The following is a 288,358-nucleotide window of genomic DNA, read 5'->3' as shown; positions in this document are numbered from 1 at the left end:
ACCAACCAGATAGTTCCTATTTTGTCAGTAATGATAGACCAACATTTGATAACAATGAAAATGTTGCCTTACAAAAAACCGATTTCTACCCGCTTTACCTTTTAAGAGAAAAGGTTGATATAATGTTCTAATAGAAAAATATCCTTAAAATTGGTCAACCCATACAAATGTATCTTAAAAAATAAAGTAACAATTTGTAAAATTGAAGTCTTACTCCAATATATTTCAGGATTGAAATAAGGTCAAACATATTAATATATTCTTTTTTTTGAAAATAACACTAGGCTGCCAAACTACCATGGGCCTCCCTTGCATACAAAGATATCGAATTCAATTCGAAATTACCTTACTAGCGAATTTGAACTGAGGTTACTTAGGTTTCCTTATAATTAGGATTTATAAAAAAGGTATGGGCCGATTTTGGTAAAACTTTGTAGGAGGTTTATATGAATAAAAAGTAAGAGGCCATTAAATTTTGAGGTATGAAGGTTACACAAAACATTAAAAATGCAAAAAAATGACCATAATTTCCTCACAAATTGAGATAAATTATTCAAATTAAATTTTGAGAGGTCAAAGTTAAGGTCGCCAAAAACTTTAAAGAGGCATAGTCGGCCAAAGTTATAAAAAATAACTTTAAGTGGAGGGTTGGGATCTACCGAGTACACATTTTAGTTCATTTTGAATTATCAAAGGTTGTATAATTATGGATCTTTAAACAGGTTCATGTATGAATATCTTTCGTTCTGATCCAACACAAATAGCGACTGTCAAATAATTCATAATTCATCATGGCCAAGATTCATAAACAATCATTTGAGAATAGGTAATAGAGCCTTATATTCGAAATATCAATCAACATATGCATAAAAAGATATTTGAATTCAACTCTATTGACAACTATTTGCTGTGTACAACGAACATGTTACGATTTATGTACGAATTGCAACTTGTATATGCAAATGATACAAGATGTTTTTTCTACGCTTTAAAATGCCTCATTTAATAATAACAATAGTCATTTTAATTACGAATTATGAATTTATATTATCATTTTATTTGGATGTTTTTAAAATGACTTGGTTATTGCGTATTGAGGAATAATACATGCAACTTTGGGCATTTGAGCAACAGAATACGTATTATGAATCAGTTATTCCCATCAAAATAGTCGCATATGACATTGTTAATATATCAACCATTTAAGGAACATTAAGTTATTAAATGATCCTTTTCACAATTAATACACCGAGTTATTAATTAAAAATTAATAATTATTCATCTCATTTTTGGATTATAACTTGTACAACCTGCTTATACAAGTTACCACATGTACACAGCATAAACATACAATATATCTTATTAATAATCTCAACTCAAAATCTAATCATAATTGAGCATGACTCTGGGTAATATCTTCTACATGATGAGGGTTGCCCGCCAATATTATACAGATTGCTGATTTATTTTATATGTACAGCATATTTATAAAATATTGTCCAATCATTACGATGTTGATGGTAATTATTATGGATTTATGTATATACATTTATGTTCAAGAGTCTACATATTAATATGAGTATCATTTATTGTGAGTTAAAAACAAGATCTACGTACTAACGATTTATCTAAATTTCCATCCGACATTCATTCCCTCAAGGGTTATTATTTATATACAATAAATGGGAATTAAAATATTATCTTTCACGTGTGTGAATCCATTCTACAAAGAGCAAATATGTCCAATTTTGAGATGCGTATCTATTAAGAGTTTTTTAGTCATTTATAGTGTTGGATTCAAAAATTAATTGAACTCGAAAAAAACTCGACTTTATTAAAGCTGACAATTTTCTAAAGAATGATATAACTTTAATAAAATATTATTCTAAAAACTTGACTATATTCGAAATACTCGAGCTTAGATTAATCTCATCTCCGGACCCTTATACATTTTTATTAAGTAACGTCTTATTTATTTATATCGACAAGTGGCAACCGTCGACTTATAGTTAGTATTTATAAAATATATAAATTATAATTGTTTGTAAAAGTAACGCACGTAAGATAAGGATATTAAAATTTTAAAAAAACCGTAAAAGGGCAAAAAAAATACTAAAATTTAAATAAAATATATATATAGATATGTCACATATAAAAAGACTTGACTAAAAATCGCCTGAGGTCAGTCTCACGTCCTTGATAAAAGCATTGACGTATATTATTTCAGAGGCTAACCGATCTATATTATGCTTGAAAAGGTCATATATTTGGTTTCAAGAGGTAGATGGTGTTTGAGAGAGTCTCGTTTCGTGGAGAGGTAGCCTTTGATCACTATCCAGAGGGGGGGGGGGCGGAGAGACAGGTTTATCATTTTGTTAGAAATTATGGGGAGCGTGATAGCATCCTTAGAGACAAGCCTATGATACGGAGGGATGAGACTCACTTTTTTTGATTTTGCATGGATAACTGTCGTTATCATATCTCATTGAAGGAAAAATCAATACAAACCTACCTAACTTGCACCTTTCCCAGGAGTCCAGATCTCAGATCTGTACATGAAGATCGGGAGGACGTAAAGTGTGTTGTACAGTTCCACCATGAATGAAGGATTACGTGTTGTAAAACAAATTATATCGTTAAGAATAATAGACAAAGCCGTTTGCTGATAATTTTATGGGACACTGATATACTTCTGGGTGTGGAAGGAGTTTTTTTAATTCTTACAATCTTAGTTTATGTTTTCATTTTTTCATATCTATATTTGAGTAGTTTTATTTTACATTCTTCATAACAAAATAGTTATAGGTGAGACTATTGCTTACAATTTAGTAATCATTTAGCATAAACAACTAATAATTTCAAAAAAATTCACGAATAAATTGTACAGGTGATTTTTTTACATTAAAATACATTTAAAAAAATGAATTTTATATATCTTCTCTTGCATAATACACACATTTCGTAAGGTTTATTGTCAAGTTTGAAACATTTCGTTGTGCATAAATTTTAGTTTGTTCCAATATTCTATTCATAATTTAATCCATTTGAGGAATTAATTCAAAGACTTAAATAGAGATTGTATTTTCATTGATATCCCCAGGGATCAATTGAGCAATTCTTCTGTTGCTACATTTGTGCAATTTAGCCCATTTCAAATCGTTTTTGTAGTTACCTCCGCCAACAAAGTTGAACAGAGATAATTTTTTTGTCACTCTTTGTTTGATAGTCCCCCCAGGATTACGGCAAAAGTTACAAATCGATTACATACAAAGTTGGTACGAAGACTATATATGGTCACAGTAAATGACCATTAAATTTTCAGATAGCATTGAACACAAAATGTATTATCGACAATAACTTTAGAATAAATTAAGATACATAACTCAATTTGATTTTAGGCAGAGTTTTTGTGCTCTACCGAGCGCCCATTCTAGTTATAATCTGTTTAGTTTTTTAATTTTTTGAAATAACGTGAATTTTTACCACAGAAGGATTAAAAGTGATTGTAATAAATGTCAATTTACTGCCTTTTAATTAAAGTAGTCAAACTGACTTAATCGTTTAAATCAGATTTTATCAATACTCTGAAAAAATATTTGTTTTTCCTTAAGGCCTTTCTTCAAACTCGAGCTCGACTTGACTCAATATCAAATGACTCGAACTCGATAGTTAGAAATATAATCCAACACTAGTCGTTTATAAGTAGGTACCATTTATGTTTAAAGAATTGCCGAATTCGAATAGTAATTAGACTCTATATAGTTAGGCAGATATATAGACGACTTAGAAGTTAAAGAGAAAATGTTAAATACGCGTTGTATACATTATCTTTTTGTGTATCGTTCCCTCGTTATGATATGAATAAAAATATAATAAAAAGTATATTTTTATAGAGTTTCTTTTATGTGAATAGTTGTCTAATTATTGTATGTATTGTAGAGTAGAGTAGTTCCATTTGAACTATCAGAATTTTTTTCTCTCTCTCTTGGTGATAGTCATCTTAATGTATGTATTTATAAATATATAATATACATCCACAAAAATGGTTTCTAAGAATAGCTTGTAGATAATGTACATAATGGCAAAATTAGTACATATGTTTAATTTTATCCTGGTTTATGAGACTTTATTAAGTTCTTAGTTCTTTGAGGATGTCCTACTATGTAATATCTATATACATATATACAGGGTTCGGAAGCAAAACGTGGACTGAATGACTGATTATATAAAAGTTTCAATACTTTTATTTTTGGAAAAATAATTTTGAAATTTTTTTAACAACACTTTGAGACACGACCTTTGTGAACATGTTCACTCAATATGTCTACCCTAAGCAGCAATTACAGCCTCCACAGCCTTGCAGAAGTTGATGATGAACTTCTCGGACAAGTTGTTCCACTCCTTCACAATGGCAGCCTTTAGGGAGGCATTGTTCGGGTAAAATGTCTGGTTAGTCTCCCTCACAGCTCCACACAGCAAAGTCCAACGGGTTCAAATCCGGCAAAGATGATGACCACATGTCCTTTGGCCAAAAATCAGCCATGTTGTTGGCGCAAAGCTTGTGGGATTTGGCTGATGCGTGTGAGGGTGTACCATCTGTGGTCCACCCATAGTTGCCTCTGGGTAGTTGGCCTTTAAGCCATGGCAGTATGGTGACCCTCAGCACCTTGTAGTAGGCCTCCTGGCCGATTTTCTTCCCAGTCTTAAAAAAGAAGGGAGACATCTTCTTGCGTCGGATGCCACGACCCCCAGGACCATTGTTTGGGCTGCATTTTTTAATGGAACGCCCCCTCGACATCTTCTGGTGATGCCCCAAAGCCAACGGTCGTTCCGAACGATTGTAGACCTGGTTCACGGTCAAAATCTTCTCGTCAGAGAATTTTTTTATTGTAGATCCATTTGTCTTGATTCACGCACGAACTTTCTTGCACCTCTGAAGTCTCCTTCCCTTCAGAGTGTCTGTCAACAGGTGGCGTGGGGTCCTTGTGTAAGAGGGCAACCCCAATTCCTACTTCACAGCCCTCCTGATTGTCCCCTTGTCCACATCAAACACGTTAGAGAGGCGATTCATGGATTTTGTGGGGTCCTTCTTCATCTTCTTCTTCAAGTCCCCCAGAAACTCAGTATCTCTTTTCAAGTTGTGTTCCCCACTTCCTTCTTTCCTTGAGAGGTATTTTCCATCCTTTTTCTTATATGGAGCACTTAACAATATCCATAATATATACTCCCACCTCAATTTTGGCATCCTGAAGGTATGATATCCTCTACCATTTTTCTTCTTGCTCACTCATGATGAAAGATTTGATAAATGTTTATTATTGCTTACTTATGAAGAAAGGACAGGAGAGTCGGAATATGCAAGGAAAAATCACAAAACCTCTCTATTTTAATTTCATAGTTAGTATTTATTCTACAGCACACGTTTTGCTTCCGAACCCTGTATATATATATTTTAACCATGCACAATTTTATCTCATCTTATCTGATCCCCCTACAAACAGTTTTTTATACAAAAAAACACTAATGTCGAGTAAATCCAGTGCAAATATTACTCTACTACGTTAGTTGTTCATTATGCTTCCTCGTGACAGCATACCCCTGTCTTCTTTCAATTAGGATCAAAAACGTTGTGCCCTTTTTTGTATTTTGTGCAATTTAAGTGGCACAATAGAGAACGCACTTTTGGGTGAAGTGGTCGAATGTACAAATCGATTCGTCCAAAAGCTCAGAAAATGTGTCAAACAACAGGATGAGGACCCCTAACAATGATTTCCCGGAAGTTTTATGATCCGGAAGGTGCCAAAATTGTAGGAAGTTACGCTTTGTTGAGGAAAATAAATAAAAATTGAGAAGCTCATCAATGAATGCCATCGCAACAGTATCGACGTAGTGTCCCATTCAACTGACCATTGTTTCATCAATGAAGACCTACGGTATTATAGATATGCACATTGCAAGGAACAGCTACTAACCCCGTCAAACAGGGAGAAAAGTGTCATCCAAGCCAAAGCTTTGATCAAGCTAAAGCAAAAGCATCTTGTGAAGGATCTTGTCGGGGTTTTCTCAGATGATAACATTTATGTGAACCCCAGAAGCATAACTTGAGAACAAATATGGCTGTCAAAAGGTCCTTATAATTTCTCAAGGATCATAAAGGCCCAGTAACCATAGCAAGTTATTGTATCAGTTAAAGAGAAAATGTTAAATATATGTTTATATAGATATATATAAATTTTTTTGTATATCCTCAAATATATGACAAGTAATAAAATATAATTGCAAATAAATGTTTACTTATCACTAAATGATACTCTTTAATGTCATTAAAACAAAATAAAAGGTAAAGTCCGTAGAAAGATATATAAAAGTGTAAATTATTAATTTTGTTGATTTTTTTTTTTGTAGCAATATTTCAAGAGTTGTTTGTCATTGAATATGGATATGCCGGAGCACAACAGTAGGAAACTAAAGCCACAATATTATTTGAGGTGTCTTTGTAATCATCATAAAACAGTCAAGCAATATATTTTGCTCTTTTAAGTGTGAAAGCACTCATTGCTCCAATGCTAGATAATGGTGTAACAATTTGTAGACAAGATTTGAGGGCAATAATAATATCTGTCCTTGCGAGATATACAGCTTTTCTTTATTAATCCTGCTCTTGATAGTTAGCTCTTTGGACTATATCGTTTGTGTGATTACATATAGTATAGCTGATTCATAGCTAAGTCGTAAATTAAAGAGTTCTACAACAGGGTTACATTATTTTAATACTGTTATGTTTTAATACGTAAATCGTTTTTGACACTTTTATTGGTGTTAATCTTGGTTAGGTGGTCTAATTTTAAACTACATTTTTTTTTTTTTTTTTTTTTTTTCATTACACAATTCTCTCTAAAATGTAGGTATTGTATTTAAATCTCTTTTGGCAAAAAACATAAGGCTAGGTACCAAATGTTTTTCAAGCTTTGCATTACCCTTTAGTCAGTCAAAGGTGAGAGTGGATAAAAAATTGAGTCGTGCATATCCTTGTTCTGAACGTTGAAAGGTTGGGGTATTGTTGGTTAAGACATTTTTCGAAAAATGCACATAATACTTAATTATTTCTTGCTCTATCAAATATATTATGAGTGGTTTGCTTCACAACAGCCCACCACATCTTCTACTGACAATTTTTTTTTTCATTGACAAACCATATTACAACTGGTTGCTGAAATACATCTTGATAAGTTATAGATTGAAAGTGTAAAGAGTTTTTCGATACATCCGGTAATGATCATTAATAAATATAATTTAACATAAATAGTATATGAACAAGTCCTATTTATTTACATTAAAAAAAGACCCCGGAAGCTTTTGAAAGGATGTAAAAACAAGATATGTCCGGATGGAAAGGAGACACTTGTTCATTGGTCACTCTATACATATACACATTGTATATTGAATCTAGCATGGTCGAAATAGATTATGAATCAATCCCTTTTTGGGCCCAATTTTACATATTTATATATCAATTGATAATTTTTTAAATCAGGACAATATTCACTTAATCGTGTTCAAATTGGATAATTAATCAAATTAGCTTGTGTATAATTATTTTTTTTACGCATTGACTTTAAAAAACTTGGAAAATAATGTGAAGGGCCTACGTAAAAATTATAATTTTTTTAAATAAAAAAAAACCTTTTTAGAAAGAGATAAAATAATCAGTGTAGTTAAGATAAATATATTCTTTTTCCAATTAATAACTCTAGTAATGTGTATCTTGCAATGTATAAGTACAATCAGTTTACACCAGATGGTGTAAGAAAAATAATACTTCTTCATAAATAAAATCTTTTTTAACAACTACGTCATTGCTTGACACAATATTATTTGAGCATGCGTCAAAAATGGGCAATAGAAAAGAGAAAATACACCTTATTTAACAATATTTCTTCAATAAAAGCGATAATGCAAGCCAGGTGGCTGAAAATGTGATAAGTGTTTATGGTCCTTATACGGTAACAGCCAATTACGCACAATTTTTGTATCGTTGATTCCGTTCCGGTAATTTTGATTTCAAAGATGCACCACTCTCTGGAAGGTCAATTTTAGGAAATAAGTATAAAATAATGGAAATCATTGCTTTGATATCCAACAAAATTTAATATAAAACTTAATATTAAATATATTTTTTTTATTTTGGATTTCTTTTTAATACATCATATTCCTTTGTAAAAAAAATACGTGATCAAATTAAATATTGACGCAGTTCTTGTATTTATTTTATTCCTATCATAGCTACTTGTAGCTAATCTAATAGACGGGCATGGCAGCTAAGCCACTCTCCTATTAAACATTATTTGAATTTTCTAAGTTATGATGTCAACATTCACTTTTTTCTACAGTACGGTGGGTCATATGAGTTACAACTCTATGTATTAAGAAGTAATATCCTTTTTTAATCAAAACCACACTTAACTCTCCGTTAGGAAGCATCCTTTTTATAAGAAAGTTAGTGAACTTGGTAAAAAAAAAACCCCCCAAAAAATAAAATGTATATAATTAAATGATAAACAGTTCAAATTAGTACCTAGTCGTTTTGATGAGATTGCGTGTATTTTATAAAATAATAGCAACAAAAGTATTTTAATTTTGTATGCCTTAATCCATACATTGACAAAAAGAGGTAGCCAAGAAATTAAAAGGGAAAACAAAGGAACGAATTTCAAGCAAAACAGTTAATTGAAATCACTAAACCTCGTTAATAAATGCTTAATAAACGAATAAATCATGAACAAGGCATTATCAGGATACATATAATCAGTTAAACTGATTTAAGGATCATACAGAAAAGTACTCTGCGTAAAATGTAAGTTGAAAGAGAAGAATTTTATTAAATTTTGGGGTGTATAACATCCCAGTTCACTAACTGAGGGTTAAAAAAGTGGGGTTTCTTTTCTATTTAAATAAACTTTAATTTTGAATGGTATTTTATACAACTTTTACGTTTATACCATGAATGATGACTCTGTTGGTCAATACATCAAGCAGTATAAGCAAAAAAAAATATATTTTATCTGGACTTGTCGAAAGAGTAAAGTTTTGTTTGAGTTTAAATCATCTGTTTTTGACCCCTCAATAAGATAATTATCATTTTAAAAGAATTAGATAAGGACCAAAAAAAAGTACTAAATCAATGGGGATTTTTGTCAATGACATATGGTATTGAAATATTTACATATTTATTTATCAAAAAACTCTGCAACTTTTTAGTTTTATTTTGAACTGAGTTGTGATTTATAGATAAATCAAAAAGATATATCCATTCAAAAGGTTGATAATTATTTCCTTTTATATTATTTACTACTTAGTATCATAGATTGGTTAAGAGAAGAATATGACCAAAAAATATTTTGCTGTGTACTCTACATTAGTCGTTAAAAAATACTTAAACGCTATTTAATATGAATGAATATGTTCATATATATTATTTTTTGTGTTTCACTCCTTTGATTTATTAAATTTTATTCGTGTGAGAATGTCAAATTCTTGTATTACCCTGTAAGTAAATTAAATCATCTGGGTTGTTATAAAACGGAGAATATATTATGCTCAAAGAAGTTCCCAGCAAATCTCATGGAGAGAATGAAATGAATACAGGCATTAAAAAAGTTAGGAACGATTAGACTTATCCTTTAAATAACAAGCAATCTCTGGTGCTAAATGCCTTAAAATATGTAATAGAAGTGGCTGGCCTCTCTGCATTATCAGAAATGTTGCATATTGTAGCTTTATTTGTAAGCAATTTCTATCAAGATATTTGGAAAAACCAATTGCCTCTGAAAATTAATTATAAATTCAGAAAGCAATAAATTTATATTTGTACTGTCAATACTCAGCAAATGAAAATGCAATACTTAATCCATATAATATCAAAGAAAAATGAAGGTTTTTGGTATAGTTTCAGTAATAAAGCAAACATCATTCCTGGGGAAAATACTTTCTTAAAAACTTTCATAAAAAGTATTGCACACCTGATCAAAGAACCAATAAAATTGAACTCTACATTTTAAATATTACTTTTAGTTTATTAAAGATAAGCCTAATATTATCTAATAAAATCTTTTCGATTAATGTTGCTTTCCCAGTTTTCTTCTGTCATTTATTTTTATTTATTTGTTACAAATCATTATCAACCTTATAATTGATATCATTTCTCCAAAAGTTTCAAAATGTCTAAATTTTGACAGTTATGACGACTAATGTATGTTTTTATTTTACTATAACATACCTGGTTTATATATCCCATGCATGGATGGTTGAGAAATCTTCCGAATTTATATCCCTCTAATCTTCTTTGCATTGGATTCAACCTTTATTTCAAAAATAATTAAGGCCCGAAATTTAGTTGTAGTCAGCAAAATTTATCACTTTCTGCATTTGTAGGATTATTTTCATCTTAATATTAGGGATATTTAATTGTAAATATCCTAGTTCATGTTATTAAATTTAAAACATCAATTGGATCTTCAAATCATTTCTCAACCTTTCTTTTTTAAGAGAGAAATTGAAATACCTTCTTGGCGTACTCAGACATCTTGGGTTGACCTTAAAGGCCTCCATGACGTCTTCAGGCTTCACTTTGGTGGGTCTTCCACCCTTGGGTTTGTCCTTAAGGTTGTTCCCATCAAGAAAACGATTTCTGATCCGATCGACTGTGGCCTTGCTGACGTTTAAGGCATTCATGATGTCCAAGGTGGTCCTCAAGTGCTGATTAAATGCGTCTTCTTGCCTCCATTGCAACATATACATAATTTTTATTTACAAAATGTACATCAATCAAAGGCTTAGAATCTAAGCTATTCAAAAATAATTGGAACTTTAAGATTTAATGAACAATACCTATTCAAAACTGTATTTTTAGAAGGTCGCATTACTTTTTTTACACCTCGCAACTATATGTAAAACACGTTGCCAAAGTTTCATATACATACGAGATAAGCCAATTTTTTTATTCTTCAAAAATTTATGGCCAACGTATTTCAGAATTATTTTTCTTCTTTTCAATCAAAATTGAGGTATTTTGACATTTAAATATTCTAGTTTTGACTTCATTTTTGAAATTCTTACTTTTGATCAAAAACAATGCAGGAAACAGTAAGGTCCAGTAATAAAACTTTAAACTTTTGTACCAAAAAGGGAGTTGAACCTATATCTCACGAACCACTGGGATTCAATATTTGAAATTTGGCACATACATATATTCTACTCATAAATATTAGTCTGTGTGTTAAAAACCATCTAAATCAGAGTGGGTCAGGTTTCATTTAAATTTTTTATTCGCTGATTTGACATGCTAGCCAATTCTTCTCCTTGATGTAATTGTTATTATTGAATAATTGTTATGAAATGTTCAAAGCTTGTTAGTAAAAAATAAGGCAATCAACGTTTACCAGACTGACAAGGGGAGTGGGGAAGTAAAAAAATTGGCAGTTGACAACAAAATACGATGTACATAAATGTTTATGTAATTGGAGTAATGTCATGTAAAATTATGAAGAATCGTCCTTCTTTATCCTAAATTAGGGATAATATCTGGCATTTCCCGGTGTAATTAGGGGTCGGTTAAAAACAAATTTTGCTTTAATAATATATAATTCTTAGGGTAGCCAACCTTTTCATATGAGCACACTCAAACGTAGTGTCTCAATGTCTAGATGATCTCTCCTCCAGAATGCAATAAAAATAATAAAAGTTTGAAAAAAACAAGGAGTACTTACGTTTCTAGAGCACACACACCTGCAATATGCCATTAATACGACTACAGTGTTATTTTTTAGCGCAAAATATGTTTTTGATATACAACATGGAGCATACATATACAGTGCAACCGGTGACTTGTTTTCATATATTCGTACAGACAGACAAACATTGTTTTTATTAAATAATAAATTTGAATACTTACACATGGACACTTCCATTCAAAAAAATTTACTCAATGTGAATAAATGCCATAAAACTAAATTCAGCGTAAAGAAATGTAAATATGTTGATTTTCTTGCATTAAAAAAAGAGTCTCCCCTTCATTTTTAAATCACATAAAATCATACAATCCATTTGTCAATATCCTCATCACCATTTGAGAGGGTTCAAAATGGATGAGAGACTCTACGTACATCTATGTTTGTATGTATATGTATGTTTAATGCTCATATTCACTTAAATTCAAAAAAAAAAAAAAGAGAACTGAAAGGCTCTCAAGGAGTCTTAGATTATATTTATTATTATTGACTATATGCCATTAGAGGCTTTAATTGAATTGAAGTGACTCCATTTCTAGAATATACATACATATATGTTTTATTTATTTTCCGGGCTCACTTGTTGGATGTATATTTATCGTTGATTCAATTTAATTTCCATTTAATACAAAAGTAAAACTTTTTATAAACATTATTAAGCTGTTAAATCATGTTAACCCTACTTTCATATAATCTCTCAACCTTTGCTACAAAAATAGACTGAAGAAAGGGCAGAAATAGTTTATGAGTAATTTAAATAAACATCAAAATCCTCATATTCTATGATCAGTCTGGTGATCAGGGGGGTTAAAAGCTTTGGATCGGTGAAGTGTTCCTTGAAGCAGGCTTGAGTTGTTATGTCGGATGGTCAGGTGCAGAGTTTTGTTGACAACAGTAATCCCCTACGGTGTAGTTGCATTCAACCAGGGCTTTACAAATCCTTTCATCACTTCCTGGTACTCCGTGGCTACTACACTGACTCACACCTGTCTAGAAGTCTTCAGTGACCATTTTGACAGTGGTCTCTACTTCCTTTCTTCCTGGAGAGGCTCTTACCAATGTTAATGAGCAAAGATGTAAATCCGGTGTGTATTTTCGCTGGCCTGTTAATTTGTAATTGGTAATATAAAGGAGGAGTTTTCATATCATTAGTAGTTGTCATTATTATTTAATTCCTGAGTTGTGAGCATATTTTCCATATAGATTCAATTATGTTCAAACCCTGATTTAACATTCATGTGTGCTCGTAAAAGACGGAGCGTATCCCTGAGGATTTGTTGGGGAGTTATAATTATAAGTCCATGTTGGACTCAGAGTAGAATTGGGCATTCACTTCGGAGTAATTCTATTCAATGTCCTTGTTTATATACTGTTTTTTCCTTCTTCCCTTGTCACAGCTGATTATAGCTGATCGGCTGGAAAGTCATGAGCATTATTCTTTCTCTCCTCCAAAACATAATTCAAATTGTTAGGGTTAACACGTTGATTTTCGTTTTTTCTTTTTAACATGCACATGCTACAGTAGATAGATTTTCATCATTCTTAAAGACCCTATTTACTTTACAGACAAGCATAACAGAGTAATTCAAAATGTCCACGACTTCCTTTATAGAGTGATGTGCGCGGAGATGATCTGCAATTCTTACCCTTTTTCCTACATTGACGTTGTTTGTTGACGTATCACAACTAATAATACAGCGTTTATAATCAACATTATACCCAATAGGAACTGTACGATTTTCTTAATAAACTACCAATAAGTAAACAACGCTAATGTTCCATTAGTTGGTAGTTAAGTTATTCAGGGCGTTACTTCAAAAAACAGAAAGATTTAGACGAAAGACCATTGGATGGATTAATGAATTATTCATATTGGAAAATACTCATTCATTGACGAACATATATCAATCAATTAAGTATCATTTTTTCGGTCAAATGTTCCAAATGGTCCTTCGGCGAAATGTCATTTGGCATAAAAAAATTCGCCGATTCATCTAGAACCACTAGGAGACTAGGCTGAAAAATAAAATAAAAATTCAGAAAGTGCACGATCAAAATGGCTGAAATTTTGGTGAGTAACTATCAACAGGTGCTAGATAGATGTGATTAGCTTTTACCTACGAGTGCTACCATCTTTATGTTGAAGTCAGACCCTTTTCAGGCCACCCTCGTAAAATGATAACCTCAATAAATAACAAATATTGAGAGAAGTGTCTCTTTACCTTTGCCTGTAATAATTATAACTTGTATTTATCTGTGGCATTGGAGTATATATGTATCCATGTGGATTTAGTGAATTACATAGTCAAGTATTTATCTCCTATTTCTATTATTGCTTAATTACCATTCACAATTGCGTATAAAAACTACTTCATTAAGAGGGATGAAAAATACTTGGCAACGAGGATGCACAAATAACCTCCTTAAAAGGCTTAAGGATTATATGTATTTTTTCTCCTTATCATCAAGAGATTAGTTGTCATTGCGTTTTTCACCCAATTAAGCAGAAGGTGGAATAACATTTGATTTGGATATATATTACTTTAAAAAATTACATTTTTTAAATCTTGTTGAATTAAATGTATTTTCCAATATGCAAAAAGAACACATTTTAGTCACGTTCTACATATTTTAAAATATTTTAAATAATAATCTCATTAAGCGTGGAAGAAATATGCTCGGGCATTTTAATACATATTATGTGATGAATCTAAACGATGATTCAAATTGATTGATAGAAGGATCATTGCATATCAATATATCATATTTGATAGAGTTTGGTCCGAATCTAATCTGGTTAATTTTTAAAAAAATAAGAAAAACCCTTGGAATTTGTAGTGTTTGAAAAATAGTTCGGATAAAGTGTGGCTAGTTGGATCATTTTTCACAAAACTGGGTAATTACACAGGTTGTTTTTTTTGGTTTTTTTGTTTGATGTTCTATGCAAAACTGCACCAGTTAATATAGTCGATTCAGTTGACGAATTCGGTGTCCAAATATTTGCAAAATGCACGGAGCCCTCCTTGGAATCCGTAACGGGAGGAACAACATAACAATTGTTGGAACTTTGGGACTCCTTGAGACGTTAACAACTACTGTCCAACAACTGGGCCCGCTTTATTTAAAATTAAATGAAAGATAGTGCAAACACTAGAGGAATTGCTTAATTGGCAAATTACCGGGTCCTTTCTATCTAATTATTATTTTATTTTTTAAGAAAAGATTGAGAGATTCAATGAAGATTACTTTAAAACTCTTTTATAGAAATATATATTCTAAACTATTGTATCACGCAACCTTTCCTCCGAAAACAAATCGAAAGGTGCACAAAATAAATTGGCTGTAAATGACCAATTCTTCTCAACTATATAATTTTTATTCATTCATTGTTGTAAATTATTCTCACCCGAACAAGAGATAATTTTAATTAAACCAATCAACGTTCAGAACACTGATTTTTTTAAAGGAGATAAATTGACAGCAAACAATAAAATACAGCATATATTTTTATTTTAGTCAGGTAACACCGTGTGTATAGACAAATAAACAAACTTTTTCAGTACATTTTTGTATGTATATTCATGGAACAAGTCCTCTTAGAAGTGGAGAGATTATCCGTGTATACTCCAAGGATTAGCAATAAAAGAGCCACGTTTCAAAACTCATTTTTAGATATATGTAGCACACATATAATTTTTGAGTATAATTAAATAATTGAATAAAGATCTTGGATGATCTATGTTTGTATGTAGAAGAGAAAAGAAAAAGCGTCAGGATCCAATTTAAGACTGACAAATATTTTATCCTTCAATTACAACATGACGTCGTCATTGTAGAATGGATTTCGCTAAAGGCTTTCATTTTCTACTTATACAATCAAGGAATGGATCCATCTGTTGTATGTTTACATATTATGCTTGTACACAATACATCATCAAGTTCTTGTCAGGATCTAGTTAATGGAAACTACTTCATTTCCTCCCTGTTTAGCATTTGACTAGAACGCCTCTTTGAAAAGGGATTATAATTAAAGGATTAGAAGAGGATTTTATTCCTCGTGATTAGTTATATTGTTTTATACTATGCATTATAACAAGGCAACAATTTAAGTACTTTAAGGACTATTAATCCTTGTTTTAGAGATGATGTAAGGATTAAAAAAATTTGTCTCTAATGTAATATGTAATTGCTAGGAGTGGACCCATTCAGACTTTTTTCAGTTGTTTTTTGTTTTTTTCAGGCACTCATTTGTTTAATTTTTTTAAAGAAAAGCCGACTACGTGATCAATTTTTGTCCAAATTTAGTTGTTTACAAAAAAAAACCTTTATCCTGATGGGATGTCTGTTTTGAGGGTGCAACAAATGACGTCACTTAATCATTCGACGAAGGAAATTTTCTTCTATTAGAATAATTAACCTTGGATGAATTCGTAGAGGTTGTGTAGTTAGTTATAGAGTAATATTTATGGCAAGAAAGTGTTGTTGCAGGCAAATATATTTGGGTAAAAAATGATCACATGGTTGTCGTTACACCACTTGGTTTTAGCTTGAGATTTGGGATGAGATATGTTTGCAGGGAACAGTAAAAAAAGATGATAAGAAATTAACAACTAATTGGGAGTAGTCCCAAGATTTTTTTGATTAATTGTTCAATTTTTATCGGGAATTTTGCACATTTAAGAGGATTTTGCAAAATGGCCCACACCAAAACTCCCCCACCCCTCCCTTTTAGGCGACCAAACGTTCAAAAATGAATGGTAAAAATGTACAGAGCGGATTTTCCAATCAATATCAAAGCCAGGTATTTGCTTATTTAGTATTAAAAGAAATTGATGGCACGTACTTAGAGTTGTAAAAACTATGACCAACTGGTATGTAAAATAAAAATAAAACAAAAGTTAACATAGTAATCCTGACAATTTGACGAATGTTTGGTACAAGAGCAGGCTCACTGTGATGACGTTATATTCAATTAGCTTCGAGAAACTATACGATGAAGAAATTAAGCACAAATCCCACTCCGTATCTGAGATTTATACTCAAAGTCCAACAAGGATTTGCCCTTGTAACAACCCAACAAATCAAAAAATCCTCAGTGTTACTCTCCGGCATGCATTACATTATGCACACCTTTACTTTATAGTACATTCATTAGAATTGATGTGGGATGTCACAATAATCAATTGTGTATGGACAACTTATTTACATATATGAACTTTTCATATCAAAATCTTCAAACTTCAACAAATTTCCCTTTCAAAAGAAAGAGGTTTTGTGATTTAAAAAGTGGGTTGTTTGTAAGACTGAAATAATTAGGATGAATTAAATTTTCCAACCACATAAATTAATAACCTAGCATTTTCTCTTCCCCAAACAATAAACGTGCTAAATCACAAAACCACTTCACTTAAAAAGGGAAAATTGTTGAGGTTTGAAGATTATAATATGGACAGTTCTTACAGACAAGTACCTTGTACAGTTCACGCATGATAGATTTAGTAACCCAACTTTTTTAAACTTTTTTACGAAAAGCTTTGGAAAATTCGAATCCCTGTTCATGTTGTAACAACAAAAAGTCTTGAGCTCGTCTAATGCTAAATTATTAACAATTGTATTCATTCTAGATTAATATTTAAGATTGTTTTGAAAATGGAATATTACCTACTTTTAATATTTTAATATATCATGCCTACTACATGCATAAAATGCATTTAAAATAAATGTACTTTCAAACACATGTTTTTAGAAGAGCTTTACTACGGAGGGAAATAAGTGCATGCATTATGACAAATGATTTTTAAAGCCCATATTTTACAGATTATACTTACAGAATATTCAAATAGGCACCTTTCTTTACTAGTCTGGACAGACTCCCCTTAATATCCCATCAAGTGCTGAAGGGGTTCTATATGAATGGCAATAGAATTATAAAAAATAGTTTTGTTTTTTAAAATTTAATTGTTTTGCAGAATTTTATGAAGATGTTACTAACTTTTTTCATTTACTCATGTTTGTTATGAATAGAATGAGCAATGAATAACAAATGATTGTCATTATTGTTACATTAATTAATTCATAATATTTTTTTTTTTCTGATCAAGTAGCTATCTCTTTTTCGGATATTATAGATATATGAAATTAATGTGCGAAGAGTATGTAATTTAAACAAAACAAAACAAAATAGGGCCCTTTCAAAGGAATGGGAAAATTCAATGAGGTTGAGTTGATTTTTGTGAAATGTTCCGATAATAAATAGAGTTATCTCTAATTGACTTTCTGGCGATTACTTCTAGTGTTGTGTCCGTCCTTATTTAAAACTCAAGACTAACGTCCCGTCCAGTTCACTCTCGGTCCTGCATATCCACCCTATAAACATAGAAATTTCGGTTCTTGATGACGGCAATCAACTGTATTGTATTACTTCTTTTTGAATCAATTCTAGTACTATCAGTCTTAAGAACCGGTTAAGGGATGTACTATTCAGCCATGCGGGCAATTCATATGACCCAACCACAAAATATTTGCCCCTGATCAAGGGGAAGAATTAAATTTTTTAAATTTAAATTTATTTACAACTAATTATATACTTTTTGTCTACCCTTAAATTATAAAAAGTTAATAACTATTTTATTTGTTTATCAAATTCCATTATACCCAGAATAAGTAGTCGGAATTGTCAATAATGATGGTATCGGGATCGACTGAAATTTTTATATTGGTACGTCTCTAATTCTAACTAGTCTTGACTTTGAATATTACTTGAACTATCCCAAAATATTTTACTTTACATGAACTCGAAGCATTTGAGTAAGGATTAGTGAAATTTCGAGTATCAATCATTAAGTCTGTAAAAAAAAACAATGTCCATAAAACAATGATTAATTAAAAAAAAAAATTAATGATATATTGAGTAGAAATTCTCAAAAACTCGAACTCGAAAGTAATTTATTTCCTAACACAAATATGAAAAGTTTGACGATAATCAAATACTAACTATAATGCATATGACTTGTACATAACCTCATAAGTCAAAAGTTGATATATTAGGGTCATTTTCCGCATCTAGTGGTCGTGTGCACGTTATAACGTGTATAAATTGATAATGGACAAATGTACAATTTATTTATAAGAGCTTTACATATTAAAATCTTCAAACCTACGCAGTTATCCCCTTCAAAATGATGAAGTTGTGTGGTTTAAAAAGTGTTTTGTTTTGTAAACGTGAAAACGGTACAGTATATTAAATTTTGGAAGTATGATAGTAAGTACTAAAGAAACTATAAGGGAAAGAGGCGTCATGTGTATCCATTAAGAAAGTTATTTCTTATCTCTAATTCTCATTCGTCTAAAATTCTGTATATGCACTTCCTCATCTCTTGGTTAGTTCTTTGTTATATTACGTCTTTTGACTAAGAATCGCCTAATGTAACTTAATAGAAGTCAACGTGTTGGACAGGGCAATATATTTTTCATTAGAATAAACCAGAAACATAAAATATTAATTAAAACCATAGTTTATAGTATCTGAGTCATAATGTTGCTCCAAAAAATTATTAAAGTTATTTTAAAACAAAAATACATAACTCTAATCATAGACGAAGCGTATTTATATTTTATATTTTTTGATCGAAGTTACATAAATACTGAACATAACTCATATACAAAAAATTTCTTTACTTTTTATTTCGACCATCTTATTTTCTCTCCTGCATGCAATCAACATTTAAAATCCCAATAATATTACATATATAGTGTCCTATGAGCTAAATAGCATATTCTTAACACGTCTGACACGGCGTTAACTCACTAACACAAAAATACAGGGAGCGGGGATCAAATTGTCGCCAAAATATTTTTCTACAAAAAACAACACAAAATATACATTTCTTAACTTTTTTATTGAAAATTAAAACTATGACGAGCATATAGGTATAGAGTAGCCATTCATTCGATATAATCACCGTTGGCATCAATAATGGTCTCAATACGGCCTCTGAACCGGCCGCAGGCTCTTCTGACATACCAACAGACAAAATAGTCCAAAGGATTAAGGTCGGGAGAGTTAGGAGGCCACAAATCCTTGGTTACGACGTCATAACAGTTCTCGGTTAACCACTGCATGGAGATTTTGGACACATGGCAGGGTGCTGAGTCCTGTTGCCACACCCAGGGCCTGTCTCCGGCAATGTTCCTTTAATTGGTCCGATGGAGTTGCACTGATTAAGTTGTGGTGAACGTTATAATATTACATTTATTCCATCCGACCAAGGAATTGTCTTTGAAGTCCATGTACAATAAATATTTAGATTTCTTTCTCTAGGAACGACCAGGTGCGAACCTACGCTCATTGAGTTCAGGAGAATAATTTATCTACATAGCTGGAGAATTGGTCCATTGAGTTATCTCGTTCCATATTATAGATATTTATGTTTTTTTCACCCATTGATTGGTTGAATTTGAATGAGCTCTCTTTTAGATGGGAATAAGTCTCAACATGAATTCAACATCTCAATGAATAATAACTCTATAGAATCCGCTAATTACTACCCACAGATTTTGTGCCTTTCTCCTTTTTATTTTTGAAGGAAAGGTTATGTGATGCAATCAAGGTAAGGACGTGCCAGATGTGGAACCTCACCTTCAGTCTTCTGTCGGTTAATCTACTAATCTGAAATTATACCTTTATAATCTTTTATCATAAATAATTATGCTATTAAATAAGAATTGTCCAAACCATGAAGCTCAGCTAGTATTAGATAGCTTCCAATGATGCTCCAAATGATGGAGAGAAAGAAGAATAAATGGCCACCTACTACTTCATTTTGGACTTTTTTCTTTCTACTTTTCAATAAAAGGTTGAGAGATTTATTGATTTTTATAGCTATACATCTATCTTTATTGAATCCTTTTCAATAAAATCAAACTTTCTTCTCTTTATTTATTTTTGAAAGGAATCAATAAAAGTCGTTGCTATTAATAAACAAGATTTTACCCTCGAATACATATTGTTATAATGGCATACGGCCGGAAAATATGTACATTATCTTAAACGATTGTATTTGATTAACTCATGATCCTAAATCCTTTTACGCAGGACGCATCTGATCAAATATTATTCATTATCTTTTAGAAAAAATAGAGAATAACCCCTTGGATAAACAATTATCCCAATGTGTGAGACATGTCAACATGACAGAAAAATAAATACTATAATTAATAATAATAACAATAATATTTTTTCATGTGTCTAAAGATTCAACACATCTAATGTATGTACAATGTACCATAAAAGCAAAAATAAATTAAAACATCTGCCTCCAGAACTTTCTCATGGATGAAACAGCCATTTTTTGACTCCTTATAATTTCTATATATGTATCTCTGTTAGTGCGTATATGAAAGGGGATTTGAGAGACACATAAATGTATTAATTGAAACTAACGACCAAGCTCGTATCTAGGCTGTCTTTAGGGATAGTTGGGCCAGTGAAAATAATAATATACGTTCAGGGCTAGTTTTTCCCTTTCGTTTTTGATTTTTTTAGAAATGTTTTCACTCTTTTCGAAAGTTCTTACGGAGCCCCTTTTTAATAGCAAGTATTTTTCTTTTATTCAAGGATATCCAATCTCTTAATATAATGGGCCAAATCGCCACTTGAAATATTTTAATGGGTCACAGCAAATATTATTTAATTAAATTTCATGAAAAATGTCTTCTTAAAACAAAACTATTAAATACATATATGTTTCAAATATAAAAAGGACCAATTCTACTTTTTCAAGGTCAATCTGGCAACCCTGTGCAGGGGCGACCAAAGGATTATACATATAATTTCTTTATTATTATTTTTTTTTTTTTTTTTTTTGGGGGAAATTATGTCGGAATTTTTTCAAAGACTCGAAACTTAACTCGGATATAAAAAAAGCAACATGTGAAATACGCAGAGCTACTTAACCGTGCCTCAAAGTGAAATTAATGTCCATTCAAATTTGACTAAAAGCTAAAAGTAAGTGAAACAAATAAGTTTTATTTTTAGGGGGTATTTTTACCCTGTTCACTAACTGCGTTACAAAATTAATGTTCACTAATGGAAGGTTAAATAAAACAAAGGTTTTAAACTATATCTAAAGATATCTTCACTCATCCTTCAAATTTGAATACAATGTCAATAATTTGGAGTGTAGATTCATATGAAGTTAAACAATAAAAGTGGAATCGCTGTAGCTTATAGACAACGCGCTCGGGAGAAGTTATTCTCTTGAATTCAAGGTGTGTACGTTCGCGCTCAGGTGATTCTTAGAGAAAGAAATATACTCTATGTTTATGGATTTCCCCAAAAGATTCCTAGTTTAGATGGAGCAAATGTAATACTTAATCAGCACAATTCCATCTAACAAATTAAGGAATTTTTTTTTTAAATAGGATGTTCTCCATATCTTGATTTTTTTTCAAGATTGTTTTTATTTTGACGCACCACATTTGGATTTACCTACTAATTGTATGACATATGAGATATGGAATATGTAAATAAACATTTTGCAAAAAAGCAAAATATTCCATATTTTGCTTTATGTCAAAAATCAAATTCAACCATCTGAAAGTTATGATTCCAGCAAGTTTTTGATATATACATATACAATATATGTGTATATAAACGTTTATAAAATATTTTATATTCTTTGTAAGGCAAGGTTTTCAGGATGATGAAGAATGTACATACTTGTATATATGTACTTTATTCTTTCATGCATAAATCACAAAAAAAAATACTTTAATCTTATGACGATTTTTTTGTTTTGTTTTCTTCGAGTGAAGTAGAATACAAAATATATTATTCATCACGTACTTTGATTTCTCCGTTTTTTAAATATATATTGTGACTGGTAAGAGGGGCGTCCACGGGGGGAGGGCTTGAGGGGCTATAGGCCTCATTCCTCCACCAAAAAAAATTAAGGAATTTTTGCTTTTTACAACATTTTTCTATTTTCTTAAAAGTTTAACATTTAAAACTCTTTCCCGAAAAACTTAATTTTTCAAAAAAAATTTCCAAAAATTAAAAAGAAAAATAAATTATTTTTTTATGAATAATTATAGATTCTTACAAAAAGATTTCAAAAAATGTACTTTTAAAAATTCTTTCCGAAAAAATTTATTTTTCTATAAATAGCTATAGATTATTCAAAAAAATTCGAAAAAAATTTAAGTTTCTGTGACTAATTTTGGATTTTGTAAAAATTTTAGCAAAAAATTCAATAAAGAAAATTTACTTTTTTAATTTCAAAAACCAAGCCCCCCTCAAAAAAAAAATATATATATAATCTTGCAGACACCCCTGGGTAATTTTGCAGCAAACATTTTCCCCTCTTGGAGAAATTTTGCCGCTTTACAAATTTGCAGACTTTATATGTTCTTATATTACAGTTTCGAACTTTAAACTTAGTATTGACCTTTGTATCTCGCCTATAACAAGCGATCTATAAAACATTTTGTCCTAGAAAGCGGGAGTGGCTTTTTCTTTTTGGTAAAATGAACAGGATTTTTTTATTTTCAAAAGATGTGTCATTATCTTTTAATTCTTAAACTCAGAATATATAAGTATACAGTAATAACTAGTGGATGTGTTCATTAAAGACGAAGAGTATCCATGACAGTTTGCTCGGGAAGAGTAAGTCCTCGTTGGACTCGGAGTAAATTCAGGATCCTCATCGGAAATATTCCTGCTTATATCATTGCTGGATGCGGGATTTATTTTCTCTCGTGGCAGCTCACAACTAATCTAATAAAACGTCATGACAGCTAAGCTGTTCTTCTCTCAAATATTTTTCAAATGGTCAGGGTGACCAGGTAAATTTTCGATTATTTTATTTGGACATTAATTATGCATAGAGTTAATATTTTTCTAAGAAAAAACTAGTACGAAAAAAAGGTGGGAGTGAGACAAGAAGAAAGCCTTCAACAATAAAGACTAAAGGTTTTGGAAGACAATTATATATACACTAGCAAGAAAAAGTTTAGGAAAAAATACTTTTTCGTCATTTTCATCAACGTTTATAACTTTATCAATATTTTTTAAATTAAACCCAATGAAAATTATTATGAAAAGAATAAATACATCAAATATTTATCTAATTATTTGTCTGTAAAAATGCAGCTGTTTTGACCAGACTTAATTTCATATGTAATGTTTCTCCCTGACAAGTATGAGAGATTGGTAGTCTGTCCGGAAGACGCAAGACATTCCTTCTGGACAGAGATATATACATAGTAAGGAAGTTTGTTTTTCATCAACAAGACAACGACCCAAAACATACTTCCAAACTCTACAAAAACATACAGAAAAAGAAAGAAGCCTCTCACATATTATCTGTAATGCAATGGGCAGCCCAATCTCCTAATTTGAACCCAATGGAGCTATTGTGGGAACAGCTCGAATGAAAAGTGGAGGAATAGTGCCCTGTAAGTAAGAATGAGATATGGAACATTTTAAAGAAGGCTTGGAATTACATCACATCCCCCTATCTTGAAAAACTAACAGCAAGCAGTTATAGCAGGAAAGGGAGGATTTTTTGATGAAGCCGAACAAGGATCACTCATACCCACTAGGTAAGGTTTGAACCTTAAATAAGCCATATATAAGTTTATCTTTATCCAATTATAACCCGTTTAAAACTTTATTTGTAGAAAGGATCAACAGTGCTGGACTATATACAGCTTCAAAATGGGTACAAAAATCAAAACTAAGACAAATCACGACTCTATCTCATATAAACAAAAATTTCCACTGCTTTCTGATGTCAACTGTCGATGTTTAGTTTCATAGCTCTTGATGAGTGTTTTAAACCCTGATGGGTTGAGTTTGAATTAGCTTTGGTTAAGCTGTGATAAGTTTAAAATTATTATATAATGCCTCATATTTAGAAATAATTGACCAACTACCAGTTTATTTTGAGCTTTTTTTCTGGAAGGTTGAGAAATGCAAATATGGAAGGTAAAGACTTTATATAAGATTCGATAATTTTGCCATCCATGTACGATACGACCTGTCAGATTAAATCATCAAGTCAAATTTAACCTGAAATGTTAACATCATACACTTTTTGAATTTGAACAATTTTTTAAATTCAAGACTACTGATGAGATTCTTTTCGAAATATTTTGATCTCAATACTAATTTTTGAATGTATTTGTATCATCTTCATCCCTCAATAAAGACTCGTTGCCAAGAAAGCAATTAGATATAAGCAAATTTAATTTCCCTAAATAGCAACAAAAGCTATTTTTTCTTTAACTCGATCCATTATATTCTTGGGCTCGACCCTTCAGCGATTTAGTATTTTCTTGATCTCAGCTCCACAAATTCCTTATCTCAAGTAAGATGGTCTTGACGTCCACAGCACTAGTAAAGACCAAAACACGTATTTGCAATAATAAAATCTTGCAATATTTACGCGAAAAAGATATTTTTATTTGTAAATGATTATTAGTAAAAGAACAGAAAAATACCCAAACTATGGTATAATAATTCAGTTCATTTAAGAAAAGGTGAAAAATTGACAGCCCAACAAAATATACATTTTATTTTTTTTATGCTTGCCAGGAAACGCTATAAAAGTTATACGCCAAGCGGTACAACTTTGACCACATGATCAAGTTTTTGTCTTTACTTAATTGCATACATTCTTCAACTGCAAGGCCCACATCTTTTACTAATCACGCAACCTCCATGAAATCACCCTTTCAATTGAATTATAAAGATGAATTCCGAAAAAATGAAGAAAAATAGACATACTTTATGAGGAAAATTAATAATATAACGCCATCTGTGATATCCAAGAGCGACATCTTGCGGAGTAGAAAGGTTTTTATGTTCGACAATGAAATCTCCTCAAGCTTTCTTTTCTTTATTTTATGGCTTTGACAAAGACAACAAGTCAAAATAGACTCCAGAAAATACTTTTTTGAAGGATAAAATTCAAAAAAAAAAATTCGAATAAGCGGAGAAAAAATAAAATCCATTAAGAGGGGAAAGAATAAGTTCAATTTATTAACAATTTATCATGTGAGAGTAAGGTGCTTGGTGGTGGAGGAAGAAGGGATCCACGTGAATAATAGGGAATATCCCCCCCCCCTCTCCTCCTATTTCTCTACACAATATCCCTTCAAAAATATATTTTTCATTTTTTCCCTTATGTACATACATATATTCATATTTGACGAATATCTTCTACATGTGTCAGAATGATTTATGAATATGAAAAAACGCTTCATTGATTACTATAATTAATTATCGTTTTTATTACTTTTGTATATGTACATAGTAACGTGAAACGAGTTTGACGGAACAATAGAAAATTAATTAATTATTATAGCTCAAAGTCTACCAATACCTACCTCTCATTAAGTGCAATTCATACCTTTAGGCTCAAATTAAAGAGATCCTTTTAATTATGAATTTTATGTAGGTACCTATAAATCCAATCAACTTTTCTGTAATTGTATAAAGACTCATCTTAATAGGTATTGAGTGCCTCATTAAAAGGAAAATAAAGGCGTTCAAGTAGAACAGTTGGATGGACTTTCTAAACATATCCTGTAAATCAGTCAAAACCATAAATTTTCACATTTTATGAACACATAGTCAACGATGTTTGAATACTCTTGTATTATTTCACATTCATCGGAAACAGTCAAAAAGGTTGAATATCGATTAATTATTATCATTAGATATTGTGTCTAAAATTGATCTCCCAGATGATTTTTCAATGCTAAGCTCAGACGCATCAATATAAGTAAATGACCCTGGTTCACACTCTGTCGCACTAGATAATCCAGGTCTTAAGTGACCTTTCGAACATTCGAGGTAACTAAATAAAGAATAAGGTAATTTATGATTTCTATAAAAGCCAACAAATACGGTATTCTTTCTGTGGTAAAAATGCTGTATCTGAACATATCTAATTGTTAGAATAAAAAAAGTATACATAAAGTTTTTGTCGAAAATATTGAATTTAATTAAGTCTCAATGAAAACTTCTCTTTTTAAGTTACTTGTTAAGAAAAGTGAATTTCAATTTATTGAGATATGTATCATGATCAGTAGATTTAAGATTATTCTTAAAGAGTTAAAAAGGAAATGAGAAACACATCTTATGTAAAATTTGATTTAAAGTTTCAGCTAAATTTTTCAAAAAAGCGTTACAATCAAAATTGATAAGCGAACATATATTTTGGTTAGAAATTTATGACTTTACATGAGTGAAAATGGCGAGTTTTATTTTCTGGGTAACAAAATCAACTCATTTTTTACAAAAGTACAATACAAAACATATTTGGGGCATACTATTAGATGTAATAATTGATATGTTTGTATTTTAATTACTTGAAATCCGTTTCCTTTACAATAGGATATTTCTCAGCATCAACAAATCCTATATATTTTTTGTCAGCCACAAATTTATCAGCTTTCTCTCCCTTCATTACTTTCCTGAACTTTGTTGAAACCGAATTATATCTTTTTAAGCTGTTACCTTATCTGTTTGGCGTCAAACATGATAATTTTTTCAGGGAGGTAACTTCCATTTTAATCGAATATGAATCCATATTAATTAAGCAAAGTTTGTCTATTAATGTCTCCTTTTTGAGTGTGCACTGAATATCTGCGTGGCTACTTGATCTAACAAATAGCAATGTAGCAACGAGCGTGTGTAGCCAAAGCTCAGAGCGTCATATTAAAAAAAGAAAGGAAAAGGGTAGTACACATAGAGAAAGAAATTTCTCTATGGGAGTACAAATCTTCATATATTATTATATTAATGTTTGTCTGTATTTTTCTCCGTTGGTTGACCCCTTTTAACACCAACTAACTCCGATTAATACCAAGTACTCCCACTAGTAAGTAATAGAATATAACATTGGTGACACAGCACCCTGAGTAGGTTTTTTCTTAGTCTAGATCTAAATTATTTTTAACGAGGTGACATTTTCTAAGGAACAAATTAAATGGATTAATTTGTTTTAAATTAGAGGCATTCTGACAAAAACTTTTAAAAATAGACAATTTTTTAATATAATTTTATTGATAATTTTATTTTTTATTACTATTTTTGCATGAAATGACATTTTTTTTTAGCAAGAGCCATAATTTGTATGGGACTACATTAACTTCAGTCTTAGGTTGTTTTATATATATGAATTTCTAATTAAAGATTCTATTGCATCTGCTGACAAATTAAAATTTTACAGCAAAGTTTTTGTCCATATTAGAATGTTTTTTTTTATTTCTGATTTAAAAAGAAAGATTACTTGTGAATTGTGATTCCTTATTATCATTTCATTATCCAATACGGAACTTTGTATGTATATTAACAGAACCTCCATGTCTCCTTGTTTCTGATCTCAGAAAATGTTATAAATATTGAAATTACTTTAACTTTTTGATTAATCTCTCTGCCCATATTGTTAGTTCGTAAAGCCCTTAACTTATAGACGAAACATGATCATAAAATTTTCAATAAAGTGGTTAATGTTCATTTTAACTTCATTTAAATTGTCAGGTGAATGATTGTGAGTAATTTGATTATTTAACAATTCATTGCTAAGCAATTTGATTATTTAGGATTTGATTATGATACAATTTCATTGCGAGCAAGTTTATTTTCATGGATATTTATATTGTATTCACGCAATCAAACTATTGTATGTTAAGAAATTATCAAGAGAGACACAATTCTATTTTGCAAAATAGAACTCGGCCAAAAGGTTGTGTAGGTAAACAGCTGGTCCCTAAAGGGGATCAAAACCTATCGACACCATTATCCTTAGTATCAAAGTCCCCTTCTAATATCCTATGAAACACCTCGTACCACAGGTTGTACAAGTGAACGGCAGATCCAAAAAATGAATCATACCCCACCTCCACCGCTTCCCTGACCATCAAGGACCCCATTGGATATCTTATGATATACCCCACCCACGGATTACACAAGTCCAAGGAGGATCCAAACCTATTACCGCCACTAACATGAGTATCAAGGACTCCTTCTAATATCCTATGACACGCCCGTCCCCCGGGTTTTGCAAGTGAACCACAGGTCCAAAAATGGATCATTACCTACTACCACCACTTGTCTTAGCATCAATGACCCCTATTGATATCCTACAATACACCCCACCCACGGGTTGTGCAGAAGAACCGCAGGCTCAAGAAGTAGATCATTACCGACTGCCCCCGCTTCCCTTAGCATCAAGGACCCCTTTCAATATTCTATAATATACTACAGCCCATTGGGGTGTGCAAGTGAACTTCTGGTCAAAATGTGGGCCATTAGCACCCGCTATGACTTCATTGAGCATAAAGAGCCTTTGTTATTCTCACAACTCAAGGGATTGAACTTTTTTTGTATTACACTTAGTGGGCTCTGTAAAACTATGTGTAACTTTGTAAGTGGTTTATGTCCGTCATACGACTCCTTATTCAGCAAAATCTATGTTTATATTTATATAGGGAAAGTGTGCAATTCCTTTGTAGAGTTGTTCGTTCATGTCTGAATTTGAGATTTTTTGAAATGATTGAATAAAAATATGATGGTTAACTATATCAAACAAACGATTACTAGCTTTAATTTTGAATTTTGTGGTTAATAAAATGAATTATGAAAGTTCAAAAACTTATAAGCAAATACAATCAATAAGTGTTTCACAATTTTTCATTGAATCATAATTATGCATGCAGCTTCGCATGTTTTGTCTTGTTTTTAATTTTCCCTCTTGAAGGAATGGAATAAAAAATGACGTTAACGTAACATGAGTCATGTAATTTACATGACACTTTTTTTCCTTCTTTCAACCAATCACTTTTTATGTTCCCCTCATGTGGGAATAAAAATTATGTGTGATTAGTCTCAAGAATTCCATGACATAGTCCAAATACTTTATTTTACATAGTGTATCCAAAACAAAACTCAACACTTAATGCCTTTAAAGGCCACCCAAGAATGCCTTGTTCTTTTTTTGGTTTGTTAATAAAAAGAATTTAACAATTGACCACCCCCGAAAATATGCCACCCTTTAAAAAATATTCAACGCAGGTGAAAAGGGCAGGACTTTAAGCCGTCATGGATCCTAATAATCTTTTATTAAATACCAAAAACCGTCTAAACTGTCAAACTCAAGCGATTAGCCACTATGTACTACCTATACTCAAGAGACGAATACAAGTAACGAAACAAAGTCATATGGATTGCTTTTTTTAATTAAAATATGAATATAAATGATAGGGGGAGAAAGATGAATGAAGGAAGCGTGGGTCATTAATTCTTGGAAATGCATTTTTACATTAATCGATTACAACTAAGAAAAGTAGATTTATGTGATCATGTACAAAGAAAAAAGAAAAGAGCCAAAAAGAACATTATATCATACATATTATAATTAGTTTATTTTTGTTAAAAAGAAAAAAGGAGATGAAATTAATTTTACTGCATACGTATTTTGATAAATGTATGTGCATAGGTACTATGTGTCTATTTGTTTTAAGGTCTAAATCAAAGAAATTTGCTCTCAAATCATTCAAAGCAATGCTTCGATATATTGCGCCATATATATGAATGACAAATGAGATCTTCATTCCATAGTGTAGGTACATCCTAATGTGTATGTTTTATGTCTTTGCAAAATCAGTTAATAACTTGGTAACATATTCATATGTGTACATATTTAAAAAACTGAACAGAAACAAATGGGGTTTCATAAATCCTTTATCCGTCATATATTAGTTCTGAAAATGTATTTTCGAGCAAATAACACGAACAAAGGAAAAATATATCAATTAATAATTATATAAAATAAGTAAACTTGTGTATCTTTGGTTGGAAGTTAGAGCAATTATCTAGTAGAGTAATTGTATGTAGTATATAACAAATTACGATTCCTGAGTATTTTTAATGAAAAATACTTTATAACGGAACCTACATATATATTGAATATCACGAAACCTAATTTATTTAAATATCAATACTCGATTTCACATTTGATATAATGATATTCTAAATAAATATTTATGGGACTTTTTAGAGAATAAATATATAAAATAAAGTTAGGGAACAAATATAAATTTATTCAAGGATAAAAAAGTTTGTTTGGTTTATTTATGGTTGAATTTTGAACGTGCCAAATGGCATGATAATAATTTTAATATTTTCTTCTCCTTTTAAATACGTACTCTCTTTAGGTATACCCCTTTAATGCATATTTTATTGATATCAACCTTTTTTAAAATGAGCATTGATGACGTCATCATTTTACATAATTCCGATTTTGAAAATAAAAAAATGCGTTGAATTGTTTTTATAATTACTTATTTCTATGTAATAGGGGAAGAGAAAACAAATCATTTGTGCTTTTTGACAATAAAAATAACGAATTGTTCGTGTTTATTTATAAAATATATTTATAAATATATAGGTATAGGACTTCAGCAAAATCAATAATATGTTTTATCTCTCAACCTATTATATGCCATCCTTTCCTCTTATTTGCTTCATATTAAATAAACATAATATAATATGTTATATACTAAGTACTGTTAATTTGATAAATGAGATTCAATCTTTACATTATAAATAATGTGACGACTGGTTTTACTTTATAATGAATTAGCACCTTTGAATATATATTTATCATTTGAACTCATAATATAGGAAAAACTGTTTAATGCATTACAAAGTTTAAATAACGGTTAACTTTGATTTTTGTAAATCGTTATGGGTAGATTGAAGATAAAAAAAGACCTAGCTTTAAATAGTATGCATAGAAAGTTTAATTATGACTTTATTGTAGTATAATATAAGCAATGAATAACAAATTTAATGGTTGAGGTAAAAGAGTCTCTTTCTTAAACGAGATGATAATCAGATTTAAAGCTCATCACTCGGTCTATGATGCTCTGGTTTTAGCTCGCCTTTAACAATCTTTTTAAGCTCTACAGTAAAATGTAAATAAGAATTAGGAGGAATCCCGACAGAAGGAACACCATATCCCCCATATGCCATGGAGGGAGGAATCCTTAGAGTCCTTATTTCTCCCTCGCACATCCCAGGAATACCTTCCTCATATCCTTGTATCACCTAAACAATCAATGAAACAAAAATAGTACATTGATATATAAATTACAAACCTCATGAGCCCCAAGTTGGAATTTGTACAAATGTCCACGCTCCTTGGAGGAGTCAAAGATCTTTCCGTCCTCATTGTCCACTCGGCCCACATAGTGAAGCTTTAAATGATCTCCAGGCTCTGCCTTTTTTTCCTCACAATTACGACCTTTCTTAAGTATTTTGACGACGAGTTCATCCTTTGGGGTTGATGATTCTGCTTGAAGTTGATGGAAGAAGACACTGAGGAGTAGAAAGGATAAGAGAGGAAACGTAGAGTGCATGATGATGACGAAATAAAGGGAAGAAATAAATGTTGATATCAACTTTTTCTCTTCTAGCAGCTATACGAAAGACTGCTGAGTAAGTTTGGGTTTGATATTAGGTATGTAAGCAAAATGTTTGCTTATAAAAAAATAGTCTATGGACAAATTGAATCATCTGAATGATAGTTTATGTTGTTTTAAAAGGGATTTGACTTGGTAGTTAGAAAATAAGTATTTGTGTATCTGAGGGTATTCGATGTTATTTCTTATTAGTAACATGGGTGGTCTGCCTTTCTGAGTTAAAGTGTAAATTTGTTTGTATAGTGTGTTTTGTGGAGGACCATGTTTATAAATATGTTAAATACGAATATATTTTATTGAACTAAAACAGATTTATATACAAAAATCATATCTTATTTTGAAATTTAATGAAAGAAAAGGAATTAACAAATGACTATCTTCCATAAACATTCCCTAATATTGGTTTTATTCTTTGTAGAATTACGTCATTTTTTTAAAATTATAACTAATAGTGGGGTCAAGTGGGTGTATTTTAGCTTTTCCATTGTAAAATATTACTATTTTATTTAATTACTTAAATGTAGCCGGTAGTATGGGCTATCAGTTTCATCAACTTTATATCATTTTTGGGGAAATACATACTTTCAATAATATTTTATCAAAAAATTCCCTAAATAAAAGTTTCTGGACCTCAAAGAAAAAAAAACAGGTAGAGTTTTTTACATCAGCTCATTCAATACATTAAATAATTAAGTTTTAGGAACTGTAAGCATTTGCTTCCTATCTAAATTAGGTTACCTAAAAAATCTCCATTTTTCGAACGTGGGATGAAACAAGCTAATATAATGAAATCAATAATATATGGCTAGATGTGGTGTACCTCAAAAATTAGTTCCAAGTATTTCGATCTCCTTACTAAATCCACAACCTCTCTCCTTCTACAGATTTACTTGTTTCTACAGATTGAAATATTGCATTTTTCCTCGATATAGAATAAAAAACGGAAATTTTTCAATACTATCACATTTACCATAACAGGGGTTTCCGCAGGGGTGTGCTAAAGGGATTGTATCCCCCCCCCCCATTAAGGATTTTTTTTTCGTCATTCGGGCAAATTACGCAATAAAGCAAAAAAATTAATATTTGAAATTTTTTTCCAAAAAAATTAAATTTTTTATGAATAGATATTTGATTTTTTTTCCGGGAAATTTAATATTTGTAATTTTTGTTTTGAATTAACTTTTTGTTAATAGGTATAGATTTTTAAATTTTTTTTTCCAAAAAATTTATTTTTCAAATTTTTTACCCCAAGAATTTAATTTTCTTTGATTAACTATGGATATTTAATTTTTTTCCTAAAAATTCAATTTTTTTCCTAAAAATTTAATTTTTCAATTTTTTTTCCTAAAAATTTAATGTTTTGTGAATAGTTATCGATTTTTTTAATTTTTTTCATAAAAAATCCTTAAGCCAAGCACCTTCCAAAATATAATATAATCATACGGACACCCCTAAAAACTGTTTCTTTTTTTATTGACTTTTACATAAAACTGTAAGATAAAACATAACAAACTTAAATATCAATGTGTAGTTAAGAGTTTTTAGATTAAGATATGCTCTATAGATATATATTTCAATAGGTATCAAATTTTTTTGAGTAATGCACGAAAAATTCAGATACTTTCTTTCTTTAATTGAAATTTTCCCGATAGTTTTTCAAGCACAAATTAAAACTGTCATGTGGAAAATAATAACTAAGACATCCAATGCTAACATGAAATATTTCAAAAGTTCACCCAATTACTTAAGAAATGCAAAAATACATTCATCAGACCCACCCTACCATATCATTTTTTTTCTACTTTAAAAAAACCCCTTTTATTGACATTTTCAACAAATTCAAAGAAAATTATCATGGGAATTCACAACTTGAATCAAACTACTCGTTATATCTATTGGAACATATCTCTTCTAATTAAAAGGCAAGATAAAAACCTTTAATGGGTCGGAGGTTGTTGGCCACTGGTTTACAAGATATTTTATGATATTTAGAAGTACTTAAAAAGAATCACGTTGTATTTTTTATTGTGTTTCACAACCTTTCCTATAAAAGAAAAATCCACAACGTCCATTGGTAATTAGCCAATTATTCCTGCCTATTAAATTACCATTTAATAATCTTTCACAGCTTAACAACAGCTAATTCGAATTGAACCAATCAACGTTCAGAGTACTGATACTTGGGTAAAATAACCTAAAAAATATACGGTAGGTAACAATTAAGAGTAAAAGTTTAAATTAAATTAGAGAATGGTACTTTTTAGGTTGAGGAGGTAAATAGTCTTTTTTACCATGTGAGCTGTTGCTTTTTATTATACTGCAGATGACGTAACTACATCATTTTGTCCTATAATGATGTACCGTATCCAACTTAAACTTCCCATCGAAAAATGTATCTCCTCATTTCGGACGATAAAATTATCTGTTTGCAAGGAACTCAAAAACTAACTCCCTTTAATTCACTTCCAACAAAAGTAAGATTAAAATATAAAACTCATAAAATGGAATTGAGACAAAAAAATAATTGAATATATTCTTCATAGTATTTGCACTTGTACTTAAATACATTCCAGGTACTTATAAATTACATAAATACCTCGAAAAAATAAGTGTATTCTTATACGTGCAATTGACTGTAGTACATTTAAATGTACTTAGCCCTATATCTGCTTATAAGTAGTGTTATGTCGATACTTATTTAGAACTGAAGACTGCATTTCCATCCAGTTCAGCCTCGGTCCAGTCCAGTTCAGTCCTTCGTATCAGTTCCTTCTTAAATTAATATAGTTCGATCCTTGATGACGTAACTTAACTCTTTTTTTTTTCTTTTTTTAATCAGTTCTAATACTGATAATCCAAAATCCTAGAGGATTGGTCCCAAGAACTAATTGGACTTGTCCTAAGACGGTACTGGACCAAACAAATAATGACAGACACAAAACTGCTTATAAGTGCAAAAAAATAAGAAAAATGGACTCTTTCTTTGAAAGTCGACAAGGACAACAAATATTAGTCTGTCGTAAAGACAGAACACCTTCAAAAATTAATACTAAATGTAGGAACACACCAGTACAATCAAGGAGAAAAATTTATATGAGTCACTTGATTAGGAAATTTTTGAATTTATCCCATCGAATAGTTAATTAAATTACAACTTACAGTAAAGTAGATGTAACCGCTGTGTCAGCTGAACGTAGTAGTCCATTGTTTGTTTATACCCCATTAGCAAATTGATTGTTTTCAAATGAAACAAGAGAAGTAGACATAAAATTATGCAATATTTGACTCTCAATGCAACCGACATGGACCACACATCTAGGTTTTTCTTTGCGTCTGTTCCTTTCCGAAGCATGTTTATATCTACAAACCAGATACAATAAAATCTACTCATTTGCTTTTAAGTCCAGAGATTTTACATAAAATGTTATCATATACTATATATGTATATAAATTGGATGTTTTTAAAATTAGATTTGATTCCCATTTTAGAAAGAAACAAAAACAATCCAGTTGATTTAATCAAGAAAAATAGTATGTACAAATGTATATAGGTAAAGATTATGGAGCAAACGATGCCTAATATGGCTTTGTAATGATTTAAATCAACATGTAAGAAGGAATTACTGTATAATTATATTATATTTTAGCTTCAAAAACCGCAAAGAAAGATCATATCTGAGGGATTTTACAATAAAAAACATAGATGTAAGAACATATATGGCGTACGTCACCATAAAGACAATCTTTAAAAAATATCTAAAAAAATAGAAAATACCTTCTTTTTTTTTTAAAACTTCATTTACCCAATATTTCATAGACCTATTTGAGTCATTTATAGGCCTTATATTCAAATTTGTGGGGTAAGTTACAATACCCACGAATATTTGCTGTAATTTAAAACCTTTATTTAATTTAAGAGACTTATATTGGGCCCGATATGGCCTTTCCAATAAAATATGTCATATATTTAGTGTGACGATTAATTTGAATCACTTTAATTGTGATTACGATGCCTCCAAAAGGTTCATAATAATTATTTACTCATGGAATTTGACAATAATTTGTCGAAGAATGTAAAGGTAATCCAAAGCCAATTGTGAGGAAAAATTTTAAAGCTTACTTCTCTGTTGACGGCTCACATTTGTGAACAGGGACCTATTGACAAATCTCATCAGGTATAACAGGTTTGCTATTGATTGGTTACAGTAGTTTCTTAGTCATAAGGTGTACAGGGGCGTCTGTAGGATTATTAAAATTACAATTTTTTAGAAAAACAATTGAAAAATTAAACTTTTATGAAAATAAAAATAAAAAATCCAAAGCTATTAATAGAATTTTTATTTCTTCGGAAAGTTATTTCAAAAATCCATAGTTATTCTCAAAAAATTAAATTTTTTTGGAAAGAAATTTCTCAAATTAAATTTCAAATATAAAAATTTATTCCAAGCAATTTCTAAAATAACATTTCAAGTATAAAAGTTGAAGAATTACCTAATCTTAATACAAGCAACAGCTTTCCAGGAGTAAAAACTCCTGGAAAGAAGAACAAAAAATGAATTCAAATATACTTACTTATTGGGAATCTTAGGATTTAAAGGTGATTGGTGGGGATGTAAATATTGGCTAAATAGCATTGAGTGTCAAAACCCCTCATAACAGAATTTAATCAAAAACTATAGCCAATTTGAGAGACATAATATCTGCTGACAATGGCAATAATTATTACATGACAATAATATTATAACAGCTTTTTGTAGTCCCTACTTGAATATATGCTTAATTTTCCAAAGTTATTAATTATTAAGATTATTCTTGAAGAGAGAACAATAAGTATAAAGTAATCACAAGTGAGGGAAATACAAAAATTGACAGGGAAGATGTGTTGCAGAGTTATAAGTCATTCCAGCCTATAAATGGAGTGGGGTTTATGGTTGTTTTCTACTTCTCTCGCCTACTTGCAGCTGATTTAATAAGACATATATAAAAAAAAATAAACAAGAAAATTAATCTGGTCACCCTGACAATTTGAGGATGGTTTGGGGATTGTCGATTTTAAGCTACTCTCCTCCCAAACCTTCCTCAAATTGTCAGGGTGACCAGATTAATTTTCGAGTTTATTTAAGATACGGGCGGATCTATGGACTATAATAATAAGCTATAGTGCTCCCATGCCTGAAGAAAAATATAGAGGCGATAAGTAATGCAAAAGACTATTCTATTACCAAGCTGTTAACTTTGGTATGCTTTAGAGTTAGTGTCTTGCCAATAATCCCATCAATTTAATAGCCTAATTTTTTATCTCCAAATTTTAACAAAACTACTAATAAATCAAACACAAAGGCTACATTAAACTTATTAGGATCAGAATATTTATTTATTTACTGTCTACCTAACTAAGCTAAGCAGCCAAGTAAAAATCCTTGTCACCTCTATATTTTTTTCTCTATAGGTGCTCCTTGCTCCCTGATATGTTCGAATTTAAAAAAGGGCGGAATAATTTAAAAAAAGCAAAGTTTATCTTGATGTTTGCCGGTACCTCATTTGTGATCGTTTACTTGATCTAAGAAATGACAATTTAGTAACGTGTTTTGTAATTTGTGTAGCTATTGCTCAGCGTGTCATCTTAAAAAAGAAAAGAAGAGTACATACATTTAGAGTTGTAAATCCTAAGTATAGTTTGAGTGTGCGAGTTTTGTTGTTGATGGTAAACTGAGTTTTGTTTTATTACTATTTTTTAAAGCTTTTAGCATTAATATTTCATTCTTGAGAAAGAACATACAAGTATGAGTAACTACGTGTGAATGTGCATATGAAAAACGTTGAGTAACACCAAAGATTTGTTTAGAAGTTATCGTCTATATTATTAAAACATATTTCTGCTTTCCCCTCCTCTTAATCAGTGTTCTGAACGTTGATTAGTTGAACGCTAATGAACAGTTGTTAAGCTGTAAACCCTTCCCAACAATTACTGAATTATTATCATACCATAGTTTGGTAGAATTGGCTAACTACAAAATGATTTTGTGCCTTTTTTCTGTTTATTTTCTTATAAAAGGTTGTGTGATACCATAAAAGTAATGGCCTTCCACCTTTAGCGATTTCATGAATGGAGATCACAATGGGAAAATGTCAGTCCCTAACTTGTCAATGTCTTTTTATAAACAAGCAATATGTTATGTGGTCAGGAATACCTCGCATTTTGAAAAGGAATTGATATTTTTTTTTGTGTGGTTATAAAACTTCATGTTATTTACTTACTCAATTATGTGAGATATTTACCTATATAATTTGATGTTTTTTTTCCTTATAACTAAGTCTAATCCAATTTAAACAATTCCCTTTGGAGATAAGGATTGAGTCAAGTTATTTCCACTTATTTGATTAGTTCATTCCGTACTTTGTACCATACATATACTTACCGTTCTTTGTATATCTTGAAATGAGTGTCATATTCGAAGATTGATTATACATTTGAGGAGAGGGAAATATTGTGCAATTAATACTTTTTTTTATTCAATTAGAAACTGTACAAGTTTTGTACGCTTATACTTAATAAATGTTATTTTTTCAAAATGTATTCTTTAACAACGCAATAAATCAATCATCTGTAGAGTTAAAAAGAAGAAATTGAAAGTCAATATGGTAATCCTGACAATTTGAAGAATATGTGGGAGAAGAATAGCTGAACTGCTTTCAACTACTAGCCTTCGAGAAGTGCAGAAGTTATATCTTATGAATCCTGGAGTAATTCAGGTATGCAGATTTTAATGAAAACCCTCACGGTTAAAACTATTAGTCTTGAGATTGAGGCCTCATATACTATCAAGAATGTTAAGACCAAAATCCAGGATACGGACGGAATCCTTCCAGATCAGCAACTTTTGATCCTTGCTGGATAGCTGTTAAACGATGGCTGTACTATTTTCGACTACAACATTAAAAAAGAATCCCCTCTTCACTTGGTTCCCCGTATCTGAGGTGGTGGAAAGACACACAGGAAGAAGAATTACAACATTGCTAAGAAGAAAAAGAATACGCACGACGGTCAAATTGGCTGTCTTGAAGTGCAATAGAGTTGACGACAACTGTAAATTATCAAGATTAATACCTTAAAGGCAATAATTTTGTTCGGCTTACCTACAAAGCAAAGAACGAAAAAGTGCATAAAATAAGGCAATGCATTTTGCACTTTTGAATGTCAAACCCCTTATTGGCAATGAGTTGGTAAGTGGAGAACCAATTCTTAGAGAATATCTGAGAGTAATAGTTTTGTTCTCTACAGTAAGATATGGTACTTTGCATTGAAAATACCAAAAATGGGTTGTGATTCCTGGGACCATACTATTGGCATTGTCAAATATAAATTGTCAGATTCAACAAGATATAGAACTACTTTGAAAACAATTATCCGTAGCTATGAACGCTGTCATCGAGGGAGACCAATGGATTGATTTTTATGTTTTACATTCTTTAGTGTGTGATTGTTTTTTATGACTTTTTGATTGTCGGAATGTTTAACTGTTTTTGGGTCTAGATCTTGGCTAGGAGTATTAATTTTAAGCTAAAATGTTTATTTATGTTAACACAACACTATTCCTCCTAGCAATTTCATATTATAATATTTTATGCGCTGTATAAATAAAGATCGAAAAATTATCCGTTCAAGACGTGAATGCGTTCCCGAAGGGTGTGTTGCCGGTATTTTTATGCCAGCTCATTTTGATGTGTAATACTATAATTACCTAAATGTAAGGAAGAAAACTAAACTCTTTGTTCATTTTCTGTTAAGACAAGCTCTCATTAGGCCTTGTACGGTACGAGGTTGTATCACGGTTCGGTTCGGTACGTTTTTACCCTCGGTGCGGTACGTATATATATATAATTATCTTTTTTTTTTTGTGAATTAATGGATTTAGATGGTGAGGTAAGATATTAATCCATAAGCATCCTCTTATATAAGAAATCATTTGTGTATTTGCTTATACAAAAATAGATAAAATACATCCCATTTGACGAACCCTCAGTGCTATAGTGGAGAAATAATTTCAATAAATTTCCCAATGTTTCCAAGTTAGCTTCACGATACCTTGGAACTACAGGTACATCTGTATCAAGCAAAATAATTTTTTCGATAGTTGGCGATATTGTTACTGCTAATCGGTATTGTTTATTACTGGAAAATATAGAAAAAGCTCATCCTTGAGAAAAAAGATATATATAAATTCAGGAATAATAGTAGGTATTATATAACATTTGTTTTTTTAAAGAAGTTCAGTAAATTTAGGAATAGTTTATGAATATAGAAAAGAAATCATTAATGAATAAAATATCAAAAAAAAAGTAGAAAAACTACATTAATTATATAAAAGAAACTTTTTACTTTTATACCGTACCAAACCATGTACTGTGAAGGACGTTCTTGGCGTACCAAGCCAGCCCTAGCTGTCATGCCATGTTTTATTAGATTAATTGCGAGCAGATACAGAAAATAAAACACAAATCCCACTCCAGATCTTCCAAGGACATGGGTAGGAATTAATCCAAATTGGATCCTCTATTCCACTTTGAGTCCAACAAAAACTTAATACTCCCCTAAAACTATCTGTGTTAATTTCGTCATTCACACACTAGTGATGACTTTATACTCATATGTTCTATCTTCAAGAATAATAGTAATAATCAATATCTTTGTGGGAAAATACTCTAAAGTATGGGGCTCTTCTATGTCTTTTTTCTTTTAATAGTTGTATGTATGTACCCAACTTTTTAAAAAGTGATAGAGATAATATTATCATAATAGTTTTTGAGTGTATACATAATGGTACAAATTAAATGAAAATTGAGGAAATGCACTAAAATATGATGTATAATTTTTTTCAACTTTGGAATGAGAAAAAAAAATCTACTTTTACTCATAATATGAGTAGAATAAAAAATACAAAAAAACTTTTTTATGGCTTTTTTCTTCTTCTTTATTTTATGAGTTACCATAAAAAAATGCGTAGAAATTGGCACTTCTTCTTTTTATTATTGTTGTTAATATTAAAAACAACTTTTCTCTTTATATTTTGTGTGTAGTTTTACATACTACTGTCTATGTGCTAATGGTAATCAACAATAAAGTATGCGGACAATAATAGAAATTCAGGGGAAAGGAAATGATGGAGAATCCATTAAGGATAATGAACTGATCCATCATTATATAACATAAAAATGTAAAAGACAAATATAATGTATACGTAAAAAGGGATCTGTGTAAAGAAAAAACTAAGCTTAGCAATTAGAAAAGGAAAAACGGTTGTTCCGTGTGCTCTTTCTTCTTTTTTTATTATTATTTAATCAATCGTGGGAGTGTCAACATGTACCTCAAAAGAAGAATCCTCTCCTATCTATGTTGCGTAAATTTATTTCAAATGCTTAATCAAATAAATATAAATGAACTTAAATATAATTATAATATTTTCACTCCACTAATGCTTTTTTTAAATGTAGAAGAAGTTCCTCTTTATAGCAGTAATTCATTTAGGCAGCATATATTAACAAAGGCCTTAATTCAGGGATACCAAATGTAGCGCTCCCATCTTCTCCTTACACTCTTACACAAATTCCATCTCCGGGTATACATTGTAGCGTGTGGCGTCAGTTAAAAAAATGACATCGATCAAAGAAGTATATATTTCCCAATTGTGGAAAAGGCAGATTGTCCTCGTTGCAATCATCGGCGGATGAGACAATGTGGAGATTGCAAACTTCTGAAACCTGGACAAGGGGCCTTTGACTGGAGAGTCAGAAAGATAGATGATTATGACAAAAGAAAATGTTACCCTGGTTCTAAAAAAAAAGGACTTTACTAATCTCAGTTTATGGCCTCGAAGGCTCATGAGACCTCAACACAGTTGAGCGACACACCAACAGAGACTGTCATCAATACATGCTCCCATTTCCAAAGTCTAGTCGAGGCTGTTATTGAAGCCAAAGGGGGGATTATAGAGAATATTATTTTGAATTTATGCCGTCATTGAAAGGCTCTATATATATATATACACTTATAACTAATCTGGATTATATTTAATATTTCGCTATAATGTTTACATAGTTGTTTTTTTGCACTAATATTATTTTTTTAATAAAAGCACTTGCTTTTTTGAGTACTTTAAAGCAATTTATTTTTAAATCGGTTGAGTCTGAGTGGAGTTAAGCTCTTATAACCTATATGTGAAATTTGGAGAGGTTATCCATAGGGAAAAGTTGATGGCAATAGTTTTATGCTTCACAGCAAGGTATGCTACTTTTTCCTTGACTACCAAAGATGGATGGTAAGAAGGTGATTCTTGGAATATGTTCTTGACTTTCTCAAATACAAACTGATATATTCGAGTAGAACCCTCACTAGTTTAAAAATAATTTTTTGAGGAAGACCAAAGGATTTATTATTAACAACTTTAAAAGTTTTTAGTTAATTTTTATTTTATGTCATATCTTGTTAGTCTGTATTATAATGATCGATAAGTTATTATTTCTAAAAGTAGATCTTGGCTAGAAAGTCTAATTTTAAGCTATGTATGTATAACGCAATTCCTCCAAGCAATTCATATTTTTATTTTTTGTATAAAATCTACATTTATAATGTGAATATAGATCAAAAACAAAAATTTAATTTAACAATTTTTTAGAGAAGGCTTTGAAGTATCGAGTTAAATTTTATGTCGAAGCATGATCATGGTAATTGAAAATATAAAAAGTGTGACAAAGAAAGACTATTAGCATCTCCAGAGACGACCCGGAAGAGAGCAGAGGCCATAGACGTAGGAGATGGGAGTAGGAAGGGTAATTTACCCTATTCCTCAAAATTTGGAGTGAATAATTGGCTATTTTTCGAAAATTATTTATTTTTCAATATTTAATATTGATGAAAAAAAAATAAAACATTGTCCTTTTTAGAAAAAATGGTGGTCAAAATATGTTATTAAAATAAACAACTTCCAAAAACTTGTATTGAATTAGTTATTAATATTCGCACAAAATTGAAGTTGTCCCTCTATCTTATGCCTATTGCAGGCCCTCCGCTGTTAAAGTTTAAAAATGGTATCATTAGTGGATCTTCCTCACATACCGGTCGGTCAGAAAGTCTTGAAACATAATGAACGTTCAACAATCAATTACATCTTGCGGCTTTAAATGAAATTTTAGAGATTTTTTTTTGAAATTGGAACTTGTTTATTACTCATTAGAAAACATTATTTCTGAATTTGAGGACCTTCAGCCTCAATCACACGCTCCACACGACTCCGGAACCCTTTTGTACACGTTGACAACCTAGTGTTTCGACATTGATCGCCACTCTTTTTCTACCGATTGCTTTAAGGAATCAATATTGCTGTGACGTTGCTTTCGATTTACCACCTGATGCTGTAATTAAGATGATTCAAGTCGGGGCTCTGCTGGTGGTCAGAAGTAATTCAGCCAGAGCTTTATTTTTTGGCCATTTTTTTCCTGTTAAAAGCAGTCATTGGCTTTCTTTGATTGCATTGTGATCTTTCAAACCTAGGAAAGCACTTTTGTTTGCAAAATCATCAAGTTATCCTTGCTAGTCAATCTGTATCCAACGGGGAACCCAATTGGCTGCATTTTGTGACCTTCAGATGAAACAATGAGGCGGGATATTTGGTAGTAGACACTTAACAGAAGTTGCAGTTGACTTCTCCAAAACATCCGACAGGATCATTTTGCCTATTGTACACAGGATCCACTGTAAATGTCTTCTCCTCCGAGAAAATCATAATTCGGTTTCCGTGATAAAGCTTTTTACACCGATCAATTTCTAATTTATGTTGTTGTTAAGGGAACAAGGGCGTTCAATATGTCGGAGAGACTTCCCACGAGCTTTTTTACGGTATTTGACTTTGTGGAACAACTCGACGACCGCTTCTTCGCCTATTCCGTCATATTCATTTTTGGATTTTTCAAAAAACCTTTTTTTGCCGTTTCAGGCTTTAATTTTATCGGCCTTCCGCTTCTATGACGATCACTATTGTCTTCACCATCGTTGACCTTCCTGACCCTTCAGACGGTGGTTCTGCAGACATTCAGTCTTTACAATATCAGAATTTCTAAATCTGGCGCGGACTAAATAGCCACTTCTTGCCTTTTTTGCTCAATTTTTTGTAAATATTGATCCCAGAGACTTGGCAAATAAGTTGTTCAAAGGCTAAACAATCAGCTGGTTTTTTTTTTGTTCTCGCGACTTTTGGACACAATTAACCAAAACCTCTCAAAACGCAATTAATGTCATGTTTCTAAACTTTTTGACGGCCCCGTTTCTATATTCCGTAGCCCCATCTGCCCCATGTTAGAAAAAAGGATTTTTTGACTAACTTAATTTTGATAGAAATTAAATCGGATGAACTTTTTCCATCCTATCGTTATATGCTTAGCTATCAATTTCCCCTAGGTAGCGTTAATTTTGAATTGAAAAACAATGTAGAAAATTTAGATAGAAGAAAAAAGTCAGATACACTCATTGGAATGCACGGGTGGGTTCAAAAGGGTGTATCTGCAACTCTTTTTTGAGTATATGTATCGGAAAAAAAAATCTAACCTTTTGACAAAAAAGTATAGCTTATCTTCATCTAAAGACCCTTAACTACATTTTGATACTAAAGTTAGTTATGTTTAGTTTCAATATCAATTTTTAAAAAAATGTTATTTTGACAATATGAAAAGTTCATCTTGCTGTATATTACATCGAGGAAAAAAACCACTTAATTAATTCTTAATCCAAAAAAAACGGAGAGAGGGTGTGCATGTAATAAGCAGAGAAGGGAGATTGGAAATAGTGAAGCTCTTGAAACATTTGTTAAGGCACACCACATATATTGTTGACATAGCCATATATTCATTTCATTTTACTTATATTATCCTCATTTGACCCCATGTTAGAAAAAGTTATTTCTGAGTAACTTAATTTAGATAGAAAAAAGTGATTTTAGCTCCTTAAACTTTATAATTTAATGTATTGAAAGAGCCTATATTAAAATTTCAACTTAATTTAGTTTCAGGAAATTTAATTTGCCTGATTTTTTGTTAATATTTTTTTAAAAATATATTGCCCAAAAACATACAATTAATGATATAATTTGATGAAACTTTTACAATTTGAAAGCCCATATAGTATGGGCTAAATTTAAGTAGTTCAAAGAAAAAATTGTAATTTTTGAAACTGTAGAGTTATTAGACGTAAACTAAAATATATCCATTTGACCCAAAACTCCATTTGGTCCCACCTTATCCTAGATTGAAAATGTCCGACCTCTAGTAATGTATTTATCAGAGATGTAGATTTGTACTCAAGACTTTTGGTTTGAATTGATCTCACGATCAAGTACTTGAGAATAGACATTGAATATAAAGACAAGTATTGAGGCTTTATTGAGTTTAAGACCATTTGAAAATGTTCAAATATTAATGTAATTAATATTCAAGGAGATGGACTTGTGACCAAAGACTAGACACTTGACTTGAACTAGTAGCATAAGAACTTTTGCCCACCTCTGGTAAATATTTAGGTAGGTATTTAATAAGATTTTTTATGTTCATAATATACCTACTTACAATATGTAGAAGAAATCTCAAGAGACAAATAAAAATGTCAATCGCTCTGCCAAAACAACTTTTGAAAACGTTGTTGTAATTTCTTCATTAAAAATACATATTTATTAAAGGGGACATCTAATGACTCCCGAGAGTCATTACGCTACCTTAAATCTTTTAATAGACCACGTTAAGTTGCTCCAAAGAGATTCATTCAAGTAAACGATGCCCCATAGGCCACTCAAGGTAAACAAAATATCGGTGAGTCATTCCTTGATAAAAAAAATATTTTATTACAATTGACTTGTGTATATAGGGGAGACGAGGACAGTTGGAGTTCATCCATTCATATGCTATTTGTAGAGGGGAAAAAATTGCCTGGTATAAGCTTTAAATAGATCCAAGCAATAGCAGGCATCCATTCTGTCAAAAAAAGTACTGGGAATTGTTAATTTAAATTGCCGCGCTGAAGAGATATAAAAACTTATTTTTTTCTAGGTATATAGCACTTTCCTTCATTATGATACCAAGTTTGAGCACTGTTTGTTGACCAATTTGTTACGACATCTGGATAAGTCAGTCTACCTCACTAGTACTCAACAATTTTTACAATGAATGAAATTATTGAACAAAGAGTTTACCTTAAATTTTGTGCATACAACAAAATTTCATTTGCTGACGCGTTGAAAGTGTTAGAAAAATCTTTCAGTCAATCAGTTTTATCTAAAACCCATGGATATGTGTGGTACAAAGCGTTCAAGAAGGGCCGTGAGGTCGTTATCGTCCTCTACCACCGAACTGAACATCAACGGAGTAAAGGAAATTGTGTTGAAAAATCGTCATACCACTTTAAGGGAGTTATTATATTGCCTTAACAATAAAAATACGTCAAAAGAGCCAGAATTATGGAAGAACAAGTCGTGGATTTTACACGACGATAACGCGCCTTCGCACAGAGCCTTAATTTTAATACTATATATAGATGTGTGTCTGAACTCTCTTAATCATTAATTAGACGCCCATGGGGACAATGATGGCTTCCATGCGGCAGCATAATGCCTGGCACCTACTGCGGATTTAGTACTCTGTCATGATGGCCCAGTGCTTGCTGAGCGTGGTTTTGAGGGCCTCCATGTTTGGATGACGGCCACTACAGGCCTTCCCCTATACATGCAACCAAAAGATGTAATCGAAGTGTTGGCATCAAGGCTGTAGGGGTCCAAAAGTTTCAAAAACAACTCAAAAACCGGTTCAAAAGAGTCTTGTAACAGAGGAGATGGGTTTCTTTCATTGCTGGTTGCAAAAGTGGCATCTTCACTATCACAAGGTTCTCTCCACCTACTTTTTTAATAGCTCTCTGAAGAGTCTGATGTGAACCCCAGAGATTTCTGTTATGGGCCCTCATGAACTTGAAGGAATTGGCTAGGGCAGTTTTCTTCCGGGTACATTTTGGCATTTTTAACTGATACCTTCTTACTCTCCAATGTTTCGGTCTTACTTACGGCTTGCAGTGCGCGAATGGAAATTCCTCGATCTCATTCAAATGCCATTTTCTTGACTTGTACTTAAGCTAAAGGGCTCGGATTTGATTAGTTGTTTCACTAATTATTTATGCTTTAATATGTCGAAATATGAATTAATTTTAATCACTCAACCTTTATTAATTAGTAAGTGTAGGGATTTCAAGTGACCACTCAGTATATCAGATTATTTATTTATATTAATAATGGCTTATTTATCATTTATTCGTATATTAGCCATTTTTAATTGAGGTTTATCCGCTATCCGTGCCCGTAAAATCACAATCAGATATATCTAAAGTGCTGGGATTTAACCACTCTATTGTGTAACGGGTGAATATGAGAGCCAATCCAAAGGCTTACACAAGGTCCAGAAAAATCCCAAAGAGACTAAAAGAATTGGTTGAAGCAGTTAAATGCAACATTCAAGGCAGAAGAGTCAAGGTGACCGTCAATGGCCTTGCTCGTAAATTTGAATGCAGTCAGACCATCATGCGCCGCTTAGTGAAGCAAGACTTAAGCATTAATACCTACAAGATAACTCTTGTCAGTGTTTGAAGCCGTTGGTTCGAGTAAAGCGTTTGACCCGGTGCAAAATCTTCCTCTACAAGCTTGAAAAGCAAGATTCTTGGCCTCCCTACAGCCTTGACTGTTCTCCCTGGACTTTGATATATTTAGACACCTCAAGGGAATGCTTTTGGGAGTTCGATACACAAGAAAGTACCATCTGAAGGGCAACATCATCACTGCACGAGCCAACCCAGAGACGAGCTTTGTAAAGAACTTCTGTGTAAAGCTCTGCACCTGCCTGAAACTGGTTATTAAGGCAAAATACGGCTATATTGATTGAGAATATAGATGAGGCGTCCTTTGATTATATTTATGAATTATTTTTTTGTAATTTTGAAAGAGTGTGTTATTTTAAAACGGAGGAGTCTATATAAGAATAAAAAATTATTTCTCGTTGAAACCCCAATTCATGTTGCTAAGATTATTTTGAAATAAAGATATCTATATTTACGCGTGCAAAATGAATGGAATAGTTAAATAAAAATGATCTAAGACTTAAATGACGTAATCATATAATTAAAAACGTGGTTATTATTAGGTTTATTTATTAGCCAGTTCACTAACAGCGTTATCAAAAGGATGTTGATCAGGGAGGGTTAAAATTTAGCAAGTCTAAGTCAAATTTGCTTGAAGTGATTGCGTCAAAGACAAAAAGTGGAGCAACTGTTCCGATCTTCCCTACAAATCAAGTGCATAGAATTAGTAGCCAGAAAATAGTTGATATATGACACGAACATGACTATGAAATAGTTAAAAGAAGCAAATCAAAAAAATATTCGCCAAATAAAGAAATCCTTATCTTTGAAGAATCATTTCATCATCGTTCCCTTCTTATGTAAAGAAGGACATTGCCTTAGTATGTAGATATCTTTAATAGGTAGGTACATGGATCATCATGGGGCATAAAGGGAGAGATTGATCCGTATCTCTTCTACTTTTTATTCTTGAAAGAATGATGATGACGACTACGGAAGAAGAAGCCGAAAATCAAAAATGTTTTTGTATAATTTTTATGATCAAACGAAGATACAAAGAAAAGAAAAAATAGAATATTGTGACATATGATTTCAATGCGAGACTTTCGACATCATCTCATGCTGAGAAGTGTTGTCAAGGATTAAATAAATTCCCCGCTTGATCCAATGAGATCATTAATAGTTGTGTCCGGTAAGGACGATGATGCCATATCATTCAGATCTCTATCTATTTTTGGTTACCATTTATTCTATTCTACTATTATTTGAAAGTTTCCTTCTTTCATTAACAAATAACTAATCAATTTAATTTAAAATGGTCAAGTAATTACTAAATGTATCTTATTGAATATCTTATTTGTATCTATCCTACGTCGTTACTTTTATTGTATCACGCAACCTTTTATACAAAAATAAACGGGGGGAAGTCCCAAAATTAGTTGGTAGTTGGCCAATTATTCACAGCTATAGAACTATTATTCAATTACTGTTTATAAGCGTGAACAACTTCACAAAAGCTAATTTTAATTGAATCAATCACATTAAAAACACTTGATTAGGCAAAAATAAATGGAAAATCGATAACGGACAACTAAATACTTTGTATATTTTTGTGTCAAGGAGATAACGCTATGATCAACCTTTCCTTCAAAATAAACCAATTATGTTATTGTTCAGAACTACTGCAGAGTAGTTCTGAATACTGATTTTGTTGTCAAATGGGATATCATTTCGAAATTGTACAGTATGGGGCTCTACAGCGGTTCGGTACGTTTTTACCGTTGGTACGATACTACGGTACGTATATTTATATTCACATAAAATTTTGGTCCTTTTTTTTCATTTAATAGATTTAGATAGTGGGGTAAGAGTTTAATCCATACGCACCCTATAATATAAGAAATAATTTATATATTTGTTTATACAAAAAATAGATTTCAATTTGAACAGTGGGTTTAACGTACGACCCAGCCCTAATATTGATGCTCGTAATATTGAATCTAAAAATATTTTTGGGTATATATATTTTTGACTGATTTATTTTGCAATATGATTTGATAAAAAAATCAAGAAATCATATTTTATTACATCTTATAAGAAAGTCTAGTTTTTGGAGAAAAGTAAAAACAAAAACAACGCAACTTTGACCTTATTTTATCATTTTGTTTTCTCCACAATTTTGCCAAATTTTATATTCTGACTAATATTGGTATGATTAATAATATTGCATTTCATAATGTTCCTTGCATTTTCAACCAAACGTTGTCGATGACGCATCGTGGTAAAAACTATATTCCTTCACAAGCAATAATATGCTCGACACGAAGCTCTTGTTGATGAAGGCCGTTTCCATGATGACAGCAGGGCCATCAGTGCAAATTTGGATGAGAGGTGGAAAATTTAAAAAAATATTTCCCTCTAATAATCTCTAACTCACAATCAGCTGTTTCAGTCCTCTTATACTATTTGTCATTTGAAAGATAATAAAGTTATCTAAGATAATAAAAATAGTTGTATATGGCCAAAATAAGGGTTGTACTTAAAAGAACGCAAAGAAATAGGACAAAAAAAAAGAAGGTATTTCGTATAAAAAAAGCTTAAGATGTTTAAAATAATTTCTTAATTTTTTGACAAGAAAACGAGAAAATTTATCCCTGATTCAAATGAACATATTTATTTGAGAACTATTCAAAAAGGGTTCATATAAGAAATTATTTGTGTTGCGTCAACATAAAGAAAATCTCGAACAAGAATTAAAAAAAGTAGAAAAGTTTAATTTAATTTGAATACTTCGTATATACATTATATATACAGTTCCATTTTTTATAGACACATATTTGAGTCCATTATAGGCACATTATTCAAATTTCTGGGATGAGATAAGATGCTCAAGAACTTTAACTATAGTTTATAATCTTCTTTTGATTTGCGACACTTATATATATTGGCCCCGATATCGCCTTTCAAATAAAATCTATCAATTTATTATTCTTTTATAGTGACAATCAATTTTGGCTACATTAAGTGTAATTTACAGCGCCTCCATACGGTTAATAATAATATTTTGAGGATAGAAATTGACGGATAATTTGTCTAAAAATACAAATGTAATCCAATTCATTCTTTAGAAAAATCGTTTATGCTTGTTTTTTTGTTGAGGGGTCAAATTTATGACAATTATGGTGCATAGAAAAAAATATTTTCATTTGAATTTAAATTATTTCATTTTGAAAATAAGTGAAATGATACAATTTTCAAACCTTATCTTGATTTTGTGTATCTAAAAAAGTCAAACTATTTAATTTACATGTTCAAAAAATGTAGAAGGTCAAAATTATTATGATTATATTATTATATAAAAAGATTAAAATAAATTTCCAGTCCATTCTCCATGGCTGGAACCATTTTGTACTGGACCAGCTATTTTTAATTAAATATGACATACAAAGGAGTATGTTTAATTCTTAACCAAATTCAAATTGAGTACAAAAAAATCAACAATCACAAAACATATTGAGGCCAATAGTAAACAAGGGATAGCTGAATCAAAATGCCGAGTACATTTTCTAGTTAGTGGTATAACAGGGTGATGTGTGTTTTAGCTTTTTGAGAATGTTTGGCATTTTATAAATGTTTTTGTGAATGGTCATTTGAGATGACCAATTTTTTATTCTATTCTGTCACCCTTAAGTCACCTTTTGAGTGAAGGATTTTAGTCAGGGGGAAGGGGGGATTTTTGTCAAAGTACAAAAACAAAAAATATGATTTTTTTTTAAATATATATTTTTTTTTTTTTTTTTTTTTTTTTGAAAAACGTTACAAGTCATTTATACTTGTCTGACTTTGCTTCTTTTTTTGACGTCTAAATGACAACAAAAAAATTTCATAAAGACTTACATATTATATATTTAGAATGTAATATATTCTTTGTTTCATTTAGAATTTGGAATATATGAAACACTGTCATGAGTACAACTTATTTCTTTTACCCCCGTCTTGAAAAGAAATGTCTTATCTCTGAATATATCTTTATATTATTTTTTCCATCAAAGTTGAATCATTTGTATGAGAACAAAGTGAATGTAGGTATAAATATGAAGGAATTGATAAGAAAAATTGAGCCTCAATGAGTGTGAAAGATCCAAAATGGTATAAATTTTATTTATTTATTTCTTATAAGGCTATCAAGGATTCAGAGCCCAAATAATATTTCAGAGTATTTCTATCACAATCAAAGCGTCACTGACTGTATGCAATAATAAAGAATAACAAACATCACAGATGGATAATATCATAGATATGTGGTTATAATGGAGGCCCTTGAGAAGGTGGAACACCATGCCCACCACCATGATGAAATGACAGGTGAGGTCCAATCAAGGGAATCACATTCGGTACACATTCTGTAGGAGGCAGGGGTTGATTCAACCCCGAAGATGTAGGAGTCACAACCGGAATTGTTGTATGAGGCTGCGAAAGGAGAATCCGTGGTTCATTGAGCGCTGGCAGCAGAGATGAACCGACTTTTTGAAGAGGTAGAAGAGTGTAGGGCCGCTCTGGAGAGGGACAAAGTGAGATGGGGGGTCCAGATTGGACTAATCGACTTGGTACTAAAACTTGAATAACTTTATATTGAGGCTGTTGTTGTTGCATAGGTAGAAAGAGTCCCTGGGGTGGCATCATGGGCAATAGTCCGGGTTGAGGTAGGAATTGCTGTCCTAGGGTTTGGATGAATGGAGCTTGTGGCTGTAGGGGTATGCCGATAGGGATTTGTTGACTATTACAATTTGGGGCGTTATTTTGCGATGGAATATTCTGGGGATTATTTCCTAGGGTGGATGGAGGACTATTTGGTTGAATTTCCATGGGTGGTGAAGACGCCGCCGACGATGACGCTGGAGATGCAGCCAACTTTTGTAGAGACTCTAGTGGGTTCGTATTTGGGGATTGAAGAGGTACATTTGTTCTGTCTAGAGGAGGAGTCGAGGTGCCCTCTTCATCTAACTTGCCCCTATTTTTTTTAACGATAAAGTGCGGAGCATCCTTCCGTAGAAAAACGTCTCTCCAACTTCGATAGTTTTTGTGATCCACATGAAAATGTTTGGTAATCCGAATGCGAGAATGGGACCCATAGTCACAATTAGGAACAGGGCAACGAAATTTCCCACTAGGCTCTGGAACAGCCTTGGATTTAACGATACATACCTGGAAAATATGAGTTCGTTACATTCTGTACTTGATAATGTTTGATCTCTGAACAACAGGATAAAAGCCAGTAATAATCAAACTCGAACAAATAGTCATATATACAAATATAATACATTCCTGCGGAAAGTTGTAAAAAAAACTCTGATGTAAACAGGGCCATAAAATAAATAAATAAACTCAGGCTTCAAAACTAAATACTTGAGAGACTTTTCCCAAAGTAACTTGCCACAAAAAAACAAAAAAAAAACAAGAGGAAATGCAAATTTTTCTTTGAACAGAATGGATCATAAATCCATCACAAATAACATTAACAGACTCACCTCTAGTGGTCCATTCTCTGTGAGCAATGTGGCACTCCGTGGCTCCGAATCCGGAGTAATTGTTCCAGAATATATCTGTGTTGAGGATGACACTTCCTCAGGGTTAGTATTGGCCGCCATATCTAAGATTTTAAGAGCTTCATTTTTGATTGATGGAAACTTTTGAATTAAATTATAAAACACAATTTTACAAGTATGTATTTGTTTCGTCAGAGTTATCCGATGTTTTTCAATATTTGAGTTCAACTAATTTTCTATTCTCAAATATGATTTTTTTTTTTTCAACTTTGTCCTCCCTCCCTCCCTTTTTCATGTCCGCCCACACTGATCCGTCATTTTCCATGTAATGGACATACCCTTCCCCCAAAAAAACACCACACACATTAAAAGGAAAATATCCATTTTTGAGCGTGCGTTTGACGATCTTCGTTAATTTTTGGATAAAAATGATCATTCTGGGTTAGTCTCATAAGTCATAGCATAATCAAGGGCGTCCCCAGGATGATATATATATATTATTGGTTTGTTTTTTTGTGTGTTTTTTTTTTTGGGGGAATTTTTTTGAAAAAAATTATAAAATTAAAATTTTCTTCCACTGTCCAATTTTTTTCGAAATGATCCTTTTTTAGAATAGAAATTTTTCAAAAAAATTCTAAACTACTTTTTCATTAATAATTTTTCTTCCAGAGCTATAATATTTCCTAAACAAAAATTCATTTCTTGCCCTCCAGCCCACCTTTGTAGACGCTCCTATATAATACAACTGAGCTAATTGTGGGAAATTTGACACAAGAAGAACAATAAAAACTAGTTTGAAAGCCAAAAAGACTACAAAAAACTAAACTTCTAAATTTCATTTGAATAGACTTTTTTGATAGATAATATGAATGATTTAATCATTTTAAATGATATATCATTGATTGGGTATATTAATAAAATTACAACTAGGGGACATTCACAAACCACGTGGCCTAAAACCACGTATTTCCTCGATGGAGAGGGGGAAGGGTCAACTTAATAACACATATTTTATGATTTCAACAATAATTTCAATTTGTCTTTTCCTAAAAAGGATATTTGTCCAAATTTAGTCAATTAAAAAAAATGAACTAAAAATTTTAAAAAAATGGTTTTTTCTAAAAAAGAAAACCTGCAAAATGGATCAGCCCAAAAAATAAACGTGGGAGTCCTATTTATTTTTATTTTTTTAAATTTAAATTTAATTTTGTGTTTTTAAAAATGAAATTTTGAATCTTCTTCTTTTTTTTTTGATTTAATATCAAATTTATTTTTTTAAAATTTTTTTTTTTTAATGTTTAAGATGTTTTGAACGTTTTTGGAAAGAACTATAAATTTATAAAAAATGTACTCTGAATTCCCCATTTTTAATTACCAAGTGCTTGGCCGGGACAAAGGACCAAAAATGCGTCCATCTAATACAAGAATTGGTCACAGCTATAGTCCAGGGCTCGGCGGTCATTAAAATTAGCCACTAGCCAACAGGGCTAGCCAATATTTTTTTCATTTTTTGCTAGTCCTGTGTTAATTATGTACTAGCCCAAAATATAACCAGATATAAACTACTTATGTACTTGGCTATGCAATACCGTTATGTCCAATCAGAAACAAGGACACAAAGTGCTTTAGAGAATATATTAAATAAATCGGTTGGTTCAAGAATTGAAATTGTGTTCCGAGCATAGAATTGTCAGTTTCGTTAAAAAAGTATTTCCTAACTACAACGGAAGTAAAATATTGCGAAATTTGTCGATTAAAAATCACCCCTAATATTTGTTTCCAACGTCTATTCGACGTATGAGATATGAGATGTAGACACACTCTTGATTTGAGCTCAATATTCCCTGTGAATATTCAGTATGTAACATACGGCATTACGTAGCGAAACGGGCTAGATAAAGGCCCCCCACACTAGCCAGACTTATTTTTTGCAAGCTACGGGATAGTGAGCTAGTGTGTCTGTCGAGCCTTGCCCTTCCTAGAATTTGAAGTGTTATACACAGTTATGAAAATCTTGTGTATAATGGGTGTGTTAAAAAAAAAAGAAACCGAAAATCAACATGGTAGCAATGACAATTTGAGGAATGTTTTGGAGGATATCCCCTACAATCAGCTGTGACAAGAAAGGAGGGGGAAATAAGCAAGGACATTGGCAAGAATTACTGCGATGTAGATCCTTAGTTCAACTCTGAGTCAAACAAGGACTTATAATTGTAACTCTACAGCAAATCCTCAAGGTTACTCGAATGTTCAATCAGGATTTGAATATACATAGTTGAATCTTTTAGGAAAAGAGGTTGACTACACAGGAGTAGTTAAAATTATAAATAATAATGACAACTGCTAAGGAAAAGAAAATCCATTCTTCCCATTACCAATTCACAAAAAATGGGGCAACTAGAAAATTCAAAGGATTTACATGACTAGTTATGTAGTTTTGGGACGGCTTCTAGAGGGTCTAGTTGAGAGGAGAAATATGGATTAGCTTCTATTCTTTTGAGGCAAGAATATGTACCTCAACTCAAAGTCAAAGAGTGGGTATCATTACGACACTGAAGGTTCATTAAAGCCATTTATTTGTAACATCAATCAACAACTCCCTCTCCCTTTCTCCATGTTCCTGTCTGGAGTGGAATGATCCATTAGTTGACTCACACTTCCATTCGAGATAATGAGCTACAAATGTGCTCATAATTTATTAATTATTTTTGTCATAATTGTATGTACACGTTATGTATGTCACACAACAATTTACATTGCATTTTTTTTTAGTCAGCCACTCCAGATGGAAGACTACTGCATACTTAATGTGTGTGATGACTTTTCTCTCCTGGATGACATTTCAAGGACAAATGTCTAATTATTATTATTTTATTTTTTGCAATTATTTTTATTTTTTTCTCATCTTTTTCTTTCTTCTCTAAAGTGACATCTTTTTTATTTTTAAGAAGTTCTTAAAAACTACTATAAATAGGAATCTATTCATTCAACCAATCTATAGAAAAATAAAAGATAATAGAGGATAGAAAGAATCTGTCGGATCCATCTTATTTATTTTTAGTTTCTGTAAATAAAAAAAAATTCTAATTAAAACATCACCAATATCTATCTATGTATATAGAAGTGATCCATCACTATCGCTCTTTTATATATATTTATGCAGGGGCGTCCGCAGGATTATATTTCGGGAAGGGCCGGTTTTTTTTAATTTTGTTGAAAAAAAAATTTAATTTATGAAAAAAAAAATAGATAAATTATATTTTTGGAAAAAAATTTCAAATAAATATTAATTTTTTTGGAAAAAACATTCAAATATTTTTTTTTTTTTTTAAATATACAAAAATCTACAGCTAATTGCAAAAAATTAAATTTTTTTGGAAAAAAATTCGAAAATTCATAGCTATTATCATAAAATTAAATTTTTTGGAACAAAATTTCTATATCTACAGCTGTTTACAAAAAGATTTTTTTATTTTTTAAATTTCATATATCAAATATTTTTATATTGAAAATAAAATTTATATTAATGAAAGACAAAAATCGGCAAAAAAAAACCTAATCCTAAATATATTACAGGTTAGTCTCGTTTTTTATTTTTTATTATCTGGATGTTAATTTTACTTGAATAATCTAGAAAAAACGGACTGACGACCATTAAGATGAACAACACCTTATTCTTCACTTATCTATTAAACATTTTCCCACTTGACTTCTAAATTATATCTATTGACAAGGAAATTAAAAAATATACATTGATTCTGCTTTGATCAAAAAGAGTTAAGTGATATGACTTGTACTTTTTATTTTTTTTTGAGGGGAGAGGGAGGCCTGGTCCATTTTTTTTTTTTTTTTTTTTTTCATTTGATGTATGTATTTTTTACTTGTAACATTAGTATTTTTGTAGATCGTATGATGTATGCGTAAATACTACTGGGTTGACCTTATATAGTGGTACACATTTTAATATTCTCAATCCGGAATGACATTGGTTCAAAATCACAGAGAAGGGCAACAAGACATCTTATCTCTGAACAGAGCAAGCTAAGACGGTTTGAAAAAGCAAAGAAAATTCGAAATTTTCTCAAGGCCAATAAAAATTCGGCCTTATTTTTGCTAAATTCGGGCTAATGTTCACCTCTGATGCCACTTTGAATAAGCAGAACAGCCACTACATCACAAACGAATATCCAGATAATGTATCAGGTTCAGTGAGACATGTCTTCAGAACAAAAAATCCAGCCGAAACCATGGTCTTGGGTGTTTTGGCCAGCTCAGGCGAAATTTCCCTCCATTTATACAGAGAGGAAGAAGCGGCTCAATGCAGATGTTCACATCGAACTTTTGGGCAAGAAAGTCCTACCTTGGGCCAGAGAAAAGTACTTTGTTTTCCCTCAAAACGGAGTTCCGTTCCATTTCGCCGCTAAGACCCAGGTCCCCCTAAGAGACAACATTCCCGACTTTTGGAACCTCAACATGCGGATGCCCTCCTCTCCAAACGTGAGCCCCTTGGACTACTAGACGCCTAGAGCCTTCCATAAAGAAGGAGTGAACTATGCTCGAGTCTGACAACATAGTCAAGGTCTGCAATGGATTTAAGCCTCGTATTAAGGCCATTATTAGGGATGAGGGCTCACATATTGAATGAAAGTTGTGCTTAAGCACTATTTTCAGATGATTTTGATAAATAAACGTCTCCAGAAAACCTTTTGTTTAAATTTTACTCTTGATTAATTGAAAATAATTAAATCTGTACCACTAGATAAAATCAACATTGTATATGTTTATGTTACTAATGAATGCTTCTCCAATTTTAAAAGATAAATTGGTAAAATATTTGGCAACATTTGATGATGCTTTAACAGTTGGCTGGAACCGCATTTAGAACCACTGTAACTAAAATCATGACAATCGCCGAATAAAATCAAGGCAATAACAAACCCATCTTGAGAATTATAGAGCAAGAAACTCTATTTATGTCTGCCTGTTTATGAAAAACTCAACAGAACTTCTCAATTTGCAAATAACCTACTGCTTCGATTTGAGCATCGCACCCAATAGCACGCATGCTACCGAAGAACACTAAAATGAAGGCTTGGAAACAAGGGAATGCATGTCTTCCTTTTAAAGGGAAATAAGTTGAAACCTTTTGAATCTAATATAATATATATTTATATGGAAAATAATTATGGTCAAATTATCATATGGGTTTCCAGTCTGTTGTGATCTCTGCTTTATACCTAGAGATCACGAATTGATAATACCCTTACTCAATATGGAGTTATTTTTCATAGTAAAGAATCACAACAAACTTGGAGTGTATTAAAAAAATACACGTCCCTAAGAAAAGGAAAAAGAAATAATTTATAGACTCCATTTGTAAAGGATATGGTGGATAATTTACCACATTTAATCCTTAAAATAATGAGGGATTCACAAGAAACATTCTTTCAGAAGAAGAAATTCTTCCCAGAACTCCTCCTTTCTTGATCTACCTACATAGGATTTAGATACAGAGTGCAAATCTCTTTAATATGTGTCCCACTACCAACAACTGCTCCTCCCTCCCTCCTCCAAGTGACAAAATTTAAGGGGTTTTCTTAAATAGTAAATAATTTTGATTGACGTCCGTCCATGCTATTAAATGTATATTTTACAAATATACTGGAAAAAAATATTCATATAACATTAAGTTACAGATGAAAACTTTTTATCCATGAAAACCAATCCCTCGGGATTGGTTTTCTCTCTCAGTTACTCTCAAATACCCCATCAACTGACTTAAACAAGCTCAAAAGTTGAACTTCCATTTTGTAGCGACCTCTACACTGCAACATTTTTACTCATATTATTGTCAAGTACTTACTTTTGTTTTACTAATTGAATAGGACATGAGCAAACTGAAAAATATAAATATTCCACAATGTGTTCTGACAGTCTGTACCTTGTTGTTTAAAGAAATTGGGTATCTTAAGAATGATGTTCACAGTCCCCTTTATATAAGTAACATACGTCTGTTATTTATTTTTATTTCTTTAAATAATGTTATCATTCAGAGAGTTGTATTATTTTGCCACAAGACTTTCTTTCTTTATAAACGGTTATAACTAAACAACGCTCATCCCCGATTAGTAGTTTAGTAAAACTTTTAAATATCTCTGATGCTTTAGAATAGCTTGCTATTAATCTGTATTTCGGCTATTTTTTTACATATTGGCCATAATGGTCGAGAATAATTAATGATAACACCACTGGTGGATATCAACGATGACGTTATTTAAGAAAGATTCTTCCATGGAACAGTTCTCACGAAAATAGGTGCCGTGCTGCTATTAGCATGGACGGGGTTTGAGGCAAAGATAAACAAGTATAGTGGCCATTAACGTAAAAGTAATTCCATAATTCGAAATATATATTTGCAGTCCTGTAAAACTGAAAATTAAGTTTGCAGCGGATATTTTTATCATGTTTTGTTGACTTATGGACTCTCTGGATTTGCTATGATGAATAATTTTTCTAATTTTCCAAATAGAGCTGTCATTTTACATGTGGCACGGACAATTTGCAAAATGCACGATTTTTCTCAAAGCTCGTAACACATATATTAACATTTTTACACAATCCTATCCAGGTGGTGCCCCAGTCCACAGAGAATGGTCTAGGACAAGACCCCCTAAAATCAGCACTGTATGGTCTGGTACTTTATCAAATAAATGTTGATTAAAATCAAATATCCTTCGAATGTAACTCTAAGTATGTATATAGTGATAAAAAACTCAAATATATATCGGCAAAAGGAAATAATATTGTTAATAATATGAATTTAATTATATATTCATTTTTACTAATGAAAAAATGAGAAAAATATAAACGCCTCTCTCATCTTTTTATTATTACAGTGATCCGTCAAATTCGAGTGACAGGACCCTGAGTGGAAAAAAATAAAATCCCGATAAAGTTCAAACCCCCCACCCCACGCTGGTGGTAAAAGAGGGGAAGGATCTCTATAAAATATGGGGTTATAATAACTACTAAAAACAGCGTTACCTTTTGTTGTCAGCTGTCGAGGTTTCTGGTTCTTTTCCTGTTATTAGTGTTCTGAACGTTGTTAATTGGATGAATTCAAATGAACTCTTGTCAAGTCTTGAGCAATTTCCAAAGATTATTGAAAAATAATTCAATAATCCAGAAAAATTGGCTATAACTACCAACTGATCTCAGGCCTTTTTTTTCTCCTTCTATTTGGAGGAAACTCTCTGAAATACAATAAAAATGAGGACGTCTTTCGTCAAAGTATGAAATAAAAAACAAATCAGGAAATTGCCGGGGAATTAAATTGAATTTTATTTTGTAAAGCTTATAGAAGAATCACCCCCTTCTTTTTTTCTCTTCTTATCAGCGAACACCCTTTCGTCGAGTATATTTTTCTACTCATCCATCATTATTATAAGGAACCACAGTGATGGTAGGGACTCTGGCGTGGGGAATATTGAAAAAACAATTTTAAAGTATCGGTTAAAAAATATCTATTAATTATATTTGGATCTTGTTATTGTTATGGGGAACGAATCCTTTTTCTTTGCTTGTTATCAAATTAAATCAATATCAAATATGTCAAAATAATAGCACGTATCCTGGCCTTTCTTCTCATTGGAGGATATCATTATATTCTATTGGACAAAAAAAAAATACATTTTATCTAATAAAAATTACACTTAGAAATCTATAGAAATAACAAACCTCTCACAAACAACGAGAGTGGAGTAGACTATTTAACTTAGATATTTTAAATATAATTTATTTATAAACTTAGAAGGAATCGATTTATAATTGACCTCCAGAAAATAGAATCTCTATATTAAGAGTTGGGGTTTTTCCCCCATATCGTTCGTGTACTTTCAAAGTAAAAATATAGCCTATTGCACTCATTACTTAATAATCCTTCTTCAAGTTGTAAAAAAAAAACCACTTAATTATTTCCCAAATGGCTGCAAAAAAAAACATTCAAGGGTCTTTGACATCAATAAACACAAATAGTTGATTTTTTTAAATTATCCCTAAGTAAATTTAAAATTAGACAATCAGAATGAGACGATTGTCAAAGTATTTAAATAAATTTGAAGAATTTAACTATTGTGGATGCAACGTTGAAAACTGAACATTCTATACTTTTAACAAGATACATTTCCCTACTCACAATAGACGTACAAAAATATTTAGAGAACAGATGTAACGCCGTATTTTCTCCTCTAATCTTTGATGTAGCTCCTTTGGCGTTCTTAGTGGCCTCAAGAAGCCTCTTGCAGGCTTCGGATGTCTTTCTTATTTATTGTTTAGACATATCGGCCCAGTGTTCGCTTACAGTGGCCTTCATGGGCCTGATGTTTTGAGCTCAATCATCTTTGATAGTGTGGGCAGGAGTGCCATCTTGTTGTAGGACCACATTATCATCTGGGAAGTTGGTTAGGAGCTTCCTGATTTTATTTCCTGCATCAAGAAGCGCAATGATCTTCACGCAAGTGTCACATTCAGACGCCATTTTCTTGATAACTTAAAAAAAGAGTAACAAATGAAATTTCTAAATATTCAACCAGGTTAGTTTTATTTATGTTTATCTCTGAAAAACTCAACAGAACCTTTTCATTTGCCAATAAACTAACGTTCAGATTAAAGTGTCGCACCTGTTACTTAAGTTAATATACAAAGGTTATTCAAAATTGCCGCTCTTGTCAGGATTGTGTACTAAGACGAGTCAAAAACATGTCTGGCACGTGAACTTAATTGGCCTTCTTCTCAACTATTCTGTCCATGGAAAAATCCCGGGGATTCTAATCTGGTGAAGAGCTAGGATTTTTTGGCTATCTTTTGTCGCAAAGCATTTACAATACATCAAATTTTCCCACTTATATCTTCTTCTTTTTTTTCTACAGACCTTTCAATGAGGGATCAGACCCTTAAAACGCATACCCCGTCGGAGCAGACCCCTGAATAGGCACTCCATCCTGCTGGATATTAACCACTTGGTTTGGAAGACTAGTAGAAACGTAAAATAAGACATTCTGATTTATTTTCATATCGTGTAGAATCCGATGTTTAAGACATTTATTAATATTTCAACTTCCATGTCACTTCTCTTGTTTACATTGAAACAATAAATCCTTGAATTTTATTATATCAACTGAATTAAAAAGAGGCCATCGTTTAATAAATTCTAAGGTGCACGCTTAGCTTTATTCAAATGGTTTTCGATTTTACAAACTCAGGGGCTTCCACATAATTATATGTATTATTTTTAAATGGGGGAGGGGGAGGGAAGATTTTTTGGGAAAAAAAATCAAAAAGTTTAAATATTTGTGGAAAAAAATAAGAAAATTTCAAAACTCCCAAGCTATTCACAAAAATTTCCAAAACTTTAATTTAAACTTGTGGAAAAAAATTTCAAAAAATTTAACGCTGTTCACCAAAAAAATTCGAATATCTAAAGTTATTTACAAAGAAATTTCAGATCATTAAATTTTTTTGGGAAAAAAAAATCAAAAATTCAAAGCTATTCACAAAAAAATAATTTTTTTGAAAAAAAAATTCAGATACTAAAATTTTTTGTAATAAAATTTCAAAAATTCAAAGCTATACCTCAAAAAATTAAATCTTTTGAAAAAAAAAATCAAAAGTTAAATTTCAAATTCTTTAATTATTAAATTTTCTAGTAAAAAGCAAACCTTTCTTTATTTTTGGTGTGATATAGGCCCCTAGTCCACCCCTGCGGACGCCCCTGAAATCCTACAATTAATTAGAGTGTTATTACTGTGATTGTATGATTAAAAGATGTGAATCTACAAATCCCAAATAAAAGGTTAGATAATGCAAGGTTAATAGAAATAGAAGGTTATACCATAACGCGTGTACGACTGATGTTTGACTTCCAAGACGCATTTTAATATTGACGTCATTGTGAGGGAAGGGCTTCGTGTTTTGTCAAAATCTGTTTTTCTTGCCCAGTAGTAGGAACGATACATTAAATTGAAAATTCTAGCAATAGTGACGTCATAAACTATGATTGCTTGCGTGTTTTGTCAAAATCTCCCTGTCTTGCCCAACAATCCGTACGATACATCAAATTGAAAATTCTAGCAAGCCGGATTACATGATGGTCCAACCTTGTATTTCTATTAACCTTGACAAAGGGATTAACTTCTGTAAAATTGACTCATTTTGACGAATTACATGTAAAATAATAAGTCAATAGAATAGCTATTCCTTAGTCATTTACTCAAATTCTTCTCCCTTGGGACTATTCTTTAAAAATGCTTTTAAACAAATTGACAAAACAGTCATTATATATTGTAAATCATGTCTGAGCCCTTGGTAACTTAATGATGCTCATTTAATATGTTTATTTTTTCGCAAGTTTATGAGGTTCATCCTCCATTGAGTTGGAGAAAAACAACCACCACAAGAGTCTCATTTCTTTTAAAATATATATGCATTGCCCATCCAAAATTGCCTAAGTATGTAGTGTATATAGAACATAAATGCATGGCGGAAGTGCATTATAAAAATGTCAGCAAAATGTTGGCTAGAGATGAAATTACTCTCAAAAAGTTACTATGTATGTATTAAGAACATTCATAATATTTACAAGAGTCTGTTTTATTACTCTTGAAGTTTACGATAACAGCATTTGAACCCGAGAAGCATTTTACAAACAAAACTATGGAAATAAATAGATAAACAAATTCGTGAAAATGAATTTGATTTTCTACAAAAAAAACGTCTAATAAAACCCTCAAAAATAAGTAGTCTAATAAGGACTTCAAATGAACATAATCTTTATCTCGAAGAGGTATATGCACGATAAATATTTATAGCAAAAAATGTATTTGCATAATTTTCTAGATTTAAAGTAGAAGGTAAGGCTATTTATTTGATCATGCGCCAAATATATGAGTATAAAAATAAGTGGATCAAAGTTATAACGTCTGAAGGATTATCAATAAATGAATTTATGGATCTCATTTTTTTATAAGCTCCTCTAAGTAGCTATTATTTTTTGCAATTAGGACCATGATTTCTTTGGGAACTATGAGATTATAATTATTCGCTAATGAGTTATTTCCCATCCCTTTAATTTTGCAAAATGTATATATATATATGCAAATATATTGTCGAAAAGGAATATGGACTTATAAAACATGGACTTAACAAAGAAAACATGGTTTTTATCGTTCAAAATTGGTTTTTTTTTTAAATAATTTAAATTTAAAATAATGGAGCTCGTATTATTACTTTTCAAGTCATTACATTCCCTAGGTTGAAAGATATTTTGTCCCATGAAAAAGTAGTGTAAAATTAAAGCACGAAGTTGTTTTTGGTACATTGTTTTAGAAAATAAAAAAAGTGGCGTTGCACTTAGCTTTAACTAACAAACAAACTAACCAACAAATTATCATGAAATTTTGAGAACTGCGAATTTTAAAAAATAAATCACTATCTATGTGTGAAGCACATCACTTTTCATCCCATGTGTTATATATTTCCTCCAAAGATTTAAATATACCAGCATATAGCTAGCTAAAATATACGGAGCTTTTGAAAAGTAGTTTTTTAGAAATCTAATAATTCCTAGTAAAAAATGGAAATGAATCATTAAAAAAAATGTTTCAAAATGCTATAAAGTTCAAGTAAATCTTGATTCGTAGCATTTGAGTCCAAGTTAAATATCAAGACTTTGATTTTGACTAAAGTATCTTTAAATACGATCTCAAATCCAAACTCCTAATTGAGTCTCAAATGATGGTCTGTACCTTTTGATTTTAAAAGTCAAAAGCGTATATTATAAATAGCAAATAAACTAGAGCAATTATTCCATAACAAATTCTGGCAGATTTTCAACTATATTTTAATATTAACACAATAAAAACTATCAATTTGGAAATAAGATACAATAATTATTCATAATTGGAAAATGGATTTTATTCATCCAGTTGAAGTGTTATCTTCTACAGGTAGTTGCATAAATACGCGGACTATTTGTGGCAAATAATTAAATGTGTAATAAAAATCGTATGACGTATTATTTTTGAGAATTATATAATAGAGAATTTATTCTGGTATAAAATATAATATAATTACTGAATGTAACCGCCATCAGCTGCTATGACACCCTTCAATCGCCTGCGGAAGGCCTTGCACACATTGATGATGTAATGGTCTTCCATGGCTGCCCATTGCTCATTGATGCTGGCTTTCAATGAGTCCAAATTTGGGGTGGCGGATAGCACAGGCCTTCTTTTCAATTTGCCACCACACACTGTAGTCAAGGGAATTCAAATCAGGTGATTGAGGTGGCCAAATGTTTTTGTTCCAAAATGGCATGTTGGCAGCGAGCCAATCCTGAGTCATTCCCAGAGGTACGGGCAGGTCTTTCAGATCTTTTCCCTCCTTGACAAGCGGCTGGACCTTGAACACAGTAGTCCTGGATAGTCCAATGTCCTTGACTATCTCCAAGTAGACAGACCTACCGGCGCGGAGGAGAGTGGCAACCATATGACGTTTGGCGTCGTCATTCGTCGTAAACGACTTTGTTTGATGCGAGTAAGAAAAACAAAAACAAAGCCAAAAGATTTACTGAGTTCCTTGTGCTGGAATTTTTCATTTCCGGTCACGGAACCTCAAGATAAAAGCGTTTAAAAATTAGTCCACGTATTTATGCAACTACCGGTATATTAATAAAGAAAAGTTGTGGTGTATGAGTATAGTTTGTATAAGTGTACATATGTTTGAAAAATGGCATTTTTTATCGAAGAAAAAACAATGTACTCATATGAATGGAGTCTTACAGGCGTTTTGTATTTAGCATCGAGTGTGTATATAGAGTGGATTGTATCAATTATATTTAAAATTTACCGGGAATTGTTAATTTAAATTTTCAACACTGAAGGGAATTAAAAAAAAAAAAAAATTAGGTAGTCTTTCATTATGCTACCAAGTTTGAGCACGGTTTGTTGACCAATTTGCTTACAACAGCTGGATAAGTCAGTCTACCTCACTAGTGCTCCACGATTTTTACAATCAACGAAATTATTGAACAAAGATTTTGTCTTAAATTTTGTGTTGCAAACGAAATTTCATGAGCTGACGCGTTGAAAATAATAGAAAAAGCTCATGGTGAACCATTTTTATCAAAAACCCGTGTATATGAGTGGTACAAAGCGTTCAAGGAGGGATGTGAGATCGACAAAGATATGCCGCGTTCTGGAAGACCATCATCCTCTACCACCGAACTGAGTATCGACACAGTGAAGGAAATTTTGATGAAAAATAGTCATACCACCTTAAGGGAGTTATCACATTGCCTTAGCATCTCTTACGAGTCAGTTTCTGCAATTCTGTCTGAAATTTTGGGCATGAGACGCGTCGCTGTACGGCTTGTTCCAAAAAAGCTAAAATTTCTGGAACGTCTTTCAGTCTTAATTAATATTTTTGACCCTGACAATCAATTTTATTAGATGTGCATGTTTGATATCAATTTTATCTATTATTCTTGCAACAAAAAGAAAAACTTGCAAAAAAAAAAACAGTATGTGTGGCCAAATAAGATCTTTCATTTTATTTGATTTTTATAAGAAAGGGAATTTATAATTTATAAGAAAGCTTATCTCTCAAATGCTGCCATTTTTTTATGTTATTGTCTTTTATTTTCATCTATACGTTTTTAAACATCGAAATATGACTTTGAATCGTTAAAAATTATATTTTAAATTTTAACACTTGGGTTTTTTTTAAAGCTCGAAAGGGCAAACCTATGGTTGTTAAATGGTTTAATGGGCGTTATTGTATTTTAACCCTTAAATAATAATGAATCATGTGGATTTCAGATCCCAGGCATTCCAATACCAGAATATTGTTCTTTCCCCCCCTTTTTTTTTGAGCAACGAATATATAATTTGAATAGATTCTAGTTTAAAATTAAATAGATGAAAATGCACAGTTCCTTGTGGAGTTTATTTTGTTTTTTTTTGTACAAGGATTGCATTTTGAAACAAAGTTCATTGAATTATGTGTATCAAATATAGGAAGCAAACATTTTAAATTAATGATAGGTAACTCCGTGTTAAATCATTATTTAACTTGCCGTTCCCTTAAATGCATCACACAACCTTTTAAACAAACAAGCCCCAACATCATTTGGTAGCCAGCCAATTTTTCTCAACTTTGGAACTACTGTTAAAAGATTACCGGAAACTTTCCGCAGCTTAAGCCAATCAATGTTCAGAGCAGAAGGATAAAAGATCAGAAGTAACACATCGACAGGTCATTCCAGCGATGTAACACCATAGAGATAAAATATTATTCCATATTATACTAATGATATTTTATCTTTATGGGTAAGGCAGAGTAAACGATTAGGATTAAAATTTGAGGTTGTGAATTAGAGGTTTGAGCTATTTTGTTACAATTTTTTTAAATGATACATTAGGATCCCACTCAGTCGAAGAATCGCCTCACCAGCTACTTCTGTGTGGCTCCTAGGACCATCAGGAGGGCTATAAAGCACAACTTGAGATTAGTTTTTTTCACAAGGATCCCACGAAACACTCTAACAGAGAGCATGAAATCCAGGAGGCTCGAGAGGTGCAAGAAAATCCTCACATGGATCAAAGCAAAAGGGTAAATTGGAAAAATTTTATCGTACAAGATTATTTTCATAGTTGATCAATTCTACAACTGCCGGAAATGGCTGCTAGAAATAAAAGAAAAGATCCAAGGGGTTTATCACACTAAAAACCCGGCCCGAACAATAGGCCTTAGCGTTGTGGCCTCTAATGGAAAGAAGATGTCTGCTTTTTCAAGGTTGGACAGAAAATCGGCGAGAAAGCCTACTATAATTCTGGTCTAATGAGATATTGCCCCCTTCCTCACCAGATTTGAGCCTACTGGACTTTTGTAAATGGGCTACTTTAGAGAGGGAAACCAAGTGAAGTTTGTAAAAAAAATCCCTTGCCTTTAAAAAAAAAGACACAATAATACATTTAATTGACTTGATTCTGAGCATGATAACTTGGAGTCAGAAATAGTATGCACTATGAGCATCTAAGGATCTCTGTTTAACTGCAATGGTAAATAATACTTCACACCCAAATGTTGACAGACTGAAGTCCTCTATAATTGCTGTATGGGACAACATGTCAGAGGAGTTTGTCATCAACTCCTGCATGGCCTTTAGTGATTGATAATGAAGGCGGCCAAATTGAGTGCAAAAAGTTTTGCAAAAATCTTATCTACATGTTTTCTTAACATTATTTTTTGCCTATTATTGAAAATATAAAAGTATTGATGTATTTTTAAATCCATTTCTCGAGTCATCCTTTTGCTGCCCTATCCTGTATATCAATCATCGAATTATTCCATTGTTCTCATCACATGTATCGCTCATTTTTTGTTGCAACTTGTACACGATACATATGGGTAGTTCACTCAAAACTTATATCACACTTTTGAGCGAAAGTAATCATTGCAAAAGTAGATTTCATGTTACATTTGAATGTTTGAATATCAAAACCATGTTAGAAGTAAACCCTATAGACGTAAATTATTAATTATTTCCCCATCTGATATTTGGGCATTTAATTTTATTCATTCATATAAACTTTGAGATCCGTTCCAGACCTTTGTTTATGATTTTTGGATAGTCTGTTCTTAGACGATATATATTCAACGGAGTAAAATCCTTAAGCCTACGTATGTTAATACACGACCCTTGATGAAATAATAAAGTTGAATAGTTCTGACTTCATTGATTCGGTGTTACTTCAGGATCATCTATACCGGGTTTTTAAAAGCCCATTATTTAATTTACCTTATGATTTTATGAAGAAGATTCTCTTTGAAATGGAATGTCGATGATAGTCCTTAACAATTTTATCCAGGACTGCAAAAGTAGGGTGTGTCAGTATTTTTCTGGGAACACCTAATCCTCTTCTTTCTAAATTAAAGTGATTTTAAAAACGATTAAAATCCTATTTCCTTTATTTTAATGGTGTCATGGTAATATACATATACAAAAGGAATTTGATGCAAAGCAGAAAGTAGAGACCTATACATTTAATAGGGTGCATTAAACATTTTATTGGAAACGAATATAAAAAATTTGTCAACGAAAAAAAGAGAGTAAAGTCTTGTTTTACCTATGAACCATGTAAGAAATTTACTTGGGAGTTTTGATTTGACATTGAATCCATGAAGGTGATATTTCCTCCAGTTTTACTCTTCTTCGCATTCCTCTTCACTTTGGAACTGGAGATCAGAGGACTCTACGCACGTAATAACACGTATTTCATCAGTATTGACACACAAATCAATCCTTATTTGGACAATTCAGTGCATGGACTTCTAAAGCCAAATCTCTATAAAAATACAGGTTCAAGGAAGAGTTTATTCACTAGTAATAATTGACTATATAAAATAGAATAACGTAGTTGCATTCTATTGGGAAGGGGGTCGGCAGGGGGGTGAAGTCCCCAAATTAAAGAATGTTTGCTTTTTACTAGAAAATGTAATTTTTTGTAAATAACTATGGATTTTTGGAAAAAAAATTCAAAAATTCATTTTATGAAAATTTAGTGCAAATTTTTTTTTTTTTTTTTTTTTTTTTGAATATCTGTGAATTTTAGTTGTTTTTTTCGAAAATATTTAATAATAGAAAAAAAAATAAAACTTTTAATATATAAAACTTAATTTTTGAAATTTTTTTCCTAAAAATTTTCAAAAAAAAACCCCAAAATCAAATCATACTGCCGTCCCTGATTGGTTAATCCTCTACATACACATACTCAATGAGAAGCCATGATGATTAAAGAGATCTTTATCCTTTCTATTAAGAGATATTCCCAAATTAAGAACCAAAATCTCTATTACAACATAATATTTTGTCATCGAAGAAATAAAAGATTCTAATTTATTGGCTCTATTGAAAATAGAAAATCTCAAGTTGTGTATGTAATGGGCGTCTACTAATTCATTTTATGAGAGACAAAGAGATTTATTGAGTTAAATAATCCTTCTTAAAATTAATGGGAATAAGTTTTTTTTTCTATAAGAGAATTAATTTCATACAGAAGAATAAAGAAGAAAGGAATCCTTTTTGGAAGTAGCAAGTTTTATCATTAGTTTTTTTTTTTTTTTCTTTGAGTTTGAATACTGTGTAGGTCATAGAGATATAAAATAACACTTATATTTTATCTCTATGGTGTAGGTACTTTAATTAAAAGGATGTGAAACACTTAAAAAATGAGGAATTTTAAATATAATCCAAAACTTTACTTCTATCTGGCGTAAATATCGTGGGGAAGAAAGGTTTGGTAGACTAATTAAAATAGATGTGAATCCAGATAATTTCTTAGCTGACCCCTTTTTTTTTTTTTAAAGAATGAATTTTCTTTCCCTTATCAGTCCTCATTATTATTTACTTCTTTTCCTAAATAGATTAAGTTATATTGCAAGCCTAATTAAACAATAGTTTGTGCTCATAAAAGACAGAACTTAACCCTGAGGATTTGTTGTGGAGTTATTAATTGTAAGTCCTTGTTGAACTCAAAGTGGAATGAGTGATTAACATTAGAGTAATTCTAGCAAATGTCCTTGCTTATATCCTTTTCTCCTTCATCCCTTATCACAGCTAATTGTAGCTGATCTAATGAAATGACTTTCTCTCCTTTCTTCAAAATGCCAGGGTTACCATGTTGATTTTCAGTTTCTTATTTTTAACATGCCCATTCATATTATACAGAGTATTTTCATCACAATAATACATTTTGAACTGTTTTTCCGTATAACACCAAAATGTACACTGCATTTTGTGCTCACAAGTAGAAATTTCACCTTTTCTTCTAATGGGTGTTTTGAGCGTTAATTGGTTGAGCTGTAATTAATTCTTCCTTAGCTTTGAACAATTCCAAACAACTGTTGAATAATAATTGCAAAGTTTGGAAGAACTTCAACTTGTGTCTTGACTATGGAAAAAATTCTTTTAATTCTCTCGATAGAGTTTCTTACGCTTCTTCAAGGATGAACTAAAATCATAACTATGAATAAGGTGCCAATATTCAATTGTTCCTTTCAATTTCCCGGATCTGCAACTCTTCTAACCTTATTTCTTCACTATTTTCAATTTTTATCCTGCTTAGGATGTCTAACTGAGATATACAGGTAAAGACTAAAGGTCAAGTTCAAACATATGACGTGTTGCGGCAAAATCTCCAAGCGGCGAAATAGTTTGTCGCAAAATTACCGGTGGCAAAAAATAAAGTGTATTTGATTGTCAGCTCTTGATGTTTCTGCTTCTTTTCTCCTAATCAAATTATTTTGCTATAAGCAACTTAAAACAATTATCAGGGGCATCCGCAGGATTATATTTTGGGGGCCTTGGTTTTTAGAACTTTTTGGAAAAAAAAATTGAAAAATTAAATTTTTGTGAAATTTTTTTTAAAAATCATGAAAAAATTTCAAATATTAAATTTTTCAGAGGAAAATTTCAAAAACCTATACCTATTCATGTACAATTAAATTTTTTGCAAACAAATTTAAATATGTAAACTTTTAATATTAAATGTTTTGGAAAAAAAATTCTAATTATTGGACCCCTGAAAGTAACTTGCAGGTCCGATATTATTCTTTAGGGGGGTTTTAATATTTGTTTCAAAATTTACAACTGACATCCAATTTCTTCCTTTTCCGATATGAGAGGACTTATTTTTATAAAATAATGTTTTATTTTATTCTTTTAATAGATCATTTTTGAAAAAAGTTAAGCTTTTCATTTTATTTAATGATGTTTCTTTACAAAGTAATATTTTAATCTATCAAAGTCTTTCTTATAAAAAAAAAAGAAGCCATATTTCATATTTTAAAAAGTCTCTCTAAATTTGTTTTCCGATTTTTTAAAAGTTAATATGTAAATAATCCAAAATTTATGTCTCTAATACTCCATGGAGTGGCCTAATTCTGCAGATTTAATATTATAAAATTGAAAATATGTTAATATTTATATGTTAGTTGGGAGCACGGGTAGACACGACCCCCGAATGCCCTTCCATCACTGTCTGTAGCACATCACCTCACTCTCGATATTGATTCTGTAGAGCAGTGTTTCTCAAAGTGGGTACTGTGGTTCACAGGGCCGTTTCCTAACCGTGTCAGGGGTCCCGCTAAAAAAAAGACGTATTTTGACATTTAAATAAAAAAATAACTAAATTCATTTTACTAATCAAAGGACATATTTTTTAATTCATTTTAGATCAATAGATATATAAAACTAAGTGTATAAACCTGTCTCAAGTACCCATTGTCAATAGCTTAGCGGGTCAAGCCTACTGCAGACCATCATATTGTTTTATCGTTTAACTGCGAAAATACATATGCCTTCACGAAGAGCAAGGAACAAGCAACAGCATCATGGATCGTTTTCTATACAGAATAGCTCCACTAAAACTGGACATGATTGACTGTGAAATAAAGCTTCAGGCTACTTCATTTGAGTAATCCTATTCCTTTTCTAATGTATCGCTTGAGCGGTCCAGCAAGTTTGTGAAACAATTTGTTAACTTAAGTTTTTAAAGGTTACCTAAAGTTATAATTATTTACAGTTCCTATTATGTTTTTTTCATTACTCTCTCGTCGGAATAAACGGGATATTTGCACTTAGACTATTTTTAATCATATTTTACAGGGGTTCTTTGAAATTTTATGGAATTTTGAAAGGTGCAGTTACTCAAATATGTTTGAGATACACTGCTTTAGAATACCCATATCCTTCATTCAATATCGATATTATACGGAGTGTTGTAAACACGGGGGGTCATTATCCACTACTAAAACCTCTGTAAAACTGCAGAAGTTTTTAAATGTGATCTCTAGACCTATGATTACTGAGGAGTGTAATACTAAAATATATATAGAATAAATTAATTGTCTTTTGTAACTAAAATAAAAAAAAGTAGTCATTTCAAATTTCGGGCTTTTACAAAAAAAAAGTAATTCAAACATTTCAAAAATCCTAGTCCCCCTAGAAATTGAAGTGCCCATCCTTGGATATAGATCAATATCCAATCCAACTCGTAGTATCTACGTATCGAATAGGATTGTGTGTTAATTATTATTACTATCAAATTACTCTTTAATTAGAGGAAACCTTGCTCTGATACTCATAAAAGAAAAATCCTTAATTGACAAATATATAAATATAAAAAAAAGTTTGTCATTAAGTAAGAGGATTTAAAAAGCCATTAAAATGAAAGCAGTAACATATGGGTTTTTTTTCATTTTTGAAGGAGTTTAACTCTCATCATTATGAAATCCTTAATTATCTGTATTGTACATTGAAAAACTTTTACCTACAAACCAACTGAAATCTTGTAATATCTTTAAATTATATATTCACTATGATATTATCGAGTAATATTTTTCTTGAATCCATGTAGATGGAGGAAATAAGAGATTGGTTGAGTTTGATGAATCCGGTAGTGCAAGACTAGCAAGTGTTGAAAGAGCTCCTACGCTTGACGATAAGCAAGGTCTCATTGATGAAAACCTATTTCGAGAGTCCAATCATAACCCCAACTTTCCTACATTTTGTTCAGAAGATGTACCTTGTCAAACCGTCAACTCCCAAGTTCAGCCACCTCTATCTCCTTCTGCAACTAATATGAGGTAATCTAGAGAAAGGCTTCTCCAGGATGCTTAAGGATTGCATTATACATATTGTGTTCTCTCCAGATTTCGACGTGGGATTCCGGAAAACAAATATTGGAATGGATCTGATTGTGAGCATGAGGCACGAGTGAGTGCCTTTGGAGGGAAATATACACTCTGTCTTTTCCTCCAAAGATTTGGTGATGATCCAATCATTACTTCCTCCAAGTTGGATTACTCGAAAATCAATGTTACCGTTTTCTCCTCTGGAAATGAGACAATGGACATACCTCTCCATTCCTTTGATCTGAAATTTGCAACGGGATTTGTAAAAGGGGAGCCATTTACTTCTGTATCTGGATTCATTATGGATAATCATTTTTACGGAACAGTGATTATGAGGGATACAGTCCATTACCTTGAACCACATCGGCGAAAGTCCAGAGATATGCATATTTTAGGAAATGGACGTAAAACACTTCTTCACAGGTAAGGAAAATTGAACCGTTCATTTTCTATAGATTAATTGTTATCCTTCCTCACTAGGCATAATCACCTTCAACCTCATTTGAATTATACTGAAGATCATGCAAACAGTCAAAACTCCTCAACACCTCTATATCATCAAGTCTGCGATCTTACCATTGTTGCAGATCATCTTTTTTTACAAGGATATTGGTGAAAATTCTCTTAATATTACTCTACTGCATATGCTTTGGCACGTCAAGGAAGCCAATAACCTTATTCGTTCAAAAGATTTTACGATTACAAATTTAAATAGGGCACAACGTCGCCATTGCTTGAGCTTTACAGTTTCTGAGATTTCAATATTCAAGGATGCTGAGTCCGACGTTAATCTTTTAAGTGGCACTTATAAGGTACCTGAGATATTTCTCAAACGCTTTTCAAGATATAATTTTGATGGATTTTGTCTTGGAATTCTTTTTACGAATAGAATTTTCAACGAATTAGTTCTTGGATTATCTTGGAGAGGTATGTTATAATTGAGATAGAGGTTCATTGTTGTGAATCTTTCATTATTTCTAAACTTAGGCAATCCCTTGACAAAAGGTGTTGGAGGCATTTGTCAGAGTAGAGTACGAATGAAGTCCGATAACAATGCTTATAGTTTCAATGCTTTATTCATAAGGTAGAGTTGAATCAAAATTGGCCAAGGGTCTGATTCAATTTCTTCTTATTATTTTTTTTTTCTTCTTCTTTAACAGTTTGAAATCTTCACAAGAACATCGCATACCTTTAAGAATGGGCGTTTTAAACTTGGTTCATGAATTACTCCATAGTTTTGGAGCACGCCATGATCCCGAACCAGCTCAGAACCCTTCATGCGTACCTAAGGATAAATGGATCAACGGTCGCTATCTCATGTCCAAATATTCCAATGATGGCCATAAACTTAATCATGAGATTTTATCACCCTGCACTGAAATGGCTGTAATTGAAAATCTAAAGAGTCATCATAGGACTAAATGTTTGACCCTTCACACTAAGTCAATTTGTGGTGATGGGATTGTACAAAATGAGGAATGCGACTGTGGGACTACGTTTCAGTGCGTGGCAGCAAAGTCATGCTGTATTCCTCACGAAGGCTTCAAAAATTCCGAAGCATGCACCCTTCATAAAGTAAAGTTGGACAATTGTACATTAAGCAATGTGGCTGAAACGAGTTATATCCAAATTAAAACCCCACATCCAAAGAATCAACGAATTATATATTAAGTTATTGTCCAAAGAATAGCACAGATAGATCGCATATTATACAATATATATTTCCATAGTTTTAGACCCAATATAATAACAATTTATAGAACGAATTAAAATGAACAACGTTTAAAAAATATATTTAATATTAATTAATGATGATGACAATAAATAAGATAATTCATATTTTTTTTTAAATATAAATATTACTTTGGCTAAACAAATACAACAAAATTAATCATTAGTGAATTTTTCTCTGTGCCGATGAAGGATGACTCAGTAGTCTAGAATAGAACTCTGGTCTACTCAACTTATTCCTGTGTTTATTCACAATTTCTTGGATCTTTAATTTCCGTTTGACATGAGGTGGCAAATAATTGTCTTGATCCAGGCGTTTCCTTGAAGACATATTTAAAGCTGTTTGCCGTACTAAGGACCCTAAGCATCTTCTCGAGACAACAACGCCATCAATTAAGGGAGTTGCGAGAGTGATGCTAAAAGAAAGTAATTTATTTAATAAGTCTATCCCTTACATCTTTTATGATTAAAAAATAACTTACCGAGTGGCCTGTCCTTGAAGCTTAATCCTTAGGAGTCCATTGTTAAGTGGCTGAATGAATATAATGCCAGCTTCTAACGTAGGAGCTTTACTCGAGCTATCATCAGTTGAAGTTACCTCAGAAATTAAATCTTCAATTGGAACATGAACGCAGTCCTCAAAGCTTTCCAGCCAAACAACCATAATTCGAAGTAGATCGTGGTCTTTGGAACTGGAGCTTGATCGCTTTTTACTTTGATTTTCGTTTGTGGGTGTACTTGCGCTACTTGTGTTAGTATTATCCAATTCCAGTATCATACTTTTACTGGATGAGGTTTCGCCTAGTTATTCAATTTAAAAATTTTCAATTGGTAAAATTTTGATATTATTTTGATTTTTATATAATTAATATTTTTTAAAAAAAGGAACAGAAGTGTTAATTCTACACATACTTGAGCATTGTAAATTTTGTTTCAAGGATCTACGATTCCCAAGTGTTGGAACAACGAAAGAAACTTCTTGAAGAGCATCAGCCCAGTATAATACATGATGATCTCCATTGAATATTCCTCCACCATGGTTAGGGATTTTGGGAGGTTTTGTAGGCTCGGATTGGCACCTCCAAGCCGTAGATATATGACCCGTCCATCCTGTATGCCTCCATACGTTGACTGGCCAACCCAAAGAAGCCAAAAATTCAAGAAAATGAGGGTGGACAGACTCAGAAGATTCCTTAAATAGAAAAAAAAATCTTAATAAATGTATTGTAATCCAAATTATTGAATGGTTCGTTATGTTTTGAATAGTTGTACAAAATCATTCTTAATATGTAATTGTTAAATAATTGTCCCATATGATGTTTCAAATGTGTAAGAGTGTACCATTTAATCACTTTAATAAGATTTCATTTATTTTATGTCTGTAAAATATCTTCAAATAAAGATACTCACTACATTACTAAGAATCTCATCGACAGTTTTTTGTCCGCGTGCCACATAGAAAATATGAGCCGTGTCCCAAGTTCTTGAGCTCAAATGGTCGAGACCCTCAAGATCACACATAAATTCTTGAGATTCAGCATTTAATGAAATGAGACGAGGTACCAAAGAGTCTTGATTGTCCTAAGGAATGAAAGTGAATCATCAGAATTTTTCTCATGCATATGAATATACTCCTTACTTGAAGAGCATTGAGTGAGAGAAGGCCTAAATGAGAGAGTATGAGTCGAGCAGTTTGAAAATCATTTTTGTTGTCTGGAGCAATGCACTCTGTATCAAGTTGGAATTGTCCACTATTGATACCCTGCTGTTTGTTGATGATATCATTTTCTAAAGCTGCTTGTTGATCCATTAGATGGGATAGCAAATCCAATTCTTGTGCTGCTCTTTCATCCCCTGCAACACTTTCAACCGCAGGAATGGATTTGTCTCTAAATTATATTAATCTATTAGTGTTCATTTCAGGAATGATATTTAGATAAAATAAATCTACATACGCTTTACAAAGAGGAATTCGATCAATGGATTCAGGGAAAAACTTTGGACTATGCTCTGTTTTGATACCCATCTCTCCGAGGGGAAGTGGTCTACCGGGATTATCATAGCTAGATTTATTTAATCCAGATTTATGCCGAGGTAAATGACGAAGTTGAGAACTCCACGCAAACCTCCCGGAAGAACATCGTAAAAGAAGTGTGACTGATGGTATTCTTTCCTCCATATCATCTATAAAAAAATGTATAATAAATTAGATCCATGCAATATATAGTAGACAAATATTACTAAATGATTCTTCTAGAATAGCAACTATGACCGAATTGTCCACAACAAAGTAGCGATAGTGTTTAATGGCTTCCTCCATAGTCAGAGAAGAGGCAGTTGAATTAGGCAAATTATTAAGATGCTGTAAGCAAGAGACTTCGTTCATCAAGGATGAAATCGACTCTGCTCCACAAGGAGAAGGAAAGTACTCTGTTTGCTCAAGGATACAATTGAGCAAAGACTCGGCAGAATCCTTAACACGCCTTGAGGCTGGACTTAAACTTTTTTCTTCCTAGAAATATATCAATATATAATTGATTATCACATATTCATAAAAGTGGGGTCTTACCTTGCATATCGGAGTATCTGATGCCTTATTCTTGGATTTTGTTCCAGAAATCCCCAATTCCACAACCTCTAGAACAGTAGCAATACATTCTTTATCTTGCAAAAGATAAGGATGATGCAGTAGCCAAACTTTGCAGCAATGAAAGGCAGCGACAATTGAGCTATGAAGATCTTTTGAATGGGCAGGGGGTGGACGAGAGCATTGAGTCACAATGTAGTCACATATCCACTTTACGGCTCTTTTGCACTCCAATGCATCTATTAAATATAAATTAATCATTAATACATTGCTTAAAACAAAAGCAATTTGTTAGAAGGGATGATACAATAATAGTTATTAATGAGTTATGCACATAATTACTTCTCAACTTCCTCGCTGCATTGAAAAAGTAAATGAAAGAATATTTTAAGGAAAAAAAATAATAAATAAACTTTAGTTGTCAGGGGCGTTCGCAGAGGGTGGGATAGAGGGGCTCTAGCCCACTCCCTAAACAAAGTAATTTTTGCTTTTTAATAGAAAATTTAATATTTGAAATTTAATTCAAATTTTTTTCTCAAAAAATTCTATATTTGAAATAAAATTTATACATCAAATGTTTATCCAAAATATTTAATATTTTTTTTTTTTCCCCCAATTTGTGAACAGCTTCGGATTTTTGAAATTTTTTCCCAAAAAATTTAATATTTGATTTTTCTTCAAAAACTTTAATTTTTGTGAACAACTGTGGATTTTTGTAAATAACTGTTGATTCTTGAAATTTTTTGCCAAAAATTTAATATTTTGAACAGCTTTAGATTTTTGAAATTTTTTTCCAAAAAATTTAATATCTGCTTATTTTTTCCCAAAAAATTTAACTTTTGGTGAAGAACTGTGGATTTTTGAAAAAAATTTTTACAAAAAATTAAAGTTGTTTGATTTTTTTTTTTTAAACAATACCCCCTCCCCGAAAAAAAAAATATATATATATATACACATGTAATCATGCGGACGCCCCTGGCTGTACATATTTCAAGGAGACATTTAAAGAGGAATAAACAATTATAATTAAATAATTAAACTCGTAGTATAATGATTAATTATATTTATAAAAATTATGAACGCATAATATGAGAAATCCTTGCCAAAAGAGTTCACGAAAAACTACTCATAACAGCTTCTATCTACATGAATGATGGATTCGAAATTGGTTGTCTTTAATACCAACATATTATTTACTACATCCATCAACCTTCTCTACCCACAAAAAGAATAGGCATCTACGTACGTAGATATGACAATTCATAAGCGGGGGAAATAAAAGAATGTAGGAATTTTAGGAAGAGTACATGGTAGGGGGTACCATGTATTTAGAGAAGGGTACTACTCATTTGATATTTACACACAGCAATATTTACACATGTCAGATGCGTACGTAGATAAATAATGACTATCACACCATATCATCATCCACACCTTTGGGAAGGAAGAGGGAGGCTCCAAGGACAAGGCTAGCGATGAAGAAACATCCTTTTCGTCACATCACTATTATAAAAGAATCAAGTCCGAACATATACATTCCCAGAAAATGTATTAGAAATTACGAATGTTCTTTAGTTTGATAAATTAGATAAAAAAATAGTCAAAGTCTAAAAAAGGAGAAAATATGGCTTCCGAATTTGATGCACAAATGTCTTTTCAAAATTTTTTACAAAAGTAGCCCCAAACGCCTGCATATGGATGCACATAGAGTTGGTTTTTGGTTTGGAAATACGAAAGCAGTCATAGAGCCTTATAATTTTATCTAATTCGGTCCAACTTCAGTTTAGAAAAATCCCTTAAGACCAAACCCCAAAAAATCGCTCTCGAACAGAGTCTTAAAACTAATAAGAATATTAAGAACTGACTAATATGTAATACATAGTTAGTAGATCCATGAATTGAAGAAAAATGCAGATTCACGTCGTTTAGAGTAGATATTTAGTACAAATGAAAAGGAAGAGATTTTTACCTCTTATCAAATACATAAGTAATTAGAAGAATCACAATTCAAACAAATCTATTATTACAAGTCCTATATATTTGGAAGTTCAATTGTCCTTTGGTTTTTTGTAGTTCCTTTAATAAAAAACAAAGGCTACAATTTGAATTGTATATATGTATTAGTGATGGGTCTCGGTCTGTAAATCCTAGACCGGTCTGAGACAGGTTTTTTTTTTTTTTGTACCGAATTAATTCGGTACAGCAAAAAAGCACGGCCTGGACTGGTCTCATATAAAAATTCGGTCTAGATCGGTCCAAAGGAAAAATTCAGTCCCAAAAAAATCGGTCAAGACCGATTTTACAGATGAATTGTTTATAACATTGCTCTTTGTTTTTAGGTTTTTAGGTTTAAAACAGAGATAGCTCGGATTAATTTTGATCCCGCCGGGTCTTATATGAACACAGTATTTTTTCTAAAACTTATCGTGTACTTTTGAGATTTTTTGAAAAAATGAATGACAGATGATCTTGAAAAAAAAGGTATCTCATAATATATGAGAAAAATTGGTCCATAAATTGTTACCGAAAAAATAGGCCTATAAAGTGAGAACGAATCAAAATCAATCCATAAAGTGAGAGCGAAAAAAAAATCGCTACACGATCTGTACCGAAAAATTGGTCCAAATCGGTCTAGAAAAAATCACATAATACCAAACAGAAAAAAAAAAAATCGGTGCTGGACCGAGTCTCAACCCTAGTATATATATCTACTTCTTTTAAAAGAGTATAATTACACGTAATTCATTTAATTTTAACTATTTTTTTTTATTATACATACATATAATATTATCCTCTTTATTTTTTCAAGGATTACACTCAGAATCTGACGCCAATTTGCTTTGTTCGAAGACTACCTTCCTCATTCATCATCTTCCTTGATTAATTGTATTTTTTGGTCCGTCCGTCTATGGAGTCTAAGTTATCATCATGTATATTTCTTTATTTGTCCTTTAAATATTCTGACAATGACAGTAGTGACCAGAGAGTAGATATTATATAAATATATTTCTTAAGCCACTTAAATCGGTCATGGACTATCAGAAGCGTCCGCAAGATTATATTTGGAGGAAGAGGAGAAAAAAACAAAAAAATTCAAAAAAACATAGCTATTCACAGATAATAAAATTTTTTGGAAACAAATTTCAAATATTACATTTTAAAAATCAAAATCCATAGTTTTTTACAGGAAATTATAATTTTGGAAGAAAAATTCAAAAAATTCAGAAATTAAATTGTTTGGAAAAAACTCACAGCTATTCTATAAAAAATTATATTTTTGGGAAAATAATATCGAATATTTAAAATTTTAACAAAAAAATGTCAAAAATCTTGCTGTCCACAAAAAAATTCAAATATTACATTTTTTGCTCTGCTGCATAATTTGCCGAAAAAGGGTATATTCCCTCTGTGTGGGCCCCTGATGGCAACAGAGTCCATGCCCATATCAGTTATGAATATTTTATAGGTTGGTAAATTCGGAGAGAAATGTAGAAATAGAAAATGGAAATTACATTTCATTTTCAAAAAAAGTCATCTCTAGAAATATCGTTTTATTTCTTAAAAAGGCCATAAAAATCCCGCATTAATTTCTTTAAAAAATCAAGCTTAAAGAATATTTTAAATCCAAAGAAGATCTGAATTTGTTTTTATAAAAATAAAAATACAAGATCCGAAAAGGAATTTTGCATCCTTAAATTTCAAAATGGCTTCCCCTCTGAGAATCGTACTACCTCACCACTGACCTACACCATCACTAAAGGATGGAGCACAGGGCCTTATTTACCATGAGCCCAAGACAAGTCTTATACTTTCTTTTTTTTAAATTGAAATTTACTAATATTTTTTTAAAGAAATTTTCGCACGGGCCCTTATTTTGAAGGACCAAGTATGAGAAGAAGGAAGGGCCAAATTTACCATGAAGCAAAGACAAAATGAGGTGCACTTTTTCGAGGTGAAATATTTATCCTTTTTTCTTCAAATTGAGTAACTTTATTAATTTCAGTTTTTTTAAATTTATATATTAGAAATAACAGAACTTTTAGAATCCCGTTTTTATAAATTAAATTCATTTTATTAAAATATATACAATGTGTAGGCTCTTATTTCGAATAATCAAAAGTAAGGCCTAAGAAAAATGCCCCTGCGTGCTCTTCTTTTAACCAATTTCTCAAATCCTTCATGCATTAAATACGTTTTAAGAAATATCAATATAATTTGATCAAATTTCCTGAACATACTTATGACGTAATCGATTTCATGGATTCGGGTGGGTAAAAAAATATCAAGTAAACTTTGCAAAAATGATGTCCGTAATAAATTTATATTTACGTGTATCTAATGCATACTTTACATACATATGTATCTATATAAAAAAGTAAATAATATGATGAAAACACTAGAATCATTTTGTCCCTTGATGAAAAGTTGCTAATACAAAATAGGTGTATAAATGTTTTTTTGAAAGATTTATTTTCTTAGAAAAAATAAATTTTCGATTTTTATTAATTTAAGGATTTTTGAAATTTTTTTTTTCAATTTGTTTCAAAAAAAGAAATAAACCTTTTATTGATTACTATGGATTTTGAAATTTTTTTGTGAAGTGCTGTAGATTTTTGAAATTTTTTTGCAAAAAATTTAATATTTGAAATATTACACTTTGAAAATAATATCCGCCAAATGGCCCCAACATCTACAGGACGGTATCTTTTTATGAAATTACACGTTACTTGGTTGAAAACAGTTTTTACCCAAAACTTGGTTTTATGAAATTATTGATCTGGACAACGTTTTCTTTCAACATGATGGTGCTACGTGTCTCACAAGCAACGACACTATCGTTCTTTTATGGGAAAAGTTTCCGGACCGTGTTATCTCTCGAAGAGCTGATCGCAATTGGCCACCGAGATCTTGTGATGTAACACCTTGCGACTTCTTCCTTTGGGGCCACGTGAAGAATAATGTCTACACCAACAGCCTAGCGTAGATTCAATACCTCAAAGATGGAATTCGTAAAGCTATTGAGGGCATACAACAGCCACTTTGCCCTCCTTGATGATGGAAAATTTCATAAAAAGTATACGGTCCTCAAAGCGTAGCTGTGGCGGCCATTGGGCTTATATTGTTTACCATTGTTAATGCCCTACTATTTTTTCTCGTTACATTGAAATAAACATCCGATCAATTATCTCAAAAATTACCATTTTTCTTTGAATATCAAAATAACACCTCCAATTGGAAAAACCTTTAGCAGTCTTTCTCCCGCCTTCTCCTTGCGCTCTTCTTTTCCTTACAAAAATGGCAACTCTAAATATAAGTCATAATAGAGAAATTAACAATTATTTGAGATGAATAATTAATAAATATCTCAAAAGTTTTGATATACTTTCCTCCTAAAAGGATTATTTCTTTTAAAAAATGACGAATAAAGTATTCTTGTACCGCGTATAGCACGGTATTTTTAGTACTATCTCTGATTTTCTGGGCGGTACTCCGCCATAAATAATACCATTTTCCCGTTCAAAAGCAACCCACAATGCTAATAGAATGTCATAAGGGATATATTGAACAAAAGTATACACATTTTCAATTTGGAAAACGCATTTCCCAAAAGTTTATAATTAAAATATTTTTAAGAACCCGGCCAAATTACAGATAATAGCATCAAGAGACACAAATTGACAACTAAAAGTTTGACTTCCCTACCTTTAATCATATTTTACATCATTTTATTTTATTTTACTTATAAATGTCTCAATTTTTTCCCAACTCTGTAAAGAAAATTTCAATGCAATCCATCAATAAGTTTTTTTAACTCCACTTCTTAGACGCATCTCTACCAAGAGGGTATCATGACATTGACAGAGTATGGCAATTAAAATAATCCTATTAATTTAATAACAATGACATATGGTTGGAAAAAAAACAAAAATAAGTAAAAAGTGGAGCATTTTGACTATTCTGATTGTAAAAATGAACTTATATTATCATTAATAATGAAAAAAGAAGAAGTTGAATGTAATTACTGAAACAAAATATTATAATTATCGTATAATTTGTACTACTCAAAACCATCCTTCTGATAAACAAGGATGAATCACGAGATAATCCTTGCTACTTAATTAAATTTGGTATAACCCAAGGTTAATATAAATACAAGGTTAGACCATCATGTAATCGGGCTAGCTAGAATTTTCAATCTGATGTATTGTAACGACTGCTGGGCAAGACAGGCAGATTTTGACAAAACACGTGATCACTCATAGTCTATGACGTCACTATTGCTAGAATTTTCAATTTAATGTATCGTACCTACTACTAGGCAAGAAAAACAGATTTTGACAAAACATAAAATCCGTCACAATGACGTCAATATTAAAAGCGGTGTGGAAGTCAAACATCAGTCGTACATGTCGAAAGTCGAAATTCCTCCTTTCGAAATCAAAACATTCTAAGATGTAGGGTTTGATAAGTGATAATATTACATATTATATGAAATCGACAATAGTTTCATATAAATTTGATTGACAAAATGTATTCATAAACTCCTTAGGTTGTCATATGGCAGCGAAAATTATCTTTGTCATACTAACGCATCATAATAACACTGTGTTAAAGTCATACCTTTGATTCACTCACAATATTCAAAGAGTTTAAAATTTGTAATAAGGGGATTCAATTTTTTATTTATTTTTATAGAGTTATAGAATTGCATTAGCATTTGGCAATGAAGAACATTTAGGAGTAGAACTATATAGGTTATACTAACTTTATTGGAGAAAAATTAAAAATATTGAACAATTTTTGAACTTGGCGTTACAAAGAAAAAGTAGAGATATCCCGGAAAGAAACATGTAAAATCCCGGAAAGAAACATGTAAAATCCCGGTAATTTTTCCATATTAAAAATTTACCAGATCATGGAATCTTGAAACATTTCCTGGTAAATAACTATCACCTTCAGTAAACGGCCGAAGAAATCCGCTACAACGAAGTTTTTTTTTGTTTTTTAATACCCCTTTACGCATTTTTAGCGTTCCCAAATGCGTCATTACAAGATATGTAAGTACATCATATTAAGTATAATATTTTTTTTTCTAAATAATGCCTTCTTTCCGACTATAAAAAAGACAAGGAAATTGCCAAAGAGTATCAGTTGATTCCATACAACTTTCAATCCAAGATCAAAAATAAAAATGAAGGTAAGGAGATCCTAATACATATCTATTTATCACGAACCATTTTGTTAATGTTTTTTTTGATTTTTTCATCAATAGATTGCCCTCGTTATTTCTGCATTCATGGCTGTTGCAACTGCTGCTGGTCCACCCGCCTATGGACCTGCTCCTACCTACCCTGATATTCCTCCAGCATACCAATACCAATATGCCGTGAAGGATGACTATGCAGCAGTCAACTTTGGAGCCAATGAGGCTCGTGATGGATACGCCACAAACGGTGAATACACCGTGGCTCTCCCCGATGGTCGTCTTCAAACTGTTAAATATACAGTTTCTGATGCTTATTCTGGCTATGTCGCAGATGTTTCCTACTCTGGAAAACCCCTATATGATTCCTACAAGTCAGCTCCAGCCTACAAAGGCAACTAATGGATAATTTTGATTCATAAAATTATTTAATTATTATTTATTCCTTACGTTAGTAAATACATTACTCCAAGTAAAGAGTTTTCTTACCTTGATCCGGAATTTTTATTCTTGCCAATCCAGCGAGGAGTTCTAGAGCTGCTAGCGATGTACTTAGATCTGATTTCCAGGATGAGATCAATCGATGACATACGAGGTATGTTGCTCTTACAAATATGGTATGTGATGAATCTATAAAAGACGACAGAGGAATACATTATTAGTATACTCATAAATAAGGACATTTTGAGTATGTCATTTAGAGCAAATTAAAGTAAAGCAAAAAACAAATATATATATATATATATGATAGAAAAATGAAAAGAAAAACAAAAAATACCGTCATTGCTATTGAATTCATCCGCTTGACCATCACTCAAATCTGGATTACCATGAGATGATGAACTGATATTATTTACAGAGATAGAAGTAGCTATAAAAATTAATATAAAATGGTCAACAAAACATTCTATGTTGTTGTTTTTTTTGTTTTTGTTTTTAAATAATAATAACTTTCGTATAATTTCGATTAAAGATGAACGTAAAAAAAGTGTTAATCAAACGAGGGAAAAAAACTAAAATCAAACAAAAACAAGATAGAGAAAATAGCAGAGGGATAGAAAGATAAATAGAAAAAGAAATACAAAATGGCACGCAAACGAAATACAAAATATGCCAGCACTCTAATGATTCATCAATTACCAGCTTGGACATGTAACTTAAATGGAGGTTCCTTATCGTTGAGAGGATCATTGCTATATTCTTCTATAGTTTGTTCCTCTAAAATAGCAGCATCTTGTACACTTAGTAACAAACCACCTACATACATATGCAACAAATATAGTTATAAAGTCAGAAAAAAAGCAGAGAGCAATTCTGTTTATTTTACCAAGGAGCATTTGAGTATTGACAGTATCAGTTTCAGCTTGTAGTGAGCTAATAAGGAGGTTTATCATTCGAGGTCGGAGTCCAACAAAATCTTTGGGGGTGAGAGTTGACTGTGGAAGTAGTTCTTTGATGGAGAGATTCTATATTAAAAATAAATTAATAAATCATCATCATTGCATTAAAATGATGGATAGGACTTGCTTGAAAATGATGAGGTAGACTCAACATGGATATGAGTAAATGAATACCAGATCTTCGAAGGTCATTTTTATGTATACTTGAAGGTCTAAGTCTCAGTTCCCTCTCAGTGAGTACGTGTTCCAATGCTGATATTAAATACGGAACGAGAACATTTACTCCTTCAAGATCTAATCGAAGTAAATCACAGGAATTTACGAGGATCATAGCAAGAACCTCACTTATGATTTTATCCTGTCCCACAATCAATCCCTGCTGAACAGCTAAATAAAAGCGTGCAAGATAAATGGGCAAAATTTCCTCGTCTGTCTTTTTGGCACAAAATATCCTACAGAGAGCCCCAATGGCTTCTGCTCTTCCAGACTCGAACCTTTCAGGAGTGAGAGCTGCTGGTAGCTCTAAAGAGTCAATGTTGCTTCCAGAAACTGCTCCTGACAATGCATTTGGTGCTCCGTTTGGTGAATTTGCTGAATGTTTTCTTCCAAAGTCCACAGAACTGGGCTTTTTATAGGGTGGATTAATACTTAATACATTTTGACTCCCTTGATCCGTATTGTTATTAGGAGGAGGAACACGAGGACCATTGTTCCCACTACCGCTGCTACACTTTCCTGAGTTACAAAACTCAGTTCCAATAAAGGCAGCATCAAACAACCATTTCCCAAACAAATGAAGAATGGAGTTACATTTGGGTCTCTGTCCAGCTAGAGTAAGTCTTTCTGTTATAGCTAAATATATAGATAAAATGTATACTTTGTAAAATAAAAAAAATACATATATTAGACAAGGACTTACTTCCTAAACTTGTGTTGAGTGTGCTAATGGTTAAAGAGGAAACGGCTGAAGGAATGTTGTTGGAATTTGTGTTTGCCATGGAGCTGGAGGGAGATACGCTGGATGAGGTCGAAACTGATCGATTCAAAGTAATGAACTGACTCGCTTTGGGTAGACCTTAATAATGAAATGAGAAAAATAATATAATAATGCATGAACGATATTATGAGCGCCTAGAAAACGGTTCTACATAAAGTCCCATTAGTAATTTCATACTTACAGTGTGTATATAAAGAGAGAGAAATTTATATGAAATAATGATATGATTAAAAAGATCAACATAATATATATAATTAAATCTATAATGAAAATAAAGCACCACTTTAGAATGTTATTATATATAATATACACAAACAATCAAACGTGGAACGTAAATAAATAATGATATTAATTGTGAAAAGACATGCTTTACTTTGGTATGATATTATATTAAAATAAGTTATTTTTATGTAGTCTAAAATAAGTTACAAAACTATTTCTACAATATATATGGAATAGTGCATACAACAACACAAATATATAGTTTTATTATCAAATCGACTTGTAAGTAGATCGACAACCAATCACTACATCTACATACGTGAACAAGGAAAAAAACAAAACTTGCAAGAGACCAAGAGAGAGGAAAAGACGTAAACAAATAAATATTGGTTTCTAAGTAATAATTAATATATAAGCAACTGGGTTATGAGGTATGATCTACCTTCACTTTCGGCGTTGGACGAGTTAGGAGAAGCATGTGAAAATATGTTTTGTGTGGGAGAAGCTTCCCCTGAGAACGTTCGATGACTCTTATCCAAATGAGGCGTACGTCTCATATGGGAAAGGTGTGGAATATGTGGCATATGTGGCATGTGAGCTAAATGTCCTGAAGGTGCAGGACGTCCAAGAATATAATAGGATTGTTACATTAATTCATCAGCGAAATTTGCTCTTTTGGATATTACTTTAAAGTTCAATTTAGAAAAAAAAAAAAAAAAAAAAAAAACCCCGAAGAAATCAAATGAAAAAGTAAATAATAAAAAACCAAAAAAACTGAAGCCCTTCCAAAAAAGTTATGATCCAATAACTCCCCCCTAAAAAAATATATATTTTTCATCCCTCAGACATCAATTTCAAACTAATATTGGGGGCGTCCGCAGGGAGAGGGCTGGAGGGGCTGTATCTCACCAAAGAAGGAACTTTTATTTTTAACTAGAATTGTTTTAGGTCAGGATGAAAAAATTTTAGGCGAAAATTGGCCTAATTTTTTTTTTAAAGATTTATTTTCTTAAATAAAGGTCATTCCAGTAAATAATGCAGGAGAGCATAAAAGTTAATTTTTTGTGAATAGCTCTATATTTTTGAAATTTAATGTACAAAAAAATTTCATATTTGAAATCTAATTTTGATTTTTCATTCTCAAAAAAATTAATATTTCAAATTTTTTTCTTAAAAATTAAATTTTTGTGAATATCGGTGTAATTTTCTATTTCAAATAAATTAATTTTTTGTGAATAGCTATGGATTTTTCTAATTTTTTGTGAATATCTATGGATTTTTGAATTTTTTTCTCAATATTTCAAATTAAATATTTGAAATTTTTTTCATGAAAAAAGCTTCAAATTTCCATATTCTTTGCTCAAACGCCTTTATACGTCCTCAAAGTGCTATATTTGATGATTAAAAGATGAATTTCGAATTATATACACTAAATTTGGAGTTTTTTCCGGAAATATGGTCATTTTAAGCCATTTTTAACTTGAATTTCATGAAAAAAGCTTCAAATTGCGATATTTCTTTGCTCAATCGCCTTTTTACGTCCGCAATGTGCTGTATTTGATGATTAAAAGATGAGTTTCTAATTAAATACACGAAATATGTAGTTTTTTCCGGAAATATGGTCGTTTTAAGCCATTTTTGACTTGAATTTCATGAAAAAAGCTTCAAATTGCGATATTTCTTTGCTCAAACGCCTTTTTACGTCCACAATGTGCTATATTTGATGATTAAAAGATGAGTTTCTAACTAATTACACGAAATTTGGAGTTTTTTCCGGAAATATGGTCATTTTAAGCCGTTTTTAACTTGAATTTCATGAAAAAAGCTTCAAATTGCGATATTTCTTTGCTAAAACGCCTTTTACGTCCGCAAAAGCTATATTTGATGATTAAAAGATAAATTTCTAATGAAATACACGAAATTTGGAGTTTTTTTCGAAAATATGGTCATTTTAAGCCATTTTTGACTTGAATTTCATGAAAAAAGCTTCAAATTGCGATATTTCTTTGCTCAAACGCCTTTTTACGTCCTCAAAGTGCTATATTATTTATTTATTTTTTTTATCTGTGGATTATTGATTTTTTTTTTTTTTTTTTTGTTAATAGCTATGGATTTTTTAATTTAAAAAAAAATATATATATAACCCTGCGGAAGCCCCTGAATATGTATCAACAACATCAATTTAAAATAAAAAAAATCAAACAAAACAATAAGTAACAAAAACAATCACTTAGAATGATAGCATGCAGTAGTAATGCTGGTAACTATAACTGAAGACTTCATACCCAAAATGATATTTCTTCTCTGTGCTGGAGGGGTTGGTGTTAAAAGAGGACTACAAGTGATAGGACTTGTTAAGTTAAGATTACTACAAGTAGTTGTAGGAAACGGAGAGTGATATGACGAAAGAGGACTTGTAGCATGTTCTGTAGTATCAAAACCACTGTAAATTCCTATATTGTTCAAAAACAACACTTTGATTTACAAACGTGTAGTATATATAATATATATATCAGCATCATTAATGTTGCCATCATTATAATATGACTCTATTATAAAAGAGGAAGTAGTCATATTTATGAAAAGAGCTTTTGACAATGACTTTAAATCCATTGGCATAAATATATATAGGGTGGTTCAGAAAAGGTGGCCCATCAAAAAATGAAAGTACTCATAGATTATGGTTTGTATTAAGAGACGTATGAATACTTTAGTACGGGTTTAATATTGTACACCAATTGATCAAAATATCATTCAATGTGCTTGCACTTGTTCTGAACAACTCATCACTGACTTGCATTTAGTATACAAAAAGTCCTTCATAATTTTGGCTCACACAGCCTCCATTACCAGAATGAGAGAGTTCATGCTGAGCCAGGAAACTACATTGGCCTCTCCTTCGATCATAACCTCCATTGCAAAGTCAATGGGGTGAAGAGAGGGTCCAAAAAGTCTTGTTCTAAAATTGAGTTCGACCCATTCTTCATTTGCAGTGTGGGCTGGGGCCCCTTCTAGCTGGATTTATCATTAGGGAAACAAAATCTCTAGGTTCCAATATTCTTAATTGAATGACGTTAAAGTTCATGGGGGTTTAATTCCGGACCACCCTGTATATATATATTTTTTTATAAATAAAGTGTCATTGAACTTACCAAGATAAGCATCCACAATGGCAGAAATTCCTTTCATTGCTCTCAAAAAAATAGAAGGCAACGTAGCTAGACAAGGATGGTGTGTGGGATCGATTACGCTCTCTGCAACAATTGCATATTGATAAAAATGTTGGGTTTGAGATACAAGAGATGGATGAGCCAGATCCACTGGGTTACCAATGGAATGAAGGAAACGATACCAAGTTTGGGAAATACAATCTTCCGTCATGGATTCAGGTATTAAGGCAGCATCATCTTCGGCTAATAGGGATATGCCATATTAAGTATTAACATTCAGAGGAGCAGAAATATAAAAACCTATTTTCATTTTAGGAAAGGTTGGACCATACATAAACGAAAGCAATCTAGACGTTAAAGCGAGATTCACACGATTCCATTGATCCACAAGGCCAGTTCTATGTCGCCAATTCATACTCATTTCACGAAACGTTTTCCATAATGGGGGACTAGGAAAGCATTTGACGCATGAAATGAGCCATATCTCGTAGAGAGCCCCCAATACTCTTTCACATAATTGATCACCTACATCATCTGGATGAAGTATAAAATTATTATGAGTAAAATATGGATGAATCTTTAACACTCTCAAATACCTTTGACAGTGGGAGGGGCTAGGAGTGCGTCGTTTATAGCTAGTAGAAAACCCAAGAGTGCTTCCCATGTTTCACGCTCCATAGTTTCTGATTGTTGTACTACATCTTGAACCCTACGAAGCACTCTGTGGCAAAGCACTGCCTGTCTGTGAATGGTTTCTTGCGCTATAAATACATAATTAATACACATTGACCGATAAATCCAAAGAGTAGGTACAGTACAAATCACATAAATGAAATCATGACTTAATAAAAACAAAAACAAGGGCTAAGGGAATCAGATTAATTAATTATATTCTTGTACCCTTTATCAAATTCTACTTTTTCTAAAACTATGGAATAATCATGCAGTTTATTTCACAAATATATATGTTATCCAACATAGACACAAGTCTCACCAAAACCATGCTAATGAATAAAGTATAAAATTGAGAAAAATATGCTCGTTACTTATATTAATCCAATCACCAAAAAATGTAATTAGCAAATTTTAGAATGGAAACAAAAAAAAACTAAGGACTTGACACAGGAACTAATTTTTATAAATGGAGGAATGTACAACTAATCATAAGAAAAATATATGAATATGAAATACAATCTAATACCACCAATTACTGGCACATGTGTAATTACCTAAGTCCTGATAGATAAAGGCCCAAACTTGAAAATAAAATAAATAATAGTCATTAGATAAGAGTTGGGTTGTTTTTTTTTATTGTTAAATATAAAATATTATAGGAAGGAAAAGAAGGGAATTGGATATTGGGTTCATAATTATTAATTATGGAATTACAAACTCAAACAATTTGATTATTAATAAATTGTTTATTTGGTAGGATTTTAGTTCAATGGTGTGCATTTGATAAGCAACCTTTACCCATGGAATTAATATCACTTAGCATCAATGACATACGAATTTATCCTTAGTTTAAAGCATATTAATAAAAAGAAACTTAAAAAGACTTGATAGATGCTTAAAATTAAAAAAAAAAGCATTAAAGCGAAATAAAAACTTGAAGCAATATAATTCAGTAAGTCCCTTCAAACGAATTTTAGTATCATTTTGATAAAAATATATAGAGAAAACGAGTGGTTTTTTAAAAATTAATATAAAGCAAAGAATAGGTTTTAAGAACGTACATAGAAGTTAAATTATCAAATATATGTAGATTAAGTTTTAAAGAAAGCATATAAAGATAACTTAAGAATCACCTGCTTGTCTGGCCTTTCCAGATTTCTCCGAAATGTGAAGTACTTTGTCCTCTAAAAAAAAGATAAAAATATGACGTGCAGAAAAGTTTGGTTTTTACAAGTGCAAGAAATATAGACAATTTTATATATACAACACAAAAAATACAGTATCTCTGAATAGTGGTAATAGTTGTTAAAATATTTAATTAATTAATGATTCAATAAATATATATATACTTTTTTATATACAAAAGTAAAAAAAAGCCTCATATCCCAGAACTACATTATTAAAAAATGATTTACAAGTGAATAGTATCTACAAATGTGTTGCCCTGCATAAGGGAAAGAGACTCTTGATGTGATCTGGTTTACCTTCTCCACGACGAGGAACAAAGAGATGATATAAATGCGAAATGATTTTTCTGGAATAGCGATTAGGTTCGTCAATAATGGACTCAGGAACACAGGTTTTAGGATTAGGAAGTAAGGCTGAGAGCCATTCACAGTAGATGTTAACACAGTCCTTGATCGTTTCATGCTCACTCAGAGGTAGAGATAGGCCATGGCTTATCACCTGTTGAAGGAACTCATTTAATGTCTATATAGATATGTATATAAAGTAAAGGAAACTACCTCCATGATCCATGATATCTCCTTGTCTGTTTTAAGGAGTGAAGGCTTTGCCTCCGAACCCAGAATCCCTAATGAAGAGGCCACATTGCGAACAACGGATATGACTACATTTCTAGAGTCATCAGCTGGGAATTTTGATAATACTGATGTGGAGGAGGATAATAGTTGCAGATGTACAGTCAGGGAAGACCAATCCGAATACATCTCGGACTCACTGTCACAGAATTCTTCTGTGTATTACTATTTTCAATTATTTATCGTAAGAAAGAGAGTCCCGTCAAAAAGTGACGTCATATCCTACAAAACCTCGACTTTTAACTATATAATAATAAGAATATTTAAAATGGTCTATGAGTTTCTTCGTCTTTCTTCAGCTTAGTACTTTTTCTTTCCCTGTCTTTCTGTTTCTTCTTCTGTACTACAAACATACCCATCCATCTTTGCTGCTATACCTTGCTGTAAAATATGCCGCCCCCCTTTTATGTATGCATATTCCTAACCATGTACCATCTTCTTCTTCAGTCTATCACCACATCCATTGTTTTGCTCCTTCTTTATAATAATAATGTATTTTTAAGGAAAACAATGTCGACTATAGACTGTCTTGGTTGTGAAATGAAGGTTAAATTTCACGTTGTCATAACGAAAGTAAATGAAATGATGTACACTGCGTAGTTCATGTTTTCAGGCTTTTTATTCACAATAGTTATAATTCATGAATACCCTTTGAGGATTTAATTCATGTAAATAATATTTATTTTATCAAGGAATATTATCATTAAATAATTTGATACGGTTGTATAGAAAACATGGGCCTCCAATACTAAAAGTTGGGGTAATTTTTATCATTTTTTTTTTCACACACAACTCAAAATATATCTTTATTTAATTATCTAAGCAAAACTCTCTTTAACTCCTAAATGCTTTATTTTTTTGATCTGAAAATAATGTTATCAAGTGAAAAACGTATCAAAAAAAGGGATTTTTGGGATACATTTTCAATTTACTAATTAATAATTATCTGCTTAGCGTGTTTATGATGCAAAATTAAACAAGAATTTGCTCACACTTCCCAACAGGATTGTTTCAGATGTAAAATAAGTTGCAATTTGACAGATTTTAGTTAAATATTCTATATAATAGTGTTTCTTTCTTATGTTGTAAGAAAAACATTTAAGGGTTAAATCTCATTAAATTAACCATACTTTGCTAAATACTGGGAATAATAGTTTTTGAGCTGGTATTTAAAATTAAATGTTGTTCAGAATTCAAGTATGTATTGTTAATTGAAAATGAGTTTGATTTTTAAAGTAAGCAAAGGCTATTTTTTATTGTAAATTAATCCAAACCCCAAACAAAATAATAATTGTTATGTAATTTCCAGGTATAGTTCGCAAAATTTTGGAATTACAAGTGGAACTTTTTGAGTGATTTATATCAACATAAAAAAATAGTCGATATGAGTCCACAGGTTCCCTTGAGGTGGTTCAGGACTTTTTTTTTTTTTTGCACGCTCCATACGGACTTTTCTCTCCTGTTTTGTCAACAGAGGCTGCGAAATACACCACAAAGACTTTCTTCCTGTCTTTTTTAGAGCCCTGGACACTGCTGATGGGACTTGTTTCATCTTCCTGCCCATGTCAATAATTGAAGAATTCGGCTTTTTCTTTAAGGCTGACTTCAGGTAGTTGACGGACACCGAGGGGTTCCTGCCTGCTCCTGGAGAGTATCTGTGGTTCTTTCCGACCTTCAACCGCATAGTGACATTGAAAATTGTTTTCCTCGAAGGCCCAAGTCTGCTCTCGGATGGTCTTGTAGGATAATCCCACGTTTAGGAGAGCTGCGATCTCAATCCTCTTCTCGTACAGTATGCTCATGGTGGCAACTAGGACAATGTTTTTCTTAGCAATCGACAGTTAATTATGTGTTCTACAACATAGATTATCGGAACATTGAAAGAAAATGACTCTTAACCTCTCAAAATTTGCATAATAGCTATGTGTAAAAAATAATGGTTGGCCCGGTAATTATCACATGATTTGATAGGATTTAAGTTATTCTACACATTGAAAGGGGAAAAAATATATATAGACCAGGCCCCCAATATGGAAAAACTTCCTATGTTCCTCAAATCAGTATTGGTAAGAGGGTACACTTGCTCCCAGGCACCGCTCTTGAATGGGTTCCCGTGCTGAATATATATTTTTTTAAATACAGATTTACATTTAGAAATTTTTTTAAGGCCATAAAAATAAGAAAGTATTGACCTTTTATAAAGGAAAGGTTAAATCAATGTGACCATATATAAGGTTGTAATAAGTGTCTTTGATGCTTATAACGCAGAAATGTATGGTCCCTAAGGGATAATTATATAATATGGACATTTTAAACCTCATCCCTGATTAGTGATTTATTTATTACTTGTGAGTCCATTTTGTGATTGAAAAACAAGTCGAAGATTATTTTAAACTCTCATAGACAATATTCTCCTTTTTTTAATTCAAAACAATTTTTAATCTATTTTCTTAGTTAATTTTAATACGGTAATCGTCGGAGGGTAAACATTTACGCTAATAGAATTGTTTGATAAAAAAATGAAATACTATTATTATATGATGTATTAATACAATTCGTTTTATAAAAAATGAAATTCCTCCTCAATTGGCTCCACTGTGACTTGTAAACAAAAGCAAAAAAATCTCTTATCGACAAACCATATTCTAAAAAAAGACCATCAACCTATAAAAAAATAAACATAATGTATATTGTAGAACAAAAAGGATATAAAAAAAAGCTATTATAAAAATAAAATTAATATTATTTTCTAAAAAAACGTAGTTCCTTGAAAACGGCATACCCATTTATAAAAAGAAGACCACTATAGTATTTTGAAGGTTATTTTGAAAAAAGAAAAGAGCCCCCGAAATTTAAAAAAAAATCAACTTTAAAAATGGAAATAAAGTAGGTTGTAACCTTTATAGTCTCACACAACCTTCCATACAAAAAAAATGGGAGAAAGACCCACAATCAATTGGTAATTCTTAATATTAATCAATCCCTGTTATGGATTTTTCACAACTGAATTCCACCAAACAACCAAAAATTAGACAACTGACAACAAATTACACTGTAAATTTTTTTTGTGTTAGCGTGGTAACACCTTTTATATATGCTTTGGAAATCAAGGAAAAAAATCATTGATTATGTTTAAAGCATAAATAACCCAACAACAGCTGACGTCATCTCCAGTCGATAAGAACATCTTCAATAAATACTTCGTTGTACTATAAATTATTTATAGTTTTGTTCTTCATTTTGAGAACTTATTTTAATTATTTTCAAATGTTTAAAACCCTGACAATACCTTTTATAAAAAAGTTCATAAAATGTCTCTTTTTTTCAATGTTCATACCAAATTTGTATTATATTAGTTATTAATATTCGGTCAAAATAACAGTATACCATCCCTAAAAAATTATAAATCAATAAATGAACGCTATTTTTCTTTTTAAAAATCAAAATATAATTATTATAAAACTGGTTTTAGCTCTACTGGGATGGTGGCAAAGATATATGTTTGGGGCCCTTTCTTTATTTTAAATTTGATTTTTTTTTATCAAAATGGAGAATCTTTTTTATATATAATTTCAGTTATCTATTTCATAAATGATTTTTTTTTTTATGAATATTAATTTATCGAATGATGTTTTTTTAACAAATACTTTCTATGTACCCATTAAAACCGGTCCTGGTCAGTTGCCACCCTATTATAACCACTGATCATGGTTATGTTTATGGGACAAACAGCTGGGAAACGACTTTAAATAAAGAAAAAATTTAAAGAGAAATAAATACCAAAAGCCAAATTATATATTTTTAAAAGAACAAGATAAAAAATATTAACACTCTCTCTATAAAACCGACCAAGTCGGACCACAAAATAAAAATATGTTCACCCCTGTGCGACTCAAGTTTAGGAGCCATGTGCAAAGTTTTTGCCATTTTTTGAAGCCTCACCCCATTTGGCTTACATTAACCTCGTATATTTATAAAGTACGTACAAAAACATTATAGCCTCTCTTTGTAATTTAAAGCCATTCTACCTGAGTGCACAGCCTCTTAGTGAGAGATGTTTATCAAATAAAGAATATCCTTATACAGATCTTTCTAAAAAAAGATTGCTATTTGATAAGTAGACATATATGGAATTAAATATTTGCTATAATTTTATGACGTAATTTTTTTTAAGAGAAAAAAAAACATAATCCAAAATTATATGCTTCACCAAAAGTCATTTGGTAAAATAAATAATTAATTTCTAAAAAATCTTCACCTCAATAACAAAAAGAGGGTTCGCTTTATTTTCTAAAAAAAAAATTAAATAGTAATTTAGCAACATCGTCTTGCCACACAATTTCAATGATAGCTAAATAAGTTAATTTTTAAAGAGGTATTTTTATAAATGAAATTATTTTTTTTATCAACCCAAATTTAGTTCTTTTTTTAAAAAAACTTTCAAGGTCAACCCTTTTTTTTAGCCGAAGTTAGGAATTAAATTTTGGTTGCTTTTTGTAGCATGTTTGTCACTCAACCTCATCTTTTTGTTCTGGCGTTCAGAACACTGATAAGGGAAAAGGAAGTAGGAAAATTGACAGATGACAAGAAAATTACTACAGTGTAATTTTTTATGAGAAGTTACTAAAATGTAAAGGGAGTGCATTCAATCATGCATTTGACTACAGGGTGGTGGTTATGTAGTGTAGTATCAGTCAATATTTATTCGGTCTGGTGTAGTCCAGTCCAGTCTTATGACCATTACTTAGGACCGTGAGTCTTTAAGAATGTCGTTAAAAGAACTGAATCTTTAAAAAAAGTTAAATGACGTAATTAAGAACTGAATTTAATTACTTGTTGTTACAGATATACAGGACTGAACTGGACGGAACTACAGTCTTCACTTCTAAATAGGGTTACCAACCGTCCCTTGAATAATGGAATCGTCTCGTATTAAAAAAAAAAAACACACACACGTCCCGTATTGAGCTGAAATGGGACGCACATTGTATCGTAATATTCTAAGTTTTAAACAAATGGTCAGTAGAATGCCAAGGAAAATGAATTTGAGGCACAAATACGTCTACAATTTTTCTACAGATGTTCTTTAGATGCGCTATTTTGGGAAGGAATCTATCTAATGTTGTATTCAGTTCTACCATGTAAGCAATACAGGTTTCTGCTTAATTATTTTATTCAGTTGGTTTTTTTAAATTATTATAGTGAATTGCTGGATAATAATTTGTTTTCCATGAGTTCATGTCCCTTAAAAATATGCATCTAATTCAATACAGGCTAAAATAGTTAAAAAATTGGAAAAAATTGTCCCTTGAAAAACGGGGGGAAGTACACTGCCTACGAGGTTTCCCTTATTTATTGGCAACCCTACTTCTAAATAAAGACCAACACAACACTAGGTATGGAGATATTCTACAAACTCTCCCTATGACTAAAATTATTTTTTAATAGAAAACGTTTTTTGATGAAAAATGAATATTTGGTCTTTTTTACGAATTAAAAATATTCATTGTAATAAATAAAAAAATCTAAAAATAAGTATATTTGTCAAATTAGTCGTTTCGCCAAAAAAGATCACTCAAAAAAAATTATGTTAAAAACCAACACTCAAAAAAAATCCTTTCCTTGTAATAACCCTGCAATTAATTAATGTTTCTGAACAATATATCAGTGTAAAAAATGAATAATAAATTAGAATGATATCAAAAGCAAAGAGTACTAATGAATCATTTCCAAGATACAAAAGTGTCACTCAGTCCATGTATAGGTCACTCAAAAGGAAATTAAAATTCCCGTAGCTTGTATTTGTATACATACCTACATATATTGTGTAGGATATTGACCGATTTCATTCATTTATTTAAGCTGGGTAAAGAGTTTTAATTTATGACATCCGCTCTCAAATAGACGGATATTGATGAATCCAAAGTTGATGGTCAAAGTAGAAAAAGTGTGGTGGGGGGTGTTTTAAATACATTTGATTCATAAAATATTATTCACACCTATTTGACAATAAAGGAAATGATATTTTTTATATTTCTAATAATTAGAGTTCGGATTTTTGAGCAACAAAGTGCGCTAAATTTTGAAATATGAGCGCCTAAAATATATATCTAGTCATTTGTATATACATTTATTAAAATACAGTTTTATAAGGATGATTTTAAGTAATTAGTGTTGTTATATATTTATCATTATTTATTCATAAATTTTGCTATATTATAACGACAAATTAAGATTTGAAAAAGATTTTATTCCGTTATTTTTTGCCTTCTATCAGTATTGGTAGTTTTAAAAATACTAAAAACATACTCTTTAACCTCTACAGTAGGATATGGAGCAAATTTGAACTTGGCATGATCTTCAGGAGTCTTGTTAGACGGAGGCATTTCATCATCACAACCATTGATTATACGTTCAATCTTTTTTTAGCCTGAATTGAAATTGAAGATCAGGATTTATCCTTTGTTGCAAGATTTATGGGAGACTTTTCAAAAGTCAATTTGCCCTTAAATTTTTTCTTCCTCTAATTGACTGTTGTTGGAATCTGGCTCTCTCTCATATCTGATCATGTAATCATAGCCCTGATTGTATCATATACATATGTATACCTCTAAAAAGAGAGCCTAAGGAAGGAAGGTTTTGCAAGTGGATTTTCCCTCGAAAATTATCATCAAAGAATCATCAAAAGCTGTTGTGTAATCTAACCAGAATCCAAATTTTATCTATTTATTTCATAAAAGTTTAGGCAAATGAGCAAATTTCATACAAAAAATGCAAAATATACAGTTTCTTTCCAAAAAAGGTCAAAGTGAGCAATTTTTTGAGCGATTGAGCAATCGCTCACAAATCTTAAGTCTACTAATAACATTATGTGTATATATATTTGTCGTGTACAAGTTAGAACCCAAAAAATAGATAAAGTTAGATTACTTCTGATGAGGATAATGCTAAATAGTTGAATATTCCATGAATGGTCGTTGTATTAATAGTATAATTTCTGACTTTAAAAACAAAACACAAAATACCCATTGATCAGTTTTCTTTGGCACATTATCAGTCTTAATCTTGTCAAGCCTGACAAGATGAAATAATTTCGTACATGAAACTTTTTTTTCATGATGAAGACGAGACAAAGACTAAGTTTGACGAAGAAGAAACTCTGACGAACACGAAATTTTGACGGAGATGAGACAAAGAAAATAAAAGATAACTATGACAATACAATGACAAAGACAATATTATAACACAGGCGAAACTCTGACGAAGACGAAAGCTGACGAAATGATAACGAAGATTAATGAGTGACGAAGACTATTGGCCGATGAAAACGAGACGAGACATGACGAAACTTAAAATATTTGACGAAGTTAACACTGCACATTATAAAGCTCAAATGCTTTGAGTGATATTACATAATTGTAAATACATACTAAACTAGAACGGGCACTTCTTAGAGCTTATAGTCATTTTTCTTGAATGAAACATCATTTCTTCTTTTTCCTGAAGTAAAAAATTTGCAATATTGAATATACATAATGACACCAATCTGAGCTCTGTACCTCAATAGCTTCTAAAGTTATGGTCGATTTTGTATTTGCAACGTTTTGTGCAACCTTGGCTTCTCAAAATATAATCATATATCTCACTGTGACCATTTATAATCTTTGTACCAAATTAGATCAAAATGGATCTGTAACTTTTGCCGTCATCCTAGTAAACAACAGACAAATAAACTAATAAACATAGGCATAAACATAAGCTCCACTCAACTTTCTTGGTATAGGTAATAAGTATAGACCAAAATGAAAAAGCATCCATTAATAGTAGATAGTTAAAAGGACTTATGATATAATTAAATCAAGCGTAATTAGACGTGGAAATTATAACTTGTACAATCTGTTTATACTAGTAACATCTTGTACAATAATCGCAATAATATGTACACAACTTATTATATAAAAACTAGCAAAGGTTTACTCCGCGTTGCTCGGACACAGGAGGGAGCGGGAAATCACATTGACAATGGTCAATAATGTAAATCTGGTGTTTTTTTTAGCTGTCCCGTTAATTTGCAATTGGTATTATAAAGAAATAATTTTATTTTCCTTAGCAGTTGTCATTATTATTTTAATTTCTGAGAAGTGAACAACATCCTTTCCTAAATAGATTCAATTATATTCAAAACCTGATGGGACATTCGTGAGTCCTCATGAAAAACGGAGTGTAACCCTAAGGATTTGTTGCAGAGGTATAATTGTACATTGTGTCTTGTTGGACTCAGAGTAGAATTGGTCGATCGACATAGGAGTAATTCCAACAAATGCCCTTCTTTATATCCTTTTCTCCTTCCTCTTTTGTCACAGCTGACTGTAGCTGATATAATGAAACGTTATGAGCATTATTTTTTCTCTCGTCCAAAACATTCTTCAAATTTTCAGTGAAACCATGTTGATTTTTGGTTTCTTTTTATTAAAATGTCCATTCTACATTAGATTTTCATAATTGACAATAGTCAATGTTATTTCTTCTTAATTTTTAGACCTCCTTGGTGCGGGCGAGCTTTATAATAGTATAAATATGGAGCTGTATTTCATATATGTATGCATTTTTATGAATTAAAAAAATAGGTATTTATGTATGAAATTTTTTTTTAGATGAAAAGTTCGTCCTTTATTTTTGTCCAAAAATTATGAAACCAAAATTTGCGGATAAATGTGAAAAACTCTTTTTTGCATTAATTATGCACAAAAATGTACTTAAAAACAGTTATTGGCATTGTAAAGAGGAACAAAAAACTACCAATAGTTTTTTTCGTACTTCTAAAAAAGTTAAAGAATAATGTCATCAAAAAAATTACCCTCGATAACTGGTTCATTTTTGCAAATATTGCAAAAGTTATGTATTAAAATGTTCCCAATAATATATATATATATATATATATACAGAATGCATCGTTTTGAGTCATTTTTTCTTAAAAATTGAAAAATTGTTCAGGAAGTGACAGATATTTCAGTTAAACATCAATTTTTATTTGTCATATTTATATGCAAAGTAATCTCCAGACAAACTTGTACAAGCTTTTTTTTAATCTAAAAATCCAATATTCGATTTCTTTGCAACAAAAAAAAAAAAAAATAAATCTAAATTTTCACCCATTTCTTTATTTTTTGCCAATATTTTTTATGATTTTGAATAAACTAAGAAAACATCCATATCCGTCAAGTTGTATTTTTGAGACGCTTGTCAATTTTTGATTTATAACTCAAGTCCTAATCTAGTCTCCTTGAGTTCCAAAAAAAAAACATTTTTTCTGTTTTGGGTATAGAATAAGTCCCTGCCTAGGTTCAACGCTGTGAGCATCCATCATTGTGTGTAAAAGTGTGTGTCCTTTATGATTCATAAAGACTCACACACAAATGTTATTTTATTTATATACAGCTATCTAGAATGATATTATTAGCTATAAAAATGCAGGGACTACGGGATAGATATAGATAATACCCAAATAATTGAACGTTATCACGTGACTTCATACTATGTTGCTTAGATATTGTACAAATTTCTTGTATGTTTGTACAACGTTGATTACTGTTAGTGCTTTTTGGCTATAAACGACTTCTACTAGCTATTGAAGGAAGACTTAATAAGAAATATTTATCATCCGTTGCTGCTTTTTGCTATTTATTTAGAACAAAAAGTAAAAAAAACCAGCTACTGTGTCAAAAATAAGTTGTTACATCTTATTTTTTTTTAAGAAGAAAAATGAATTCTTCCCACGTTCCAATTTACGTTCTCACTACTTCAATAATTACTATTACTCTGCTATATAATTCTACTACAGGGGAAACATTTGAGCATTGATAAGACGTAAGATACAATTTTTTTCCCGTTTTTAAAAATATATAATTTTTACTTGGACAGGAGCTCCCATATTTGATAAAAAGCTATAATATACAGCTTGAGCTTGCAAAATTTATTAATCCATAGTTAGCTTTGACTTCATAAGGATCCTAAGCCCAATTAATATCCATTTGGATAATAGAGATAGAGCAATTATTCAGTTGATGAAACTTCATCATGGATTAGGTTATATTATACATAACGAATGCTGATATAATTACTTCTGCATCTCTTCTGGTAGGAATAGGAAAGCTATGTAGAAGAAGAACTCCCATCTATGATTCATTATAGCTCATAATTATTTCCATGTGGATTTGGGAACATCTGCTCCCTTAGAAGGTGCTGCTTTTTCCTTCAAGTCATTGTCGTATTATTATGTTTCACTTTATATCTACTATATAGATCCTTATTTTTATTCTTCTATGCTGTTTATACTATATATCTACAGTATTCATGTATGTATTCCTTCTCAAATGAGGACTACGGATATCATCAGATGTGGACATATACATATATTATGTACAGAGTTTATTTTTTAAACTTCCATATGTATAATCTATAATATGTTTGATCTGTTGTTTAAAAAAACATAATATGTACATACATTGCGACACGATGAGTCGTCCTCTATCTTACTAAACCTTTGTATATGTAGGTCAATCCGAGCGGAATCATCTTCATAAATAAATATACATATATATAGGTACTATATAGTATACGACTCCATTAAAATTGTAATTCATTCACCGGTACATAGAGTTTAAACCAATAGTATAAGCCCTTTTCCTTCAATGATCCAATAAGAGAGTGTAATTTTGAATCCAACTTATGATAGAGTGAAAGGATTGGTTAAAAAGAAGAAAATACGCTTCATATTATTGTGGCCATCTTTTATGACGTACTGATGCTCAGTAGATTATGCACATATTTAATTATTACATATTTGAATATATTATTTTATTTAAGAACCCCAAGTGAGACAGTTCCTCACGGCTTATGTGAATCGGCAGAACACAGTAAATGGGGATTTTTATATGTATTTTTTAACTCCTCTATGTATCGTAATAAATGTAAAAAGAAACGCATATTCAATTACATAAAATCTGTAAAGAAGGGGGAAAATGAAAAGGCTCCTCTAGCAACCTCCTTTTTTTAAGCTATGTGCTTGGCCACCCTCAATAAATTAAGAAGAAAAAAAAAACAAGGCAATGTTCCACAAGACTACAACAACAACCGACTCTTTGAGCTCGTATGCGATGTTTAGCGGACGGGCGAGTGTTCTTATTCTGTTGCTTTATGTAGTGGTATAGAACGCGGACCGGCCGCTCTACCTGTGATAAAATCTCTCTCCGGCCCTCTTCTCTCTAGTGTCTTGCTCCTGCAGTACAAGCTCTACTACCACTTCTTCTTTCTTTCTCCCCCCTTCGTTTAGTTATTACTACATCATTCTATTTCACTTCATCAGTAGTTGGAATCCAAGTTCCTATTGACTGTCAACTCGGGGCTCTCGTCCCATTGATTCCGTATTTTATCCTCTCTCTCTCTCTCAAGAACCAACAATACGTTGACTACTCCTCATGTGATATCATTTCGGACGTTGAGACCATTGTCGTGTTGTGTAGTATAAGTAATTAGTGTTCTCTTTTAATTGAATGAATTTTATGTGGATCAGTGTTTGTAGTGAATGTGAGTGAGTTTTTCAATGGGAAATCACAACTCAGCTCCGGATGCTCATCAGGGTCTCTCTGCAGCGGATATCCCTGAGACCTACAATGTCAACACGGATTTGAAGAGATCCAAATCGCTAAGGAAGTCGATAGGAAAGAAATTAAAGCGGCATAAGTCCCACACATCCAACAACAACAATAATAACAATGGTAAAAGTGTGGAGGATGTGAGGGATTCTGTGGGGAGCAGAGGAGGCCTTCCTGCTCCTCCGCCAGTCCCTCCTTCAGCCTCTTCTCTGTCTGTCCCCCAAGGAGGAATCAGCAGCATTCCAGGCTATATCACCATTCACAGCACTGTGAAAAAAGACATCCCCAGTGACTCGAGTAAGCGGAATGCATCTACAGGAGACACCAAGCAACCCACTCCCATTGGAGATATTCAGCCTTTACCAACCTATGTACAGGTACGAATCTCTCTCTCCCTCTTATACAATTTACAGACCTCATTATTATAATAAAGCCCCTACATCATGTCAATTGAATATTTGAACACTCTTAAAGGACTCTTCAATTGTATGTATGTAATACATAAATATTTATTTATATTTATGATTATCTGCTGTGGCCTGAGCCACTTTCATTCACACGAATATTAATACCACGTCGTTTACCTTGACTTGCAGGTAACTTGTTACATAAAGTAATTTCCTTCCTTCCCTTTTTTTTGCACTCGTTCATATGATGGAACTAACACGTCCTAGGTACCAATAGATAGTATCAAATTATTAATATTTATATTAATAATACTGCAATCAATAAAATATGTCATAATTGATTCCCTTTAATGTTTGACGTTGATTCAAGGCGTTGATACCTTCATACTTGACTAAATTCTCATGATGATGCTTGCCAATTTGCTTACTCACTTAAATCATTTCAATGCAAGCTTGATTCATTCTACTTTTGTAATAGGAATGTATAGTCTATTATTCTATCAATGGAGGCAAAATACTCATATTTTGTAGTCTCCCCATCACGTTACAATAGTATTTGTATCGTTTTTCAGTGTAGTACGATGTGGAAATCTATATTCGGCTCGGTGGGAAAAACTAGTTTGTTCCTTTTTAAATAAAATTGTTGTAGACAAGTTGCAACCCAAAAATGAGATGAATAATTTACAGTATGACTCGTGATAAGTAGAAGGAAATAAAAACTAATTGGATTATCATTGTCATGTTCTGCGCCACATTAGATAGAGTATTCAAGAGTCCTAAGTTTTACAATTTGTAACTAGTAGAATCAATTTGTACAAGACGGATTTTATTCACGTCAAAAGGCCACATTTTTAATCAATATCAATTGATGCTCAAATTTCATTTTGATCTGTTATAATTACTTATTTATTGTATTTGTACGAGGGATAGAACCGTGGTCCTTGGATTATAATCTAATCTAATGTGCCTCAGAATACTGATTAGTTAATAAGTAATTTTAATTAGTAAGGCTCAAAAATTGCATTTAAATCATTAATTTATATTTATCACAAGGTCGCATTAAATTATTTATTCAAAGAGTTTCATTTCTTTTTTGTTTTGTTTGGATGGCAACTGGTATTATAATATCCTGAGAGTATGTAGGTACAGACTACAACATGTACAAAATCCCAACTAGTACACACTAAGTATTTACATAATATGAGTTTTCAGTTTTTGAGACGATCTTATTTTTTATGTGCTGTCATTTTCCGCATGAGTTTATTTTCTGTTCTACAACTTTATGTCATCGAGATTAGTTTCTTTTATATATATATGTACTTGTTGTTTATATATCAAGTTACATGTTATATGTAGCTTTGCAGTGCCTTTTTAATGCACTTATACTTAAATGGAGCAGTATCAAATACAACTCTACTTTATTACTAATTAATTATGTATACATCTTTAATAGAGGTGCTGCATTTATAATTTAAAAAAAGTGACCTATCCTCTGCATCTGTTTCAGCTGTGCCCTTTATTCATGACCTCTTAATATTGTTTATCATTCTCATTATTAGTAGAGATCGTATCCTCCACCACCTTCTTCTTCACTTACTCAGAGTGAGTGGCACTCAGTTGTTTGAGCAAACAACTTTCTGTTTAAATGTTTTCACAGTATGAAAAAGAAGACATCTGTTCCATACTTTTATGTAGCGTATATATATATACAATGTACATTCATGATATAAGTGGCTGTGTAAGTGATCTTATAGGACTACAAAATGCAGATGGTTTTGCAAGTTGCTAGGTAACATCTTGCGGGTTCCATCTTATTTATTTGCATTAATTTTTCTGTAATAGGTCAGGAGTAGTTGCAGTGCTCAGTTTAGTTTAATTGTTTATAAGACATTCGTTGTTTTTCTTTTAAATTATTTAGTTAGAAAGGAAGATTATGAGAAATATTCTGTTTCAATTTATCCTCATTTTTATACTTATATAAATATGAGATCAGAAGCTTATCGGCTTAGGAAGTTGTTTGATTAAGAATTATTAGTATAATATATTTGTTGTATTATGTTATGATATCTCATCGAAGACAAATGATATAGATATGTATTATATCTTATTAAAATGACGTGCTTCTCTAGTATCCTATTAGTGAGAGGGAGGACTCTTCAATCCATTATTGTAAAGTGTATTCAAATTTATGATTACATATATGATTCTTCGTCATAAAGGACTCGAATTTCAATTTTTTGTTTGCTTCTCTGTACAACTGCAATAAATGAATTATTATTTCCCTGGAATCGTCTATGCTTTTTAAGAGGATCTCAAAAACTCTCTCAAAATAATCTTTCATGTGCCCCCAACTGAAATTTCAATTTTGTGATCACGCTATAATTTCTTGTGATCAACGATCTTTTATTTATAAGTGTGCTGAGTGCTTATCTAATGATAAAGTGCAGTAACTATTAAATAAATTATCTTTCACGAATTGCAGGAATACAGTAATAAAAAGGTCATCTCAAGCTGGTCAACCCGCAAAGAAAAATCATATTCTCGGCCCTTGCCCCTCCTTGAATATAGGTCTAATTACGGGACTGTATGTAGTATGTACACGATTAAGGCACGCAACTCGTGGACTCAACAAGATTAACATAATCAATTTGTGACAACTCAAGGAATCAAATAAATAGTTTGTTAATTAAAAGAATATAATCAATTTTATCACTTATAATTCTCTTGCATAAAAATAATTGACTCCTTTCTCAATACTATATAGTAGTGTTTTCTCGATACCAATATCCTGGATATTTTTAGATTATTTTCGAATTAAAAATATGCAACAAAATTGTTTTATATTTTAGAACCTGCACTTAGAGGAGCGTCCGCTGAATTTTTGTTTTGGGTAGGAACTCACCCATAAATTTGATGATTTTTTAAAATAAAATAACATTTTTATTATTTCCTTTTTTAAAAAGGACAAGAGGGGGGGTTACGTCATTGTTGTGAATCTGCACATACGGGTTCCAATATTAGCTTTATGTAGTATCATTTTAAATGCATCAGTACCTGTTACCACAATATACTATGTTCGGTAAACCGGTACATAGTCTAATTTTATGTACATTTGTGGGATAAAAAATGCCAATTGCAGTTCGTTAATATCTGTTAGATTACATCGTCTTCTGCATCTTAGGAAATGATGTTTTTATGTAGCTAATAAGAAGCTTTGTAAATCAATAATACTTCTGTACATATATTATTCATTTCTAAAGAAAATAGATATTTGGATGGCATCGTCATCATCAATAAGATAATCACATGATATTAAAAAAACCTTTTTAAAGTGCACTTAAATATCCTTACATTCTACGTACACAACATATGTTATAGCAATATTTTAACACACAATGATCAGTTTCTCAAAACATATCCACAACTCCCATGTGCTTTTTGTTAGCTGTCGATTGTTCTACCATTATCTTGATTGGTGACACACAAATTAGCTGTGACTTTTTTCTGAATTTAGTTTGTTACGAAAATATTACATTTTGAGGTCGGGCACCACAGAAATCCCTTTGCAAATTCATGTAAGTTGTATAGTTAATTATAGAGCATTGCCTAATACCCTCAACGTCCCATGTGGAATAAAAATTATTCTTGTAGCTAATTAAATTAGGTCAAAAATGGATCTAATTTCCTCGTTCCGCCACTTGGTTTTAGATTTAGTCCTGAAGTACAAGATATTTGAGTCTTTGTTCGGCATTAAGAGTTGCTTAAAAATTAACGAAAAGCATGAAGGACGCTCTTTTTTTTCCCTCAATATCTTGGCCTGTCCATTTTCTATCATTATATCTAAATGAAAAATAGTCGCACATTTGGGAATAATTTGCTAACTTACTACCATCCAAGAATTGCTAGAATTTTCATATGATATATTGCTGGGCAAGAAAAACAGATATAGACCAAACACGCAACCATTCATAGTCAATGACGTCAATATTAAAAAGTGTGGTGGATTTCAATTATCTGTTGTACATGAGTTAGTGTATAACTTTATATTTCTATTACCATTGCACCCATCCTTAATTCCGGCTTCCCTCCCTCCCCCCCCCTGTTCCTCTTTTTGAGAAAGGTTGAAGAGAATTGTATGAAGGTTACCACATTGTCTCAAATCACCCCTTTATAGGTCGTTTTCCGTACCTACTTATAAGTATATTATATTATATATGTTATATATATATTTTTGTGAGCCTATCTTCCTTCCTTTTTTGAATATTAACTTATTACTAATATATAAAGTTAGAAAGTTTTATTTAACCTTGGTTACTACATCAATTCAATTCATATGTGATTAAGTAACAAGATGGAAAATCGCATTAGTCACTCCATGATTACTTTATTTTTTCTTCAATTATAAATAATAGTAATCATCCATTGCATTTATTTTCTCTCTCTTTTACTTCTCTCGTCAATCGTCATTGGGTATAATTATTATTATATGGAATGGTAAGAGGACGGGGGGGGTAATGCAAATGAATGAATGAATAATTATTTATTCTGTATCTTAGCAACATCTCCATTTTTATTTTTTTATTATTTTACGACACAAATATACAATCATTGCTCAATGATTAAGAAGCATAGGATTAAAGCAGTAATTACCAACCTTATCATCACTGTAGAGTTCCTATCTGTATTTGGGAGAGAGCAGGTAATTTTGTCGTAATGCAAATGATTTGGTTTAAATAACACATTTACTTATGACCTTGATAACCTCATGGAGCCTCTGTTAGGAATCACAAGGTTAAATGATTATTTCTACCACTTTTTTGTTTGCTTTAGTCCAGTGATTTATAAGCGTTTTAAACAATTTTACAATCCAAATAAAACTCTTTTGATTTTTTTAAGATCATAAATTTAATTACCTTAATCTTATATATATAAAATACAATTTGTGTCGGTGTCTTGAATGGGTACACACACCGTTAGGCCTAAGAGCCTGAAACTTTGTATGGGTTCCTCTTTTGAACCCAATCAGTTTATGAATGGGTGCCGATTTTTTCTTTTTTTTTTTATTATTCTATGCACAAAAACAGAAATTTTTTTGAGCTCAAGGAGACTAGATAGGGGGTATCAAAAAAGTGACTGGCGTCTCAATAAAATGATGTTTTCTAAGTTTATTCAATATCAAAAAAGTTATGGGCTATAAATCGGTGAAAATTGCAGTTTTTTTATTCAGGTGCAAAAAAAAAAGAAAAAAAAAAATCCAATGGAATAATGGATTTGTAGAAATATGTCTGGAAATTGGTTTGCATATAAGTTTGACGCATAAAAATGGATTTTGAACTGAAATATCTGTCATTTTTTTAATAATTTTTCATTTTTTCCTCTTTTTTTTTTTTTTTTTTAATTATCAAACGTCAATTTGCAAATTTTTAAAAAGAATTGCATTTTGGACTTGGACATGATATTGTATACCTTAACAATAAATGTATAATATTTTTAATTTTGGAGCATTTAATTGCGTAATATTTGCAATATTCACAAAAATGAACCGGTTATCCGAGGGAATAATACCCTAACGCTCGTTCGAGCAACGCCGGGTAACCCTTTGCTAGTATATTAATATTAAAAAAACAAATCTTTTTTTTTTTAAATGTACGAATAACATTTTTCTTAGAAAGAAAATTATTATGTCCATGTAAGTTGATGATTATTACAAGATGGCGTTAAACAATACTCCAATTCCCCTGTTTAAGAACCAAGAGAGGTTAAATTTTTCAGTAAAAAGGCCTCATTTGAAATATAAATTATATTGTTAAAAGGATTGCATTTAGATAAGCACCATTTCAAAGCTAAAGTGTTTGATAATATGTGAGAAATTCAAAATAGATTATTTTTAAGAAAAAATAATAGCAATTGATTTTTCACAATGGTATTAAGATCTAGATGGTTTTTTGGGTCAGCTGTCAACTTTCTACTTTTCTTACTCCTTATTATTGTTTTAGAACTTGAATTAGCTGTTGTTTAGCTGATTACGATTCCCTACTATTAAATTAAAAATAATTCCTCAATTGTTGGAGAATCAGTTAATTTCATTTCTTTTTTTCTATTTCTATTTGGAGAAGTTTGTTTTACTCATTACTAGAGTAGTAAACAATCCCTATTTTTGGAATTGGTTTGTCAAAATAGTTGAAAAACTTGGGTTTAGGGCAACAAAATTCAGATAATAATGACGTCTTGCATTAAACAAAATTTCTTAATAGTGTTAATTGGTCCTAGCTAGTTCCGCTCTATCTACATATCTTGGTTTCGATGTATTGAAGGAAGGGGAGCAGTAGTATTTTATGGGTTCAAATACCGGGTTGTCCATTGAAATCTGAACACTGACTACTTCAATAATTAATAAAGGTGGACTGATTGAAATTAATTCATATAGCGATATATTAAAGCATAAACAATTATTTACAAAACAAAAACGTCAGCTCTTTAGCTTACGTACAAGTCGAGAAAATGACACTTGAACGGGATTGACGAATTTCCATTCGCGCACCCAAGTAGTTAGGCGTCTCCAGGACCACCGTCCACAAGTCCGAAACGTTTGTGAGTGAGAAGGTATCTGTCAAAAAAGCCAAACTGGACCCGGAGGGGTTAAAGTAAACTATCCAGGCCAATCCCCTCAAGTCCATGAGGGCCCATGTCCAAGATCTCTGTGTTTGACACCAGACTGTTCATAAAACTATCTAATAAGGGGCACTTTTGATACTAGCAATGAAAGAAACCTATCTCCTCCGTTTGCCGGACTCTTTTAAACTCCTTTTTTGACACTTTTGGGCTCTCTACAGTCTTAATGCCAATACCATTGACTACATCTTTTGGGTGCATGTCGAGGGGATGCGTTGTCCGTCATCCAAATACTGAGGCTCTGATAGCCACTGTCAGTCAGTACTGGACGCTATGACAGATGACTACATCCTCAGCAGGTACCAGGCCTTCCGATACCACTTGGAAGCCATCAGTGCTGCTTAGGTTGGATACATTAATGATTAAAAGAGCTCAGACACGCATCGATTTATAGTATTAATTTTTTAAAAGTCTATTGTTAATTAATAAATTATATATCTTGTTGAAGTTTAAAATTCAAAGTGTTTAGATTTTAATGGACTACTCCGTAAGAGGTTCCTTAAGGAAGAAGATTTGATATCATTTGTGACGCATCGAATCATCGTCTTTCATTCCTCCTACTCATCCTCATTCCAAGATGGGAGTGACTTCAGCAAGGTTTCGGCTGTTTACAAACATTCAACCTTTCCAGTATTTGTGAGCAGGAACAGTTACTCTTTCTGCATTCAAATAATAGTGATTATTAGTGTGTGTCGGTCCTTATTTAATCTGCCCAATTCAATCTTAGGACCGGTCCTGAGGAGCATCAGTCCTTGGGACAGGCCCTTATCATTTTTCATAAAAATATCCATGATTTATCTACCCAAGTAAATATGAGATATATATTAAAAACTTTTCATGTCTTGCAAAAAATATTCACGATTCAAACTATAAAGACGATACTACTTAGTTATATAATTTTTTCTATTATATAATAGAGTATTAAAAAAGGGGGAAGCATCAATGATGTAAGGAGGAATGATTTCACCTTCTTAAAGGACCGATAAGTGCGACTGAACTGGACCACGGTCCTCCGTCCTAAATAAGGGCCCACACAACACTAGTGATTATGTATTATTATAAAACTTGGGATTTTTTGAGCTTCAAAAATAAAGGCTTGGGCTTAGTAAAGTCCCACTTGTTCACATCAATAGTCATTATTCATTGATTAGAAGTGACGTCTCATCTCTTTGTTATTTATTCTATTAAATATGTACTTAAGTACGCTCGCTATAACTTCTTGCTTTTGAAGGGTGTGAATCAGAGATAACTAAAAGGAACAGTCATTCTTGATAATAATTAACAAGAACACATGACGTATATAGACTGATTGACATATTTGTAGAATTAGGTCATAAGAGAAGGAGAACCATGTGAGAAGAATCTATTTTTTTGCAAGGCCGGTTTTAGCGTGAGCCGTGAGCATTGCTTGGGCGAAATATAAATGTGCGGGGGACTCTTTTATTATTTTTTAAATCTTGTAAGATAATTTATAACAACCCTTTTATTTGATAATATTTATAGAATGACGTTTTCTTAATAGAAATTAATGTTTTATTTTATTTTTGAAATGACATTTGAAAGAAAACAAGAAAAAATTGGTGGATGCGATTTGAAACCCCATATCGGGGGCAGTATAAGTATCTCAAATCTAATTAAGGCTTTAAACTATAGCTTAAATTATTGAGTAGGTTAGCACATCCTTGAAATTTGAATAATATGCTATAAATGGCTCAAATATGTCTATGAAATGTATGTATGGAGTGAAAAGACTAAACTTTTATTGATTTTTGTTCAAAATTATTTTCATGTTGACGCATCTTATACTAAGTGTGTAGTAATTTAAAATAAGTATGCTTTAACCTAGTTTAGAATGAAAGTGTCTCCAGTTTAATCACTCTTATATAAATGGGGCCCCTCAACACTAAGGGGACAAAAAAGGAAGAAGTGAACAAGATGGTTAAAATAAAAAGTAAACAAAAACTGTGTTTATGAGTCAGGATTCACGTAACCTCGATCAAAAAATATAGAATATAAATACCCTCCGTTGATGATTAGGGTTAGTTATTTTTATTTTATAATAACTTTTATAATTTTTTGGAGCATAATTAGGATTAAAATACTATGAACTATGGTTTTAATTAATAGTTTATTTTTCTTGTTCAATCTAAAGGAAAATACATAGCCCTGTCCTAAACGTTGACTTCTATTAAATTATATTAGATTACAATGAACTGCGCAGAAGATGAAAAAGCGCATATACAAAATTTCAGACGAATCAGAATTAGAGATAAGAAAAAATATGTTGATAGATATACATGACGGCTCTTTTCCATATAGTCTCTTTAGTCAACACTAAAGCGTTAAAGTAAAGTAGCGCAACAAAGCAAATGTAAACAAAAAAAAAAGTTGTTGGACATAAAATAGTTTATTTTTTAAACGTTAGATGTCGCTTTTCCATTTAACATTTCCTTCAAACAGGTAAAGAGGAGTTTGAAGAAGGTTTGATTGTCGGAGACATTAGAGTTCGAGAAGCCCGGAGGAACATCAGAGGGGGGCCCCTCCTCCCAAAAAAACTGGAGACGTGCTTGCTTCTGAATCAGGGACAGACACACTCCTCGATGAAGAGATAATGGGGAAATCTGGCAGCAGCTTGACTCAGCATTTTTCTAGTGTTCAAACAAATGCAAAATCCACGATTCACGAACCAAGACTTTCGTTTGGAATTACTCATAATTCATAATGAGTTCTAGAACTCACTCCATTTAATAAATGATTTATAAATAATACAATCAAACACCCTCTAGCGCATGTAAAAGAACTACATTTGGTCCTTCTTCTTTTTGAAAAAAAAAGAAGTTTATGTACATGTAGCGCCACTTTACTTTAACGCTTTAGTCAACACTAAAGCTTTAAACCAAGTAGCGAAACGAGTACGAAAACAATAAACAGGTGAAGAATGTCTTGGTCGGAATGTACTTTTTTTTATCCGACAGGGGCATTATTTGGCTATTATTTCTATAATAAAAACTCTATCCATAAACTAGAATCCATTCGTGTATGAATAAAAATAGCTAGATTTTAGTCACAGGTGTAGAAAGTAAAATAATGAATATATTCTAATTCTAGTATTAATAAATAACTATTAACTATAGTTTAGTTATTTGTTAATATATTATGCGAGATGATCAGATGAATGTATGTGAGTCGTCGGAGAGTAGTCGGCTTTGACAGCTCTGGGACTAGTCCTTCAAGGGAGCGAATGAGCTTTAAACCATATCAAGAGTAATTTGTAATTTTAGAGAAGAAATCTGCTAGTCAATTGAGCCTTACAAGTACTGTATGGCTTTGCTTCCCACTGTCGGATGATCCCTACTGACCGGTCTTTCTAAAGAACTGATTAAAAAAAAGAAGAAAACAAGTTGGAAAAGGATCGAACTTTATAAGTTTTTATTACTGAAGTGGATAGGACGACAGTCTTCATTCCTAAATAGGGACAGATAGAGAAGTAGTCCTAAATAATTACCGACACAACCCTAGCTGCAAGTACGGGTTCGGATATCACTTTAGTATAGTATCGTTTTAAAGACCACACTAGTATCGGTATATTGAACTACACTAGTATAATATCCCTAAATAATATTTTAGTTTCATTCGTATAATTATCATCATTCAAACGTAGGAAGGAGAGGAAGTTGGAGTCTTAATTAATGAGGCTTGAATAACGAAGACGTTTTTTTCCCCTCTTAAATAACTGTAGAGTAACTTTTGCTTTAATATCACTATAATAATATATATTCAATTAAAATGTTAATAGGCTATAGTAACAGCCAGTCACTTGTCATGAATATATCATTCTTTTTCAATTGGCCTTCTTTATTTCTTATTATGATGAATTATTCATCATAGTTTGTCACACTTCATTTCTCTATAACTAATGCTATGACTCTTTACAAAATTATATGTACATAATCTATATTTGGCGAGAGTTAGGACAAAAATAATATGGAATAAAAATCCAGGAAAGAATAAAGTGTGTCCAATTTATTTCCAATATTTCATAGATATATTTGGTTCAATCAATGATTGGCTTGGTTTTTGGAATTTTTTGGAAAAAAAACAACAACCAAATATTCATTTTATTTGAAAAAGAATAAAAAATTCATAGCTATTAACAAAAAATTTAATTTTTTGAAAAAAATTCAAATAATAATTTTTTTAGAATTTTTTTTTCAAAAATCCATAGCTATTCACAAAAAAACACATTTTTGGAAAAAAATAAATTTCAAATATTTAATTTCTTGGGGGGAAAAAAAATCAAATAATTATTTTTTTGGAAAAAAACAAACTCAAATAATTAATTTTTGAAAATAAAATTCTTAAATCCATAGCTACACACAAAAAATTTCAAATAATAAATTTTTTGAAAATAAAATTCTTAAATCCATTGGAATTCATAAAAAATAAATATTGAAAAATAAAAAAATTTTGGAAAAAGATTTCAAATATTAAATTTTTTACCACAATTTTTGCGATAAATTTTTTCATCCTTACCAAAAAAAAAAAAATTCTAGTAGAAAGCAATTTTTTTAAGGGGGGTGGCAGTCCACCCTTTCGGACGCCCTTTTTATATGATATTTCATTTGGCCCACGTTATATGACAATTAAATAAAAAATTACAAATTAAATTTCACATATTCAATCGCTTGAAAAAAAATTCAAATATAACTTTTTTTACCACAATTTTCTCGCAAATTTTTTTCATCCTGACCAAAAATAAACTTAGTGGAAAGCAAGAACGTCCTTTTCGGGTTGGGGAGGGGGAGCTCCAGCCCGCCTCCCGTGGACGTCCTTGTTTTATGATATTTCATTTGGTTCTCATTATATGACCTTTCAAATATGCATATCAACTTCTATTTTTTTCATATTGGCGATGCATTTTTGCACGTGTAAGTGCAATTTGCGGCGCCTCCAAAGGATTAATTCTAATAATCCTTGTTCATAGAAATGAACGATAATTTATTAAAAAATAAAAACAGACTCAATTTTAGGGGAAATATTTCTAGCTTGCCTTTGTTTTGAGGGTCAGAACAATTTTGGTATGTAAATGAGCTGTTCCAGATGTAGCATTTTTTGAATTCCTTATATTTCCTTATTATAAAGTTCCATAATATAGATAGATGGAATATTTTTTGCATTGTTTGTTAATAAAAGGGTGTGGCTCACTTTTGGGGCTATATGACGTATTGTCTGGGTGTACTATGAACATTAGACTGGTTCTTAAATATGATTTTTTTCAAAATGTTGGTGATGCAGTTTTGAAATGTTTGAGAAATACAATTAATTTTTCAGTCATAAATGTCTAGAGTTTGAGGGCATAGTCCTTGAAGTTTATAAACTTCACAATTCTTAGTAGAGAAAGATAAAACTTGAGATAACCTTCTTATCTTTAAAAAAAAAAAAAAAAAAGTAAATATGAGCCAAAATAGAGTATTTTTTGATAACAACATATTGATGTATCGAGTATAGCACGCACTAGCCCCCTTTGTTATAAAATCAAATCGTGGCTGGTAATTTTGCAGTGAAGATTTTAATCGTTGGTAATTTCGCCTCTTAGAGATTTTACCTAAGTACATACTCGCCGCCTTTTTATGTTTTATATCCCTGGTTTGAACGTAAACTTGAGTATGTACGGTTGTATCTCAGCAATAGATCTGAAGAAGAAACCAAATGCAAAATAGGTAGAAAAAAAAGAAGAAATAGTTTAGGAGCGTCTGCAGGTTTATATATGAATACTTTTTTTTTTTTTTGGGGGGAGGGCTTGACTTTTGGATTTAAAAAAGAAAAAAATTTAAATATAAAATTTTAAATTTTAATTTTTTGAAAAAAAATTCAAATATTCACAGCTTTTTACAAACAATTTCATTACTTAAATTTCAAACATTCCTTTTCTTGAAAAAAAAAATTCAAAAATCTACAGCGTTTCACAAATAATCATTTTTTTTCTTCAAAAAACAAATTGAAATATAAAATTTTTCCCCCCAAAAATTTAATATTCAATTTCCTAGTAAAAAGCAAAAATTCCTTAATTTGGAGAGGGCTTTAGCCCCTCCATCCCACCCCTTTTGGACGTCCCTGTAGTGTTTATAAGGATTCATAAATCCAGGATCATGAATCTAGTTCTAAATAACTAATTGACTAGGGGCATCTTACTCATAGTCACGTTCTCATTTGATGCTTGAAGAAAAGTAAGAAGTTCCATCAAATGAAAGAATGGAATTTTTCAACAGTAAATACTTTAGGTAAAATACGCACTATAATATAAAAATATCTAAAAGGCGGCGAATATGTCATGTGGCAAAATCTCCAAGAGGGGAAAAAATCGCTCAAAAGAACGTAGAACCTCATCAGATAGTGTTTTTGATAGTGAGAATGTGACTTTTAAGAACCAGTCTAATCCTAATATATGATATGGTTACCTATATCTACTAATCAAGACTCGGTTTGGAGTTGTACGATGCCTACTGCTTAGCAGCACCTATACTGTACCCATGGTAACTTACTCTTTATGGTATGCACATACACAATCATATTCGTTGTTTTCATTTATCGTGTAGATATTCCCATTCAAGACAACATTTATTTTTAAATGCATGTTTGGAGGAGGTGAACAACAAAGAAGTGGAATCAAAATATAATATGTTATTATTATTATTATTGTAGGAAGTGTCTTGTGTTTTAGTTATAGTTTATGTTTGTCTCTCTTCTCGTATTGATATTGTTCTAGCTATGACGTGTGTGTTGAACGACGACGATGATAAATTGTTGTAACCACCGCAGTCTGTCTCTCGTTTATTCATGGATCGCATCTCTGTATTACTATTTATTTATTAATACTTTCTCAAGTATTTCAGTGTTGTTGTGGTCCATGTATTCTACTCCTCTTGATAAGTCATAATGGATAGGGTATGTAATAATTCTACCTATGTATGTTAACGGTATTAGGGATGAACATATTTGTCCCTAAATTTGAAGAACACGTACGAATCGGGCGCAAATGCCAGGGGCGTCCGCAGGGGAGGGGTTGTAGCAACCCGCTTCCCCCTAAAAATTAAGGAATTTTTACTAGAAAATTCAATATTGGAATTTTCAATTTAAAGTTCAATATAATTTTTAAAAAAAAAGTTTTAAAATTTTTTAATGTTCTCTAAATAGCTATGAATATTTGAAAATTTTCTCCAAAAAATTAGTATTTGAAATTTTTTGTAAAATGTGAAAAAAATTACGAAAAATATAATTTTTGAAATTGTTTATCAAAAACAAGGTTTTAAAAACTAATTATTCAAATGATAACGTGAGATACTTTACTCTCCAATATTAGTCTAAAGGATTTTTTTACTAATTTTGTAAAGGACGCTTGACAATATGGGACGTTTTCTAAAAACCAATAACAGGGACGAGACGGGATCGATTTTAAGTCTCATATTAAGGACTGATACAACCCTACTTAATATATATTGTGTACAAGTTGCTACCCAAAAAATGCAAATGAATAATTTTTACCCCACCCCACCGCCCAATAATGAAAGCTACCAACACCTCCTTTATGGCACACGTCTCCTGGATAGCCCTCATTGTCCATGGATAGGGTATGAAATTCCTACTATATATGTCAACAGACCATATGTTTCATCATTATATATATTGGTCCATCTGCCCTCTTCCAGATAGCCATCATGGATAGGCTATGTAATTCCACTCTAAAAACAACATATGTTTCCTTCTTAGAAAAAGTTGAGGTAAACGTTTTTACCTCATTCTATAAATATAAATATATACATATATAAACAGTAAGACCTTGAGATACGAGTGCTTAATCTGACGACTTTTATGCGATACGAACTGGATACTGAGCAAAGATTTGCATTGACATAATAGCTGGTCGAAAACTGCCCTCAGAAAGCAGAGCCCGCTTCCATTTATTTTTTTATTATTTATTTCTTATGGGATAGACTGTTTTGACTTACGAGAGATCTCCGTCCTTGAACGAGAACTAAACTCGTATATTATGGTATTACTATATATGTATATATTTATAATAAGCTTCTTAAGAAATTCAATCGCATCTATGAAATTTCACTTACAAGATCAACAACACCATCTGTAGAATTTAAATACGTTTACTTAACAACTATTTATGTGTTTTGTGTGTAAATGTGAAATCGTATATTCCGAGGAGGGGGGGGGGAAGGGAGGGTTATTTTAATTTTATTTCTCCTTCTTTGTGCTTTAAAATCGTTTCCGCCTTTTTGAAAAATTGAAAATTTCCGTATCACGTCATCTCCAATAAAAAATAAAAATATTACTATTAAATAAAACATTGTTTTGAAAAGTCATTTTTGATTAGTTGAGTAGCAAGGTAAATAATACCTCTATGCCTACCATGTACTTATTTGTGCATCATCATAACAAGTGAGTCATGGTCACAATCTCATCATCATATATACATACTAATATTATTAGTGATGTGCCGCAAGCTGAATTTTGCTGTTCGAGTATTTTCGAGTTTCTAAAAAAAATCAAATCGAGTAATTACGAGTTCTACTCATTACTGTTTCCTTAACACTTTTTCACGCTAACAAACTCGTCAATCAAACAATCATATTGTTTGAAGGACTATTAAAACTTGTCATTTAAATATTGTTTCGTGATTAACGTTCTGTAGATTCACCTTAAAGTATGTTTTAACTTATTTGAATCGTCGTCATGAGAGTTATTCATCAGTTAATATAATAAATACGTTTATTTTTTTAACTATAGTCGAGTTATGGCTAACGGCGTTCGCAGGGGTGTACTGGAGGAGCTCTACCTCCCCCCCCCTTAAAAAAGGAATTTTTACTTGATTTTTTTTTGTCAGGATGAAAAAAATTTACGCCAAAGTAGGGGCAAATTTTTTCCCAAAAAATGGAATATTTCAATTTTTTTACAAAAACATTAATTTTTTTGTGAATAACAGTGGATTTTTGTATTTTTTTTTCTTCAAAAAATTCAGTTTTTTGTGAATAATAGTGGATTTTGGAAAAAAAAAATCCAAAAAATTCTGGGTTTTTTGTGAATATCTACGGATTTTTGAAATTAAAAAAACAAAAATCATAAAACTCAGATAACAAAACATCACTAAATATTGGTATTTTTCAAAAAAAAAAAAAAAATGTGAATTTTTTTTGTGAATTGCTTATTGCTTTTAGAATTGTTTTTCCAAAAAATTTAATTTTTTGTAAATAGCTGTGGATTTTGGAAATTTTCTGCATTTTTTGTGAAAAAGCTGCGGATTTTGGAAATGAATTAAATAAAGACTCAGAAACCAAAAAACCTCCTAAATATTATATTCTTTTTTCCAAAAAAATAATTTTTTGTAAGCAGCTGGGGAGTTTTTATTTTTTTCATATTTAAAATTTCATTCTGAATTTTTTTTTCCCACAAAAAATTAAATTTTTTGTTAATAGCTAGACGAATTTTTGAAGTTAATAAAAAAATCCAAGAACCAAAACATCGCTAAATATTATATAATGTAGTATTTGTGAGCTTGTTAATTTTGCTTTGATAAAATGTGATATAGAGAGTGTGTGTGTTTGTGAAGAGTGGGGATCATCATGTCTTATTGTTAATGCATGACTCATTCGTCATTATTTATTCTTCTTATGTTTGCTTTCATGATTGTAGACCTTGTGCTTGCTGATTCATGCAAGATTTTCATCATCGTCTCATCCATTATTGGGAGTCCCCTCCTCTCCCCCCAAATTAAGGAATTTTTGTTTTTTACTAGAAAATTTGAAATTATATACATATATATTTTTTTAAATTGTAATATTTCAAATTTAATTCATATTTTCAAATATTTTAATTTTTACATTTATTTTTCAAAAAATTTTGTTAATATATAGAGCAATTAATTTTTGAAATTTTTTTTCAAAAAAATTAATACTTAATTTTTGAATTTTTTTTCTATAAAGATAAATTTTTCAGTTTTTTTTAGCTATGGATTTTTGAAATTTTTGGGGAAAAAATTTAATTTTCTGTGAATAACTAAAGATTTTTGAAAAAAAAATTCAAAAAATGTCATATTTAAAATTTAATTTTTTTTCCAAATAATTTAATTTTTTGCCTAAAAATTTTATTTTCTGTGAATAACTAAAGATTTTTGAAAATATTTAATATTTGAAATTTCCTTTGCTATAGATTTTGTAAATTTAAAAAAAAAAAAAAAAAAAAAAAAAAAATTTTTTTTAAAAAAGTAATAAAAAAACCCAATCCTCAAGAATTTTTTTTGAAAAAAAGAAAAAAAAACAATCCTCCCCCTCCCCAAAACATATATATATATATATCAAAATCAAATTGAGTCTCATGTATCTCAATTTGTTCTAAAGTTATGGTAAATTATTAATTTTTGACCTCTCAAAATTTACTGTCACCATACATAATCTTACTACCCAGTTTGATCAAAATCGACTATAACTTTTCCCGTTATTATCCTGGTGACTAACCAGGAAACAAACAGAGGTAATAATCAAAAATAAATTTAAAAAACTCAAGGACGTCAACAGGGATGAATTTAACCCTTTTTTAAAGGAATAACCAAGGGACTGGTATCGGCCCTTAATATGGGCTTTAATTCGGCCAATCCCTGCTATCAATGCATCATTTCCAGTCCATTTGAGTAAACTACACCTCTATTTAAAAAATATTATCAAAAATATAGTTGTATTATTTTGTCACAAGACAGCGTATCTCTCAATCGCTTTGTTTACAAACTAATATAAGTAACAACGCTGATACCACATTGAATAAATTTACTAAAACATTGTCATAAAAGATCAAAGTTAATCATTATTCGTACATAATGAAGGCGTAATTAAAGTATTTAGAATTGTTCTTATAACGATTGGTTACGATTAGTGTTGGATCGGTCCAAAAATAATAAATAGATTGCCGTCGGTCTTTTATAGTGGCTTATCCGCAAAATCTCTTTCGAATAGACAATAAATTTAAAGTTTAAAGTAGGATTTGTGTGCTAGAACGTATTATTATGATTCATAACAAATCATTCATTATTTTCTTTGTTTTGATATTCTTCAATCCTAACTAGGAGTGAGGAAATATGCATAGTTTGTAGCTATGACATTGGGCTAATGGAGGGACAATCAATCTTTAGGACCGTTAAATGTTTTTTTTTAAAAATGGGGTTGGGGGAGTCTGACTAGGAAATCAGCACTAAGCCCGATCCAACACTAGTATCGATTGATTGATAATCAAGTCATTTAGGAGAGATTGTTCCCTGGGACGAATTTGACGTCGTATTCGGACGCATCCTTCAGACTGTCTGTCAAATTTTGAGACGGTTACATCCCTAGGCACATGGGCCTACCTACCTACCTATGTAGATACATATATACCAACGATATTTGTAAAGCATTGCACTTGTTATTGATCCACTTTCTATTTGGACATGATTATAGCGTAGCCAAATGAATTTATTCAATGTTTGTCAACTTTTATAAATACAATAATACCTACATAAAAAATATTATTTATATATTTTGTAGGTATGATATATACTTTGGTTAAAGAGACACAGGTATGATGATCTGGGGTTATATTTTGTGTATATAATTTTTTGTAGTTCCTTGACTTTGTATCTATAGACAAAGCAAGCAAGTCATTAATTATTGGACGGAAGTGGTGAGGGAGTAAAAAGATTCTTCGGATTTCCTTTCAAGATAGGTACATATAATTCATGGGGATATCCTCTTCTGGAAGTGTCTGTAGGGATGAGGGGGTTGTCAATACTGCTGCTGCTAGCATGATTATATTATTCGTACCTGTATCTTCTTTCGTGGATAGGGGAAAAGAGGAAGAGTACACTCCAGTTGTCGTGGAAAGCCGGCACCTTTAGAAAGCAGCTAGCCTCGCTTTTTGAATTGAAGGAAGGTAGAAGGGGGAAAAGTGTGTTCTTATTCCATTTATTTTTCTTTAATTATATTTTGTTCCGTTTAGTGCAGGTGTAAAACTCTCTGGAAAGAGTTGTTATGTTTCATGGCACTCTGATGAAAATTCCTGAGAGTCCATGAAATTTACTTACATTACTTTTGTCTTGCTCCTTCAATTATTCATATCTGTTTCAATTGACGTGTCTAGCAAGGCGGTCCCCTCTCTTCGTTCGTCTAAAGCATTTGTGTACAGAGATTACGGTAATGGTGAGTTCGTTCTTTGTTTTTATTCATGCGTCAGATACACGCCTTTTTGTGTTTGTTTGATTGATTGTTTCATCTTGCCATAGGTCTATTTATAGATCTATTTTTCTCTCTCTAATAAAAGTTAAGTCTATGGTGTTTAATAACATAGGTAGATCCTGCCCTAGAGGCGTGTTTCCCCATCATGTATAATTGTGCATTTGATTCATCCTCAATTTTTTATCCCTTCTCTCTCTCTCTCTCTGACTAATGAATGAATGTATTTTCCTCTTAGTTTTGATCCATTTTCCCCGTCTGCTCTTTAAAATAAAATAATATTAAATATATAGAACTTCAAGGAGGAACTATTACATTACAATGCCCTTAAAAATAACTGTTATTTCTGCCTTTATTTGTCCTTTTTAGTTATCTATTCAAACTGTTGAACATTTGATTTTATATTATATTATGACTACATATGTATTTAAAAGAAAATACTAAATAATAATTAATTTCTGGGAATGTCTCTTGAATGTACAATTCTACTACTAAATTATGGATGAAATATATTTTCAATTCTACACTGCTAGCAGTGTCTGTTCAGAGTGGGGCTTTTCACGGGGGGATCATCGTGTATGTAGTATACGTATATTTAACGGCCTTTCTTTTTTTAAAAGAAGCAATACTAATAGCCTTCAATTGTTTTTGTTACAGGACGGATCTCGTAAAATGGATCGACTTCGCAAAAGCATTCGTTCGAGTTTACGGAAAAAGAATAAGGACCAAATCCCTGGGCCATCTAACAATAACGATAACAACAATTCATCCCCCAATTCACAGCCAATGTCTGAGATTGGTTCTAAGGGGAACGTATGGCAACAGGATGAGGTTTCTGTTCGTGATGGAACGTGTAGTTTTGCAGTTAAAGTAGGTCAAAATTATTGTTTTCTTTCGTAGTACCAATATACAATACATAACTCATTACTCTTTTTATTTTTAGTATTTAGGCTGTGTAGAAGTGTTCGAGTCTAGAGGAATGCAAGTCTGTGAGGAGGCTGTTAAAGCTTTGAAGGTATTTTTATTAGTGCATGTACCCTTTTAAGGACATTTGTTTACAAAATATGTCATATGCTTTCAGAATTCCAAAAGAAAATCAGTTCGCAGCATTTTGTATATTCATGGAGATGGGCTTCGAGTTGTAGATAATGATACCAAAGGTTTGATTGTGGATCAAACCATTGAAAAAGTTTCATTTTGTTCCCCTGATAGGAACTTTTTTAGAGGATTTTCCTACATTTGTCGTGATGGAACAACACGGAGATGGATGTGTCATGCATTTATGGCTATGAAAGATTCCGTAAGAATTCGTTTAATGTACATCCTTACAAAATATTATTTGTCATCAATGATTTCAGGGTGAACGTTTAAGCCACGCTGTTGGATGCGCTTTTGCAATTTGTCTTGAGCGTAAGCAGAAGCGAGACAAGGAATGTAATGTATCCATGTCATTTGACGATAAAAACTCCAGCTTTACGCGATTGGGTTCATTCCGTCAGACCACAATTACTGACCGTTTGACAGATCCTCAGATTTCAAAACCAGCAGCTCATATCCCTCTCGCATCTACGGTCGAAACCAATCCCCATGCTATTGCACGTCCTCATGCTACTGATCTTATGCTTCAGAGACAAACATCATTTCGAGGCTTTAATCAACTGGCTGGGAGTTCTCCTTTTAAGAGACAACTCTCTTTGAGAATCAACGAACTGCCTTCCACGATTGAAAGGCAGCGGTTGTCAGCTCTTCCACCCAATGGAGAAGGATCTCTCACTTCCAATCAATCTTCAGGTATGAAAATGAAACAATTTTTTAATCTTTTGTATATACATACATTCATCAATGACGAGTCAATTAGTTATTTAAATATTTTAAGAACTTATTTTTTCACCACTTCATTTCACATACTTATTGTTATTTTATTTACCGATCCGTCAGTTTTATCTGTTCACAATTTGAAAACCCAATTAAATCAGCTTTACAAACTATCTGATCTCGGACACAAAGGTAAATGGGCAATCTATGTATATGTTCGCATTGTCTACTCTATGTTATTAATTATCAGTCGATTGCTGCTTGTAATACTTAATACATAATTACTAAGACATTGAACAATTATGGATGTTGAACTAATTATTATGCATGATTATGATTTGATATGATACTCATCATAGGAAAGCATAAATACACACTTTTTGTCCCTTGTTTTGTTTGCTTACACCTTTTAAAACAATTTATTCTATAGTTGGACTAATTGATTTATAGTTAAGGTGCTTTAATTAATTTTCGTGCTTTGCACTCTCGTAATAAATAGCATACATACATGTTCCTCAATTGTTGTGATTAATTAATAAGACATGTTAATTCCTTTCTGTTTATAAACGGATATTTATAGATAACCACTTTCAAGGTTCAGCCGTTACCTAAAAGCCTAATATTGTAAAACGTTACGTACATGACTAAATAGTTGTTCCTCTCACTTAATGCATGGTGATCTCCATTATTACATGTTATGTAAATATTGTAGATGTGATTTCAATTTTTATATTTGTGTATTATTTTGTTTTTGTTAGTCAATTCCATAAAGGAAGAAGTCAACATCTGTGATCACAACCAAGTCGGAACAAATGACTCCGTGAGTTCCATGTGTCAGCAAATCTCCCAGAATTTATCTATCCTAACCTCATCAGTCAATGATGCTCTCTCGAACACCAATTTTTCTACTCATCAGGTAAGACATCATATTTTCTCAATCCTATTTTTCATTTTATTGATATGCCTTTCCAATTTGCATTATATTATAGCCTCATTCCCTACCTTATACCATATCATCAGCAGCGAGTCCTCTACCCACAGTTCCAGAGCATTCTACTATTGAAGTAAAAGGACCATCTAGTTGTAGTGTATCTCCTATACTTCAACCCACGAAATTGGACACCTCCTTCTCTAGTAATAGCGGTATACCTGTTCAATATGATAACCCTTGGGATAATGTTCCTGATCAACCCAAATCCCTTACACAACATCACGCACAATCCTTGAGCCTTAATTCCGGTGGCAGCACAAACAGTGCAGGGAGTAGTATTAATCACATCATCAACAATAATAACATCATATCTTCCATGTCACCCTCCATCATCCCCATGGTTGGAACGGGTCATTCTGCGACGCCAAGTAGTAATGATTCAAGTTCAGGACTATCATATACAACGGATGACTGCGGTTGGAACAATGGTGGCAGTCTCCTAGGCGTTGATAAACAGAAGTCGTCCAATACACCTTTTATATCCACTGAAGAGATTTGGTCCACTAAATCCTCCATACTGGACGATCCCTTTGATGCTGAATGGGCGGCGCTAGCAACCAAGAGGAATAACTCCAAAAATTTAATTTCCTCTGCTGATTCCTATTCTTCAACTGCATCTTCACCTACAAATCCTTTTAGGCAAAATAATCCTAGTATCAAAACAGCTTTTGAATTACAAATGTAAATGGGGGACTCAAATGGTCCTTTAGAGAATATATCCGGTTTATTTTTTTATATTAAAAAGTATATAATCTTTAATTATTATTATTTCCTTGCGAATCATTGTTTTATGTTGACATTATAATAATATATTTATATATATATTCAAAAACACACACACTCACGTTTACCACGCGATGTCGTCTCGTTTTATCTTATTTGCGATTTCTTATTATCCCTCTCCGTCTTTGTTTTGTACTGTCCATAGAAGCAATTAATTTAGACTAATAATATTATAACTGTTTTATATCAATTCATATCATTTATAAACATTATAATAAAATAATTCACTCAAAATGTATCATCAATCATAGCGATCCTCACTCTATCCTTTAACCTCTCCTCCATAAAGGAAAGAAAAAATACACTCAACAACTAGGAATTCTCTCTCGAGATCCCTTTGTTTTTTTGTATCCGAAAAATTCCCAAGAAATTCCAGGATATTCAAAATGAATTATGTTCATAAATATATTTACATATATTATAAAAACTTACATTTAATATTGCACAAATGATAAAATATTAGAGTTAGCCTATTCTGGATTAAAAAATATATTGCCTCAACTACTAAGTCAGGATCAAGCTCCCTTGCTAATCTACGCAAAGTATGAGAATGATCAATAAAAAAGCAATACATAACTTAATCCCTGTTATTGTTTTTTTTGTTCGTTTTTGTAAAAAGCTAAGGAATTCCGACTTTGAAACGATTTAATGGCAAATATTATTAGAACCTCTCAAAAGTGGATGAAATCCCAAGGCACATCAGATTTAAATATTAAAGAAAAAATACCACCTGCATAGCTTAAATGCAAATGCTCTCTTTATTTAGAAAGTAATTGATAGAATTTAATACACACTGTAAATAATGGTAACTTTAACCTTAAATAAGACAGGTTTACAAAGTATTTCACAATCTTGCTCGACCGCCCAAGCGATATAGCAACACGAGAACCTAAACAGCAAGACCAGGAAAACTCAAATGAAGTGAATGAGCTACGCTGAGCCTCCGTTTCAGTCAATCACGTCCAGTTCTTGTGGGATTTTTCCTTTAAGAAAACGATCCATGACGCTGTTCCTTGTTGTTTGTGAAATCAAATGTATTTTTGTGGTTAAATCATAAAACAATATATTGCGCATTGCAGTCACGCTGACCTCAGTGGGCTATTGACTAGCTATGCATACTTGATACCTATTTTACGGTTAATTTTATATATTTATTAATCTAATATGGATATTTATGTATTCAAATATATTTTTAAATGAAATGTCAGATTTTTAGATGTCAAAATACGTCACTTTTGTGACACTCCTCACGCGGTCAGGGGGGCACTCACTTTGAGAAACGCTGCTTTCTATAATATATTTTTCTGGGAGTTATAAGTTATAACATTTCCTTCTTAACTTAATCTTAACTTGACTTACTCCCTTGTTATTATTCTATGAATGGATAAGGCAATATATTATTTTTAAGAGCTGTTCCACTCTTAAAAATAATTAAACTTTAATTATTTGTGAGCATGCCGGATCGTTGTATTGCCTCGGTATGTAAAACTGGGGATCTGGTCTATGAAAAAACGGAAAATATTTACATAAGTTCCGGAGAGAGAAATGAATAAAGACCATCAAAAAGTTAGACGTATCTTTTAAATGTAAAGAAACCTTTTATGAGGAATTCCTTAAAATATCTCTGCTTCATCAGGAAAGTTATATATTGTTGTTTTATTTCTACGCAATTCCTATGAAGACATTTAAAAAAACAACCTTATTCTCCAAAAATTAGTTATAAATTCAGAAATCAAACTTTATTTGCTGCTGCTATTACTCAACTAACTACGAACTTAGGAATATAATTGTCAAAGAAGAATACAAATTCGTTAATAATTTCTGTATCAAAGCAAGAATAATTGCTGCGAAAATGTTTTTTGTTGTATTCACTGTAAATTGTGTTACAAAAAAGAGGGAATCAAATTTATAACTGAAAAAACTTCGATAAGAAAGCTTCTACTACCGACCAAAGAAAAATATCAAAATTGAATCATTTTTCCTGTGTTATTTATATATTTTATCTGTTGCAAATCCTTACGGATCTCATTTACCGAAAAGTTTTCGAAGAAATATTATTTTATCCATTTTGTGCGCGTAGTTATGTGTGTATGACGACTAATATATTTATTTATTTTGGATATTTCTTCGGTTGTCTGGGATACATAATAAGTCTATATGTTCAAGCCATGGTTAGTGTAGCCCAAAGAAAATAAATAAATACCATAAAATATACAAATTTATGTATATTTTATATATAATACTAGAATCCAGATTTCCAGTATTATATGGCTTAGTTAGGCAAACAGAGAATCAATATTGTGATCTTGAGAAGTTTAAACCAGTTGCTGATTTTAGTCTACTAGTTGATTTTATGGTATAATCCGGAAGAAAAAAATCCGTCAATTACATTTATGACTATTTGGGCAAAATAATATCCCTTAATCCATGGGCCATGGGTACCATTTCTCTAAGGACACTTATCTGAAAGCCCCCCCACAAAAAAACAAAAAAAAACTAGCACGGCCCGGTGTAATTTGGCATCGGTTAAAGACATCTTCCATATTATTAAAGCAAAATATAACTCCCCAAGAAAATCATCAGTGTTACTCTCTGTTTTTGATGAGCAGGCACATCCATAATTACTCAATACTTATATCAATTCATATCTGTTCCGTCCTCAAAAATGAAAGAATAATAATAAGAGTTTAAGAAAAAAAAAAGTATGATGGGAGGATTGATGAGTACATTAGGACTCTAGAGCGCTCACTAACAATCACAAATCATTTTTACATACCAGTGTTTATGTTTTATTCAAACATAAATGCATTGCACATGAATAATAATACAGAAACAGTGCTCTTGTTATACCCACACCCCTGCGAAATTCCATTAATATGACTACATCATTATTTCTTATGTCAATAATATTTATATTATTTACATTAGGGAGCACTTTAAATAGTGCACCCTGTAAACACGTTCGATGCTATATGCACACCCCTGCAATATTTCATTAATACGACTACATTGTTATTTCTTAGATCAAAAATATGTATATGATACTAGTATGAGTCTGCTTGTTCTAAGGACCCATAGGGGATGATAATGAAAGTGTGATGTGATGTGATGTTTGTTTAGAAATGTATTACCAAAGTAATATGTCAAATTAGTTATACAATGTGATATTTGGCTTTATTAAACAGATAAATTCTCAAAAGTGCTCATTTGAATTACAGCAATCCAAGACAAATTAACTGGTTAATGCAATCTCCCATTCATGTTACTACCTGAAAAATTAATGAACAGATTGAATTCAGATAAGTTTTCCTTTGAATTGCAGCAATCCAAAACGAATCAACTCGTTCATACACTCTTCTTTTCCCTTCCAATTTTTAATAGTAGAGTGTAGAACAAAAAATGTTGCTAGGCAGAAAAAATGGAGGAGGAGGAAGGTTCAAAAGTTTATTTTTGTATACATAAGATGCGTTAGGGAACACTTATACTATACACAGTGCACGCTGTGACTGGTGTTCAGACATACAGATAAACTTTGCTCTATTAATACGATGATATTACGTTGTTGATAACTTTTTGGGTTAAACCACCCTTCCTAATTGATGAAAACTAGCAACGCCCTCCTTATAAATAAATATCGATTATGAGACATGAATCATTATCAAGCAAGGAGATTAAGTGCTGAAAAAAATAAATGGTAAGTTTTCATGTTATTAGTGGTGTAAAGTAGTACCGTGAATTCTATTTATATCAATCAATGACATGCAGAGCTACCTTTCGCAATGTGTAGAGAAAAGTTTTGTTTTTTAACATTTAGTTTCCTAAGGGCATGCATTTCAAGGCAACTATGATATTCAAAAATGAAATGAATAGAGATTTTATTTTATTTAATGGATGGTTTTCATATTTGCATGCATTGTCTGTGAATATTTAACAAGAAGAGAAATATTCATACATAGTTCATCCCTCCTTTTGAGGTTTTGAATGTTAATGTCGATTGTCATGTATAAGTTGAATTCGATCGTACAAATTCCTACCGAAAAAATCAAATAAAACATTTAAAATGGAGAATTTATAGTTATTGTCATTTTCACAAAGGTATAGATAATGATGCAAATCCGTTGTATTTTTTAGCAGTCCTGGTTTTTTTTTTTCCTTTTTTATATCCTTTTCTTCTTCCTCTCTTGTCACAGCTGATTGTAGCTGATCTCATGAAACGTCATGTGCATTATTCTTTTTCTCCTCCCAACCATTCTTCAAATTGACAGGGTTAAATTGTTGTTTTAGGTTTTCTTTTTTTTAATATGCCATTCTACACTGGATTTTCATCATTGGGTATACCATAGACTATGTTACGATCCTCTTCTTTTCTAGAACAAGTCCTCTTTTTATATTCTACCATGATATATATATCATGACTAGGACTTTTTAAGGGCGTGTTTGTCTCTTTAACAATTGAAAAGATTTAGGAAATAAATTCTTTTTTCTTAACAAAAACTTTTTTTTCAACAATTTAGGTTTGGAAGGGATAAAATTGGACCACATTATTTTTTTCAAGAAAAGTACACTTTTTTTACAAAAAAATGTTAATTTCAAAATTGTGTATTCCTCACTTCTGTAGTCACTGAAAAAAAAAAAAAAATGAAAAATGACACATGTTCAAAATCGTCTAAAATATAAAATAAATAATATTTCTATATAAAACAAAAATGTGAGTTTTGTTTAGATAAATTGTAATGATTTTTGTAGTCGGAGTCTGTACAAATTTTTCAACTCATGACTCCGACTCTGCAGCTCTGGTTAGAACAATAAAGATATCTCTAAAATTTAGTCTTTATACAATATTTACTAGATTTTTATTCCGGTCATTTCAATACTGTAATATTCAAATAATCGGAACTTAACCAATATTTATTCGCCAAACTTTTTAACTACATGTTTATATAATAAGTAATAACTAATAATAAGTAATAACAAAAAGTTTCTTCTTTGGTGGGGGTAATACAAACACTCATATTTTTAATTTGATGTTTGTCTTAAGGCTATAAAACGACTCTGAACTATAATAGACCCGAATTACTCTAATACATGACAGTGGCACCGGAATAAATCATACAGGCTCCTTTGATGATGTCACCATGAGATACCATGAGATTGCTCAATAAAACAACACTTCGATACTTCTTGTGTGAATCAACTTTGGTTATTAATCAAGTCGTATGGAAACTTAGATGGGGATCCCCAATCCTGTCGATCTCTCTACAAAATAAATGACTGAATGAGGGATACATTTGACACAATGGAGAGTCTTGCCTTTAATCCCGCCGTATGAAGATAAGAAGGTCCTCCCTCTTGAATAGGATACTCTACCCATGAAAGGAATTGTGTTTCATGCCTGTGATTTGGGAGTTAAATTTGACTTATTGAATCCCTCCTCCTTTGTATGAGGACTCTGACAAAGATTCCCATCCTCATTTGAGGGGGAAATTGAGATAGAGGGCTCGATTAAGCTCCAATCAACTCAACAATTTGTCAGACATCTAATTAAGGTTGTTTTTAAAGCAAGAGCTTAGCTTTTATCCTTATCAAAATCATAAAAAGCTTCCAGTGTTAAAGTCTGTGTATATTGTGAGCTCAAATAAAGTTAAGATTGTTGATGGAATTCATAACTTCATAGCTTATTTAAAAGTTATTCTTGGGTAGGAAGACTATAATGTGGAACCAAAACAGAATTAACGCACATTGAGAAATTGATTTCTTCTAATGTCTGGTATACCATTAAGTTAAAATTTGCAAATTTTGCTCTTTTCATCATCAATAAGGAAGACTAATATATTCAGTGTACCTTGTTTATAAGTGCTATATGTGTGGTAAAATTATATGATGATTTTTAAATTGATTTAAGTAATAGCTTAGAAACGTCTAATTTCATAGTTAATATGCAACAAAATAGGAAACGCAAGAGACATAATGATCCTGGAGCAAATAGAAAAGGGAATAAACTGTCAAATGTATCTTAAATTCATTGTATGTGTCTAAATCCGAAAAAATATTATTGTATTTAATATTATAATGTATCTATAATATTTAAGCAAGTAAATGTGGATTTCATTTCTGTATTCAGGGTAAAATATTATTTATACTGCACTAATTTTTTTCCTGTGAGGGCATTTAAAAAAATAATAGGCATCTTGAATGTATTATTATTGGTTTTCATTGGTTTATATAATGGTAATAAATTATTTTCTACATCATGGATGTTGTTTTATTGAAGTCCTTTACTTGTTCTAAGAACCTAATCTCCATTAATTTGTTCCTTGGCTTGTCTCCAAATCATACCAAAAATGAAAGATTTATTTATCTACATAAGGTTTTACCCTCAGCAAAAACGAGGTTGTGTGATTTCAATCTCCGTGCTTCATCCCTCTTCATTATAATTTCTATCCCCGCATTAATAAATATTATTATTTATTAGTAGTAGTAGTACAGTACATGACTTCTTACTGGCCTGATGAAGCTCATATTGAGGCTAAAATTGAAACTAGTTGCAACAGGAGTTCATAATACTAAAGAGCTCCGAGTACATAACTTTGAAATAATCATAATAGAGGGCGCAGTATATCATGAAGATAAGAGAAAATATAGAGGACGTTCAAAATGAAAATAATAATATCTCTCTTTAAAAGGAGAACGGAAGCTTCTATAATTATGAATACGCAAATAACTTTATCACTACGTAATATCGAAAAATATGAAAGCTATATTTACTAATTAGTTCATAAAGTAAATTAAACACTAGATTATGCCAAAAATTTATATTTATGTATATAGCTCCACAGCTCAATGTCAAGTATTTTTTGTATCTATATCATTCCCTGGCCCTTTTTATGACGTCACATATTTCAATTCTTTGGTGGTAAAAAAATAAGTTCGTTCTAAATATTAGTGAAGTTTAATATATTAAATTTACAATAATAGTTAATACTTTGTGCTTCCCAATTTGAGTGTATAATTATTTAGACTGTTTATATATAATTATAGAAGATAATATTTATTCATATTATAAGCTGCCATGATGTCAAAGAGCGCAACTTTGCAGGATTGGGCCGAGAATGAAATGGGATTTCACTCCAAGAACCCAATTAATTGGGATGGGTGAGTGGCGATTTCTCCAGTAACAGTTACTATTCAAAATATTGAGTTCTTTGATGAAATGAATCATTTACTTTTTTGACTCTAATCCTTCAAATAGTAAAGAAGGATTCGAACTTTGGTCTTTTTTTGTTTTAATTAGAAGCGTTGATACTTGATATAGATGATAAGAATGAATGTTCTTTAGATTAGCTTATTATACATCATCCTCTTGTATATATAATACAGAAACACAATGGATAATTATACATAATTTTTAATAAAACATTTCATGACGATTTTTAAATGTATTTATCAAATAAATACAGTTTTGATGCGTTTATTGCTCAATTAAATAGCTGTACATGGAAGTCAATTATAATTTATGTATCTTTGTGTTTTGAGTGAAACACACACAACATTACAAACATAAGGACACTCCTTTATAATTCCAGGGAAATTAAAGTTATTTGGGTTCTTTCAAGAGTATAATGTCCATCAATCAAAATATGGTGTAATCAAACCCTTTTAAATATTTACTTAATGTTAAAGACATAAAGCTATACCTCAAATTAAGTTATTATTACTAAACAAAATGAAACTATCTATTATATTATAGAAGATCCAAACTCATTCTGAATTTGAACCTAAAATGCCTTGAACTTTATTCCAATATATATATATATATATATTTAGTAGATACAAGGGACGAATATTGATATCCAAATAACGGCATATTATCGATATTCAACGCAGGGTGTTCGAATTGATAGCGTAGAGGTAAAATATATATTGGTTGTGAAGCAATGGGCTGTTGATATATAATTGACTTTATACATTCGAATGATCTTTGTAGCCATTTGTTAAATAAAATACTTCGAGAAGTTTCCCTCCAGTCATTTCATACTTCAATATGAAGGTAATATTTTGAAGAACAGAAAACCTTGACGAACAAGCTTTGAAGTGTTTTAGATTCAATGAAGTCTAACAATATTGAATCTAAAAGAGATTTTTTCAGCAGTAAGGTTGTACTACCTCAAAAACTGAACTCCAATCTATTTGAAAATCCTCTGTTTTCGGAAGTCAGTATTACTAAAACAAATAAATAATTAAATTATTTATTTGTTTTTTTTTATTATTTTATTTTGTTTATTTGATTTCTATAAAAAAAATTATCACAAGATAGAATCAATATCTCACTGTAAAAAAACAAAACAAATTATGGGTTTGGGAGATATGAGAGGTTTAATTTGTACATATGTTGAGAAAAAGTTGCAATTTTGTTCAAGTTGCATGCAATAATTGGATATATTTATGGTGTGATTTTTGTCTATTTGACTAAAAATAATTACTAAAATATATAAATGGCACATTATGAATTTCAAATCCCCACAGTTGTATTACTCATAAATACATAATAACAATGTAATTTTAATAGATCTAGGAGTAAAGGAAATGATAGTATCAATTAATATTTGGCAATTTTAATCAAATCGAATGAAAAAATAAAATTGATTGTACATTTTCCAACCTATGATGCGTCGTGTCGGTCTAAAAAACTTAAAAAAGACGGCAGTGCTATCAGTCCGGTCCTAATAAAATTTGTCAGTCCTTGGGGCGGTACTCATTGATCTTGTATAGTAACTACAACAGCTGAAAAGACGTAATTATTAACTATGTCATTTCAGTTTTTGAAGTTGTGGGTATGACTGATGAGGAAATTAGTTCTAGGACCGATCAAACACTAATAATGTGTTGGTTCAGAGGAAATATGCATAAGTTTATCTTCCAAGTGGTGATATTCCTGTTCTTATAATACTTAGTGCGTTAGTATTCTTAGTCTGAATATATCTGTGTACAATGTACTTCATACATATCTGTGTCATGTAAGTACATTTTTTGTTTTTCTCCCTCCCAACTCATTTTTACTATTTTAGTCTAAAATTGTGAAATATCTTATGAGACGGAACATGAATCTTATGTTGTTTTTTTTTGGTTTTTTTTTACGATTTTAATAAGTAGAAACTTCTTGGATGATGACGATGATGATAAAGTCACCCATTCCAATTGTCAATCTCCTGCCACTCCATTTAACTATGTATGTACGATGTAAATTAGGGTGGGTCTAGTACTCAACAAGTTCGTAAATTTTAAGGGATAATACTTAACCTATTTTTTTGGTACTGTGTAAGGACCATATGAATATATCAGTCTAATTTCATGGAATTAAATTCAATTTTAACTTGAGCACAAAGACTACAAATTTAGACAAAAGTGACAAAGATCTATAAAAATTAAAACAGTGTGCAATCAATAAAATAATAATATATGTTAAAAAAGCAAAGTTTGTTTGTCTGTTTGAATGTATGGGAACTAGTCATCGGGTATACTGTATATAGTGATCCATGATGTATATCATAACAAGGGCGTCCGCAGGGGCTGTAGTCCCCAAAAATCAAAATTTTAAAAAATTCAATTCTTCAAAAAATAATTCAAAAAAAAAAAATTTTTCTCTGAATAGCTTTGGATTTTTATATTTATAATTTAATTTTTGAATTTTTTTTAAAAATTATACTTTTTGTTAAGAGGCGTTGATTTTTGAAATTTTTTGTTGATGGATATGGACTTGTGAATAAATGGATTTTTCATAGTATTTTCGAACACATTTATAATTTGAAATTAAATTTTTGAAATTTTTTTTCAAAAAATTTAATTTTTTGTCAACAGTTGTGGACTTTTGAAATTTCTTGAGTTTTTTGGATTTTTTTTCAAAGAAATTCCAAAACCTGCCCCCAAAAAAAAAAAATGGACGCTCCTACTTAAATATATTTTGATCTAAGAAATAACAATATGGTCGTATTAATGAACTATTGCTGGCGTGTGTACGTAGCACCAAACGTGTATACAGGGTGTATAGTGGTCCCTGATGTATATCATAATACATATATTTGAAATAAGAAATAATAACATAATCGAATAAATGAAATATTCCTGTTAAATGAACTTGTATGATAACAAGAGCACTGTTTCTATTGGTTTTTGCTATTAGTCTCTTATGTTTATCATAATGTATAATTAATAAGAACTTTGAGTGTATGCTAAAATTTGAAATAAATATAAACGCTGATAAGTTAAAATCAATTTTGTTTGTTTTTATTTGTGAAGGCTCTAAAAACTAAGGTACTCTATCAGTCATCATCCCAACATATCATTTATTCATTTTTCTCCAACTATTAGTCTTTCATTCTTGAGGACAGAATACATATGAATTGATACAAGTATTGAGTAGTTACGTCTGAGTGGGAACATAAAAATCGAGAGTCACACTGAGGATCTCTTGGGAAGTTATCTTCTATATGGTGGACAATGCCGGGTACTACCGTTAGTACGTAATATGTTCTTATTTTTTACTTCATATATGCACTATTTTAAGGATGGATTTCATATTTTTATCTCAAATATAACTCTTAACAAATTTTCTTTAAATATATTATTCAAAACCTGAAAAACGGGATTTTTCTTATAGTTTTGTCATTGGCTTGATGCTCTAAATAAGTATTAATATATTTCAACAAAATTGCTCCATTGTGTTCATTAAGACTACACAGTACCAAATATGTTAAGCTACTTTGGACAAAGTTGGGGAATCAGCTTCATCCTAATGTGCATGTTTTGTTATTTAGAAGGGGATATTTTTCATGTATCTTTATAATCATGTGTAAAAAAGGCACAACACAATTTCCAAAGATCGTTTTCTTTCCACTTATACAGATGTCTTTTTTTGTAAGGTGAGTAAATTAATCATTAATAAGATATCGCCCTGAACCTTTATTGTATCTCACAACTTTTAAAAAAAAAGGCTCATCATCATTGATCAAAAATAATTAAATATCATAAATTATATTTAAAAAGACGGATTGTAATCAAATAAAGTCTTAATAGGGGATGATCAAACTAATAAGATATACATAGCCGCAGGATGAACCGAGACAAAAGAGTTTAAAATGACGAGACTCGGCCAACCCTTATTATTTACTAATCTGTATTATGCAAATTTTAATAAGTAAAGAGTTATTTTTATACAATATTTCTATGATCAATGTCGTAGAAGACATAATTAACTGTCGATTTCTAAGAAAAACATTGTCCTAGTCGCCATCATGGGCACTAAACCGGTTTGATTTATAACTTTTTCCCCATTTCGATTACGGATAGTACGGAAAAGTTATCATATGGTTAGAAAACCAAATATGCAAAATATCATTGCCCTACGTTGTCATCTTTAGGTAGCACATCCCGTTCAAAGTTTGAAAGGAGACAAAAGTTCTTAACTTTGTCAATAAGGATTAAAATAACTAAATATTAAAAATCATCATTTTACCTTTATTAATTATGATAGATATTGTTCTAAACTATAAAAAATATTAAGAATTTTTTTTTATAAAGGTACCTTATTGATCAAATAGAGCGAATGACATAAAAATAAATTGATCCTTCTTTTCTGAAAATGTAAAAAAAAAGATGCGCCTTATACGCAGATCATCAAATTTTCCTAATTTTTTTCTCTTTTTTTTTGTTCCATAGAGCAATTTAAAAAAAAAGAAACTTTTGTTACATTTTTATAGAGTAAAACAATGTGTATCTAAATCATTTTTTGCAAAATGACTAAAAATGTATACTTAGTGTCCATATTCACTAAGTAAAGAGTTTTCACCTTATTTCATAATTTGATAGAGATGTGCCACCTAAAGATGCAGTGTAGGACAATGCAATTCGGCATTGGTAATTATCATACCATTTGAGAACTAATGAGGTCTAATGAGCACACAGGTTGAAAAGAGGACTGATATATCCAGGATTGCCCCAGGAGGCTAACAGGGATCAGACTGGGGCCTTGAGAAAGACGATTTACAATTTCATGCATGTACTGTGTACTCAATGTGACGACGAGGACACTGTTTTTCTTAGCAATCGACAGCTAATTAATTGTTCTAAAAAATGACTCTTAACATTTCAAAATTTGCATCATAGAAATGAGTAAATAATAATGGTTGATCCGGTATTAGAAAGTTCTCATTGTCTTGATTCTTACTCAACATTCTTGCCTTTGTGTCGATCGTGATTTATTTTTGTTTTTATATGTATATATTTACATATATTGTATTTGCCCTGTTTTCCATGTATTTCTCATTCAGTGAAATCTCCATTTTTCTAAGAGTAGACATTTCATGATGAATATATTATACATGTGTGGCGATACCATTAAAGCAAGCTGGGATAATTTTTCTCGATATTGCGACAGTGTGATAAACATATCCATTGTTATGAGTTCTATAATTTATATTAATTCAAAAAAATGACAAATTCCTTAGGAGACACGGTTTTTAAGGTTAACTGAACCTGATCAAAATCGGTTATTTGGTAATACTGATTATAAAAGATACTGAGACGTCATGACGTGAAAATCATTTTTAAATAAGTGTGTTATAATTATTCACGTTGCGAGAATGACGAATAGAAGAAAGGGATTAGTTGGTTAAGAATCTGCCTCATTTACTGAAGTTGATGTTTGATTTAAAGTTCAAATACCGCACGATCAAATTGACTGAACTTGTATATAATATGTTCATGTAAAAATTTAAACAAATATCAATCATATTAATAACTTGTTGGACAGTTTTTCAGGGGTTTAATATTCTATTTGACTCTTTAAAAAATCCTCTTTGGTTTTTTATTTTCAGTAAAAAACTTGAAATGCGTTTTTCTCTGTTTCATAAAAAAATCCCAGCTTGCTTTTATGTTATCGCCACACACATATTAGTGTTGCAGGGGCGTTTGCAGGATTATATATATACAGATATTTTTTCCCACTCAGTATCTGTGACTATGCCTTTTTGAATGACGAGTTAGCCTCTCATGTAGCTGGCCACTCTAAGAAAAATAAGATATCTGTTCCATCAGGAACTCCATAAGTTCCTTCCTGTGTGTATATCCCGAAAGCTTTATTTTTTGTAAACAAATTTTCTGAAATACGATTTTTTATAATTCTTATGTAGTAAATTGACATAAGATCTCAAAATGTTACGAAGGCATACATTCAAAAATAGGATAAACGTTTGTTCAATCTCAAGCGAATTATCGTGCTTACTTGTCTGATAGTGCGGAAAACTTCGTAAACAAATGTCCTCTAAGACAGGGATCCCCGAAAAATATTTGTGCCAAAGTACACCAAAAAAACAAAACAAATAACAATTTCTTGACACCCCTAATTTAATTAAACCAATTATTTGGATTATTATAAGCTATTGCAAATAATGCATTGTACGGCACACTTACACTATGTTGAATTTAATTGCAATCATTAAGAGTTGTCAAATTCAAATACACCTAAAAGCCCCTCATTTTTAATTGAACGGGAGCCTGCTCACAAAATAAGTAAAATTAGCTCAGGATTTCTTGAGCGTACTAATGCTCTCTTCACGTGTTGTACAAATAATTAAAGTTTTACTCAATTAATATCAATCAATCAAATGATAGACTGAGATACTTTACTATAATATTAGTGAAAATGATGCCCGGTAGAGGGTACTTTTATGTTTGGTACTTTTTCAAGGACCGATATTACCCTAATACAAATGATAACGGTCTCATAGCCCTCTAGAATATCCAGAACGAATCCCAAAACTAGCATGTATGTTTAATGTATTTATAGGCATATAAACCGATGTTTATAAATGCATGTCGTAGGTTAATTACAGACACAATGCTCTTTTACAACATTACTTTTCTTATTTTTCACTTTGAAATACTCAGACGTACTAATTAGATAATATCCAGTTATTTCCCTTCCTTCTACATAAATACATACATAAGCTAGGTGTAATTAATCGACACATGATATTACACTATACATACATACATATATGTAATTAGGTTATTATTTATTTCTCCTCTGAATCTCTTTATTTAAGCCTATTATGAATATATTATATACTTAAATACACGAACTAAAATATAATAAATTATGTAGAATCTACATAAACTATCATTTATTAACAGTTTACATTAATATCAATTAAATTTCTAATATTCCTCCTACTTTTTTATGGGATAGAGTCTGTAACTTATGTTTAGACAGTAGAACAGACCGAGGACCTTGGCAACACTTTTTAATTTTGGCTAAATTGACTTCACATCTCTAAAATTATTTATCAATATCAGATATATTATGTAGTTATAATGTAGAGATGCTGCCAAAAATTGCAGCTTTCTCCGTAGTTTCAACAGGCGTTGGGAACTGGGAGCTGACTATTGGCCAAAACAATTTTGCCGAAGGACATTTCGCCCTAAGGCAATTTGCCGAACCGACATTTCGCCCTATAGAAATTTGCCGAACCGACATTTAACTATAGGAACGTCTGTACAACGATCATTTCCTCGAAGGGCAATTTACTGAACGGACATCTCACCAAATGACCATCAGGGACATTTGGCCTCATAAAGATAGTTAATATATTAATATATCTGATGGTATATTTCAATTCAATTTAAAATGATAGTATGATAAATATGTGGGGTGGGGTCAAATGGGTGTATTTAGTTGTTGTATTCTTGCGTATATCAATATATTAAGGATATTTTAAAGCTAAATGTCCCAAATGGTCCTTTGTCGAAATTACCATAAGGCAAATTCCCCTTTGGTAAAAAAAAATTTGTTGGTCAGGCCTCCTAGAATCATGGGGACTGTTTTTAACATTTTAAATCTTCAGTTTGAGTAATAAATAAATAAAATTAGACTGAGAAAATTATGTTTTTGGGAAATAAATAACTAGATCATTCAAGATAGTGAATGATTAACTTTTAATGTATTATAGCAGTGGTTCTCAAATAAGGGTACTTGAGATTTTGGAAAAAAAAAATATTACACTTGATACATTACTAAAACGCCGGTTCGGGAGTACTATGCCGAAAAGATATATTACAAGTGGTACATCACTTAAAAAAAAGGTTGAGAATCCCTGTATTATAGAACAGTAAGATGTTAAACGATTTGCATCGTTGTTAAATGTAGATCATAGAATAAATATTATAGATTGGAGATTCATTCAATAAAATTTAGTGTGTTCTCTCTCTCTCTCTCTCTTACAACCCTCTTTAGGGCCTTGAATGCATTTTGTATTTCTAATGGAGTGTACCTATGTAAAATAGTCAAAAATATGCAGATTTGATGCAGCTATCCTAAGTATCTAAATAAGTTCGTTTTGAATCTTAATCAGTTATACCCACTAATAGGGAAATAATCAGATGATTCTAGTTACAGTAAAAACAATAAAAAATGAACTTTTACAAAAGTAACTAATGTTGTGTACGTCCTTATTTAGGACTGCAAAATGCAGTCCCTTTCAGTTCAGTCTCGGTTCGGTCCAATCCAGTCCTGACTATCATTTCTAAAACGGATGAAGTTGACGTCGCTCAACCTTATTATTTCTTCTTTTTTTAAATGAGTTCTAGTACTGACAGCCCTAAGGATCGGTCACAAAGACTGATAGGATCGGTCCTAAGACTGGACTAAGCTGAACCGAATAAATATGGACTGATATAGTACTTGTAGTCCTCTAAATCAGTTTTTATCCAATTTCCGCAAGAAAAGTTGATGAAAATGACTGTTTTTTATTATTACACAATATGTAAACCTAATCATATTTCTATGATGCAATTGTAATGTAGTTTATGCTCGATAAAAAGGGCCAATTGCAACCGTACTGTCTTGCAACTGCCTCCCATTTCTCTATTTGATATATAAGGTATATCAATCCCTCCTCTGTAAAAAAGCGTATTACAATAATGAAAAACATGTACGCAATGTTTAAACAGACGTTATATCCATATGTATTCGCTTACAATTCAGGTCAATATTGTGTGTCTTGATAAGCTTACGTGTGCCTTTCTTTAACTTACGTAATCATAATAAATATTAAGTAGGATTGCCTTGACGTCATCATATTTCCTACTAATAGTATTGTCGTAAAGTATTCATATCCTAGTACATAATATATAAATTGACCCCAATTTTTCCAACCCTATTTCCTTAAGGGATTTGTTCAAAACACTCATTCATGAAAGCGTATGTTGCAACAAGAGTGGACATATTATCATCCCACATAAGAAAGTGTATAAGTCCATTAAATATATTTTGCAATGATGGCTTGGTTATATTTATAGCCCCTCCAGAAGTGACATCATTTTGTACACCCATAATGACTGGATTACGCAATCTCATTAATTTATTAATTGTCTTTGTATGGCAAGAGAACCTTATAAATAAAATGGCGCTCACAATCAGGAATGATGCAATTGCTATTCCTGTAGCTCTTTTGAGTATATGTTTATGATTACTTTGGGGTAAGCATTAAAGTGTATAGTAGGATATTTTTTATTTTGCTTTTATTCATATTTCCATCGTCCGAAAAAAAGGTACTTCATGAACGGCTTTTGATTTGAAAATCTATAAAATATAAAGAGAAAAAATAACGATTTTTTCGTGTTGTTCCATAAAAATTATCGAGTTGAGTCGAGATACAGGATTTTGATTAAATGAAGTATTATAGATTAGAAGTATATTTTTCGATGATATCTGTACAATATTGCTCTAATTTACCTAACGTTATAAGTATTTCAGTCCTAAATATGTTGCAAGTAAATAAATATACTCTTTTGATACCGCGTATATCGTGCATACTTTTGATTCGTTAGTTTATTTTTAATAAAATGTCAAATATACTTTCGTAATTGATAAATACCAAATAAATATAAAAAAACCTCATCATGTCTATGAATCCTTTGGGACCACAAAAATTGTCTTTTAAATCCTTATAAACGACGATTTTTCATGATCAATTCAACATTGACAGCAATTTTTAAGGCATTATTATTGATAATTCATTCACCTTTTTTTTCAATTGAAGGTTGTTTTCTTGTTTAGATGAATAAAATGCAATTATAAAAAATATCCTGCAATACCAAATTATGAACTTTTGTCATCATAGTAGAGTCTAGTACACATACTTACCTTGAATCCTTAAATGATATATTATCATTGATTGATTTTTCAATATACCTATATATATATATATAGTTATTCATTGGAAAAAGTGGGAGTTTTCACTACTTTTGGAGTCAATCCATGCTGGGCTTTGGGCTCGAAATCCTAAATCGTTGTAGTTTTAGTTGGGGGTTCTTTTAAAAAGTTTGGTCTTGATTGGCCTCATTTAAAATTAGGTCTATACCGATTTATGTATGAATTGTTCATGAATTTCTATGTATTTTTAAATGGTAAACATCGGCACAATGACGTCAATTGAAGTTGAAAGTGTTGGATATATTGTCTACAGCGTGGAGACACAAAACTATCAATAATTCACTCAAGTACAAACAACGTTTGGTTTTTTTGCATGATGACAAAACAGCTCAAAACCTAATTTGTGACTTGTTTAAATACTATATTTAGCTATATTTTTATTCACTATGTCCTCATTTACAAGTAATAACAGCCTTAATATGCTGGTGAGCAGATTGGCAGCGCTTGACTATGAATCCCGTACCAAGCTGTCATGATGAGAGGTGTAGCAGATACTCTTCTCTAAGACGCTAGGGGTTGAGGTCAGGGCTAGAGGAGGGCTGCTACATGGTGACAGGCCAGAAGTCGGCCATATTGTTGCTGGAGAAGTTTTGCTTCTTCTTGGCTGTGTGGGAGGGGGCGCTCGTTAATGTACTTTTTGATGTTATAGGCAGTCTGTGCTGAGGAAATCGTACTCGCGATTCCATTTTAATTGTCGCTCCCATATTTTTCCACTGTCGCCACGATGGTATGGGATAGAAACAAAACTTGTTTATTTTTGTGTCAGCTGTCGTTCGGTTGCGTAATTAAATCTCCTAGTTATAAATTAGTAATTTAATTCTACTGCAAGTTTTGGGTCCCACTTAATACAACTTATAGAAAAATAAACAAGTTTTGTTAAAATTTTCAACAAAATATCTTAATACATAAACTGAATCCCTCTTTTTTTTAACCAATAAGTAATCATAAAAAGGACACTAGGTCTGATCTGAGTTTTTTGTTTTTTTTTCTAAGGGAGAAGGGTATATTTTGTTTTAATTTAATTAAAGAATAAAATATCATTAGTGTACTTTTTTTAAAAGAAATATATATTTTTAATTAACATATTTTATGAATTAATAAATATTTTTTAAAAGTACCTTCAAATCCAGGACAGGATATAAAAAGAGTCTCCTTCCGGACTAAAGAAGTTGTGGGTATTCTATTCTATCAATACTAGTGTAGTTATTACATCTGAAATCAATGTTTAAAGTAACTTATTTTTGTTTCTTAAAAAGTCACATAAGGACAATTTTAAGTAGCATTTTTTAAAGAAAAACAAAACAAAAAACCTCATGATTCATAAAAAATATTCTACACCAATTTGTTCAAGGAGGCTTTTCATATTTATTGATATTACCGTGGCTCTGCTTGATTTCTCTTTTTTTACTTATTATTTTTTAGTATAGTCATAAATTCAAAAGTCATTTCTTAATTGTTTTCTACGTAATGTGCTAATTGAAAAGTATGATTTTATATATATATATATTAGAGTGTCCCGTTTTTGGGTTAATAATTTTCTACTCCTGCAAAAAGACCGTTTCTTCTGGGGACAGTAACAAAACTGTCTGTGGCAAAGTGGTCAGGTTATGACCATTTTTAGGCCCCTTGTAACACCGTTTCAAATATGAGTAAAAAATTGGACTTTTTATATTCGATTTATATTTTTTCAAATATTGTATGTCTTGGTTTTAATAATTTATAGGGCCTATAGTGTGCTCAATCATTTGCAGTATTCCTGTTTTATAAACACTAGCGGTAATACCCAACATTGGCCGGGGTATTAGGTGTCGACGACCTTACACCTTTTGCTCTGATAATATAGAAGATAACTCCCCAAGAAAATCTCTGTGTTACTGTCCGTTTTTCATAAGCACACTCACACGTAGCTACTCCCTCAAAACTTAGACATTCTCTCCTCAAGAATAAAAAAATAATAATAACAGCTCTAGATTTTGTTTAAATATGATTTGATGAGCCAGGTCGTACTTTAAAGTTAAATTCATTTTTTAAACTTTATATAAAGTACTTCCCGCATTATTTTCTTTTGTTATATGAGTTGAACTAAACGCCTGCAAGATTTAATTCATTCTATAAAGCATATTATACTCACTCCCTTTCCCACTTATACTCTATTGGTATATGATATAAAATGATGTAAATCCGGTGTTTTTTTAGCGGGCACCTTAATTTATAATTGGTAGTATAAAGAAGGAATTTTCTTTTCCTTGGCGGTAGTCATTATTATTTAATTCCTGAGTAGTGAATATCCTTTCCTAAATAGATTCAATTATATTCTAAACCCTGTTTGAACTTTTGTGTATGCTCCTAAAAGACGGTGAGTAACCGTCTTGAGATTTGTTGCGGAGTTATAATTGTAAGTCCTTGTTGGACTCAGAGTAGAATTGGAGATCGACATCGGAGTCATTCCAGCAAATGTCCTTGTTTATATACTTTTTCCTTCCTCCCTAGTCACAGCTGATTGTAGCTGATCCAATCATCTTCATGAGTATTATTCTTTCTCTCGTCCAAAACATTCTTCCAATTATCAGGGTTACCGTGTTGATTTTCAGTTTTTTTTTTTAACATTCCCATTCTATACTAGATTTTCATCCTTGATGATATACATCGAGGTGCACTATATAAAGTACATCTGGTTACGTCTTTTTATACATCAATTATTTTTTTACTTGCTAGATTCAAGGTAGTTTTTATAGATGATAAGTTTTTCTTGTTTTTTTTTTCAAAGGAACAGTTTTTGTCAAATTTGTATCAATTCACCGAATACTCAATTTTTTCTCATGGTCTCATCATAAAATGATCTAATTCCCTTAATGGAACATCCTTTTAGGTTAGCTAGAGTTGATGTTATTATAATTATCTAGGAGTTAAACTTTGCTTTATTAATGTAGAACAGTGGTCGGGGAAACAGGGTAAGTTACCCCAAATGGGGGTAATTTAGAAAATTTTGGAGGTAATGGGAATACTAATTTCTAGTGTTAAATGAAAAAAAAAAAACACATCTCACTACAGGGTCGTTCACAGGGGGTGGGCTGGAGGGGCTGTAGCCACACCCAAAAGGAGTTTTTACTGTAATAATTTTTTTTTAGCCAAGATTAAAAAAAAAAAAAAAATACGTAAAGTTATGGCTAAAAAATTAATTTTTTGTGAATAGCTATAAATTATTGAAATTTTGTTCAGCTAAATATTTAATTCTTCAATTTTTTTCAAAAATATTCAATTTGCAGTAAAAAGCTATTGATTTTTAATTTTTTTCCAAAACATTTTATACTCCAAAAATATTTATAATTCAAATTTAATTTTTGAAATTTTTTTCCAATTTTTTTTTTTTTAACTGGATTTTTGAAATTTTTTGTAAATAGTTTTTTTATTTTTGGATTTTTTTTTCCAAAATATTTAATTTTCTATGAATAGCTATGTATTTTTGAAATAGTTTTCCAAATAAAATAATTTTTTTTTTTTAATTTATTAAAAAAAATTTAATTCTTAATTTTGTTAAACTTTTTTCCAATTGCTTTTTTTTGTAACGACTCTAGATTTTTGAAATTTTTTGTGCATAGCTTTAGATTTCTAAATTTCTTTTATATTTTTTTTATTTTTTTCAACGAAAATTCCAAAGACCAAGCCCACCCAGACCTCTTTAGTTCAACTACTATCACTTTGAGGTTGGTTAAATTTTGATGCATTATTTATTTATTTCGACGAGCGGGCATAGTAAAAACATATAACGCAAAACTTATAGTTATTACTAGTAAATAATAAAAAAAATATTATTGTTGTCAAAAGAATTATAATGAAGGTAATAATATTAAGATTTAGAAAACAACAGCCCCGTAAAACTATAAAAAACAATTATAAAATGTAATAAATATTATGTTTGATAAAACAAGGAAACTGCAAATCATTGAACACATCTTAGGCCCTTAAATCTGTGGTTGGATAACGACAGTAAATTACCCCCAATGGGGTAATTTAGAAAATTTTGGGGTAATGGGAGTACTACTTCCTGGTGTTAAATAACAAGATGTCCACTGGAGGTGGGGGGCTGATGGGCCTCTAACCCCCCCCCCTAAAAAAGAAGGAATTTTGGCTGTTTATATGAGTTTATTTGGTCAAGATGAAAAAAATTTACGCGAAATCAGGAGTAAAAACTTAATTTTCTCTGAATAGCTATGGATTTTTGAAATTGTTTTCCAAAAAAATTGATATTTGAAATTTTTGTTTTCAAAAAATTGAATATATAAAATTTTATTTTGGAATTTTTTTCCAAAAATTTAATTTTTTGTTAATAGCTATGGATTTTTGAAATTTTTTTTACAAATTATTCTAAAGACACTGCCTCAAAATGTAATCCTGCAGACGCCATTACTCCAGTTTGAGGTAAATTAATTTTACTACAAGTTTTTTTTGAGCAATGTAAAAAAAGTGACTGGCCTATGTTTAAATTTTTAGAAATCAAGATGTACAGTTAATATTTTAAACTAATGAACTCCATACTAAAAAAATACTCATAGAGTCAATTTTGAAATGTTGGTACAAGAGGCCGAAAAAGTCGCAATTTTGAACCAAAAATACCTATTTAAAAAAATTAGCTGTACTATACCAAAAATGTCCTTAGAGCCCTGTAACTTTGCCAATGTTATTTTACTTATTCTCTTGAGCAGAAAAGGTCTTTGTGCAGATGGAAAAAAATATTAACCAGAAAACGGAACAGTCTAATGTATTTATGTAATATATAGGTAATAAATAATAAAGTAACGAACCCATGTTGAAATCCTTTCATTTATGTAGGAATTTCAATTAATTACGGGGAAACCATGTTAGAGGCTCTACTAAACGCTAGAGGAAAGTCCCGTAACGGAATCCATAAAATAGTAATTTCCTAAATAAAATGTTAAAAGTAGTTAGAAGTCCTTTTTTAATACATATATATATATGTACCTACAAGGCATATAAAGCATTTATGAGGCACCCCTCAGACGAGACTCATTTCCTCTATTTATAGAGTTACGACATCATCATTGTTTCAAAATGGTTGCTAAGTAAAGGAAATTTCAATTATCCATTTATACATAGTATGTGGTGCTTTTGATGAAGGATTTAGTTTGCTCATTAGTTCTCTTCATTGTTGTTCATTTGACGTCTATAGATTTGAGTATTAATGGAGCACTCATTAAAATGTACAGAGTGTACTTAAAAGTCATGGATAAAGTAACTGTCTTTAAACGCATTTGATAAGTCGATCAAATCAAGTGCTTTACTAAATCGTGGTTACGGTCGTGAAATCACTTCTTCGTATTGATTTTGGGATTCCCCGCCATTTTTTTCTCTTTCCTTTATAATTAGTGTTGATATTTTTGTAACGGAAATAAGAGTGCAAGGTGCAGGCGGGAGCGAGAAATATGTTACTACTGAATTAAAGCCCTTGTTAATGGCAGCTGCCTGTTATATGATTTTGGGGGCAGAAAATTAATTACTACCAGTGTTGTGTCGGTCCCTCTAGTTGGTCCTTAAAGAAGGTAAAATCTATCCCTCGTGACGTCAATGAGGATGTTTTTCCTTTTTTTTTTTTTATAGTGACAATTTTTTGCAAGATATATGCAATAGTCCTAATACATATTTCATATATCTTATTTGGCTGAATAAACCATCGATATTTTTATGAAAAATTCCAAGGACTGACAGTGAAGGACCGGTTCCAAAGACTGACGGTCCTAAAGACCCATATGACCGGTCCTAGGACTGACCTTGAGCGAATAAATAAGGAATGAGACAACATTAATTACTGAAATTATAGATTTTGAAGTCATAGAGAATAATGGCGGTACTCTAATAGTAACAGTCAAGGAGGGTGATATATAAAGCTACTCTTAGTAATAGTTATTCTCTGTTACGTCACTATTAAAAAGCAGGGTTGAATTAAATCATCCGTCGTAAAAACGTCATGATATAAACATGTATTTCTATTAATCTTGGTACAGTGAGCTAATCGGAGGTACTTAAAGCATATTAACAAAAGAAATCGAAAAATATTATGGTAACCTTGACAATTTTGAGGAGAGCAGCTTAGCTGTTAGGATGTTTCATAAGATTAGCTTCAAATATCTATGCCGAAAGGGGAGTAGGATAGGAAATTATACAAGGACATAGGCTAGCATTACTCCGATGTTGATTCTAAATTCTACTCTGAATCCAAGAAGGAGTTACTCTTATAACTGCTGATGAAAATCGTGTGTATTATGAGCATGTTAAAAAATACCCAAAAATCAACATGGTAACCCTGACAATTTAAATAATGTTTTGGAGGAGATAAGCTACAATCAGCTGTAACAAGAGAGGAGGGGCAGAAGGGCATTACTAAGGATATTGTCAATAATTACTCCGATGTCGATCTCCAATTATAATCTGAGTCCAACAAGGACATACAATTTTAAGTCTGCAACAAATCGTCAAGGGTACTCTCCGTCTTTTATGAGCACACACGAATATTCAATCAGATTTGGAGTGTAATTGAATCTACTTAGGAAAGGAAGTTCACTGCTTATGAATTAAATGATAGTGACGACTGCTACCGAAAAGAAAATTCCTTCTTTATACTACCAATTCCCAAAAAACGGGCCAGCTAACAAATTCACATGATTTACTTTACTAATTGTAACTCTGCAACAAATCAATGACAGCCTGTATGTAATATAAAAGGAATTCCACACTCTTCAGAAATCAAATAATAATAACAATTTAGGAAAAGAAAATTCACTTTTGAGTTCTCCAACTCCAAAAAAATGGGTGATAAAAAAAATACTCCCGATTTTCATCTCTACCCTGTATTTGTGAAATATCCCAAGTCAATCTATATTTCCTACATTAGAATGTGAATTTACACTAATGAAACATTCATTTCTAGGTTTGTTATAGTTTCTTTGTTGTGCAAATACGAATCCTCAAATATGTATTCAACCTTTTGTGAAATCCATTATATAAAAGAAGCCGATATTATATTAAATAGTATAAGTGCAAAATATCCTGGGAATTTCTTGTAGGTGTGAAACCCCTAAAAATCTCAGGAGAATGGGATCTTGAAAGAGAAGCAAATCCTAGTCCAGCTCATTGTACAAACATAAGTTACTTATATTATAGGCCATAAATTGTGTATTTGTTTATATATTTTTTAAAATGAAAGGAACCTATATTTTGTATATTAGCGATTACTTTCAGGCCTATTTATTAGTTGTTCTTTCATGCATGAGTGAAAAATGATTTGTTTATTATTATCAACACTTAAGCCCACTCAATAACACTTTTTCCCAGAGATAGTGAGAAGAGCTCTTGTTCCTTCGCAAAGGTTGTTTTTCTCACTTTCTTACAAAACAGTCAAACCTTGATTTATGAAAGGTGCTTTATGTTGAATTCAATCATAGCCTTGAGGTGAATTTACCCTGTGAATATAAACATTTTGTATACAGTATAGTTTGTATGTACATACTTGCTAGGTATAATATTGTATATGCATCATGTTAATTTCAAGTGTGTAAAAAAAAAACTCATTATTTGTAAAGGTCTTTGTTTTCTTTCTATATATTTATTTTTCCACAAAGAAAATTGCATTTGGTAGATTGTTTCTATGGACAGACAAAGGTAATTAATACATTTATATACAGGGTAGGGCAGAAAAACGTGGACTCGGAAGATGGATTTAGAAATACATCAATAATTTTATATTTTCAATAATAGGCAAAAAAGAATGTTAACAAAACATGTATACAAGGATTTTGGAAAAACTTTTTGCCATTCAGGAGTTGATGACAAACTCCTCTGACAAGTTGTCCCATGCAGCCACTATGGAGGACTTCAGTGACTTCATTTGGATGTGAGGTCCTGTTGGTTTCTCTCTCCAAAGTGCAGTGGGTTCAAATCTGGTGAGGAAGGGACCATATCTCTTTGAACCAGAATAGAGCCATGTTATCTGCGTATAACTTTTGGTACTCGGGGAACGTGTGAGAGGGGGCGCCGTTCATAGTCCATACGTAGTTACCCTCCCGGTAGTTTGTCTTCAACCATGGTAAGATGGTATACCTAAGCACCTAATGGTAGGCCTCCTGGTCGATTTTCTGTCCAGCCTTGAAAAATAAAGGAGACATCCTCTTTCCATTAGAGGCCACAACGCCGAGGACCATTGTTAAGGCCGGATATTTGGTGTGGTAAGCTCCTTGGACCTTTTCTTATGTTTCTGTTAACCGGCGATCTCTTGTCCAAGAAAATTTTCTCAATTAATCTATTTGCCTTGATCCATTTGAGGATTTTCTTACACCTCTCGAGCCTCCTGGCCTTCATGCCCTCTGTCAGAAGGTGGTGTGGGGTCCTTGTGTAAGAAACTATTCCCAAGTTGTACTTTATAGCCCTCCTGATGGTCCTAGGAGCCACACAGAAGTTGTTGGCAATGCGATTCATCGTCTTAGTGGGATCCTCATTTTTATTCTTCTCCAAACTTAACAAGAACTTTGTATCCCTCTTTAAATGATCCCTTCCACTTCCTGACATCCTGGAGAGGTTTTCTCCCTTTTTTTTTCATCTCGGCCAACTTAAAAACCAGGCTCCTAGAAACCTTAACAATGTCACTAATCTTCATCACATCAATTCCAGCATCAAGGAAATTTGAGATACGCTACACTTTTGCTTGTTACTCGGTCATGATGAAGAAAGGACTAAATGATTAGTATAGTTTGTTTATGTAAAAAGGACGGCACAAATAGAATACAAAAAATAATCACCAAACCTTGTCATATTAATGAGAAAATAATTAACAGTCCACGTTTTGCTGCCTGTATATGTTAGGTATCTATTGGTGTTGATACATTCCAGTTCGGGGTTAAAAGATTTTTAATAGACCCTTTGGACCAATACTTAAATTTTTTTGGATCTCAATTTGGAATATTTTTGAAGGTATCGAATCTACTTTCAAAACCATTTAATGGATAATTGTTTTATCCTTTTATTGTATTCTTTGTATAAACCAATAAAATGAGTTTTTACACATATGGTCACGAGGTCAATATATTGACCTTAAAAAAATGAAACATGTCCATTTTCAATTTCAATTAAATTTTTATCATAAATATATACAATACACAACCATATATACTCGATTCTACTTAATTACTACACGTTAAAAGCTAAAAAATATATTACAAAAACTCGATCATAATTTTTAGTATATACATTTATTCAGAAGTTTTATCTACCTACGCACACATTTTCATCTGAAGTATTTAAGTGTAATCGAACGCATCTCTAAAAACTTATTGGATATGTTTATGATGTGACGTCCGTACCAAAACTTTAGAAACCTCAAAATCCTGAACTGGAGGATAAAAAAGACTGAAATTTTGAGTTTTTAACTAATATTAAAGTATGTGCCAAATTTTAACAACAATCAAAGATAGTGCTTTTTTTTGAGTGATTGATTTGTCTTGGATTGACCCGTACATAATCCGGACTTAATTTAAAGAAAAACCATTCTAGCTTGCTTTGTGTGTTATATGACCACAAATGTCATATGTAAATACCTAATTGGTCTTTAGAAATAAAGGAATAAATTGCTCTGGATTCATTTTGCCCTGCCAGTCCATGTTTACAATCCTGTAGATATTTCAATTGGGCTGCTGGAAAACCATAGTGTGCCTACCTAGGGTTGTCAGAGGGAGGGGGTAGGGCCATCAATCTATCTCGAAATAAACTCTGTTGAATCTACATTCTACATACGTAAAGTCAAAAAAACAATAAAAATTCCAACGTTGAATTAATTATATGTGCTATGTATTGCATATACCTAGGAGGTACTCTAGGTATTTGGAATGACGGTAGAAGGATGATTGCATATTTCCAGACTGACTCTCAGGTAAAGGAACACAAAAACCAAAAAAAGAAGGGGGATTGAAAATTCCTCTTGAAATATGTAGAAATCAAATGAAGGAAGAATCTACGTACCTTCCTATGTGTATACTTAACAATACGGAATTTTCATCGTCTTGAAAACTCTTTGTCGACGCTGTATGTGTATACGTTCTTTAGAAATTCCTATTTCTGGTCAAGTTGCAATTTCTACTCTTAAATTGACCTTAATTAATTCCTACACGAGTCATTTTTATTACCAACTATTAATTGAGGCTATCCTTTGATTTACATATATTAAAATGACTTGGTTATTATGTATTTATGAGCTATATAATCCTGTGCATTTAACCCTATCAATGATTAATTTTTTATAAAAAAAAAAGAAGTGAAAAATGACACCCTTTGCATCAGTCTTTCTAAAACTTTTTTCAGTCAGGGCACCTTTTAAAAGTGTTTAAAATCTCAAGGAAACCCAGTATGAAATATAGTCAAAAAATGACACTGGATATCCTAAATGCAAATGTTCTGTTTATTTAGACTGTAATGACCAATGATATTTTTAGGTTTGCGTGGAATCATCCCTTGGTTTGACCATTTCCTAAAGTCAAATTTGAGGTATTGGTCGTTGTATGTCCTCTTTTTAGTCTTACTAATATCTACCCTTGCGACCCCTGGTGTAGACGCAGAGTTGGTTAGTGAAGGCTTGCATGAAGTATGCTGAGGCTCCATTGCACGGTACAGTTCTTGTGGGACTTTTCTACTTGGAAGACGATACATGATGTAATTGCTTGTTCCTTGCTCTTGGTGAATTCAAATGTATTTTTTGCCTATTTTTTCTAGAATTTGTTTTGTTCAGAATGAAAATATTTAATATTAGATTTTTTTTTTTTTGAAAAGGAATGGATTTTTAAATTTTTTGAAAAAATTTAAAAAAATGTAACTTTTTGTAAATAACTGTGGATTTGAATTTTTGGAAAAAAAATTCAATATTTGAAATTTTTTCTGAAAAGTGTTGGACCTTTTAATTTTTTCTAAAAAAATTTCTAACTTTGAAATTTTTTTTTGTGAAATTTTTTGAATTTTTTATCCAAAAAATTTAATTTTTTGTGAAAAACTGTGGATTTGATTTTTTTTTTTAAAGCTGTGGATTTTTGAATTTTGTCCCAAAAAAAAATAATATTAGATTATTATTTTTTTGAAAAGGAATGGATTTTTAAATTTTTTTTTTTAAATTTGCAAAAATTTAACTTTTTGTAAATAACTGTGGATTTGAATTTTTTGAACAAAAAAATTCAATATTTGAAATTTTTTACAATTTTTTTGGTGAGAAGATTTTTGAGTTTTTTATCGAAAAAATATAATTTTTTGTGAATAACTGTGGATTTAAAATTTTTCTTAAAAAGCTGTGGATTTTTGAATTTTGTCTAGAATAATAATGTTTTTTTTCTGTGAAGGACTGGATTTTTTTTTTACCAAAAATTTCAAATCTTGAATATTTTTCTCAAAAAGATACTTAAAAACCAAGCTGTCCTTAAACTATAAACCTGTGGACGCCCTGCTTGTACACGTCATCTGTATGCATATATGTTTTTGCAAATATTGTCGATTTCCTCTTAAGTACATTATGCATGTATTATTTATGAAGAAACATGCTCCAATAATCTTGTATTACGCTTATCATTATTGTTTAATGAAAGAGGAAGAAGAGGCTTTATTTTGATTTGGCTGATAAAGTCTTATATAACAATATTATGTACCTAATAATTATAATAATTTAAGCAACAAGTAGGCCACACTTAATATGCCACTGACTTACTTATTTATACATAAATTCCACTGCAATGCATTTTTATATTAGATATCTTAATCCAGCGGCACACCGGAATGTATTCCATAACAAAAGAGAGGCAAATCATATAATGATGATAAGTGTTAGTGATGACGTCACTCACCTTTATTATTATTATTTGTTTTTAAATAAGTTCTAGTATTGACAGTCCTGAGGACCGATCCTAAGACTATACTAAACAGAATAAATATGGACCGATACAACACTAATGATGATGTCATAGTCACTAAGGCTGGAGGGACGGAATGATATACCCTTCAATGTACGAGGTGCGGTATAATATATTAGTAAAATGTGGTGTTTTTTTTAAAGGTATTAATAAAGGTCTTTCAATTTTTTTGATATTAGACTCTTTAATAACTTATTTCCTGCACAAATAAATTATTCCTAAATATACTTAACTTCTCTAAAAAACAAAGGTTGATATAAAATATACTCGGGTTCTACATATTTATTCTTAAGGAATTTATTGAAAGAAATTTACAAAAAGATGAGCTATATTATTCGATAATAAACTAGACTGATAAGCAGTCACAATATCGCCAGCAGTCAAAAAATTATTTTGCTGGATACAAATGTACTTGGTCTTGCGAGTAAGCGTAAAGCTAACTTGGAAATAGTAGGAAATTTATTTCAATTAAGTTTTCGTCGACTGGGATGTATTTTATCATTTTGCAAATGATTATCTCTTTTTTGTATAAATCAATAGATAAATTATTTTCTTCTATAAAAGGATGCTTATGGATTGGAATCTCACCTCACTATTTAAATCTATTAATTAATTTAAAAAAAATAATAATCAAAATTTGATAATATATATACGTAGCGCACCGAGAGTAAAAATGAACCGAACCGAACCACGTTACAACCCCGTATCGTACCAGCCCCAATATCACACAATCTTACAATTGCATTATATAAATATTTCACATGTCCAAAAAAAGTTCGAGTGCCTCTGTGTTAATGTTACCTGTCACCTGGATTATATCTTGCAACTCTTTATCCATAAAAAACAAACAGAAAAAGGCCCCAAATATGTTGGTGGTTGGTAGTTTGTGGACTCTGCCTGAGTCGGACTATCTCTTATTTCGGTCCAGGCCGAAATTAAATTAAATTTTCTTCTTTAGTCAAATAGTAATTTTTTCCCTTGATATATATATTTCCTTGGAAAAAAAAAAAAAAAAATATCGTTGAACCTGATCTAAAGAGTGGGACAGGGAAATTTTTCGCTATCAAGAAGCAGAACCAAGACCTGTATAACTTTTTATTAGAAAAGTATAATAAAAAATGTTGTTGAAAAAACTTTTTTACACTGTAATTTTTTTTTCTTTCTAAATTTGTTCTATTCGATCAATTTCAATTCGATCTATTCTATAAAATCATTTGAAAAATATTATTCAATGCCTCTATATTTCTTTTTAAAAAAAGGTAATATGGATAATAAAATTTATTTCCTTTCAAAAATCACCTAGACCCAGGAGTACTAGAGAAAAGGAGAGCTCATCAACTGAATAGTGAGTATACAAACTCAGGCCTATATTTTAAAGAAGGGGATGGATAATAAATAAATAACCATAGCAATAGTAATTTATAAGACAAATTTCAATTTAAAAAAAAAATGTGTACCACAATTTGGACCCAACAAAGAATTCAGAAACTATTTGTAAGCATATTTCAATATTAGATTTTGAATCACGTTTCTCCTAGAAAAGTGGAGTAATGTCTCTGATATAACTAATAGATAATTGAGAGTGTTAAATCATGCCCCTCCTTTAAGAAATGTCTTATGCCGGGCAGAGCAAATTTAATATGTTCAATCCATTCTTCGAGCCACGATTCCGAATAGGTTTTCATTGGTCATTTCGAGGAAGAAGGAGATATGTTACTTCTTGGTCTTCTTATGTACAATCCCGATGTGAGTCCTTAGAAATTGATTAAATATAATGGATTCAAATTATTCATTGATCTTCCAGATGTGGGGGGGTTGCCTCCATATTTTTCAACACATGATGCTGAATAATGCTAGCTATCCAATTCTGAACGCACTCAATCAAACATTCAAATAAAGTAACATAAACAGCAATTGACAATAATATATATACTCTAGGGCTGAGTTCGTAGAAATAAAAAGAAGAACTGCACTGTCCTCCTGATAGATGTTCTTGCCTAAACAAATAAAATAATGGGCCTTCTTTGTTTTTGTTTTTAAGTACAAAGATTTGAAATGATTGGATATAGGATATTCGTTTTTATTCCTATTTTTCGAATAATAATTTAACATTTAATTATTATTTCTCTTTTTGTTTTTAATTACAGCCTATGCCGTGGCTCCTTCTTTGCCCACTGGTCCCATCTCATTTCCCGCGTCAAATCCAAGAAAAAGGTCAACAAACTACGTAATAACATTCGTCTTCAGATCCACCAGAAGGGGAACCTTGCAAATTTGGAGAGAGACGTACAAATGGATGAGGAACAAAGGGAGAAAGAGGAACTTCTCCAAAGAAAAAAGGCTTTAGAAGAGGAGATTCTCAATAAAAAGAGAGGGATTCGTAGTTCTCGAGAGCATCAAATTCGTTTGGAAGGGGATATTGGGACTCTTATTGGAACCATTAAGGGCTATAAGAGAGAGTATTTGGATATTTTGAAAAGAAAGGCGTTTGTAGAAAAGGGGTTCTTGAAGGAGATGGAGGAGGAGAAACGGAGGATTATGGAGTTTCGATCATCGCTTCGCTCTGTTCAAAAAGGGATCCTTCGTCTACACTCTTCTGAGAAGCAATTTGCTACGGAGAAGAATATCATAGAGTCTCATGGACAGGTAAAATATATATATACTCTGCAGTTGATTTTTTATTGGTAATTTTGCAAGTTAAACAAAACATTCCCGGATGTATTTGAAGGGATATCATATTATGTTTGCTTGTTCTTGACTGATTCGGGTTTATTGTTCGTATGTATATTTACATATATAGGAGGTAAAATAATTTTAAATGATGAGTATTGTAGCTATTTAATAAATTTGCATTGTCATTCATGACTTATGTATTTACAAATTTCCATGTTATGACCTTATACACAGTCAGTACTTGGACTACGAGCAGTTTTCCTGTGGGCGGAAGAAAAACTTGCTTTTATAAAAGTAGACTATGAGTCTGTCCTTTCTTGTTTCTATTTTTGAAAGAATGTTATATATTGAAGGACTAGATTTGTATTCCCTCTCAACCTCGACTGACAAAAGGGAAAGGAAACATTTACTAAAAACTTCAGTATTTTTCTTGTTGACAATTGCTAATTATTATCAAGGTAATTGTCATTAATTTTAGATTATCATAGATGTAATTGACAATCTTATCAATGACTGAGTATGAATTGACTATGATTCTAAAAGAATGCCATTGATTCATATATATTAATATAAACATCCCAATCCTATGAAATATCTTTTATATATTTAATAAGGTCACGAAATAAAACAACCCGCAAATTTAGCGTTTATATTGCGCATTTTATTTGTGATCTGCTACGTAGCCGTCTTTCTGAGTAAAATTGATTTGATGAAGCAGTAAGTACGAAGGCTTGAACAACTTCTCATTCACAAACTACCAGGATGCACAGGTTTTGGTCTACGTTCAGCATTTAAATATCCTTCCAGCAGATTTTTACGAAGAACTTAAGGTGCAGTTAGTGTAGGGAAAATATTATGATTATATTTAAATTTATATACAAGCTATCTGTGGCGGGAAAATGATTTTTTTTAAACGCAATTTTCTCTCGAATCAGTGAACAGATTAAAAAATAAAACCAGATTATGAAAGCTTGATGGGTTATAATTTATTTCTTTTAATTAAATTACACCCATCCTCAATTAAAGTATGTATACAAGGCCGAAATTGCGAGCAGGCCTTTGTCACTTGGTCCCTTGCAAATCCTTGAATTCATTCTTGATCTGACTGATAAGTTCGTCTTAGATGCAGTAAGGGGTACGGTTGGTTCGTCGTTCAATTGCGCTCCATACTTATAAAATCCATCAGATTTCGGTGAGTTTGAAAGGCAAAGGTCTGGCAAGATAAAGTCATTAAAATAGTATTGGAGCTATTTGAGACTTTTTTCGATGTATGGCGCAGATCTGAGTCCTGTTGCTACATATATGTCCTCCCATTAGCAACCATCTCGATCCAGGGCATCACTTTATCCTTTAGTACTTCAAGATTGTCACTCCTTGTCTTTTCCAAATATTTGGGAGAGCGAATTCGTCAATTAATCCCATTAGTTTCCAACTGGTGCAGGCTTGAACAAGCTATTTAACAAAAAAAAAAAAACAAAAAAATCAGCTGCCTATGTGCCTGCGTTTGCCCAAGCCAGAATGCAAAAGTGGCGGCATAGATTACCTGCACTCTCTCTGTATATTTATTTTATAAGACATTTTAAAAATAATTTACATCAAAGATAGGCGATAATGCTTATTTCAGAAGTAAAAGTTAACAGTGCGATTACCTATTAAATAATGAACAAGAAAGAAGAAAGAGCACATGCAATAATCGTTTTTCTTTTTCTAGTGACTAAACTGAATTTTTCCCTCACAAAAATGTGAAAAATGTCTACATTGTGAAAATCAAAAAAATAAATCTTTATGTTAGTTACTTTTATAAGAATAACTTTGACAGAGATGACTATAAAAAGTATAATGTACAAGACCGAACTCACAAAAGAAAATTGATCTTTGACCTAGTCTCATGAATATCTTTTTTGTACTCATAAACACATTTTATCCCCTTTAAAAACGGATTCTTGATGCCCAAAATACTCGCTATTCGAAGTAATACTGTATGTGTAATGTATATAATATTTCTTCACAATAGTAGGATTTGATGAAAATTTTCCTATTTTGCGTTTTCCCTGATAAATAAAAATTGTTTTCTCTACGCTAGATCTATTCTCCCCCTTCTGAGATGATCATAGCCCACTAAGTAATAATATGAAACATATTATTTTCTAAGTAGATAGATTTATAGATATTTATCACAATTCCATCTTCTTTTTATATAAACAAATTAATCAAATATTTCTTTGAGCCCTGATTTCGATGAACTTTTCTCTGCCTGGATATAATTTCCTTACTACTAAGTAAACAATAAATCAAAATATTATACATAATATATTTTTTATAAACATTCTTTTTGCGTCGAGATCATTTTTTTTTTTTTGCTTCCTTTTAAAAGCAGCACTCAAATACAATAATCCGTCAGTGGATGAGTAGATAAGTGCATGCAATCGTAAAAAACACAGCATAGGTACTTACATAGGAAATGTCGAGTCCTTTTACACTTATTAAATTCCTGAATATTCTGTTTGAAAGAAGGGGGGTAGTAAAAGTTAGTGTTGCATCGGTTTTGACACTTTTTATCCAGTATGCTTTGAATGCATTTGTTTAAGAATTGATTTTTCTACTTTTCATGCCACTCAAACATCTAAAAATTGATTTCTAGATCTCAAAAATTATTCATTGTTAAGCAGTGAATAATTATTAGAACCATAATTTTATTATTATTTGAAGGCTACGTTTAATGTCATTCAATTATTCATAATGAGATCCGCCTCTCTTGATAACCTCGGCCACATGGTGCTGGAAGCTTTGGCAGGCTTGTGCGACCTCGTGCTGATACTACGTTGCCATTCTACGGGTCATCCACTTCTTCAGGGCCTCCACAGACAAATGATACTGGGCATAGGCCTCATGCTTGACCCTCTCCCTGATATACAAATTGCATGGGTTCAGGTCCAGACTGTTTGCATGCCAAAAATGCGGGATCCAAAAATGAGAGCATTTTGTGGGCATCCTTCACTTTTTGGCATTGTAGAAAGGTGTTATTTCTTCCTTGGCCTACTCCATCGCTCCATGGAATGTAAATTAAAAGTCCAATACTAGAACCATACCAATAAAAATGTCGGATTCACACAAGATCGCCCTGGGCTTCCAAAACTTCTGGGGCCGTGTGGCCGAAGTTATCAAGAAAGGCGGATTTCATTATGTATAATTGAATGTAATTAAATGTACCTTTCGAATAATGAAAATTTTATGGTTCTACTTGTTCGTTATAAGCCATTAAAGATTTTCCCAATTTATCTGGGCCATCTTGTATACAATATGCATGGAATTGAAGGCCTTGATTTATATAAATTAATAAAAAAATATATCCCATGTAATAAATCCCTTTTTGAGTTCATAACATGTAGAGTCAGCTGCTTTAAATCAGCTAAAAGGAGAATAACCCCCTTTTTGTTACTTTCAAAAAGCTAGTTTCTGTATCGCGGTCTTTTTTCGTTATTACTTTGGAGGAAAGGTTGAGGGATACAATAGAGAGCTAATTCTCTGTGATCAAGTGTCCTAAGTACTAGGAAGTGGTTCATGAGATCAATTTTTGATGCCATGTATTACCGCCTCTACACCAAAATTTCAGATCTTCTTTCAATTAGTCATCCCTTTAATGTATGTATATGTATATATTACTTTCAATAAGCGATTAATTTTTTTAATGATGAATATATTTATTTTTTAATCATTTTTTTTTTTGGAATAGAAATGGCAAATCTTGTTTTTAAAAATAATCTTACAAATATTCCACCTCCTCTTACTTTTGTGGCCTCTTAAGATATTCATAACAGGGACTCCTCCCAGCCATTCCAACACTGGTCAAGACCGAAATCAAAGCAACTTTACACATAACTTTATTCTGTAAGCTCAAAGTCAAATAATTTATCATGAGATACAGTATAAAGAGACGAATTTTTTCTGGAGGAGGCAGTTATTTCATAAGTTCACATCAGCTGTTGTTGGGGGTATTGAGGCTTTATGTTGTCAGAGTTCGATTGCCTCGTCTCGCTTGATACTTCATGGCTATTTTATAATTTGTTCTTTTTGATAAATAAACCAAGTATTTAGTCATTCTACTCGTATGCTCCATTTCCAAAAGGACAGGACTACAATTTCTTGTTGAGCCTTCGTCGTATATATAATATATCGGCCATTTTATTAATTCTATGAAGAAATTTTGCCTATCATACACAAATACTAATGTATAGCTACGCTTTTAATAAAATATCACTAAGTAATATTATAATACAGTATCGAATAAAATACTGTGTAAGATTTTAATATTACGAAATATATGTACATATATGTAATTCATATTTAAAATAATATGATAGTGATGGGTATCGGAGTACATAAGAAATAAATTGCAGTTGGTAGGATTGACATATTTGGCTAACTACCAAATGATTTATGGCCCTTTTTCAGCTGTTTTTTTTAGAAAAAGTTGTTTAATACAAGAAAGGTGTCATATAAATAAATTTATATATATTTTTTTTTCTTGACTTTCAAGTATATACAAAATATACATTTTTTAACTTTTTTATTGAAAATCAAAACTATGACGAGCATATAGGTATAGAGTAGTCATTCATTCGATAGCATCAATGACAGCCTAAATACGGCCTCTGAACCGGCCGCAGGCTTTTCTGACCATCTCATTGTCCATGTTGCCGAATACCTCCTTAATGGAGTCCATCAGGCTGGCCTTGGTGCTATGGGGATGTCTGTTGGTATGACTCTCGACATAGCCCCAGACAAAATAGTCCAAAGGATTAAGGTCGGGAGAGTTAGGAGGCCACAAATCCTTGGTTAGGACGTCATAACAGTTCTCGGTTAACCACTACGTGGAGATTTTGGACACATGGCAGGGTGCTGAGCCCAGATCCCTCGCCATGGCCTTCATGGTCCCGGTAGGGTCATCCTCAACCATCTTCTTCACCTTGTCGAAAAAGTCGGTATCCCTGACCTTCCTGTCGGCGCCCTCCTCCTTGGGTGCCCTCTTTATGGTGGCATCAACATCCCAGGTGTCCTCTAGCTTCTTACGGATACGCTGAACAGTCCGTAAATTCACTCCTAAGGTTGAAGCAATCGTTGAATTGGAGATTTTAGCTCCATTATTAACCAATGTCATAACTACGGCGTACCTCGAAAGCTCTTCGTTCCACTTATAGCTCTTCATCTCCTCATATGATGACGGCATGATGCTAACTGAACTACGTATCGTCAGCTGACGAGAATAGCTTTCCTATTTGGTAACCGGTTTTTTATTTGATAATGTCGTCTTCAAGTTATCAAGGTTTAAAGTAGGCGACAATCTGATCCCCGCTCCCTGTATATGTATATGTACGTCATAAAATGGTGGTGGGGGGGGGGACAACAGTTGAAATGTACTTTCTATACTTATTTATGGATCATATAGAAAGAGACTGTGGTCCTAAATGAAGCCTGACACAACACTAATGAAAAGTATTTTATTACGACGAGGAGGAAAGAATGTATGTAATTCTTTGCATATCTAATTAGTATTGATGTTGTATTAAGTACTATGTGAATCGTCAAAAGTCATAAAGTAAGAACTGAAGAAGAAGGGTTTTGTGTCTAAGACGTCTATGTATGTACAATGTATAATTAACAAAGGAACAAAAAGTCATGATGAGGCGATTTACGGATGCTCATTGAGAAAAATCTTATTTGTTAAGAAGAAAACTAATAAGAATAAGTATTATTGTACTTTGTGAATAATGGGCCTATTTTAAGGCTGTCGGAAAATATAGGTACGAGTCCATTATGTTCGTTAGTTAGTTTGTGGATTATCAATGGAAGAGAAATTATGACGTATTCATGCATACAGTGTGGTTCAGAATTAGAGTCCAATTATTCTGTGTGGAGATTTTCTTACTACTCAAGTTAGAAATAACGTAACAGTGATTGGTCAGAAAGAATATTTAACTGCAAGAATAGCGTATAAACAATTTGAGCATTAGCAACTTCGCTCTTCGCCCGATCTTAACCCTCTTGACTTTGAAATGTAGGGTACAGCCGAGGGGGCACCTTTCAAAAGTGCATAAAATCTCAAGTATCCCGGTATAATACCGGGTGGTACATTGAAATCTGAACACTTACTAATTCTATAATTAATGAAGGCTGAGTGATTGAAATTCATTCATATTTTGATTTATTAAAGCATAAACAATCAGCTACAAAACAAAACAAACCTGAGCAAGTCGAAAAATGGCACTTGAACGTGATCGACGAATTTCCATTCGTGCACTCCAAGCAGTTGGGCGTCTTCAGGACCACCGTCTACGCTTTCAGCAAGTCCAAAACGTTGGAGAGGAAGAAGGGCTCTGTCATAAAGGTCCAAATGGACCCGGAGGAGTTCAAGACCAGTTTGACACCTGCAATGAAAGAAACCTATCTCCTCCGTTGCAAGACTCTTTTGAACTTTTTTTTTTGACACTTTTGTTCCCTCTACAGCTTTGATGACAGTCCCTTGACTACATCTTTTGCGGGGCTGAATAGTGTGGAATAGAAACAAAGAATGAAGGTTGAAGAAAAGACACAAAGCGGCATCCACTTTGAAAAACGCTGCTCTAAGTTACTCTATTTAAAATGATTCAGTTTTTGGTTGTACAAATCAAAATTGCAATTTGTAATTATATAAATAATGTTTCCTCTTTCTTTTTGAGAGAACAGAGGAGCATTGACTCTATGAGGGGCTGATGATTAATTATAGTTATTATTATTTTGAATAGATGGGTCTATTTTGCATATTTTTAATTGATTGCACAAATGATTATATTGAACAAAAAAATATATAATTAATAAGAAATCAAGCTTATTTTCTGCAAAATATAGTGTTAATCTCAGAAGCTACGACACTCATTTTGGTCCATTTTGCTTCTCTTTTTGCAGGGAAATTTGCAGTCCAGAATAATAATTATTGCTATGTGAATACTTGTTTTTCATAATTAGGGAACTCATTTTTGTAGGATCCTTCTATATTGTAACTAATTAGGCACATGTTAATATATTTAAATAAGGAAATTCTCACTGTATTGGTAGAAGGTAATTTTTGAGGCAATTTTCTTCCATTTGTAATTTTTTTTTTTTTTCAATGTTGAAGGTCACAAAATGATAGATTTCCTTGATTTAAGGTGGGTTCATAAGTTTCCAACTAACGCAAATTTCTGCAATTTTTCCCTACATTTTTCTATTATTCTTTTTATAAACATATTCAGGCATATCAAATGCTTTCAATGTAGGACACTACATCCTTCATATAAGAGAAAATACTATCCCAACAATAAAAAAGTTTTTAAGAATAACTATAATTAAAGAAAACTGCAAGAAACTGCGTTTTACAACAATATATGAGTCCACCTTTGGGTAGATATAACGCTGGAATTAAGTGACTCTTTAGTACACTATTCATTCAAGTAGGCTATGTTACTTTTGTATGCTAGATCAGGGTCCGTGCAACTGGGGGAATCATGGCTAGAGTTGTATAAAATATGACTTAAATCCATTTGAGTTTTTTTTTTATAAAGTTAGTTTTCCTTAGTTGTTATCCAGCCTTATTTTTTTCATTTATGAAGAGAGAACATTCAAGCATTGATAATTAAGTGTGAGGGGTCTTATAAAAGACGGAGAGTAACACAAAGGATTTGGCGGGAATGTTAATATAATAAGTTAGTTTCTAAATCCCAAGTATTTTGGGCGTGCGTTTAATTATTGTTGTTGGGGTGATCTCTGTCAGGAGATCAATTTACCAACGTATACTTCTATTTCTTTTCTCTTTTACATATCGAAGATATTTACAACCTTAGCAGTAAGGCTACGTCTTTGTTGAACTCAAACTAGAATTGAGGAATATATTGGAGTAATTCCTGCCCATGTCCATGCTAGGATGTGAGCTTCTCTCAGCTAATATAATAAAGTGGTATGACAGCTAACACACTCATTCTCCTCAAAACAAGTCTACAAATCGTCATAGCACTTTTCGGTTTCATTTTATTTTTAACATATTTTATGTAACTCTAATTATGGCCCTCACTTTTTGAGTATTTACTATTATTACATAGAATAATAGCTTGGCATACGAGTTTAATTTGTTCCATATAAAATAACTTTAAAAAAATTTATACTTGAAGCGGCTCCCGCATCCCCGTCTCCAACTGTTGACTAGCTTGTATCTACGAGATGACTTCGTAAACTTTTCTATGAAGATTACGAGACGGAACAATTTTTTTTCTTAATGTTTTGTCTGAATAAAACAAAACTTTTCTCTTCTTTACTAAATAAAATATTAGATTCTATAAAGACTAAAGAAAATGTGACAAATTTAAAAATTGCTGAGGAAATGAACACTGTAACCGAGGTACATGTAAAACGTAGGTTTTTGCCCCCAATGCAAAGTGGAGTTTCTATTTAAAAAAAAAAAAAAAATCGTATAAATTAGAGCTTAAGTAATGGGCGAAATGTAAATATATTTTTTATGTACAGTGCGTTTAAAAAAATAAAATAATGCCGGAAAAAAATAGGTCAACAACAGTACGTCAAATATCTAGAGCTTTATTTAACCTATCAATTCATAACTTGAGAAGCAGATAAACTCTTGTTTTTGGTCTCAGTATGTCATTGAATTTTGAATCTGTAAATAGAGTGTCGTTCATGTAAATCCAGACCATCTTTAACTTCATTCTGGACCATATGGAAAGCATTTAACTCGGTTATTTCAATTTTAAAGTAAGAGGTTGAGCCTTAGCTTTAAGTTAGTAGCGCCACTTTTAATTCAAAACAAGTATTTACGATGGAGGAGCCCCGTAGGAACAACCTCATCGAATTGGCTTTTGAATGTCACAGCCCAGCGTACATCAAGAAGATGCTCGGGTATCCAAAGAGCACAGCCTACGACGTCTACAACCGCTGGAAGGAGGAGGGAGAATATAAGAGAAAAACCCACAAGTCACAAAAAGTATTAAAGTAATAAGAAACGCACTCGTATATTCCTCGTAGGCCTGAAACGTTCCTTGAAGTAATCTCCGAGGACTCCGATTAACGTTCTTGCCAAAAAGCGCCAAGTATGCCGTGCAACAGTCTCTATGGCCATAAACACTGATCAATGGATGAAGTCATACTGCTTCTACAAAAGACATATCCTTACAGACAGAATGAAAACCCCCCGGGCTGAATGATTTGAAGTAAGTCCCATGGTAACCAAATCATATTATATTCGGATGAGAAATAATTGACTGTTGATAGATCCCACAGCAGCAGAACGCCAGCTGGTTGGCCACAGTGAGAGTTAATGTCCTCCACGTTTTTAAAACTAAGTTTGCGGATAGCATTGTGAGCCTTTGGTTCATTTGTAGCAATGGCAGTGACATGCCCTCAATCTTCTTTTAGATGCCAAGGAGAAGATGGGTGCCGACAGGGATTGTGACTTCCTGTCTGACCAAGTGATACCTGGATGAAAGCTGACGCCAATGTGTGTTGTTTAAAGAAGAGAAAGTGTCATTTTGACTCTCCCACACCTGGTCCTCTAACGCCCCTATATGAATCCCATGAATAAACTTTTTTAAGGGGAAGTTTGAAAGGAATGTTTATCTCAGTTCACACAACAACATCGACTCCTTGAAGGCCTCCATCATCAAGTACCGGAACGAAGTCTTCCCCACAGACGTGGTCAAGCCCTGCAAATCCTTTAGGCTTTGTATCGAGCAAATTATTTTCAAAATGGCAAACCCATTCAATGATTTCTTTGTTTTGTATTATTAGAACTTTTAAATAAATGTTAAAGGTAGTCCGGATTTACCTGAAAGACCCTGTAAAATCATCCTCATCCTAATCTAAAAGGCCAACCAGAAGTATGTTCCCAACTAATGTGGTATCATTTTTTTAAATTATAAAGTATGAATTGCCTGCCCTGTAGATCTTAGAGTGTTAAAGAAATACCCAATTTTTGGATAAATTTAAATTTTCCGAGTTTTTTTTTCTTCAACGCACTGTACATATCATTTATGCAAAGGCAATCATCAAATCTTTGTAGTTTCCATAAATTAAACTTCCTCATACTATAATTTGTAATGAAGAAATTGGGCAAATTATTCGACCTATTTTCTTAGTAGTTAAGCTGTGTAGTTTACTACTACTAATAATAATTCCATAATCATTTTCCCTCCATCCATATAATTTAAACTTTACTGACCTTTTAATACACATCCTAATATGGAGGATAGAAAGTTCCAAATCCTTTGTTGATAAAAGGTTTCTTAAAGGATTTAGAGGATTGACTCTTTCATTGACTTTAAAAAAAAACCCTCTGAAAAGTGCCTTAATATATGTTTATAATCCCTGACTTCATGAGTCATCATATTAGATATATTTATTGAATATGCTTATGACCTCTTTTTCTTTACAAATATCTTCCTACATATATTTTGCTCTGAACCCGTGGTTTTTAATTGGGAGGGAATCTAGATTTTGGTTAAAAACATTTATTCGAAATCACTTTATCATATAGGCTAGTGTTGTGCCGATACCAATATTTTTGTACGGTTCCGGTACGGATATTAGTAGCGGTGTGTTGATAATTTTTTGACAAAAATATATAGCAAAAATGTTGTTAAGGACTATTCATTCGGTCTTAAGTTTTTTTTTTTTTTTTTCAAGAACGATTTGGACAAAAGATTCCGTCCAAAATATAGAATATATAGGTTCTTAAATTAGGTAATGGATGTAGAGTCTAATCAAGATATAACTAAGAAATTTGTATATAATAAAAATATGCTTATAGTCAACGTTCTCTCTGATACCATTTTTTTTACATAGTAGTACTTTGCGTAGAAGAAATATGAAGACAAAAATCCGCATTAAGTCACCTTTTTCTTCCCTTTCTTGCTATCTATCAACTTCATAGGAATTCATGAGAATGGGAATAATTCTCAAGATGATTTTTCATTTTAAATTTTATTACAAAACGTTTTTTTCTCTCTGTATATTTCTTATTAAATTATTTGACATGGCTTTTCATTCAATACGGATTCATATCATGTGTGCCCCTCGGGAAACACTTTCTTGAAAGATAAGCTAAAAATCTTGGATGATCTGTTGAAATAGGATCTAATTATACACTGATTGCCTAGAAATGGGAAGCTTCAACTAATTCAGTTCAACAAAAAAGCTCGACTTGGACCGGTCTCATTGTAAAATTATTTCTATATCGGTCCAAAGGTATTAAAAAGGTGAAGAGGTCTTATCTTTTTAAATGAGGATTGAATTGGACGAAAGTCAGATAAGTGATATTGAGGAATAAGTTTCGACTGGCTCTCCTCATCTTCACTTAAATGGTATTGGAAGAGAAGTTTAACCACCCTCGGAAAAGTTCGGTTTAGATCGGTCCAAAGGAAAAATTATGTGCAGTTCGGTCCTATTAAAATCCACCTCGAACGATTTTATAGATAAATTGTTCATAAATTATATCATGATCTCATATATATTTTTAAGTACAATGACGTCATAGCTCAGATGATTTTTATTCTCATCGTCTCTTATATGTATAGCGTATTTTTTCTAAAACATATCGTGTAGTTTTGATAATTTTTTGAAAAAATCAATGACGGTTGGCCTTAAAAAAAAGAAGGTCTCTCATACTATACATATCAAACTGAAAAAAATCGGTCCATAAATTGAGACTGAAAAAAATTACTTAAGACCCAACTGGAAAAAAAATTCAACACTAGTATATATATTATGTATGTGTATTGTATATATTTTTACTATGTATGCATGTTTAAGGCCAACTCATCAATTCTCATTATACAAAATTAGCAAATTGAGGCAAAATGCCATTGTTGATGATATTATCATGGGAGTAAGGACTTTTTTTTGTTGTTGTAGTAATGAGGATGAGAGATGGATTAATTATAATTATATTTTGTTGTTCGTCCCATGATTAATTTTTTTTCTCTCAATGAGAGACCATTTAGTAATATATTATACATACATCACAAAAAATATTCATTGTAGTGCTCTGTCGAGTTGTTTGGACTCAATTAAGACTTAATTGTTGTAAATTATATACGTGATTAAATCAGGGTATTAGTATTCTAACTCAAAGTTAACTAAGAGGTTGGAGGGAGGCACAAGTATTTATCGTGAACTATATATGTGACCCGTCAGTACAAAAGCAAGTCGGAATGATTTTTCTAAAAAAAAAATGAAATGTGGATTACATTTGTATCCTTAGACAAATATTCGTCACTTTCTACCAACAAATTATTCTTATTTACCCTTTGGGTATGCCGCTAATTGATCTTGAATTAGCCACAATGCATTGTCACAATAAAAGAATAAGACATTGATAGATTTTATTTGAAAAGAGCCCATATCAGGGGGAATGTAAGTCTCTTAAATCAAATAAAGGTTCTAAAATATAGCTTAAATTCGTGAGTATCTTCACTTATCCCAGTAATTGGAATAATAAGCCTATAATTGACTCAAATATGTCTTATGAAATATTGGGCTTTATGTACATATGAAGTCAAAAAATTTATTGGGATTGTTTCCTTTTTTTAAGATTGTTTTTAGGTTTACGTACCACATGTACAAGTGCCTTCCTCCTACTTTTTAGTTACCTTCTAATCCAAATACTAATACATATTTTAAAACACACTGAATAATATAGTAATTGCTAACTAAAATATCATAAATATCAAATCAAGGTAAAGCTGAGATATGGTTCCATCCAAACCTACTAGATATATAAATATGTATCATTCCACGTGGATACGGATATTTAATATGTGGATTCATAGGCCTATCTGCAGGGGGTGGGCTGGAGGGGCTGTAGCCCTCCTCAATTAAGGAGTTTTTGTTATTTATTAGAAAATTAAATATTTGATTTTTTTTTCGAAAGATTTATCATTTGAAGTTTAATTTCATTTTTCTTGCCAAAAAATTTAACTCTGTGTGAATTGCTATAGATTATTAAAATGTGTCTCACAAAAATTTAATATTGAAAATTTTATGTCTTAAATTTTTATATTTGAAACATAATTTTTGAGAAAAAAAATTGCTTTTTTATAAACAGCTGTGGATTTTTGTAATTTTCTTCGAAAAAATGGTAATTTTTTTGGGAATGGGTATAGATTTTTGAAATTATTTTACAAAAATTAATTGTTTGTGAATGGCTGTGGATTGTTAAATAAATAAAAATAAAATAATATATATACATACATATATAATCCTGCAGGAACCCCTCTATCAATTATAATAGTCCTACTGAGAAATGAAACATTGGATCCTTGACTCAATCCAACTCTGCTGTCTTAAAAATGAAGAAAGTAACATTTTAATTAATATATCAACTTCAGTCAGTCTACTTTTAACGACTCGATTCAAAGTAAATCGACACAGCACTAATTCATTGAAGAGTAATACATTGAATTGCAAGTCTTTTGGACAAGTAGGCTCGGTTGTGCAAACGTGATTTAAATTTAAATAAGCTTAAATACAGCGCCATCTTAAGTTCCTAGTTATACTTTAAGTCGTGTAAGAGCAACTGGGCCTTAGAGTTTGATTTGGATGATGTCTTAATGTGTCTTGGGTTTAGTCATTCCTCCACCAAATGCCAATTAATAAAAACTATGCCCACACTGATGTAAGAACCAATCATTTTTTTTTTTTTTTGTAATATTGAGTACAATTATAGTTATTATAATTGTCATCTAATGGAAGTAAATTTATTGATATAAATAAATGTTTGCCTCATTATTGCTTTGCGAACATTTAACAGATGTTAGTTGTAGTATAAAGCATCAGTAAGCCTTAAAAATAAAATATATCTGTTGTTAGTAATATCACTTCATCTGTAGATTATTTTGCAAAAAAAAAGGTGTCATGTTACTAGTAGATTATACTATATACATGATTATCGTTCAGGAGACCAATATTGCAAAGCAATTCAATCTATGAAGTAGTTTCATTGTATCTCTCAAACTTTCCTGCAAAAATAAGAGAGAAAATAAATGAAGAGCTAGAAATTACTTGGTAGCAAAGGTTTGGAGAAAGTCCATATATTGCAATTCCCATTAGAGTCCAAAGTCTTTTGTACAGAGTTTTAAAAGTCTCTGGCCAAAATTCTAAATAATTGTTTAATGTGTGGATTTGAATCTTAAGCCCCTTCTTGAATACAATATAAATTAGATAATTATAATATTAGGTTGGGAAAAAAGAAATTTCGACCTCACATTTGACAGACATTTTGCATATAGCTAATTAATGAATCAACTAAACATCCATAACTATAGAGTAAGATATGTTACAATTATAATTTTACATCTTTTTGCATTAAATAATAATCCCTCTATAACTCCTCAGCGCAATCTTATTTAACAAGAAATAAAAACATATCACCCAGTATTAAAATACCATAGTTTGGTTTACAAAACAATTTAATAGTATTTTTAAAACTGTGTAGAACTAGCTTTAAATGTGTAGTTATGTTGCCGTAGTAGATATATGTGTAAGCTTACATTCATATATGAATATTTATGTTATTTAATTATTATTCATTAATACATTTTTTAAGCTTTTGCTTTGACGGAAACAGGATTTGCAATTTGAAGACTCTACTTCCTCTTTTAAATTAAGAACACATATCTATGTATGTTTGTTTGTACAGTACACATACATTCTTTTCTTTCCTTCAAAAGGTGTATCTCTATTTGTTGTATACATATTGTAGGTACCTTTGACCTTTTTTTGAGGAGTCATTATCAAGAACAATCTCTTGAGAGAGAGATAAAAAGGGTGGATTCCTTCATTCTTAAAGTATGAGTCATTAAACTTCATGGAGTGTGAGAAAGGATTGCCTTCCCCCCCTCCCCCCCAATGTTGTCAGAGGTAGGAAATGAAGAAGACCGTGATGGAAATGGGGACCTTTTTCTAATCATCATAATTACATGTACAGTATCGTTCCAGTCCAGTCCTGCATATCACTCATAATAACTTATATGATGACTTAACTTTAAGTGATCAATTAAGCCTAAATTTTTTAAGACTGAATTTGTTCAAAAAATATATTTGTTGGGGTGGGTTGCTAGAAATTTTTCTTTGGGGTTGAGATTTCTGACGATTTAGGCTGAACGTTTTTTTTTGTTATTAATGTCGAATTTGACAATTTTTATATTTTCTAATTTCGAATGATTTTTTTTTAAAGGGACAAAATTTAAACGAACAAATTTTCTTTAAGCTTTTTTTCTTTTGCAAAAGTGGGGTCCAACTGCCCTTATGGTTCTGTAGTCTGAGCCCAGTCTAGGATCTTCAAACCGAACCCTCCTAACATACGTGAAAAGTTAAGACAACTCATTACTTTGTATTTTGAGACGTAGTTAATTCGTGTCCTTTTCAAAACTTTGAAGAAGTATTGCTTCGTGTTTTGTTTGTTTAGATATTATATTTATTTTTATCTTTCTAAATTTGAAGTAATTTATTGCCTGAGGTTTAACTGTTGTTTTATATACAACATATACGCATATTCATTTTTGTATGTGAAGAAGACCTTTGATGTTTGCTGCTCAGATTTATGACCTTAGCATTCATAATCATCTTTATATGTATATAATTAAATTTATTAAACATTTTGTTTATTGGACTTTAATTGAACGAAGGAGGATTGTTTTTTATATTTATACGGGATCACAATTTGTATATATATATATATATATGATGGATTTCTTCGTATTAAATTAATTGAAATAAATAATTTAAATTGTAAGCTATATATGTAGTGTACAGGCTGCATATATTAAACATATTCTTGTCCGATAAATATACAGTTTTTTGAGATAAATCAGGGGTTTCTTGTATCTTTCTAACTTTTTTTTTCCTTCAAAGTATTTGATTGTAGTATTTTAATGATATGACAATATAAAGGGTTGTAATTTCGCTTGATTTAAGTACTTTATAAAAAGTTTTACAATCCCCTGATTGAAAAAGCGTTTGAAGTATACGCTCACACCTTTAAAACGCCTTATCGTATCGTATGATCCGATGGGGGGGGGGATATGAAATGACTTTTCCCCAACCCCAACCTAATATTACAGACCAATATCTTCAGCTGTGTTGATTGTGTTCAAGCCTTTTTGATCAAGATTTACTTCAGATAAGGTTTTTAACGAGAATTCTTCCTTCTAAAGAGTAAACATTATGTGCATTGACATAAAATATTGCCCACGAAGCACCTATTATAACAAACAAACAAAGGAATATATTTAATTATAAACTTGACCTTCTAACGTGGGAAACATGAAATATTCTTTTACGAATATATAAATGGTCTACTTAAAAATTATCTATTTTTTTAATTTTGAATATAATTATAGATGACTTAAATATCAAAGTATTTATAATTTGCTATCTATTCCCGTAATTTTAAGGGACATTGCTGAAACACAAGTTCCCGCTAAATGAGAAATTCCAATCCAAGCTGCTTTAAAATACATTTTTGTATTTTATTTTTAGTCACAAAAGAGTCGAAATACCCATATCAATTTTGGTATCGTGACAACACTCCAAAGTCGGTTTGATCTTTTGTTCTGTGTGATTATGAATGTTGGGGTTTGTATGTATGTAAATTGTAGGTACATGATTCATTCTTGTGGGATTTTTTTTTTTTTTTACCTGGATGTATTCGGTATTGCAAACTTTCTTCAGGTTATTTTTTTTGGAATTCCTTCCCTAATTTGTTTTTAAGTATGTAGTGAAGACATATTTTCACATGACATTCAAATGTGTAAGTCAATGTTGTTTTCCATAGTTCAATGCTCTATGTAACTTGACTGTCCCGTTGTTTTTGGCTTAGTATCCCCCCCCTCCTCCCTGCACAAATACCTTTTTTGCTGTGAACAATTACAAACTGACTTTGGCACAAAGTTAGTTTAAGGTCTTCTTAATGTTTCTCCTTTTCGTTCTACAAATATCATTTTACTTAGGGTTACATTTTGCTGTATTAAAGTTTGTCTGTCTTTAAACTCCTCATTTTTGTGCTTATAACTGATTGCCTACTTATTCTAAGAAAATTACAAGGGATGAAATCATATACTAAATTGAGGTGAGAGTTACTTTACGGGGCCGTGCCAAATTATTTACCGATGATGTAAATATACTTTTTAAGAGGTTTTGTGGGAACCAATCTGATTGTTTCGTATTTTTACTGTTAAAATAAACAAAAATCTTTCTTGTGAGAGCGTAATAACTTCCACACGTGAGACCATGTCCAATCACGAAACAAAGAAGATCGAAATTGCAGCCTTCCTCCGAGTGGGAGTGCCTCATGACAACATTAAGGAATAGGTTGGGTCCTCGTAGAAGACAATTTACAACGTTTCCAAGCGCTTGGAGGTGGGGGGGTGATCTCAAGCATTCCCCTGGAGCTGGCAGGAAGCCCACTGTCTCAACAAGGCAAGTAAAGGCAGTGTTCAAGAGGACTCCCAACAGGTCCATTGTCGACATGGCAAGAAAGATGGGAGCGTCAAGATCAACTGTTTCAAGGGAATTGAAAAGGGATGGAGGAAAGTCCCTGAGGCGTACTGAACGCCCTCTGCTAACTGAATGTCAGCGAGAAGCCAGACTTGAGCGTGCCAAGAAAATCTTGAATGATATCAAGAGCTCATCTGGACCCATCATTATTTATTCAGGCTGTTTTCAACAGGCAAAATGACCGTGTTGTGAGCTTTGGAGATGTGCAAGATAAGCACCGCTATGTGGCAACAACAAAGCACCCTGCTTCGGTGATAATGTTGGGTCTCGTGGCCTCCAACAGGAAGACCATGAAGCCGGTATGGTTCCCCACTGGCTACAGATTAACAGCGGAGGATTATGTGAAGATTCTGGCGTCCAATGCCCTTCCGTGGATCAAATCCATAGTCGGGAACTCTCCTTAGGGTTTTCAAAAAAGATGGAGCATCCGCCCACGCTTCCAAGAAAGCTCAAGAGTGGCTCAAGGACAACATGAACTTTTGGCCAAGGATTACTGGCCCCCTCAGAGCCCAGATCTGAACCCAGTAGACTTCCCTATCTAGGCGCACGTGGAGACCAAGCCCTGCAAAAAACGACACAAGAACATAAATGCCTTAAAGGCTGCTGTCAACAAGGCCTGGGCCTCCATGGACGCCGATTACATCTAGCAAGTCTGTGGTAGCTTCAGACGTCGCCTGGCGTCATTGAGTCAAATGGTGGCTACATTGATTAAATTTGATAACAAACTATTTTATTATTCTAAAAATGTATGAATAAATTGTTTCTCAAGTGATTCGAAATGTCATTATTGTCCGCGATATGTTCTGAACAAAAATCGGTAAATAATTCTGCACGGGCCGGTAAAACAAAAAAATATATGTTAGTAAGAAAAAAAATGAATGCTTGTATCCCTATTTTGAAAATTCCAGCGTATCAGTGGTCAAGGAGCACTATAGTTTATAGTGATATCTGTTAGCAGGAATGTCTTCTGTCAAAGTTAACATATTTGTTATGACATTCTCTCAGGCGTGTTTTTTTACGCTCACTGCAATTTAGACAATATCATTGTTCATAGAAATAGCAATGTATTTTTATCTGTTTGTCGAGCTTAATAACTCTGTCCTAATGTCTTTTTGGAGGAAAAGTTGCGTGATACAATAAAAGCAACGACGTGATATGAATATAAAAAGTAAGAATATTGAGTTGGGATAAAAAGGTTTTTCATCATTTGTTACCATTGATTTGTTATAGAATTTGTGAGCCTTGTTGATTTGAATGAAGGTATATTTCATAAATGATTAGAGGGAGAAGCACGACTTTTGAAAAGCAAATACTTATAAAAATATGCAAAATTATGTCTGTAATTTGTAAAATACCATTATTAATATCTTGCTTTGTTCTTTAAAGATGTGACGTGTCACGATCTAATCTTTCACAATGTACCGTGTGCGGCAAAAAAATCTTTAGACTTTCAATTTAGAACTTTATCAAGATGTATTTCAGCAACCATCTGTAATAAGGTAATTCAATACAATAGCTAATATGATGTCTTGGCTACCCTAGTCATTGATATAGCCCTTTGGCAGGAATGATGGCTACTGAAGGCCTTGCACACATTGCAGGTGTAGTCCTCATACATGGGATCCCAGTGCTGGTTGATAATGCCCTTGAGGTTGTTGATATTTGGGGGACGGAAGATGCAGGTCTTGGACTCAACATGTACCCAAAAAGTGAAGTCCAATCTTTTGAGGAGGGGGCCAAATTTTCTTTGGCCAGAAAAGCAAGTTGTCCTCCAACCACTTCTGGGCATTTTTGGACGTGTGTGAAGGCACACCATCCTGCTGGAACATCTCGTTCATGTCCGTGTAATTGGTCTGTACCTATGGAAACAATGCCATCTCAGTTGGTTTCTTGCCAGCGTCCATTAGTGTGAGTACCAAAATTGATTGGTCACGTTCAGATAGCATTTTCTCGGTTTGTAAGACAATCAGGAAGATTTAGTTTTTGTTTTTTTTTAAATATTTGACGGGAATAATTTTACCACATTCACAAAAACCTTGATATACGTAGCAAAAACGCTATGTAAAGATTCGTTTCCCCGCACCCGGTAGTAGAGAACACTATGTTTGGTATATTGGAAAAGAATCTTCCAAAAATCTATTTCATTTCCAAGGTGTCAAAAAAAAAAATCGATTACATATATACATAAATATTAGGGTTGCAACTCGGTTCGAAACCGTCTCCGTCTTAAAATTTCGTTTTTGTAAACAGGTAACACGTAAAAAAACTAAAAACTTTAGCACTGGATCAATACACATTTTTTTATAGACCGGATTTTACATCGAGACCAGTCCAAAATTAGGTTGGACGTAATTTATTTAAAATTTGATTATGAGCCTGTTTAGAAAGGGGAAATATTCCATCCTACAACCATAATTTTTCAAATATCTAAAGGAATTATAGCCATATAATTTCTCTAGACTAGGGATGTCTAACTTTTTAATATAATTGTCACTTGGAGTATTTTAATGGAACACAGAACCTATTAAATTAGAATTCATCAAAAATGGCTTCATATAACAAAACTATTAAATACATATTTATTTCTAATTTATGGCAGATCTTATTTGTCAAGGGCAAACTGCTTCAAAAAAGACCAATCTGGCAACCCTGTTCAGGGGCGTCAACATGATTATATTTGGGGGCTTGGTTTTTTGGAATTTTTGAAAAACTAAAATTTTGCTCTACTTTTTTTTAGTAAAGAAAACTCAGAGATAATATTTTTTTTCTCTATTTTCTCACTAGTTTATTTTTCCAAGAGACAATTTTTCAAAAAAAATTATATTTGTGGAGTAATATGCGCGCTCTACGCGTTTAGATGATATTGTGACGATTTTGCCAAAAAATATTAGGTAAAGTGAGAATAGCTAGTGGGTCGATCTTATAGGTTAAGAAGATCGCAATGCATCCCCCGGTCCGCAGATTGGACATCTTTTGTTTATAGCTTATAAGTGTAATATTCAAGACGACACTTATCCAAGATGAAGACTTAAAGGGATCAGAGCCGTAAGAAAAAACAAAAATATATCTTGTTTAGAAAATGAAAATCTTGATATTATTACTTCGGTGATTTTGGACAACATTAAAGAATTGATCTCCGGGCTTAACTTATGGTATTCCCCTGAATCTTGATCTAGCTGTGGCTGATGGGCACACTTCAAGGTTCTGTTATATATGAGGAATTTTTACAAGGAAACGGATTTAAAAAAAAAATTGTATGTGGTATTCTGTAAGTACAGTAAACCAGCTTAGAAATGAAATCTGTTACTCAATTCAAATCTGAGTTTAGAAGCCTTAAAAATGAAGAAATTAGCATTTTGATGAATATTTGATTCGCAATATCTTGTAAACAAGTATAGTACATTGTTGAAAAGCTATCAGTTAGCTTAACAAAATTATGTTATACATATTTTTTTATAAAAAAATATGTATAACATAAATTCATGGAAATACGAAAAAGGGTTTTATATATAAAAATCTTAACGTCACTTATATAGTTAAAGAAAGTTTCATCGAACCAAACCTTTTATATGAAAATATAACAAATGTTCAAAAATACAATGTAAATGGAGATAGGATTTGTATTCATCAAACAAGAATTGATAATTCCATGAATTTTGCTCCCTACATTAAGAAAAGTTTAGTGACCACTCCGCCATTGGGGCTAGTCAGAAATTTTGGAGGTGACGTCATCACTGCTGCAATTTTTAATATGTAATGGCATAACATGACATACCATTTCTAATATTAATTATCTGTTAAATACGTCAGTATCCCGAAATCACCCTAGTTACACCATTCTGAACAATCCTAATAAATATATTTATATATTTATTTACATATAACTACTAGAAAATTTTGGTCGTTGAACGAAAGGAAATTCTACCTACATATGTCTAAAGAATCAGCTCTTATCATACGTAAACTATTTGGTAAGTATTCAGGAACTTTGTAGCATGGCCTTACTTAGAAACAACTAAAAACTTGGCATATCAATAACAGGTTAAAAGATATAAAAGAAAAGGATAGATTATTACGTGTATTAGACTATTATCTCTTTGTTGCTAACTCACTTCTTGAGAGAGAGAGAGGGAGAGAAGTCCCAGAGTGAAATGAATGTCAGGAAACAATATATGTAATATCCCAATATCTGAAAGAGGTAAAAGAGCGGCAATATTTGACAAGCTGTATCGAATGAACATTTAAATAGTAGTATCATCCTGGCTATAGCTATAAATTATCATACGGGGTGGTCCATTGAAATCTGAACACTACCTCATTCAATAATTGATGAAGGTTGAGTGATTGATATTAATTCATATTTCGATATATTAAAGCATAAACAATTAGTTACAAAACAAAACAAACCGGAACTCTCTAGCACACCTAAAGGTTGAGAAAATGACACGTGAAGTTGATTTACGAATTTCTGTTCCCGCACTACAAGAAGTTGAGCGTCTCGGGGACCACTATTTACGCCGTCAGCAATTGCGAAACGTTGAAGAAGAAGAATGGCTTTTTCAAAAAGGTCAAACTGGACGCGGAGCAATGAAAAAAAGGACCAGGCCCATCCCCTCAAGTCCATGAGAGCTCATGCGCTAAATCTCTCACCAGACTGTCCAAAGAGCTATTAAAAAAGTGGGTGGAAAGAGCCTTGCGGGGTTTGAAGAGGCCACTTTTGACGCCAGCAATGAAAGAAAACTATCTACTGTGTTGCAAGTCCCTTTTGAATTAGTCATTTGAGTTCTTTTGAAATCTTTTTTGATACTATTAGTCCCTACAGCTCTGACGTCGACTACACATCTGCATTGGGTGTCAGGCCTTCTGCCGCCTGGAAGCCATCATTTACGCTACATTAATGATTAAGGGAGCTCAGAATATTAATTTTGTTAAATTCTATTATTAATTAATAAATTATTGGTTGATGAATTTAAAAAAGTGTTCATTGGCGATTTCATTGGACCACTCGGTACTTATCTCTCCCACGCAAGTGAACATGTTATGAGAAAAAAAACTGCACACCTGCAGAAATGTATTTGACGTATGATGCCCCAGGATGTTTATTGGATCTAGGGGAGACTGGGAGAGTTTTTTTATATATAGAAACATTCCCTCTTGATCTGTTCCATTTGAAATTCAGCTTAGACCCATTCTTTAAATGAATAGTGGATGACATCAGGGGTATTTCAAAATGGTGAACATGGGGCAAATTATGTAATATGAAGTTAAATGCGTTTAGTGTTGTGTCAGTCTTTATTTATTCGGTCCAGTCCAGTTTTAGGACCGGTCCTATCAGCCCTTTGGGAATGGTCCTTAAGACTCTTGGTCCTTCACTGATTAGTTTTCTAGATCGCAGAATTCCACTCTCATTAGGTCCTTCAGGCCTCAGTTCTCTCTAAATAAAAGTGTTTGATGTGAAATGTAAACATATGAAATAATCAAGAAGTATAAACAATTACGAGGGAAACAATTGCAGTATCACATGTTGGACAACTTGTTCTCTTTGTATTGAGCGTTCAAATGTTATCTCATATTTCCCCTCACTCGCTTAGTTTTGAATTTTAATAGAGTTACAAATATTAACTGATCGCAAAATAGTCCATAATTCTAATCTTATCAGTTAGAGTAAAAAAAGAAAATAAATAAATAAAGGAAAAATTGAGTACGTATAAGTTATTACACAAAAATATTCTTCCTCTAAAAAAATACTTTTATCCTTCAAATTCATAAAATGAGTCAATTAATATCTTGAAGAAAAGTTGACAAATTCGATTGCTTTAACAATAATCTGCATTATATTTACCTTTGCAACAAAGTTAAACCGTGATTATGTATGTTTATGTCTTTGTTACCTCTGGCAATAATGTACAGGAGGATATTACCTAGAACCGGAAGGAACAATTTGTGACCATTGGTTCACCGCCTCTCGAAATTATTAGGTAGTGTCTAACCATAAAGACACAATTTAGACTAATTACCTCCGCACACAAAGTTGAATGATTATATTTTTGGTCTCTCTTTGTTTGTTTATTAGTCATCAGGCTTACGGCAAAAGCTACAGGTTGATTTTGATCAAACATGGTGCGAAGATTATATATGGTCACAGTAAGAGGTCATTAAGTTTTGAGAGGTCAAGTTAACACAAAACGTTTAAAATTGCATAATTAAGAATAACTGAGGAGCAAAGATTTAGCCCATTGTCGTTTCAAATTGTGATGTAAATTCAGGGACGTCCGCAGCTTTTTTATTTCTGGACTAAAAATGAAATTTTTTGGAAAATAAAAAATGTATACTTATATTTTAAATATAAAATTTAAAAAAAAAAATCAAATATTCAAATTTCAAAAATCTATAGCTATTCACAAAAAATTTCAAAAATCTATAGCTATTCTTAAAAAAATCAAATTTTTTAGAAAAAAATTTGTAAGATTAAATTTCAAATATAAAGTTTTTTGAAAATATATTTCTAAGATTAAATTTTACATAAAAAAAAATTTTTCGAAGAAAAATTAAAATATCCAAATATCCACTTCACAAAAAAATCCATAGTTGTACACAAAAACTTAAAATTCAAATATATAATTTTTCGGAGAAAAATTTCAAAAGTCCATAGCTATTCACAAAAAATTAAATTTTTGTGATTTTTAAAAAAAAATCAATGTCTATTCACAAAACAAGTAATATTTTTGTAAAAAATTTCAAAAATCTAAATCTGTTTTCAAAAAATTCCTAAAATTAAATTACAAATATAACATTTTTTGAAAAAAAAAAAATCAAAAATTAAAATTTTTCAGAGTAAAATTTCAAAAATCTATAGCTATTCACGACAATTAAATTTTTTAAGAAAACAATTGAAAAATTCAATTAAGTTTCAAATAGTAAAATATCTAGTAAGAATCTAACTTTCTTTTTTTTGTATGTGAGGGGGAAGTTTATAGTCCTGCAGACGCTCCTGAAATGTTGCGTCTGTAGCTTTTTTTTTTTTTTTTAAAGGGCTTGAGGTAACCAACTGTTCCTGGTCTCCCCTACATACATAAATCTTATTCATTCTTAGGTATTCAGTTATGTATAAAGAATCTAGTTAATGTGTATGTAATTTATGCAAAAATTATTTTCTGTTAGGTTAAGATAGATAAATACTTATTATTCATTTGAATTTAATTATAGTGAGGTTTGCATATGTACAAACTATGAATATTCTAGGGTTTCTCATTTCCCGGGAAGTTGTATTTGAGCAGGATGCCGGGAAATAATAAATAAAGTGAAATTTAAGTATAATTATTTTTACAACTTTCCAAAGAAATAGTCCATTTTAAGCCAGTCTTAGACATATTATACTCTCAATTCTCATTTTATCATTATCAGTAATAGAAGGCAATTAATTGCCACTTTTTTAAATTCTGTAATCCGATCCGACCCGAAAAAAAAAAATATGAATACTAAGTAATGAATGTGCTAATACTTTGGTAACGCTGGAGGTTATCCGAGTATAATTTTGGAATATACAACGTGTCCATAGATTTTTTTATAAAAAAATCATCTGAAATATCATACTGCTTTAAAAACGCATATTAATTATCAGTGATCCATAAAATCCATGTCCTGCCGTGATTCAAAACAAAAGAAAGTGAAAATGAATGCGGTAATTCTTAAAATTTGGAGAATATTTGGGAAGAAAGCAACTTAGTTGTCATGACGTTATATGTGTGGCGATAATATAAAAAAAGTTTAGAATTTTGTAGATGAAAGAGAGAAGAACGCAATAATATAATTTCCCAAATACAATATTAAACCACTGAAAAACTGTTAAATTTTTACATGAACATATTATATAAAAGATTAAATCAATTTGATTCTGGTGTATTTAAACTTTAAATTGAATTTTGATATCATTAATAGAATCAATTTCAGTTGGTGAATCATGTTCTTAATCCCTTTCTTATTTTAGTTATTCTCCCAACGTGACTACTTAACACTCTTATTTAAAAATAATTTTCACGTCATGACGTCTCAGTATCTTTTATTGTGAGTGTAATCAAATAATTAATATTTATCAGGTTCAGTTAACCTGATAAACTGTGGTTATTGAGGAGTTTATCACTTTTTTGAATTAATATAAATTATTATATGGATACGTTTATCATACTGTTGCAATATTAATAAAAAGTATCCCAGCTTGCTTTTATGTTATTGCCACACATTAGATCAGCTGCAAGCAGCTGTGATAGGAAGGAAATAAACACAAATCCCCTTACGTATCCCTATAGCTAGGATTGGGCATCGAGCGAGTGCGAGGAAAAGGCGGGAGCGAGACATATGGTACTATTGATTAAAGTTATGGTTTGGGGGATAGAATATCACGTGATTCTACTATAGCTAGGAAATAGACTGGAATGACTCCGATCCCAACTCTCAATTCTACTTTGAGTTCAACAAGGACCTACGCTTAACACTCACGAAACCTACATTTTTACTCTCCGTCTTTCATTTAGGGATTACTTTATTCATAGATGTTCTGTCTACAAGAATGATATATATATAATTACAACAGCATTGGAAGTTAAAAAAAGAATATTAAAAGATTACCAACTGAAAAAAAAAAACGCTTCTGTAAATTATATAATGGTGATGTCATCATCGGAGCCTGCATGGTATTATTATTATTTTTTTTTTTGGGGGGGGGCAGAAGCTTCTTTTGAAAAGTTTCAAAAGGATATTTTCTCTTTTATAAATACAAAATTGAACAAATCGGGGTTTTTTCCCCCAAGAAACAAATAAATAATTTTTTAAAGTTAAACCTTTTGGAAGAAACTAAAAAGAAACTTCTCTTTTTTTAAACCCTTGATCTCGCTAGGGATCTTCAATACGAATGCTCCATATCTTTCCACTGCTGAAAATTAAAATAGCACAAATATCCTTGGGTTATCCGTCAGTTATATTCAATTGCTAGGTAGCTCTTAACATTTAATAAAGCATTCTCTATCGACTAAATGAATGTATTTTTCTGAAATTTGTCATTTTTACGCACAAAAGATGGTTCTGGTAACTTTTTTTTTTTTTTTTTTTTGTCTTCACGGTCTTTAAATAGTATTTTTTCAAGAGGAATTTTGTGACTAACAAACGACTATTTAATGAAAAAATATACAAAATAAAGACCGTAAAATTTGTAGAATTCTTCTGGATATATGTTGGTATGTATCTTGGCACACTTTAAAAAAAAAGTTCTAACTTTTAAAGATGAAAAAAAGAAGAAAGACAAAACTAATTAAGATTTTTGACATTAATGTTATAGTTGAGCAAACGACAGTTCAACTAGAATATTTTTCCATCACTTCTTCATAATCTCCTTTTTAAAGAAGTGAGCTAAGATCACTTACAGCGATAATAATTTAATATTATTTTTTTCTAAAGTAGAAGAATTCAGAATTAAATTTTTTAAATTTCTTAATGTCCGGGCAAACCTACTCAAGTATAATATTAAATAAAAAATATTTCATTGAATAAGTTGAATGTGGTATTTCCGTAAAATTGAAACATTTTGCCCAAACTTATCCTAGGTATAAAATCCCGTGAAATCCCAGGAAAACGGTATACTGGGATCCAAAAAGAGAGAGAGAGAATCCCTAAGTATGTACTTCATAGACAGGCAATCACGCTTCCTTCTCATAAATACGTAATTGATTTTTAAGTATGGGTAGATTTTCCTTGGAATAATTTTTTATAATATTTTTTTTTATCCGTCTTGTTTTGCATGTCTTTTAATGCGTAAGAGGTAGTAGCATTTGCAAATTCATATCCAAGTAGGAAATATATATGTTTGTATGTAGGCCTAATTATATGAGCATAAGGAATAATTTTTCATGTTCTATATATAGGTATATACATAAATATATATCCTTCGTGAGTATGCATAGAGACCTACAATATATATATGTATATATATTAGTGATGGGAAGATAACAGAAAAAAAATCCGATACCGATGCCGATTCTTTAATATTTTAAATAATAGTTAAAAAATACAATTTTGCAATAAGGGGTCCATAAGATTATATATATATATTTTTTTTTTTTTTTTTTTTGCAGTTTTAAAAAAAATCCAAAGTAAAAAATTTCAATTTTTTTCCCCAATTATACAATTCGATACATTAATTGTATTCAACAATCTCGAACTATTCACAAAAAAATTTTGGAAAACAAATTCTAAAAACCCATCGCTATTTTAAAAAATTAAATTTTTTTCGAATTTTTTTTTTTCAAAACCTACAGCTGCTTACAAAAAAATAAATTTTTTAGGGAAAAATTTCCAAAAGCGAGGGTTGTTTTACAAAAAATAAAATTTATTAATATTCAGTTGTAATTAAAAATATTTCAAAAATCTCCAGATGTTCTCCAAAAAAATTAATTTTTTCGAAAAATATTTCAAAAATTCCATTTCAAATATAAATTTTTTTGAAAAAAAAATTCAAATATCTGTTGTTTTTTTTAAAATTTTTTCAAAAATACAATGTTATTGACAGAAAAATAATTTTATTGAAACAAAAATAGAAAAATTCAATAAGATATGTTATTTTTTGGAAAAAATAACAAATATTAAATTTTCTCGTGAAAAGCAAGAATTCCTTCATTTTGAGGGGGGAGGTATTTTTTTTCTTAATAGCAGTAATAAAATAGAATTGGCATCGCAGATTAAACATTATTTTCGCCTGATTCTCCGATTCATTTTCCCATCACTAATATATATATATTCAACAGTAACCTTGATATCGACAACATGAGTAATTTTTCTTCCCATTTTATCAATAAATATGTATAATTTATAATACATAATGAATAATAGCCCAAAAGGGGACCCCCCTCTTAAGTGGAAAGCATTTATGTTACCTTTAATATATTTATGTTTTTATTTTAGAGAGCAATAAATCAGGGACTCTTATCCACAAAGAAACTATTTCCACAAATCATTCTACAAGAAAGTAATTTATCTGAAGAAGAGGATCAAACGCAGCTCCATTCCCAATGCATTATCGAATCCTTTCAAGAACTTGGAGCAGAGCAGATCATTGAAGAGTTTGCTCAATCTATTCGACTATCCAATTCCGTTCTGAGTCAAAAAGTTGAGATGATTAATCTCAAAGAGGATGCAGGAAGGATTCAGTAAGTTGGGGTATTATTATCTTATCTAGTTATTAGTGATGAACGGATTGTTTTTTTTTTGGAGCTTTTGGGTTCCTCATCTTTTTAAATGATGTATCTACAACGATATTTCTCTAATTTTACTACCATGTTAGTAAATTTGACAGAAACACATATTAATAATCAATTATTTCTTTCAATTTAAGTTAAGAAAATTTTATAGAAACCTTTTCACTCATGATGAAATTACCGTCTTATTTTTATTTTTTTATTGTGACGTAACATTTTTAATTAGAACACTTTATTTCCATTAGTGTTGGATCGGTCCTAGGACTGATTTTTTAATCAGATCAGTCTAATGTTTTTTATGATTCAGCGGTCCTAAGGACCGATTATTCGTTCTTACGGTTCTACCTATATTTTCTTCACTCCTAACAAGGATGGAAGAATATAAAATTTTACAAAAAGGAGGAATAGAATGAGTGCTAGATAGAATATATAATCTTAACAGGAATCCTTTCGTCCTTTACAGTTACCTTAAAGGACCGGTTCTATGACTGAAAATTTTTATCAGGACCGGACTGATAGAAATGCAGTCTTTTATTTTTTTTAGAGCGATCCCATACTAATATCTGTACAATTTATGTAAAACTTGTCACAGAAATAGCAGAAATAATACTCTCGACAGTTGCGTTACATCTTATTCAAGGTTACCTTTTTATATTTTGAAAAAAAAATTGTGAAAATATTGAACACGTGGCATAGAAGCTTGTTGAAGAATGGATTTCCATGAGTTTCTGGCCTACTGTGTGAGTCATGGAATGATGACACTTGTTTAGCTAAAATATTACATTAAAAATGTTTAAATATTATCAACCATGTTATGAGCAAGTTGATTTTTGTTCGAACTACGGGTTGAATATAGACAGTCTGACCTGACTTGCAGGTCTCGTGAGCTACAAATAAACCGGCATATTACTAGTCTACAGGGGTATGTAGCCGCACCCCCATTAAAAACTACCCATTAATACGCAACCCCTCCCAGATAATAGTTTCCACGTCTTTGGTAGTATGTATGTATCGAATTATTTGATATCAAATGCATTTAGTCAATCTTTGGTATGTGCGTGTTTGAGTTGGGGATGACTCATCATTTCTTTGTCAAATATTTGCTTTAAATGATAAAAAAGTAAAAAAAAAAAAAAAAACATCAGCATGGTAGATCTAGAAGAGAGAAAGGCCTCGTAGAGGGCTTTCTTTTCTATCAAAAATGACATTGAAAAACATTCTATGTAACTTGTATATATTTTGTAGTAAATGTTTATTTCCTTTCAACCTTTATATTAGTGGTGTTACGATACGCATAGTTTGGGTACCAATATAGGCATCCTTATTTCGGTACTATGCAGTACTTTTGCGACTAAACATTTTCTTGTATAATAAATAAATAATTTATAAGGGTCATAAAAAAGATCCGAAGGGATTTTCCCGATCTTAAAATACTTATAAAGTTCTATTTGTCTTGACGTCGACATAAACAGTTGACTTCTCTGGTTATTCCACGTGGATTGACCTAGCTCACAAACACAAAATTGTATACTAAATTTGATTGTTGATTTGTAATTTGATTATCAGTGTTTTTAACTTATTATTAAGTTTTCTGCTAACTACCAACTGATTCTGGGCTTTTTTTGGTTCTTATCAGAGGAGAGGTTGTGGAATTGAATACAAGTATTGTAATTATAATTATTTTGGCAATACCTATCAGTAAAAATGTAACCTTAATCCGGATTCTATTTTGTGTAGTCCTAACTTTGTGTAAACTGCTCCAAAAATTGAGGAAAATATCCGTCTAATATTGGTTTTTGATCTACTCGAATATTTACGTCTAAAGATCCGATAAATTTGTCCTATCATTAGTAGGAGCTAGCTCAGTTTAGTTTTGTCACATATTTGAGGGGATTAGGTCATTTACAGGCCAATTTTATATTGGAAATAGTGGATCTGCTCGTATCTCAGTCCTTGTATAGGAGTATTGAACAATACTACCATGTATACACATATGTATTTCATTCTCATTTGACATTGGAATTATGAAGAGTTTGTTAGGGTTTGTCAACCGCACTTGCTGTATGTGTTTACAACAAGGGGAGGGTTCTCACACTTGGAAACAAACATTTTTTATAGAACAACTACATATCCAAACACCCCTTATTTATACAAGGAACACATTTTTTTTGTGTATATATATAATATACACAAAATGAGTAAATATTTATCTATTTTGACATATTAGGTAGAACAAACCACTTATTGGTTATAGGTTGATTTTCATAACTATAAACTTATGTAGGCTGTATGTAAAGTCAATATTTAACGACTCATTTTATTCAAACATATTTAAACAACATACTTTAAATATTATATCAAAATACGTATAACGAATGAGCTTAAAAGTCTCGGCCTTAACAAGGAAAACACTTTTTTGTTTCCCTTCAAAACTGTTTTTATGTTTTTTTAATTATTATATTGTATTCACTTTATAGAGCAGAGTCCTCATAACACATTTTTAAGGTATTGCTTAGTTTGAATTTTTTTGGAAATAACAAAAGTATCGTACCTTTTAGCACAATAACTCACAAACGAAAGGACAAATTGTCATGCCGTTTTGACAGCTGTCTTCGAAGGCAGGTCCACACTGAAAATGGGGTGTATTAAAATAAAAAATATCGTTGTCATTGCGTGAAGCCCGTGAGTTTTCTAGCCATGTGTTGTAGAGGCCTGTTATCAATTACCGTCACATCAAAAATGACTCATACTTCCTTTAGAAGGAATAAGAGTTTAAGGAGTATATTAAATTGGATAGATAGTCGATGGGATACATATTCCAAATATTAAGAATTTATTCAATATCCCCTTATTTGGCATGGACCAGAGGATTAAGCTCATTTGTTTAATGCGTGCTCAGAATTTTCTGATTTTTTGAATTTATAGTTCTTGTCCATTTGTAAGAATATATATTTTTTATTTTGTTTTAAATCTAGATTTTTTATAATTCAAATTAACTGTGGGAAGGTTGGAAAAAAAAAAGCTTTCTATTCAAAACCTCTATGGATAGATGTACAATTTTTCAAAAAACATGTGGTTTTGGCACTTTTCAATGAGGACACACGTTTGCAACGTTGGAAAGTCATCAATTTGAATATTTTTTCTGTTTAAGGATTTCATTGATTATATATTTGTAATTGCATCCATTGAGTTTTTGAGCAACAAAAGTGTCAAAAATCCAGGATTCCAAAAATCATGATACGTGTGGAATTCTAGGTTTAACCATAAAAGTAGCTGACATCCAGAGTTTCGTCCGGAATATCTTCCCAATTAGCAGCTGTCATAAGGGAATCCCTCTAAATCTTTGAGCCTTCCTCTTTATCATATACTCTACATGGCAAATCCAGAGGGTTGTAATCATTAGAAAGATGATTGCAAAAATGCTTAAAGTTGGGCACACACCAGCAGACCAAGGCAATTTTGATTCTGTGGCCTGATGCTTCATCTTTTTGTCAGCATATTAAGGTTTCTGAATACTCCTTTTGGATCCATGACACTACCTTAGTCTTATAAAAGACCAAGCTGGTGTTCTTTTGATCTTAACCTCAATATGAATACGGAAAATAGGCACATTTTGTCATTTTAGCCCGCCCATTACAAGATGAAAGCCAGTTGGTTTTCAAAGTGTGTTTATTGTAAGTAACAAATGTGAACTTTTCCCCCTAAACCTCGAAAAGTTCTAGGAATCGAAAGAAAAGATCGAACATTTACGGTTAATATAATTTTATCAAAAATCTAAACTAACTCATTGAGGATATATGTATTTGAGATCATATTGTAAGGTTCCTTACAATAGAGATAGATGCTCTGTACTACTGTTGAGTGATCTATAATGAGAGATGAGATCTGTGTAAGAGTGCAAGGAGAAGGCGGGAGCGAGGCATATGGTACTACTTAATTAAGACTCTAGTTAGTATTAACTCCCCGTTACATTTAATTTTGAAGGGAGAAAATGAATTATTACTATAAAGAGGAGAACCTTCTACACTTCAAATAGCCATTGTGGAGGGAAAGTATTAAAATTATATTTAAATTCAAATATATATATATTTTATTATGCTTTTTTTAAACAATTTACACCAAAGATAGCGAGAATGCATACTTCAAAGGGAGAACTGAACACCACGAAGACCAGTTAAATAATGAATAAAAAAGAACATACACAACAACCGTTAAACTTAGTTTTTCTTTACAAAGATCCCTTCTTTATCTATAATATAAATTTTATTACATTGAAATTTAATCATACAAGATCATGAAAATTCTAGTTATTTATTCATTAACTAATATTATTATTTTGTCTATATTTTAAAATTCCTAAACTAAGCTCGATATTTGATAAATGTTGCAATCAAATGTATTTTGTGGAAAAATATAAATTTAAATATAGAAGTTATATTCAACCAGCTTCGAAGTAATTGAGCCAAAAATTAAAAATCCTTTCAACTATACCCCGTTTTACCTACATTGATATAATTCACTTAGTATATAGGTAGAGCAAATAATATATATGATAAACTTTTGACGTGATGACTTGCCAAAAACTACTTTTTAAATTTCACATATATTTATTCAGAGTGAACAAAATCCCCCTATTTATATAAGATTTTAGTTCTTCATATAATTTATGACTGTGATTTTCCTTATTTCCTTTTATTATTTATCATTGAGGATCCTAGAGATTGAGATACAGTAGAACCTTGGAATTCAAAAGCCTCAGTACTCAATATATTCAAAGTTTGATGCAAATGGGCAAGAAAATTTGAGCAGCTCGAACAAAACTTAGGAATCTAACCTTACTCATGTGACATTTTTTAGAGGAAAAACACAGTTTAGCAATTAGAAAAGGAAAAATGGTTGTAGAGTGACTTTTTTTCTTTTTTGTTCATTATTAAATCAATTAATCGTGAAATAAACTTCACCTTCTGAAGTAAGCATTCTCGTATATTTTTGGTTTGAATGCTTTAAAAAAGCCTCCATAATAAAATGGAAATTCATGAATTTAAATGAAATCTAATTTTTAGTACATAGAATGCTGAAATATCCTACAAATCTTGATTCAACAATAACAAATGACTTTAATAATAATAAAAAATTAACATCTGCATCAAATACCACTTTAAACCAATGATACCCACAGATATTTGATTCAAAGTAATACGTATATACTCAAAGTCCCTGAAAATGACTAGATTTGTCCAATTATTATTTTATTGATCGATTAAGGACAAGAGAAATAGGATAATTAGAGAAAGGAATCTTGTTCCTATCACTGATATTTATTAATTTATCGTCTACAACAGTGGTTCCCAAACTTTTTTTGAGTTTGAGTTTTAAAATATGTTGCTAAGCAATGTGCAGCCTCTGATTGAGAGATGATTATAAAGTCCATTGTTTGCGAATAAATAACTTAACGGTGAAATTAACTCCATTAAGTTCAAACCAGAGGCGAGTAATATAAGATATTTAACTATGTTGATCAAAAATAAAGTTTTTAATTCTACATATATTGAGAATTATTTGAAAAAATAAGAAATACAACGAAAAAATAATGGAATATATATTAGTATAAAATCTGCGATATACTCGTGCAAATGCGTTTATAAACGAATCGTGGTTCTAATGCAACGGTAATGCACTGTGTATTATGCTGAGTGGGTCTATTCTAGGTTTAATTTGAGACATTTTAAAATATAGATTTAATATTTTCCATGCACTAATGCTATTTTAAGCAGTTATTCACTTTCTCCCACGCAAATTCATAATATATAACAGACAGCTGATATTAAAAAGAGTTTTAATTCAGTAATACCATATGTACTGCTCCCGCCTTCTCCTCGCACTCTTAAAATAATTCAATCTCTATTAATAGGTCGTCATGTTTTCTTCCCTCTGAATGAAGAATTATCGCCTTCTGGTGTGAAAATTGTCTCACAAATGCGTTATTAAAAAAAAGCATTATATCAATGTTAAAATATAATTTTTACAATACTTTTCCTGCACTTAGGTTATAGTAAATGTAGAAGGTTCAACACTCTTTATAGCAGTAACTCATTGGGATTTTCAGTGGAGGTTTGCTGCTTTACCGAGCGCGCATTCCAGTATTCTGTGTAATTTATAGCCTTTGATGCATGTTGATGGATCCTGGTATAACTCAAGAATCTAGCGAGGAAAATAGATTTATTTATCTACTTAATATACAACAACATAATATATTTTGTCACTTTCCATGTTTTGAAACTCCTTAAGATATTCTATATTTTACTTATTCATATATATTTTACATAGTGTTATAAGCCAAGGGATAAACAAACGTTTGTATGATATATTTATATAGTATATTCAATTACAACTTGAGTAACAAGCACTTCTATTAATACACATCTAACTCTAAGCAATGCAAGTTATTATTATAATACCTATGTGTATCTTTGCTTCTTTTTTTCATTTAAAAAAAAGCAAAGATAATGGTGAGGAGAAAAGAGTCGAGACAATGAACAACTCTTACTTCGAAATACAGCTATCTATTATAATTGTAAGATAGGGGCCTCTGCAGCTTTATATTTGTGGAGAGGGGCTTGGTTTTTTAATTAAAAAAATCAAAATTTTGTTCTAAAAAATTGAAAAATCCACAGGTAAATTCAAGATAATTAATTTTTGGTGAAACAAATTTTAAATAACCAGAAAAAAAATTGAAAAATCCATAGATATTAACGAAAAATGTCACAAATTCACATCTGTTCACAAAATAAATTAAATTTCATATATTACATTTTTTCAAAAATCCATAGCTATTAACAAAAAAATTCAAAAATTGACAGCTGTTTACTAAGAAATTCAAAAATTAAATTTCATATATTCAATTTTTTGGAAAAAAACAATTTAAAATCCATACTTATTGACAAAAAATGAAATTTTTAGTATTACATTTTTACGAAAAAAAATTTCATAAATACATTTCTATTCAAAAATTAAGAGCTGTTCACAAAAGAGTTAGTTTTTTCGAAAAAAATTCAAAATCCATACCTATTCACCAAAAATGAAATTTCTAGTATAAGATTTTTCGAATTTTTTTTTTTTTCAAAGATCCATAGCTACCAAAAAAAATTATAGTTAAACGCAAAAATTCCTTTATTGGGAGAGGGATAATGCATCTCCAGCCACCCCCTGCGGACACCCCTGTAAGATCACATACAAAGAAGTTCCTTCATACTTTGAGATCTTCTGCAGCGTCTGTGATCATGGATATCAGATTATCAAAGTATTTATCCATGGAAATCCCTTTCGGAAGAGGCTCTAATAACTCCGGAAGGGAGTCGAGTGACTTATTCGATGAATATGCTTCCTCGTTATTGTAATTGTCATAGGTTTCAGTAGTGTCTTTAAAGGAAACGACTTTATGTGGCTTGCCAAGGCTCCCACTCCGAGTGGTAAGCGTTGAGGCCGGAGAGAGGGAGTAACAAGGTGAAGAGGCGCCACCGCCAGCATACCCTTCGGTATTGACTAGATGGTTCTGACTGCCTTTCAGGGAGGAAGAGCGGGCACTGCTCGCTACAGGGGACACATCTCTACTGCTATGTAGATCTCCTCGGGCATGGTTGTTGTATTGTCGTCGATGGAAGGAGGCTGTGGAGGGCAGAGGTTGTTGTTGATGAAGATTCTTTGGTGTGCTGTTGTTGAATAAGGGCTGAGAATGGATCCGGGAGTTGAGGGAATGTTGCCCAAAGGAGTGAGGTGTGTAGAAGCGTTTCTCAATTGTACGTGTGGTAATGGTTTTGGTCATTGTTTTACGAAGGGTTTCTGAGCTGCTGCAGCTGCTTAGGGGTCGACTCGGTGAGGAATCTCGATCATCGGAGTTAAAGGAACGAGAGCTCTCTGTAAAAAAAAATATAAGTACATTATTATTATTTTTTGAGGTTGTTTCAAAATGTCATCACCATATAAATCTTTCCTATCTTCCCCAAAGAAGAAGAGGTGGAAGGGAAGAGCTCTGATTTATGTGTGTGCCATATTTCATTTTTAGAGGTCTCTGTGTATGTAATGTTGTTCTAGCTATTTTTCAACTCTCTCTCTCTCTATTTGCTGTAATATATGTACGTGTATAAAAATAATTGTCTTTCTCCTTGAATGGCTCTAAAATAGGTATGTAATCCGTAAATGTTATGAGTAGAAATCCTTTATTTGGGAGCATACATTTTCTCAATTCAATGGTACATTGAAAATATGGGAATAGAAACGTCAAGAAAAGGAGGAGAAATGTCCTTTATATTGTGTTGTTGTTTTTTTACATCCCATCTTAACCTAGACCTGAATATTTTGAAGGCTGCCATCACCAATAATTATTTTAATTCCCCCTTCTGAAGGAATGGCATAAAAAAGAAGTTGACTATATTTTTCCCCCTTATTTTAACCACTTTATATTCCTCTAATATAATAATATCAATTCTGCATGATTATTCCAGGTCTATAGAATTCCTTGAGTAATGCGAAGGTGGTCTGAAATGTTTCCAACCTCAACGTGAAGATGGAATCACTTTTAAATGAAAGCTAATCACATCTATCTAGTATCTGATCAAAGTTACTCACCAAAGTTTCAGTCATTTTGGACGATCAGTTGTTATGTAACAGTTGTTTGTGTGAGTTGATGTGATTGTTTTTGTAAAAATGGATAAAGTCGAGTATCGAGCTGTCATTAAATATTTATTGTCCAAAATTGCTGAAACAGCTAGTCAGATCTATTTAGAATCTGTTGACACTTAATTACCAAAGTTTCAGCCATTTTGAACAACAAATATTGAATTACAGCTCGCTTTTGTCAATTTTCACAAACAAACTCACAGCAGCTCACTCAAACAACTGCTACAAAACGAGTCCAAAATGCCTGAAACTTTGGTGAGTAACTGGCAAAAGATGCTAGATAGATTGATTTAACTTTTATTTACGAGTGCTACTATCTTCATGTTGAGGTCAGACACTTTGCAAGACCACCTTCGTATGTATAGCTTCATTATTGGTGAGTCATTCATAGCTACTCCAACCAGGCCCCCTCCCCCCCCTAATAACAAAGCCCTTATAAGGCACATCACTATATTTCATACACAAAATTATTCTGGGTAATTATAAGGCTTTGTATTTAAATTTATGAGATATTTAAAAATGTAAACTATAGTTTGAGAACCTTGATTTGATCCATAAGACTTAATTTGAATCATATACATAAAATATATTCATTTCGAATGATTTACAAGTAATTAAGTGCTAATTTGCCTAAGTTTTAAGAAGAAGAATTTTTTCATAGAAGATATAGAATATAGAATTCTAGAGACCTGGAATAATCAAGCATATTTTTTATCCCACATGAGCAGAATATAAACGTAGCGACTAGTTGAAAAAAAGAGTCCGTGTCAAAGGTGTGAAAATCTATTGTGGAATGGGCATTTTAATAGAACAACACCGAAAAACAACATGGTAACCCTGACAATTTGAAGAATGTTTTTGAAGAGGGAAATAATAATACTCAGAACGTTTCATTAGATGAGCTACAATCAGCTATGTCAAGAGAGGAAGGAGAAAAAGATATAAACAAGGACATTTGCTGGAATGACTCCGATGTCGATCTCCAATTCTACTCTGAGTCCAACAAGGACTTACAATTATAACTCCACAACAAATCTCAAGACGGTTACTCACCGTCTTTTAGGGAGCATACACAAAAGTTCAAACAGGGTTTAGAATATAATTGAATCTATTTAGGAAAGGATATTCACTACTCAGGAATTAAATAATAATGACTACAACCAAAGAAAAGAAAATTCCTTCTTTATACTACCAAAATACAAATGAAGGGGCCGGCTAAAAAACACATCGAATTTACATCATTGGTCTCCCTCATTTTTTACGACATTCCTTCAAGAGGTGAAATAAAGAAAACAAACTAAGTTATATCTGTGATTATTCCATGTGTCTAGAATTCCATGATAAGGCCAATGTACAAAGTACTTAGACAAATAGGAAAGGTGTTACAATTGTGTACTTGTAAGGAACGCGGGTTAAAGGCGGTAAACCTTCCGAAAAACTTGCTTAGATATTTTGTTAATGTAATCCAGATTCAATTTTGAGACAAATCATTCTAGCTTGGTTTTGTATTGACAGGCCACATATATGATATACAACAAAGAGAGATGATAATAAAAGGATAAATGCACCCAAAAACCCTTCACTTCAACACACTCATTGTAATTATTATTTATTTTTTAAAACTACGCAATTATTACAATTTATTACTACTAATAATAAGGTTTGCGTACACACATAAGAGACTCAAGAGAGGGGCTTTTAAAAATGTATATATATGTAGACAAACAACTTAATGATAATTAGTAGTTTATAATAATAATAATAATAATTAGTAGAGTTATTGCTGGTTGACTCACCGGGTCTATCCTCGTTACTTCCTCCTCCGTTGGAATACCATGAATAGGGGGAGTAGGAAAGTGGAGTCGTGCTTCGACTCGCATCAATAAGCGAGGATATCTCAATCTTCTTCCTCGAATCCCCCGTTCGAAGCAGAATGAGCCAATTGATCATGTCGGTGCATCCTACTTGTCCCAAGACACGAATCAAAGTGCTTTGAGTATAAGTCTTTGGAGAGGCCCGTCTCCAAACACTCATAAATTCCTTGAGTTTCTGTTTATCAAACTTTTTCCTTTTGATGGAAATGTTTTGATCGATGGGAGGAATGCAGGGTTCTAGATGAAGACGGATGGCAAGTTCCTTCCATTTAGAGGCCACCTTTTCATCTCCCAATAGCCACTCTAGTATGTCGTCACTTATAGGACTATGATCATCATAGATACTCATTTTGTCTATTAAATGAATTGATTTACTCCAAATGAATCACCGTGAATCACTTGATAAAAAGCTGTACATCACCAAAGTATGGTATGAGAACGTGAACTGACTTTAAAAATGACTCTAGTCATGGAACTTAAAAATTATCTTTCATATAACTGAGAAACGCGGGCTTGGCGCACGCTTCTCTATTGATGATGACTCTCTTTTGCGTCCGCTTATCAAATGGGTATATACTTATATTAATACGTAGAGTAGGTCCACCGTAGACTATTACTTATCACTACTCTAAGATACTTCTACATATTTGGTGGATCCGAGGGATTGTAGAAGGAAAGCCCTCTTTATTTATTCGCATGTTGAAATTTGCGTAGTATGTGTCTCTCTTGAACGTAATGTGTAATGAAATCTATTATTCTATACATTTGTACTCGGATTCATTCATAAATAAATGATTCAAAAACCCTAATGATGTTATACTTCAGGGGTGTCCGCAGGATTTTATTTAGATTTTTTTTTCTGGGTGGTAAAAAAATTGAAAAATTAAATAGAAAAAAAAATTAAATTTTTATTTCAAAAGTCCACTGCTATTCACAAAAAATTTCAAAAATCCACAACTGTTGACCAAAAATTAAATTTTTTGAGAAAAAAATCCAAAATATAAAGTTTTTTGGAGAAAAAAATCCACAACTGTTGACCAAAAATTAAATTTTTTGAGAAAAAATCCAAAATATAAAGTTTTTTGGAGAAAAAAATCCAAAATCAATAGCTATTCAAAGAAAATTAAAAATTTTGGATAAAAATTTACAAAATTAAATTTTTGGAAAAAAATTAGATGAATTAAATTCATTCGATATTTAGGGGGACCTATAGCCACTCCAGCCCAACCCTAGGGGACGCTCCTGTATATATATATAAATGTTGGATGCAAGTTGAAGCTTATATAAGCTGATTGACCGACCATGATGCAATTTCTACGTCCCATTACGCTTTATTTAATTACATTAATAATATTGGACTTCGATATGGAAGTCTTAGAAATGTTGAGACCTCGGTCTTGTATTGAAATTCACTCTACAAGAAAGAATTCAGTCCTGATACAATTTTTTTTTTTTTTAGAAAAGATAATTTTGGCCTACGGACGAAATTTTAGTGTGAAATATCAGATTAACACCGGATCACAAAAAAAATAGTAAAAAAATCGCCCATTTTGGGGACTAAACAACAAAGTTTTAAAACCATGTACACTTTTTTATTAATATTAAGAAAAATAGTGAACTTGTTATTTGATGCCAAAATGGGACCAACAAATAAAAGTACAGAGTGCGAAGGGGAAATTTTCTGCGTTATTAAAATTAATTTTTTTTCGCGCTAATTAAGGTTTCAGGTGACATCACAAGCAATATTCAGTATTGTTTTGATTTGATCAAAATTGGACGAAAAATGAGTGAAATATAAATTAAAAAGGCAAAGGGTTTCGGTTCTTCTCGTCGCAGATGTTGATCCCAAATTAATTTCAGACATTGTCGCCGTGACCATGAGGACATTCCGGAACATCAGGGTGGCCAAGAAGAATAGTAAAGTAGTAAAAATGAAGGTAGGAAGTGGAGGAAATGGTTTGAAGTGAGATGAAACATTTCTCAAGTCCCTGGAGGTCAAGATCAAGGAAGATCCAAAAGCATCAATGCACCGTTTGGCTGACGAGTTTAACGTGACCAAAATCATCATCAGAAGTGCATTTCAGGATGATCTCACCCTTAGGAGCTTTATCAGGAATCCAAGACATCTCCTCACAGACAAAATGAAGACCTTAAGGCATCAGAGATGCAAAAAAGTCCTTAATTACTTGAAGAGTCATCCGTGGACTGTGAAGATCTTCTCAGACAAGAAGATCTTCACAGTCGACCAGGTTTTGTACTGCAAAAAACGATATATTTATAGCAACATCACCTGAGAAAGGCTAAGACACCTTCAGGACAAAACAATGTGTTTAGGTGTCGTGGCCTCTGATGGGAAGAAAATGGATCCCTTTTTCTTCAAGCCCAATCAGGAAATAGGGGTGGAGGCCTACTATAAGGTTCTTAGGTGGAAAATCTTACACTTTGCTGACTACTGAGACAAAATCTTCTCGTACTCTTCCAGTACGGATCTCAATCCCCCCGACTTCAGTGTCTGGAGCGTCTTAGAGAACAAGGTTGTGAAGAAATCACAGGTACTCAAGGCCAGCCTCAAGAAGCAATGTGCCAATATGTCGGCCGATTATATCGTGGTACTGTTGGACAAGTTTAGAACTCGTGTGGAGGATGTGATAGAGGTGGCCATATTGAATAATTCATGCAAAGATTGATTGCAAAAAGTTTCTTTCAATATCATTTTACATATTACTTTTCTAATAAAAAGTTATTAAGGTCTTGGTTTTGCTACTTGATCGCGAGAAATTTCTTTGTCGCAGTCTATACTTAGATCTCACTGTCTATCAAAAATATATATTATCTAATTGATAGTTTTTATTATATACCAGACACGAATATGTTATTGCATCTTTATATATTCTTATTTCCATGGTGTAGATAAAAATTAACTTGAACAATGGAGAGAATCAGATATTATTTTCTTATTATCCTACTTAATCGTACAAAAAGTTAAAAACTAATTTTTACAAATCTAGTCATTTTAAGGATTTTAGTGCATACTTCTTAGATTTAATTCAAATACCAGTGTTTATCATTGACGTCAAAGAAAATTCAATTCAAAAGTTAATTATTTTTTGATTCTTAAAGCCATTGGATGAAATTTCATGAAGAGTTATTGGTGGTAATTTGTCCGTTTTATTCAGTATTAATTTCAACTTTGAGCCCCGAAATGGGATCTCCTTTAATTATGATGCAATTTATGACATCATTGAAAACATTCTATACATCATTAGTCATTTTAATTACCAAGTATTAATGTATTAATTGATGCTATCATTTAATATGATCTATTAAAATTCTGCATTTGCTATATATTTAAGAATAATATAACTGTGGGCATATTTGAATTGATTAATTGCCCTGAAAATGTTTATCAAAAAAGTCAAAAATTACGCTATTAACATATCAAATAGGGTTGGATTCGAGTATTAATCGAACTTGAACAAAAAAAAAAAAACTTGATTTAACTCAATTTTATAATCTTCTCAAAATTACTCAAACTCTTTAAAAATATTTTTTTGAGTTTACTTGAACTCAAAAATTCAATTTTGAAACGTTCGAGTAATAATGATTAGTCAAACTTTTAGTATACCTCAAAATGACAGTTTATAACCACAAACAGAGTTGATGCATTTCTAAAATTGGCATATTGTCCTAACCCGAACTCGACCGAAAACGAAAATTTTGACGCCAATATAAACCGTTTATTGGCAATCCAATCATTATAAAAAATATTTCTTTCATCTCTGTCACAGATATAGAAATCATATGCAATGTGGCAGTACAATTTACAAGTTGGGATGTCTGTACAAGTTGCAACTTGCACAGATAATCAATTTGTACCGGGCCAACCCTTTTATTTACCCATTTTAACTCACAATCTATGGAAGTCCATAGCAAGATCCTGGGTGAATTAGGAAACAATTTTACTAACTATTAATTGAAACCCAAAGAACATGTTTTAGTCAATGTATTCACCCTCAGAATTGATGGTGAGTTTCAGGTGGTGGTGAAAACTGCTTTAGACCCTCCTCTGGATGAACTCAGCACTCATGGAGGCCCAGACCTTGTTGATGGAGTTCTTCGGGGGCGGTTGCTGTTGTGGGGTCTCCTGCAAGCCTTGGAATTCACGTGCACCTAGATCAGGGTTGATAAACTGGTAGCCCAGGGACCGCCCACGGCCCTCGTCCTCACTCAGTGTGGCCCACAAATAGAAAAACAATAGTAATAAAAGAAATAGTGGTCATTTGACCCTCCAATGATAGTCCTGAAAAAAGTTTGCTCTCTTTATCATGGAAGTTGTCCATCCCTGCAAGAAACACAAGAGTTGCTCCAGGACAACATGGAGTTCTGGGTAGAGGACTTTTGGCCACAGCAGAGCCAATACCTAGGCTATTCCAGTTGGCCTGGAGCCACTATTGTGTTTTTAGCGGTTTGGACAGGTACTCCATCTTGTTGGAACATCCAGGGAGGATTTCCAACGATGGGTTTGATCCATGGGATAACTTTCGTGTCCAGAATTTTGACATAACATAATTAAAAATTGTGGATAAATAATATGTCAATATTAGACAAGGAGTTTTAAAAGATAAATAACAGTTGGTATGTTTGACTTATTTGGCTAAATATTTTTTCTGTTTTGGATGAAAGGTTGATAAATACAATAAATAAATAAGTTATTACATGATTCTCATCCCAAGTACTTTGAATCCTTCATTCAAATTTATTCATCTCATTTTTTGACGGCAACTTGTACCATTGGCTTAAATAAGTTACAACTTGTACAACATTGCAACTTGTACGCTGCATACATATATATGTGATCCTATGTCATGAAAGTCACACGGTTTGTGCTGTGTGTGTCTATCCATCATAGTCATCTCTTCCCTGTCATCACATCTTAATTGAATTTCATATAATTCATATAAAATATTTACATATCATATAAAATATCATAATATTGCTCTGTTTTCAGATCCGAACTTGAGAAAAATAATGGGCAATGGTTCATGGACTCACAAACAACCCCTGAAGGAGGGGTTGGTGAGATAATTAGCATGCAAAGCCTTCTTAATCGCCTCACAGTCCTTCATGTGTCTGCTGGAAAGGAGACGGATGCTCATGTTGAGGCCATTAGTCAATATGAAGTACAGAGCAAAGATAAGTTGAAAGCCCTTTGGAGGGAGTTGGAAGGGATGGAGGTAAGTGTGGATTTAATTTTTGTGATAAGCTCTAGATTTAAAAAAAGTTTTGCGAATAGCTATGGATTTTTAAAAAACAAAAAAAATTAATCATAATAATAGTGAAGAAGCCCCCTGAGAAATCTTCCGTTGCCTAAAAATTTAACAAATGGGTTGTGTCAGCACAAAAAAAAATCTTAAACAAAAATTAAGATATTGAAACATTCCCAATCTATTGTTTATACAATATGTAATAATTGACTTGATACGGTCAATTATGGGCTTTATATTTTAGTTTTGAGGATGGCTATCTATATTATAGATCCTTTATTTGCTATATGATATATTGCTTGAATTGTTTGAGCATTTATTTGCAATTGTGGGTACCTTTAAAGGGTTCATCTCTATAATTTATTATTAGGAATGGAAGATCATTAGTTAATTAACCAATAGATAAATGTAATCCAGACTCTGTTTTTAGTAAAATCATCTTAGCATGTTTTTGTGTTGATTGAGCGTCATCATAATATTTTATTTCCTTAAAAAAATGAATATTAAAGTCACTTTGACAATACAAAAGAAGGGATCACTCATGTTATTTTCTAAAAAAATAAAATTATATTCAAATCCTAAAATAAATTAAAGGAGTTCAATCTCCATTTAATATTTATTAAAAGATAAAAAATAAGCCAAGTGGGCTATAGTTACTGACCTAAGATTGGGAAGGTTCCAAAAGTTGCGCCTTGCTAGGGTATTGGGTCAATCGAGTCTATCGAGAGGCCTAAACTTTCGCCAGTGAAGAATAATCAAGAGTTTTGTGGCAGTAGTCAGACTCCGGTCATCGTTTTTGAAAGTGAACAATCATTGAATTTAAATATATATATATATTTATTGCAACTATTTAATAATTGTATATTATCAAAAAAGTGGCGTGGACATTACGTGGGTAGTATCAAACTTAGGCTTTGTTTTTTAAGAAAAAAAATAATTCAAATGTCCTCTTTTTTTTTTTTTTTTTTTTTTTTTAAATCCCATTTCATTTGGGATAAAATCAAACATTCAGAATCTTTATTTTGCTTTTATATACAGTAATCCTTTTAGGCAAGAGACAGGGGGTTATAATATTCAATAGCGAATAAAGGGGACATGACATCAGCCCCTGTACACCTAGTTCCAACCTGCCTGAGAAAGGATTCACCATATCATGGAATAATCATGCAATGCATTTAGCTTGTTTTTCTTTATTTCCCCTCTTAAATGAATCTATTAAATAATGTGGTTGCCTCTATTAATATGTCCAAATTTGCCTTTTTCCTATGTCCACTCCTGCTTAAAACTGATCCTCTGAATGAAGTGGTACAATAATATCTCGTGGGGTTAATGCAAAAGTAACGTAACCAACAATTTCTTCAATCCAATACATGATCTTTATAAGTTTGTTTAAAGTATAATGAATCGTTTTCTACGGGGATTTTCTTCTTCCATACGTCATGATATGCGGTGGTAGTCGATAATATCCCTCACACAAAAAGTCGACGTTCTAATTATTTCTGGAGAAAAGTCAATCCACACGTTTTTTGTGTCGTAAATTTTATCCTCGTCTATAGTCGGTACATAGAGTTACGTTCATTCTCCACCTCTTTTTTTTTTACCATGCAGCCTATGTAAAAAAAATGGCATCATACTCACTCACGTGTATTTTGTATTGTATATTTTTAATACTTTGATAGTTACGTCACTTTGCGCTCCTAGAATCCCCTTTAAAAACTTAACAGTCATAAAATTGTATATAAATATTGCAAAGGCTATGTAGTGTACCTTTGTAATAATTTACACAGATATGATTTAATTATAATCATATCTGTGTAAATTAATGACGTGAGGATGAAAGGAAACAGAGTTAGTTACCCTGTCTGTCTGGCTTCATTGATTCATTCATCAACGTACACACCTACATATATATATTTTATACATAGTATGTGTATATTTTTTTGCATGTTTAGCAAAGTGTTTGCTTTCTCATGTTTGAAGTGAAGGATATAAACATTGTTTAAGGGCTAACTTTTATTCTTTGTGATATCTATGCATGCTTTGTAATTATGTGTGTATATTAGAGACATGAGGGAAATTGCATTCAAAGACGAATTTAGAGCTGGAATTGGGATGAGGATATTTGTAAATATTAAACAGTATATTGATGGTTGATATATTTATTCATACTGTAATTTTTAACTATTTTGTGTGTACATTAAAGTGGTCCTTAAATTCTAAGTTGTACATTTTGCTTAGTCAAGTTACCATTCAAAAGTAAGATGACTTTTCAACAAATTTTGCAGGCAACGTACATTTGATATGCTTGATTATTTTACTTTTTTATGTTAGTTCAATCACCAATAACATATATTTACTGTTTCAGCTATTAATATGTTTAGTTAATAGGTGAGAGGCATAGCTGTTACAAGTATTTTGCGTATTTGGCGATTTTTTGCTGTTGAAAAACATGGATCAAAGAATTTGCATCAAATTTTGTGTAAAAAAAAATTAAATAATTAATTAAGGCCTCCCAAACACTTGAAATGTTGACAGCGGCATACAGTGAAACTGTTCTGAGTAATAAAATTCTTACAAGTGGTACATACACTTCCAAGATGGCCGGGAATATGAGAATGATGAGCTTCGCTCTGGACGCCCAAGCACGTTAGTAACAGATGAAAACGTTGAAGTAGTGAAGAAAATTGTTTTGAAAACCGTCGAATCATTATCAGAGAAGTTGCTGAGGATATTGACATTTCGGTTGACTCCTGTTTTCGAACGTTTTGGGTATGAGACGATTATCAGCAAAGTTGTTTCCGAAACGGCTTAATTCTGACGATAAATAAAATAATTGTACATTTTTTGGCCAAAAACAACACCACAATCATGCCTCAGTCACCATATTCACCGAATTTGGCTCCATGTGACTTTTTCTTGTTTTCGAAACTGAAGAGACCTGTGAAGGGACGGAGATTTAAAACAATTAAGGATATTTGCATCGTATGAAGAGCTCAAGGCTATACCGAAAACTGCTTCGAGGATTGGAAAAAGCGTTGGCACAAGTGTATCGTATCTGAGGGGAATTACTTTGAAGGGAACAACATAAATATTGGATGAATATATAAATCCTTTCCTGCTAAAAAATACTAAGTCACCTTACTTTTTGAACACACCTCGTACATACAGGGCGGGGATCAAATTGTCCCCTACTTTACACCTTGATAACTTGAAGACGACATTATCAAATAAAAAACCGGTTACTAAATAGGAAAGCTATTCTTGTCAGCCGACGATACGTAGTTCAGTTAGCATAATGCCGTCATCATATGAGGAGATAAAGAGCTATAAGTGGAACGAGGAGCTTTCGAGGTCCGCCGTAGTCATGGCATTGGTTAATAATGGAGGTGAAATCTCCAATTCAACGATTGCTTCAACCTTAGGAGTGCATTTACAGACTGTTCAGCGTATCTGTAAGAAGCTAGAGGACGCCTGGGATGTTGATGCCACCATAAAGAGGGCACCCAGGGAGGAGGGCGCCGACAGGTAGGTCAGGGACACCGACTTTGTTGACAAGGTGAAGAAGATGGCTAAGGATGACCCTACCAGGTCCATGAAGGCCGAAGACAGGCCTTGGGTGTGGCAACAGGACTCAGCACCCTGCCATGTGTCCAAAATCTCCATGCAGTGGTTAACCGAGAACTGTTATGACATTGTAATCAAGGATTTGTGGCCTCCTAACTCTCCCGACCCTAATCCTTTGGACTATTTTGTCTGGACCTATGTCGAGAGACATACGAACATACATTTCCATAGCACCAAGGCCAGCCTGATGGACTCCATCAAGGAGGTATTCGGCAACATGGACAATGAGATGGTCAGAAGAGCATGCGGCCGGTTCAGAGGCCGTGTTGAGGCCGTTATTGATGCCAACGGTGATTATATCGAATGAATGGCTACTCTATACCTATATACTCGTCATAGTTTTAATTTTCAATAAAAAAGTTAAAAAATGTACATTTTGTGCTGTTATTTGTGGAAAAATATTTTGGCGACAATTTGATCCCCGCTCCCTTTATATTAATGAACTTTCAAAATTTAATCAAAGAGCCTTAACCATAGCTTCAACACGGGGATTGTAACCTATGACAAGGCTTTAAAAACAATTTTCGCCTGGTGATGGCTGCTTTAAGTGCGTTGAGGTTAGGGTGGAGAATAGTAGCCAATGGATCCAATTTATACTGTGTACACAGGATTCTTTTTAATCCAAGACCTCAACGTCTTTGCTCTTATCATCATATTTTCAGCCTCTTGGTTTCTGTTATAAAAAATTAAAATGACTCATGTTGTATTTACAGAAGCGCTTTAAGACAAAATAATTGTAACTTGTACAATTCGCAGATTCAAGTTTCATCTTGTAAATAAATCGCGACTTGTAGACAACATGGAAACTTTATGAGCTATGTTCTCACAGCTGTTTTCGTGATTTCTTTATATTTTAAGAACTACTCCATATAAATATAAAGTGGAATGCTATTCAAATGAAAATTTAAGAGGTTTCGTATGCGTTTTTTTAACATCCGGCTCAACCTTTTTGGTGTTGCTGTAACCAGCAAAAGAAAGGCAACATCCTTTCGTTTGGCGTCCATTTTCCAACTAAGTGTATTTAATCGGATGTAAAAAGCTGAATAGAACAATGTAGCTCATTTGGTATTAACTGGAGTACACCCATCACGGTACGCGGTTCATTACGGTATAAAAGTAAAATACTATTTTTATATAAATTAATGTAGTTTTTCAAGTTTTTTTTTCGATATTTTATTCTTTAATAATTTATTTTCTATACAAATAAATGATTCCTAAATGTACTTGACTTCTCTAAAAAAAAACAAAGGTTGCTCTATAAAATATACACGGGTTTTATAATACTCTTATTCATGAATTTATATCAACTTTTTAAGCCATTATCTCATTTTTTTAATGCACAAATACAGAAATTATTTCTAAAATAAAATGATGCTTATGGTTTAAAATCTTACTCTACTATTTAAAAATAATAATATATATAGAAATATTTAATATATGATCATATGTAATGATGAAAATCCTGTGTAGAATGACATGTTAAAAAAAAACACCGAAAATCAACATACTAATCCTTACAATTTGAAGAAGGTTTTGTTTGGGAGAAAGAATAATGCTCATGACGTTTCATTAAATCAGCTACAATCAGCTGTGAAAAAGAGAGGAAGGAGAAACATTTATAAACAAGGACCTTTGCTAGAATGACTCTGATTTCAATCCCCAATTCTACTTTGAGTACAACAAGGACTTACAATTATAACTCCACAACAAATACTCAAGGTTACGCTCGGTCTTTTTTGAGCACACACGAAGGATCCATCAAGTTTGGAATATAATTGAATATATTTAGGAAAGTATGTCCACTACTCAGAAATTAAATAATAATGACAACTGCTAAGTAAAAGAAAATTCTTTCTTCATATTGCCAATTACAAATTAACGGGCCAGCTAAAAAAACACAAAAAAAACACTGGATATACTTTATTAATCATATATATACGAACCAAACCGAACTGCAGGTACAACCCTTTACCGTACCACCTCTAATGTATATAGACTTCAAAGACAATTCCGAGGTACATATAAAACTTACTATAATGTTTATTTATACTTCATCAATGCAACTTCATCTAATGAATTAAAGGAACATTAAAAAATGATATATTTTCAAAACTATCGCACCAAATAGTTTGAACAGGATGGTTAAAAAAAAATACTTAGGAAACCTTATAAATTTTCATTTGAATAACATTCTACGACTTTTCAAACAGCCTTAACTGCATACATTATGCTTTTCTTTTTACCCTCTTCCATTTGAGGAGATGGATAAATCCTTTTTTGCTTCTTACTTTCTTTCTTTCTGACATACCCTTCCTAGTTTATTCAGAGCGTGGTAAAGAACAATTACTTTTTAGCTAGGAGGAGGATGATCATTATTACCTGAAGAAAAATGGAGGGAGGGAGGAAAGAAAGGGTAGTGTACATGGATATAATTCGATGAGACGGAGTCTTTAAAAATAAAGAGATGTCTCTAAGTACTTGTAGGAGAAGAAAAAGACTTCTTTGTACTCCAGTGTGAGATGGGAAGAAAACTTAATCTGTTTTTGGAAATCATACAATATATATGTACATTATGTGTACATATATATTGTATGAACCTCTACGGTACCTAAGTATGTTTATTGTATATATATCTCCATTTGTGGAGAGTGTCCAACTGTGTCTGAGTGCTGTTGAGTGTTGCAAAGTCTGTAAATGTACATGTATGTATGTGTGTGGGGCTTTGGTTTTTGAAAATCTTAGAATACTATCATTTTAAAGGGGAACAAACTATTTTGGTCCGATAAAAAAGTTCGGTCTGGATTGCTGGATTATAACTAGTGAGGGGACGATTGATCGGAATTGGTGGTTTTTATGGAATCAGGAATATAATGTTTAATTTGGGATTCCGATTCTTATATATAATATTACTGGTGTTTATCTACTTATTGCTTGTCCAACTTATGAAAAAAAGAAAAAAAAAATTGAATATATAACGTACAGATATACAAAACGACTATGAGAATTGACTACTTAAGCTTATAACTTTATAAATATGTTAATAAAGGTATTTATCATATGAAATGCTCGACCACTGAAAAGAAAAACAAATTGAACACAAACTATACGTGAACTAAAGTGTTTTAAACACATATGGTGGATGCAAATATTGTTATTTTAGGGGAATACGTTTTGTAGAGGGATCTAAGAAGCTCGCCTATGCAAAATTGGTCTTTGCAATGTTTGCTGTGGGATTACTCACCCTTGGGAAAAGTTGGCCGGGTAATCAATTGTAATTCTTAAAAACTTTTTGCAAAATGGTATTTTTTTTTATTATTATTTAAAATATTAAAGAATCGGAATCCGGAATTTTTACTAGAATGGCATCGGAAAGGGTTTTTGAAATAGTCCCATCACTAATTATAAGCAGTCCACTACAAATGAGTTTGTTTTTAAATGAAAAGGAAATGTTTGTCTCCAATTTTTCTTTTGGTATTCGGTTTTAGACCACGTTCTGGACAGACATATTTATATCGAAATAAAATAAAAAATTAGATACCGGAACGAGTCTCAACACTACAGCTTATAAAAGTAACAGCTTTTGCAGAATTGGCGACTCGTACAGCAGATATTATAGGATTATAATGAAATGGCTGCAAATCCTCATTTGTTAAAATATCCATAATGATATAATTCCACTTCAAGATTAAAATGTTGATTTATGTACAAAAATAAATTTTTCTATTGGTTGTGTGTGTGTGTGTTATTTTATTTATTTATTTTTACCTCCATATTTTGTCATTATTGAAGCAAATATATGTCTGCATATTATAAATATATTTGCAATATTACTTTATTCTACCTACAAAAATTTGCCAATATGAAGAGTGGACGGATGTGACATTTTGGACGTCAAATAATACATACATTATCTATTCGATTTTGTCTTTGTTACCTCTCCCCTTCATTCAATTCTTACCTTTCTTTTAAGAAGTTACATACCTACCTACATACATGATATTAAACTCTATATATTGCCTCATAGAGTATTTGTACATTGAATATTTATGTATAAAAAGTGTATCGCTCTCATATAAAAGCATAAATGGCTTATTCGCACGAATAAATTCATTATCGCACACTGAATTAGATAAATAGACTTCTATCATTATTAATCTCTCTCTCTCTCCAAGAGGAAGATGACTGTTTTGCTCATATGTACAGCATAAAAAGAGTTATAAATCTGTAGATACAGACATAAATTGCAAGGGTCTTGCGTATCCATTATTTTCAATTTAAAGTAATGTTTTGAGTGATGTTTAGATAGTGGGGATCTCGTTTCTGATCGTAGAACAAAATGTAATTATTGTCAAATTGTGGACCCATTTTCTTCCCCATCCCGTCATTATATATTGCAACCTTTACTCTAAAAAATAAACAGAAAAAAATGCCCAAAACACATTGGTAGAACTACCCATGTTTGTAAATTCCTTGCATTTACTCGCATATAAGTCTTTGTATAGTAGTTAATCTGAGTAGTGCTTAGTATTTTCAAAAGGTATCATCATTATTCTTGAGGAAAGAACCTTTAATTGTTATAAATTGCATTTGCTTATGACGTACGGAAAGTATCACGTATGAGATTTGTTGTGGAGTTATAAATGAAAATCCTAGGATTCACATTGCAGTATTTCCTACTTATGCCCTGAATAGATATTGTGGAGTGGGTTTTGTAGATATGTACATCTTCTCATAGTCACTACTTGTAGTTAAGGTAATGAAACGTCATGAGGACTCAGCGGCTTCTTTCCCAAACATTCTTTAAATTGTTAGGCTTACCATGTTTATTTTTGGGGTTTTTTTTAACATACTGATAATGCTTATAATTTACATATGAAACACTGTAGACTACACATGACCTCATTGTTCCAATAATTAAAAATCCATACCGAATTACTTTATAGGATACAATCAGTTTGTTCCAACAAAAGTAATAACAGTCTCAAGCTGTTCTAAGATTTCCAGGGGGAAAAACCCTACTTTTTAGCTAATCAATTCCACAAAAAAAGCCCACTATTACATTTGTGGATACATTCATCTTCTCTCTCACTCGACGATTAGGTAATAGCTTTTGCCGAATGATGGTAAATTAATGTTTAAGTGAGAAGCTCTTCGTTGTTTTGTATATCGAAAATAAATGCTCTGGACACGAACTCTTAATCCAAGTATTCAAAGTCAATTTCATTCTCAGGGTGGATACCAAAACTTGTAGCAATATGTCTTAATTTAAAAAAAAAACAGACTATTTATGGAATCATGAAAAGAAGGCTCAAACCCATTTTTGATATGTTTAAGTACGATATTTGTTATTCAATATGACCTTGCTCACAAGCAATAACAGTCTCGACACGCCAGCGAACAGATTGGCAGCTCTTAAACTTAAAGGCCTTATCCATGGCATACCAAGCTTTCATGATTGGGAGATAAACCTTTTGTTGGATGAGAGGTGCAAGAAACATTCTTCTGCAAGAGGCCCCAAACTGTAAATTCCAGGGGGTTGATATACGGACTGGAGGAAGGCCCCACAGAGGTAGACCAGAAGTATGTCATATAGTTGCTGCATAATTTTTTGTTCTTCTTGGCTGTTGGGGGCAGTTATGGACTTACTGATGCTGTAGGCCGTCGGGATGGAGATGCAGTCTCTGCTCCTTCTTGGTACTGACACCGGCGCGGCACTTTTTCGTTATTACACTGAGATTTTGATTCTTAGAGACACTGGATTAAAGGAAAAGATGTTTATTTTTGTTTAAGCTGTTGCGAAATTTTCTAATTTTTAAAATAGAGGGAATAAAATTATAATTCAATGCTGCTGCAAGATTTGGTTCCCCACTCTGTACACCTGACTGTTTGCCGGCGCTTTTACAATTATATATTATCTAAGGGCTTCTTTTATTAAATATATCGATTGTCGATTAGTGATTTGAATTTTTTTCAAAAGACAATTAATTTTTCGTGAATAGATATGGTTGTTTGAATTAAAAAAAAAAAAAAAGAATGGATTTTTTTCCCTCCCCAAAATATAATCCTGCCAATGGCTACGTCATGGAAGATAAAAGTAACCATAATTTCGGTGGAGTTAATAAAATCTTTTGCACATACTACAAATGCACAGGATTTACAACCCTAATTATGTACTGTATATATATACACACATAAATATACGATTACATATATATTGAAGTCACCATGTGTTTTTGTCATTATAAGTATTTACTAACACACATAATGCTTTCAACGGTGTTCACCACATTATTATTATTAATGTTTTGTGGTAGCTGTATGTACACACGTTGCTTGATTATGTTTCTAATTTTCTCCGAGTTAGAAAAGAGAGGACTTATCTAAAGACACTCCCTCTACAAATATAAATTTACGAAAATAGATTTGTCGAATGCCCTTTTAAATCATTTTAACACGTTATTCTCCAATAATGTAGTGATGTATTCAATTATAACTTTCAAACTACCCACATTTTATAAATATTCTTATTCATATCCGCGAATTTCTAAGATTTAACTTTTCCATTCAAACTCACATTTCTGCCTTCTTTTAGACATTCGAATTTCGACATATCACTAAGGTGTATACACTTCTCTTTATTTTGAAACAGTGCATTATTTTACCTTTAAAGGTGAATCCGCACATACATAAACCATCTATACGTCATGAAGAATCTATAAATTAATTTTAAAGAAGTCTCAAATGCCCCCACAAAAAAAGAGCAATCCCGTCATATTATATGTTGCAATCATTTCTCTTCTGCAAACTACAGAGGAAATAATAATGAAAATAATCTATCTAAATTAAGGTCACCCATTCATGTACTTTGATTTAATAAAAAAGTATGATTAGGGATGGCCGATGAGACTTTTGTGGAGAACGAGGGTGGGTGTAATTTTTCTTTACAAAAATCCCATCCCTAAGAATGATGCTAGACAAAAGATGAACTTGTTGCATTAAAAATTTTGAGGTGATAGTTTTTATACATTGATATGCTTGTCCCCTATGACCTTAAAATATATTTTCTATTAACCAGAGATGGGGTTTTTCCTAAAAATTTCCACTAATCTGCAAATCAGTGGACTAACAATTCTTTTGCAGATTAGTGGATTGAATAATTAACGGACTACTACAATTGTAAGAACGCTAATCCCATCATTACTTCTTACAACCTGAGAGATCTACTGGATTTGAAGATTTTTTAATTTGTGCCTTTAGTTTGTGTAACGCTTTGAGTTTGGTATTAAGGGGCTCATGGGATGGGGTTGAGAGAGTTTTATTTCAAGACTTTGACAAATCTCTACATGGTGTGATACGTAAAAAATGACTAGGTCCTCTCAAAAATAAATGGCCTCTCTATGTGACCATTTATCATCTTGTAACAAAGTTTGATCAAAATCGATCTGTAACTTTTGCTTTAATTCTGAATGCCTTATGAACAAACTACCTACCTAACTGACAAACAAACAGAGACAAAAATATAATCTCCTTCCAACTTTCTTGACGGAAAGTAATTAAATAACAACGTTATTTTAATTCATTAAGAAAATCATAACTGAATGTTTTCATCAATCCTCTCTTTTATTTCAAAACTATTCTACTCACAGAAAAATATCTCGTATTTTGTGGAAATAGGTAAGTACTCACTACAAAATATGTTCAGGCGAAAATGAAGGTTATTGCAATAAATAAAAAAAGAAGTATTTAAATAAATACAAATAAGTAAAATATGGGACTTATTCTATTATAAGTAGGATTCAGGCTCGAGTGATTTTTACCTTTGTCAAAAATTGAAATCAAATCAATATGCCCTTCTCAGAAAAGTCAATGACTATGCTATGTAATGACCACCCAAAATGTAGTCAATTGAGTTATTTGACGTGAATCAAGGTTATTTATTTCTCTTTATCAGACTTGATTATCATTTGATGGATCATATCTTCATGATGTAGTTGTTCTTGCTCCATTCATTTCCGTATGAGTAATCACAGGTTGTTGAATTGAAATTGAGACTTTGATATATTATGCCAACATAATATGTTGTACATTTGGGTGATGAGGTGATGACTATTTTATTTATTTCTTTTTTTAAACCACTTGCAATCCAGGAATGTAGATGTGAAACTTAAGGATATAAACTGCATTTTTTCAATTTCCACGTTCTGGAAAAAAAATTATAGGAACAGACAATTATATTTCATTTATTTGAAGTACATACTTGATTAAAAGCTTTTGTTGGCTCTTAAAGAAAGAAAAATAGATCCTTAGTAGCGTATTACTCCGTTATACGGGGTAGTTTATGTAAATCCGGAATACCTGATGAATAAGAGAAGCAAGTTTAGGTTTGAAATATTTTTTTTTTTTTTTTTCAAGTTCTATTAATACAAAAGAAAAAAAACATTGAAGTCTTTCCCATTTTCGCCGATCAGTCACTCGAAACGAGTCCTAAAGGATTTGCAGGCCTTGAACACGTACTCAGGGAGACTTTGATCCAGTACTTGAGGATGTAGCCCTTCAAAGCGTTAATGCTGTTGTGTGAATTGACGTAAACCTTCCTCTCTAACTCCCTGTAAAAGAAGTAATTCATGGGATTCATATACGGGGTAGATGGCTAGGTAGGGGGGTCCCAAAATGGCACCTTCCCTTCTTTAAACATTTTTTGGGTCTTGTGGGCCTTGTGAGAGGGGGCTGAGTCTTGTTGAAACAAGAACTTGTCACTATTAGACTCAGCTTTGATTCAAGGGATCACTTGGTCAGACTAGAGTTCACAGTACTTGTCGGCACCCACCCTCTCTTTTGCCTCAAGGATGATGGAGGGCATAATACTGTCGTTGCTCCCAATGATCCCAAGGGTCATGAGGCTGGCTAGAAACTTGTTTTCTATGACGTAGGGGACATTAGCCCTCTACGTGATCAACCATCTGTCGTTTTGGATGGTGCTGAGTCGGTCGACATTCCAATGTTTCTTATCCGAATAAAAGATGATTTGGTGATGATGGGACTTTCAGCAATTTTCTCCCGTGGGCCCCCTTTGTGGCTTCAGGTCAGTGTTTATGTCCATGGAGACTGTTGCACGGCTTACTTGTGGATTTTTGTCAAGAACGTTAATCAGAGTCCTAGGGCATTACTTCAAGGAATGTTTCAGGCCTGCAAGGAATATGGGAGTGCATTTTGATTACTCTGGGACTTGTGAGTTTTTTTCTTAAATGCCCCCTCCTCCTTCCAGTGGTTGTAGACGTCACAGACTGTACTCTTTGGATATATTATCATCTTCTTGATGTACGGTGGGCTGAGTCCTGTACAAACAAATTGAAAGATGGTGTTCCTCCGGGTCTCCTACATCGTAAATACTTGTTTTGAATTAAAAATTGCGCAACTAACTTAAAGCTAAGGCTCAACCTCTCATTTTAAAATTAAATAACTGAGTTAAATACTTTCATTATTGTGCAGAATGTAGTTAAAGATGTTCCGAACTTACCTGAACGATCCTCTATAATAAAATAAATTAATTATAATATTTTCAAATTATAATTAGTGTTGTGTTGGTCCTTATTTAGGATTGAAGACTGCAGTCTTGTACAGTTAAGTCTCAGACCCTCATATTAATCATAAAACTTGTCAAGTTTGGTCCTTGATGACATCACTCAACTTTATTTTTTCTTTTCTATTCATTTCTAGTAATGAATGATTGAAATGACGGGTTCTAGGACTGGACTGGACCGAATAAATAAGTACCGAACCATCACTAATTATAATGGAAACATTACTGTTTTTTTACAATATAGGTGCAATGTTATTAATACATTTCTCACTTATCCTAATTGGCTTTATAAACCAACGACATTAAAAAAAAAAAAAACTTTGAAGGACACTGGACTTGACCGGATAAATAAGCACTGAAGCAACACTAGTCTGAGTACATGTTCGAACATGCAAAAATCAGTGAGCGCAAAAATGATTCCACCGTCCACAAAAGTAGCATAAACTGTTTTAGGATAATTATAAATACCATGGCTCCAAAACTTTGTCTAGACGTAGTAGTGTTCACATATTTAATAAATTACATTTCTTTTTTTAAAGACTAGGGTTTGAATATTAGATAACATTTTACGTCGAAGTCAAAATGGTATCAAAAATGATATAATCGTTAAGTCATAGTCAAATATGAATACATTTGCATATACCTCTTGACAAATCTATAGTACTAAATCAAAGTTTATAGTATCTATCAAAAAAAGTAACAGGGTGCCTTGTATGATGTATATTATATACCAATACAGTGTAAATAAAGAAAAGAAGAAGAATATACAGGGAGCACTGTATAAAATGAATGAAATCTCGCAGGCGTTTATTTCAACTCATATTAGAAAAGAAAAAAAAACAGAAAGTACTTTATATACAGTTTAAAACAATGAATGTGACTTTAGAATAGGTTTATCAGGGAGGTTAAGTACTCCCTGACCCAGCAAATCATGTTATATTTCTATCTCAATCTTATAGTATTATTTTTTATATTCTTGAGGAGATAACATCTAAGTATTGAGTGAGTAGCCACGTGTGAGTGTGCTCATGTAAAACGAAGATAAACAGCAAGGGTTTGTGAGGAGTCATCTTTTATATTATTTAAGTAAAATTTCTCTCTGAGCCGACGCCTAATTTCTCCAGGCAATGACAGGTACTACAGTTAGTATTTTTTAATATTTTTGAGTTTATAATTGATAAAATGTAATTAATATCCTTAAGCTTCACATAAATGTTACCCAATTGTAAGTGTTTCTTAAATCTATATAAAATAATTTAAAAAATAGGTATCACCCTCATGCAATGTACATACATCTCATGTGGTTGTAAAAATGATATCAAAAAACTTATTGGAGTGACTCAAATGATACAAATGTATGGTGTATCTAAGTAGATTTATGACTAACCAATCTAGATATATAATATGCTTCACTCTTAATACGCTTATGGTGATTTATATATCTGTACTCCATATTTTGATTAATTATGCCTAACCTTCCATCCACGCATTTTTGTGTATCTATGTACTTGACAGCAGAAGCTTATGACTCAATCAGCTCCTAGATATTTATTCAAGTAAATATTTCGCAAACATTTCAATATTATTTAAAATCCTACTCACAAATTTCTTTTTGATTTTATTTGATTTCCATTTTCGTTAAATATTAGTGTTGGATTCGATTAATAACTATTGATATGGGTCGAGTTTGAGTTTTTGAGCATTGAGAAATCAATTAGGTGTTACTAATTAAATAATTTGGTCATTTTAGAAAATATTTATTTGCATGCTAAGAAATATTTTCAAAAAGTTGTACCGGCTGGTCCATTGAAATCTGAACACTTACTAATTCAATAATTAATTAGGTAGAGTGATTAAAAATTTATTCATATTTCGATATATATTTAAGTATAAATAATTAGTTTCAAAAGAATACCAACTAGAGCTCTTTAGCACACGTACAAGTCGAGAAAATGACACTTCAACGTGATCAACGAGTTCCCATAACTACATCACGTTGAAGTAGTTGGACGTCCCTAGAACCCCCTTCTACGCCGTCAACAAGTCCGTAGAAGAAGAACCTTCTTTTAGGTAAAGAAAACATCACAAGCCAAACCCTTCTTGTCCCTTCTAGATATTGGGGTTTCACACCAAACTGTCCAGAGAGCTATTAAAAAGTGGATGGAAAGAGCCTTGTGATTTTGGAGAGGTTACTTTTGATACCTGTCATGAAAGAACCCCATCTCTTTCGTTGTAGGACTCTCGACTACACCTTTTGGGTACATGTTGAGTAGAAGTCCTGCATTGTCCGTCATCGAAACACTTAGGCTCTCAAAGTCACTGTCAACAAGCACTGGGACGCCATGAGAGAGGGCTACATCCCCAGAGGTTGTCATGACTTCCGCCGCCCCCTAGAAGGCATCATTGCAGCCAAGGGTGCTTACATTAATAATTAAGAGAGTTCAGAAACACATATATTTATAGTGTTAATTTAGTTGAAATTCTATTGTTAATTAATAAATTAACACAAGTAAAAAACAAAGAAGTTCATAGGATTGAGGTCCGGTGAGCTTGGATGCCAAATACTGAGTCCATCAAAGTTATAGATATATATAAAATCTAACAACTAGGTCAACATTTTCTTTGCAGTGTGATATGAGTCATTAACACTTCCAGACTCTTACAGTTCTAGATTATATTAATATATACTCGAATATTTCGAGTTTTGATCATTTGAGTTCAGGTGAGCTTTTGAGCGGGGGCGTTTGAGTATTATTCAGATGATTGCTCACTTTACTAAAATCGATTTTTTTTTCGAGTTTGAGTAATAGTTGAATACACACACCACTATTAAATTATATTTTCATTCCTTTTGAATAGTACATGGGTACATATGTACATAAAATATGAAGATTCGTGCAGAGTAAAAAGTACTTTTTCGTGATTAATTTATAAATGTAGCAACTTCTCTCATTGAGTAGGAAAACAAAACAAAAAACCAAATAAGCTCCACCCAATTCATTGCAACTCTTCTATCTCTTCATTCCACTATCATTAACTTCAAAATGGAGAAAATGATTTGATTTAATGTAATGGATTCTGCATGATTTGCCATGTGAAAGTTGCATTAATATGTATGCACATATAATCATTTGCCATTAAGTATTTTATATATATGATCGGGCATTTTCTTTGTGGAGCGGATGTGTGTATATCTATGGATAGTTATAATATCATATAGAATCAACACTGTCTTGATGCCAAGTGTTGCTTGAGTGTGACCAAGAGAGAAAGTATGCTGTGATATTTATAAGTATATAAGGGAAATACTCAATTGACTAGTATAATGTCAACTAAAAATATAATGCTTAACGTCCATAAATAGAAGAAAATTATGTGGAAGTCAGGTACACTTTAGTAATGATCATGGATTCTTATTATAACGATGGATCTGTTTAGACTAAACGTAGGAACATTGTACAAGCATGCTCTTTTAGTTGAAACTATTATGATAATAACAGGTGCGGCGAAAAAATCGTTAGACTTCGTTTTTAATACATAAATCAAGGTCTTTGTGAATGCAGTAAAATTGTTCTGGTCAAATACTAAAAATAAACTAGATCTTCCTAAGTGTCTTAGAAGCCAAGAAAATGCCATCTGAAAGTTACCAACAAATTTCGGTCCGCACACTTTTGGACGCTGAGACGCATTGTTACCATGGGTCCAGACCAACTACCCGGACATGAACGTGGTGTTCCAGCAGGATGTTGCACCTGCACACAAGTCCAAAAAGACCCAGATGCGGTTGGAGGACAACTTACCTTTCTGGCCAAAGAAAATGTGGTCCCCTACTCACCAAATGCCAACCCATTGGACATCATTTTTTGTGTGCATGTTGAATCCAAGGCCCGCATCGTCTGTCACCCAAATATCAACAACCTCAAGGACTCGGTCAAACAACACTGGGACACAATGTCTGAGGACTTTATCTGCAATGGGTGCAAGGCTTTCCAGAAGCCAACATTGCTGCCAAGGGGTGCTATATTGATGCTCAGGGTAGCCAAGACATCATATTAGTTATTTTTATTTGATTAACATACCCTATTACAACTGGTTGCTGAAATACATCGTGATAAATTTCTAGATTTGAAAGTGCAAAGATTTTTTCACCCAAACCAGAAATGCTCGAGGTTAAAGCTTTCCTTGAGTAAATGGTTTCGATGTGAATTTTGTGGTTAATCTTTGTGAGTGTAAATCAAAAAGTAAAGGGTATCTCTGGTCACTTTGATGGAGATCGTTAAAAAAATTATGTTACTCCTTGCACGCTAATACGTTTGAATTTTCAAAATAGAGAGAAATCATTAGAAAGGGCACAAATATATTGCACTTACCAGAATATACTTTATATTTTTTTAATCGTACGAGGTGTGTTCAAACAGTAAGGTTACTTTTCAAATTTTGCAGGCAAAGTATATTTGGTATACTACATTTTTTTTTTATGTTCGTGCTTTCCAGAAAGAACTTATATTTATTGTTTCAATCTATACAATTTGTTGAGTTTGTTTGTGATATGCATAATGGTTTGAAGCATTTGGGTTATTCGTCGATTTTTTGCAATTGATTAAACATGGATCAGAGAAATTATATGAAACTTTGTGTAAAAAATGAAATTTAGTTCCCCAAAACACTTAAAATATTGACAATGGTATATAGTGAAACTAATCTGAGTAAAAAAAAAATGTTTATATGTGGTACAAACTCTTCCAAGATGGCCGGGACGATGCTAATGACGAGCCTCGCTCTGGACGCCCATGCACGTTAAAGCAGTGAAGATAATTGTTTTTGGAAATACTCGAATGACTATCAGAAAAGTTGCTTAGGATATTGACATATCGGTTGGCTATTGCCATGAAATTATTTTTAAAGTTTCAGGAATGAAACGAGTTTCAGAGAAGTTTATTCAGAAACTGCTTAATTTTAACAAAAATAATCGTTGCATGAGCATCGCTAAAGAGGTGTTTAGAGACGTCAATGATGATCCTGATTTACTCAAATGGGTCATAACGGGAGACGAAACATGGGTATATGGTTATGATATCGATACCAAAGACCAATGGACTTATGAAAGAACGTATACCAAAAAATCACCGAACATGGAAAATACTTCCAACCATTATGCCTCTCACAAACAAAATAAACATGTTATATAGGTTTTAACATTTTTTCGAGTGTACTAACATAAAAAAGTTAAAAAATCTAGCAAACCAAATATGAAAAATGAAAAGTAACTTCACTTTTTGAACACACCTCGTATGCTCACTTAAATTGTGTTTGAGGGAAGAGCAGCAGCTTAGATGTCATGACGTTTTATTAGATTATTGCAAGTAGTTTTGAGATAATTATTCAGAATCTTAATAGAAGAGATAAAATCGAATATAAATTATTAATGGTCAAAAATGATAATTTCATATAATTTGAAAGCAAAACATCCTCTGACTTCCACCTTCAATGAGTCATCATTACTAGTTGTTGAGGTTGAGTGATAAAAAATGAGTTGATATTTTCTTTAATCTACACAACACGCGTCTAAGAACATATTTTGTCCCTCTAAAAATCCTTCAGATATTGCTGCTGGAAAATTAATGTTGTGGGACGAATGGGATGTCTACTTATTTCAGAATAGATTATCATGCAAAAATCAGTCAACTTCTTGTGACAAGACAATCTAATTATAATTGGCATCACACAGTAGTAAAATTATTTTTGAGAAACAGGTTCTAAGGTTGTTGTTTTTTTTGTTTTTTTTCATATAATCCAATAAATGTATTACTCAGCTATTCAATAAATAAAACTTGGATAAAATTTTTTTGTTACGTCTTGATTTTCTAACCGTTGATTTTGAGTCTTTTTTTGTTTTAAGGATATATTTAGACTTTGTTGTGAGCAGCATTTGTTTTGGAGTTTGGTCTGTAGATCAAAAATCGGTCTGATATTTGGTTTGTTTTGTTCCTTCAAAGAAGTTTGCCATACTTTGGTCCACAAAAATATAATCGTTCTTGATCCGTCTATGCCAAATTTGTAGATGCATTAATGATGACAGTCATTTGTGAACATATGTAGGTAAAATGACATCATTTGAAGCTTAAAGTGCTGTATATATAGAGGAGTATGAAACATCCCTTAGAAAGCGTGAGGGGTGGCTTTTTCTAGTTGCTAATCTGAAGAGATTTTTTATTTACTTTCTAAAGCGTTTATCATTTTTATTTCATTATTGAGAAGTGAACATCAAAGTATAAAGTAATAACTAGACGGAGAGTTACAATGAGAGTTTGCTCGGGAAATATGAAGGAAAATCCTTGTTGGACTCGGAGTAGAATTGAAGATTGACATTGGAGCAATTCCATGCTAAATACGGAGTAGGCTTTGTGTTTATTTACTTCCTCTAAGGGTTGCTTGCAGCTGATCTAATAAAACATAATTACAGCTAAACTCTTCTTCTCCCAAACATTCTTCAAATTGTAAGGATTACCACGTTCATTTTCGCTCTCTTTTCTGCCCCGTATTTTTGGCATTGATAATTAGAAGAATTAATTTTATTTTCCCTAGCAGTTGTTATTATTATTTAATTCCATAGTAGTGAACATCCCTTACTAAATATATTCAATTATGTTCCAAACCTGATGGATCCTTCGTGTGTGCTCATAAAAGACCGAGCGTAGCCTTGAGTATTTGTTGTGGAGTTATAATTGTAAGACCTTGTTGGACTCAAAGTAGAATTGGGGATTGACATCGGAGTCATTCTAGCAAAGGTCCTTGTTTATATCTTTTTCTCCTTCCTCTCTTGACATAGCTGATTGTAGCTCATCTAATGAAACGTTCTGAGTATTATTATTTCCCTCTTCCAAAACATTCTTCAAATTGTCAGGGTTACCTTGTTGTTTTTCCGTTCCTTCTTTTTAAACATGCCCATTGCACACAGGATTTTCATCAATGTGCATCAATGTTTATATGTGTATGTATAAGTTGTACAACTGGGACGGGTGAGATAATTGGTCCATAGATTGAGACATAATTTGTTTCTCATTTTTTTCAAAAATTAAATATTTTGGAAAAAAAATTCCCAAAAATCCATTCATAGAAAATTAAATTTTTTGGAAAAAAATTTCAAAATCTACATCTATTCCCAAAAAATTATATTTTTTAAAAATGTTTTCAAATATGCTGCTGCATAATTGACTCGAATGACAAAAACCAATTCAAGTAAAAGGCTAAAAAATTCCTTAATTTGGACTTTGAAGACGCCCTGCTATTCATAAGCTTGAGAGATGCAGGATTTAGTTTATCAAGGATATTTATAGCATCACATATTAATTATTATAATCTTATATTAGTAAGTCATGACAATGTGAGTATTTTATTCTCCTATGAGTAATATGTACTACATTAAATATTTGATGATTATTAATATGATTGCAAATCATGCTGTAATTTGGTAACCGGATTAATGTTCCCACACAACTTGATACTAAATATTTTATTCAATATCCTTCATTGTCTAGATTTGTTAAAAGACGTCTTTTAAAGGTTGATTATCCTCCAAACTTCCTTCTAAACAAACATTTCCAAATAAAATATCAAATAAACTTGTATTTAATCATTAATATAAAGTGCCAAAACACATTTTCATTTCATATGAAATAAAACTTTGTACTCCTTTACGTGGAAAATGTTGTTTTTGTTGTATCGTTGTTCCAACTTGATAGATACATAGTAATAAAACGTAAATTCCTTGTAGACCATTGTCCATAATAATTATTAGTATTCCATGCGTCTTGTGCATGTTGCTATGAGGGAATTGCGTAATGATGAGTAAGGATTCCTGAGGTACACACAACTACAACAATGTTATAAGGCTTTTTAATTCATTGAGTCATAGGTAGAGTTTAAAATTTGTACATATTCAGGGCCGTCCGCTGGATTATATTCTGAGGAGTGTTGGTTTTTTGGGAAAAATTATATTTATAACATTAAATTTTTTAGCAAAAAATTTATAGCAAATTACATTTTTTGGAAAAAAAAATCAAAAAATTTTTAAATGTTCAATTTTTTGGAGAGAAATTTCAAAAATCTATAACTATTCACTACAAATTAAATTAATAGGAAAATAAATATGAAAAAATAAACTATATTTGAAATAGTAAATTTTTTAGCAAAAAAATCAAAAATTAGATTTCGAAATTAAAATTTTTTGGAAAAAAAAATCTTAAAAATTAAATTTTATGTAGAAAAATAAAAATATATAATTATTAAGTGAAAATTAAATTTTTAGGAAAATAAATTATATTTCAAATAGTAAATTTTTCAGCCAAAACAAAATCAAAAATTTATAGCTGTCCACAAAAAAATTACATATGTCCGAAAAATAATTCAAAAATTACATTTCAAATACTAAATTTTTTGAAGACAAAAAAAATTAAATTTTTTGGAGAAAAATTTCAAAAATATATAATTATTGAGTGAAAATTAAATTTTTAGGAAAATAAATATGAAATAAAGAAATTTAATTTTAAATTTATTGAAACAAAAGTTCAGATATTAAATTTTCTAGTAAAAAGCTAAAAAAAATTAATTTAAGGGGTCACAACCCCTTCAAGAACCACCCTCTGCGGACGCCCTTGATATCATATTTAATTATCAACCTTAAGGTTCAGGGCACCTGGTTCCCTCAAACTCTGACTATTTATAGTTCTGATATCACTATGAGTGATCCTTGCGTGGGATGGTCGCAAAGACGGAAGTCATCTCTCTTTATATCAAAGGGAAAACGAGATTAACAACAGTCACGACAATACAAGAACATTTTTCAAAGCACATTGTCTATAAAGAGTAGGGGAGACTGTGACAGTTTCAACATTCCCTTTTTGACTTCCATCAAAAAAGCTACAGTAAGCAAATTTTCACTATTATTCTATAATATATTGCAGATTATTGTGGGGAAAAATCAATCATTTTTGACCACTTTTCCTTGAGATAAAACTGATTTTGAGGATAGGTTTTTTTTTGTTTAAATAAATTTGTCAGTTTTTCATTGTTTTTGTAGTAATTTTTTTTGTATAAATTATATATTTTTTGCCTTCGGTTGATATTATAATATCATAGTTCAAAACTCACTTATTGAGGATAAAGTTGAGTACAAATGGGGGTCAGTTGAAACAAGCGTTAAACATTTCCTCTTACAGTTTTTTCTCCTTTATTATTAGGCAAAAAATGACTTTTTGAAGGGGGTTGTAAAAAAGAATTTCTCCGATCTATAATACTGATCATGAATAAATATCTTTTTAGTACATTGAAAGCAAATATTGATTAATCATTTTGAAAGGTCTAGTTATTTATTCACCGAAAAATACTATTATCTTTACTCTTTGTAATTTTTAACACAAATTCAAAAAAATGCGTCATGTCATAAAACGCGCACTCTTTTTTCCCTCTTGTTTTTATTGACCAACTAATGGTTTTTTTTTATTTATTAAAATAGTAATGATTTAATAAGTTGATAATTGAATTAAAACAATCTTTTAATAATAGTTTTAAGAACATTCACTACACAAACTTTTTATTCTGATTCCCTCTTTCATTACATCTCTACGCTATTCTACTAATAGACAAATTAGCCCTTAGTCGGTCAAAAAAAAAAAAAGGTGAATGTTCCGTAATGGAGTATTCCTTGAGCTACGGAAACAGTTCATATGAAATTTATGGAAAAACTAACTGACTGTTATAAGTTTTACATATTTTCAAACATTATACGGGATTTGTTGCTTAATAACTCCAGGCAATGCTAGTAATAAATAAATATATATTACTAATAGTAACATATATTTGAGTAACGTCATTGTGAGCTTACATAATCATAATAGAAATGAAATTAAATATGGATTTCTATTTTTCTTTGTGATGGCTTAAAAACGCTCTGTTTTTGGTAAGGATTTAATTGATTGTTATGGTTAGGATTTATACGAGGAGAAGGCATTAAGTAAGTGAACATGGACGGATCCGCATGAAGTTTCACCCCTCCACCACCCACCTTAAGTACAACCCTTCTAGAAAGGAAAACATTGGGAGTTGTCTACACACACATGTACATTAGATATACACTAATAAATTGATAAGAAGGGGATCTTATATGGATTTCCTATAATTGGTTTGTTTATCTTCCATGGGTTGCTATGTAGGTACATTAGACTGGTTCATACATTTGCTATTTTGAAATGTTGGAGAGAACGTAGGCTTTGATAAAAAATGAAAAAATGAAAATAAAGTTTGAGTCAAATGTATCTATGCTTTGAGGTTGCACTTGCCCCTTGAAGTTGTTGTAAACGTCAGAACTTTGTTGAGAAAAAAAGTAATTGAATTCTTATCTTGAAGTAGTCAGCATCATTCAAAATAAAGCAATTTCAAATAAATAACTCTTCTTGATGAATAAATTAAAAGTTTTAATATATGATTATTTTTTGACACGAGTGATTAACAAAAGTATTGTTGTATTGTGTTTGACGTGGACTTTTTTCTGCTTCAAATCAATATACTATTGAAGATAACACCCCATAAAATCCTTGGGGTAAATTTTCATTTTTCAAAAGCAGACTCATGCGTAGCTCCATGCTCAATACTTTGACATTCTCTCCTCAAGAATTATAATAGTAAAAGATTGAGATGACATGATGAGCCAGGGGGTTACTTTAACTAATTGCTAAACCTCATCTAAAGGGATGATCATCTTTTGAATTATATATAAATTACTTCCCGCTTTTTCTTATTTTTTAATAACTTGAAATAAGCGCTTGCGAGATTTAATTCATTTTAAGTTTATCATTCTCCCTTTTTTGTCTCCTTTATACTGTTTTTTCATGTGGTATACATCAGGGAGCACGTTATACAGTACACATTGTGACTTTTTTCATACATTCAGTCATATACAGGCCGACGCGCGCTTCATTGCCAAGTCATGCAGCAAGTTCCGGTCCAGGCTGGAGTTGGTAGTGGAGAACATGGGCGTCCATATTGAATAGACATGTGTCTAAGACTCTCATCTTTCATGCTCAATAAATTAATTCGTGTACCACTTTAAAAGTTACATAATTATTTAACTATTTAAAAAAAATTCAGAGTGTTCAGTTTTAGAGGGGCACACATGTATACAGATAAACTTTGCTGTATTAATATAAAAAATAACATAAGATCTAAACATTTCCTGAAAAGTTGGTTTCCTAATAAAAAAAGGGATACTTTTATAGAATATAACCCTTTCAAATCCACCTAGAGTAGTAAATATCTTAACTAAAATATATTCTTTGTTGTGGAGTACCTTCTAGGAAAATCAGAGATAGTCACTAAAAGCCCCTATGATGTCAATAATAGTTAGAATAAAAGCTACTTGTAAAAATGACAAGAAAAAAAAAGTACGAAAATCCATTTTACTAAAAATAAATAAATTTGGGAAAGTAATCAAATCAGAAAAAAAAATTATATATTAAATCATTTGAAAGATTGTTTAACCATCAAAAATAGTTATTTATTATAGAATGCTTTATTCTGACGTATTTTTTTTTTTTTTTTACAGGTAAAAATTATATTATTTTCACAAAAATATGAAACATAGAAACATGGGCGTCGCCTTTAACCATCCTATAAATAAAACAAAATTTATCTGTATGATTGTCTGAAAAACAGCCGCAGAATGCACTTCAAATAGTGCTCCCTGATATATGTCACAATCATATTTTAATCTTAGAAGTAACAATATAGTCGTATTAATGAAATCTTGAAAGGGTTTTGGATGTAGCATCGAGTGTTTATGGAATGTACATTGTATATAGTCCTCCCACATATTTTTGATCAAGGAAATATCAATGCAGTTGTATTAATGTTTTGTTAGTGGGTGCTCTGGAGACTAAAGTACTCATATGTGATCATATTTTTTATTTTTTTTCGTAAACCTATACTATTATTCTTTCATTCTTGAGGAGATAACATGTTATATGAGTTGATAAAAGTATTGATCAGCTACGTGTGAGTGTGCTCATGAAAAATGGAGCGTAAAATGAAGGATTTCCCGTGGAGTTATTTTCTATATTTTATAAGACAAATCTGTCTTTTAGCTGACGCACTAATTACTCTGGACAATGTCGGATATTACAGCTAGTTACTCAAAATGTATGCATACTTGAATAGTGTGTTTCGCAAAGACTTTGAAAAAAAGCTAGTTCAAGAGCCATTCTAATATATACCTGTACATAGTCAATAACTAGATATACATATATTTAAAGGATGGTTCGAATGTCTGAGGATGATGACTCATAGTCGTAACCAAATGGATACAAACAAAACAAAAATCTTTCGAAAAGAGATAATGAAATCATTATTTTACCAATGAAAATTGTCTATTTACTATATAAGTATTCCTAAGCGAAGATCTCTATAATAGTATATTAAATGAGCTCGTAATAATCTATTACGTCATGCCCGTCTTATCAGAAAAGTACCTTTTCTCCCTGCTCCATTTCTACATACATAGGTATATAAATATTAGATGTGTTTATATGGTATTAAAGGGTTCCTATTAAAATTGATAAGTTTATGGGATTAATTGTTATTTACTTTTTGGCAGGATCACATAAAAGATAAGGTGTATAGCCTTTTACTCTCCAAATCTTTTCCTATTTACATTGTAAAAGATTCCCTTGTATAGAAAGAACAAAAGAAAAACACTTTATTTATAATTAATTAATCGTCGGATTGAAAATGTTATCTTTATGTATTACTTTCCGAACTTTGCTTATTAGGCCTATAACACTATGCAACATCATTTTCCTCCACATTTATTATTATTGTTATTAAAGCCATAGGACACTTAAATGATCATTGCTCTAATCATACAAAAATCCTGGATTATTTGACTAATTGCAAGAAGTAATTCATATTTTAGAAGGTGGACGACAAGTTCATAAAATAAACATAAATAAGTCGAATATACGGGGATCTTCGTAAAAGTTTCCGACCTCAACGTATAGACGGCAGCACTTGTAAATAAAAGCTACTCAAATCTATTTAGCATCTGTTGACAGTTACTCACGAAAGTTTCATCCATTTTGGACGTGTTATGTAATAGTCGTTTGATTGAGGGGTTTTTTGTGGGGGGATAATGGAGAATATTGAGTATCGAGGTGTTATTTAATATTTTTTCCCCTGATAGTGTAGTATTTAAATAGATTTAAACAATAGCACACATATAAAGACTTGCTCTGTAAAGTTTGACACGTCTAAGCTAATCCAACTCGGAGTAATTGAGCATAAAATAAAAAAAAAGTGTATGGTTGAACAAAATGATTTTTTTGAGAAAAATGTATATTACTATTTGGATGGGTTACAAAGATGGGAACACCAGAGGAAGAAGAGAGTTACAAAAAGACTATGCTGAAAAAAATTAATAAAGAATCAGTAGAAAGGTCCTGAATCTTTGCTAGGGCGGAAACTTTTCAGACCAGACTCATATTAATCAATAAAGACAAAAATTTCTTCTTTTTTTTTTGGGGGGCCGACAGATCCAGCAGACTCTACTGACAAAAAAAAAAGTGTCAAGTTCCACGTACTTTTTTTTGTAGAAAATAAATTCTGAGAAAAAAGATTAGGTTTCTTTTTAAAAAAAGAGAGGAAAATTCATTCTCGGACCAAGTATCAACACTACATTGAATGGTGGTATATTTATTATAATCCATCAATATTCATTCAACAACAAACTTTCTGTCATAATCCATACAAATGCTTTGACATCACGCTTTTCATCATGCAATGTATCATGTTTCTGTTTGGCGAGCCAAATATTTCCAATGTATTACATACAATATTGTATTCTATACACAATACTTTTTTGCAAAGAGAAATTCATTGAGTGTATATAAAAGGGAATATCAATATGTGGATCTGTTCGTTATAAGTGTATTTGAGACATAATGAGTATTGTATCGGTCCTTATTAATGACTAAATCCAGGATTTATCTGTATATCAGTTCCAAAAACTTGTAAAATTTGGTACATGATAATTTTTCTCAACTCCATTTATTCTTTTTTTAAATGTTCTAGGACTACCAGTCCTTTGAGACTGGATTAGACTGAATAAATAAGAACTGACATAATAATAGGTATAGCAAGATTCATTTTTTTGCTTATAATCTTGTAGTAGCTCTTTTAGCTATCGGGAGGATTTTTCCTCCTGTACTTTTCAAGATTCAATAATCTATATTTGATCGAGTTTAGAGGAGACCCCTGACTTGGAACATTATATTATGAAAACTAAAAAGAAAGGCGATTTTTTTGTAAAAGTAACATGCAGAAAAATTAGGTGGAAATTGGACCCACCAAAAGTATAACAACGAAATTTTGGAAGGATTTATTCTACAAGAATGTAGAAACAACAGGATACATACATATATAATACTGTGGGTTTTTCTAATTATATTTGGGGGCGAGTTGTAGGATTTTTTTAATAAAATTCTCGAATTAAGTAAAGTCGAGTTTTTTTTCGAGTTCGAGTTACACCCGAATCCAACTCTAGGATTTGTTAATCTCGATGCACATGGTGGTCCTGTATATTAAATGTGTATAATGTACATTGTACATGAGTATCAAAATATTTAGTCATGTTTTTTTGTTCATAAGGAAGTTTGTATGTAAATTGTAGGTAGTTCACTTTTTGCAAAATTAAGTTTGATGTAATCATTTTTGTGATGCATTTATCCATTTACTCAAATACCCTTTCATCAAAATATGATGATATGTATAGTCATTGGAATGATTCAGAAAAGTGATGTTGAAATAGGTATTAGTATGTCCAATAATATCTGTTCATGCGTAAATTATATACTTGAGATGGCAATAGAAAAGACGTCCAAATGGAAGAGACGCTCCATTGAGTATTTTATAATAATTTATGAGTATCGAGTCATAACATTTGAAAGACTTCAATTATTATATAGGTATATAGTCATTGTTATGGAATTACTATTTGCTTAAGAGCCAAATTAAGTATTTGAATCCGACAAGGAATTTTTATTGCATTTGAGATATGAGAGGTCTCGTGAGTTTTAGCATTGCCTTTATTTTAAGAGAGTCTGTTAAAAATAACTAAATTATATTCACATATTCAGCTCAGAAGTGGGCATAAAACAGAGATGGGGACTCAGTTCTTGCGACACGACTATGAATTGATTCCATATTTGAAGACTTGCGACTCGAATTGATCTCACAATCAAAGACTCGAGACTTGACTTGGACTCAAAAGTTTGTATACTATTAACCTTATATTATAATTGACTTGAACTCAAAAAAACATTTGTGGACTAGAACTGAACTCGATGAAAATATTGAAAGACTTATACTTTCCCATATTTGTCAACTTTAATAGAGTCAGATTTTTCCATCTTTGGGCATAAATTCACTAAATTGCAAATCAGGTCTCAGTTGATCTGCTTAATCAGAAATGGAATAAAATCCAGTACTTATTATATATTAATTTAATATACTATGGTCAAAGAAATATTAACAAATATTGTCAGCTTCTTCCCTTATGGGTATTTCACAACCCAAATGACATTGTTCAATTTAACAATGCATATTAATTTATGAATAAAAGTGTTTCACAAACTACTCAAAAAATATAGTATCATAAAATGATTAACTAAATATATATTGTGAAGAGATATTTCGTGACTAAAATTAAGTGTTTGTCACGTCTCTTCATGTTCAATTCAAGTAACTAATGTTTAAATTCAAGTCAAGTATAAGTCTTTAAACATTTTGGCAAGTCATCAAATAAATGTCTCGAGTCCCCACACCTCTGGTTCCTTTTATAGCTAACCAGTGTTTCCGTTATTCATTCTATTTTATAGCTGCTTGTAAAGATATGACTAATAGATCAGAGGCTGAATTTTGATATTTTCTACGTTTTAATATTGAAGTAAAAATGTATGTAAGCTAAATCAAGTTGAGTTATATCTGGTTAATTGAGTACACAAAGGTTACCTTGTCCAATGTTGATTTTACTTTATGAAAAACTGCCTTATATAGTATATTATACAAATATTGTTTTTACCTCATATGTGGTTCATTGAGTGTAAAAAGGTCGGAGCAACTGCAAAAAAGGCAACCCGTGTGGGATCTCCTCCGCACCGATGTCAGTGGCGAGAAAGCTGTAGATATCGTTGACGTCTCCATTCAAATTATACTGGATACCACCGAGATCCTATTATAAAATGCTAATAAAATACATGAAATTGTCAATACTTTTACCAAGAACTTCAACTTATATTTAATGGTCACAATAGCACAATTTCTCTTCCACAATTGATATTTTACCAACTAGACGGTCTACACTCTACCTTTCATATTTATACTACAATGCCATTTCTATTTACTTTTCCATAATTAATAATTTAAAAATGGCCTATCTAAGTGTGGCACTAATTAGATTCTCATGTTAAAAAAAATACCAAAAGTCAACATGGTAACCCTGATAATTTCAAGAATATTTTGTAGGAGAGAAAGAGTAATGCATATGACGCTTCATTAAATCAGCTATAATCAGCTGTGACAAGGGGGGAATGAGAAAAGTATATGAAGAAGGACAATTTCTAGAATTACTCTGATGACGATCCCCAATTCTACTTTGAGTCCAACAAGGACTTACAATTATAACTACGATACAAATCCTCAGGGCTATGCTCCTTCTTTTTGTTGTGTTCCGAGGACCCTACCTAGATATGGAAGTAACGAACCGGAGGAACAGCTAATAAAATAGACGATTGAATTGGGGGTACACTCATACACAAAGTTATATTTGTAGGGGATTACTATTTAAAAGGATGTACATAAAACTATGATAATAAAATAAATATGGACAAGTCTGCTAAAGAGATACATTCATTGACTATGGTCAAAACTAATCCCTAGGTCATATTAACAAAAGTAAATAAAATATGTTGATACATAACACTTTGATGAACACACACGGATGTTCAATCACGTTTTGAATATGATTAAATCTATTTAGGAAAGGATGTTCACTACTATGGAATTAAAAAATAATGACAACAACTAAGGAAAAGAAAATTCATTCTTCAGACTACCAATTCTAAGAAAACAAACAATGGCCCACCTATAAAATACACCGGACTTCCATTACTGATCAGAACGCTAATACGTCTAGATCTCATCAATAAATTACAAAAAAGTAAAATGAGTTTTCTATATTTTAGTGAGATAGATAACGCTGTAAATAGGACATAACAAACTTCGTAGTTGCTACAAAGGTCCTGAACACTAGCAAACAATCCTCATGTCCGCAAGATGGCCGATATTTTAAGTCTAGTAAATAAAAAACAATGTAAACAACGCTTATTGGAGTGAATTCCTTAGTTTGTAGTATTAGTTCATAGACAAGCTGCTGGGATCTTATGTTTAAGTAGAATCCCCATTTATTTTGAATGTCAATAATAAAATGCTACTCATCATATGAAGGTAGTTCCTTTCAACTTCTCCTTCCCTCTTATTTTTTACTAATAGCTTAGATAACTATCTTAAAAGGTCGGTTAGTCGAATAGACATTAATTACTGCGTCTTTTTTTTTTTTTTCTGTACATCTTGTAGAAAGAAATCTATGTACTACTGATTGTATATATTATGAACAGTCAAATAAAAAGATGAACTGATAAAGAAAAAAGTATATAACATATCATATAAAAAACACATATGGACTTTATTGTATCAAGCAACAATGTTGTTATATCATGCTCTAAAGAAAAAGTAGGTCGTAGATTGTAGTGTGGACTGTACAAGGTTACGTAGTTACTCTGAGGCAGGGATTCCCAACCTTTTCATCCCTGATGAGCCCTTCTTCCTTTCTTTAATATCTTGCGTCATATAAAATATACTCAACTGAATGTTTTATTTATTACTTAGTAACGGTAGTATTAACAGAATTGATCAAAAATCATCTGTTTTATTCTCCGTTTTTCATGAATAGACTCACACGTACCTGCTCAATACTTATATTAGTTTATATTACCAGTTTTCTCTTCAAGAATATAATAATAATAATATAATTTCATTATACAAGTTACAACATGTAGAAAATTGTGACTTGTACGCGGTATAGTACAACGCAGATGTGACAGATACACAGGCTCAGGTATGACGTTGTTTATTGTTTTAGGACCAGTTAAAAAAAAAGAAGAGAGGTCGATCAACGAAATGTTTCTTCCACGATTATGGAAAAGGCAGAGAGTGTCTTTGGTGCGATCCGCACCAGACGAGACAATTTTGAGATTGTAAACTTATTAAATCAGGACAAATCCTTTGTCTGGATAGTCAAGAAGGAACTAGAAGAGTGTTTATGTGATTATGACTCCGCTTCATACCTCACTGTTAAGAAAAGGTTGACTTGGCTTTCAGATTTTTTTACTTTGTTGGATCCAGTGTTTGGCCTTCAAGCTCACTGGGTCTCAATTCCATGGACTCTTTGTTAAGCGATGCAGTTGAGGGACACGTCAACAGTTCCTCCTGCAACACAAAATCCAAGCTGATCTCCAGGAATTGGTAGGAATTCCGGAATCGGACAAAGGAAACTGTCATTAATACCTGCTTTTTTTTATGAGGCCGAGATTATATTCAATAATATATATATATATTTATTTATTCAGCTCCAATTTAGCATTGTTTTTATTTAAATTTGATGATAAGTTTAGGAGAGTATCCATTTAAAAAAAAATTGTGTTAGTTGTTAAATAGAGGTCACAGCCTGTATACACATTTTACCTTTATTCAATTTTGCTCAATAGCCAATAGAGTATCTTGAATATTTTGTTGAATGCTTGCCAATGGTTCAACTGTCCTCTTATTTATTTTTGATTTATGTAACATGTACTAGCATTATTTTTTTTCTTCTCCAAACGTCAAATCTACATAATAGGTATAAAGTTAACTATTTTTTCATGTATCTACACATTTTATTTATTTGAGCAGAGCACGCTTATCTAATTAAAAACCTAGGATTATGAATGGAAGATGATCCTGTTTTATGTGCCTTTAAAGTCTAGGCAATTCATTATGATTTATATCTTTTAAATGCTTATTAAGGAGAGTTAATTAAAGTTTGTCTTCTTCTTTTCGTTTTTCTTTGGAATGGTAGGAGGAGTGACTGACGATGAATCCACTAGTTGTAAAGCCATTTGTACTCTTGAAAATCTTTTAATAGGAGATGTCGTTGTTTCTAATAATAATTTTCCATATTACAAAATAAAAGGTATTGGACAAAAGGTTTCGTGAGGATTATTTTGCTCATTATTCCGATACAATTATTGTAACTTTGAATGAGATATTTTTTACCGTATCTTCTTCCACTCCATATGTTACTAATTATTATATACCTATAATACCGTATAATATCCGTGATTGATCTTCTAAGTTAATTCAAAACAAATTATCATCTTTTTTTTTCTTTTTGTTAAAAATATGCTTATGAAAAAAATTAGCTTTTCTACACGAATAATATTAAATTTATATCTTCTAATGCGTAATTTCTGGCTTATAGAGAAACGATCCCACTAAAAGATGCATCGAGGATTTATTGTGGGTCTTTTAATATTCTTAATTATTGTATTCAAACGTTGTGAATAATTTCTACTTTTTTTTTTGATGTGGCTAAAATATTAGATACTTTTACAGGGATATTTTCCAATGAGTAATATATATCCCAGATCTAGATCATTTTTATAGCTAATTTTATGTCTATAGAATAATTAAGTATTTGAGATATGCAAGAACATGTATCAAATTTCTAATAAATGTTCCAATAAAAATAATTATATTGTTAAAGTAGAAACGAACATACATAATATGATGGCGTTTAATTGAATATGCCTTCAAAAAATCATATATTTCCTGAAAATTCTCATAGAAGGACATTTTAAATTTCATATTTATCGTCATAATTTCTCAATATAATTTACTATAGTATAATACAATTTATTTTCTAGGACATGTCTGACTTTCAGCGTAGATTGATACATCGAAACATTGAGCTAGAAATGAATTCCATCAAACTAAAAGGGACTCTCAAAAAGCTTTATGAATCTATTGGAGAGTACCAGAAGCAAATCACGTCCAGCTCATCTGTCAAAGACGACTTCTCAAAATTAAAGTATACTCTGATTACAAAACAAGCAGATGAAATTGTAAGGCTTACGTCAATGTATTCGGAAATTCCTATTAAAAAACATTTAAATATATAATTTCCTTATTTCTTAATGAAATTTACTTTAAATTTGATTGAAAATTTGGGCATAATATGTTATAATTAGATATTATCTAATTATATTTAAAATGGTGGTCCTTGGTTTTGATTAAAGTATCAAGTCACTTTATCTTGCACTTATGTCTTCCACACAAATGACGCCATATGTATCATATTATTGGAATCCTCGATTTGAGCAATTTGACAATTTTTTGGCTCATGGATACAATTAGAAATATATATTCAATGGATAATTAAACAGAAAAAAGGATAATTTTTACCTTATGATGACTTCCGGGGTTGGAAACGTGTTCCTCTAATTTTAAAGCTGTTTTATGGAGAAAATCATTCAATGTTTTGCTAATATTAATGAAAAATATGAGTCAGTTAGTTTGAATAAAAAAATTTAAAAAATTTATATTTCTAGCAAAACAAAAAATCAAAAGATCGTTTTTTTTAAGCAAACAATTTTATTTCTAAAAAGTATTCTAATTTCTAAACATCAGAAAACTCTGACCACACCTTATGAACAATATAGGATTCTAGATTGGGATTGAAGATCTTTTAATTAGTTTTCCTCTCATTTTTATTACAGGATCAAAAACTGTTTAAATTTATATTTTCAATATATGGAAAAGGGGAAATTTGTATTTTTAGTATGTAAATTTTTCATTATTTTGGCTCTTGATAGGAATTTTCGAACTTTCCGTACACATATATATATATATTACATATGAATTTGTATTTTTTTAACTATATATAGAAAGAAGCACAGTGTGATATATCCTGTTTGATTGCACGAAATCGAACCTTTTCCTCATCACTTGAAAGCCTTTTATCTAGTATCAAAGACTATAGAACCACCGAATTAAAGGAAAAGACTAACTTAGAATTTTTAAAGCTCTTAAAATCCCTTGAAAATCAATTTATGGAGCGATACAATGATTTTAATCAACTTCCAGTTCATGTCTATAGTTTTACCAATATGGTCGAACCTAGTCTGTATGTATTAATATTGACTCCTATCTCAAAGCTTCAAAACTCAAATAATAAAATAAATACTATCTTTCACAATAGGGACAATTTGCATTTGCACAACATGTCAATCCATCGTTTCTCGAACCACAATGATCTCCCTTCCCCTAAAGTAATGGATGGTATTCTTTCAGAATTGAATCTTCCTATAACTGTTGCGCCTGGCAAAAAGTTTCTGAGTCATATAATTGATTTGAAAAGGGAAAATGACTTTTACACGAATTGGCTGAAGATCAATGGTTCCAATGATTTCTACTCGGATCTTTATAAAATTGAAGGTATTTATTTTATTTGTATATTGTCACACAATGTAATAATTATTTTTAAAACTATGGTATCTAATTGATAGGAATGGCAAAAGAATTGCAGGAATTGAAGAATAAAACTAAGAAGGAACACATCCCAAATGTCCAAGCTTTTATGAAGAACTTTGAGGAGTATGAGGAATCGTTTGATAAATTAAAGGCTGAGTTGGAAATATGGTAAGAATAATTATTTGTTATTTTTAAACCCATTGACGAGGATTCCTTAGAACTTCAGTCAAAGTATGCTCCTTTGACCCCTCCAGTATACTATGTCTATATTCCCACTTTGCCTCAAAGGGGAGAGACATCAGAATCGATTCATGTCTTGCTCCAGGAGTATAAAGTCCAAATTTGGTTCCTCTGTCATATACTAAATTAAACTCAACAAAATGTCCCCGTTTGATTAATTGCCATTGTCGATCTCCATAGGAATAAGGAGCGTCCCTATTCTTTTTTACTATTGGTAAATATGCTGGAATAACAGCATTCATACAGTCCCCTACAAACTTGAAGCAATCCTCTTGATTCGGTGTATCCAAGTCATCAAAAAATATCCCACCAATTCCCAGTGCAATATTTCTGTGCTTAATACGAAAGTAATCATCACACCAACTCTTGAATTTCGTGTAATATTTGGGGTTGTGAGAGTCGCAGACGGACTTGAGAGTTCTATGGAAATGTTTGGCATCATCTTCATCTAAAAAGTATGGTGTTAGATCGCATCCGCCTCCAAACCACCAGCGTGAGCGATCTTTATCCTCTTCTACTTCAAAGTAGCGAAAGTTGAAGTGCATTGTGGGAACGTTGGGATTTCTGTAGGTACATATTTGCAAATAAATATTGCATGCAAAATAGTAATGAATTATGACTCAAGTTATTTTCCCTTACTTTGGATGAATGACTGAAGATATTCCACATGCAAAAAATGGCATTTCTTTTCCTTCGGGAAGTTTTTTGCCCTTAGCATTCATTTGTGCCACTGCAGAAGGAGGGATTCGTCCATAGACAACAGAAACATTTACCCCTGCCTTTTCAAATGTTTTTCCATCTTGTAGAACACAAGTGATACCCCCTCCACCTTCCTCCCGCGTCCAACGATCCACTTTAAACCTATACTTTGGATCCTCTTCGTCCTCTAGTACACGACACAATTGGCTCTGAATCTTCATGACAATCAATTCCATCCTAGAAATTTGTACATAGATGTTAGTCCTGCACAGAACTCCTATGTTTGTACGTACTACGATGGTTAACTCACCTTGTTCGAATGGCATCTTTCTTTGCTTCACGTGTAGCTTCGTCAGTGAGTGGTTCAGCCATCCATTTTTTATCTATTGCTAAAGGATATCTCTTGATGGATGTGACGATTTCTTCTTCATAACTCTGGGCGAGTAGAGCCCCTTTCTTGATCATGGTAATCCCTGACACAGCTAAACACGAGCATAATGTTCGTAACATTCTTTCGACTCGTGAAAAGGAGATGATGTGCTAGAACTAAGAGGCAAGATTCCAGGGAGAGGAGTAACAGAGAATCAATGCACACGTAGCAGGAATGGAATGAAAAATAAACTGGAAATATTTTTTTAGATGCTGACCAAAAAGGTATATATATTGACTCTACATCTAACTAGTTGTTTTCCCTTTGACTATAAAAACCAGAATACTACATATACATATGAAATAATAGCTGCTTATACTACTCTTGTCAAACGGTAGTGAGCACTGAGTGACTCTTTTTTGTGTCAACGGCGTATGGGTAGGAGTGGAAGATCATTATTGAGGAGTGAGTGGGTAAAAGGACAGTACAGGATATTTTGTATGGAAAGAAAATGATAGCATTGTAACCATATATATATATATATATATTTTGTATTAATTATAAATGAATATTCATTCTGTAGAAAAGGTAATCAAAGATTGTAGCCCTTTAGAGTTTGACATTCATGGTCCAAAAAAAAGAAACAAAGAGAGAGAGAGATCGTTTTACAACAGGTACAATAATATAGTCTATGTATTGTTGGTGTTGATCAAGACTATAAAAATGCATTATTTCTTAAGAATATATTATAATTAAATACAGAGTGAGTAGGATAATGAAAATTCACGGTAATAGAGTGTATGAGTATGTACACATTACATTAATTAAAGTCTCATTTTCAAATTTTAAGTAAGGAAAAGTATTGTGTATATCAAAAATATAATTTATAGTAATAACAGTTGTATGTATCTTTATAGAATAATTAATAATATATTTTTGTATGTATATATAAATATATGTATATCACTTCAAAATTCCAAATGTGACATTCTTGAGCATCTTGAAATTATTGATAAGTTTTTAATTTGTTTTCCTTCATGGAAGTTAAAAAAGAAAGGAAGAAAGAATGATATTGATAATTAAAAGGTATGATCCGGAGATACATACTCTAGCAGCCGGCAAACGTGTCGTTTGTATAGCTATAACTTTAGTAAGGGCATTGACGAATATTTCGATGTACAGGAAAACAGCACCAGTTTCATTATAATTATTATAAAACTCCAAATGCATCTAAACAGGCCATTAAGTAAAAACATCCATCCGACTCTTTTTCTTTCTTGTTTCGAGCAAAGGCTCTAGGAGGAACATAATCATACCGCTCTCGAGTAGGCTGCTGAGTCTCCGCGAGGAGTATATCCTCCTTGGTATACAACTCATAGGTGCTTCCCGAGAAGGATGAGTCCTTCCCTCCAAGGGAACCTGCCCCCACATCAACACAATCTGAAATAGGAGACTTATTCCGGGAAATGTTGCTCCCAGAGTCTGATGAGGATGATATGACTGTCCTTTCTTCAGAGATGCCAGAGTCGGATGAAGCGTCCCCATAGGTTTTGTTAAAGCGAGTATTTGTACTTATTCGGTCAGCTCGAACATAAGTGATTTCGTCATCCTTTTCCTCCTCGAAACTTGTCTCAAGTAAGCGAGTTTCATCGTCGTATTCATCGAGGACTATGATTGCATCCGCGTCAGCTATGGGACTGGAGGGTTTCTTCTTCCTTTTTATCGTAGTTGTGATTCCTTCATCCGAAGACAAACTAGATAAGGAGAGTCGTAGCTCATTCTTAAGGTCGGCTAAGGGTGGTGTGATATCCGCTAATTTTGATGGATTCTCGTATATTTCCTCCCCGATGCCAAAGTCTGATGCACCACTCATGATGGAAGAGGCTCTTTTTATTTCACACCTTGGATAGAGACTATGTGTGCTCCCCGTGATGGAAATGCTGCTCCCTCTCAAGTCCTTCATCGTAACGAAACACTCTTCTGCCGCTGAGTTGGACTGAGTTATCATCATTTGTTTCGTTGTTGTTGTAGGAGCTACCGGAGTAATGACTTCGTAGTCATTTTCCACTTTCTCAAGAGTGACACTTTTAGAAACAGGATAGGAGCTATGATCCGTGGTATTATTATTGAGTTCAGAGTCGACGACGTCTTTGAAGAGGGGTGAGAGATCCTTTTGCTCAAGGAGATAACGATCCAGGATTTTAAGTCTTTCAGAGCAGATTTGAATCTTTTCCTTCACTCCGCTTTTAATAGCAGGATGTTTCTCCAGTTGTCGATTTTTAGTAATGAGGCATCGAAACTCCGCAATAGCCTCACGATAAAACTTTGCAGATTTCTCGTAGTTTTGTAGAGAGTCCTGATTCACTGCTTGAAGTGCAAGTTGCTTGGCTTTTTCCAAGCGTGTTGCATGGGAACTATATGATGAATGTGATGATGTCGAAAGAGTGGTGGAGGTGTTTGAATAGGAAGGAGTCGTCGCTAAATACGATGACGACATCTTGAGCAAGGTGGTGGCGACGACGACGAGCTTTGGCACACGCACTCACAACAACTATTTTTCTCTTACTAGGTCTACCTTTGCCTGTACAACTACTCGCTCGCTAGACGAAGGGCCCTTCTTCTAGTCCAAGCGGGATGTCTCTTTGATCGTCTGTGTTTTGTATAACTACACGCCGGGAGTTGTAGAACTAAACAGAAAATAACAATATTCGCGTCTTCTTCTTTTTTTTGGATCGTAATGCCTTTGGTGGTGGTGGTGGTGGTCAATGGAATGACGGAGGAGGCCGAGGGAGCTGTGCTGGAAAGAAAGAAATACTACTGAATATATATAAATATTAAAACACAATGAACGTATACAATAATGTGTAGAATAGAATATGAAATTACGTACAAACATTTTCATCTACACATCTGAAAATACAAACATATTTTCCCCCTCTCTTGTACATACTTGCATAAGTTTCTTTTTGAGCATCCATTAATTTATTTCACGAGTCCCCAGAAATGAAGCAGATGCAACGCCGCGTATATGTAGGATGTAGAAGCTCTGTAACATGAAGGAGAATAGTAAATAGTTGGATGCAATTCCGAGGCTGCAGGAGGTAAAACGTCAAAGAAATAACATGTTTGCAATAAATTAATAAAAAAATCATATATGTTTCAGATTTGCTGAAGGGAGGGATGATTGAGTCCAAACTGTTCAAGAATAGGAGTCAAACTAAATGTTCATTGATAAGGGAGAACTGCTTGTAGTAAGTAGTGCTAACCTATCATTCAAATTGACACGCTCCCCTGTTAATATCTCTCTCTATAATTAAATAATATTATCTAATAATATCAATATATGTATTTCACTATAATTTACATTTTATAAATGCGCTATTTCGTGGGTTTTATTATCAATTCCCTTTCTTATCTTGGTGCTACTTTGTCTTATCTGAGGACGAAGATCTTTTATCTTTGTTACTATGCTCACACTGAGTCTTCCTTCCAGACTCGAATCTCATTGCTGACTAAAATAACTAAGAAAATAAAAGAAGCATTAAGAAGAACAAGAAGGGGGAATTTCCAACTTTTATCGATCCAAAAAGAGGGGGGTAATACATAAATATAACACATATAATACGCCCGGTGTAAGGGGGAGGGAAAGACAACAACAACTAAGAGCCGAGAGTACATTTTTTCAACCCCTCACCCCTAATGCACACATTTTTCAGATAGAGAGAAATAACTAACATTAAAGAAAGAGACTGGAAGGAATGGAGGAAAAAAATAAGAAAAACTTTCCTATCCATTCATAACAAAAGAAGAATAAAAGAAGTTTTGAATCCATGAGGATTGCATCAGAAATGATCTCCATTTTGTTTGTATGTTATGAAGTTATAAAAAAAATCACAGAACCTCTACTCCTCACTACTCACGGATAAGGGCGCCATTTTATTCTTCTTTTTTAACAAATAACATCTACTACCTAGTAGTAAAATGATGTAAAGTCAGGATTTTTGACCTTTGACACTATGTATTATAATATATATCATCATATTAATGACATATTGAGGTCAAATCTTTTAATTAGAGCTCAAGTTCTTATCCGTTGTAATTTAGGAGAGGGGCACGCCATGGCGAATTATTTATGATTATAAGTGTGACATATATGTGTAAAAAAATGGTAACGAAATTCTGTATTATGGATGGATGTCTATGTACTCACACTCCCTCCTTTGTGCCTCATCTCTCTCTATATATACATAGTTAGTATGTCTAGAAGAAATTGAAAATAAAAAGCAACACATCTGTTTCCATGTGTGTATCTACGCATATTGTAATGAAAATACATCCATAGTTGTTGTAACAAAATCTCATTGTCAACTCATTTTAGTAATAAGATGATGTATATTAGTATTGGGTTTCTGTCTGGAAATCCTAGACCTCTCTGGGACTATTGTTGGTCAGCATAATGGGATTGTAGTAGTGTCAGGGCACTGAAGCATTTTAAACGGTACTATACTGTACTGAGTTTGTAGCCAGTAGTTACAGCTCCAAGTACGTTACACAAAATTTGGTACAAACCCCCTCAATTTCCGACCTTTCACCACTCCAAACAAATATAAACTTTATAAAAGCGTAGGTTCGCGCCCCAGTCATTCCTACAGAAAAAATTTACTTTATATATTAAATGGATTTAACACAAGATTTCTAGATCAGATGGAGAAAATGTAATACTTTAATTTTTAATTATATACTTAATCACTGCAACTCCATCTGACCAATTAAAGGAACATAAAAAAAATAAAAAAACAAGAATAAATATTTTTTTTATATATATAAGGTTTCAAATTTCTGAGCTACCCTCCTCTCCTTGAATTAAAATCCAGTGGACGGTCCTTCCTTGTTGCGGATGTCAATGGCCATTAACAACATTTTGGATTTATAGTTTTAGTAAAAACCAGTACGAAAATATTTGTATCATGACACCATTATACGTTTTTTAAGACGGAACTAATGAAGTACAAATTTGGTCTAGACCAGTCTTGTACTAAACATTGGTTTATTCAAAAACCAAATGAATTCTGACCTTTTTTTAGAAAATAAAATGTCCTTCCAAAAAAATATCCTTTCCAACGCATGAATGTACATGAACTTTTTTTTAATAGAAAGTATTTATTTATGTCTACACATTCAAATCGGAGTCTGGACCGAAATATCGGTCTAGAAAAAATCATATAAGACGAATCCAAAAAACATGGACATTGGGACGAGTTTCAACAACAACAGTATACAATATACTTGTATATATTGTTGTGTCAGTTCTTATTTAGGATTAAAGACTGCTCAGTTCTGTCTAGTTCAGTCTCGCTACGGTCCAGTTCAGTCCTCAAAACTTATTTAGTTCCGTGCTTGATGAGTTCACATAACTTTATGTCTTCTTTTTGTAATCTGTTCTAGTACTGATGATCGGAAGGACTGACAGTCTTAAAGACCAGTCCCAAGGACCGATCGGACCAGTAGCCCTAAGACTGGACTGGTCCGAATAAATAATTGTTTCTATATGTAATGAGTTTATAAATTATTAATAACTGTATACTCGTTTTACAGGAAGACGGAACCCGCTCAAGGAACGATAACGGATGATCCAAAATTCACTTATAAAGGTGAGACTCTGGGAAAATGGCAAGAAAAATATCGCGTGGCCTTCACGGAATGGCAAAAACATCAATCTAAAAAATAATAATGTTTCATGTTTCTTGAGAGCTCTTGTCTCTCTGTGAGAGAGAGATATATATTTTTTTTTTTTTACATATTTACATACTTTTGAGAGATAGAGTTGAGAAGAGCATTTCTTTGTAAATATTACCATGTCAATGCTCTGCATGTTTGTGGTGTTTTATTTAGACAAACGTTTAATATGCATTGACAATACTAACTATTTATTCTTTAGGAAAATATATTTTTATATCCACTTGTAGAAATGTTTGTATGTTCTATCTAATGTTCTAATGTGCATTGATGACGTGACAGAGGAATAATAATAAAAATATGAAATTTGATCAGAGGCTATAAAAATTGATTACTCTTTGACTTTTTATAAACATAGTTATGTATATACTATATACAATAAACGTATAGAGTTTCAAATGAAATAACTGAGACTGAAGAAGGGGAAAAGAGGCCTTGTTGATAAATATTTTTTTTGCTAATTCTTGGAATAATTGAATACACTTTATGTAATATGGGGGAGATCATTTTGAATTTCAATAATGAGAACACTACTGAGACAGATCAGTGTCAATTTTAGGTATACAATTAATAAATGGTGTGTCAACACGAACGCAATCTTGAACAAAAGATATATACTGTAATTATTTGGAGTCCCACTGCAGTCTCTCTCAATGACAGCCTGGGCCATGAAAGAGGGCAGGAAACTTTACAATGAACATGGAAATCAGTAATAGGGGAATAATAACTATTTTGATTTTTGGCAAAGATGACACTACCTTGAGTGATATCACAGTGTATATTTTAAATGAATAAACATGGCGTTTCAACTCCAAAAGGAATCATGAAAACAAATTAAGAAAATAAGTAATACTCAATTGATTTTTTTACTCTATTAATATAAACCCTCATCATTCCATTGACTTATTATTTCCGTCAATTATTATTAAGGGCTTCATACCCTAATTTATAGTATGGATTTAGATACCTAAAAATATTATCTATTTTTAGAGCCTTCATTAAATATATGACATCTTTTGTTATGTTCCGATATGGTCTTTCAAATACATTGAATCTAATAGCTTAACAGAGCTGAATGGACAATGCGCTCGGGGGAAATGATTAACCTAGACATGATGTAGGTAATTGCGTAGGTTCGGTACTCGGTTGTTCCTAGAGAAGGAAACATACATACTGTACAAAGACTTTAAATACAATTCCTAGGTATGATGGAGTCATTGCAATACTGTAATGTTTACTTATACTTAATCAGTGTAATTACATCTGAGCATTTAAAAAAAAAACCAAATCTATTATATCTAATTGATCGTTAATTTTTAGGATCTTTTAATGCATCTGCCTCTTAATGATTTATCAAAATAATTTAAAATGTAAGATAATTAGATTTGAATATACTACAAATTTAAATCAGACTCACTTTGAGACAAATCATCCTAGCTTCCTTTTGTATTGACGAGTCACAGATTATATATGTATACACTTTTTTTGTTTAAGATACTAATAAAAAATTAGTATTTTTATAAAACTTTACAGTTGAATGATTGGTCTGATGGAGTTACACCGATTAAGAATAAGTAAAAACTATAATTACTCCGTCACACAAAGACATAGTCTTTGAGGTCGTAGTTGCGACCGGGGATCGACCCTTTGCACGCTCCATCGATTTATAAAATAGGGTGTAAAAAGAGGACGGGGTTGGTCACTCTAATGTAATATAAAATGGATGTTTTCTCCATTCTATGTATGTGTCATCCTAGGACATTGAGCTGCCCTATTAAAGAAATTGTATCAATTCCTTATGCGTGTACTATACATAGGATTATATTAGATATAACAACCCTAGGTACCATTTGCTCGAATTAAATAATCCTCCCCCTTTCTTCTTAGATGGGAGAGTAAAAGAAACGGCAGCTTTCTTCACAGTCGTCGTAATATTATTATCTCAAAGTTTTTGTTAAGAAATATCTACTGTACAGAGGGAACGAAGGGGGAAGTAAACAATGACGGGTGGACATCCATTCTACCCCATCAAGGAAAGAATAATAATCATTTTATTGATTCTATTGTTGTCTTGTATCGCTTTGTCAAATCCACAAAAGTATCCACAATGCTCCTTCAAGTCCATTGACAACAACACACACATAAATATATATATATATAACACAGGGGAAGAATAAGGGGTGGGTAATTTTGTACAAATAAATTGAAGGGAATAATCGAATTTATCCTTGAGTGCAGAATTCAAAATGGATCTTAGTTTTTCTCTCAGTTATCTGAATAATGAAATATCTAGGATTGTAGTAATTCGGAACTAGGATCGTTCAGAGTCATATTTTACACTTAAACAATCCCCAAATTAAAAGTAGGATTAATAAAACTTATGATTAAAAAGTGTGTTTTTATTGATTCCGTATCCTGCTTTAAGCTCGATATATTTCCATATTTTTAGGCTGAAAAATGATGAAAAACGACACTTCTCTTTAAGCCCTTGTAACTTATTTCTAATACGCAGTGATGAAGAATATCATAGCTTAGGTTATAGAAAAATATTTAATGTATAATTTAAAAAATATGCATCTCCATTGTTTTTTGCTCGATATTGTATTTTTTTTTAAGTGATCCCATTTTTCATGGAGGATGTACTAGAAAATAGTCAATATTATCATCATATTTTTTCGGATTTCAATGCCCTATCATGACGTTATACATTGTAAAAGGAAGTTCAAGGCAATCGAAGGAAAATACTTCTAAATTGATCGTCCATCTTTAGAGATTTTCAAAGCGGATTCCGAATTTGACGAGAGGCAACAAGAGGAAAACTAGTATACCTCATAAGGAGTGGACTCATTCCTTGGGAATGAGATACCCGGATCAAAATAATAAAGCGATCGATTCACGATGAGTGGATAATTTTAATATTTCAAAATGGCATCACTTAAAAAATACAAAATCAAACAAAAATCCTTGGAGAGCAATTTTAATCATACAAATCACTTTTACATAAGTTTTATTAATCCTATTATTAATTTGGGAATTGTTTTAAGGATAAAAAAGGACTCTGAACGATAATTGTACCGAATTACTATGATCCCAAATATTTCAGGATTCAAATGACTGAGAGAAAAAGAAAGATCAGCTTTGAATTCTGCACAACAAGATAAATTCCTTTTTTCGGCTTGAATTCATCTGTACAAAATAATTGTCCCCTGTGTAATTCAACACAAATAAAGAGAAAATATCAAGCAATTATAACATTTATCATATTCCATATTGTTTTTAAAATGAAATGAATTGTATGGAGGGGATATTAGCCAGCTCAAGGACTCCAGGCTGGCTTCTTTTTGTTTTTTTTCCTCATCTTCATTGATACATATATTTTACTGACTTACAATATAAGTTGTACAATACAAAATAGAGTTTGTCTTGAAGGTCATACTCATAATATTATAATAGGATGATTTAAGCTTTTCAATCAAGAATATTATATATTACGTTGTATAATTCATACTAAATATATAGGGATGTATTCTAATTTTTTAATAACTAAGTCAGGGGTGTCCGTTGGGCGGGGAGGCTGCAAACCCCTCCCCCCGAAAAAATTAAGGAATTTTTACTTATTATTAGAAAATTTCATTTAATTTTCCAATTTTTTTTCCCAAAAAAAATAATTTTTTAAACTTTTTCCAAAAAAAACAAAAAACCAGTCATTAAATAAGGTTTTTTGAAATTTTTCTCCAAAAAATTTAATTTTTGAAATTTTTTGAGCCTACCTTTGATTTTTTTTAAATTTTTTTGTGAATATTTCTGGATTTTTTTTTGATAAAATGTAATATTTTAAATTTAATTTTAAATACTTTTTACAAAAAGTTTAATTTTTTGAGAGTATCCATGGTTTTTTGAATTTTTTGTGAACATTTCCGGATTTTTTTTTTTTTTTTTTGATAAAATTTAATATATGCAATTTTATTTTCGAAATTTATTTCCAAAAAATTGTATTTTCCATTTATTTTACAAAAAAATTTAATTTTTTCTGAATATTTCGGAATTTTTGTATGATAAAATTTGATTTTTGAAATTTAATTTTAGAAATTTTTTTGAGAACACCTATGGTTTTTTGAATTTTTTCCCAAAAAGTTTAATTTTAGAAAAACATTTGATTTTTCGATTTTTTCGAAAAAAAATCGACCCCCCCAAAAAAAACAACTATATATATATATATAATCCTGATACATTGATACCATCATTTCATTTTGATGGATTAAATGTACAATGAGCATATGGGCTGTATAATGTGCCACAGAATGAGTATTACCAATTATTAATTTTCATCAAAATGGTCAAATATATTTAGCATCTAAAGTATATTCAATTATTACAGTACTATATTCATTACAGCTTGCACCATTTACTTATAAAACTCGCAAAATGACCACAACATATAATATGCGTTTACAATACATATATTCATTCGGAGCTCTGGAGTCTCCTTGAATCTTAAATAAGTCACCTCTTTCTTACCTTATAGTACAAATATTCAAACAAAGGTTGAACCATTCACAGGTTAGCGCACGGGTGGGTGATTATGACTACTAACAAACTATTTTCATTAAATGAGAGCACTTTGGAATGGTTCTCTCCGTATTACATGAGTGACTGAGCGTATGAGAGCCCAAAGCAAGAAGGGACTGACCCACTCAGTCCTTATGATTTTCTGACGTAATGTTATGTTCTATCAAAAAAGAATATCCCCTATAATCTACCTACTGCTTCTCAAACGGAACATTTTTAAGTATAGTACGTCAATGGATGTATTTAATGTACAAAGTCATACCATATACGTAGTATTTGTAAGGAGGAAGTGGAACTCGAAGTCATTAACTCTCTATAATTAGTTTAAATTTCCTTACCACTATTTCCGTAAGATGAATGGATTAAAATAATACTATGATTACCTTCCTCCGACGAAACTATAATGCATTGTACAAAATATTACAAGATGATTTTATTATTATTAATCGTTAAATATGTAGTCATTCAACATGAAAGAAATCTACAAATGAGCCTGGGTTAGACATATTTAATTATGCAAAAAAAAAATCCCAGTTTTGACAATCAATATTCGAATAAAAGCTGGGCTTTTAAGAAAAATTATATTTCAACAACTTTTAATATTTCTTTTTTTATTTAAGGAAATTATTAACTTTTTCAAAATTTAATTGTTTGGAATATTAAATTCCATATCTTGGGATCGAATATAGTAAATATACTGGGACATTCGAAGTTAATTTGTTCGATTAACATTTATAGAATGGATTACATTTATATTATACATTGTTCTGATATATCCTTTTGGGATGATGTTGTAAATTATATTTCAAATCGCAAAAAGCATAAATCCAAATTGAATGGCCAAATAAATTCTTATAAATCAAATAAATATTTTAAAGGACCGTTATTTTTCTGGGATATCTCAACTTATCCCATGAATTTGACAATACATCCCATAATTGACAGGAATAAGTCAATGATTAATGATTTATATTGTACTTTAGGAACTAAAAAACTAAAAAAAAATGGAACTTTGTTAATTTCTCGATTTTTATTGAGTTAGTATAAAAACTTTCTTCAACATTTTTTTTTTTTTTTGTATATGATATATAGTGAATGAAATGAGTATTTGATCCCTTAGCGTTTTTGTAAGTTTGCCAACTGATAAAAAAAAAACTGTCTTTAATATTAATGGTAGGTTTATTTTAACATTGGGAGAAAGTAGATAAAAAAATCAAGAGGATCACATCATGTAAAAGTTGACATGGAAGAAGGAGATGTTGTTAGATGGGATCAAAATTAAGCTCTGTGGCATCAACTAGACTTGCTGTGTTTGTGAAGAAAAATTCTGAGTATAAACACAAGAAAAACAACCCCACCATCAAACATGATGGGATAAATTAAAAGTGGGATGGTATCTGGAGCATACACAAGATTATATATACATATATTTTTTTTTTTTGAGGGAGGGGCTTGGTTTTTGGAATTTTTTTTCTAAAAAATTGAAAAATTAAACTTGTATGGAAAGAAAATTCAAATATTAAATTTTTGGAAAGAAAATTCAAATATTAAACTTTTGGAAAGAAAATTCAAAAATTCATAGCTATTGTCAAAAAACATTTTTTTCTTTTGATAGAAAAGTTCAAAAATCCACAGTTCAAATTTTTCTTCAAAATTCATTGGTATTCTCCAAAAAAAGTATTTTCTTTGAAATAAAAAAAAAAAAATCCACAGCTGTTTGTAAAAAACAAATTTTTTTTGAATTTTTTTTCCAAAAATTCATAGCTATTATCCTAAAATTAATTTCTTTGATTTTTTTTTTTTAAATCCAAAGTTAATTTAAAAAAAAATTAATAATTAAAATTTAATGTTTTTGTGAATAACAATGGATTTTTCAAAAAAATTTATATTTAAAATTTTTTTCACAAAAATTACAATTTTTTGTGGTGAGTTGTGGATTTTAAAAATTTTTTTGCTAAAAAATTTAATACTTGAAATTTAATTTTTAAGATTTTTTTTCATTCTATCTTGCTTTTATGTTGGCAGGCCACATTTTTGTTCAAGATTGTTTTTTAACTTGTATTCTTTTAAAAATGACAATTATAGACTATGGAGTGACCCTGTATGTATACTCTACGGCACGTAGAGTGTAGAAGGTAGAATAATATGACTTTATGTAATTTGATATATGTATGAATTCCTATATAAGGATTTATGTGTCTTGAGTTTAGTAGAGCGGATTAGCCTAATATGGACTTTAAAATCATTTATGTTAACAGGGATAATCCTATTTTAAATAATAATAAAATTTTATATCATACTGTTCAACTACTTTAAAAAAAATACATTCATGAGCCTTCTTTGTTCCTTATCTACATCCTAAGAGCTCAAATTAAGGCCCATGACGTGTTTTTGTGTTGTCTATTCTAGTGTTGAGACTCGATTAGAGATGAATTTTTCAGCAGTTCAGCTCTGTTTTTTTAGATCAGGGTGTTACTTTGATAACAAAAAAATAGACAAAATCCATAGATTCAAAAAGCAAAATCAAAATATTAAATTTTTTCGGAAAAAAAATCAAAAAATTATGTAATTTTTTTTAAAAAAATCTACAGCTATAATTTCAAAAATCCTCATCTGTTTACAAAAAATTAAATTAACAATTCTCAATAATAACTCCATAGTTTGGAAAAATTGACTAACTACCAACTTGGGCCGTTTTGCCAATGTATCTTTACAAAGCAAAGTTTGCATGATATAAGTAGAATGAACACTCGGTAGAGTGGAAACTTCCACCTCTTGTCAATTTTAATAAATTGGATTGTTTGTAGTATGAAGCATCTTTATTAAAACTATACAAGTACTCAAATTTGAGCTCTGTATCTAACTTTGTTCCAAAGTTATGGTTGTTTATGTATTTTTAATTAAAGTTTTGTGTTAAATTTACCCCAAGATTAAACAAAATACAAGGTTATACCATAATGCTTTTGTATAGTGACGTCATAGAGTATAACTCTTACCAAGAGTAGGTATATATCATCCTCCTATACTATTATTCTTAGAGTACCGTTGTTATTCTTTATGACGTCAAAATCTGTCTGCCTTGCCTAGCAGTCGGTACGATACACCAAATTGAAAATTCTAGCAAGCCCTATTATATGATGGTCGAGCCTTGTATTTCTATTAACCTTGACTTCTTGAAATTCAATGGCCTCTTACTGTGATCATATATAATCTTTGTAGCAAGTTTGATCAAATCGATTGGTAACTGTTGATGTCATTTTGGTAACTATCCTACAAACAAACAAAGAAAAACTTCTTAATAATAAAAAGTTGTAAAAAAGACCAATGTTTGCGGAAATTTGTACTTTGACATTTTAAAAATGTTTAAAACAATATATTTGGGCCTTATTTTATACAATATATTGTATGTATATTGTATACAATATAACAAAGAATGACTCATTTAGAGAAAGAAGAAATACCGTTTTTATTCCAGGTATCTAGAGTGTCATGGCTTAGTCAACTAGAGCTTGCCACTCGTAGGTAATTTAATATATTGTAGAGATTCGTAATATTATTATATTGACAAAGCTAATAACCCCGCCCCCCTAATTTTTATTGTAAGTTTGACAGATAATGATAATTAATTTCCAAAAATTGTGAAAATTATTACCATTCAATGTATTTAGCCATCTTCAACTACAAATACATTGATTGTAGGAGTCAATATGATTTATTAAGTGCGAATAAACTTTCAAAGATGATCTTTTGGGTTTTAATGATCAAGTAATTAAATACTGCTAACCTTTTTTTTAAATACATAATTGTTGATTACGAATATGTTTTTTTAGAAAAATGGGAAATAATTATTAGGTAAATTAAATATCGGTAATAATTTGAAACTTTCCACAAAAACTTCTTCATTTATAATTCTCTAAAATCGGTTGATTGACTTAGATCCCCGATATATCGGTCATACCTGAGCTTAAATGAATAAGAATATTAAATATACTCATTTATGCCGGTATAAATATGGAGTTACCTTTAACTATATTGATTGTCAGGCTCAAAAGAGTTAATTAAGTGTGAAATAAGTTTCAAAAGTAGATGTACCGGAATAGTTTGAGAATTCAATGATAAAGTAATTAAAAACGTGCGGAAATCAATGATTTATATTGAAAAATTGGATATTGATTATTAGGGAAATAAATTGTCAGTAGTTATGGGAAACTATGGCTAATTACCAATTAACCAACAGGAGCGTCCGCAGGATTATATATATATATATATTTATTTTTTTTTTTTTTTTTTTTTTTTTTTTTTGGGGATATTTAAAAAAAAAATTGAAAAATTAAATTTTTCTGGAAAAAAAAATTAAAATATTTTCAAATATTAAGTTTTTTGAAAAAAAAATCAAAATTCAATAGCTATTTACAAAAAATTTTGGGATTTCTTTTTTTTTTAATATAAAAAATCTGCAGCAGGTCACGAAGAAATTAAATTTGAAAAAAATTTAATTTCAAATATCAAATTTATTTCCAAAAAAGTTCAAAAAATAGCAACTATTCTCAAATATAATTTTTTTTTTTTTTTGGAAAAACATTTCAAAATTCCATATCTACACTTAAAAAATTAAATTTTTCAGAGAGAAAAGTCAAACATCTACAACTGTTCATTAAAAATTTAAGTTTTTTGGAAAAAAATTCCAAAAGTTAAATTTCAAATATTAAATTTTTTGAAAACAAATTTCAAATATTAAATTTTTTAGACAAAACTTTCAAAAATCTATAGGTTTTTAAACTTATCACGTATTAGTGACTTAAGCCAATTGATTTAATCAATTGGTTGATATATCGGTCAAATCCTACCATAAATAAATGTGAATTTTAAATTAAAGTAGTTTGATTTACACAGAGAGTGTTTTAACTTTTTTCATGTCTTGTAGAGTGTGCATAGTTGGAACATAAGAAAACAGTTTTCTTCGCTCTGGTGCATGAAAAAGTTTCTTTTACCCCCCCTCACAGGTAACTAGGTATTGAATGAAAAGCCATTATTCTACATATTTTTTTGTAAACATTTCCCAACGCTTCTTGACATATTTTGTTCGTAATAAGAGTGAAACTCAGGATTTTCTTGTAAATTTTATGAGAATCATCATCGGTTAGATCGTGGTGATTGACGCTTCCTTTTGCGCATTTCTAAATAAAGATTACATTCTTTTCACTCTGCCGGGTAGTCATCATGCCTCGAAATGAGTGTGCATTTGACTATATGAACAATTACTTACTATATTGTGTAAAGATTAGGGTGTTTCGAAATGTTATGATATGTACTAATTATGAAGGGCTTATAAAAGCCTGTTCCCCAGGGATGCATCCTTCAAGGGTCGGCAAAAAGTCTTTGTTAATGATGTAATTTAGTATTTTTCTCTAACTTTTGGAAGGGAATCTTTATATTTTGCTTAGGGTAGCAAAAAGGTACAGGGCACCACTGGGTAGAAGGTCTTTGACCTGGTTTTCTCTTGTCTAAAGGACAGAGACCACACACTAAATTAAAGTTGACCAATGATGCTAATTTGGAGGATTTTGGGCATGCATAAAAAAAGAAACCGAAAATGAACAGGGTAACCCAGACAATTTGTACCATATTTTGGCGGAGAACAGATGTTATTTTTCTCAATTTCTTAGAAGCTACGGTCCGCCACCGGGTAATAGGGGGTTGAGCTGATTTTCTCTTGTTTGAATAACACACACTAGATCAGAGTCCACTGGACATCTCAAAACGCAAAAAAAAAAAAAAAAAATGACTAGCATGAAAGCTAACAGTGTTTTTTGTTTCCTTCGTGTATAAATAGAATTGAAGCGCAACTTTTTAATTTACTCGAAAGACATCTGTAACTAGGGATTTTTTATTTGTTTTTAGAGTAAATCGTAAAGTTAGAATAAAAAGAATAGCAATATAAACTGAGTTAGCTTCATTTTAGATGTCAAAAAATATTTGTGGCTCTCAGTGTTTTCTTTTTCGTGATATAGGGGGGTTCAAATGGTTCTTTGAGTGTAAAAGGTAGCGTACCCCTGTACTAGATGAATGATGACTCATCATTCTTTTTTGTTGGTCAGAACAAATTGACTCTTCACGAACCAGTTCTTTTACATATTTTGAAAAATGATTCGCTGTTAACCTGCTTTTCTCAGCTTAGCTATTTGCAACCGGTTTGAACCCACGATCTGTGATATCACTAATATGTATATATATCACAGTGGCTCAATATTTTACAGAATAATTGCTTGTCTTTTTTTAGAGTAAGGAGGAATATTATTTGAATGAAACTTACTACATATTCTGTTAGAAACACAAACCGACGTTGATGCTTTATTTTTAAAGGCCAAATTCATCAGTTTCACTATTTTTTTTAACATTTACTTTTCAATACTTTTTAACAGTTACATACTTTGATTATGAATGGAAGATATACGATCTTTGGGAATTGCAAAGATGATTCCAAAATGAAAGAATAGTTGATTAAAATACCACTTAATAATATGACAACTAGTTGCGACAAAATATTAAATTTTTATTTAATTATATGTACAAAGTTCATATTTGTTTAGCAAAATGAATTTATCATAATAAATGATGTTTATCATCCCAAATGAAGATTTTCCTTCAGATTTTATTAAAACTCATTGTTAGTTTATTCGAATTGCCAAGAATAGAATCTTGCGGCTGAGAGGTTGAAACAAAATCCTTGACATTAGGTATTTTTACTTATTAGTAGCTTACATTTACTTATTTGTAGAGATGACTTTTTTGTAAGGAAAAAAAGAGGGCAAAAAGAAGGCTTGAGCGAGACTATATTATTATAGATAAGTACAATGGCACAACCTTGTAGGTACGATTTTGTTCGTTTGCTCATTGCTTAACATCTATTCCAGATAAATCTGTGTCTCAGTCAAGGCTGCAAGAAGGTGCATGTGAGCGGGGTAAACCCCTTCACTGGCATCAGCTCTGATCAATAGAAACATATCTTGTGTGTGGAACTCGTAGTTACCTTTATTAAATACGACAACCCTTCCTACGAAAAGAAACTGGGAAAAAAAGGCCCAAAATTATTTGAAATAGTTAGTCCATTCTTCCCGACTGTGGAATTATTGTTCAACTATCGTTAGTACCCAGCATTGACCAGTAGGTGTCGACAAACAGACAAACCTCGCTTTAATACTATAAATGGCGTTTTACATTGGTATGGTCATACCTCATTACTCAATGCTTAGATGTACTCTTTCAAGAATAAAAAATAAATAATAATAAGAGCTTGTGAATTGTTTTTAATATGACGGAATGGGCTTTAACTCGTTGCTCAATCTCATCAAAAACACGTTCATTTTTCAAATACAATGTACTTCCCGTTTTTTCTTCTTTTAAAAAAAAAATGTGAGTTGCCTTACACGCCTGCAAGATTTCATTCATTTTTACAGATCGTTTTTATATAACTCTATACATATATACTCGTTTTTTTCTTTCTAATATGACGTACACACTCAACTGTATATTTATATCTTAGATCAAGTATCTACACTCAAAAATGACGAATAGTATAGACACAAATAGGTATAGAAAGAAACAAACTTTGCAACTTAACTAGAGCTATTTGGAATTTTACGAATACAGGTCCAGATTAATATCAACGAAGCAGAAGCATCAAGAGCTCAAAGCAAAAATGTAAGCTTGGTAACAACACAGTGATGAGTGTATCAAGTTTTGTCCATATATTGTGTTCATCCCAAATCAACATCCTTTTATTAATGAGAACAGCAATAGTTGTCTAATAGATACTTGTATTTATACATTGTTGAGAGAGAGAGAGAGAGAGGCCTAGTTAAGGAACTTTTGTTGCAGATAATATTATATTTATGAATAAGATACGCATTATCTTACAAAATGAAGATAAGATTACTTTTTTGCAGTTTCTTATCATATATGTACCTATGTTGTAGTAAGTATGAAAATGATTGATTTCGTTTTATTTTGTGTGAGTTAAGGATTACGTATATCCATTATCATTGCCAGAGAATTCTTGTAATAGTAGGTAATAGGATTTGATATATATGAGAATGATGATTCAGCTCTTGTTCTGCGAACAATGTACAATAATATACCTGTGATACGTAACAATAAGTCATTGATACTAACGTACAACAACTCATCAACTAAATGCTAGTGAGGTTAATCGGTCCAAGACCGATTACCATAGGATTATTTATTGGTTACGTCGTAAGGGATGTCTGCAGAATTTTTTTTTTTTTGGGGGGAAGAGGCCGTTGGACTTTTTTGACAATTTTGATGGAGTTTTTTTGTTTTTAATAATGGAACGATCAACGTGCTCGGGGTGAATTATTTTTTTCAACTCAATGTGTAGAGATGAAAATCCTTTCTATTTTGGGTCTGTTAAAAAAAAAGAAACGGACAATCAAACATGGTAACCCTGACAATAATGATGTGGAGGAAAACATCTTTGCTGTCATGACGTTTTATTAGATCAGCAACAATCTGCTGTGAAAAGGGAGGCGGGAAAATGAAATAAACAAGGGTATTGGCAAGAATAACTCTGATGCCGATCCTCAATTCCACTCTAAGTCCATGAAGGGCTGAATATTATTACCTACAACAAATCCTCAAGGTTACTCATGTCCTATATGATCACATCCAAATTTTCAATCAGGTTTGGAATATGATTGAATCTATATAGGAAAGGAAGTTCACTACTCCAGAAAAAAAAAATAATGATATCAGATTAGGAGGGGAAAAAAATCATACTTCAGGTTACTAATTCCAAAAAAAAAAAAGGTCAACATAAAATACACACAATTTACATCTGCAAAGGGTTCGAATCTCGTTTGTTCCTCAAGAAGGAGAGCACTTAATATATTTGGACTTGAAAGACAATTTTTATGTTAAATGGAGTAAATGTAATTTTTATACCTAATCTGTGCAACTCCATCGAACCAATTAAAAGAACAATTTGACAAATTCCTTTGTTTAGAAGAGACCATTTAGAGCTTATTTATAAATTTGAGACTTTAAATTTTCGGAAAGGGATTAAATTTGAACGAATAGTCATAACTTTTGCAGATTTTTTTTAGGTTTATCTTTTTTTTAAGGTATAAAGTTTGCACGATTAACACCTTTTTTTAAGACGAATTGATTTTTTTTCTCTATAAAATAATGGCATTGATAATTTTTTATTGCAATAACTATACAAATTCCTCGAGCGTGGGGGGCTATTTTTCTTTGGTTCCGTCACCACTCCTTTTTTAAAAAGAAATCATACTATACAAATCGTTGTCTTTCTTTAAGAATCAATTTTTCTTGAAGGGGTCATTTTTCTTTGTCTAGACCGTATTTTAATACTTTTTAACATGATTAATAACGGAGTAGTGATTAGCGATTCATTCGTTGTCCACTTTGTTCATTTTTCTTATTATACTAATTTTATATATAAATCACTTTGTATCTGATTCGAACTCAATACATAGTGGGATTTCGATATAATAACGCTATAAACATAGCCTTATTTTAGGCATAATTCTATCATCATTACCTACGCCAACAAAGTTAAACGGAGATAATATTTTTGGCTATGTTTGCTACGAAATGTCTTAAGACGAAATGGTTTGAGGGAAGATGTCTCAAGGCAAAATAGTTGAGGGGAAGCTCCTAGTGTCAATAACTATAAAGATAGTCTGAGACCGATTTTTTTTTCAGTTCAGTCAGAAGTGATTTTTTCAAGACGATTCTGAACGTTCTATTTGGTGGTACCTAGATAAATAATAATTCCATTGTACTCGATCGCACTGCTTAGGCATCATAGTATGCCTTCGTAGAAATAAGGGATTTTGTGAGTGTGAACCAATGTTTCTCAAAACTTTTTATCCCAAGACTCATGAATAAGATAACTCTCTATGGGTACCACCCATAGGGAGCGGTGATAGAGTGTAAAACTGTTATATCTTTGTAAACAGAGCTTTATACTAGAATGAACACTTGGTAGAGTGTAAAACCTCCGTCTAAAATCATATTGAGTGATGTATATCAACTTGACCTTTTACCTTGACCTCTCAAAATTTAATAGCCTCTTACTTTGTCTACATGTAATCTGCGTAGCAAGTTAGACCAAAATCGATCTGTAACTTTTGCTGTAATCCTGGTGACTAACGAACAAATAGAGCCAAAGAAATATTCTCTTTTCAACTTCGTTGTGGAAGTAAAAATGCAATCCTGTTGATGTCAGAATAAAAAAAGTCTAGTTAGTCTGAATTATTTAAAATTATACCAGTCTAAGATCGGTTTAGGATTTTCGGAGTGAATCTAACACTAATCGATTCTTACTTGGAAGTAAACGCAATCCATACAAAATAATGATAAAACAAAATGAATTGATTTATTTTTAGTAGATATATTATACGTAATAATATGTACATTACAGACTGATTGTTTTTTTCTTTGTTCTCTGAGTAATTCGTGATATATTTGTTAATGATAAAAGATTTAATGTAAATTCAATGAGGAGTTTAGAGGGTTTTTTTGAGAAATAAACGTAGTATATGATAAGCATCCTAATGATACCCACGTGTACTGTGTAATTATTCAATTACGAGGATTAATGATATATTTTAAAGTAGAATGTGCACTCAATGGAGAACAACACTTCCCTCTAAAGTCAAATTAAGTTAACCATATCAATTTGTTCCAAAGTCATTGTAGATTATACATTTTTTAAATTCTGTGCTATTTTGACCTCTCAAAATTTACAGGCCTCTTACTGTTCCTATATATATGATGTTCATATCACATAAGATCAAATTAGATTCGTAACTTTTGCCGTAATCCTGGTGTCTAACAGACAAACTAAGGAAAAAACATAGCGTCTGTTCACGTTCTTAGCGGAAGTAATAAATTGGGGTTATGTTCCAGGTATAGCACTGTATACATAGGGAGAGTTGAGCTGGAGCCATAGAAACAAAGGGTCCATTATCCCTCTCAGCCAACATATCCCCCCCCCCCAATTTTTGCAGAATTTTTAAAGTTATCGAAAAATAAACACCGTCAATTTTTAGAAAATAGAAACGGCCCTCTACTTTAAAACAAATTGAGATATGTATCTAAATTCTCTCTTGAAGTTATGGTCCTTGACCTTTGAAGTCTCAAAAGTTAATGGCCTCTTACTATGACCATATATAATCTTCGTAGCTAGTCTGATCAAAATTGATCCATCACATTTATAGTACTCCTGGGAACTAAAAAACCAACTAACTAACGAACAGAGGCAAAAAACATAAAGTGGACGGGGTTAAAAAGTCGGGCTTTTGTTGGAGCTATAGCAATTCTAGGGGTAGTTGTACTAGAACTACAGAGGGCAAGGGCCTCCCAACTTTTGGGAATTTTTTTTGGAAGAAAAAGCCCATCTTATTTAAGAAATTATAAATGTCTACAATACCGATTTATTTCTCCAAAATTATTCAATTTGTTTTTTGTTAAAAAATTCAAAATTTAAGCCTGTCAAAACATTGTAACTCTAAAATGTTTAAAAAAAGTTATCTAAAAAAACCTTCTTTCTCAAAAACAAAAAACAGTCTCTCAAAATCGTCAAAAAACCCCTTCTCAGCCAAAAAAGAATCCAAGTCACGGCCCTGCTCCCCCTCTATCCTGAAGGCACCCTTAATGACGTCATTGCTATATAATCATATACATATATTTTATATATAAAAAAAGCCTAAGTCTTTACTTTTTATCAAAAAATCTATACATCTAAAGTTTAATCACTATAATAAGTTAACTATTACATTTGCCTAAAAATATATTTTTTTCTCCATTTATCCTATATTTCTTCTCCCTAATTGATGCAAAAAAGACTAATTCTAACAATCCAGCTCTATTGTTCATTTATTTTTTTCACAAAGAGAGGAATTTGCCTGCGCCACTTACAGGAACTCACTAACTGGCTTCTGGTTAGTGCAAAATGTTATTTCAAATAAAGGATTTTGATGGAGTACATCAGTGTTTCTCAAACTTTTTTTTATCGACAGAATGAATTAATGAGATATCCAAAACTATGCCTTGCACTCAAAGAGTACTGTTAGAATGCTCAAGTTCTGTGAACACAGGTGTACAAAATGAGGGGGACAAGGGGAATGTTTACCTTCAAATTTTCTGTAACTCCTTTGGCCTATCACGACACATAGGGCATAGCTAATACAAAAATATACACTGTATTTCGTTGTCATCAGTCGATGATTCTTTTCTTCAAATCATTATTCTGAACGTTTATTTCTTGAATTCATATTAGCTCATTTTAAGGAGTGAACAATTCACAATCATTCCACTGTTGTCAAGAATTTGGTAACTACTACTAACTTTTTTGGGGCTTTCCCCATGTTTCTTTTCGGAAGAGAGGTTGCGTTATAAAACATGGTCAAAGCTGAGCAAAAAGTATGGAGACACAACTGTTGTGATGTTAAAAAAAAGGAAAAACGGGTAATGCGTGTGCTCTTTTCCTTTTCTGTTCATAATTTGCCAAATCATTGTTGCTAATAAAAAATCTATAGTTTGCCGCCTACCTTTGTTCAACATAATTAATATTATTAGCTAAATATCTAAAAAAAATTAGAAGTATTTTTATATTATCTTTACCCTAAGGTATTTGAAATATAGAAACAACACGTCATATTCAATCCTCCAAACGTAATATGTCTCGTGCTCACCCATATTCCTACTCCTAAATATAGGTAATGACCAAGGTTAATAAAAATATAAGGTTAGACATTCATGTAATCATGCTTTGCAAGAATTTTCAATTTGATATAACGTACCTACTGCTAGGCAAGACATACATGTATTGATGTCATAGAGTATAACAGTAGTACTCGAACAGTTACAGTCAAAGAAGGCGATGTATAGCTACTCTTGGTAACAGTTATACTCTATGACGTAACTATTAAAAAGTGTGGTGGATGTCAAATATTGGTTGGAAAAGATTTATGGTATAAGCTTTTATTTCGATTAATCCTTGGTAACGACGTGTTGCATGTCTCCCTCAAGACTAAATTGTAGTAACGACATCGGATTGTCCTCCATAGGTAAAAAAATATATCTGTGCCATTGTGTGCATCATTGAACAAAAAATTTAATTTGTTTTCCTTTAAGACAGCTAAAATATTGCAATACTCCAGAACATTCTAACATTCTTCGGAATACATTATTCTGCAGAGTTTGAGAAGCATTGGAGTACGCAATGGAGCGAGAGGGAAAGGGGGATCCACGTCATAATTACATCTCATCCATCATCGTAATACTCCCAGATTAAAAGGCTATAATATTTATACATTATTAGTTCTTAAATACAAGGGTTCTTATATCAAAAAAATTAAAATATATACGTACATTATACATAATGATTGATCCTAAAAATCTCCAAGGTTGAAACAGCGATGATGCATTTCTTCTTAATAATAAATCTGTATGAATTAGGAATTTCATGCAGATTAGATTATAGTATAGAGATTACCTATTCTTGTGTACAAAAAAATAATTCTTACTTGAAAGAAATTAAAACAAAAGGGGCATAGAGATTATGTAATCTCGACATAGTATTATTCAAATAATATCATAATTATCCGCTATATATTTTTTGTGAGCTGTTGATTTGTCTGATTTTCGGTCTATTTTCTCTCATTCTTTTTCTAAGAAAAGTTGCGATATATAATCAAAACAACGTCAACAATGACGTAGGATTTTTCCACATTTCATCTCCTAATAATATGAAACATCCCATAAATGAATAGTCACATAATGTGTATAAACACAAGTATTTACTCGCATATACTCTCAAAGGTCTTTGTTTACGTGTAGTAACGCACTCCACACTATATAGTCTAAGGCTTGTTTGGAATGATAATATGTACCTATACAACGCAGGTAAACCATACATACATTTCATTCAAATAAATAATATTTAAAAAATAAAACCATCAAACCTTTTGGCATTCGCGCCCTCTTTACGGTTCTTTTATGAAGTGGATCCCTTGATTTGTTTTTCTTTTTTTATATTGGAAATTACGTTACTCTATAACAATTAGTGATGAGACTCGGTCCAGACCCGTTTTTTTTTTGGTCTTAAGTTTTTTCTAGACCGATTTTTCGGTCCAGACAGATATGGACCGATTTTTTTTGGTCTCACTTTATGGACCATTTTTTTCGATCTCAATTTATAGACCACCTTTTTTTTGGTTTCAAATAATAACCAATTTTAGTTCAATTTTCCTATTGAACAATCTAGACTTAATTTTTTTATGATCTAGAATTTTTGTTGGAGCAAACTTATTCTGCAATATAATCCCAGATATATTTCACCTATAATATTATATTGTATATCTAGAATCATGCAATATCATCAGTATATACCTATAATATTATGTGGATTGTCAAAAGGGGTGGCGAAATGGCACAGTTTTCACAGGGAGGCCATTTGTAAATTTTAGTGTCTCAAAGCAACCGATTTACAAAAGTATTTTTTCTTTTTGAAAAATTAGATATTTGTTTTGGGAATTCCAAATCTTGTATTATTATTATTTGAAAATGTGTAAATTTAAAAACCTCTTTTTTCAATTTGATACTACCTTAACTCAGTGCTGTTTTCAACGTGAGCGGACTTGAGTCAAAGATACATGTGTGGCACTTTTCTTTCCGTTAAACTTTTTTGAATAATTAATTTCCATTTTTTTGGCATCTTTATTAATAAAACAAATGTTTGAATCAAAAAAAGTAAATTTAATAAATCATTAATGAAATTTCACAGGCGTTTTGCATCTACAGAGTGTCCAGATAAATTGGGAAAATCTTGAAAGGCTTATAACGAACGACCTAGATAGAGTATAATTTTTCATTATTTGAAAGCTACATTGAATTACATTCAATTATTTATAATGAGATCTCCATCTCTTGATAATCTTGGTCACACGGTACCGGAAGCTTTGGTAGGCAATGACAATCTTTTGCGGATCCAACTTCTTCATGGCCTCCTCTTGGCGCAGGCCTTATTCCAACCCCAGAGATAGAAATTGCATGGGTTCAGGTCCGGACTGTTTGTAGACACGTGAGGACATTTTGTGGCTAAGACATATTGCACTTTATTGTCCTATTGGGCCGGTGTCTTGTTGGAAGGTGTAATTTCTTCCTTGGTTTACTCCATCCATCTAGGGAATGTAAATTAAAAGTGCACAGCCAGAGCCAATACAGTGGAAAAGCTGGATTTGCACGACGTAGGTCGGGTTTGCCATATATTTATAGCCCTGTGTGGCCGAGGTTATCAAGAATGACAGACATCATATTGAATTATTAAATGTAGCTTTCAAGCAATAAAAAAATATGGTTCTAGTTTGTTCGTTATATGTATACCTTTAAAGATTTTCCTCATTTATCTGGACCACCCTGTAGTATTGAGTATATTTAGCTCAGACTCGGCCAAGTAGCGCTCAGAAGACTAAAGATCTCCCCATCTCATCTCTCATAACGTCATATTATTTTTTTTTCTCCAGCTGTTATGATTCTTTTTTCATTATTGAGAAAAGAATATATATGTATTGAGTAACTACGTGTGAGCATCCTATAAAAATCGCTCAGGTGGGCCGACCCCTGCTGCTCCATCAAAGAACTATAGGTTAAATAAGTTATTATCTTATTAATCTTGGATCATACGCGTGGTTTTTTTAAACTATTTTTCTTGTGGTTTTTCCATGATTTATTTTTTTCTTTATATATATCTAATTAACTATAATTAATATTGACACCTGGTGGTCATCATCCAAAGCGCTGATAAAGGGATTTGTCTCAAGAATTGAGTTTATCTTTTACATACGTAATTTTCATTCTTATGACAACTCCATTTTAATAAATATCTGATGCTATGCACATGATAAGTTGTATTTAAAAGATCACTGGGGAGTCAATTGAAGCCACATCAATAAATAAAAGGCTCAAAATTATCTATACTAAAAAATAAAAGTTTGTCTATATGTATGAAAAACAGTCACGGGGTGCAGTGTATATACTGCCTCTGAGTTATATATTACATCCATATTTTGATATAAGAAATAACAAGGCAGTCCAATGTATGATCTATTGTAGATGTGAGCATATAGCATAGAACGAGTGTACAGGGTGCAGTGTATATTGTATACTATATATGTAGCCCTATTTTTTTTTGTTATTGCTCTCTAATGTATATCATAATTTAAGTGCATGTGCAATATATGTTAATATTTGAATAGAAAATAAATGCAAGACTGGATACTACCACTAGTCCCTTATATTTTTGAATATATAACCCATTCTCCAAATTTTGAACATAAATGCTATAATTGACCAAAGTATTTATATCTACAAACTATTTGGGCATTAATAATTATAAAGTATATAAATAAAACAGGAATGCCTCAATAACATGATTTTTATTCAATCTTATTTTATACTTAAATCATCCCATGTATAAAAATACACACTTTGTTTGTTGCCTTGAGCAACACAAAGGCAAGGAAGAAACAAACAATGATGGATTATTATACAAATGAGTAATAATAATCCAGCGTATTTTGTTCTTAGACAATCATAATTATGCGGGCTTGTTGATCCGTGTTTTTCTGATCGGGGATCAGATATGGCAATATTATATCGATAATCCCATTATCACAGTCATTCCACATCTTTATATCTCAGAAGAAATAGGAAAAAAATTGGGATCCGATCAATTTGTAACAAATTACAATTCATTTAATAGTGTTGTGATTCTGAAAACCGGTCTTTGTCTTGAGACTGCTCTCGAGACTTTTTTTTTCAATGTTTTGGTCTTTCCTCAGTATCGACAGATCAAAGTCTTGGTCTTAGTATTGAGTCTAATACACTTGGTCTTGGTCTCGAACTAAAAATTATGGTCTTGGGTCTTGATTTTTGTCTCAAACTTTATAATTTCGGGCTTGACTTGGTCTCGATCCTTATATATGTCGTAGGAACTGATTTCGGCCGATATTTATAAATAGGAATTTTTGGCACTAGAAATACTGAAGAGAAATTTTGTCCCAAACGTTCCAAAAAGATGGCTACGGCCAAGCAGAAAGTGATCTGGAAATGATCTTGACCTGCTGCAGTAAATTTCTGATCGCAATTTTTTACCTGATCGCTCATATCTATACAAAATATATTAATTAATTATTCACCAGAGTATTCCCATGAAGGCACGTCCGCAGGATTATATATATATATTTTTTTTTTTTTTGGGGGAGGGGGTGTTGTGGAGGGCCTTTTTGTGAAAAAAAATCAAAAAAAGCTATTGCAAATATTACATTTTTAGATAAAAATTTCAAAAACTAAATATTTTGTATAGAAATTACAAAAGTCTACAGCTATTTACAAACTATTAATTTTTTACGAAAAAATTTCTTTACAAACAGAGAATTTTTAGTATAAAAAAATCAAAATTCACAGCTGTTGACAAAAAATTTCAAAGATTAAATTATGAATATTAAATAATTTGAAAAAAAAATTTAAATGTTAAATTTGTAAAACCTTATTTTGTAGCAAATTTGGATAATTGGGGGGCTATAGCCCTCCATCACACCCCCTGCAAACACTTTTTGCCATGTTACCCAATTTGAAATCTAAATAGATTATAATCCCAATTCGAAATCTAAATAGATTATAATACGATATTTAAACAATGTGAAAACGATGATTTTAAATCATTTATTAAAACGCCATCTATGTACCTATGTTAAGTGTCTTACCAACAGGTGAATGACTTAATAAATTTCCACACCCTCCTACTCACATAAGACTAATCCATCGGAATGGCCTAAATCAAGCATATTTAATAGACATAGTTATATGGAAGATACAATTATGATTATTTAATTAGATATGTGCCATTTATTACAACACAACACTTAGGTAAGTACTTACATATACAGCGTTATGCAGCGAAAAAATCTTTACACTTTGTTTTTGCAACATAAATCAAGGTTTTTGTGAATGCGGTAAAATATTTCGGGTCAAATACAAAAAAGATCTTCCTAAATGTCGAAGAAGCCTAGAAAATGCCATCTGAACGTGACCAACGAATTTGGGGCCGATTACTTTTGGTCGCTGTCAAGAAACCAACGGAGGAGAAGTTGTTACCATGGGTCGAAACCAACTACCCGGTATAAACGGGGTGTTCCAGCAGGATGGTGCACCTGCACACACGTCCAAAAAGGCCTTTCTAGCCAAAGAAAAGGAGATGCCAACCTATCGGACTTCACTTTTTGGGTGCATGTTAAATCCTAGAACACCACGGCGCCTCACCCAAATATCAACAACCTCAAGGACACTATCAACCAACACCGGGATGCCATGCCTGAGGACTACATCTGCAATGGGTGACGGCCTTCCATAGCCGTCTGGAAGCCATCATTGCTCCCATAGGGAGTTACGTTGATGATTAGGGTAGCCAAGATATCCTATTAGTTATTTTTATTTTATTGACATAGCCTATTACAACTGGTTGCTGAAATACATCATGAAAAAGTGATAGATTGAAAGTGTAAAGATTTTTCACTGCACCCAGTAATAGAGACAATGTTCTGCTTTTATTTTCAATGATAATAACAGAATGCATTTTGGCTTAGATTGACTTTAGGGCAAAAAGCATGGGAATATTATGTATCATTACTTAATTCAGAGTGGAGTGCCAATGAAGTTTCACGTCAGTCTTTGAATGTACAGGGTGGTTCAGATAAGTTGACCAGGAAAAAATATTTTATTTTTTTAAAGAACTGAACAAAAATGAAAGATACAACACGACACAAACCCAAAAATATCCTATGGTTTTTTTATCAACAGTCGATAAACTAATCTCAGTTGATACGTCATGGCTATTTCATAATTTATACTTTTTGATAAACAAACAATGTAATAAGATTTGAAATCATTATACTCCGTTTCCAAAAGGACATGAATACAATTTGTTGTTGATCCCTTGTCGTTGTTTTGTATTTATATATGGGTCATTTTATTATTTTTATGAATACATTTTTGCCCTTCAAATAGAAATACAAATTTATAGCAACAATTATAATATATTATTACGAAGCAATTTTATATACAGTATAGAATGAAATATAGGATTTTATATTAATGAGACTAATGATAGTCTTGAAGTACTCAAGAGACAGTTGGTTCTTTGCAGTTTTTGCCTAACTACCAGATGAATTCAGGCTTTTTTTTTCTGTTTCTTTTTTAAGGAAAGGTTGCATTATACAATAAAGGTAACGATGTGGCAATCCTCAAAAATAAAGGCCCCTTTGTTCTCAAAGTGTTTGACAGTGAATAAAAAATTGTGACGTAGTTTTTTTCACTGGGATTTCGCCGTTGCTTACACTTCTTGTCCTTGGCTTTCACGTTTTTTTCTTCAAATGAGAATTAATGTTGCACACAATTGATTTGACCCTTCCTTAGTTCTTTCATTGCAATTTCGCATTTTGTTAAACTTAACCTTTGGAGAAAAATAATATTTTTCTACAAACACTCTTGTTGATTGACATGCTTTAACTGTATCATACGCTTTAGGAATGGTATAAATGACACATTGGTACGGTTATTGTATCTCGCAACCTTTCCACGCAAAAGATACAAATCCTAAAATCGGTTGGTAATTAAGATATTACCAATCTAACACAAAAATATACTGAGTATTTTGTTGTCGGCTGTCGATATTTTTTGCTTTTTTGGTCATAAACAGTTATATCAACGTTAATTGTAGTAATGGGACGATTAGTGGTAATCGGGAATAAAAGAATCGGGTGTTTTTTCTGGAATCAGAATTGGCATCGGGAAAATAATGTTTAATTTACGATTACGATTCATATTTAGTTCTGGTATTTAACTATTTTGAAAATACTAAGTTAGGAAAAAATAATTGCCCGCTCCAAAATTAAGGAATTTTTGCTTTTTGTTAAAAAATTTAATATTTTAATTTCTTTTCAAAAATTTGAATTTTATTAAATTTTTCAAATGGTTTTACAAAATAATTAACTCTCTGTTAATAACTTTGTATTTTTGAAATTTTTCTCCGAAAAATTTAATATTATATTTTTTCCAACAATTTTTTTCCTTTAAGTACAACTTAAACAAATTTTTTGATAAAAGATCCTAAAAAATTTAAAATGTTTGTATAAAAAATTCAAAAATTTCCCCCACCATTCACAAAAAATGAAATTTTTGGAAAAAAGATTAAAAATCCATACCTATTTCTAAAAAATCAATTTTTTGAAAAAAAAAATCAAAAATCCATACTTTTCTTCAAGAAAAAATTAATTTTTTCGGAAAAAAAATTCAAAAACCATAAATTTCTTCACAAAAAAATTATTTTTTTCGGAAAAACATTCAAAAATTAAATTTCAAATAAAAATTTCAAAAATCCACAGCTATTGACAAACAAATTAAATTTCAATTATTACATTTTTAACAAAAGTTTTTTTATTTTATTTTTTTTAAATTGAAAATTAAATTAAATTTCAAATATTAAAATTTCTTATAAAAGAAATCCTTTAATTTTGGGGAGGGCAACAGCCTCTCCAGCCCACACCATTTTGGACTTTGGACTTACAATACAAGTAATGTTGTATAATTAGCCAATTATTCCCAACTCTGAAATTATTATTCAATCATTATTTGGAATTGTTCACTAAATAACAAAAATGTATTCGAATCCATCAATCAACGTTCTCAAAATAAATCTTTAAATAAACGCAGATGTAATATTTTCTTTTTCAGCTGTTTTCATTAATTTCCATGAGTTGACTCTTGTTTGATTTAAAGCAGCTACCTACTACAAACAACAAAAACGGGTATGACAAGATTTTTATTTTCATATTAATGTATGTCAATCAAGGACCTCCGTTTAGAATTCGTGCCATTTCATACTCTACCTTTGATAAGATTATCAATTCAATGTATATAATTATAAAAAAAATATTCGCTAAATAATACTGAAGTGTTGGCAACAATATTAATACAGGAGACTACATGTTTTTTTCAAATTTTTATTTTCCCTAATGACAATCGAGGTTGAGAGTGGATAAAAAAGTAAGTCGTGAAAAGAAGCACATTGCCAGCTGATAGGAAAATACAAATTAATGTATTTTGTTAGTGAGGTAAGTTTGCGACAATAGTATCAAAAAATAACTTAAACAGGAATAACGCAGTTTGTACCTGGTTCAGGTTCAGCAGTTCTATCGGTCCCGGTTTTTTCATTTCAACAGTTTCGGTTCAGCTTTATTGATTCCATTCTTCGGTCTCGATTCTTTTTTATAAAGGCTTGGTAACGAGCACTTATAACAAGGGGAAAATTCGGGCAAAGGAAATGATATTGTATAAAAACAGGACCGCAGCTACCTTATACGCAGATTGTGTAGTCCTCCAAGTTCTAGTAGGGGACCTGAAAACTAAGGTTGTTTAAGACAATGGTTTTCAAACCGGGGGCCATGAGGGGAAGCCAAAGGGGGGGGGCACAGGTAGATGATAAATTGAGGATTGCTTTCAGTCTACACATACAAAGTACACAGGCTTTGTATAAATGGGGCCTCAATTAAAGATGTATTAATGTAGGGTGCTTCCAAAAGTGTAGAAAATCCTGGCTTAAGAAATATTATAGTTATCATATCATAGGGCTCCGACAAGCTTAGTAGCGTACTTGGATCCATAATCTACACGCCCTCTTTCCTCTTTTATTTACACTGTCTGGTACCTAAAAATACTTTTTACAGATCCAAAAGAAGTCCTTAGCTATTTGAAACTCAGATGCGACATCATCAGCCTGACGACATTGGAAAACTCTGGGATTTCACAAAAAGAACTCAGAAAATTGACTTATTGATTAAAGCTAATTTATTTTAATAATATATATTGTATTTTCTTTATATATTCTAAATAATAACAAAATCAGAATAACCGAGACCGATAAATAAATTATTACGGTCTCGGTTCGACTTTGTAAATTCTAGATTCTAGCGGTTCAAGAACAAGAACCGCTTGAACCTCTAGACTGATAAGAGCACCCACAACCTTAGTAATAACAGATATCTTACAAATTAAGTCTCCAAGTTATCTGAGCCACCCTGTCGATAAATTACTCAACGCACCTTGTAAAAAGATGTAGCCACTAAACATTTGTATGTATTGTAAATCATTACGAAATTTTAAGTTTGTTACTTTAAATTAATGTATTGCGTCACTTATTGCCACATTTACAAGAGTTACAAGAGTGTCCTCCCTAGCCAGAATATAATGTACCTTCCAAATCCATTTTGGCAGCAAATTCACATATTGTTATATTTCCTTCTTCCACAAATGATTCTATATTTTGTATGAAATAGACTGGAATTTATGTCGAAGAGCTTTATTACTCAAGCAAGCATGAAATTACGAACATGACTCATGCATAAATTGACGACTTCTTTTTTTAAAAAAAAGCTCTTTCATTATTTTATTAGTATAACTTTGCTTGAATTTGTGACTACATACATAGGATTGAAATATCTTACGGTGTTCATTTGTTAAATCATATCAAGGTATTCTTTTAATTATATTCCTTATAAATTGAGTTTATTGCTAATTTAATGTATGTAAGTGTTAAATCCGAAGGAATTTAAAGAATTGTAATTATATATCTATAAAAAAGTCATATAATAGTCGTAAAAAAATACATGAAATAGTTGGGGTTATATTATGTGAATCGCTATTTCACACTCTATTTTCACAGCAATGACTATAATCAAAGATTCAGGGATAGAATGGAGGGAAATTCAGATACTTTATTTGAGAGATTGTAATCTTTAGTGATGAAAATCCTCTGTATCAACATGGTAACCCAGACAATTTGAAGAATGTTTTAGGCTAGAGGAGCTTCGTTATCTTGATGTTTTATTAAATCAGCTGTGGTAAGGGAGGAGAAGATGATTAAAGTAACAAGGACATTGACAAGTATTAATCTGATGTGTATCCACAAGTCTACTTTGAGTCCAACAAGGTCAAACAATTATAACTCTGCAACAAATCCTCAAGGTTACTCACCGTCTTCTATGAACACACACGTATGTTCAATCAGGTTTTGAAAATAATTGAATGTTGTAGAAAAAGAAGAGAGTAGAATAATAATGAAAAGAAAATTCATTCTTCAGATTACCAATTCAAAAAAAACGGGCCAGCTAAAAAATACAGCGGATTTTGATTACTAGATATCTGTGTGCAGTGTTGTAGTAGCCAAAACCACCTTACCTAGAATCAGACCTTTATCCAAGGAGAGACACTCAAAATTCTAAGAGGACCAGCCCGTGATTCTTCTTTTACTAACTTGAGATAAAAATTTTATTTATTTATTCTTGATGTTTTTAAAATAAAGTAAATGTGACGTCATGAGGGACACCCACCCGCAGGGTTTTTATTTTATTTGGGAGGGGTATTACTGTCCGGCAGAATGGTGAAGAACTTAATTTTTTTTTGAAGGAATACCTTTTTTTATCTTTAGAAAATTATGATAACCTTAAGGTAGTTTCAGCAATCTTTAGTGATTTTTTTTTTATCAATCTAATATGGTTCAAAGAAATATAAATGGGATACTGGCTATAATTGAGGGGGATAATTCTAAACTAGGGTATTTATTCTTGCGTTTCCCCTTAATTTTTACTATTATTTGATGACGTAATGTATTTCTTGGTTTAAGGGCAAAATTTTTTTTATCACAATCACTATAAAAAGTACAATAAATAAATAACACAAATGAATATTCAAGTTCAAAATCCCACCATCCCATTTGTATTCTTTTAAACTTTGGCCTCCACCATTCGGTTGTCACTGATACAATCCCATGATTGGAAATAATTTAACACAAAAAATCTGTTCTATAATTAAAGCTATTCAGAAACAAACTCAAAAAGGCTAAATGACTGCAATTCCGATTTTATAGGTTCAGAGTTCTCCTGGTAGCGGGACCAAGGGAAAATGACTTGCGTTTACAGCCGAGTACTCTAGTGCCATCTGTTTATAAATATACTTATAATAAATGATGAACATCTAGTGTGGAATAGGCGTGTTAAGAAAAAGAAACCGAAAATCAAAATAGTAACAATTTGAAGAAAGTTTTGGAAGAGAGAAAAAACAAGGCTCATGTCCTTTCATTAAATCAGCTACAATCATATGTGACAAGAGAGGAAGGAGAAAAGGATATAAACAATAACATTAGCTAGAATTACTTTGATGTCGATCCCCAATTTTACACTGAGTCCAAAAAAGACTTGCAATTATAACTCCGCTCAAATCCTCAGGTTTACCCTTCGTCTTTGTTTGAATATAATTGAATCTATTTAGGAAAGGATGTTCACTACTATGGTATTAAATAATAATGACAACTGCTATAGGAAAAGAAAATTCATTTTTCAGACTACCAATTCCAAAAAAAAACCGGGCCATGACTGCTTTTAATAATTAGAATACTTTAAGAAATGAGGCAACGGTGTCTTTTTACTCGTAACTTCATTATTATTCTTTGTTTCATCGTGTTTTATGGCTTCTACTCGGATCTCATATCACATACATAAATTTAATTACGTAAGACGTTCATTTTACAGAAAACAGTCCTTCGTATAATCCACAAAGATTACTAAGAGTAAGTTGCATTTAGGTGAATGCATTGTGATCTTTCTTCGTTAAAATTCCAAAAGTTCAACTCACATACATATTATCTAGGTATTAAATTACATCTGTTTGAATGTAGACAATGCATTGGATAATATATTTTTATATTAGTTCTGCTCTCATTAGAAATGTTCAACTCGGAGTTGAAAAGATCTTCATGTTTGATTCCATTCTTACATATTCGAAGAGAAAATAATGAATAAGGGTAGTCTAACTTCCTTCAGGGCAGAGTAGACGCATTTAATGAAAGGAAAGAGATGATTAAAGAGTTGAATTAATTGAAATCCCTTATCTTGATTAAGAAAAACAAAAATCAAGAGGAGTAGGGCTCTCGTTGTGGATCCGTCTGTTTCTTTTATCAATCTAAAAAATCAGGAGTTTCACCTCCTAATAAAGTATTTATACGTGACGTCGCGTTGAACAGACCTGTATAATATCCTGTGAAGCCATTTTTGTTAAACCACAGCATTACCACATATAAATTTACACTGTTGTCTGCTGTTCGCTCTCCATGATGATTTTCTTCTTCTTTTCTCCTATTGCTCTTCTGAAGTTTGATTGGTTGAATTTGAAAGAGCTCATGTTGGGCTCTGACAGTATTTAGTTTAGGGCCCACAATACAATTTTGAAATTGAACTGTCAAATAATAAATCTTCTACAATATTAAAGTTTGTCTGGACGGATAAATGTAAGTCATTTTTGACATCTGCATAGAATCTTGATCTAAGAAATAACAATGTTGTATCGAGCGTCATATTAAAAAAGAAAAAAATGTATATTTATATAGTTGTTTAGAATATGACCTCTCGGTATTTAAAAAGGTATGACATCTCTCCAGGTGTTTTGTATGTTGCATTGAGTGTGCGCGTCATATTAATGTAACTTTTGACATATATTCTCTCTTCTTTTCTTTTTTAATATGACGCCCACGTTCGATGTAACTTTGTTATACCTTATGACTATATACGTTTTCTTTTGTAAGAGGGCGAGGAGAAGGCGGGGAGAGGGACATATGGTGACCTGAATTAAGAACTTTGTTTAGATTAGCTGCCTGTTGTATGATTTTGGAAGGAGAAAATGAATTACTGTTACAAAGAGGGGAACTTTCTATATTTAAAATATCATTAGTACAAGGGAAATATTGTAATTATATTTGAATTCATAGATAACTATTGTATTATGCCTTTTTAAACCAATTTACACCAAAGATAGGGGAGAATTCTTCTTTCAGAAGATGTTAACAGACTTACGACTATTAAATAATGAATACAAGAAAAGAAAGAGCACACACAACAACCGTTTTTCCTTTTCTAATTGCTAAGCTTAGTTTTTTCTTTACATAGATCCCGTCTTAACTTATAACTGCGTGACGAATTGATCTAAGTAATAACAATCTTGTTGGATCAAGCGTTGCGCGTTACAATCAAAAAGAAAAGGGTCGTACATTTCGAGGATTATAAATCCTAAGGATTTTTAAATATCTTCAAATTTTGTTATTGTTGGTAAACTGATAGGTTTTTCTTTTTATTTCATAAAGCAGTGAAGTACTATCAGTATTATTTTAATACTAAGGAGGTAACATTTAATATAAAGTATATCATGAGTGTATGCGCTTCTGGAAGACGGCGAATAACAAGTTGAGGATTTCTTGTGGATTTATCTTCTTTGTGAATAGAGCAAATCTATATTATTAAAGGAAATTTTTGGCCGTTTGTCAACGTCCAATAACACTGAGCAATGTCATATACCACCACAATTAACTCTATATGTTAAAGGATATTATCATTAAGGGAGTTGTATCATTTTCCCACAAGAAGGCGCCACAGTCGATTGTTTTGTAAATAAACGAATGTTAATAAAAAACTCTCAAATATTATTCAATGCCATGCCCGTGGAAAAATATGTTAAAGGTCTTGTTCTTTTTGGAATTTCAAGGAAGAAGGGTGAAACTTCTGAGGTAACAAGGGCTCTGGACTTTGCAATTCTTAATTGTAAAGCCCTCATTGCCAGCCGACTAACTAACTATCAGCCTATTCGGGTGGATGAGTTGAGAGGTATCATCTTGGCAGCTTCAGCCTGCTATGTTTCTCTCACAATGAAAATTCCTAAATTAGGATGTGAGTCATGGAATTTTGCAGGGGAAGAAATCCGGTACCTTCCATCAACTTCACGGAATCATCAAAGTATTTTAAAAAGGGTTTTAAAAAATTTTAACAAATATTTATCATAATTTTTAATTTACATGTTTACTGTTATTTTTTCAAAGATTGATATTTAGTTGACATTCTACCCCGGAGCATTAAGTATAAACTATAATGTTTATTCATGTAATTTTTTACACAATTGCTCCGGGTTATTTATATATATGTATGTTCTATATAATAGATACCGGGTGTCCGGAAAGTCCTGAATGATTTCTAGCTTCCAACTTCATTAAGATCTACAAGGACTAAAAGTAGAGATACAGATAAATGCTTTTAATAAAAAAGCTTCGCTTCTTTATAATCTATAATATGTTATTAACAATTTGGCCTTTAGCTTCCATAACAGCCACAACACGGGGACGGAAGGAGGAGCAGGTGTTCTTGATGTAGGTGGGGTCCATATTGGCCAGGCCTTGGTAATACTGGCCTTGAGAGCTTTGGTACTGCTGTGGTGTTTTTTGCAAGCCTGCCTCTCAATGAGCGTCCAGATGCTGAAATCCAAAGGGTTCAGGTCGGAGAAGGAGGGGGCCAGAAGTGATTAGGCCAGACTTCCACATTCTCCTTCAACCACTTCAGGGTGTTCTTGGCTGTGTCTGTGGGTGCCCTATCCTGCTGAAAACACACCCTCTTGCCAGGATACTCCTTCCTGATCCATGGGGCCACCTTGGTCTTGAGCACCTTGATGTAGTCCTCCGAGGTGAGCCTGTAGCCCTCTTGGAAGAAGACTGGAGGCATGGTTTTACCATCTGAGCCAACAACTCCAAGCATCAAGATGCTGGCTGGGTGCTTGATCATGGACACATATTTCTCAGATCCCACATAACCATTAAGGCTAATGTAGCGATCATTTTTGCAGTTGAAGACTGGATCCACTGTAAAAGTTTTCTCATCGGAAAAAATGAGAAGTCTGTCCCCATTGCTTTTCATGTTGTTCAAAATCTTCTTGCATCGGATGTATCTGGCCTCCATATTGGCCATGGACAACATGGGACGGGTGGTGCGGAACAAGGACTTGCCCCCAATGTCCTTGACAATGTTGGCAGCAGTAGTCTTACCCATGTTGTTCTTCTTGGCAATTGTTCTGATGCTCAGAAGAGGGTTTATCTTGATCTGGGCCCTGATCTTCTTCTTAGTGGCCTTGGTGCCCTTTAAGACAGGTCTCCTACTTCGAGGCTTGTCTTCAAGGCCTTCCCCTTGTCCAACCTCCTCTTTATCCTGCCAATGGTGCTGGCGGACATCCTGGTGGCCTCAGAGATCTCCTTGTGGCTGATTCCTGCACGAAGCAGAGCAGCTACTTCATGTCTTTTAGCCTCCATGTCAAAAACAATTATGAATTTCGAAATGTTATTGGAACAAAACTTGTTAATCGGAAAACGGGCTTTAACTTTTATTTACGCAACATTTACGTAAAATGTCTCTGAAACCTCGAAAAAAACCATATAAGGTACCGGTCAAGACTTTCGGGACACCCGGTAAACCAAATAAAGAATGTTGGAAAAAAAAAAAAAAAACGTTCATGCCACATTCTCAAAAATTATAAACGTACTATGCTGTTAGATATTGATATTTCTGTTTGGTTTCCCCTGATCAAGGTTCTGAACGTTGTTTTGTTAAATCCGAGTTACCTCTTGTAAAACCATTAAAAATTCCCAATAATAATTCTACATTTGGGAATAATTGGAGGACTGCTACCAATTGATTTTGTCTCTTTTTGTAAGAAAAGTTGCGAGTTACACTAATGTTAAGAACGTAAACCGAACAGAAAGTAAACTAACACATTCAAAGGGTTCATCCGATGTTCACTGATGTAACTAAAATGGAACCGACTTCATTATGACAATTAACCATGAAAAAAGTATATATGTGGTGGGTTAACTTTAAAAAAATCTTTAGTAAAAATCAAATTAAATTTATTATTAATTTATTGTGACGGTGTATTTTGGTTTGTTTAAGTGACATTTTGATCCAACAGATTAATTAGAATGATTTGTTGATAGAAATTGACAATAAAATGCCGAAGAATACAAATGTATTCCAGGTTCAATTTGAAGAAAAATCATTCTATCTTTTTTTTTTTTTTTTTTTTTTTTGTAGAGATTTGTCCTTCAATGCCCTCTAAAAGCCACTTTATTCATTACATGCTATGATGATAACGAACATTTTCCTTATACATAAATATCTAAGTATTCAACATGATTGATGAAGTGTCTTTCTTTTATGCTAAGGATCTTGGATGTGGGATAAATACTACTATGAAGAAGTACATCTCATTAAATTCTTGGTTGTAATGTCTCCTTTTTCATGTTGCTAACAGAATAATAAGTTATTTTGTTATGTTGAGAAGTCTCCACTCAAAATGTTCTGATGGAGTAACGAATGAAGCTTAATGATTAAATTACTATTTATTTCTCACAGATGATGGATGAACTCTTCAATTAATGCCATTATTTAGAATAATATGATGTATTTTTTCTTTATTGTTCTTTTTGATCGAAGAACAGGTGTGTGTCTTATCTATTTATTTTTCAAAGATTCCACCATTCTCACTGATTCAGTGACGGAAGGACTTGAAGGTGGACTTCAGGCTGTCTGCAGACATGATGCTCAGTGGAGGTCAGCAGTTTTTTTGAGTGATTCCACTGTTGGGTGCTCGATAACAAAGGTTTTTGATCTAGATGTGTCTACAAAAAATAGTGCTGGGGGTCCATGTTCTTGCTTGACGGTGGCCAAAAAACCTTTGACCAGAATTCCTTAGAGCCCACTTTTATCTTCAAAAAGCTTGGCACGGGGTTGCTTGTGCGAGAGGAGGCACATCTTGGGCCCATATACACTCCTCCTCCACATTTGCCGAACAGAAGCTCTTGGGTTCTCCTACATTCTGGTTTTGAAATTTTGCTCCAACATTTCAGAAATATATAGAACTTGGTTGTCCTGGTCTCGCAATACGTTTGGTATAACATTCAGTGTCGTTGTAGATGTGCATGGCCCTGTAGACAGTAGTGTAGGAGATTTTAAGCCTTGCGGAGATATCCATTGGCTTGTCTCCATCCGAAATCTTTTTATAAAGAAGCTTTGCTATAGCTGATTTTCTTAGCAATAAGAAAATCAATCTAAACAAACATTTCGTAGTATTTAATTCAAGCATCATGCAATTTCATTAAAAAAAAGAATTTTTCTTATTGCTTTAATCAGATATGTGCTACATCAATTTAAAAAAAAATGTACTGCATATTTGTGAACACACTGGTTTATTAAATACTATTTCTTGTTTGTGACTCACGCATAATTAGTGTTAATGATAAAAATGGAAAAAATGAGAGTTGAAAATTGGTTAAGGCTAGCAAAATTTTTATTATATCCTCGTTGAATATAAAAATTAATTGTTAAACATCACAGTAAAATATTATTTTAATCATTATTACTAACAAGATCCTGATATTTCCCGGAATACCGTAATTTAAAAGATTGTTTCCCGGGAAATGAAAAATCCTAGTATTTACTTCCTGTTTCATGCAAAACACACACACTAGCACATCATTGAAAAGTCACTTTTTATGTTTATGAGACTTCCTGTTATTCAAAATGTATTATGTTAATTTTCAACAATATCATACTATTAGAAGATTATCTTTTGGAAGTAGGAAGGATACGCGAACTCACTCCTTTAGCTTGAATATCCAGTCAAAACACAGTGACTATACATAGTGATTAGTTTTTTTTGATTGGTGAATAAGAGCAAATACTACTGGAGTATAAATAATAATTATCGTGCACTTGTTGGATCGTACTCTTTGCTTGAGATGAGCAGAAGATTGAACTTAAGTTAAGGAACTTTATCATCATTTATTAAAATGGAAGTTAGTGGGTTTTGTATCAAAGGGACAGTGTGAAGAGTCGGTTTTAAGGAGGTGGCCATTGCAGGAACTGTCCGGCCTTGAGCTTAATTACAAAAAATAGGGGCCAAGCACAAGGTTTTTAAACAACAGAGGAAATCGTCTTTAATTATGCATTTTTTCTAAAAGAAAATGTTAATCAAAAATCCTTTCGATTTAATGTAATTTAAAAAATATTAAAAATATTTTTTTTTAATGTAATTATTTACAAAGAATAAAGATTCATAATTCAATTTAAAAAAGAAAAAAACAAACAACAGGGTCTGCATATTCATCTTTGCTCTAGACTTCGACAAGGTACAGCTCATTCTGAGTATGTAGCTTCCATAAAAGTTTAAGATTTGAAAATTGAAGTTACACTTAGGATTCCTAATGTAAAACAAGGATTCTCAACCTGTCTTGTATTGAGATCCCCATTTGTCATTATGATTAAGCATCGGCCCTTTTTTATCGTCTTATGATCCATGCAAATGCTCAATATTTCATTTAGTGATCATCTGACTTTCAGTCATGTAACAGCATTTTTTTGTCAGTGGTGTAGGGGCTCCGATTGCCCCAATATTAAAAGTACAAGGGCCAAATATATTTTCCCTCCTTCCAATATGAAAACACTTGCTATTATACATAACGTCCGATAGCAGAACTTACATCATTAGGTAATATTATTGTACAATTTTGATCAGTTCTCCCCTATCAATATACTTTGAGATATATGTGGTGATGAAAATTGTGTGTATTTTGGGCTTGTTAAAAAATAAGAAACAGAAAATAAATATAGCAACTCTGCCAATTTGAAGAATATTTTAGAGGTGAGAAGCATAGCTGTCATGAAGTTTAAGGGGAAGACGGAAATGAACAAGGACATTTGTACGAATGACTCCAATGTCGATCTCCAATTCATCTCTGAGTCCAACAAGGACTTACAATTAAAACTCCGCAACAAATCTTCAGGGTTACACTCCGTCTTGTATAAGCACATATGAATGTTTAGTTACCTTTTGAAAATAATTAAAGGTAAAGGAAATTCATTCTTCAGACTACTAATTACAAAAAGCGTTTGAGGTAAGAAATACAAAAGATTTTCTTTACTAAAGATCTGTGACACACTAGTTATCTGGTGCCCATTAATAAAGAAACATTGTTTTCAAAAGGAAACTCTTTAATTCCATTAAATTGAACGTAATTATTATTTGTAAAAGAATTCCAAAGGAATCCGAGTATGAGAAAACACCCATCTTAATTGTATTATCATTAATTATATATCAATACATTTTTTTTAAAGTCTTGAATAGAGTCTACATGTTGGTGGATTCCACAATAGAAAATTTTTTAATAGGCACAATCACGCAGCCATGTAATTTATCATTTTTTTAAATTTATTTTTCTACAAATGTATAACTATATATTTGGAATTTCCATATAAATGCATGCCTATATTTCTTGAGACAGACAGTGTACACTCTAATTACGAATATGTTGATATTTATACATACAGGGTGAAACAAGGTAAATCGGGAATAATAACTTTGACTGCTATTTATGAGACTTGTATAAGAGATAGATCCACATTAAATGTAAAGTAACTATTCATAATGAAAGCCTTGGTTTTCGATCATGATCTGTACACGGCGCCTGAATGCCTGTCATGCCCCTACTAACTCGTGGTCTAGGTCCATCATTGTCTTGACGATGGAAGCCTTCAAGGCCTCTACTGAGGCATGATGATACTTGCAAGCGATTCTCTCTCAGCAGATGCTTTGAGTTTCTGACCCTAAGCAGGTAACCCATCTCAATCCTGATTACATTTTTGATGGTCCCTTTGCTCACATCACTGTCCTTGGCCAGCCTAGTGATTGTCGTATCTGGATGAGTGTCAATTGATCGTTTAAATCCAGCTATGAACCTTCAGTCCGGATTTTATGATTTTGTTGAATGAGCTCCTCTTTCAGCCTTTCCCTCCTCATCAAAGGCCTAACTCGCGTCATAAACAGTTGATTTGGGATATTTGAAGAGGGAAATTATCTCTTGTGGAGAGTGTCCCGCATGGCCAGCTTCGATGATGGAAATTCTGCTTACTTTTTACATGCTAGTACGACGAGATACTAAAAAAAAAAAAACGGACTATAATTCGACTGCTAACACATTTAGCTTGGCGCAAGTTTTGAAATATTTATCACATACCCCTCTACAAGTCCCAAAATTCTCGATGACAGTTATTTTGGATTTAACTTATCCACCCTGTATATGTTGATACCTTTTTCTCTGTTTCGCAACCTATCATACAAAAGAAACAAAACAAAAAATCATTCAATGTGTTTCAATTTTAAATACCTTCGTGTGTGTCGACAAAACCATTTGCAATACCAATTATATTTTATGTGGGACTTGAACATGTTTTAAATATAGTTGGTTTGTTGCGTCATTTCATTTTCTAAATCAAAATAAGATAGATCCCCAATCAGGGGCGCCGGCAAAAAAATCCTCCGAGGGCCCAATCCTATGTTTGATACTCCTGAAACTATTGAACTCATTCCTATCTTTTATATGATATACAATTCTTAAAGTATGTTGAATCCATTAGACGGATCACATTATTTACCAACTTGTTATAATATTGTTTGTTAGTAGAGGTTTCACTGTACATGAAGGACCATTTATATTTTTATTTGTCTCCATTAATTAACCAAATAAAGCCATGACACAATAGATTCTTCGCCCATATTTTTCTTTGTGGTCTGTTCTTAGGGAGGACAATTTTCAAAATGGCTTCTTTGGTTTATGAAATACTAGCGGTAGTGCCCAACAGTTCCCGGAGTTATAAAGCGTCGACAAACAGACATCATTTGCTTTAATAATATAGAAGATACCTCCCCAAGAAACTATCATTTTTTTAATGGACACACTCAAACGTAGTTACTCAATACTTAATGTTATCTCCTCAAAAATAAAAAATAAATAATAACAGCATGATATTTTTTTTTATTTGACGTGGGGAGTAGGTGAGTACTTTGAGCCTAATGTATTTTTCTAAATGAGGCGTTTTTGAGAAGAAAGCCAACAGGACCTCACACCCAAATGAGGACTCACTGAAGTCCTCCATAGTGGCTGCATGGGACAACTTGTAAGAGGAGTTTGTCATAAACTCTTGTATGGCCTTCAGGCGACGTGTAAAGGCTGTGATTCATAATTAAGGTGGTCATATTGTGTAAAAAAAGTTTTACAAAAGCCTTTTCTACATGTTTTGTGAACATTATTTTTTGCCTATTATTAAAATTATAAAATTATTGATGTATTTCTAAATCCATCTCTGGAGACTACGTTTACCTGCCCTGCCCTGTATATTTATGTATAACCCTGCAGGCTCCTCTATGAATTACTCCAATGCCGATCCTAAATTCTACTCCGAGTCCGACAAGGACTCCCGAGCAAATGTACGTTTTTACTCTCCGTCTCTCATGAGCTCAAGTATTAGTAATTACGTAATTTTGAGATTTTATGTCTTCAATAATTTAGTAATAATGACTAAAGCTTTAGAAAATAAAAAAAAACCTGGTTATATCAAGGTTAATAGAAGTAAAATGTTATACAATAACGTGTACGACTGATGTTTGGGTTGCACCACGCTTTTTAATTGTTACGCCATAGAAAAAAATGATTGGTTGCGTGTTATATCAAAATATGTCTGTCTGGCCCAGGAGTCGGTAGGATACATCAAATTGAAAATTGTAGCAAGGCCGATTACATCATGTAATCGGTCAGGAGACCTACTATAACGTGAATAGGTACACCATCTTGCCACGGCTGAAGACCAACTACCCGAAGGGTTACTATGCCTTGACTCTGGAATGTGCCACTTCTCAAACATATGCCAAGGCTCAAAAGAACCATGCCCGATTACATGATGGTTTGACCATCATGTAATCACGCATGCTAAAATTTTCTATTAACCTTGGTTCATATTACCAAATAAAAAAAGCCATTTTATATATCTTTCTGTACAGTAATCATAAACAGTGATATCTACAGATAAATATATCAACTTGTGGACAAAATTAAGTCCTTTGATTTTAAAATGCAGCACTCGGGAGTCATTATACACATAAAAACTCGTGTAAAAATGATTAAAATCATAGCTTATGTTTAGTCATGATCATGACGTAATCAATAAATCAAATCCTCTTTATCTAATACTTAGAATAGCAAGTACTTATAGTCTATGTAAATCTTTATTTACAAATTTGCATTTAAAGGAAAAGATAATTTTTGGAAAATAGAGGAGTACAGGACAAGGTTTTTTGACTGGGTTTTTAGCTTCGCCAACAAAGTTGAACAGAGGGTATGTTTTGTGCCTCTGTTTCTTTGTTTGATAGCAACTAGGATTACGCCAAAAATTACATATAGATTTTGGCAAACGTAGTACAAAGATCATAAATGGTCAAAGTGAGAGGCCATTAAATTTTGATTGGTTGAAGTAACACAAAAGGTAAAAAAACATGATATACCATAACTTTGAAACAAATTGAGATACACAGCTAAATTTGATTTTAGGGAGAGTTTTTGCCCTCAACAGAGTGCCCATCCTAGTTCTGAATATTTTTAGACTTTCCCAATACGTATCTGGCTTTAAGTTAATTTATGTTTCGCCCTAGGTCTGTTCCACGGAAGAGTGGGGGGGGGGGGAGGGGGGAGGTAATACGCCTTATTGATTATTTTTGATTTGTAAAAAATGGGATTTCAGTAGGATAATTAGGATTTTTTATGTTATAGTATACAAAAATAAAGCTTAGTTGAAGGAAAAAAATATTTGCAGAGTCTAGTAAAAAGGTTTTAATTTTAAAAAACGTAAGTCAAAAAATGTAATATAACATTGTATTCCAAGTAAAACTGTAATTATTTTTTGGGGGAAATTGAAAGATCCGTATTCAATAAACTCAAAAAAGCAATTTTATATTAGATCCGGAAAGAATGGGATATCAGTTTGAAAAAAAAAACAAAAAAACATTCAATCTTAGCACCGGCCCTGGTTCTACCTGTACCGAAGGGACTCAATTTAATTCTTGCATAAATTACGACGAAAATATAGGTGTCAATACGGACCATTTATTTTTTCTGATGTTTGTATTGAATTCATAAAGTGTAATGATGTAGCTATTATGTATTTGGAAAAAAAGGTTGGTCGAAAGCTCTCAGTGAGCAAAGAGACCATAAGAAATGCCATCAGGATTGACATGGGTTACTTGTCGTGGACCAGAGCCTCAAAGCATCTGTTAACAGAGCAGAATCAGGCAGACAGAATCATCAATGGTAAAATTCTTATTAACCACATGAAGTGCAAATCTTGTTACGGTCGGGTTTTTTTCGGGAGACGAGAAAATCTGATAAGGTCCAACCAGGTATGAAAACAAAGAATCCGACTTAGGTTACAGTTGTGGCGGTCATCAGCACGGAAGGACTAGTTATGCCCCCTTCCCCACTTCTTCCAAAAGACCCAGAAGGTGACCAAGGAGGTCTACAGGGACGTTCTCAAGGTCGTGGTCATCCTATGGATGAATAGAGTCACTGACGGGAAGCCATATACATTCCAGCAAGACTCAGCACCTGCGGCCAAGATTTTTTCAAGAGTTTAGGACAAAATGTGCCAGATTTTTGGCTTCCATTATATTAGCTAGCCAACAGCCTGGACCTCAATCCATATAATTTTTACTTTTGGGGTAGGGTGGAGAGAATCGTTTGCAAGAATAACCATGCCTCAATTACGATCTTGAAGGCCTCCATCTTCAGTACAATGAAGGACCGGATCCGCATTTAGGCGCTGTGTAGGGATCGTGATGGAGAACAAAGGGTTGCATTATAAATAATCATTTTACATTTA

At 31.8% G+C, this 288,358-nt stretch overlaps 11 protein-coding genes across 54 annotated transcripts; 5 read left to right on the top strand and 6 right to left on the bottom strand.

The window, feature by feature from the left end:
* Positions 1-31,594: 31,594 nt before the first annotated feature.
* Positions 31,595-32,328, bottom strand: LOC121113579 (uncharacterized). The gene is made up of 2 exons (XM_040707385.2): positions 31,959-32,328; positions 31,595-31,908 (listed from the first exon to the last, which is right to left on the bottom strand). The coding sequence occupies exons 1-2, from the start codon at positions 32,217-32,219 to the stop codon at positions 31,699-31,701; spliced, it is 471 nt and encodes a 156-aa protein (XP_040563319.1). The 5' UTR covers positions 32,220-32,328; the 3' UTR covers positions 31,595-31,698.
* A 19,627-nt stretch (positions 32,329-51,955) lies between these two features.
* On the bottom strand, positions 51,956-53,735 carry LOC121113580 (uncharacterized). The gene is made up of 2 exons (XM_040707386.2): positions 53,466-53,735; positions 51,956-53,142 (listed from the first exon to the last, which is right to left on the bottom strand). The coding sequence occupies exons 1-2, from the start codon at positions 53,583-53,585 to the stop codon at positions 52,243-52,245; spliced, it is 1,020 nt and encodes a 339-aa protein (XP_040563320.1). The 5' UTR covers positions 53,586-53,735; the 3' UTR covers positions 51,956-52,242.
* A 15,943-nt stretch (positions 53,736-69,678) lies between these two features.
* Positions 69,679-74,661, top strand: LOC139907639 (uncharacterized). The gene is made up of 3 exons (XM_071894129.1): positions 69,679-69,900; positions 73,958-74,186; positions 74,253-74,661. The coding sequence occupies exons 1-3, from the start codon at positions 69,720-69,722 to the stop codon at positions 74,659-74,661; spliced, it is 819 nt and encodes a 272-aa protein (XP_071750230.1). The 5' UTR covers positions 69,679-69,719.
* LOC121113583 (disintegrin and metalloproteinase domain-containing protein 10-like) lies at positions 74,416-76,080 on the top strand. Its single transcript, XM_071886803.1, has 4 exons — positions 74,416-74,657; positions 74,715-75,161; positions 75,222-75,318; positions 75,395-76,080. Exons 2-4 carry the CDS (start codon positions 74,756-74,758, stop codon positions 75,903-75,905), a joined length of 1,014 nt encoding a protein of 337 aa, XP_071742904.1. The 5' UTR covers positions 74,416-74,657; positions 74,715-74,755; the 3' UTR covers positions 75,906-76,080.
* LOC121113581 (ral GTPase-activating protein subunit beta) lies at positions 75,935-94,629 on the bottom strand. Of its 34 annotated transcripts, none has more exons than XM_071886776.1 (24): positions 94,348-94,601; positions 93,966-94,283; positions 93,705-93,906; positions 93,354-93,404; positions 92,142-92,306; positions 91,846-92,079; positions 91,528-91,788; positions 90,661-90,828; positions 88,818-88,982; positions 88,076-88,231; positions 87,284-88,008; positions 87,084-87,222; positions 86,897-87,013; positions 86,535-86,627; positions 86,246-86,386; positions 78,895-78,909; positions 78,535-78,791; positions 78,207-78,477; positions 77,921-78,149; positions 77,605-77,854; positions 77,376-77,546; positions 76,878-77,157; positions 76,448-76,766; positions 75,935-76,381 (listed from the first exon to the last, which is right to left on the bottom strand). In XM_071886776.1, the coding sequence occupies exons 2-24, from the start codon at positions 94,167-94,169 to the stop codon at positions 76,129-76,131; spliced, it is 4,866 nt and encodes a 1,621-aa protein (XP_071742877.1). In that variant the 5' UTR covers positions 94,170-94,283; positions 94,348-94,601; the 3' UTR covers positions 75,935-76,128. The 34 variants fall into 34 exon arrangements, with proteins under 34 accessions (XP_071742877.1, XP_040563321.1, XP_071742885.1 ...); XM_040707387.2 differs by lacking the exon at positions 94,348-94,601 and adding an exon at positions 92,775-92,801 and having other exon boundaries at positions 93,966-94,347; XM_071886784.1 differs by lacking the exon at positions 88,818-88,982 and having other exon boundaries at positions 94,348-94,629.
* Positions 85,442-86,250, top strand: LOC121113582 (pro-resilin). Its single transcript, XM_040707399.2, has 3 exons — positions 85,442-85,610; positions 85,679-85,750; positions 85,826-86,250. The coding sequence occupies exons 2-3, from the start codon at positions 85,745-85,747 to the stop codon at positions 86,156-86,158; spliced, it is 339 nt and encodes a 112-aa protein (XP_040563333.1). The 5' UTR covers positions 85,442-85,610; positions 85,679-85,744; the 3' UTR covers positions 86,159-86,250.
* A 9,080-nt stretch (positions 94,630-103,709) lies between the features above and the next one.
* On the top strand, positions 103,710-128,862 carry numb (NUMB endocytic adaptor protein). Of its 6 annotated transcripts, none has more exons than XM_071886775.1 (9): positions 103,710-103,907; positions 105,373-105,567; positions 105,622-106,071; positions 125,697-125,909; positions 125,983-126,054; positions 126,121-126,339; positions 126,398-126,830; positions 127,613-127,770; positions 127,844-128,862. In XM_071886775.1, exons 3-9 carry the CDS (start codon positions 105,643-105,645, stop codon positions 128,528-128,530), a joined length of 2,211 nt encoding a protein of 736 aa, XP_071742876.1. In that variant the 5' UTR covers positions 103,710-103,907; positions 105,373-105,567; positions 105,622-105,642; the 3' UTR covers positions 128,531-128,862. The 6 variants fall into 6 exon arrangements, with proteins under 6 accessions (XP_071742876.1, XP_040563340.1, XP_040563335.1 ...); XM_040707401.2 differs by lacking the exon at positions 103,710-103,907 and adding an exon at positions 126,978-127,046 and having other exon boundaries at positions 105,396-105,567; XM_040707406.2 differs by lacking the exons at positions 105,373-105,567; positions 105,622-106,071 and adding an exon at positions 126,978-127,046.
* Positions 128,863-135,398: 6,536 nt separating this feature from the next.
* On the top strand, positions 135,399-247,375 carry LOC121113586 (uncharacterized). Its single transcript, XM_040707408.2, has 9 exons — positions 135,399-135,780; positions 159,990-160,488; positions 189,037-189,281; positions 204,888-205,113; positions 238,414-238,611; positions 239,434-239,672; positions 239,748-239,983; positions 240,055-240,187; positions 246,924-247,375. Exons 1-9 carry the CDS (start codon positions 135,698-135,700, stop codon positions 247,054-247,056), a joined length of 1,992 nt encoding a protein of 663 aa, XP_040563342.1. The 5' UTR covers positions 135,399-135,697; the 3' UTR covers positions 247,057-247,375.
* Positions 195,601-201,110, bottom strand: LOC121113590 (uncharacterized). The gene is made up of 3 exons (XM_040707416.2): positions 201,028-201,110; positions 199,802-200,909; positions 195,601-197,243 (listed from the first exon to the last, which is right to left on the bottom strand). Exons 2-3 carry the CDS (start codon positions 200,226-200,228, stop codon positions 196,576-196,578), a joined length of 1,095 nt encoding a protein of 364 aa, XP_040563350.1. The 5' UTR covers positions 200,229-200,909; positions 201,028-201,110; the 3' UTR covers positions 195,601-196,575.
* Coprox (oxygen-dependent coproporphyrinogen-III oxidase) lies at positions 239,969-241,675 on the bottom strand. The gene is made up of 3 exons (XM_040707415.2): positions 241,269-241,675; positions 240,899-241,195; positions 239,969-240,823 (listed from the first exon to the last, which is right to left on the bottom strand). Exons 1-3 carry the CDS (start codon positions 241,466-241,468, stop codon positions 240,211-240,213), a joined length of 1,110 nt encoding a protein of 369 aa, XP_040563349.1. The 5' UTR covers positions 241,469-241,675; the 3' UTR covers positions 239,969-240,210.
* On the bottom strand, positions 241,989-251,719 carry LOC121113588 (uncharacterized). 6 transcript variants are annotated; one of them, XM_040707410.2, is made up of 3 exons: positions 251,583-251,719; positions 244,279-244,374; positions 241,989-244,125 (listed from the first exon to the last, which is right to left on the bottom strand). In XM_040707410.2, the coding sequence occupies exon 3, from the start codon at positions 243,823-243,825 to the stop codon at positions 242,539-242,541; it is 1,287 nt and encodes a 428-aa protein (XP_040563344.1). In that variant the 5' UTR covers positions 243,826-244,125; positions 244,279-244,374; positions 251,583-251,719; the 3' UTR covers positions 241,989-242,538. The 6 variants fall into 6 exon arrangements, with proteins under 6 accessions (XP_040563344.1, XP_040563348.1, XP_040563343.1 ...); XM_040707414.2 differs by having other exon boundaries at positions 241,989-244,120; XM_040707409.2 differs by lacking the exon at positions 251,583-251,719 and adding an exon at positions 244,693-244,843.
* Positions 251,720-288,358: the final 36,639 nt, after the last annotated feature.

This window comes from Lepeophtheirus salmonis, chromosome 2, assembly GCF_016086655.4.
Source record: "Lepeophtheirus salmonis chromosome 2, UVic_Lsal_1.4, whole genome shotgun sequence".
Classification (NCBI taxonomy): Eukaryota; Metazoa; Arthropoda; class Copepoda; order Siphonostomatoida; family Caligidae; genus Lepeophtheirus; species Lepeophtheirus salmonis.
Note: the sequence above shows the minus strand (reverse complement) of the source record. Positions and strands in the feature narration are given on the sequence as shown.

Bases quoted from the DNA above. Each gene is read 5' to 3' on its own strand.
- LOC121113579 (XM_040707385.2), bottom strand. From the start codon at position 32,219: ATGCACTCTACGTTTCCTCTCTTATCCTTTCTACTCCTCAGTGTCTTC. The intron at 31,909-31,958 runs GTTTGTAATTTA...TTGATTGTTTAG, and splicing joins TCCAACTTGGGGCTCATGAG to GTGATACAAGGATATGAGGA.
- LOC121113580 (XM_040707386.2), bottom strand. From the start codon at position 53,585: ATGGCGGCCAATACTAACCCTGAGGAAGTGTCATCCTCAACACAGATA. The intron at 53,143-53,465 runs GTGAGTCTGTTA...CATATTTTCCAG, and splicing joins CAGAGAATGGACCACTAGAG to GTATGTATCGTTAAATCCAA.
- LOC139907639 (XM_071894129.1), top strand. From the start codon at position 69,720: ATGAAGGTGATATTTCCTCCAGTTTTACTCTTCTTCGCATTCCTCTTC. The intron at 69,901-73,957 runs GTTCAAGGAAGA...GAATCCATGTAG, and splicing joins AAATCTCTATAAAAATACAG to ATGGAGGAAATAAGAGATTG. The intron at 74,187-74,252 runs GTAATCTAGAGA...TGTTCTCTCCAG, and splicing joins CCTTCTGCAACTAATATGAG to ATTTCGACGTGGGATTCCGG.
- LOC121113583 (XM_071886803.1), top strand. From the start codon at position 74,756: ATGCAAACAGTCAAAACTCCTCAACACCTCTATATCATCAAGTCTGCG. The intron at 75,162-75,221 runs GTATGTTATAAT...TTCTAAACTTAG, and splicing joins TCTTGGATTATCTTGGAGAG to GCAATCCCTTGACAAAAGGT. The intron at 75,319-75,394 runs GTAGAGTTGAAT...CTTCTTTAACAG, and splicing joins TTCAATGCTTTATTCATAAG to TTTGAAATCTTCACAAGAAC.
- LOC121113581 (XM_040707387.2), bottom strand. From the start codon at position 94,169: ATGTATTCGGATTGGTCTTCCCTGACTGTACATCTGCAACTATTATCC. The intron at 78,478-78,534 runs GTAAGACCCCAC...ATATATTTCTAG, and splicing joins CAGATACTCCGATATGCAAG to GAAGAAAAAAGTTTAAGTCC. The intron at 76,382-76,447 runs GTAAGTTATTTT...ACTTTCTTTTAG, and splicing joins CTTCAAGGACAGGCCACTCG to CATCACTCTCGCAACTCCCT.
- numb (XM_040707401.2), top strand. From the start codon at position 105,643: ATGGGAAATCACAACTCAGCTCCGGATGCTCATCAGGGTCTCTCTGCA. The intron at 126,340-126,397 runs GTAAGAATTCGT...CAATGATTTCAG, and splicing joins TTATGGCTATGAAAGATTCC to GGTGAACGTTTAAGCCACGC. The intron at 127,047-127,612 runs GTAAATGGGCAA...TGTTTTTGTTAG, and splicing joins ATCTGATCTCGGACACAAAG to TCAATTCCATAAAGGAAGAA.
- LOC121113586 (XM_040707408.2), top strand. From the start codon at position 135,698: ATGATGTCAAAGAGCGCAACTTTGCAGGATTGGGCCGAGAATGAAATG. The intron at 205,114-238,413 runs GTAAGTGTGGAT...TTTATTTTCTAG, and splicing joins GGGAGTTGGAAGGGATGGAG to GACATGTCTGACTTTCAGCG. The intron at 240,188-246,923 runs GTAAGAATAATT...CTCGTTTTACAG, and splicing joins AAGGCTGAGTTGGAAATATG to GAAGACGGAACCCGCTCAAG.
- LOC121113590 (XM_040707416.2), bottom strand. From the start codon at position 200,228: ATGAGTATCTATGATGATCATAGTCCTATAAGTGACGACATACTAGAG. The intron at 197,244-199,801 runs GTGAGTCAACCA...TTTTTTTTACAG, and splicing joins AAGTAACGAGGATAGACCCG to AGAGCTCTCGTTCCTTTAAC.
- Coprox (XM_040707415.2), bottom strand. From the start codon at position 241,468: ATGTTACGAACATTATGCTCGTGTTTAGCTGTGTCAGGGATTACCATG. The intron at 241,196-241,268 runs GTGAGTTAACCA...ACAAATTTCTAG, and splicing joins AAAGATGCCATTCGAACAAG to GATGGAATTGATTGTCATGA. The intron at 240,824-240,898 runs GTAAGGGAAAAT...ATGTACCTACAG, and splicing joins TCTTCAGTCATTCATCCAAA to AAATCCCAACGTTCCCACAA.
- LOC121113588 (XM_040707410.2), bottom strand. From the start codon at position 243,825: ATGTCGTCATCGTATTTAGCGACGACTCCTTCCTATTCAAACACCTCC.